This window comes from Platichthys flesus, chromosome 20 (genome assembly GCF_949316205.1).
Source record: "Platichthys flesus chromosome 20, fPlaFle2.1, whole genome shotgun sequence".
Taxonomy (NCBI): domain Eukaryota; kingdom Metazoa; phylum Chordata; class Actinopteri; order Pleuronectiformes; family Pleuronectidae; genus Platichthys; species Platichthys flesus.
Window position 1 is genome coordinate 14277233 of NC_084964.1, and position 284074 is coordinate 14561306.

At 44.2% G+C, this 284074-nt stretch overlaps 19 protein-coding genes across 27 annotated transcripts in view; 10 read left to right on the forward strand and 9 right to left on the reverse strand.

Moving 5' to 3' along the window:
• The first annotated feature begins 15629 nt into the window (after positions 1-15629).
• On the forward strand, positions 15630-18158 carry LOC133975725 (zinc finger protein 503-like). Its single transcript, XM_062413691.1, has 2 exons — positions 15630-16082; positions 16605-18158. Exons 1-2 carry the CDS (start codon positions 15828-15830, stop codon positions 18024-18026), a joined length of 1677 nt encoding a protein of 558 aa, XP_062269675.1. The 5' UTR covers positions 15630-15827; the 3' UTR covers positions 18027-18158.
• Positions 18159-42620: 24462 nt separating this feature from the next.
• LOC133931822 (catechol O-methyltransferase domain-containing protein 1-like) lies at positions 42621-44494 on the forward strand. The gene is made up of 6 exons (XM_062378770.1): positions 42621-42725; positions 42853-42958; positions 43079-43197; positions 43952-44006; positions 44122-44255; positions 44342-44494. The coding sequence occupies exons 1-6, from the start codon at positions 42621-42623 to the stop codon at positions 44492-44494; spliced, it is 672 nt and encodes a 223-aa protein (XP_062234754.1).
• Positions 44495-45925: 1431 nt separating this feature from the next.
• LOC133975921 (catechol O-methyltransferase domain-containing protein 1-like) lies at positions 45926-49623 on the forward strand. The gene is made up of 7 exons (XM_062413947.1): positions 45926-46142; positions 47287-47411; positions 47533-47638; positions 47769-47887; positions 48073-48127; positions 49040-49173; positions 49252-49623. Exons 1-7 carry the CDS (start codon positions 46061-46063, stop codon positions 49402-49404), a joined length of 774 nt encoding a protein of 257 aa, XP_062269931.1. The 5' UTR covers positions 45926-46060; the 3' UTR covers positions 49405-49623.
• A 54-nt stretch (positions 49624-49677) lies between these two features.
• Positions 49678-53269, reverse strand: LOC133975920 (voltage-dependent anion-selective channel protein 2-like). Its single transcript, XM_062413946.1, has 9 exons — positions 53111-53269; positions 52222-52293; positions 52030-52079; positions 51708-51860; positions 51562-51614; positions 51247-51474; positions 50936-51086; positions 50609-50666; positions 49678-50520 (listed from the first exon to the last, which is right to left on the reverse strand). The coding sequence occupies exons 2-9, from the start codon at positions 52286-52288 to the stop codon at positions 50429-50431; spliced, it is 852 nt and encodes a 283-aa protein (XP_062269930.1). The 5' UTR covers positions 52289-52293; positions 53111-53269; the 3' UTR covers positions 49678-50428.
• Positions 53270-54294: 1025 nt separating this feature from the next.
• LOC133931655 (sphingomyelin synthase-related protein 1-like) lies at positions 54295-59943 on the reverse strand. The gene is made up of 6 exons (XM_062378585.1): positions 59716-59943; positions 58361-58936; positions 57572-57667; positions 57323-57440; positions 57073-57223; positions 54295-56392 (listed from the first exon to the last, which is right to left on the reverse strand). The coding sequence occupies exons 1-6, from the start codon at positions 59838-59840 to the stop codon at positions 56088-56090; spliced, it is 1371 nt and encodes a 456-aa protein (XP_062234569.1). The 5' UTR covers positions 59841-59943; the 3' UTR covers positions 54295-56087.
• Positions 59944-60388: 445 nt separating this feature from the next.
• Positions 60389-66218, forward strand: LOC133931824 (uncharacterized). Its single transcript, XM_062378771.1, has 6 exons — positions 60389-60597; positions 60682-60899; positions 61013-61201; positions 63272-63482; positions 63684-63901; positions 64421-66218. The coding sequence occupies exons 1-6, from the start codon at positions 60470-60472 to the stop codon at positions 64630-64632; spliced, it is 1176 nt and encodes a 391-aa protein (XP_062234755.1). The 5' UTR covers positions 60389-60469; the 3' UTR covers positions 64633-66218.
• Positions 66219-68033: 1815 nt separating this feature from the next.
• LOC133931903 (dual specificity phosphatase 29-like) lies at positions 68034-70915 on the forward strand. The gene is made up of 3 exons (XM_062378867.1): positions 68034-68222; positions 68807-69027; positions 69825-70915. Exons 1-3 carry the CDS (start codon positions 68068-68070, stop codon positions 70043-70045), a joined length of 597 nt encoding a protein of 198 aa, XP_062234851.1. The 5' UTR covers positions 68034-68067; the 3' UTR covers positions 70046-70915.
• A 490-nt stretch (positions 70916-71405) lies between these two features.
• dusp13a (dual specificity phosphatase 13a) lies at positions 71406-73252 on the forward strand. The gene is made up of 3 exons (XM_062378869.1): positions 71406-71782; positions 72003-72220; positions 72881-73252. The coding sequence occupies exons 1-3, from the start codon at positions 71655-71657 to the stop codon at positions 73081-73083; spliced, it is 549 nt and encodes a 182-aa protein (XP_062234853.1). The 5' UTR covers positions 71406-71654; the 3' UTR covers positions 73084-73252.
• Positions 73253-75146: 1894 nt separating this feature from the next.
• Positions 75147-76951, forward strand: LOC133975840 (dual specificity phosphatase 29-like). Its single transcript, XM_062413854.1, has 4 exons — positions 75147-75288; positions 75454-75642; positions 75735-75958; positions 76101-76951. The coding sequence occupies exons 2-4, from the start codon at positions 75467-75469 to the stop codon at positions 76310-76312; spliced, it is 612 nt and encodes a 203-aa protein (XP_062269838.1). The 5' UTR covers positions 75147-75288; positions 75454-75466; the 3' UTR covers positions 76313-76951.
• kat6b (K(lysine) acetyltransferase 6B) lies at positions 76945-100136 on the reverse strand. 3 transcript variants are annotated; one of them, XM_062413852.1, is made up of 17 exons: positions 99972-100136; positions 97195-98059; positions 93033-93141; positions 91520-91635; positions 91213-91294; positions 90581-90710; positions 88453-89417; positions 87231-87352; positions 86599-86711; positions 86337-86478; positions 86014-86175; positions 85389-85482; positions 83545-83776; positions 83098-83257; positions 82383-82667; positions 81232-81523; positions 76945-81064 (listed from the first exon to the last, which is right to left on the reverse strand). In XM_062413852.1, the coding sequence occupies exons 2-17, from the start codon at positions 97810-97812 to the stop codon at positions 78246-78248; spliced, it is 6441 nt and encodes a 2146-aa protein (XP_062269836.1). In that variant the 5' UTR covers positions 97813-98059; positions 99972-100136; the 3' UTR covers positions 76945-78245. The 3 variants fall into 3 exon arrangements, with proteins under 3 accessions (XP_062269836.1, XP_062269835.1, XP_062269837.1); XM_062413851.1 differs by lacking the exon at positions 99972-100136 and adding an exon at positions 98516-98977; XM_062413853.1 differs by lacking the exon at positions 99972-100136 and adding an exon at positions 98516-98976 and having other exon boundaries at positions 89362-89417.
• A 3583-nt stretch (positions 100137-103719) lies between these two features.
• Positions 103720-203534, reverse strand: LOC133975785 (adenosine kinase-like). 2 transcript variants are annotated; one of them, XM_062413765.1, is made up of 11 exons: positions 203348-203534; positions 200948-201022; positions 200791-200844; positions 188456-188534; positions 161488-161660; positions 159079-159187; positions 132338-132508; positions 116096-116131; positions 112328-112442; positions 104935-105021; positions 103720-104611 (listed from the first exon to the last, which is right to left on the reverse strand). In XM_062413765.1, the coding sequence occupies exons 1-11, from the start codon at positions 203395-203397 to the stop codon at positions 104487-104489; spliced, it is 1074 nt and encodes a 357-aa protein (XP_062269749.1). In that variant the 5' UTR covers positions 203398-203534; the 3' UTR covers positions 103720-104486. The 2 variants fall into 2 exon arrangements, with proteins under 2 accessions (XP_062269749.1, XP_062269750.1); XM_062413766.1 differs by lacking the exon at positions 203348-203534 and adding an exon at positions 201786-201913.
• A 2230-nt stretch (positions 203535-205764) lies between these two features.
• LOC133975784 (vinculin) lies at positions 205765-231716 on the reverse strand. The gene is made up of 21 exons (XM_062413764.1): positions 231348-231716; positions 220894-220964; positions 218739-218889; positions 217311-217419; positions 216815-216937; positions 216543-216703; positions 213579-213669; positions 213323-213470; positions 212657-212810; positions 212375-212550; positions 211648-211838; positions 210970-211169; positions 210478-210606; positions 210188-210337; positions 209384-209492; positions 208996-209298; positions 208783-208907; positions 208479-208664; positions 208195-208398; positions 207972-208076; positions 205765-207874 (listed from the first exon to the last, which is right to left on the reverse strand). The coding sequence occupies exons 1-21, from the start codon at positions 231513-231515 to the stop codon at positions 207728-207730; spliced, it is 3201 nt and encodes a 1066-aa protein (XP_062269748.1). The 5' UTR covers positions 231516-231716; the 3' UTR covers positions 205765-207727.
• Positions 231717-236410: 4694 nt separating this feature from the next.
• Positions 236411-241518, forward strand: LOC133976232 (C1q-related factor-like). The gene is made up of 2 exons (XM_062414380.1): positions 236411-237288; positions 240370-241518. The coding sequence occupies exons 1-2, from the start codon at positions 236644-236646 to the stop codon at positions 240547-240549; spliced, it is 825 nt and encodes a 274-aa protein (XP_062270364.1). The 5' UTR covers positions 236411-236643; the 3' UTR covers positions 240550-241518.
• Positions 241519-248613: 7095 nt separating this feature from the next.
• On the reverse strand, positions 248614-253020 carry dcakd (dephospho-CoA kinase domain containing). Its single transcript, XM_062414238.1, has 5 exons — positions 252718-253020; positions 251805-251916; positions 251038-251241; positions 250560-250647; positions 248614-250301 (listed from the first exon to the last, which is right to left on the reverse strand). Exons 2-5 carry the CDS (start codon positions 251914-251916, stop codon positions 250016-250018), a joined length of 690 nt encoding a protein of 229 aa, XP_062270222.1. The 5' UTR covers positions 252718-253020; the 3' UTR covers positions 248614-250015.
• Positions 253021-253102: 82 nt separating this feature from the next.
• Positions 253103-256715, reverse strand: pus3 (pseudouridylate synthase 3). Of its 2 annotated transcripts, none has more exons than XM_062414233.1 (7): positions 256557-256715; positions 255700-256108; positions 255343-255620; positions 255075-255258; positions 254878-254987; positions 254359-254531; positions 253103-254186 (listed from the first exon to the last, which is right to left on the reverse strand). In XM_062414233.1, exons 2-7 carry the CDS (start codon positions 256102-256104, stop codon positions 253915-253917), a joined length of 1422 nt encoding a protein of 473 aa, XP_062270217.1. In that variant the 5' UTR covers positions 256105-256108; positions 256557-256715; the 3' UTR covers positions 253103-253914. The 2 variants fall into 2 exon arrangements, with proteins under 2 accessions (XP_062270217.1, XP_062270218.1); XM_062414234.1 differs by lacking the exon at positions 256557-256715 and adding an exon at positions 256237-256546.
• A 5519-nt stretch (positions 256716-262234) lies between these two features.
• On the forward strand, positions 262235-270720 carry LOC133976126 (myosin light chain kinase, smooth muscle-like). The gene is made up of 16 exons (XM_062414231.1): positions 262235-262508; positions 263640-263786; positions 263890-264042; positions 264146-264253; positions 265118-265248; positions 265336-265492; positions 265694-266005; positions 266105-266210; positions 266328-266531; positions 267028-267245; positions 267876-267999; positions 268846-268998; positions 269192-269321; positions 269485-269566; positions 269726-269866; positions 270121-270720. The coding sequence occupies exons 1-16, from the start codon at positions 262313-262315 to the stop codon at positions 270324-270326; spliced, it is 2568 nt and encodes an 855-aa protein (XP_062270215.1). The 5' UTR covers positions 262235-262312; the 3' UTR covers positions 270327-270720.
• Positions 270721-271100: 380 nt separating this feature from the next.
• On the reverse strand, positions 271101-277338 carry coasy (CoA synthase). The gene is made up of 10 exons (XM_062414232.1): positions 277131-277338; positions 274871-275584; positions 274527-274741; positions 274243-274374; positions 273472-273661; positions 273226-273290; positions 273032-273116; positions 272768-272865; positions 272381-272527; positions 271101-272259 (listed from the first exon to the last, which is right to left on the reverse strand). Exons 2-10 carry the CDS (start codon positions 275538-275540, stop codon positions 272209-272211), a joined length of 1653 nt encoding a protein of 550 aa, XP_062270216.1. The 5' UTR covers positions 275541-275584; positions 277131-277338; the 3' UTR covers positions 271101-272208.
• An 802-nt stretch (positions 277339-278140) lies between these two features.
• Positions 278141-283255, reverse strand: zdhhc6 (zinc finger DHHC-type palmitoyltransferase 6). Of its 2 annotated transcripts, none has more exons than XM_062414237.1 (11): positions 283026-283255; positions 281476-282024; positions 281259-281350; positions 280626-280785; positions 280319-280477; positions 280134-280187; positions 279725-279892; positions 279533-279574; positions 279127-279272; positions 278896-278942; positions 278141-278786 (listed from the first exon to the last, which is right to left on the reverse strand). In XM_062414237.1, exons 2-11 carry the CDS (start codon positions 281740-281742, stop codon positions 278686-278688), a joined length of 1236 nt encoding a protein of 411 aa, XP_062270221.1. In that variant the 5' UTR covers positions 281743-282024; positions 283026-283255; the 3' UTR covers positions 278141-278685. The 2 variants fall into 2 exon arrangements, with proteins under 2 accessions (XP_062270221.1, XP_062270219.1); XM_062414235.1 differs by having other exon boundaries at positions 279127-279275; positions 283026-283253.
• A 52-nt stretch (positions 283256-283307) lies between these two features.
• vti1a (vesicle transport through interaction with t-SNAREs 1A) overlaps positions 283308-284074 on the forward strand; it is a 98776-nt gene continuing 98009 nt past the window's right edge. For all 4 annotated transcript variants that reach the window (XM_062414241.1, XM_062414239.1, XM_062414242.1 and 1 more), the window contains exon 1: positions 283308-283490. In XM_062414241.1, the coding sequence (XP_062270225.1) occupies positions 283397-283490 (94 nt within the window). In that variant the 5' untranslated portion in view covers positions 283308-283396. The remainder of the gene's footprint in view (positions 283491-284074) is intronic.

The window sequence follows — 284074 nt, forward strand, 5'->3', positions numbered from 1 at the left end:
TAATTCATGAGGGTTCAGTGCGAGTTCAGGACAAACACTTCATACGCTTGTTACCTCCTAATAAGATGACACAGCACAGACAAAGCCCCTGTTTGGACATGTGGATCATGCATGCAGAGTGTGTATGAACAGTGGTGGGCTGATGGAAATACTGGATTCACTGTGACGCCCGGGACTCGCTCGAGGTTAGAAAACAGCGTCATGGTGTTTATCATAAAGCCAAAAGTGCCGAAACACAAGTTAGCGCAAAGGGCACGAACTGTGAGAAGCCTTGAAAATGTCCCTTTAACTATGACTTACACGCTGCAAGCCAGGGTCGGTTTACGTCTCTATCTTTGTTTGAAGCACAGCGTGATGGTGGCCCTTCAACCCCCATTTTCCAGAAGCTTAGACCTGGTTGTTTGATGAGGGCTTATCCCTCAGCTGACATATTATCGTTGGACAGGCCTCTGGCTGCGCCAAAAGAACAAGCTACGCAAAGGATTAGCCTGCACACTCGTGCTAATGCAGTCAAACTGTCAGAGAGATCAAAGCTGCTCACTCCAGATTAAGACCAATTAAAGTAGGTGGCCCAACACAAATTAATAGCCGGAGCGCTCACCTGTTAAAAGCAGGAACAACAGTGAGCGGCTTTGTTCTCGCCGCTGAAGTGAGAAAACGTCGAGCTGTCGGCAAACAACATCGTTTGTTTCGTTAGGTTGCGTAAGGCTGGATGTGTTAATTACGCCGCGGCTACACCCACATGAACTCCAACCGCCAGACGTGAGCTGTTGTGTCCAAATGCAAACATGACACTTGTGGTTGCTGCCTTTTTTTTTTTTTTTTAATGGAGCGATTTGAAATAATTGGCGCTTTGCTTTTAAAGGCCACCTTCCCATTATCAGGCGTTGATTTGGCTTTTATAGGGCCGCACATTCTGTTATGTACTAGCCTGTAGAGTTTAGAGTGGCTGCCAAGTCCATTTATAATCTAGGCAGCAAGGACATTTGTTTCTCCTCTTTTAAAGGGTTGGTTCATGAAAGTCACAGGATCATGGCGGATAGCTTTGTTTTATGTGTCAATGTTTTGAGATATCATCCTCTGAGACTCCTGCCACCACACTCACACAAGAGAAGTGAATGAACATTCTGAAGAAAAAATAAATACATGAAAACCTCGGCTTTGTGCAAAGAAAAATAGCTCAAGATATAACAAATGTCTAGAAATGACTAGATCTATATATTCTGTTGACTTCCATATAACGTTCTAACCTAGAGAGATCCTGAATCATATTCAAGGTGACAGGATGTTTCATTCTGATTGCATCATGTCCACTTTCCGTGTGGCGTTGCATGTCTCTGCTAAACCTTCAGGGGCAATACCCTGTTAGCCAGTTAGCTGTTTTTGCCTTCCACTATTTGTATTGCTCACTCATAATGGCTTAGTATCATTAATTACCGTAACATTTATACAACTGTAATACATTGACTCATCAGTCATGTCAGGTCAATTTTCATTCATAGTGAGGACTGCAACTCCCATGATCCAACGCTGTGTCACGACGTCTTCTAACTTGATTGAGAGACCTCTAGCGGTCGGAGGAACACGTTGTACAATTCTGTTAATGTTCACACAACATTAAAATGCTTAAAACAAAATTTTGGATGATCCTTCACTTTAGAGACACAATGTTCAAATACCCGACACGTGTATCCAATTGGGTTGATGAATGGCTAAAGAAGAAACTATACTTTGAGTGTGTGTGTGTGTGTGTGTGTGTGTGTGGGTGTGACTTGAGTAAACCGATCCCTCTAGGTTATATTTTTAAGACCCAAATAATCACCCATAACAGCTTTTCCTGCCGAAACAGGAGTAAAAACAGACATGATTTGGTGTCGTGGCCGCTGCGGTGCAGAAGGGGTTAACGGGCTCGGTTATTACTGTAATCCGAACATCTCAGACTGAGGCATCTGAACCACAGCTGGTCAGTTACCCAGCGGGGTCATCCGAGGGCCAACGGAGGCTCTGCTGATCAAGGCCTCTGCTCTCGACAGGGGGATGAATGATGACTGCAGTGTAAATGCCAAAACTATAAATTTCATCCCACGCTGACCCAAAGCTCCTCTAAAGTTTATTTACATTTTCACATAGCGTCTACCCTCGAACGTCAATGTCAAAGGATCACAAGGCAGGATGAATTAGGGATTGCCGTGCGTGCGCTCTAAAACACACATTGCCGGGAAAGTTCATTTCACCCCGACATGTCCGTCGTGAGCGGCGCTGAGAGGCAGACTGAAAGGATCTTTCATTAACTTGTCTTTTCTTGTTACTCGCCCTGAACCTTGGGTTTTTTAAGCTTGATCCAGAAGAGCTGACTGGAACCGGGTGCCGCGTCCAAACCGCTACTCAGAACCAGTATTGTCCCGTCAATTCTAAACACTAACGAGTAAAAGAAGAGAAGGAATTCGAAGCCAGACACATTTCTTTATACGGGGGAAAATAAATAAATAAATAAGCTCAGCCCCCCATGGTTAACTTTCCAATGGGCTTCGCAGAGAGCCCCTGTTTGATGTGGATGCCTGGAGTCAACTGTGTTTGGACAGTCATGGGGTGGAGCTGCCAGGCTTTTAGCTGCTCCAGAGAACACAACCCACCACAGAGCACCAAATAGGAGTCCCTCTGTCCCGGGGCCGGACAGAAACTATCAACTGAGAGAATGAGAGAGGGAGCCGCACAGTGAGATTTATTCCTGCACAGGCCCGGAGGCTAACCTAGCACAGAGGCTAAAATAGTAAAAGTGCCCCGAAGATGTTTGCGGCGTGACTCGCAAAAAAGCATTTCATTAGGGCGGCTCCGCGAGGCTGCGAGAGATGAATATTACATCTTTTATTCACAAAATTTAATCCCAACACTTGTCAATGGCTAATGAAGTAATGTGGCCAACAAAAGCAGGCTAGAAGGGGATTTTAACTCTGATCTGTCAAAGCAGGGAAATATATACTAAGATGTATATCCAGAGGAGGTGGAAAGAAGTCATTGCTCCTGTTTTGTGGCGTGGGAGGCACGCAATGCCTAATTTGAGAGAACGAACAGGCTTAAGTTATTACTGCAGGAAGGCAATCTGTCAAAGGGAGGCTGTTTTGGCATGTTGCATACTGCTGCTGAGATCATAGAGTCAGATTCTGCTTGCAATTACTGCTGAAGGACCTTGGATGCAGGCAGGCGGCCATTAATCCTGCTTCTGGCCCTGGACGCTTTGACATGTCAAAATTCCCACTGTCCTCTGTGCCGCAGCTCGGAAAAAAAATGCACCACAATGGCCAAACCACACCAGTGGAGTAATTGATGCCATCATTAATGTAATTAGGTTCACGCAAGTCAGCAGTATATTAGGACTTACTCTGTACTGTAGTGTATGGGAATTTACTGGAGAGAGCAGACCACTGAAATGCACTATTAACAGTAAGTAAGTTACCGGAGCTGAGGATGAAAAATGAGTCGTGACATTAAACAGCAGACCAGCGGTTTATTAGGTATTCAAAGCATTTCCTTAAGTAAAAGTAGCAGGACGACAATGAATAAATGCCCCATTACATGGAACCTACATGCTAAGTGTCCGGCATTCCGAATTTCCCTTGAAGCGAATCTATGGAACCTTTGAAAGACGAAATAACACGATCTTCCATTAGGCAGTGAAAGTCACTTTTCCTCCACTCATTACTCTGTGGTTTTTGCAGCTACAGCCTCACTTTGTCTAGCATGTAGCTATAGGGAGGAGTTTATATAATAACTGACATATGTAAAATAAGACTTAACTATGAATCTACCAAATAAGTGTTGTTAAATGCTGAGATTCACCCAGGTAATTTTTCTATCAGTGCCAATCGGAGCTGATACAAGACAGTGCAGAGGTATTTGAATGAATGAATGACTGCTGTTTGTATTCATTCCCAATGCAGACAAGAGCCAGATGTCAGTGGGTGTTATTCAAGTAAAAGCAGCAGAAGTTCTCCATAGGCAGAATAGCCCCTACAGGTCAGACTAATGTAATACAATTATTAATTCATTAATATCTTGATCCCTTAACCTTTGGAGGCCTATTTGATCTATTTTCACTTCTAGACAAGCAAATGCATTTATTTTCTTTTATTTCTACATAATAATAATCAGAAAAGTAACGAAAGCTTTCAAATAACTGCATAGGAGTCACACACAGAACTGTACCTAAGAACACCCTCTTCAGGAGACTACATAACCCAATATGTAAGTGAATAGGACTGCTCAGTGTCCCTCAGGTTGACATCCCTATGTAGTAACAATAGACTCCCTTAACTACATCTATTCATGCTTTGTCCGCATCACAAAGGCGCTTTGTTTACAATACAGAGAGTGTGGTTTCATCTGAGTGAAAGCAACACCGACACGATGAAAAGAAACGGGGGCTTCAAAGGAAGAGATTCATCATCGTGTGTCGCCCCTCCCACCACCCGTCACACTACAACTACACGCCGCTGTGATCAGGTCATTTAGCTGTTTAATGTGCTATGACAATTTATCCCCACCTTAAGCGTCCTACAGCAGTGTGTTAGACACAGAGTCATTTCACTGTCGGCAAACGGCTCCGAGTTTTTTTAACCCTCCGACAGGTTTAGTCCAGAAAGGAAAAAAAGGAAGTGAACGTCCAAAACACCAGTGAAATTGTTGATGTTGCCACAATCTACAGGTACAGACGGCTTAAGATTAGAGGCTCTAAAGACGATGAAGTTAATTTCGCAGGAACAGAAGAAGTGTGAGTTGACGTCGACAAATCAGAAGTTAATTTCATGAAAATACAAACAGTGGAAGTTCAGATTTAAAGAAGAAGGCAGCTTTTCCGTGATAAACACAAATCAACGCTGGAATGCCAGAGCCTAGATGACATTCCAAGAACTGTGGCACTAAACATTTTGTCACGCATCCAGATATCTGCATAGAGGCTCATGTTATACCAGAGCATCTGTGTCCGATGTGAATAACTAGCATGACTCCCCGTGCAGATGGTCACAGGATGTGACCACCGTGTATCGCCTGTTCCCATCCATCTACCAGTAAATAGCTCCTTTGACACCCTGTGCCCGCTGTTTTGTCCGAGGCGCCTCACATGATAGCCGCCATTTTGGAAACAAACACAAGTAAAAAGAGAGCGAACAGAAAAAACTTTTTCTTCCCCCAAAACTGCAAAAACATCACACCACATGCAGGCAGCATCTCACTGGAACTTTTGACCCGTCTGTGGCAGGCCGTGAGTCACGGGTTCGTCCTCTTGATATCACTCCTTTGAAATCTTAATGTCCGACTGCCCTTCTTCGTGGCCCCTGCTCAACAGCTAAATCAGATTTATAACTACTGTCAAAGGCAGGGATGACAGATGAATTAATCTTCTCTTCACAAGTTTACATCTTGGGCATCTGGACTGCTGATCTTGCCCTAACAAGCACAGAGGTCTCAGCGAGCTGTCTGTAAAAGTTGATGTGTTCATGGCCGGAGATGAATGGCTCTGTCGCAGGAATCTATTTATACGGCAGTTATATGGCAGTGCCACCAGATCCAGGACACTGCCCTTCCATGAGACGAGCACCAGCATCTGTTGGAGGGAGTCAGAAAATGACACATCTCTGGATTTGGTGCACTAGGATACGTAGCCACATTGAAGCCTTTTAAAAATTAAGATGTAGTATTTAGCTTTAAATATATGTGTTCACTATACACGGCAGGAACTTGTAACACTATGCTACATCTTATAAGATATTTCCAACCAATTAAGATGAATATAAATAAAGGATTTATATGTGGCCACTTAGTTTTTTGGGGCTTTTATTGCCAGATTGTGAAAATCCTAGAATCTTAGATGTCAAATATTCAAAGGGTGATAAATTTAGTTATAAAGTTCAGTTATAAATGTAAATATTAAAAATAACATTGTGTTTAAAATATTTAAGCTAACCACAATCTTTCCGGATTTGTAAATGTTACTAAGTCATTGATATGTAGAATACAGAATTGTTTAAATTTCTCAATACAAGTTGTTAAAATACATTTTAAAGCAGGTGCTCTGCAGCTCAAGAAGTTCAGATGAGATTAAAAATAAATTTAAGATCTAAAAAGACAAAGCGAATATCATGCTAAAGCTGGTTCGTGCTCAAAATGACTTATTTTTACTCAGATCTTAATCCATATTGTTTTGTGACATATCGTTGTAAACAAACAGATGAAAATGTTTCCTTCTTAACAAAGATCATTTTCTAAAACTACATCTAAGCGGTGGTGACTACTATCCAGACGTGTACCACTGAGATGTACATCAGAGAAATGAGCACAGTGTGAACATTTCATTAGGAAGCAGAGTAGAGTTATTAGGAAGTCAACTGAGAGACAGGACCACCAGGCCTGCAGAAGTCGAGCTTGTCATTGTCGGGCCCACCCTCCTCAGTACCTACCACACCTCCTCACCCCGTCACATGAATCACGGCCATCACCCTCCGCTGCCTCCGCAACAAAAGATGCTTTGAGGTCATGCTCCTCTTCTTTGTGCCTACCACAGAGCATGAACAGAGAAAGAACAGGAACCACTCGAGACAAGCACGACTTAAGAGGAGCAGATGATGAAAGCGCGTCCATCATAAAAAGAAACCACTTGGCAACATTGAAGACACATCCCGATTGATTTGTACCGGCGCTGTTCTTAAGTTATCTTCCCAGGTCCTTTAAAATGAAATGTGATAGTAAATAAAAATCTAATCATTTGACTTTCCTCACAGACTTCATTGATGATAATATGCCTTAGCTTTAAGCTGCGCCCCCCTTTTATATTCATCGCCCCGAGAATCCTCCGTGGGGGCTTAAAACTTCAAACAGCACCTCATGAAAAAGTCAGGAGGTGTCAGAAATGTGTTCCCCCTCCTTGCCCCCAACCCCGCTGGCTTGCCAACACCAAAGGCCAGAATTGATTTTGTGTGAAGAAAGACCGGCTCCATCCCCGTCAGGGATCACCTGCCTAACCCCCCGCCTGTGGCTCTAGTACCGTACCGACAATTAGCGAAGGGCGGCGAACTATTGACGAGGTATCTGCTGTCTTTCAGAGCGAGTTTCTCTAATTGTGTATCACATGCAATCGTGTACAACAACAGCACGCGGCGTTTTGTGCAATGTGATTTCCTGTCAGAACATCTGAGGGAAGTTAAATTGTCACGGTTACGTTTTTCTCCTCTCGCCCTAATTCCACATGGATGAGCCTTGTGTATGAGCTAATAAAATGAGGTTTATGGAAGATTCAGGACAGATTATCTGAGGTAAGAGCGCTGTCCTGCGAAGCAGCAGGCTTTAAAGTTAGGCCTGCTGTACATAAAAAAGAGGCAGTGCTGAAAGGTCATACAAGAGCCAACGGAGATAAAAGTCTGAGGTGGCTTTCTTGTATAGTGATCCGTTTACGATCCCCTTTAAATTAAACATTCCTTCCTGTTTGTCTGCATGTGGTCACTCTGGCAGACGACCTTAACAGCGTTAACAATTTTTATTTTAATGCTATTTTGTTTTAAAAACCCTGGGAACTGGAACGGAAAAGATTTTTTTTTAATTTACAATAATCCAAGTCCTGTCTGGTTTAAACATTGATCTGATTATGCCGAATCAATTCAAACATGAAATATCATAACGTTATGATAAGTTACAGCATTAAAGGCACAGGTGAAACTAATAACAGTGTGTAATTGATAATATTATTAATGGCTCCGTTCCTTTAAGAGTCCCGATACGCCATGACAGAGGGCCAGCTTGTGTAATAGGCTGGACCCTCGACCCTTCAGGACACCTGATTGGAGCAGAGCCATCATTAATGTAATGGCTTACAACTGTGCTTTTCCAGGCCAGCTATGACATGTCAAAATGTTGGCGGTGGAAAAGAACAAATCTCTACCCCCTTGCAAAATAATATTTTCTTAGAGATAGAACCTGCAAAAAGTCTGTTAAATGGAAAATTTGGTTTATTATGACAGTGGTCTCTTTAAACTGTCATTTTCATCAAGCTGTGAGAACTCATTTCAGTAATGGACAGGATTTGAGGTAAAACGGTCGAAGAGTAAATGAGCAAAACTACTCTATACAGAGGCACACACAAGAAACTGGTACTAATCCCTTATTTTGGAGGAGAACTGTGCACAAACAGCAACAGAACGAATCCTAGGTCACATTTAAACAACAAAGTTGGTCTGTGACTGTATGAAATGTTTACTACAGTCGCTTTAGGTCACAATTCACTGTTCACCTGCGTTTTCCCTTTTCAAATTAAGTTGGGCTAACCAGGGGGGGTTTGTTCTAAATCAGATCATGGGTCATCCCGGGGGATTTGGGGGTTTAAGACAATCACTGTTCAATCCTAGCGTATACCCAGTCCTTTGTCTAATAATTCCCACAAAATATACTTCTAAAATGAAATAGGATCTGTGAGATTGTCTGGCTACTCAGGTTTTGTCTTCGTGGTATCCGTGTCCCCATGTTTTCAGAATACACAACAGTTTTTGATAGAGACTACTAAAAAAGACAGTAGAATTAACCTTTATGGTAAAAGAAAACAATGGTGTTTGCCAGATAAACTGATGTCAGCACCAGTAAACCTCATCTACTGTATGTGTGAGTGACTCATGTTGCAAAAACACCTATTCCATTAACACCTTACCGAAAGAAATCAAGGCTTAAAATAAAACCTTAATGACAAACTAATATTTAATGATGTGTTTAAGTGCTGGGGCCACAGTTTATGCACCATAATAAAGCACCCATTAAAAAAAACACAGTTTCATGCAGCTGATTTCCAACATTAGTGTTAATGGCTTTGACAGACTTGTATTTTTTCCTCCTACTTTCTGCAGACGTGTCATTTGTGTGTCACTCAGCAGCAGTGTAGTGTTTGTCAAGAGTCTATCGCTTAATAACAATACTCGTGAAACAGAAGGGGAACATACGTAGGGACAGAAACAGGCTGGAAAACAAGCAGCCATCAATATGGTTTGGAACAGAGGTTTTAGGGGCCTGGCGTCTCTGTGTGAGACGGGACTTCCTCATTTTTAACAGTGGGCACTTCAGCCACTGGCGTGATGTCAACCTCCCCGTTCTAATGGACAGCCACAAAGCCGACAGGCCGTAAATCAGGGCAACTATAGAAAGCCATTAGTCCAGGGATACACAATAAAAAGCGGTAATGGTCTCATAAAGCCTGCAACACCGCAGCAGACATTCTGATTCTGCCTGTTAAGGGGCTGCACGGAGCCTTGGATGAGTGAGAGTCAGGAAGCCATTTTTCTTTTGTGCATTGTTGCCTGGGGTCTCGTGGTCGTGATCAATGTGGAGAAGGACGCACTACGCCGAGAGCTGTTTATTTACACTGTACTCCAGCTGAGTGAATATTAGAGGAGAACATTGTGATTATGAAGTGTTTCTATTGAGCTCCGTGTTACAGACGCCTCATTGATTTGCTTTGAGCTGGCTCTAAATGCCTGATGTGCTCAGAGTGTTCGTAATAGCATCAACATCACCAGCAACATCTCTTTCTAGAAACAATGTCATAGTTACTCAGGAAAATCCACAGGTCCGAAAGTGACTACAGTAGATTTCCACTTTCTACTGACACATCGTTAAAACTTGAGCATATAGGGTTCATATACAAACTATGCACATGGCTTTACATCTGGTAAAGGTAGATAGAAAATATGAAGTTTTTAACATGCCTTTAATTTAGTCTTCTTAACCAAATGCTGTGATAGAGAATAAGTCTTCATGTGTAAATTTGGGTTACAGACCTCAAATGTCTAGCATGTGAAGACTGGAGGCTCGTGATAGCTTTCCATGCTCCTGAAATTATCTCCTCAGAACCAGACCAACCTGTTTCATCTATCCAAAAACAAAATGGATACCAACCGTCTAAATAATTTCAGACACATTTCACCAAATCAACCCAAACGTCTCCTCTCAAAAGATAAGAAAGTCTTTTGAGTGACGTTTCAACAGGCTGTTCCGAACTTACAGTGAGATTGAACTCGCCTGAAGACAATGACAAGCTCCTCTCTGTCTGATGTCACTTCCCATTTCCAGGCCGACTGCTATCTGCTACTGGCTTCTGCCAATAATAGCTCATCAAAACAACACAGCCCTCCTTGGCACCAAAATAAAGGCAGCGGTCCACGTCCGTGCCACTCACATGTCAATTAAGACTCCTCTTCACACTGACACTTGTGACTTAAAAGAAACAGTCGAGAATGTGATGAATGCGAGCCGACAGATGAGAAGGCAGTATGCTGCGTTACAGTGCCATAATGCACTTGAGATATGGATAACAACTGACACCACTGGCAGGTCTTATGAAGTTTGATTTCATTTGTCAGGCCTCTTCTACTTTGTCTTTTAGCTCACTTGTTCCCTCACTCTTCAATCATCACGGTAATAGCTCGTTCTGATAGCCTGAAGACACCTGTCCATTTAAAATGCAAAGCCACAAATATAGCAGGTGCTGCTACGGGCTACACATCATGTGTCACGTGTTGTAGCTGATTGTACATTTAGCTGTATGAGGGCATGTAATATATGGGTAAAAACAGATGAACCTGGTTCTGGATGTCCACAGGGTGTTCTGATATCTGGAATACACACAATTTCACAACTTGGAGATGAATGCGTATCACGTAAACCACAAACGACAGCGAAATAACCGTCAGCCGCCGTATTTGATCACTAAGTAGACAAATGGAGCAGTAAGTGTCCAAGCCTGTCTCGCCGAATACCTTGCATGCTTGTCTCCAGCCGACCACATGACGCTAATTCCTGACTGAAGCGCTCCTCCTGCGTAGCCCTAATCCTGCCTGTGAAATGTGACAAGATCATTCTTTAGGCCTACTTTAGTCTGAATAATCTGCCCATCACAGACATTCATCCCGACCTGCACAGTGCCTCCAGTGTCATAACACGCTACCTGTACATTTTCCCCCCGGCTTAGGCTCCATAAATTAAATCTAGATGAGTAAATGTGAGGGCTCAGCATCCAGGGGCTGCATGTGTACGGATGAGGAGGATGTTGCATCTATAATGACTAACAAATGCAGAAATCAAGCAAGTGAGAGGGTTAAAATTAGTAGTTGATCAATCCATTAGTTGAAGTTTTTCAACAGCGACTTTGATAATGGAGAATTTATCAAGCACAAAAATGCTAAACTGTATCTGTCAGCTTCTCCAATACGAGCATTGGCTGTTTGCTGTTTCATATCATCGTAAAACTAAATATTGTTAAGTTTGAAACAAGAGCCTAAACAACTATTCAATTAATAAAACGTAATGATTTAACAATAATGTACATTTTCACGAAACGGGAAAGACTCAAGTCCCACATCATGATGATCGCTCTCCTCCTCTTTACAGCACCACGGGTCTTACAGGAGCTTCTTGAAGTTTCCACAAAGTTCTCACCCCTGTAATATGGCAGCTGTCAGGACGAATTGAGCCACCGGTTCCAACGAGATCCACGAGTGGAGGTGAGGCTAACTGCTCTCTACAGCATGACTACAGGCCCGCCAGGATCCTTACTTACCTGATGGCAAGTGGACGACAGCATATAATCTCCATAAGGCTTTGCTTCCTACTCCTGACCAGCTTTAAGTAATTGAGGAGACACGGTGAAAAAGACCCTTCACCGGCGTGATCTTGGCTGCACCTCAACTCTTCTAACTCCCTCTGTCATGCTGCGCTGCCGTCGTCTGACTTCCGGCGAGATAGTGTAAGTTCCCGGTGTCAGCTCCGAGTTGAGCTCTTGCAAATGAAGTCAACGCTACAGTATTTGACACAGATGGCGGCTGGGATGGGAGAGGGGGGTGGGGGGTAAAATATCATGGGTGTAGTCGAGAGGAAGGGGTATGCCTTCTAAGTATCTGAAATGTCCTGTCTTAAACACACAATATCCGTAATACTTCCTGACACGTTCTCCTATAACCTCTTCTTCTATGCCAGCTGCTGTGGGGCCTTTTTTTTCCCCTTCTCCGGGCGCCTGAAGAAAAGCAGTCTATTTTCTTGTCATATTTGCTTGAAAGGCGACTCTCAACCTCGCAGTCTAATTTCCTGCACTTTAAAGAGAGTCCTCATGCAAGGTGCATTACCATGCTATCAAGGTGATGGGAGCAATTTCAAACTGTCAGTCAGTCACGGAAATATCAGAGCGACTTAATGTCTATCGCGGCCTGTCAGAGAGGCTCCTGTGAAGTGGTGGAGAGCGTAATCTGAGTCTTATTCACTCAACGCCATTTTCTTGTCAGTGTAGCTCTGTTTTACTCTGGATGGTAGTTCATAATGAGAAGGAGACATACTTCAGCCATATAGAGCCATTTAAATGAAGGGCTGAATCTGTGGCAGGCTTTTAAAATACACAGCGTGGCCCGAAAGTCTGAGGCTGTGAAAGGAGAAGTGGTCTGATCCCTCCTATGTATATATATAGGGACAAAAGAAGAAAATGTACGGTTGGTGTACTCAACAGAGAGCAGTTATATGAATGAAACTGCTGCCCTGGCTTCACACACAGCAGTTAGTTAAGGCTGTTCATTTCCCGATAGACACACCACTCTGTGTGACACACTGGGACTGTACTTAACCATTATTAATGTGACAGGCCTCAGTGCAAAGCAAATCAATTAAACAGGAGCAATCACCATAGTCTGGGTAACGGCCTTTTAAGACTGTTTTCATGTGTCAAGGAGGTCCTTGATCCGGGCCTCGGTGCCCAGACCTGACAGGTCAAGAAAGAGGCATGAAACAATAGCACCTTCCAACCATCATCTCCCCTTTTTACCTGTCAGCTCCAGTCGGCCTGTCTGGCTGCTGACGTGGCACGCCCTCGCGCCGGCTGCCACCAGCTGAATTTTCATGTCATGTCGAGGGAATTTCTCATTCCATTTGCTCGACATTATAATGTCGCATTTATCGACCATATCCTTTCTGAAAGCTATATGTCAAGGGCTCCTGCACCTGAGTTTTTCTTTTAGGGTTGTTTTTCAAATGGGTTTCAGTTACAGGGTCTTTGTGGTGTTTGCAAATGTACACGTGTGAGTCTAAAGAGAGGAGAAGAATGAGAAGACCTACCCTCAAGCTGCTTGGATAAATCTTCCTGCAACGTGCCTGGTGAGGAAAAGTAGGCTTCACAATAATATCACTTTTACACTCTCTCATGAGGTCAGGTCAAAGTGTCAAAGAGTAAGGGACCATAAACTATACAACCATGCTACACTTATACATTATACAATACGCAACATACATGTATGCAGTACTTTTATAAAAGCAGCTGCTGTGACTTTGATTGCCATTGTTTTCCATTTTTAATCAACTCCAAGGATACATATTGAAGTTAGCTTAAGAGTTGTTTCTGGACAGTGGAGCAACACAGTACAAAAAAAACACAAGACTCAAAGTTAAACTAAAAACCTGCTGCAGGGCGATAGTCTCACTTGACTCATTTAGATTTTATATGACCCTGAAAATATTCAGAGAAAAAACTTTTAGAAACAAAAATAAGACTTTGTACTTTCTGAAAACAATTCATAGCTTCAGCTGACCCGTAGGTTTTGTTTATCATTCTGTATTTTCTTTGTCCAAGGACAAGAGGAGAGATAAGGACACTCACCAGCGAGCAGTAAAACTCTGTATAAATAAAATACAGTTTTTTAAAGGTCAGTAATAAAAGTATGTCTAATGAACACATATTTGACGTTTTTATGTATAGAAAATAAAATGTCTATAATTCGTATGGGATGAAAAGGTTACGAAAGATTTTTGCTTGATTAAAGACAGAACATATTGTGCTAGAATTATTCAGTGAACCTTAACTGTGATTAATCCTCGTCCACATTTCTTAGTTGCAAAAGTTTGAGTTATGTACCACCTGAGGCAATGAGCTCTAGGGGACTTTTAAAAGAAAAGAAAAGAAAAGAAAACATAATTCAAAGCTTTTATGGAAACCATCTTTCTCATCTCGAAATAAAATGCCCACACATGTGCGTCTTTTCTATATAATCACATATAAAGCCCTTGTGCTACTGCAGCCCCGCTTGTTAATGCTTGTATTCGCAGAAGAGTCCAGGCGATTCATATTACTTGCGGGAAATTTCCAGCTTTCTGTTTAAAAGTAATGAATTACGGCGACGAGAGGGGTTTGGAAAAAAAGAAAAGAAAAAAGAAATGTGCAGCCATTTAAGGATGAAGCCGAGAATTTGGTGTCTGCCGCGGCGAGCCATCCATCACGTCCACAATAAAGGAGTTTTTGCCTGACGGTCGAAATTTATGGTCGCCCTTCTCTGCCCTAATAACTCAGAGCGCTGTGTCAGAGCCTGACAGCCTTTGCCGAAAACAGCACCTCTGTTATCAATCAAAAAACACTTGCATATGTTTAACTTTCGCCTGATCAGCAAGACATTTATAGGCTATTGAGTAATAAGATAAGTGGGTCTATTTCGATGGGAAGAAACGTGGACGCTTTAATGATTAATGGCAGCCACAAGAGGGGTTTTAAGCGCACTTAGAATAAAAAAAATAAGTTTTTTCTTTTCTTTGCTTGGATGTGGAGGAAACTTGGAGGAATGTTTTTAATCTGCAAAACAAAACAAAAAAAAGACACTCGGAGATGACATTGAATAGCAGGGGAAAGCCTCTGCTAAACAACTCCTGCTTATTCCACAATTAAAAACAAGTTGCGTGTGTGTTGAGTTCCACCAGAGCAGGCAGACTATGAAATGGCCAAATGATGATGGAGTCAGAGGGAGAGACACGTCGCTTCTTCTCTCCACTTCTCGTTGGATTCACTTTGCAGTGCTTGACCTGAATCTGACTGAGAGAAGGGAGGGGGGGGGGGGTGGAGACAGCTGACAGATCAGGACAGGGAACTGACAGATGACAGGGCTGCGTGATCGAGAGTAGGGAGTTGCAGCAAATGGGAAACAAGGCGATGGGTATCGCTGGATGTGTGACCGGAGGATCCCTCAGATGGTTGTTTTTGAGTCGAAATGTATTCACTTGTGCGTCGCCAAGGCACATTCGTCCCAAGGCCACCGTGGTTTCCATGATTGCAGTCCATTTAACTAAATGAAAATTAGCTCAGAGTCACTTGCTCCAAGTTGGAGCGAGATGCGTAAAAAACGCTGCAGGGGTGTCAATTTGCAGAATATCTTAAATTAATTTTTGGAAAGAATTTGTCCTTAATTAAAAATATATCTGCTGCTCACTTGACATAAAGACGTTCTGGTCATCTTCATGCCGTTCCAACCTACCTACAAAACCACACAGGACGCACAGGGCGAGCGCATGCGTCACAGTGCCAATTGCGCAAGGACGCAGATAAATTAAAAAAAAACTCTAAATTAAAAGCGCTCGGAGCGGGTCAGATCTGAAATAGAAACCCGTGTGAGGAGGAAACGTCACATTCCTTCCAAGCACCACCTCGGGATCTGTGTTTTTGATTGGGAGGAGGCAAAAAGACTGTCATCCGCGGACTAACTCAGACGCTGCTGGCGAGGAGGCGGAGTGATCCCTCCCGTCCACGACCCACGTAAACCGAGCGCGCTCTCGGACCTGCAGCCACACACTGTCAGAGAGACGCCAGGGAAGAAGCACTGCGGCTGCGATACGCACGGATTCTGCTCTCACTCGCACCTCGTCTTCTTCTTCTGCTTCTTCTGCTTCTGGAGGATTTTAACGTTGGTTCTTTTATTCTCCGGGGAAGTCTTTTTTTTCACCGTGTTGGCTTGTTTTACCCTACCCATGCATCTCTCAGCCATTTTCACGAGAATTGGGTCATGATCACATCGCCCACGGTCTCTTTCCTGAGAAATAGCACCAATCCAGCCTGGCACAGCGGCTCCTCGGCGGAGAGGGGCGCATTGAATATCAGCCGGCCGTTCGTCCACAACTCCGTCTCTCCCGCACACCCTTCTCGCCAAGCCAGCCGTCTTCCCATCAAGGTTTTGAAAATGCTTACGGCGCGGTCAGGACACATTTTACACCCGGAATACCTCCAGCCTTTACCCTCCACCCCAGTCAGTCCCATCGAGGTAAGAACCGCGGTGAAAAGATTTTGCGCACACGGGCTTCTGTTCGCTGCGTTTCGCGGCTGGACACCGGAGCTGTCGCTGGATGAATTGTATGGATAAATTGTGCTCAGATTTTTATTCAGATCACGCGATGAATCACTCGATATGGAAAAGAATAACCTGAAATCTCTCTTAATGTAATTTCAGACCAGATTTCGAGTTAGTCTATAAATTTGGTCCTTAAAATAATGAGCAGAAATTGGACTCTCTTTAGATATCAATAACATCTTCGTGGCAAACGGATGTCCGTGTGTGTTATTTTGTACTTGTGGTCGTTATAATCGTATCTTGTGTGCTTGTAAATAAAAACGCTGTGTGTGCACGCGGTTTCCTGTCGTGCCTACTGGGCTGAGTTTTGAATTTCATCCCGTGATAAGTTCGTGCGTAAAAGCGGAACGGCCATGTGTGCGTTTGTGCCACAAAACATTATTTCACCGAGTGTTTTATGATTTTTATTAAGTGTATTTTTTTCTTATTTCACAGCTGGATGCCAAGAAAAGTCCACTGGCTCTGTTGGCGCAGACGTGCTCTCAGATCGGCAAACCGGACCCGCCATCCTCCTCCAAAAACTCCTCCTCGTCCTCCAATGGATCTAGTGACAAGGAGAGCAAATCCGGGCCGCTGAAAATGAGCGACATCGGAGCCGAGGACAAATCCAGCTTCAAACCTTACTCCAAATCCTCAGAGAAGAAGGACTCGAGCAGCAGCCTCATTGGAGATAAAAACGGTTTCCGGGTACCTAGCGCCACCTGCCAGCCGTTCACCCCCAGGACAGGCAGCCCCAGCTCGTGCACATCAATCTCTCCACGGCCGCTTGACGGCAAAGCGGGGGACAAGGAGGAGAAGAAGGAGTCTGATAGCAATAAAAGCAGCACGACTGAGAGTAATGGTAGCCATAGGATAAGTGGAATTACTTCTGATGGCAGCCCACACCGGGAGAGCACATCTGGATCCAAGACTGTTAGATCAGACTCACCATCTGTAACCTCATCGTCATCCTCCGTCCTCGGCTCCGGACTGGTGGCCCCTGTTTCCCCCTATAAGCCCGGCCATACAGTTTTCCCCATGCCACCTGCTGGTATTTCTTACCCTGGAAGTTTAGCGGGAGCGTATGCGGGTTACGGACAGCAGTTCCTCCCTCACGGAATGACCCTTGACCACACCAAATCCAGCAGCCAGCTGCTGAGCGCACAGTTCGCTGCAGCCTGCAGTAAAGCAGGTTCGAGTCCCTTATCTGGAGCCTCCCCGCCGTCCCTCATGTCTGCAAGTCTGTGCAGAGACCCCTACTGCCTGAGCTACCACTGCTCAAGCCATTTGTCCAATGCGGCCAGCGCAAACTGCGCACATGACTCTGCGGCCGCTGCTGCCGCTGCCAACGCGCTGAAGTCCGGATACCAGATCATGTACCCGACGCACCCGTTACACAGCGTGCACGCCTCGGCCCCATCCTTCAGCGGACACCCCTTGTATCCGTACGGGTTCATGCTGCCCAATGACCCCCTCCCGCACGTGTGTAACTGGGTGTCTGCTAACGGACCTTGCGACAAGCGCTTCTCCTCCTCCGAGGAGCTGCTCAGCCACTTGCGGACTCACACGGCCTTTGCCGGCACGGAGAAGTTGATATCCGGGTACCCGGGCTCCTCATCTCTCGCCAACGCCGCGGCAGCCGCTGCCATGGCCGGTCACATGCACATGCACGGTGGGCCGGGCGGCCCCGGCTCGCTGGCCCTCAGGGGCCCCCATCACCCCCTCGGACTGACCAGCCGCTATCACCCTTATTCAAAGAGCCCCCTGCCCGCTCCCGGTGCTCCGGTGCCGGTGCCTGCAGCCAACGGAGCGTACTACTCCCCCTACGCCTTGTATGGACAGAGACTGACAACAGCCGCGGCCTTAGGATACCAGTAGAACCACAGAGTTATAGCCTACATTTATAAAGGAGATTTAGGCCCAATGAGTTTTATATTGTACTTCATGCAGGGACTGGATCCATATGGGGATCACTGTATTTATTTGCGATAGCTTCAAGCGTGACTAAAATAAAAAAGTACTATAATTTAACTTTGAAAAGCCTCAATGTGCATTCTTTTACACAGGAGAGAATATTTTTGTTTCTGCTGTGCATCTAAAAGCTCTTTCTCTGCACGACTTTCTTCTTCAGAGCCATTAAGCAATAATGTGGATTTTTAATACTGGAGCGACTTTGTAAAAAGTTATTTTAATTCTGCCTGTGGAGGACATGCTGCTGCTGAGTGATCTGACAGAATGATGGATGTGGAAAATCAATCAGAGCAGCTTCTTCAGAGCTGCCATTGATTTATTTCGTGGGGGAGTCAGACGTTACACAAAGTTTCAGACAGTTCAGTGTTTATAATGTCTCACTTTGTATTTTAGAGAGGAGAGTGTTTAAAAAAAATCCACATTCGCTATTTACATCAGTCAAAAGGGATTCATAACTATTTTTTTAATTATTTTTTTTTTTTGTTTATTTTGAATAAGGATTTGGGAAAGAGTTTGAAAAGAGAATGAAGGCTTTAAAAGATTACTGTGTTTTTTTTTTTTAAATAGGCCAAATATATATTATTCATTTCTTTTTACTGATACACATTTTCTTTTGGAGGGGGTGGAAAATCAAAACACAAAAAGTATAAATATTCGGCTATATTTTGGACACACATGGCAAAATTTAACTAACTTCCCTTAGTTTTTAACCTTGACTGTGTCGTGTTCTATCTCGGTCATGTGTCTGACACTGAGTTTTCACAAAGGGCCTTTAAACTTTTCATGCTTTTAGATTTCTGTGAGCGTGTGTATGTGTCTGTTTTACTTTAACTTATGCTGACAAGACACTGACACCATTTACAAGAGTTGGTGCTGTAGCTACAGTAGGTTCAGTGTGTGTGTGGGTGTGTGTGTGTTTGTGTGTGTGTGTGTGTGTGTGTGTACTTGTAATTTCACATGTCCTCATCAAAACACGGTGTATCTTCTCAACCACGAGGTCATGGGTTATTGTTTCGTTAACGAAGACAAACGAGCCTCTGATATCAGAGTGTGTGTGTGTGGGGGGGGGGGAGAGTTCAGGCTAAACAAAGATTTACGATGACACCAGATGTGGGACGTTTCCCCTGCTTCTGTAATCGCTGTGATGAAGCCACGAGGCAGCAGGCAGCATGAAATAAAGCCAGGGCCTCTAACTGTTTAATCAGCACTTTAAAACAAATCAGCTAAATCAAGCCAACAGTGCCGTTACCCACTGTCTGTAAATCAGCCTGCTCTCCGGCAATAAAATCACCATCATTAACGGTCACATGTCATATTCTTCAAACCCAACCATCCGTCACGTGGATGAGTCCTAAGCAGAGCTCGGTGAGAGATGGTAATGAGGCCCCTAACCCACGACTCAGCAACACGAGCAGTCAGCCATGAAGCCGGCGCGGATCAGATGTGATGCATCTTTTTCTTCTATTTTCAAACAGCTTAACAACGTGATGTGAACAAACTGGATTAAGATCCGTGACCATTATTTCTGACATGAGATACCACCGAATAAAATTCACACGTCCTCTCGTGTACAAACAGATAAACCAGTCAATGAGTTATCACATTTAACTTAATGGTATCATCACATGATGAATGGATGGGAAATCTGTGCACTACAGCGTCTGGGCTTGAAAATTAATATTTAAATAGCAACTGTCATATTATTGTGTTAAATAGTTTCTTGTGTGGAATCTGAATAATCAGCTTTTATGAATCAGAACAAAGGAAGTGTCAATAAAATCATAGGGACACGTATAAAAAATATAAATTATTCCACAAATCAAGATCATAAATGACACTAATCAGCCATTAATAACACAAACAGCAATAAAATGTGCCATGATTTATTAGAAATGTCAGCAAGTGTCGCTTCAACACTTTAATTTAACCCTATCTATTATTTACAAGAAGTATAAAAATCATTTTTTCGTAGTAAGCAGAAATCTATTTTTTTATTTTATTTTGTATTCAAAGTCTGAGTATTATTAAGAACTATTTATGAATACTGTAAATACAAAAAAATGTATCCTTGAATCTGCATATTAGTTGTTTTTAAGAAAAGTTAACTGTGTTGCTATTATTCCCGAAGCAAAGTGAATATTAGTAGAAACCAGTTCAGTTTTATAAAAGCTTGTTTTCGTCATTAGCTTTAATTCAACTTATAAAAACAATTCGTACATATCCTGTAAATGTATACAAATAAAAAGTATGTGACTAAAGTATCCTGCTATGGTAAACGGTATGCTAATGCTAATCCACCAAACAGTAAATTATACTGTTCACTGCATAAAAACAGAATTTTTACCTTTTTCGGTTGTTGGAGGTGAGTTTTGTTGGGCGACCAGTATTTATAATCCTGTACTGGATCAATAACATTAACATTTGGCAGTGGCTAAGTGTGGGAGCATTAAAAGTTTCAAGTCTTTTCACCATATATATTTTATCTCTGGAGTTAGTCATCAGGGTCAGCCTCTGCATCATGTGGGTGATTGCTCTCTGTTTATTACATTATCTGGCCTGCTGGGCTTCACATGCATCAATCCCAGTGAGCTCAGGTCCATCAATCTCTCTTCCCCCGTGACAAGAGGATCTCTTCTCCACATGTCTGAATGAAGAGCGCTGTCAGGAGATGAGACGCGGGGCGGCTCTGTGACTCCACGTTGAATCACCAGGAACGGCCCCACCTGTTCTGCTTTGAACTGCTGCATGAGTAAGACCCCCGGCCTTTCACCTGAGGAGGAGGGGTGTGTGTGTGTGGGGGGGTGCTGTAGATCTGCACATTGATATTAAAAATGGCCGCTCTCGAGCAGCATGTGCTACTCGCCATGTGTATGTTATGGTTGAAGGCCGATGATCCGGAATTTTCACAAACAAGTTAATGCATCAAACGCACACATCAAGCGGCTTTCAAACACTTGTTACACATGCTGCAGTCGTCTAATGAATTTAACACCCTTTTGTCAGCCGTATGAATGACCCAATCACGGAATTTCCCTCCTTCTCACATAAACCTCTGCTGCTTTGAATAAACCCTCCTCAGTGCTTATGTTCTCTGGGAAAGCAGGCCGCTCGGTGTTTACAGACGCGGAGGGGGAAAACCGATGACCTTTTGCATGTTCAATCAGCTGAGAAGTGTGTCTTCCATCATGCCGAGAAACGCGGCGGTTTATTTTTGCAGGAGAAAGGCTTTTTGCCTCTCCAAACAAGCGGCGTATTTATCATCACTCCATCATTTCCTCCCTGTGACAAGCAAAGTAAACGGCAGGAATACAGAGTTAAAGCTGGGTCCTCCTGCAGCCGCTGACCTTTGGAGCTTGTCTTCTTCTATTAACTCCAGCGAGGCATCGTAAAATGAGGGAAAAGAACTTAGTACACGGAGATTATCTAAATATGAATAACGTGTGTGTGAGTGTGCGTGTGTGTGTGTGTGTGTGTGTGTGTGTGTGGATGCTGTATACTCACAATAAAAGTATTTTTGAGTCATAAGGCGGCCAATGGGAGGAAAGGGGAATTTTCCCTGGTGGAGAATCTGTCAACACACAAAGCAAAAGGAAAGAGCAACAGTGAGCTAAACAGTGGGCCCTTGTCTTTCAGCACTCAACATGCCCTATAATTTACACACCACTGACAAGGGCCACTCTGAGGTCTGTCATAGACGGCAAAACTTTTTAGTCTCCAAAACGTCTTGCTCACAGCGAGTCGACTCCGGCTGTGGTCCGGGTGATTAATGACTTGCGGCCCTATTGTGTGGAGGTGGCTAATTAACTACAGGCCCGACTGAAGAGACACGCTATGAAAACCCTCCTCTGATAACCCCAACGCGCCCCCCCCCCCCCCTCTCTCTCCTGGTCCTGGCATGTGGAAGCTCTTACTGACAAATTTGCAAGCAGCGGACGCGCGTTGAGTAAGATGAATGGCCTCTGCGAACAGTAAACAGCCTTTAATTTAACAGTGTTTAAATGTATGACACACTGCCATTGTGCTTCCCCGCCGTTCGTGCTTTCTGGTTAGGGAAACGCGGCCAAAGTTTTTCCCCCCCGCTGTTGGTTTAAAATTAGGCCTGGCATATTCATGGCCGGAGTTTTCTAGGGGCTCCGGCTGGCAAACATGTGTTCTTTGCCGCGTTAAGGTTTTTTGCCGTGACTCAACACTGACATTCTGAGACAAAGAAAATCAGGTTCTTTAGCAAACTGGTTTTAAACCACTCTTGGCCGAGGAGCCATGTGAGAGCTGATTACCAATCCTCTGTACGCCAGCATAGGACTCATTCTCACTGGTATACCATAGGTGAGGTCTTTTAAAAAATAAAAAACACAACCTAGTCCAATTAATAAAAACACAAAATTAAAGATAATATCATTCTTGTACAGCGTGTCATTTTCACAATAAAGGGATTCCATATTCATTTCAGTGGATCGTTGATTGCATTTTAGATTGTTTTTAAATCACAAACATCTTCACTATAACAGAGTGCATATTGTTCATAAAGTCGGAATCCTTCATCTTAAAAACAAACAAACACATCTTAAGATTCATTCTTCATCCTCATGTAAACAGCTCTGTACTCTTTTAACAAAGTTTCATTCTCCCAAGATGCATCACAAAGAGGAGAAGCTACATGACGGTGACCAGATAAGCTTTCTCTCTTCTGTTTTTCACACTGAAAAGAAATAGACAAAGAAAACATTAACACTGATTAACAATGGACCAAAGCCACCATGGTCTTTAAGGTCAGTGGCTCACGGCTCCTCATACTGGCCAGAGAACCGTGCAGCCTTCCCCTCCACTTTATCTCCCCTTTCCCATTATTAGGTTTGTTAACACACTGTATTGCCGTGTTTGCAGTCATGTCGACAGGCGAACTTAATCAAGTTACTATCGAACTTGTGCGCCTCGCCCGCCGCGACAGCTTTACTGCCAGAATTATTGCCTTGACCTATGAGAGGAAATTAGCTGAGGATACAAGCTTGGAGACTTCCTGGTGAAAAGAAAAATGTATATTTATATATTTACCAGAACAGTGACAATGACAGAGAATATTCCTTCAAGATCGTTGCAAATGAAAAATGCCACATAGACCCACAGTGGTGTGAAATGTATAATGCCAGCTGGCAGACCATTACAGGTGATGGACATTTCACTTACCTAAGTCAAATATAACAGACTGCTGTTCATTAATATACAGGAGGGCCCGCAGAATCGAGCCTGCCATCTGGTTAAATCGGCAGAGTAATCTACAGCTCGTGATTAGGGCTGAAGAGCAGAGTTTCTCTTTAATCTTTTTTCGGCTTTGAAAAAAAAAAAAATTCCATCTGCACCGTGTGGCACATCATTTTTCTTTGAGACAAATGGACTGTTTTCCTACGTTCCAAAATTAGATCAGCAGAAAACAATCAATCTTGTAAAGGGCCTGGGAAAAGGAATCGAGATTTGGACTCTGTTTTCTTCCCCATCTCTTGTCTTTACCATCTCACCTCTCACTTCGCTTTGCAGCCATCGGCATTCTTCCCATGATGCTCTCTGCTCAGTGCCACCGCACGCCATGCACCAAGCCCCCTGGACTAATGATGAATATGAAAATGTGTCTTAATATAGTGATCCCTTTTCAGCTTTGTTCCCGGTGGCACTTCAGAACAGATGGTGACCTGTGAGAGTCTGTGACACCAGAACCAAAATCCACATAGAGGCATAAAAAAAAAAAAAAGATAGAGAAGACAAAATACTTCGAGCCACCCTGTCTGCAAATTAATGAGATGACACCACTGTCAGGTGCCAGCCTGCTGTGACAGTTGTGCCCCCCCCCCCCTCCCCCCCAAACTGCCCCACCACATTACAGGAGCAGCGATGCTCTCACTGCACGACAAAAGGGAAATGGGTGCATGCTTTTTTATAAGAGACCTGTCTGTCAGCTGGCTCTCAAGTCATAACAAATCACCAGCACTCAGCTGAGGCTGAACATTCAGGGCGTCAGGGGGAAGACGGATGACCTGCAGGCCTTTGAAGTGCTCTGGCAGTTCAGATGGCTCAGCGGTGCTGACAGAGAAATATACACAACAGAGCAACCAATAATGAGAACATTAAACATTCCAGCCACCTGACAGGCTGACAAAAACAGCCCGGCCTCACATCAATCATCCGCCGAGACATAACCTTGACAATTAGTCCCCTCTCATACTCCCCGTAACCCCTGGGCCTGCACTGCGGCGTGAAGGAGGAGAAAACCAAAGGGCCTAATCCAATTCCTTAATTCTGATTGATAAAGACGTATTGGCGACAGAGACCGCAATATATCGGTTCAACAAATGATGGATTTGGGATCGGTCGGCAGACTCTTTGTACAGTAATGACTCTCCGAGGATGGATGGGGGAAAATAGAAAAATGCACATACTGTAGTTCAATTATTTTCCTGGCTGCATCTATGGATGTTTCAGCAAAGGCCGCAAAAAGGCACCCCGCATATGTTTACGACTCTGTCTGCTCAAATATGTGTTTAATGACGCCCCGCAGACATTTGGAAGCTATAGAAATACTTGTAGCCGAGCCAACACTTAGGTTTCAATATTACTCAACGTATAGATCGGCATAAAACGTGAATAGTTCTTTATCAAGGCTATATGTCTTAAAACTATGCATGTAAACAAACGTTAAAAGTCAAAGGTGCTATTAAAAAGCTCTACGAATTCAGTAAAATGCATAATATCAATAAAGTTCTAAGATGATAACTCCAGTCCTCTTACTCCTCATTAGCCATGCTCAGAACAGTCTTTAATCTTGTCCGCACTCTACATGTCAAATCCAAAGCAGTTGACCCTCCGAAAAAAAGCAAGGGGCCATGTTGTCATCACACTATTCACTCTTACTATGTAGTTACCATATGACAAATGAGCCGTGTGAAATGACATTTCCCTTTGCCTTCACACCTGTAGGGAAAAAAAGCAAAGCCTACGACAGATGGATGGATGGCAGAACCTCACAAACTACTGTATCTCCTTTTCCATGGGTGAAACGGAAAGAGCCAGGCCCATGACTGTTTACAGAAACTACCTGAGACGGAGCTGCGGCGCTCCAAGCCCTGAGGATGATAAATGACTTGGCTAACCCTGTGGGACTGCAGACCCAAATGAGGACGGAGCTAATTGCCGTGCGAAATACTTTGGCATGAATGGAAAGAAAATGCAGGCTAGCCGCGGCCAAAAAAAAAGGGCCCAGTTGCTGCTCTGAACTCCGAGCCGGCTTTTGCTTACAAGAGTTCACTCAGTGTCCATAAATCATGGGCTGCTTACAGCTGAAACTGCCCTTAGTCATCAACATGCAATAGGCTGAGTGACAGATTCCATCCTGACTACATTAGCCCCCGGTTCAAACGAGGCTCCTTTTTTAAAGACTCTCCTGCCATCTTGAACCTCACAGGAAATGAAAACCAGATGGCTGAAGATTGCTGTGTACGACATAAAGCTCAGCTTGTATGAGAGAAGAAGGATACAAGCGTCAAACGAAGAAAAAGAAAGCAGCACATGCATTATTGAAGGAAATGAATGACAGTGGTCAACTTGACGTATCCTGGGGTTCTTTAGATATCTCCTTCAGATATGGCTTTATCCCGGGGTTATGAACTGCAGAATTCATTTTCAAGAGAGACGGGAGAGCTGACATGTGGTTTCAGTCTGTGGGGCACCCACCCAGGTGAGCACAAGTGGAAAATACACTTCGTACATCATAAATAAACGTCATTCGTAGCCATAGATCTGCATAAACTAGAAGGGTTCTGGGAGAGTTAACCTCCACCAAGGCTGTTTGGCCACTTTTTTCATAATTTTCAATACCCTACATGACATATAATCCACATACAGAACCAAACTGTGTATATTTGTGCTATTATCTACAAATTGCATAAAGGGAGAGTCGGTTTCTCAGACTCAGATTTTAGCCCCAGGTCTCTTGGTGCCTAATGAAAACATAAACCTTTGAAAATTGGCCCAAAACATATACTTTCATTTTAAAAGGGCTCATTTATTTCCTAAAAGAGCAGACGTAGTGGTGTAGTTCTTACCAATGCTACTCAATGGAGAGTTGGGGACTGTCCTCAGCGGAGGATTTAGTGCACTAGTGAGTATTTAAAGCAGCAGGATCAGTAAAAGCCTATGAAACCTGTACTCTAAATAAAAGGACAATGCAATGTATGCAATGCATTATAATGAGGGGATAGATCATCACAACTTTGACACGCTCTAAATCACAAACACATTTTAGGGTCGGTTCATAAATATAAAGCCAATTAATCCTGATCCACTTAAACCCGGTTTCTGTGGGACAAACCAAACCAGTAACGCGGCTCTGCAACATCCCTTGAAAAAACAATGATGCAATTGGACCAGTGTTGCACAAACGTTTGACTGAGTAATAAAACTTTTATACTGACTCTATAAAGATCACAGACAAAGAAATCCTCAGGGGACAAAACTAAGCACCAGTTAAGTATAAGGTAATCAGCTTATCACACATAGCAGCACATGCTGTATTTATCACATGTTGTGTAATCGATGTGCTCAGCCTCTCCCATGGCCTCCTGGGGGATTCTCCCAGTGACCTAACTTCCCAAGTATATTTAATTCCTCTAACTCCTAATGGTTAAAGCTTGCAGCTGGTAAATGTTTTGCATGTGCGTTTAGTACGGTGACCTTTAAAGTGTTCCTGTTGCAATCTGCAAAGTAAAAGGACGTGAAGCACACTGCGCTCAGCTGTTAGCACAAAGTAAAAGTCTCACGTGCACACACAGAGCCGCACCGTGGCTGTTATATGTTGTAAAGCTATTTATGTTGCAGAGTAAGCCTTTGCTTTTAATACGGGTGATGTATATATATCCATATAAGTCTTTATCTCATTATAGATCCCCCATGCAAGCTGTGGCCATTTATATTTTTAGTTTTTAGACCGATAAACTATTCCCACCTGCCGTTCACGCCGAAACAATATTTGTGTTTTCGCTTGATGAGAAAAGCTGAGGGGAGCCGGGCTCATTTTGATTCAACTGCACGGACCAGAGGCGCAATCTGTTTTTCATGTTCTCTGGCTCCAGCTGAAAACACCTGCCCTGTTCTCACAGCTAATACATTAAGCAGTTAAGTGCCCGAGCAGATGTTGTGGGGGTCAGCAGGAAGTCCAGGGCCTACAGAGCGCTCAGTATTTATTTGACCGGATCAGGAGTTCAATGACACGAGCCGTCCACTCTCTTGATGGATCACGCTTTACATCAGGTAGAAGTCACAGCGTGCGTCGTCTTCCTGGGAGCACCCTCTTTTCCAATTTGTCAAACCCTCTGCAGACTCCAGATCAGCAGGTCCCAAAACAGTTCAACTTTCACCCTGGCAACTGGAACACACTGGAATCTTTTATTTGTGTTTGCTTCGGAGTAATTCCTGCAGATCAAAGCTCGTGCTGAGGGCCCTCGGTGTCAGCGCGAGACGTTCGATGACACGTCCCATTCACACGCCGCGTCTTCTCCTCCTCACATCTCACACGCGCTCAGTCGTCACAGCCCACAACAAAGAGAGACGCCCCGAGTTATCATCCATCAAACGGGGGCCTTTTATGGCCCATCAAAAGACAATGAGCTGCCAGGGAGAGAGAGGAGTGTTCGCAACATGAAGTGACAGCGAATACTCCAGACACAGATTGAACAGGGTTTGGAAATGAGAGAGAGCTACGTAATGTTTGGGTAATTTGTGAGAATTAGATGATCGTGATTCATCTTTACGGAGGGAAAGGACCTCTGAGCGTGATTCCCTGCTCTGATAGCTCCGACATCTCTATTTACTTCGGTCTTGAAGTGCAGGATTCATACGGTTACAGAGCGGAGCAGTTTGTTTTTCCAACATCTTCGAGGATCTTTAACGCCTCAGTTCTGGGGTATGAGCAACATGTTGGGATATAAAACAGAGCTCCCAGGCTTTTATTCCATCTGCTATTAAAGGGGGGGGGGGGGGGTGTTGAAGAGCACAGTACATCATTGTGTGCAGCAGACGCGCAACGTAAACCATCGGCAGTTTATCTCCCATGGATCATTCCTCTCAAGTCAACCATCAAGCACCGAGGGTAGGAATGCATGTGCAGTTGTGCCGGTGTGTGCCACAATGTGCAGCTCCGAGCTGGCTGAAGCATTTGACAGGGGCTGAGTGAAACGGGACACCGGCGTGATTACACTGTATCCTGTCGGCTACTGATTTATTGTGACAGCAGAAACTCCCTGCAGAACCGTGTCGTCAGGTGCTGGGACTTGTGCTGTGTGGGATACTTGATAGGCTTCAGGCTTCGAGTCAAGAGAGTCTCCAGAGACGCTGCTGAGAACGCTCACAATCCTCATTACGGTATACACTCTCACACACACAAGCAAATAGCTGCTAATGTCCAACGGAAGTGGACCACTCACGACTGGCTTGAAAAGTAGCAGCTGTGATTTTTCTTTTTTTCTTAAATCTAGAAATGCTTCAAGGGATAATCCTCGTGATTCTCTTCCTTGACCCCTGCTGCAGGAGTTTGATTTTACGGCCTTGTTTTTCTGTTTCTTTCACGGGACACCTCAAAAAGTAGGGAAGTGGAAGTTGTTGTCAGCGCTGACCCAGAATTTAATTTTGAGGATTCAAAACTGTGAGATTGTACAGGTCTTTTGCCATTTCCTCGTGAATCACCTCATTTTCAAGTTAGACTATCTGCTGTGTAGCTCATACTTCTGTATGTGTACTAATAAATAGATTACAAAACTTTACTTTGATTATTCCCAGCAAACATCTACCAACATAACCATCAAATTTAAAGAAATACAAATGAATCCAACTAAATGCTGATTTGCTGAGTGCACAAAGGACCCTACACAAATCAAACTAGGAAATACACAGCATGCAGACTAGATATGGTCGATTTTTGAGAGTGCTAAATATTGACTCTCCTCTCCTGCTATGCAATGTACAGAGGAAATTGAGGGAAGAATCAAAGCTAAAGCAAATTAGACAAATTGTGGGCGGTGGTGAAACAGCTCCATAAAAACTCACAAATAATAAATCTTAGCAAAGACATTTTGATGTCGGTTGGCAGAGTTATATGGACGCCACACATAATTTGTATAATTTCCTGTTACTATAAAAAAGTATGATGATGTTTTTTTATACAAACTGCATACTACTTCATCTGTCATTTTATGCATGAGGACATACTGTAGCTGGGTTTGGGGCACATCTACATAACTTTTAAATGTGCTGTCCATGTAGACAACTTTTTTGGGTGTAGTTTTTGCCTTTTTTTCAGTTTGAAAGAATACCAAACTGAAAACCAGTTAAAAGTTGGTCCGTAATGGTAACTCAAGGTAATTTGACAGTTTATCCTCGATGAGAAAATGTAAAGACAAGAAACACTGTGCGAGTATTGGCCGTCGCTCTTCAGTCAGGTGTGATGACGCCGGGGACAGAGGGGGCCTCTTAAATCCGTCTAAACTACTTCCCACACATCTGGACGACGAAGAGGAGCCACTGACTGCAGAGGATGACGGCGGTGAAAGGTCGGATGGGGTCACGGTGACTCTGGACTTCACGTCAGCTGCCGGTGGTGCACAGCTGTCCGAGCTGCTTAAAGTGTCTGGACCGAGGAATTACCCTCTCCAGCCGCTGTGTGTGTGTGTGTGTGTGTGTGTGTGTGTGTGTGATCATCCCTTATGTTATTCACAGGAACATCTTCATCATTGCTTATCGCTCCTCTGTCTCACATCCCATGATACTATGCACGGCCTTCTGTGCTACTTCAGGGACACGGGTCAACCTCATGTTGTTGCTCTTGTTTAGTAATTCTCTGCTGCAAAAGATGACAAAAAAATAGTTGTATTTAGATCCTCTGCAGTCAATTATTCATGATAATATCTCAGATTGCGATGCCCTTAAGGAACAACTGAAAATATACTTAATTAACACTTTCATTAAAAGCTTCCTTGAATAATGTGAATTTGTGGCCTTTTCTTCTGTCGGCCATTACACGCAATCGTTGTGATATACGTTTGTCAAGGGGGAAGGGACTTTAAAAAAATAGATTTTATAGTGGTATCACCTGAACACAGCACTTTGAGCATGAAGGGAGGCATTATTCAGAATAAATGGATTATCAGGGAAAGCAGCATAAATGAGTCAATAAAACTGTTAAGCAGCCAGCCAGCCAGCCAGCGGTGGCCAACATGATTAATCACAGGCATTCCAAGATTGGATTTATTTTGTCTTTTATTTCTCCTTTAATGACTAGCCGCGAACACCACTCTTAATATATCGCCCATGTTTCTAGATTACCGGTGACTAATGAGGATTCAAAATGGCCGTTATCTACATTAATGTCTTTTTATTTGAAAAGTCAATACCGCCTGCGAGTGTGTGTGTGTGTGTGTGTGTGTGTGTGTGTGTGTGTGTGTGTGTGTGTGTGTGAGGAATATTCTAGCGGGAGCGACGTGCAGTGATCCGTCAGAAGCCTCCCAATTAAAAAAGGTTTTGGAAAGCATTAAGGTAAGCTGACACGTATAGGAGCACACTGGCGCATCGTTATATTTATAATTTTCCTCCACTCGTCACATTATTCATTCAAATAACTACTGAGATTTTTCCTGCGTCTCTATTTATCAACCTGATCCATTTCGAAGTGTATTTACAATCCCTCCACATGAATCTGAATTATTAAAAGGCTCCAGTAGAGCATTGTTACCCACTGTCTCTTCAGAGGGTCAATGTTGGGCATCAGCCAATGGGTGTGCAGTGTGTTCCCGGTGCTGAGCTCTCTGAAGCCCCTGTGTGGAACCAGGAGATATAGCTCAATTTAATGAAAGAGTCTGGCTCGGTAATGACCCCGGTGATTCATATATTTGTAAAGGAAATCAATCCCACATCAGCTAAGTGCAGAAACAGGATCCTCCGCAGCCTTTAAATCTTGGCATTGGGTAATATACACTATAAAATGTAGTTTACATGAAGCCGTGCCGAGGAAGACATATGAAGTTCATTACGGGCGCTGAAAACAGGTATGAGGACGAAACATTGAATCCAATAATGGGCTTTGGAGAGGATGTAAACCACAGGCCCAGGGCAGTGCTTTGTCAGACTGGACTGTTGTCCCAGCAGACTGTTGTTCCTTCCATCTTTGATTTAACGCGGCCCGGCGCGGCTCGATCGCACCCGGGAGACGACTTTATTTTCATGTTTGCCAATCTTCCTTTACACCTGCCTGTGGCGGCCGTAAATATATTTTTATGCCTCCCGGAGAAATGCTTAAAGAAGCAGTTTGTCCGAGTCCTGCATGAACTCGCGTGGCAATATCCCTGATTGATGAGAGGCAGCAAAGTTTAGAAGACGCCCCCGAGAGTTTTCCAATTCCGTTTATTTGGAAGTTTTACATTGGAGCATAATTCCCACTCAGCTGTATTTATGTGGGTTTAGGACTCCTGTGCTCTGTGTCTTTTGTTCCCACAGCTTACTAATGAGGTAGAGCTCCATCATAGCTTAAACTTAAGATTGATTTATCCTTTTATGTATGTTGAAGTATTCTATTTTTTTTGTCTACCCTTTTTTGGTCTTGACATTGTCCACGCAGTGCAGCGATTTGCAGCATCGTGATAAGAATTGAAAATCCTCAGGAAATGCTTGGTTTGTTTACATGGAAATAACGTAAACTGTCAGTGACACTGTCAGGGCACCAGCTTCTACACAAAGGCTCATTTCAGCCCTGATGAAAACACGTGTTTATGTCTCCAGATCTGCTGATAGACTCCAGCTCCTGTACTCTGCACAACTCGGGCTCACAAAACTCTTTAGTCCATTTAACTATACAAAATTTGAAGAAAGTAAATGAGGCAGGATTCCATTTTCCCCAGTTGGTAAAATGTGAATGTATATTGGATGTACACATTTCAGTCATTGAGCCATAATTTTCCTACATGCCATTGTTCTGTTCTAACATGTTTACAGTCTTCTTGTTATTTGTTTCTTAAAGGATAATTAGCCACTTGTGTTTTCTGTATGTTCAAATATTTTTATATAAAGGAGTCTGTGGTGAAGTAAATGGGATTTATTGTTTTTCATGGCATCTGTATCGACTACTAAAATGGACAACTGACATCCCTACCTTCTTTTAGCCATGTTGAAAACGAAACAGGGACCTTGTCAGTTGCTTCAGGTGCTGTTACTGGTCAGAACTTCCACAGGGCACATTAAGGATTCGCACAATATGTTATTACATGAATCTAACTTACTATAGTTTGACTTTATTGTTGTCGCAGTTTAAAAGACGCATATTTCAGTGAGAGAGCACATGTTACTGTCAGTGTTGTTGCCTTCTACCACCTGCTAAACGCCTCTCCAGTGGATATTATACAAAGACTGACCAACTGGGAGGTCTGTGTGCAAAATGGAATGACCCCCTGCCAAAATAAAACCCAGCTGGGCTATACATAGAGGCGCAGCCCTCTGTGGGATTGATATATGGCAGCAGCATGACGGAGGGAAGCCGTCCCACCCGGCAGCTTCAAACCATCATAAATACCTCCCATCCTGGAGCAGGGTGGGTCAGTCCTGATCCCTGGTTTCACAGGAAGTACACCCCGCTCATTTATCAAGCTTTACACTGCGTTATTATTGACGACTTCACCAACAACTAAAGGCCTCGATGTCACCACTTTATTCTCGTGTGAAAAGTATGTTGATAACGCTCTGACACGCAATGGGGCTATTTTTAAAACGTCATTAATTGCTGTCATCACATCAATCCAAGGCCGGGCTAAAGGAGATGACACCGGGGCAAAATTAAAAGCCCTTCAACAAATATTGTATAACAATATCATTTCTAAAATAAGTTCACAGCTGTTGGAGGGTGAGATCTTAGGAGAAGAGTATATATTGTGGCTTAATGACAGATGGAACAAACAGAGACACACGTGGCAGCGCCTGAATGAAGATGCTGGTGTAACTCTGCTTCTTCCTGAATGCTGTTTCCATAATTAACATAATTAGCTGTCTGAACTGAGAACACATTGAGGTCATAATAAAGGAGGGGACAGCGGTGACACAAGTTCAGTCGCATGATTCATATTTCCAAAAAAAGCTGGTAATATAAATAAATTGAACAATAAATATATCTAACTTTAAACATGATAGAAATCTAAATGTGACTTTTCAACTTACTATAGCTTAATAATAAAAAATAGAATTATACCATGATGAGTGGTGTCAAAGGCGTAAGTATTTAAACTCATTCCAGTTAGTAGAAACCACTGAACCTCATTAGCTTCTATTCAGACATGAACTGATTATCCAGAGGGGCAGTAGTTGAGTATGCAAAAGTCCGAATCAGAGTTTTTCCTGACCGGCTCCCTTTCTAAAAAATCTGAAGGAAGTCTGAGTGAACCCACGAGAAAATACAGAAGGATCATGTCCACAGAATTCACCACATGCGAAGGTGCACATTGATGAAGTTTCTAACATGAGACAGAAGCAAAACCAAAATCGTCACAGGATGATACACAGGTGACATGCATTAAGAAGATGCAGCCGAAGGAGTCAACTCTGAAGAATAACGAGATTAGAGAGCTTTTGGCGATAAGGAGCGACGCCTGTGTCGATGTAATTAAAAAACAAACAATGTGATTTCCTCAACAGAATTTGTCGGTCACGTTCTGCCTCCTGCACCTCAGGCGCCACCACTCACCCTAAAGCTCCGGAGATTCTCCTATCGTTGAGAACACGTTTGACAGAAACAAACTCCTGATTTCAGTTTAGTGAAACACAAATGTAGCATATTTCCACAATGAATATGTGTTCTTATATTAAAACCCTGATATTTCCATCATTAATGAATCTGCTCCAACTGCCTGGTGTGGGATCCGGAGTGGAGGCTGACAGTCTGCAGACCCAGACTGAATCCGCGGCCCACACTGCTTTCACAGATCCTGGAACGCAGCATGTAGAGTCACATTACCGCGGCCGTATGCTTTCCCAGTCAATAGCGAGATGATTGGTTGGCGGTGAAGTGTCTCGTTAGCGGGATATAGTTGCGCTTGACATTTATCATAGCTCCGGGGTCGTGAACTTGGAGCTAAACAGCAACTGAATCATTAAATGTGAACGGCTGCAGCTTCAGCGACTCCGAGGCACTGACATAAGTGTTTTCATGCTGAAACAAGTGACTAACTTCCACTAAGCTTAACACGTCTTTGTTCAAACTGGGACAGTCTGCGCTAAGAGGGACATATTCTCCGGGGGCTGGTGAGACAATGGCCGCTTTAACAAGCAGAGCATTCGCTGCTTTTGATATTTAATATCAATTACCATTATGGTGGAATGTCTTTCTGAAAATCAAGTCATGTGTTTTGTCTAGAGAGGCCAAAAAGGAACAATCCTTCCTATTTAGAGTGGTTCATTTCAGCACTCAGTCCTTGTGCCGCAGGGGCATAATTGCGCCATTCCAAAAAACGATTGGTATAAAGACCGACTTGTCTTTAACTATAAACATATTAAATACAACTTAAATACAACTTAAATATACTGGTCTTCAAGGAGGCAGTTTATTTCAGTTCAGAGAAGAATTCCGACTCCAATACTGACGCTTTCTATTAGCAACGTTCTCTGCCATGTTTTCGGACACTACGTTCATTCCACTGTGAATGGAAATTAAACATAAAGAAGGTTCAGTATCACATACATTAATTCCCAGTGTAGATTCTGGAGTTCAATAAAAAACAATCCAAATGGCTCCATTTTCCCTGCTAAGCTTCAAGCAAATAGGATGCTCAATAAAAACATTGCACTGGCCCCTCGCCGTTAAAAAAAAATCAATAGCTAGAGGACAAAGAACCTATAGCCATCACTTAATTCTCTTATCAGTGTGATTTAAGGCACACGGATGATGTTAAATAACTGTAAATCCTTATCTTTGACTTTGTGGGTGGTTTATGGCGGTTTCAACAGCAGCTCAGAGACAGAACGGCCATGCCTTCTGCTGCATACACAATTTATAGCTTTATTACTCTTTGTCTAAACGAGCAGGGAAACATATAATTGAAAGGAAGAGATAGCAGCTTGCGGTTGGAAGCGGCGCCGGAGAGAGGGGGCATGCAGAAACCCAGAATCATCATCGGCGGAGACATATCATGGCGACAGTTTTATGGCTGCAGAGCCGGCCCTCTTGTTTTTTCCGGGGCTCGTTTTTATGAAACGAGCAAGATCCAATTTTCTGATTCATCTGCAAACGGTCCGGCCTGAGTTTTGTATTCCCGACGCCGGGCGTGAGGCAGGCCCACATGAGCGTGGAGGTCACAGAGAGGGCTGCAGGAGCTGAAGTCATGGGTTTGCGCTCACACTGTCACAGGTCCGCTCATATTTTTTGCCCTCAGTGACAACAAGCCTATTGTTCCCCCTGATAAGGCCTCAGTGTGCACAGTAATAGGAATTAAGCAGGGCATAAGTCACGGAGAAATTGGGTGACAGCAGATCGATAGATAGTGGTGAAGCCTCAGGGACCATTAGGGAAGAGGACCCCTTTGTTTGTCCACTGGTGTGTGTGTGGGGGGGGGGGGGGGGGGGTTTAGTGGATGTTCACTTCTGAATTAACTGTTGAAACTGGGACCACATTGAGCTCATAAGAGGGGGGGGGGGGGGTGCCCAGTGACACGAGGTTCATTAGCCAGACACGTGTGTTTTTGAAAGCAGTGTGATGTCGTTATGAGGTCATATTAACCTTTTAGTTTATTTCCACCGAACACAAGCCATCCATTGTTTTTTACAGGCTTCAATGCAGTTAACACGAGCTGCTTATTTCCTTTATCTATTAAGCTGTCGGCTCTATTTTCAAAACATGTAGCCGTGCAGATGGCTGTGGTTTTATTTGCCTCAAGTTTGGCGCTGTTTGTCTCTTAGATTTTTCCGCTGCCACTCGAAAACATTGAAAGTGTTCAGTTAAAAATAGTTTCTAGAAAATATCTCCTCCTCCTCACATGGTTCATATCAGGATCTGCATCATCCCAGATCTGCTCAATGTGCTAGAAAATGAGTTTCATGTTGTTTTCTACTGTTCCTTTTATTGTGTGCTGCATAATGTCAACAGTAATACAATAAAAGATATTGTTTTTGTAACAAGGATGATGTGCAAAGATTTAGTTGGCTGTTTTCGTATAAAATTATAAATTAGGGAAAAAAGAGGCTACATTCTAGATATGTAATAGCTCTGTAAGGGTAAGTTCATGTGAAGTGTCTTTGTGTGTGTTTGTGCTTTTCTTTTCTTTTTCGCCCACATATTATGTAAAAGTTACCTTTCAATGATCGGAGCCATAAACAAAATTCCATTCAAATGTCAAAACCTATTGACTCATATATAACCTTTTGATTTAACCTTATTTATTTTTGATAATCATTACTTATTATAATATTGTTACCTTCTGTCTCATTGTAAATTGTCTTTCCAGCTCCTCTTCTGAATTTATTCATGTCTATTTTGTGCATTCTAATTAGCTGTAGGCTGTGTTCACTGTTGTCCTGTCTGTCCTGCTCCGCTGTGAACACATCTGCACAAACAAGCGTGCGTGATATCATTTATGCTAATGACATGTTATTGTTATTGTGCTAATGACATGTCATGTTACCTCACGTCACCCTGGACAAATCAAATCTATCTGCAGGGCTACACACAATTAGAGGTGAGTGAGAAAAGCTCAATTTGAAATTGTGTGAACCAACTGTATAATGGATTTAAAAGTCTATGCAACATCTGATAATAACAAATGATAATAATTATAATATATACTATTTTCAATTCTTATTTTATTGAGTTACAAATTCTTACAAGGGACAAGCCAGACCCAACAAATGATTGGAAAAATACTACTCCAATTCGTGTTTGAGGGATTTGCAGCACAAAAACTAATAAAGTGATAAATGAAGAAAATGTATTTGTGATTCAGCAGCAATGTTGTTTACACTTGACTTTCCTTTGTCTGCAGATAAGTGGTGTCACAGGGAGCCTGTGTGGCATATGTATATTTATTGGTGGACTGTGAGAAAAGTGCCGGGCGCGATTAGAGTCCCCCCCGAGCCGTACGCCGGAGCTCGAGGAGGGAAATGCATCAGCCCTTATCTTTACAGTGTTCACAATGATTAGCCAGGATATGTGACATCTCTGATAAAACAGATTCCTCCATTAAGTTCTTACGGCAAAATGCATATTGTGGCCATCACTCCGAGACATTCCCACTCAAACGCACGGATAATTTGTTGTAGCATTGCATTATTCCTGCCCCATAACCAGACCCCAGCCCAGTGAGCAATTAGCCAATGATAACTAAAGATATTAATTAGTATATCGCGATGGCAGCACATACGTTTTCACTATTAATAAATTCCAAGCCACCGGGTTATGATTTAATTATGAATTATGTAAATGGTTGCCATGAATCATTTAGGTCCATGCATTTTATTAGCTAAATGGGGCTGCAGATTGTAGGCATTTCACAATGATGTGGATCTACGCACTCGAGTGAGGACGGCGCGAGTACAAGAATATTTAGTGACTTTTTTGACAACTCCATGTAGGTTCTCTGCTAATGGCAGAAAACATTTCACATTGGTGAATTATTGATGAAAGACGCGGTTTAATGGCAATTGAAGGGTCATGTTTACCCAAAGGCTTTAGGTTTTAAAAGTTCCTTTGTGTGTACGTTAAGTAGCACGCGTCACTACAATAAAATACTCCACATCATATATCCTAAACATTAGAGCTCCATTCAGTGCGATGCAGCACATGAGTAATGGCAGAGAGGAGTTTTTTTGAAACTCTATCTATTCTATCTATTACTGTTATTTATTGGATGTAATTTTGATGAGCAATAAACAATAAAGTCATTATTTATCAATGTCATCTATGGTTCTAGAAACTTTGGATTAGTATTTTTATAAGCCTGATTCCAAACCTAAAAACTAGAGGTGGAAAAATGATATCTTAAATTGTCAAGTAAACAAGCTCCTTCAGTCCATATGATGTTTAACAATGTCTTCTTTTGTCTGAGCAAAATTACGAAGCCCAAAACATTCCGTTTACATAAACGCCGCAAATGCATTAAGCTTTACACGTTGACCTAAAATAACAAATCTCAAATCTGCAAATGTATGATTTCACCTTGAAAGTGGAGAAGTTCACTGCTGCAAGAAAAGGCAAACACAACTTCAACGAGATTCACTGAGACACGGACATATGTGACACAAACAGGACAAAATGGCCTCCCCTCCCTGAAATCAACTAATGTAAACATATTGTCAGGCAAATATTTAGCAATTCTTTTTATTTACATTTGTACAGTAACTTATTTATTTTCCATAAAAGGATACAAAACTAATGAGGACATTTGTTTCTATTATTTTGTGCAAATATATACATCTCCTCCCTTTTATTTTTTACCCCCTTTTCTTCTTGTCAAGATGATGTAGTACCAGGAACAAGGAGTATATTCGCTTTGGAAAGGGTTGTCAAATCAAACTGTCAGGCCGCACTTTTTGATGGAGTCGTATCGCTCGCTCATCTGTCAGTCGGAGAGAAAGACTGATGCCAAAGTCAAATTCGAGAGTTGAGAGGAGCAGACTCACATGACAGGAGCGGTGACGTCTGACACGCGGCAGTTTAGAATTTGCAGGCCCCTGTTTGATAAGTAATAAAGTGACTGATACAGTGGGTCACTTGAATATTAACACGCTCATAAAGCTCCCTGTAATCTGCGATAAAACAGAATATTGCCTCATCGCACACACAAAGACGGGCCCACACATTTCAGAGGGCATTAATCATCTCAGCATGGGACGTCATAAACCACTCAGGGACAGTGGGCTCGAGTCAGGCCGCCCTATAAAACTCAGTCATCACAACAGAGTCAGACATTGTTCTGGCAAACCAGAAAATTCCCCGACCCAGGGAGCGTGTCTCTCTGCTGGATTGTTATAGTGTTTACTCACACAAGAGGCTTTACCCCCCCCCCCCCCCAGGCGAGGCCCCACACCTCAGCAGACCAGCTGGAAGTGCCCCGGCCCTCTGGAAGGAATACTCTACCCTCCCCTGCTGCCTGGACTCTGTCAGTAACCAGCAGCAGCACAGACGCAGACAGGGAACCTTGAGATCAGTGAGCAGAGAAAGACAGAGAGAGAGAGAGAGAGAGAGAGAGAGAGAGAGAGAGAGAGAGAGAGAGCAAGTTGTTCATCAGGTAGAACATGGTAAAGAGAGAGGAGGTGTGATTTAGAAATAATTTGTTCTGTGTGAGAATAAGCACCAATTTATCATCAAACAGGAACTGCTGACCTCTGCATGCACTGGAGTTTTCCCCATTGTGTATATTCAATACAGTTTGTTATTGTTCAGTAGTGCTTTTATGTAATCCTGTTATCTGGGAAGCAGCTTCAAAAAAGCATCAGGTAACGAACACTAAACTATGCAAGTGTGCGCCCTTTAGCCCCCTCTAGTGGAGACAGTTCTATCTATATGCCCTTATATATAATAATAAAGGGGAATACCAATAAAGAGAGTAAACTACATCAACCATCTGAGGTTTCTTTTTGAAAGCTGTATACATTTAAAGTGAAACATGCACTTTGTCTTGGTACTTTTAATCTACGAGAGAAGATACGGAGAAGGGATCGGTGCCTGATTCAAATTATTTTGCTGATAAATCACAGGAAGATTGGAAAAGTTGGACCCTGAAAGTTAAGAAAAGAAATTCACTGTATGGTAAAACGGACACGTCACCCAAGACTACAAGAAACTTATCATTTTAAACCTTCAACTGCGATAGTGTTTCGCTACTTACTTGTACAAGAAATAAATGGTGTGTGATAGCAACTAAGACTACCCCTGACTTTAAACCATAAAATACCCTATGGTTTACAATAATAAGTCCTAGTATGGCACAATAAGGAAAAAGGCAACATGAAGTTTAGGGGCACTCTGCCCTCCTATGTTGAGGGAATGATTATTTTAATGAGTCAATTACCCTGAGCACTTATCCCTGCACTGTAGTTAATAAGGTGATGTGTCTCTGCAGCCCTGCTCGTGTGTCACACACAGACGTCACCAGGCGACAGCGTCAGTCTCAGACACAGAGTGTGACAGAGGAGGTGGCACGATAGAGTTTCCACAAAGTGCACCTGTCTGGAGACCTGAGTCGCTCTGGGAAGCTCTGAACGCACCATGAATAAACACACGAACAGTCCAACAGCCTCGGGTGTGAAGGGGATGTGGTCATGTCAGAAACAGAAAAACAGTCTCAGAGTCACATGGTGTCAAATTCAAACAAAGCTTGGTCCCTTCCCTCAGTCTCTCCACACTGATACTGGGGCCAAACCAGTATATGTGCAGATTGCATCCAACCAAAGATAAAGGCCACACCTTTGATCAACAGTTTGTTTGTATTAAAAGTATGGCTTATTACTACAACTAACTATAGTATCAGTATTATTATTAATGTTGCCGTTATTACTCGATTCAAAACCAAACTATGGTATGTGTGAGTTTCATTGCTATGACAACACTGCCCCTCTCTGGATGAACACAGATATTACACGTCTTCATCTCCAAGTTTGTTAATAGCACGAGCACCGACAGTGCTAAGAAGGCCGTATGGCTTTTCGTTTGATTATTCAGGAAAATAAAGATTATTACTTAAAAGAATTGAATGATAAAATACATTAATTTCAAGCATATGGCAAAAACACACTCATGCATCAAATAACAGGAAATTAATATGGGTCGTTTTTGACCCATGTTGTGCATTCGAAGGGTAGTGATACAAAAAACCTTTTTATTCAATAAGTAACAAAGGAAAAAAATGATTTGTGATGATCAACACTACCTTAATTGGGGAATACCGGAAAAACAGAATGATGAAATTCATTCACTGCAAAGATATATAAAAGTTATAGTAGATGAAAACACTTTGGACCCATGTTGTGTATCAAAGGGTTAACTCCAGGCAGGCTGTAAATAAAAGGACACTTCAAGGATTCATTAAGGAAAGAATTCCTTGTTGTCAGTTTGCTTGAATGTCAGTGGTCATAGAATCCTCTGATGTCTGTTGCAAGGGTCCAAGGTATAAACTATCTGAAGAGAAACAAGAAACTGTGTTGACCTGAACAGATCTATTAGTCTGCATCTAGTGATAGTGATAGCGTCATATAATGCCAAAAGGAGGTAGGCATAATTTAAAACTTTAATTGATTTACATAGAGTTTTCACAGTGTGGTCTACACTTGATGGCGTGATTAGTGGGCCCTTCCAGTTAGTATTTTCTTAGCAGATTAACATTTACACGTTAATGCATTTATCCTTTGGTCTATAAAATATCAGAAAGACAATAAAAGGCCCATCATCTTAAAGCAGGAGAGGTCAGGCACTGTCTTGTGTTGTTCGGGCAATAACCCAGAAACCAAGAATTAAATCACTTTATACTCATATTTGAGAAACTGGATCAACAAAAATTTGCGGATATTTTGTAAATCGTTCATTTAACATGATGACTTTCCCGTCACCGGTGCAATATGCCATACTGGGAGTTGTTTTTGTCGCCGGTTATTTCCTGGATAAGATCAAGGGCGTTTAAGTTTGAATCTGAGGCAGCTCCAGCGAGGCAAATCTGACAGCTGTGGTGAAGTGTGTGTACAGGGCAGGTCATGGACTTGATAAGCACACTGCACTGTTTTTTGTGGATCTTACTGGTTTCCCACAGGCTGAATCAAAGAAACTGCATAATTATTTGTTGATTCTATATTGGCAGGTTTTAAAATGATTCTCCAAGCTTACATTTTATTGTTTTGACATCTCTTACTATCTTAAGTTCTGTGTTTAAGCTCCTGTGGGTCTGTGTTATGTAAAGCACTGTAAGCTGCATTTTATGCTACGACATGTGCTATATGCTTCAAAAGTTAATGCTTTCTCTTTTGGCACATACCAAGTTGTAAAAGTTGAATAGTTTTTTCTCAAATCCTCGTAACAGACAAACAATGCAAACATAAACTCTATGGCAAAGGTTAATCGTCCAGACAGTTCCTGAAGTGACACGTGTGCAAACACAAACGCAACTCTCTGGTGCACATGCAAAGCTCGTAACGTGTGTCAGTCAAGACGAAATCATTATATTACCCTAAAGAAGTCAGGCATTATTGACAAAACTTTCCAGGTTTCTTTTCTTTATCTGTATCCGGCTGATAGTGAAATAATTGCATTTTCTCATCGGGATCTTAAAGTTTGATCTAATGTAAATACAAATACAATATTCTCTCTCATTAAACATCTACGAAGAACAGACATGTCTGTTCTTCGTAGATGTTTAAATTGGAAGGTCTTGTGATATCAGTAAGCTCTTATGATCCTTATAATTGTTTCATTGCACAAAATTGTATATTGCAGTAAAAGGGAGATATTCCAGAATGAACTTCACCATAAAAGACCGTGGGGGAAAGGACAACCCACTGCTGCAGTATGTCTTCGATCACTCCATGAGGGAGCACCCAGCCCTAAGAGGCCTCAGGCTGGTAAGGATGTCACAGTATCTGGAGTAATGCTGTGGACTGGCACATTAAGCACTTGATGTTATAAGATGTTATGAAGTTACACCGTGTAACTGTAATTGTATAACTGGTTTCCACTCGTTGCTTTCAGAGGACAATGGAGGACCCCAGCAACGCCATGATGGTCGCCTGTGAGCAGTCACAGTTTATGGCCAATCTGGCAAAACTGATAAAAGCCAAGAAGGCATTAGAGATCGGTGAGTTGTGTAAAGATTTCCTGTCCCATCTCTGAAGTGTGTCTTTTTTGAGATCCCACAATCCTCCATGTTTCTCCTTTCATCCATCGTGTGGATTTGAATGCCTTGTTGTATTCACAGGAGTGTACACAGGTTACAACACACTCAGCATAGCACTGACTCTGCCTGACGATGGAGTTATAGTGGCGTGTGACATCAGTGCAGAGTGGGCCAACATTGGAAGAGCCTTCTGGAAAGAGGTACAATTCCCTTTCATAAAGTACATTGCTTAACTATGTGGGTCAATATAAGTGTCATACTGCTGAATTGTCCCATATTACAACATTCTGATTGGTGCAGAGGATTTTCCTGCAGTACAAGCAATAGATGCAGTGTCTCATAGACTTTCTGTGTGATAACAGACAATGTCTGTATCACTCTGCCAAAGGCTGTGACAAACCACCAAACAATTACAATCTCAAATTAATCAGCATCACCAATTTTATAAGTCATATAAGAGATATTTACTGGTTCCAACTTCTCAAAGGTGAAGATCTGCTTGTTTTCTCAGTTTTATATCATTGTTACTGGATTATATATTTATGCTCTAGAGTAGACTGGACATAGAAAAAGAAAAGGTATTTATTGTCCTGTCAGATTGGTTGGTATTTGTATGCTCTCCAATGAATTCTGAATCCAGAAATATAAATTATTTACTGGTTAATAATTAAGTTAACAATTTGTTGCGAAATACTTTTGATAAATAATCAAGCAACTCCAATATTTTTTGTTTCTGTAAAATATATACATCTTCAGTTGACAAATATCTTATTTAAATGCATCACTATACAGAAACAGTTATGTTTGGGCAACCAGTTTTTAAAAAAAGAAAAAAATACATTATCACACATTCAAATACACTCATGCAAGGAATCCTGATATGGATCATTTCCCATCTGTTATCAAACCAATGATCGCACTTCGAAAATCTTTATTTTTCTTTTGTGTGTATAGGCTGAAGTGGAGAAGAAGATTGATCTGCGTATACAGCCAGCAGTGGTAACTCTAGGTACAGAAACACATCGCTTTATGAATCTCAGGAATATGACATAAAGAAGTGAGAAGTTATTTCACATCCACGACTTCCATTTTATTGTCTATCTCTGCCCTCTTGTTTCTATCAGATCAACTCCTTGACGCTGGACAGGCCGAGACATTTGACTTTGTCTTCATCGATGCCGACAAAGTTAACTATGACACCTACTATGAGAAGTCCCTGCAGCTGTTGAGGAAGGGAGGCATCATCGCCATCGACAATGTAAACCAACAACAAATATCTCAATTTGAGCTGCAGCTGGAAGGAAAATTCAAACAGTAAATCCTAAACGTTTGTTTCCCATGCAGGTGCTTTGGGGCGGGAAGGTCCTGAGTCCGTCTCCTGGTGACGCAGACACTGTGGCCATCGACAAGCTGAACAAGAAGTTGACCAGAGATATTCGCATCAGCCTCAGTATGCTCACAGTGGGAGACGGCCTCACACTAGCCATCAAACTATAGGGCAGCTCTCTGATATGCTAATCATTTATAGGCTTTAGGAAGTAGGATACACAACGAGACTGTCAGGGTCAAGTTGTGATGGTTCCTGAATCATACTCACATAAGTCTCGGCTTGTTCTACTAGAAGATGATTTGGGGATTACTAAACACTGATATGAATACAATGTTCAGCGGACCTGGATGAATTTGATTAAAAAAAGAATAAACAATTACTTTTTGAGTGCGTCATTATTTAACCAAATGGATTTCATTCCATTCTCAACAACTCCAGGAGAGGTTGAAGTTGGATTTCAGTTCTTTATTGCAAAGGTAGATACACCAACACACAAACTGTGTCCTGATCAAGTGTGACAGTCCTCAAAGATGAGAAGAGAGACAGATGATACACTCGGATATTCTTTCACTCACATCACACAGGGAGAAAAATGATCTGCTGTACAGTAGAGTGCCTCTTAAAAGCAGCTTTTATCAAACAACATGATTAACTTGATAAGTAATCTCGAAATCATACTATCAGTATTATTATATTAATAATAATGCTCAAAACAAAACCAAAACATATTACATCAGTACATGTGAGCTTCATTGCTGGGACAATACTGCCCCTCTGTACAAATACACATATTACATCTTTTTTTTTATGTGAATATAATTTGTTTTTAATCACATGAGGAACAATCCTATATTACCTGCAAGTGTATTCATATTTATCACATTGAGTTCCACATGATGAAGACCAACCGATAAGTCAGTCGCAGTATTTCCAGTTAGTATTTTCTTAGCAGATTAAGAGTGATGTCACACAGTGTCTAGTTTTAATCAAGCTTGTCCACCCACACACTTTTAATTTACTTTTAAGAAAGTAAAATATGAATCATCAAAGGTATTTCTCATATTGATCAAAATTGGTGAAGGATTACAGGTACAATTTCTGCTCTTTGATCAAATACAGGCCTTTAAACTTGCAGCAGGATCAACTCACACCGTGTTTTGGGTATATTCACTCATACTCAGCACAAAGGATGATTCTCCTCCACCCAGTTTCACTGACACACATTTTGACATCACGAGACATGCTCCGCTGACGGAGGGGAGGGGGAGTGTGTTAATCCGACCCTATCATATGAGCTGCTGCGGGTCATATGACTGCATACATGACTGGCTTAAATTGAATAGTTCGTAAGAGCAGGGATCACGGAAAGCTTCCTTTCTGCAACTTCAGTGGTGAGTGGTTTCATGTCGTGGTGTGGGTCTCTCTTCAGCCGCAGCTGCACGATGCATTTGCAGGAATCTGCACATGTAGATGTCCAAAGTGTGCTCGGTCGCATCTTCCGATCAGAGCGCTCCTCGCCGGGGTGGAGCTGCGCTGCATGTTTCTGCATCTGTACTCGAACCTGCGCTGGCAGGAGTCTTATCGTGAACCTCCTATCGCCTTTAATCCAGCGGAGCTTCCCGTCTACTCGCCTTATTACGGTTAAGCCCTGAAGGGAGGACGCGGTCGGGTTCGCACCAGTAGTGCGTAAAGCGGCGTGTGGTGGAACCTTTTGTTGTATCTTATCCAACGTGATGTCTTTCCGCGCTGTTTCCAAAGAGGCACTGGTGGGATCCATCACACTGGGAGTTGTTTTTGCCGCCGGTTACTTCCTGGGTAAGATCGAGGAGCCGTCCGAGCCTTGAAACTGAAATTGAGGCAGCTCCACCGAGGCGATGTCAGCTGTGGGGAAGTGTATGTGTGTGTGTGTGTGTGTACAGGGCAGGCTGTGGACTCTATTAGACACATTGCACTGTGGTTTCCCTGTGTGGATCTTACTGGTTTCCTACTGGCTGAATCAAAGTTTCACAGTGGACATGCTGGGTTTAAAAATGGCCTTTAATCCAGGCCGTGTGCGTATAGAGCAGCTTGTAGAGGAGGTCAGCGCTCATGTGGTCTCAGCACGAGGAAACAAGTGCATTCCTCTCACAGCGTGGTTTGAGATCCCGCATGTGATAATCAAGCAATAATTACTCATCTGTTCACTATGTGATGTAGTAATACAGGAAACTACCCTTATTGGAGCTGTGATACTGTGATATCTGCAGTTTCATCTTAACAGAGGACAAAAACAAGTTGTGCATTAAAGATTTCAGAATGAATTTCAGAGGTTGGTGGAGACAAAGTAGCGCTGCTGAGCTGAAAGTAAATAAAGAACCGGTTATCTGCTCAGATTACGTAACACACCAGTGGTGTCAAAGTTAAATATTATAGATTATTAACAGAAAATCGTATTTTAATGCATTAACATGAGTTGAACTATAAAAAATTTGCACGATCACTTCAGTAGAATTCATTTTCCATGTACAGTCAATGAGTTGCGCAATTTGACAACATGTACAGAGGCACCCGGTGCAAAGTACTCGTCCACTTGTTCAACCATTTCCTTTACGGAATGTATTGATCTTCATAATGTTTATTCAAATAAACTAGGAGCCTGTCAAAGAAACCATTCTGCATTTCCATGTATTGAGATCAGACGCATTTGGATCTAAATTGCCCTGGTTCAACAATTAGCATTCTACACAGGCCATAAAGAACTTAGTACAAATTCAAGTTTCTTTATCTGTTTCTGGGCTGATAGTGAAATAATTGCATTTCCTCATCGGGAACACAAAGTTTGATTTAATCTGAATCAGAGAAACAGCATTCTCTTGACCAGATGTCTGTTTCTTGATCGATGATTAAGTTGGAAGGTCTCATGACATCATTGGGCTCTTAAGATCATTATAATTGTTTCCTTGCTCATATTTGTCCGCAGGGAAAAGGAAACCTTTCAGAATGAGCATCTCCAAAAGTCACAGCGGGGGACAGGACGACCCACTGCTGCAGTATGTCCTCAATCACTCCATGAGGGAGCATCCATCCCTGAAAAACCTCCGGCTGGTAAGGATGTCACAGTATCTGGAGTAATGCTGCGGACTGGAACAAAAAAGCATGTAATCAAGTTTCACCGTGTAATTTTACGACTGTAATTGTATAACTGGTTCCCCCTGGTTGCTTTCAGAGGACAATGGAGGACTCTTGGAACATCATGATGGTCGCCTGTGAGCAATCACAGTTTATGGCTAATATGGCAAAACTAATAAAGACCAAGAAGGCATTAGAGATTGGTAAGTTGTGTTAAGATTTCACGTCCCATCTCTGAAGTGTGTCTTCCCCGAGATTCCACCATCCTCTACAGGTTTCCATGTTCCTCCTTTCATCCATTGTGTAGATATTAATGCCTTGTTGTATTCACAGGAGTGTACACGGGTTACAACACACTCAGCATAGCACTGACTCTGCCTGACGATGGAGTTATAGTGGCGTGTGACATCAGTGAAGACTACACCAACATTGGGAAAAAATTCTGGAAAGAGGTACAATTCATAAAATACATTGCTTTTACTATGGTCAATATCTCATGTGTCATTCGGCTGTATTGTACCATATTACAACGTTCTGATTGGTGCAGAGGATTTTCACGCAGCACAAGCAATAGACACAGCGTTGTTGTGATTGAATGATCTCGCTTTCATGAATATTTGTTTCTTTTAATTTACAGGCTGGAGTGGAGAAGAAGATTGATCTGCGTATACAGCCGGCCGTGAAAACTCTAGGTACAGAAACACATCACTTCTCCTAACTCATTCTTTCTTAGTGTAAGATTGCAAAGGTGAAATCAGGAATATGACTTATTTTTCCTGAAATAATATAATAAGTCCATTAAAATTGTGAGATTCAAGTTATGTCACATCAACAACTGTCTTGTTCAAATACTTGAATGGTCCTGAACTTAAAGTAAGTCTACTTAAAGTATATTTTGATGCTAAAGTACAAACATTAGCATCAGAATAAAGTAAACTACCTAAATACAAATATACATACACACTGTGTATTGTTATAAATAATGAATCTGGTGGTTGGTGACATGTTTGGTTTGATGTTGAAGCGGAAATCAGTTTCAGTAATCCCCATTGGACACGTTAGCATTCAGCTGTGTATTAGCTTAACCATAGCATTCAGGGCAAGCTAGGCTAATTAACACAACAACAACATAACCTCTTTACGGGTTAAACCAACTTATGTGACGTTAGTTTGAATCAAGTTTGGTTCAAATACCTGAACTCCCAGTTCGACCCGTTCGTAGAGAGACGTTTACTTTCTCCGAAAACAACGTGACCCTGACGTCAGTTGCGTAAATAAGAAAAGAAGCGAAGAGGAGGTCAAGATATAATATAAAGTATAAACATGTTGAAATGTTGTGGAATGGCAGCAGTGGAAGAATGAGACCTGCTACATCTTTTATTTGATAATGAGTTAAATCTATGGATAATTTAAACTAAAATGTATTTTTATTGTATTAGCTGTTGAGAACCTGCAGGGATCCGTTCCACTGTGCATCCGTCATGTCGCCCTCCAGATGTGTATCTTCTCTTCCCAGTGGTTCTTCATTGGAGCAGCATGAGACAGATGGTTGGTAACAAGTCTGCTTTGTCTCCCTCTGTCCTCTGTCCTCTGGTTTCCATCAGACGAACTCCTTGATGCTGGACAGGCCGAGACATTCGACTTTGTCTTCATCGATGCCGACAAAACTAGCTATGACACCTACTATGAGAAGTCCCTGCAGCTCGTGAGGAAAGGAGGAGTCATCGCCATCGACAATGTAAACCAACAACAAATATCTCAATTTGAGCTGCAGCACGAAGGAAACTTGAATTAACGTTTTTTTTATTTCATACAGGTGCTTTGGGGCGGGAAGGTCCTGAGTCCGTCTCCGGATGACGCAGACACTGTGGCCATCGACAAGCTGAACAAGAAGTTGCACAGAGATACTCGCGTCAGCCTCAGTATGCTCACAGTGGGAGACGGCCTCACACTAGCCATCAAAATATAAGACAGCTCTCTGATATGCTCAGTGATTTATAAGCTTCAGGAAGTAGGAGACACAAGGAGACAGAATGAGACGTCTGCTGAATCACACAGATTTATTGTCTCGGCTCGTGCTACTCGAAATTGATCATTTAACCTTGTATTTTTTATTTCAATCAGTATTTTAAGAATACCATGTTCAGCGGATGTGGAGGAATTTGATTAAAAAAAAGAATAAACCCAATTTATTTTTGAGTGCATCATTATTTAACCAAACAACACCAGGAGAGGTTGAAGGTTGATTTCAGGACTTTATTGCAAAGGTAGATACACCAACACACAAACGGTTTCCTGATCAAGTGTCACAGTCCTCAAGGATGAGAAGAGAGATGGATAATACACTCGGATATTCTTTCACTCACATCACACAGGAAAATAAAAATCTGTTTTACAATTTGTGCAACTATAAAGCAGCTATTTAAGGTAGTGGAGGTTCTAAAACTCATCACACAGCACAATAAAGCTTCTCTGGGTAGATAAGTGAAGATGAACCAATCCTGATGGTTTGAGTTCTTCTTCCAACAGGCAGAACGTCGCTACCAAAAAATGAAAGAAATGTGCAAATAACACAAAAGGAGAAGGAGCTTAAATTAAGGTCAAGTGTTCTACTGTGCAAAATAAGAGCTCTGATTTACATTCTACGCTATCACACTTCAGCAAAATAACAAGGGAGTTGTTTTTTAACCGTTTCTGTATCGTCAAAGTCAAGAAACCACAATCCAACACCCAGAGGAGGCTTTTCTTCATTAGGTAAAATAAACTGGCAGAAGGAGTTACTGATTCACTCATCTGACTGGAACATGACTATATAGTGGAACCACAATGAAGGAGGCTACTGGAAGGCTTTCCATCTGAACAGTGCATGAGAGCTCGGCTTGTGATTTTGTTTTGGCTTCATTTCATTAGAATATCTGTTGCCGACCAGACATTAACACCCGGGGACTGAATCAGCTGATATTCTTCTCCTCACGAAACAGCAGAGCAGATCCTCATGCCTCCAGCTCCAGGCCCAGACCTAGTTTGTGACCACCAGCATTGATATTCTTCCCATCCACCTGTGCTGAGAGGATGAGTTTTATACCTGAAAAAAAGAAAATCATATAGATTCAAGTAAAATCAAGAACAGATTATGTTTAGCTGTGTTTTCAACTCTCAAAGAGTTTTCTTACCAGGCCGCAGAGTCTGGGTGTATCCAATTCCTACCAAGCTGGCATTATTCACCTTAGCCTGTAGAAAAAGTGTTTTATTATGTTAGAAGAAAGAACATCGGAATCCAGGCGTACATAAACACAAAATCCATGGAATCATGGAATAAATGCACCAGATTATTTTAAGTCACCTACAGCTGATGTGGTGTTTTTTAATTCATGGATCAGCTGCTAATAACAATAATTTTCCTCATCACAGGACCTGACGTTCAACCTAACGTGAGATATCTTAACGGCTATCTTAAATATAACCTCCTTTGCAGTTGTTAAAAAAAAGAGGGCACTCACTGATATGGCAGCACTGGAGTCTAACTGGTATTTGGCAGCAATTCCAAAGCGGGTGCCGTTGCTGCCCGCTGTCCAGGCGAGATTCACAGCGGTCTCCAGACTGTCGTTCACCTTCTGGTAAATGGATCCACCAAACTCTGAACCATCATTTCTGAAAACAAACAAACATGTGCACCATCACTTGCATGTGACTGTTCCAAAGTGGTTCCACCTGACACAAGATAAACAGATAAGTTAGTTATTTGTTTAAGTTAATTTGAAGTTCAGGTACACATCTTGCTTTGTGGTTGGTTCTTGATGTTAGAGCTTACATGTTGGTGTGGAGCTGGAAGTCTGCAGTCTTGTAGCCGACAGAGAAGTTGCTCTGGGTAATCTTGGATTTGGCTGAGTCAAAGGTCATCTGGTAGCCAGCCAGCCAGCCCTCATAGCCGGCTACTGCTGCTCCGTGAATGGTAGGACCAGCGAAATCCAGATCTGCATCAACACCGACATTAATGTATTCCCTTTTATAAGCTGTCTTGACCTTGCCGCTCTTCTTGCTGTGAAACAGAAAAAACAGAAACATGAAGAGGCAATAAGCTGGAAGTGTTTATACGTTTGTACAAAAACAATGAACTGTAGCTCACCCAGTATTCGGTGAAAACGTAGTGTCAAAAGTGAGCTTCAGGCCTTTAGTGATCTAAAGGAGAAGATGCTTCTGTCAGTCACGCTGGATTCACAGTAGTGCATCATTAGTGGGATGAATGACGACATCATATAGTTTCCACTTTACCTGATCCTCAACACAAATCTCTGTTCCAAGTGTGTTTTCCGTTGTCCACTTCTCTGTGAACATCAGCCCATACTCAGCCCACTTGTACTTGGTTTCCAGCGCTCCAGTAACTTTGCTGGTGTCTATGTTGGACAGCCCAGACGTTTTAAATTCCTAGGTTGTATAGGGGTTGAAAGAGTAAATCATTGATCACTTACAGCTTATATAGGTTTTCAAAGCACCAATAACTTATCGCTAATAACGTAACATCTATGATAACCCACAATCAGCAGAGACTGCCTACACTGCACTGCTGTATATGTGTAGTAACGGTTAAACTCACCACTCCACTTGGGGACTTTGTCTTCACATCAAGCTTCACCAGTCCAAAACCTACAAGGTCAAAGACAGAGGGGAACTATTGTTTGGGCGGTAATACGTTTCAAAACCGCCCCCCCAGTCCTTCGGCGGTCAATAAATATATACACCCATGTAAAATTATTAAAAATATGTATAATCTGTTGTTTCCATTTACCATATCCCTTGCTGAAGATGTCCTTCGCTGATTTGCCGAGGTCTGCGTACGTTGGAGGAACTGCCATTGTGCCTGTAACAAAATAACATTGAGAGTAAATGTGACCGAACTCCTATCAATCAAATCAACAGAACAATCAAACTTTATTCATACAGCACTTTGTGACAAAACCAAATGCAATTCAAAGTTCTTTACAGGTGATTGACAAAAATACGTTATACAATATCTTAAAAATGAATCAAATATTTGCTTAAACATTTTTATTAGGAGACGAATGCATACCAAGCCAATCAGTAATAGAAAATACAACGATAAAATAAAAAATGTAAGGTAATTAAAGACAAACAAAACAAGATAATAAAACATGAAACTACACAAAATGTTTTAGGCATGGCAAAAAAAGAAACAGTGAATATACTGTATTAGGAGAATACATAATAACAATAATCAATTGGGGGGATATTTACAGTATTGATTAACTGGTAGTTTACTGATACTCAGTCGTCTGTAAACTCAACCATCATTCTATTAAGTAGTTATAAAGTATTTAAACTTAAAATGTTACATTCATCATTAAATCAATATTTTGTGGAGTAAGTATATAACTATTAATATAAAAAAAATTCAGCAACATAGCTCAATTGTCATTTTCTGCGAATCAGACACATACTTCTTACTGTTTTAAATATTCAAATAAAAATGTACTTTTTCCAACAATTATAATAACACAAGTATTTTCACACACACTGTTGCAGGGGGCGTTTTCTAGCTAGCTAATGGGCGGCGTTAGCTTTACGTCTATGGTGTGTTAGCCATCTTTCCGACATTCACACGCAGAACGACACGAACAAACCTTCTCTGGGTAGGTTTGTTCGGGTTTATTACTTACTGGTGTTACTGGTGCTGCTGGTTGTGTTGCAGTGATCTTGTGAGGTGAGTAAAAGCGGCGGAATGGAGGCGGAGACACGTGTAGGACGAAGTGAAGGAGTCACCGCAACAAACACCTCTCTCCTGCTGACCTCGGAGCCGCAAGGACCAGGAATTATAGCTGCCCGCTGCGTGCCTGTGTGGAAAACCGGAGAGATGTTAATTTAGTGACTGTAGGACCAGTCCGGGTTATTCTTCTATGATTCTAAAGGAGTGAACATATCTCTTTTTATCTGTTAAATTTCTGAATGCCATGTTTGTGCTGCCAGTGAAGGCAGGCAAATGGAGGCCGCTGAATCACCATGGCAACCAGTAGGCTAATGTAACTAATTTGCCAATAATTAGTAGTTGAAAAATTCATCACTTATACATTATTCAATTATTTGTTACATTTCATTGTTACACACACACACACACACACACAGTCCCATTTTGTTGATTTACATTGATTTCCAGCAAACTTCTCCTAGCCTCCTCATCCTGACTCTTATTCTCACCCAGTATTAACCTGAACTTTAACCTTGACATTAATCGTGACATTAACTGTCTATTTATACGGGGCATTCATTTTCAAATTTAATAATTTATAAGGTCTGATTTTTTGTCCCCATAATGAAGACAAGTCCCTGTAATGTGACTTGTTTAGGAACTGTTGGGTTTCTCTATAAATTTCCAGACCATGGATTTTGTGAAACACTTTGCAAACTTGTTTGGATAAATGCTATACAAATAAAGTTATTATTATTTATTTAGGTCCCCACAGCATCAGTAAAACCTGGACCAAACAAATAAACACAAAGATACACAGGTTTGCACAACTATCTTTATCAGTACATTGAATTAAATATGCGCAAACCAAAACTTTATCACTAACCTCAACCATGACCAATTCATACCAAACTCTACTGACCTTAATCAGGAATAAAGTTTTGCCTTATAAGGACTGGGCTTTAGTCCCCATGAGGTGGACTGGTCCTGACAAGGACAAGGTTTATGATGGAAAAGGTCCCAAACATATTATGTTTATTTGTCTACTCACCTTTACAGGCTTGTAATTGGTTGATGTGCACAGCAAACAATAGTAACTCTCAGGCTTCACTGAAAATGCTTTGGCAATAAATGGGAATTAAAAATCAGAAACCAGTCTTTGATTTCAGCACTTTAATGATGGAAATGACCAAGCGAGACATCAAACAACTCAAGTGGCTTCGATTAAGAACCTAAGAGCATCATCATTCCTCACAGAAACGTCAGCTTTATTCACATTATTATGTACCTAACGTGCTGCAATGACCAAAGCAACAACACATTTTACTGCAGTGGCAAGTATCAATGGATGAAATGCAGCGGCTAATCTGACATCTACATCACACTTAAATAGCACATTGTGTTTCAAACAAAAGTTACGAGCAACTGTAAACATTTCTCTATGTGCATGTCGCTGCAACTGTACATGAAATATAAAAATACCTATCCACATTTACAAAAATGAAATAAATTAATAGAAACAAATACCTACAAATGAAAGGGTTCCTATTTAAAGAACCGTTACTACAGATCTAATATCAAGGGGGTCCTATCTGGGTGAGCTCAAATGGTATACAGGTCATCTACAATGTATGATGATTTAAAAAAGCACTATCCAACTACCCGACTGTAAACATAGTAAGATTTGGAATATGTCTACACAGCAGGTGAGCTATCGCATACTCAAGGTAATTGGCAAATGGAATAATACTTAAGACCGCTGGAAATACAATTAATTCCAAGCATTTGGCAGATAGAGACATCTTTAAATGTATCTCTTCTAGGTCTGTTAAGAGAAAATAGGCTACGTGAACAATAAAAACAAATAAGTCAATGTGTGTTAATCTAAGCCGTGGTTTTTCTCTTTTAGTACTGAGCAACACTGTCAAAACGCAAGCGTAGTATCGAGGAATGCAGGAGACATTCATAACATCTGCTTTTCACCGTGATGGAAAGAAAGCTATACAGGAAAAGAGCATTAACTTCAGATAGCTCTTTGTATATTGCTTCAACAGTGGTCCACAGAGTTATGTTCTGATTAATTACAAAGTGAGAAGACAAAACCTTCAGTCAGGAATCAAAATCCAAACCTTGAAATGATTTTTAATTGCACTAGGAATGGTTTACACCCAGGGCCACACTGGATGCAGGAGTGGCGCGGGTGCATTGTGGAAACGCCTTGTTATAAAGGTTAGAGCAGCCACACTGCTCTTCGGGGCCTCGCCTAGTTCCTAGACTTCCTGGACCTGTTTCAAAGTAGCATCACTCTCACATGAATCCATTAATTTATTTAAACATGGTTTGTATTGTTATTGCACGACCAGAAGATGCACAGCTTCATAAGATACAGTCCTGACATTTAGTTGAGTACCTAGGCTGGTTTTCCTTCCTGGACCTGAAACCTCACAAAGCGGTTTCACAACAGACTCACAAGAGACACAACTTATCAGCGACGCAGCTGTCACGGTGTGGCCCGGGTGCAACTGCTGGGAAGGATTAGCTACACTGCTGCCTGAGAATTTTTAGAAGTGTCTTCCTACTTTCACATACCATCTAAACACTAAGTCAGTAACCTGGGAGTAACCAGAATAAAAATGTTGTTCGCTCCTTCAGTTTTCAAGTCAGGCAGAAAGTGTTTTTGCTTTTAAGCTCGGCAGGGTTTTATAGATTTAGTTTTCTCCTCCTAAAAATGGTGGTAGGGGTAGCAGGTTAGTAGCGTAGTCCCAGAATATGACAGGGTATGGCTAAGTGTATCCCATCATGCCTCGGTTTTGATGGGGGTGACATCGGTTGTCTTTCCTGGTGAGGACATCACACACCGCCTCAGTTGGCAACTTCACAAAGCAGACAAAACAGCACAGGTTAAGAGTTTCTGACAGTACCGCTGTTGCTCTTGTTTTTTTTTTCTTCTTCTATCCGATCATGCTCCTTATCACAGCAGGTCTGGAGAAGGGCCAGCAGTACTCGTTAGGGACGGGTCCGTTGACATTGCACTCGAAGAAGGAGAACATGGGGAACCAGATGCGAGCTCGTCGGCTCTGCTGGTAGGCTCGGGTGTTGGCCAGAGTGTGGTAGTACAGGAAGAGTCTGGTAGTGATGTAGAAGGCGATGAACACGTCGATGGAGTAGTGTTCATGTGCGGCCAGGATGAAGAAGATGCCGAAGAGATTGAGGACCCAGGACAACGTGTGAATGAAGTTCCAGCTTCGTGGGGTGTCTGTATCAAAGAGACAGAAAGCAGTTGTATTTATGATTTAGATTTTTAATACAACAACCAGAAATGTAGTATATTCGTGTGTGCAGGGAACACGCAGAGATATTATAATCTGAACAAAACATAATTGAGACTCATTTATTAGTTTTTAAGGCCAAACTTCAGATTAGACTGGGGCCATCTACTTTTTTGAATTTCAGTTGTAGTACCAAAGAAAAACACCTAGTGGCAACAAAGGCACAATATTTATCAAATATGGGCGATTCCTCATTATTGAGAAATTCAACCCTCTGTTTTCACAGCTTTTAGTGACACATAATTTATTCTAATTAACATGAATGAATGTGGACAAATTCTGGAAACCACTGTGACATTTTAAATGTTATTGTGTTTGAAATCAACCAAATAAAAGCAGATTATTCTGTATTAAATATTTATTTTGTGTTCAAGGATTTAAATGAGACAGATCTGTTGGATGAATACCTCAAATGTTCATGCATGTGTAACATTGCTCTTTAGGGACTTAGAGACCATTAATGGAAAAATATAATTCTGTTCTCAATCATAGCCTTTATACAAATACAATTTTAACTGAATCTTAAAATTAAATATTCAAGGGACTCTTAAAGAATCAAATTCAGCGTAAAACCAAATGCAGGGATTCACAGCTAGAGGCTACTCACACTCTGTGACGAAGAAGTTGAGCATGGTGAGGACCACAGTGTGACCGCTGAACATGTAGTCACCACAAGTATGGACTCCGGTCAGGCTCATCCCAAAGCCGCTCCAGATGGCAACCGCTCGCTGCAGTTTGGCCCACATGTCACCGTATATCTGGAGGGAGAGAACAAGGGGGAACTGTGAATGCTGCGATCTTGAGGCAGGAACGTGGCGTTTGAGATATGACAAACACAATCTCGGTTAGTGCGTTACCTTTCCCGAGCACTGCAGGTGCTGTCCTGGCACTGACAGGGAAGTGACAAACATGGTGATGCAGCGCAGCATGAACACCGTCCCCATGAGGCTGCACAAACGCCGCAACAGGATGGATCTACAAGTAGCGAGATATAATTATCCTGAGTCTTCCATGTCATTGATTAATGGGAAACACTGTAGGTGACCCACAGAAGAATCCCCGCGGAGACAACATTGTGCTGATGGCAAGGACTGTTAGAAGTGTACCTGTGTTTGTGCAGCAGCAGAACGAGCAGCCAGATGTTGCAGAGGATCACGCCACACGCCTCTGCCATGGCAAAGGCCCACGGTATTCTAGGCACACTGTTTAGAAGGGTAAGAAGATGTCAGTGCCTAAAATAATAGATGATTGTTTGACAAGAAAGTTATTTATTAACCCAAAAATCCAAACATTCTGATTCTATGTGAGGATTTGCTGCTTTTCTCCCTTTTATATTTTTTGTTAATTATGTATTCTTGCAAGGGCAATTTCATTATGGCACCACATGCATACACACACAAAACGCCCCAGGGACTATCTTCAAAGTTTCCACTTCCATGACTGGTTTTAAAAGCAATTATATACTTAAGTTACTGTCAATATCACAAGATTGAGGCCAGATCTTAAAAGGTTTTTAAATACCCTGAGTAGATGAACTAAATAATGGGGTTTCCATGAAATCAGCTGTCCCAAACAGAAATTCAATGAAAATCCCAAAGCTGGTCATAAACAATGGTTCACACTACAAAGTAGGTCACTTTAAAATACTTTCTAAAAGATCTCTTTGAACCAAAGCAGGCCCACCAGGAATATGGAAGGATAATAATAGAACCAAGTGCAAGGAAGTAGGTCAGTTATAATGTCCACCATCTGGTGTGATATCTTGACAGGTCATAAAAATATAGATTTCGGTTTCATTCTGTCTTTGTCCTTTCATTGATGACTATGTTTTTTGTTAATGGCGTGGATAGTGACAAAAATGATGAAGGAAGAATAAAAAAAAATAAAGGACATACCTGTCTAGGAAGATATCCGGCAGTGGAGGGTATGTGCGCATGTCAGGGACCCTCTCATGCACTATGACCATGACAAAGGATGTGAACCCAAACACAAACACCACGTAGATGGAGCTGAGCCCTGTCTTCCAGTACTCAGGATCCAGACGCCTGGTCTGCTGCTTGTACTTTCCATTGGTGTACTGGTGATACTCCTCTCCCACCGGAGCTGTGTCGGTGCTGTCACAGTCTCTGATCGAGTCTCCGTTACACATCCAGTCTGAACTTCCACCAGAGGCTGTAGGAGAGTGGCCGTCGAAGGGAAGGCCGAGCTCCTCCAGCACGTCCATGTTCTGTTTCTGAAGTTTGCGGATCGCCACCATTAGCCGCTTGATGTCCCCCAGCACCTTGAGCTCCAGAGGCTGCGCGCGGAGGTCGTACTCGCTGAGGGCGAGCAGACTGGTGCCGTCCAGCCGGTGCTTGTTGCACAGCAGGTCCACATAGTCACAGAAGCCCTCTTCCTTCAGCCACTTGGCGACGTGTTTGGGCGTCCAGTGACGGACACTCAGTTGGGTCATTTCCTCCTCGCTCCGAGGGCTGGAGGGAAAGAACGTCAGAATGATGAGTGCACCAACAACAACTAAGCTCTCCTTTACTGTCAATATCAGCTCCGTGTGGACTTCCTCTCACACCAACAAAGGGATCTTAAGGAGAAGTATACACTGTAAGCATCACCTCATTTCCACTGAGTCAGCGACTTGAATTCAAAACAAACCCTGTGTGACTGCAACACAGATAGAAAATAACATTTAAGAGAGTCACTGAGCCTCACACCCTGAGCAAACACAAGAGGCAACCAGTGGCGAGAACTGTGAGATCACACACCCTAAAAATGTGGGTGAAAGGGCAGAAACACTCCCCAGGGGAAAAACAGTGACTTCTGTTACAGATCATGACTTTCCATGATTACCAAGTGTTTACCAAGACATTCCCACAGTGTCAGCAGGTCTGCGTGACGAGCAGCTACATGATGACATGACACCCTGGGTCTTTGTGGTTTGCACAAACAGCTGTCATCCTGCAGTCAACCTTATTTTTTTTACACACTAAATTGGGCCTTGGAGCTAATCTATTAGTAACGTGCTTCGGTATCTTGTAATTACAACACCCCCCCCCCCCCGACCTGTTAGCATTGCATGTGTAACCACGTTCGTTCCAGAGGTGAACAAACACACGAGAGCATCCCCCAGCCAATGGATCAGAACAACACAACCCCGCGGGGCTAATTCCGGCTAACCTTAGCTGGCTGGCTAACTAGCTAACTAGGATGCCCGCTTGTTAGCATGATGGCTGCGCCGCGCCTGACTCTCACTCACCCGGACAGGGACACGGACAGTGGAGGACACGGGGAGCGTCTCTTCTTCAGCCAGCTAGCTGAGCGGCATCTCATTGGAGCCCGGACACGCGTTGGCCTTTGCTGCGTCGGCTCGTTGGGGCTCATGACGCCCCGGCTCCGCGCCGGTTAGCATGTTGACAACAAGAACATGCGGTAATGTTTAGCATAGCTGCGCACGTAGAATTAGCCGCAATGGTGGGTTACCTCGACGGGGGCCACCTGACCGACACTGACCCCCGCTGGTGATCAGGCAGAACTGCACTGTCCTTAACTCACCTACATGTTTTTTTTTTAAAGAGATAGTTCACCCAAAAAATGAAAATGTACTCAATATCTACTCCCCATACGGCTCCTGTGGTGTCACCCAAGTGTCCATAGGCCCAGATGTTCAAATTCAACTCGAAACGAAGTCATTAACCCCAAGTTTGTAGCCGTTGTTTAAATTCCCTCGTCTCAAGTTGAATTTGAATTTGAATTTTTCAGTGCACTCTCCCTCTGAAGGCCACACAATGACAAATAGCAGTGACACACAAAATGTACTTAATAAAGACTGAAATGTGTGCGGTTGATTAACATTCAGAATATAGGTCACTGTTTTAATTTTAGACCAGCAGCACCTGTGCTTGTCAGTGCCAGCGTGGTCGTGGTAAAGCCTCAGCAGAGTTTGTAAATATATCTAGGGAGAAGCCATTTTTCTATGAAGCAGTTTATTAAAAAAAAAGATTGAGTGGATAATGAATAAGCCTCAGGATGACATCACAGTTTTCCCTTGTGTGAAAGATCTAGTGAAGGTTTTGTACGGAGGAAAAAGGTTTGGCAATCGTGTGGATGAAGTTTGGCCCAACTTGTTCATTGGAGACATGTGAGTCCAGCGAACCACTGTGCTCCTTCACAGCTCACAGAATAATGATTCTGTTCATATAAACCCTGTTTCCTCTTCGCGCAGGTCAGTGGCCAACGATCGCTACAGCCTGTGGAAGCTGGGAATCACTCACGTTGTGAACGCAGCTCACGGGAGGATGCACTGCCAGGGGAGCCATGACTTCTACGGATCCTCTGTGGATTATTATGGAGTGGCTGCGGATGACTCACCGTCCTTTGACCTCTCTCGCTATTTCTCTCCCTCTGCTGATTATATTCAGGATGCGCTCAACACGACCGGCGGTAATGACCCCATCATGTTTGTAATGTTCCTTTCTGAAAGTCCATCTCTCGCCGTGTGTATGACGCATCCTTCGTGTCTCACGGCTCGCTCTGATCTCATTCTCCTCATGCAGCTCGGGTTTTTGTCCACTGTGCGGTTGGAGTCAGCAGGTCTGCCTCCCTGGTCCTGGCCTACCTAATGATCTACCACCATTACACCCTGCTAGAGGCCATCCATAAGGTCAAAGAGCGCAGGTGGATCTTCCCCAACACAGGATTCCTCAAACAGCTCCGTGCTTTGGATGTTGAACTACGCAACACATGAGGGACTGAAATATCAAAAACCAGATGTCTGCCTCAGATGTCTGTTTTACCGCACGTGAAGGGTTCAGTCTCTGCCAGTGGAGGGAGATACTGTGCTTAAAATACTGAATGGTATGGAATCAGATGTATATATTATATTAATTGAGCAAGGCAATCAACCTTAGGCAGAATCAATTATAAGGCTGAATGTGAGTCATGTTGACCTTTGTATCATGTTGAGGAAAAATGACATGTGATACGTTGCGGGTCAATAACAACTCAGGAGTTGTATGAATTTAAAAACAGTGTGTCCCTGTGCGTGTGTGTATTCGTGCACATGAACGTAACCTTTCATTTAAAACGTCCCTGTACACTTAATATAAAGCACCTTGATTTCCCTCTAGCTCTATGTATTAAACATTATAATAAATATAACTTAATTTCTTCATTATATTTTCTAGGACATCTTAGGCTCAGAGAATAGTTCTTGTATTCAGCCTCTATCAACATCATAATCAGATGTGCCTATCGCACTTCAATTTAGATTCAATCAGTGTATGGTTTACTAAACTTTCTTTTTTAGGAAAAGTCAAGGAAATTTAAAAGTGAATTTTCAACAGCTATAACTCGTTCTCATTTAACCATGAACGACGTGACTGATTTGTACTGTGCTCGTGTGTTCATGACCTCGTTTTGAAGGATTCATGGGAGAAATTGGAACATCAGTAGGCAAGTTGTAGGTGGATGATGGACGACAAACGCACCCCCCCTTAATAATCTGTCATCATCTCTTCTTACCAGCGGGTCTCATGGTTCCAGCAGCAGATTCTGATTTGACTCATCTCTGGGCATATAGAAAGAAGAGCGGCTTCCACCCACACCGGTTGTGGGTTATGTTCAGTTTCATTTTCCAAGAGCTCAAATGTCAAATTGTTGTCACTTTGAACAACCTTGAAGGCCCTGGATCTTTTCTTAATACATTTATAAAAAACTCAGTCTGAATTGGCTTTGCTGCAGAAAATATGCGGTGACACACAACACAACTATCTCTAGATTTCCATGGTCTTTAAAAGCTTGTGGTTTAAATCATTGATTAATCACAGCTCAGAAACATCTCCCTCTTTTCAATAACGTGTTTCAGAAATAATATAATTCCTATTGCCTGATTCGTTTTGTCGAGCCCATTGTTATGTGTCACTTTTGGAGGAATGATGTGTTTAAAATGCTCTGAAAAGACATGTGATGTAACACAAAGACACAGAAAATGAATCCCCAGCATCAAGCCTCTTCACGATCACAGAACCCGACACTCAGCAGCAGGTTTCAATCATATTCATCCAGTTAATATGAACATACCCAAGTGAGTTTTGTTCTCCACGCACACTCGGCTGCAAATCAATAAGCAGAAGCAACACTTCAGATAATCAATCAATAGCTGTCTCCGGGTCAAAATGTCCCAGGGACCTTTATTGACTGATTTTGTACACAACAGTGCTGACATTTTACAATACATTATTACGCCCACACATTTTCTACATACACATGCGTGACCCTGAATGAAGAGAAGTCGTTACATTTCATGGCTTGACAGAGAGGTTAATTATGTTTTTCTTCCGTTTAAAAGCTGAAACGGGTGAAATTGACCTGCCACATAATGGGAGGGTTAAAAGAGGCATTTGCAGCAGTGGGAGTGCTGTTTCATGTCGTGTGCAGCCGACGGCAAAGCTTAATTCTTTCTCTCCCCCTTTTCATTCAATTTGCTTTCACAAGATATTAATGCGGTGAAGTAGTTGCACGAGGCTGTCGGAGTATTCCTCCTTCCGTAAATACTGCATGCGGTGCACTCGCAGTACAATCCAGTGCAAGCCATGCACTTGAACATTCTGTCCACAATTACATCCAATTATCACTGCTTTATGGAATGATTCATCTCTGTTTGAGGCTTATTGAATCATAGTCCCACAGCGGTGTGAAGAGCAGAGTCCGGGCTGCCCTCCGCACGTAACACACTACACGCTAGGTTAAGCACTAAAATTAGGGAACCGTCCAGTGACAGCAGATAAACACCTGCTCGTACACATCACCCTGAGCCGGAGTAGACGGGGGGGAACGGCTTCAATACAACAAACATTTGGACCAGGATTCTATCCAACGGGGGGGATTTGCACTCGAAATGTCAGCAGAGAAAGGCAAGAGAACGGAATATCTAACTGTGAAGGATTTGCAGAAGCTGCTGGACTCGTGCAAACTACGGCTCGGTCAAATCGACGAGGTCTGGCCCAACATTTACATCGGAAACGTGTAAGTACGCATTTTGTTATAAAATTTGAGTCAAACTTTATTAGCCTTACAAACATTAAATAGTTTCCCGAGGTCATTACCCTTGACGTGCAGTATAGCAAGCAGCCAGATATTCTCCGGCTGTGACATTGAAACGTTGTGCTGTGATGCCTGGCCTTCACACAAAGTCTTGAACCTCTCTCTGTCTCTTTGTCTTGCTAGGGCAGTAGCCCAAAACAAGACTGCCTTGCAGAAGTTAGGTATAACTCATGTGTTAAACGCTGCTCACTCCAAGCGAGGCAGCATAGGGACCCACAGCTTTTATGGCAACGACTTTGTGTATTGTGGCATTCCAGCAGATGACTCGACACACTTCGACCTGGATGTTTACTTCCAGCCCGCAGCCGATTTCATTCAAAAGGCTCTGAAGTCACCTGATGGTAAGACCCCCCCGATTTCTAAAAACATATTTCTCTACAGTAGGTTTTGATTGTTGAACTTAGTGTCTGTAAAGATTTGGTCATTCACTTCAAAAATGTTTTTTAATATTCCTGCACACCACCATCTTTTATTGCACCCCATAAAGCCACCCACTCAAATGTCAATGTCACCTGTCACCACCCTGTCGCAGCTTGTAATGGCGTGTAAGTGTATATTCAGCCCGGCAGTGATAATAAGGGTGTTACCTTGAAGAATTTGAGTTTATAATGCGACCCAGGCACCTTCCAGAGAAGCTATCAAGCAGAGGACGAGTTGGGATTAAAGAGACGGTCGGGCCGCTTCTGCGAAGGAACCTTAAATGAACAAAGGCGATGAATTGTTGGCACTATTTTTAGCTCGTGGTGGGAGCAAGAAAAGGCCTTGGTGGGAGATGGGCAGCCATGTATGATATTGGTAAGACTTCTCGCTAATCCTTCCGTTTACACACCCCTCACCCTTCATCTTGTCTCGTTACGCAGGGAAAGTTCTGGTGCACTGCATCATGGGAATGAGCCGCTCCTCCACGCTGGTGTTAGCGTACCTCATGATCCATCGCCAGCTCCCGCTCAAACGGGCTTTGCAGAAACTGATCCGGAAGAGAGCCATCTACCCCAACAGGAACTTCCTGGCTCTGCTGTTGGATCTGGATCTTCAGCTCACGAGAAAAGAGAAGTCGTGTCAGATCCTGTGATCGGGAGGAGACGTTTACACGAGTCGGCCACACGGCGGCGTGGTGTCTGTCTGTCAGTCAAGAATGAAATTATCTCAAAAGCCAATTGACTGATCAACAAATAAGTGAATTTCTCTCAGACTCATTCGTGCCTTGAGATTAATTCAACACGTCAAGATGTTATGATGCTATGACGTTAGCATGTTAGCCTGTTAAACATAATGGGGCCGAACGGGAATGCTGATTACATTAACTTCATAACATTTCATCCACTCGTCGCTCAGTTTTTTTTATTAGCATGTCAAATGTTCACATGTTAACATACTAAAGTGTTAAATGTTCAGGACACACATGTTTGCACGTGTTGCTGCTTCAACTTGCTAGTAGGCACATTAACACGCTAACATTCTGAGCAAGGCTTGCTAACATTCACAGATTAACCTGCCAATATTAGCATATTGACATGGCATTGCAAATGCTAGATGCTAGCAGTATTTAAAACAGTAGGCTGGTTGCTGGCATGTATGGAAGTGTGACACTAATACGTGCATTAAAGAAGTTGCACCAAATCTGACGTGCTGAGCCTCACGAGCAGTTTCTGAGATGATACTTAAAAACCCTAGATGGTTTATAAAGATGGACGACATGACAGCTCTCCAAAACTGACCCAAAAGTTCTTGATCGCCCCCAGGTGGCTGTCTGCAGTATAGGTTAGAAACCCCGCCTCCTCCGTGTAGGTGGACGAGACAGGGGCCAAACAAAAAAAATGCAAAGTACATGTCAAATTATATTTTCAAAAATGTTGACATCTGGCTCTAGATCATGTCAAAAGCACAAGATGCTGGAACCTGTATCCTGAATATTGAGGCTTCATTTTTCACCCTCAGGGTTGTCTCTCCATTAAATATCAATTCCCATGTCAAGTTTGTCATGACCTGCATTACCTCCTCGTGGACACGCTAACGTGCCTATAGACCTTTTCTTTCTTTCTTTTTTGTAGTGATTATTAGAGGCAGTAAAGTTGAAAACAACAACGTCTTAACTAAAGACAGTGAAAACAGAGAAAGGAGTTCTAGAGATATTGAGATTTTATGTCTTGAATTGTGTGTCATTCTTGTAAAAAATGCTTTTTCTCCTGCACCTCAGTTTGTATCACAACAGAATGGACCAAATGTCTCATGGAAAATGTTCTAGAAAGGATCACATTTTAGTAAACTCTGTTGATGACTCAGACAAGATTTGAAAGAAAGAGTTCAGGTTTTCAATAGTTTAGGAAATGATGTGTTGAAACATGAGGAATGTCCGACACAACAAACGTACATTCATTAATCTACTGTATATGATTTCCCTCAACCTCACAATATCCAACACAAGGTATTGCACACACACACGCACACACACGTTGGTATTTTTCATTGTTCAATAGCTTTTATATGACCAGCTCTATAAAAATAACTCTCTGAAAAAACTAAAAGACATGAATCATTTGTGTTGTCATGTGTTGTGGTTTTAATATGTGGGTTTATTCTGTGGATATTTCATTTGGGATAGAAGAAATAAATTCATGAAGTTTATGTGATAAAAAGAAATGTTCACGTTTCTAAACTTGTGTTACCCTTTTTGAGATACAACGTGTATGGTGTCGTTTTTTTTCCCACTCAATTCATGAAATGTTCCACAGATAAAGTGAAGGATCAGAAACAAAGCGTCCAGGTGTTGATTCGAACACGTCTCAATGTGGAGCAGAGCAGCACTCATGTTATATTCTCTCGCAGGTTAAAAAAAGCGCTGTCCTCTCCTCCCTCCTGCGCTGGCAGCTCGGGTAACCTTTAAGGAATGCAGAAGATGATGCCAGGATTATTTTGGGCCGAGATTCAGATGTTAAAATAGCAGAAAAGGTTGCAGGGTAGATTACCGAGTAGAGCGCAGACAGTTGTGTTCGACCTACATGTAGCGCCACAGAGAGAGAGAGCATGAAAAAGCAACGTTTCCAGCCAAGGCAAGTGTCTACTCACAATGTGATCTTATCCCAATTTGTTAAAGATAGAAGTCCATGTTGGAAAATATCTATTACAGTACATAAACTCTACATAGTATGGATTCCTTGTACCTGTGTTTGCAGGGTAAAGATGTTTCTTAAGCACTTTTACAAATGTTCTGTGATGACGCTCCATGGCCCGGTGGAATTACACTTACTTCTTTTATTAATTAGCTCACAAATCCAGACGAACCGCATCCAAAAGGCTAAACAGGGAAGTGTAATTCATAAAACAACCAAGAAGAGGCCTCGAGGAGGCAGAAAGCCATTTTCATTTGCCCTCCACGTTAACCGTGGGCACTTTCCCATACATAGCATCTTTAATAACACAGAAGTAGAGCAGGAGGCACAGGTTAGCCTGAGGGGGGGGAGGCTATGAAAGCAGCGCTGCACTTAAACATGTGCACCAGGGAAATCAGTTCTCTGCCCTGACTGTGGGAGGGAGGGAAGGGTTATACTTATAGATCAATGAGGAGGAAGAAGCGCCTCCAGGTTCTCCGGGCACATGTTGTACTTGTGCAAAGACACACTTTGCTCTGCCTCGGAGACTCACACACTGTGGTATGCGGTGAGCATACGCTGGATCAGACGCGGCTTTTCTTGCACATGCTCTGAGTGACACACGTGCACACGCAGAGATGGGTAAAGCTTACTCGATGTTTGAGTGCACCTCCATATGCCACCACAGCTCGACAAAAGGTCACTGAAACAGATTTGGTCTCAATGACTCGTCCCCGTGGACACAACAATAAGTTGCCAAACCCTGAGTGCCACGCCGCGTCTCCACACTCACCAGCAGAATGCAAATAAGAAGATGAACCGCCATCGGTGTCTTTGCTTTAAGAATGCGCGCACTACACTTGTACGTGCGCAGCCTGGAGCGGAATCACACAGCCGCCTAAATGGATGCTAATGTATACAGTATGCATAGAATAAATCTCTCCAAAGCCAAGTGTGTAAATTGTAAATGCACAGGTTAGACCTGCCTGCAGGAAATGAAAAATCTGATGTTTATAAGCCTCGAATGCCAATTTCATGAATCTGTGGAGATAAATAAATCTACCAAGTGCTACTTTAGAGGAGATAAAATAGTGAGAGGGTCATCCCACTATGATGTGTTCTTATGGCCCTTCACTGCTCAGAGCGCAGTTATTAGCTTGAATTCATATTCTATATTCAATGGTCGTTCACCTTTAGAATACTGTGCTCTATTTCTCAATCCTCACTCTCGTCCCACACTGTATTCATGAGGTGCTCACTTCAATAAGCCCCATTAGAAGTCAGCAGTTGGCTGTCTTTAACAATAAACCAGCAAAGTAGAGATAACCCACAACCGTTCTCACCCTGTCGATGACCTCTAGCACTCGGTGTGCGCTCTAAATTGAATAAGTCAAATTTAGTTGGTGGAGTATCCAGACATGCCCAGAGGCCTCGGCTGCCCGGTGAGCCCTGGGGGGGCGGGAGGCAGATACGAGACCCCCCCGGCTTCAGAGCTCCAGAGGCTGATGTGGACAAAGAAAGGGAGCTGCAACCATCTGGATGAGGTTCAGCCCAGGATCTATATCGGAGACATGTGAGTCAGAAGGGAAACAGGAACAGTGACATTTAGCGATAAGTCTAAAATACATGTTTTTACCTCATCAGACCCAGATTATTAATTATCGGTAAACTCATAGATCTCAACGAAATGAATATAGGTGTTCATATTTTGACATCAACTAACCAATTAACTAATTAACTAATTAACTAACTAACTAACTAACACAGGTAAAAAAACCTTGGCAGAAGACATTTAGAAAGCAACTTCTTCCGTTAGTGTGTCTATATCAACAGTTTTTAAAGAAATTTATTATTTTTGTGGGATGAATTGGCCCAATTAATGAATTCTTCCTTTTTAATTGTTGTTCTTAGCAAACTGAGCCTTTAAACTCTGCTTTAAAAGACAAAACATATGACGTTCTGCTGCACACACTAAAGGTTTTAAATGTGAATCCCAATTAAGTCCTGATGCTTGGACAACGATTATTAATTATTTATAAAACATCAGTAGCTGTAGAGTCAATCAGAATCACAATGGTCCCGTATGTGTTGTTTAACATGAACTGTGCTCGTACAGACAACTCTCTCACTGCACTGAGGGATAATGCTTCTGTGTAGGTACGCAGCCAAAGACAAGAGGACCCTCCAGGCTCACCACATCACCCACGTGCTCAACGCTGCCGACGGGAAGTTCAACGTGAACACGGGGCCGAGCTTCTACCGACACACCAGCATCACTTATCATGGAGTGGAAGCTTTTGACATGGCGTCCTTTAACTTGAGCCCCTTCTTTTACTCAGCCGCCAATTTCATCAAGAACGCTCTGAGCTCGCCCACAGGTGAGGAGCTCTCACCGCGCTCGAGGTGTTTCTCATCGTTTTCACACGTTAACTCGAGGGAGACGTTTTTTTTTTTTTTTGCGAGGCACAGAAACATTTGTCAGTCAATTCCCATTACAGCAGCCCCCAGTTGTATTAGTCATTAAAATGCAAATCAAACACTAAACATAATATCAAGCTAATATCTTCCCCCCACGGTAATCTCCTCATAAGCCCAGACCTTGGCCAGGAAAATTGGTTCTAAATGGATTGCCCCGGTAATTTGTAAGCAACACTTTTATTGGACATGGAAATTACACAATTATGTTTGTGGCCTGTGTCTGCCCGGCCTGTTATGCAAAGTGAAGTCGGTATCTGACATGACAGTAATAAGATGTGGCCTCCTCCTTCACATGCCGGCTGATCGAGGGCTCCAGTGTGCGGCGGGGCCTACAGTAATCCCCGGAAGAAATACACAGACGCCGAGACAGTTCAATTACGCGCTCCTCTGCGCCCTAATCCTCTGGCCCCCGATAAGGAACCGGGGATTACCGTGTGTAGAAACATTGGTTTGCAACATTGTCGAAAAACTTTTAGTCGGGAGTTAAGGAGTACCGCTCTCTGCGATGTGCACATTCTCATTAATCCACGGAGGGGTGACAAATTAGACTGTTAGCATAAAGTACGCCACAGTAATCCAGTCGTTGCGTGGTTATACACACAGGGTAGAGGGGAGGGGGGTAGGGGGTGGGGGGGGGGGGAGGCATCTGCAGGAAGTGACGTCAGTTTTTTTTTTTGTCGTTTCCTCTGATTTGTAGGTAAAGTGTTTGTCCACTGCGCGATGGGCCTCAGCCGCTCGTCCACCTTGGTCCTGGCGTATCTGGTGATCCACGGGAACATGACGCTGGTGGACGCCATCAAAGCCGTCAGCGTGAACAGGAACATCTCGCCCAACGCCGGCTTCCTGGAGCAGCTGAGAGAGCTGGACAAACAACTGCACTACCAGGGGTCCTCGAGGAGCGGCACCATGCGAACTTGAGATCCAATCAGACCTTGATAGTGGATCCCCATGTTGCCTCCTGTCAGTTTGAAGTTTTTAAATACCCTAGACTTCAAGGTAACCCTCTGACTTCATCTTTTTACTGTCACAAAGACATTTGGGTTGTCATTTGGAATGAGGTCTGCAACTGTGGAGTGAAGTCGCACCCGTCACACATGCTCAGCCAATTGCAAGTCAGACTCATGATGTTAAATAAATAAATAAAACAAACCAGAAGAATCCACACGTGAACATACATCAGTGTGATAAGAACGACCTGGAATGACAGAAAGCCTCTCCGAGAGAATATCTATTTAATGGGTACTTTTTAATTTGTCCCTTGTCCCATCCACTCACATGGAGGAGGTGGGGCTTAGCACCTATACTGCAGCCAGCCACCAGGTGGTTGGGGATCAAAATGTTTTGGCTTCACTTCTGGGAAGCTGTCATCCATCTTTATAACAGTCTTTGTGTTGAATCACATTGCATTAAATCGCACTGCATGGTGATAGCTGTGAATCCTAACGCATTAGCAGCTGCTGCGTACGCGTCTTCAATGCATTGGATCGCTGACAGTGACGGAGAGTCCCGCGTTGGCACCGAGCGAGTGCACGAGGACGCACAGGCTGGTGCGAGCACATGGGACCCACTGGTTTCACACCACTCCCCCGACACTGTTGGTGGCAGCGCGGAGCAAAGAGGTGTCGTAATACGCCAACAGAGGAAGGAAGCAGACTGCGGGCGTACATTAACACATTTGTGAATTATACACAGAAATACAGAATGTAAATGTTTATGGATTTATGAGAAAAAAACTCTACAGGGGACTGGTAAACTACACAGAAATACAAATAAATCATTTATAATTCCAAACAATGGACCTTGAGTTGAATTATTTTGATAATTGAAATAGATTAAATAACCTCCACCAGTTTAATCCAGTGTAAATTAACTCTCTCCTCAATGGTCCCACTAAACCGTGTGTGTTTGTGTTTTAACTGTAGATTCAGTTTCTTTAGATGTTTGAACTCAACAGATTAAATAACCTTTACACTCCCTGTGTTCAGTAGAAGTGGACGTGGTCTGAACTGACTCAGTGTGTGGAGGCCCGACACAAACTGCCCCCCCCCCCCCCCGTGTTTTTGAATCGCTCGCGCCGCTACAACTGTGCGCACGGCTGTGGTTCCACAGTTAAAGTTGCCACAACACAAGCTGCCCGGCTTCTGTCACAGTCATCTGAGGGAATAAATAGTCCACATTGCTCCGGCCCAGACTCTGGCATCGTCAGCTGGTTCATTCCAGCGGGGCTCAGCCACCAAGCAACACTGATATCCAGTTCACATGGAAAACAGGGGCGAGCTGCATCGGCGGGGGGGCGGGGAGGATTGGGGGGGCCTTGTGTTTACTCGTGGATTCCTTTCCAAATGCCAAACGGAGAAGGAACACCAGCAGGAGCAGGACGGCCGCGTCAACTTCTCCCCCCCCCCCCGAGGTTCCCGTCCAAGAACATTGAGTATTTGGGAAAGTTACAGAATGTGTCGAGATGAAAATGTGGAGCTGAGGCTAATTTGCGATGATTGTGTTGTGACGCACACCCAGAGTGAAGGCCATGAGCGCAGAGGAGGAGCCCGGGTACCAGACACCACCCACCTGTGAGCTGCTCGAGCTTCTGCTGACGAACAGACGTCCCACCGGAGCCGTCAACGAGGTTTGGCCCGACCTCTACATCGGAGACGCGTGAGTGACATTCTCACTTCAGGGGCCCCCGCTTGCAATATGGTGATCCGATTGTGAGAGTGTCGCTGCTAACAGGGCCTCTACTTGGCCAACTGCATGGGACCAATATAAAAATCTGTGCATTTGAGTCACGGGTGATGCGTTCGCAGGCATATGCTCTCAGAGCTGCTCTCAGGCAAGACGTCCCTGTTTCCTGGATCTGCTCTGTGTTGTTTCCCAGGGCCACGGCTCAGGATAAGAGCCTGTTGGTGGATGTGGGAATAACACACGTGGTGAACGCTGCACACGGCCCCCAGCACATTGACACAGGGCCGGGTTTCTACAAAGGCACCGGCATACTGTATCACGGAGTGGAAGCAGCAGACTGTAAAGATTTCGACTTGTACCCGTTCTTCACGGAGACGTCTGATTTCATTCACGGCGCTCTGAGTCGGGGAGGTAGGAGTCCATGCGAGCCGTGGAGAGCAGTGGAAACACTAGCACAAAGGAGAGAGCACCAAACAGTCCCTTAAGTTCAACCTGGCTGCACCAAATTGCACACACTCATACAGATCAGATTCCTAAATTGATGAAAACGCCCACAAATTAAACCGCCCCAGAAAAATCCTGGATTTGCCCTCTGATCCGGATCAGCTCCAAACTTTAACAGGTTTTTTCCCTGACCCACATCCTTCCACCAAGTTTAATTGGTAATCCGTTAATTTGTTTATTTTTGTAATCAAACTAATAATAACGGATTGTGGGGGCCGAAAAGCTCCTTGGCAGAGGTAACAACACGTAATGGATATCAGAGCACAACATGCTGTAACATGATATAACAACATCCATCATCAAGCCACAGAATCTGATTGTAATCTTAAATAAATCGGAGAAATGAGAACTCACAGGTCAAGTAGCAGCTCAGACCTTGTTAAAAACAAAAAAGGTTAAAGACAATAAAAAACATCTTTCAATAAGTTTGGTTCAAATCGATTTAGTCAGTACAGCTACATGAGCTACTGATACAGATACTATATTCTTAGATAATAAATTTGTGACAATCAAAATATTTGATATTGATATTTGATAAGATATTTGACATGCCTCTTGTCTGTGCAGGTAAGGTGCTCGTCCACTGTGCTCGAGGAATCAGCCGCTCGGCCACTCTGGTGTTGGCCTTCCTCCTGATCAGAGAGAGACTCACTCTGGTCGAGGCCGTTCAGGTTGTTCGCCGGCACAGGAACATTCTGCCCAACCTCGGGTTTCTGCAGCAGCTCCAGCGCCTGGACTCATCCTTGGCTCTGCAGAGGAGAACAACATGATGCTGAGGATGAGAGTCATGGAGAGGGACTGTTCTCATATGTGGATGTTGAGAATGTTAAAGGATCCGACCAGATGTGAATGTTTCCATTTAAAGTCAGTTGCAAACTTGCTCAAGTTGTGTAATTGATTATATCACAATTTACATAATGTGAGATAAACTTGAAGAGCAGATACTTGCCTCAAAATGTCAATTTGTGTGAATGTTTTTTCAGGCATTATGATCCGACTTAACTTTCACTCTCAGAAAAGGAAACTTTATATTAGCCATCCATGGATCACAAAACTCTCTTGACTCCCTCAGGCGTTTCCGCTAGTTTCCTTTTTTTTATTAATTCTGAAACAGTAAAAACTGAAACTTTCACACAGCTGCTGCATTACAATAATTATCTTCTTTGAAAGGAATTTATGTTAAATACGTTTCAACACACTTTAAAAAACCGCTGTGATGAGGAATATGTTCAACCACTGTTTAAAATGTCCGGATTCAGACACATCATGTTGACTTGGGGGCTGTGGCTCAATGCCCCGGACACTATTAGAGACACTCTCTGAATGCAACTTGTATTTAAACTGGAAAAGCTCTATATCAAAACAGACCATTCACCATTTGGAACTCGATTCTGACCCCAAATGTCTTGAGACCTGACATCAAACTTGAGACTTGATACGACAGATTTATCAAAGACTTCACTTTGACTTGAATTGAAGAACTTGCTGTGACAGACCTCCGATTTGACTCCATCTTGTCTGGAATGACTTTTATCTTGTTCTTAGATGAGTAGGAAATGAGTTGAGACTAAAAAGAGTCTTGAACTAGCGTTGCACTTGTTTTTAATGACTCACGTCTCGACTCGGATTCCTCTCCGATGACAGAAATAGCATAAAGAGAAATCTGCTTCAATTTCATTTTTCTATGGGACTCATTTAAAATCCTCAGTCTGTGTGTAGTTAAGGAGCTGAGAACATGTACCAACTGGTGAATGGTCCTTTAAGCTTCTGTCTAACAAGCAGCACAATCAATATTACAGAAACCATTAAAACAAATGTAGCACAACTGCCAACCCCCCCCCCCCCCCCCCCCGCTGCACTCCAACAACACATAGACAGTGTTTGCCTATAAATAAACAATGCTCCACTTATTTATTCACATTTCTCCAAAACACTGTGTCTTAACCCGCCGCCATCCAGCGTGGTACAGTTAAAACTGTGATGTCTAAAGAGGCTTGATACAAGACGACACAAATGTGCCAGCATGGTTCTGAGCGTGTGTACAGATTCAGGTCAGACTTTGAAACCAGATGAAACGCTGAAGCCATCTTAATAAGAGATGCTCTCCAGAGCACAGTGGGAGACAGAGAGTGAGAGAGATGCTGTCAAAATAAAAGGAATTGGATATCACAGGTTTAATGATTTCACTGTCAGACTGAATGATGGCGGAGCATGAAGATGTGAGGGAAAAATAAAGGAGGCTGATGGTGTGAAAACTCGCTCTGACATGTTAGCAGCTTCATCCAGCCCGTTCTGCAATACAGCCATCATCACACTCTCACTTTGGGAGCTTGCATTTAGATCACTGAATGGACCGTGCATATCAGATCACCGGGAATCAAAGACGTTTGCCATCCTGTGAAAAAGCTCATCTGTCTAACAATCTGACACGTTTCACTTCTGGTTCGGCCCCGAGAGGCTCCGGGAGATGCAGAACATCCTGAACGGGTGTTGCGAGGCAGCGCTTACACGCTTCTCTCCCTGTTGTCGGCAGATATGCAGAAAGGCTAAGAGAGGCTGACACAATTTCCGGGAGTTGCTCATACGGCTGAGCAAAAGCTCCCAGTGCCCTGTTCACTCCAGTGAATATGGGTATCCTTTGGCAAATGCAAAGTTTGGATAAGCGCAGCTCCCTGCCAGCAGCGGAGATTAAAGTTGTGTGTTTAGACGTGGATGGCAGGGACTGGCTGGGGTGGAAGTTTTCCCCACAGGCTGGGGAACGTGGCAGCTAAGGTCAGGGGCCTGCCACATCACAGCCCTAAAAATATCCTCCGCATTTGATGCCCGTCACAGAGCGGTTATACAATCGCTGCCCTGACTTGAGCCTGCCAGAATTAAACCGTAGCATGTTCTGCCTTTAAGGACTTTCTCCCCGACGAGCTGCCAGGATGATGAAAACAACATTCTCGAGAAGGAAAACAGACTTCAATCTCTCGGTGAGTGGTGCTGAATATGGATGTGGAAAAAAAAGCAATAACCCCAAAGTGTTTTTGTCTTTGGTCATGATTGCAGAGGTAGAGAAGTGGTGGGGAGGGGAAGAAAAAGAAAGTGTTGTGTTTCTTTTCCCCCCCTCAAGCTAATAAATCGTGTGTGAAAAGCAGCCGCGGTGAAGAAATGGCTTCTCACAAGTCAAAGACTGGCACCAAGATAAACGTAACAAAGGCGGAATCCGGTGCAGCGGATGTGTACGTCACACCTGGGGGCTACGAGCTGGAGAAGATCCTCAACCGCGGGAGTGTGGCGTACACCCATGTCAACGAGGTCTGGCCCAACGTGTACATCGGAGACGAGTGAGTAACAAGCTGTGAAACCCTAACCCTAACCCTAAGTGAATAAAACAATATGGAGGATTCAAATGAATGTTCACGCCGGCTTCTCGCAGGCAGACGGCAAAGGACAAGTCCAACCTGAGAGGGCTGGGGATCACGCACGTGTTGAACGCAGCGGAGGGGACGTGGAACAACGTGGACACCGGCGCTGGTTACTACACGGACATGGACGTCGTGTACTATGGCGTGGTGGCCGAGGACGTCCAGACCTTCGACCTCAGCCAGTACTTCTTCTCTGCGGCTCGGTTCATAGAGGAGACGTTGAAGAATCCTCAGAGTAAGACGACAGGGAGTTGCCCCGAGACAATCACACTTGAACTTCCTACGAGCAAGAATCAACTTTGTGATTTGACAGACATGACCTTTAAGTTGTGAAAGACCGCGCGTGGCAGCTCCCTCATCGTGTGACTTGTCCGCAGATAAGCTGCTGGTGCACTGCGTGATGGGAAGGAGTCGCTCCGCCACCCTCTTCCTGGCGTACCTCATGATCTGCGAGGGCATGACGGTGGTGGACGCCGTGGAGCACGTGAAGAGACGCAGGAGGATCATCCCCAACTGGGGCTTCCTGAAGCAGCTGAGGGAGCTGGACACGCACCTCCTGGAGCAGAGAGACGCCCTGGAGCAGAGATGATCTCAAAACTTGGGTCAAAAGCAAATGAAGAGAAGTTCAAGAGACATCTTCTATTATTCAGAACAAGTACAAGTTAGGTGATGGATTATTTGACACAAGTTTCAGTAAACTCAGTCTCCCAGTGAGGGATATATACTCAAGTCTCGGTCTCAAATAGTTAGACAAATGTAAATCACTTAACAAGTACTTAAAGACGAGCTCTAGTCCAGTCTTGAGTTTATAAACTAATAAAGAGTTAAGTCCTTCCCGAGATTAAGTTCAAGTCGTTTCAAGTAAATATCAGCAGACGTCAAATCAGACGATTCAGCAGCATATGAACATTCTCTCTTTAAGTGTTTTTTTTCAGATAAACTGTCAACTGTTGCCGTCAAATTTGTTTTCTTTTGTATTGTTTTTACTTCACTGGGACTTTAACAAAACTACATGAATGTTTTTGCTTTGACGTTTCAAGTCAAGTTTGCAAAGGGTGAAATTTGAAAAGTTAATCAGCTCTGAGAGCAGCTAAGTCCAGTTTCCCTGTTTGGCCTGTAATCTCAAATTACTTTTTGTAATTACGTTAATTACCCACAAATTCAACATTTAGCACTGCGTTCTCGTTGGCTGCTTCAAATTAAAAGGAGAGCAATCAGGTACATGGTCAATCATAATTTATTCTTATGCTAAAATGTACAGCATTTGAAGTGACTGACAAAAGGAGAAAAGTCATAAATACAAGAATGTCATTCTGTCCCATTTTTGTGCACATAGCCAGGTATTTCCCCCCCGTTTCTTTACCAGCAACTCTGTACAGGTACAAAGGCTACAAAAGAGCAATATAAACAAAAACACAAGTACAAGTTGCGTTTTACATGCAATCCATTAGCTTAGTTTGGTCTATTCACAGGCGCTATTCTTCTACACTTCGGTAAAATATAAATCCAACATTTTATAAAGATAGAAAACAAATCTACAGATGGAATGAAAACGTAGCTTTTTTTTAAAGGCATTATGTAAAATATCGACTTTGGACTAAATTTATATTTTCTTTCTCGTTATTTGTCGTTATAATCATTTAGTTCTTTTTACATTCTGCCACACTTCTGGACACTTTGAAATGTTTTAGAATCTCTCTGGGTACAAACACTGAGATATGCTTTGTTATTTTTGACAGAAATCAGTCTGCTTTATTAAACAGAAAGCTGCCTCAAGGAGATCTGTTACAAAAAGACTTCAGAAGTATACATACATAGCAATAAAACCTCTCAAACCAGAACAGAAAACAGGACTAAGTTTACATTTCTTTACATTATTAGAATTAACAAAATATAGTTTCATCTTTCTCCCCGCGGAGGGAAACCTAATAAAGGCCAGATATCTTTAAAATGGCTTGCTATTAAGCACAACACTTGTACAGTACTACTCAATGCACTGTCACTAACAGAGACTGAAGCATGCTAGTTGTCACTTTACAAAATAAGTACAATAATTTAAATATACAAAGGCATGAGTATAGTACAAACTAATCGCCAGCACTGTTAGACAGGTACACTGAACAGGTTCAAACAGCCACTAACTCCACTTGTAGCAGGCACATTAAATGGCTTCATTTGAGGCTGCTACACGACTGCAAGAGCACTGATGACATCTCTACGTCTGAGATCCGAACCCCGCCCAACTCTAAAAGACACATCCGAGACACTAACACTAATTAAATAGATTTTCATCGTAATGATGTAAGGCTTCCCATCTGGAGGAACAAAAATACTTTTTTTAAACATTAGCTTCAAAGTTGACTCATCGATGAAAAAATTTTGCATTCTTTCCAAGTGCTGCTGCTGGTTTTTAAGTAATAAAACAAAAAATTTAAAAAAAAATCAAAATAAAACAAGGCCAGATCAGTGCATCTTCAAACAGCAGAGTGCACGTGAGAGGAACCAGCTTGGTCCGGCCGGAGTCACCGCCTCATGAACTGTCCTTTCAGGGACTGCTTGGACATGCCCGTGTTCATGTAGCCATGGTGTCCAGCTGGAGTGTACACCATGTTGCCATGTGGTGGAGCCTGCATGGGCTGCTGGGGGTATGGCTGTGTTCCCATCATGCCCATCTGCATAGAGTACTGGGGTGACTGGTTCATATAGGCATGGTTGCCATGGTAGCCACTGTTCATCATGGGCTGGCTCATGCTGTAGCCGTTCATGGCGTTGAGGGAGGACATGTTCATGGAGTTGACGTTGTAGGCGGGCGCTGGCATGATGTTCATGCTCATGTTCATGCGCGGCATGGCGGCCAGCGTCCTCGATGGCGCCTGCATGGCCACGGTCTGTGGCGGCCGGGCGTACATCTGCTGCTGGTGGTGCGACAGTGGGGCCGACTTGGAGCGTGCGGAGATGTGACTCTTGGAGGCCATTTGGGGCTGGATCCGCTGCGAGGGCGAGATGCCCATGTTGCGCTGCAGCATCATGGGCGGCGGGGAGCTGAGGTTGGGGGGAGGGGTCATGGTGGCCTGCACCTGTGGGTTGGGGACTCGATGGGGGGTCTGGGACAAGGAGACCAGGCTGGAGTGCTGCGACGAGAGCGAGGACGTGTTTGCATAAGATGTTATGGGATGTGAGGCCGAGTGGTTGAAAGGCAGCGAGTGAGGGTGGTCGATGAACGTGTTGGTGAACTGCTGCAGCTTGGCCAGACTGAGGCCAGACGACTGGGAGTAGTGCCCGCTGCTGTACTCCCCCTGGTGGTTGATCCTCTCGTAGAGGGCGAAGTTGGGGTTGCCAGATTCGGGGATGTCGGCCAGCTGCATGGTGGTGGTGAAGTTGGTGGGGATGGCGCACTGGGCCATGGGCTGCTGCTGGCTGTGCTGACCGTGTTGATTGTGAAGACTATGCTGAGGGTGCTGATTGTGCTGGCTGAGCTGATTGTGCTGCAGGTGGTGATTGTGGTGGTGACTATGCTGGTTGTGGGGATTGTGTTGACTGTGCTGGCTGAGCTGATTGTGTGGAACATGCTGATTGTGTTGGCTGTGCTGATTGTGTGGGCCGTGCCTGCTGTGGGAGTTGTGTTGACTGTGCTGGCTGCGCTGGCTGTGTTGACTGTGCTGGCTGTTGCTGGGAGGCCGCTCCACCACCACGCAGCCCTGTGGCGACTTCACGTTGCAGTGGGGCGGCGAGCTCAGGCTGTTCTGCTGAATCATGCCGCAGCTGCCGGGGTTGACTGCAGCCATTTGCTGGCTCACGGCACAGCTGCTCTGGGCCAGGCCACTGGGGGGGATGCTGCCATAGGAGCAGCTGTTCTGGGAGGGGCCTGCCCCACAGATGCTGCCCCCCATGGTTGAGTCGTAGCTACTGGGGTTCTCGTAGTTCTCCGTGGTGCTCTCGATGCTGCCCAGATCGCTGAAGCCACTGTCCACCACCTGCTGCGAGTGATCCGAGACGGACGGCACGTCCATCATGGGACTCGTCTCCATGTTGTGGAGCGAGGGCACTGAGATGGCACTGTGGTCGGGGCTGATCTGGGTGTAGCCGCTCTCCAGGATGGAGACAGCCGGGCTGTTGACGGAGCGCACTGACTGACTCGGATGGGACTGCGCGGAGGAGAGGGGGCTGCTGTGGTCTGACTGAGGGCAGTCGTCCAGCGAGGTGAGCTGGGGGCTCTGGGCCACGTGGGTGTAGGTCTGCAGGCTCCTGCAGGGCTCCTGGCTCTCCACACACTCTTGGAAAACAGTCTCTCGTTCGGTCTCCTGCGTCAGGGACTGAACAGCTTGGGCCGTCTCTGAGTCAATCTCGGCGCAGATTGGGGGATCCTCCCTCAGCACGGGGCTGACTGTCTGCCTCTCGGCGCTCTGAGAAGGCGGTTGATCCGGACAAGGGCTCGGCGTGCTCTCTTCCTCTGACTCAGAGTCCACAGGGTTATCAGAGTCCACGGCTGCTACTGGAGCAACTGCTACAGCTTCAGATGGTGGTGATGCTACTGTTGTGTCAGTCGCTGCCTCCTGGATGCTTTCTGCAGCGGTAGCTTGTTCCTCATCACTACATTTTACTGTAGAAACCTGCTGACTCAGCTCAGAGTCATTGTCTTCTTTTGGATCTAAAAAAGGTGGGGGGCATTCCGGCATCTCTTTCCAACTCGGTTCCAACTCTGCTCTGCTGCTCTCAGGTGCTTCCGTCTTCGTGTGACTGTCCTCTTCGTCATCCGCATCCTGATCCTCCATTTGAGTTCTCTGCTCGTCGTCCTCCTCATCGTTCTCATTCTCCAGTGATACAGCTGCCTGTGTGCTGTGTTCCGCATCTTTGGCTGGGAACTCCTGCTCGTGTTCACTCTCCTGCTGGTCGTCCTCAGGTGGTTCGGGGGAATCCCCTCTGTCGTCAGGCCGGGGGGAGAAGGGGCCAGGCGAAGCGGCAGGTGAGCAGACCGGCGAAGCGATGGGCGATCCCTCAGGGGAGCTGGACTTCTGTGAGGCGTGGTCAGCGGGACTCGAGGGCTCAGAGGGGAGCCTCTCTGACATGATGTCCGGACTGGCCACGCCTCTGCCGGCTTTGCTGCCCTTGTCTGTGCCGGCAACATCCTGGTCTGGTTCCTCTTTTGCTTCTTCAGTCTGAATGTGGTGCTGCTCCGCTTCCATTGGGGTTTCCGGGGGCGTGTACAGGTTGAGCTTAAAGCCCATCTTTCGTTCATTCTTTAGTCTCCATTTGGGAGGGCCACGCTTCACTCCTTTGGGCCAGCCTTTCTTCCGTTTCACTAGACGGGGTCTGCCGGGTCTCTTAGAGAGGACGTCAGCTCCTATAGAACAAAAATAATAATAAAGAAAACCACATTGTTTTTGTTTTGTCAGAGAGAAAGAACAATCTGCTGTAAAATGATTCTACGAGAAATAACACACTTCAGTAATAATGGTTTCAATGTAGAATAATAATGGGTATTTTTTATGACACTCTAGATGCAAATACCTTCATTCCAGTGTTCAAGATTGTCTTTCCGTGCATTCTTCTCCAGCCTGGGGCGACCTCGCCGCCGTTTTATTGGCATTATCGGCAGCTTTTCTTTCCGCTCCTCCTCCTCCTCCTCTTCCTCCCTCTCGCCCACTCTGCAGGTCCGCTCCAGCAGGGGCATCGGGCGCTCGTCCTCGGAGTTGTCGAAGGGCTCGTTCAGCACCTCCGTCGTCTCGGAGATGGTTTCTGTTGTCACGCTGCTGTTTATTCTCTTTCTCTTACGCCCTCTCTTCTTGAGGACAATGGTTCGCTGAAACACAAACACAAGAACAGCCCATCAAAACACGGTAAAACCTCGCGAAATTCGTTTTGCACACTGAAAAACTAGGGCACTAGGTTGATGACCTCCATGAGGATAGAGCTGAAATCCATTCAGGCTTTTGTGCTGAATGTTAAACAGTTTAAACCGCACTGTTAGACTAAACGTTTGAGCGAAGCAGACTAGTGAGGAAAACCACAAATGAGACAGCAGAAACCACAGTCTGTATTTTACATTCTCCAGTCGTTTCCCACCGGCTCCCTATGACTCAACCGCTCTTCCTCCGAAATCCTCCACAAGAAGAATGCGAAATCAATACTGTAACTAATGCACTGAAAGAAACCCCAGCAGCCACTGTCATTCTCCTATGGTTTCCATACAGTTTCTGCTGATAAGGTCTCCCTGACACCACGCAGCTGGCTGTAATATTATCTCCAGCACAAGGGGGCAGTGCCATATAAACAGACCAGATGTGAAAAGCATGGAGGAGGGCAGTAAATTAACCATGACCACTGACAATAGTACAAGGTTTATCCTGCACAGTCTCGACACCAGCAGTGAAAACACAATCTATTATCTACAGCTGCAGGCACGCGGGGAGGCTGCAGATGACAAGAAGAAGCCACTGAACCCTCCAGTGAATTCATGAATATTTATCAAACCTTTCCATCTCACTAGAGTACACAACATGGTCCCTAATGAAGGGAAGAATCTTGTGATATACATTCAATTCCACTTTGTGATGGAATAAAATCCCAGATAACCACAGAGGAAATACCACAGAGGGGGAAAAAGGGCAGCTTGCCGTGGTGCTAAAGATGAATCACGTCCAACAAACAATAGAAGTCACCTTTCTCTTGGCTGCGAGCATCGCGTGGGCTTTCGTCAGGATGGGCGGTGAGCCATCAGAGCCGTCGGAGTCTTCCTCGTCTTCGTCATCATCCGCTTCATCATCGCTGACGTCCTGCAACTGCTGGATGCGCCTGGCCCAGGGAGGCGCGGGGCGGCGCTCATACGTCCTGTAGGGGACCTTGCAGTGGACCTTCGTGAGAGGTTGTCTGCTACCGTGAGTCATCATGTAGCCCTCTCTCTCCTCCTTCACCCAGCGATTGGCCTGCTCCTTCAGCCGCTCAGCCTGGTAATTAAACAGACAAGAAGCATTATCTCTGGGAAAGGCGCACACGCACGGCGCCAACATCTGAGCAACGAGGCTAATGGGAAAACAAGAGATTGGAATTAACATCATGACAAATGAATCACTGTAGGTTTCTCCTGGTAATAAAAGCAGCGTGCCGATTGGATGCCGGCCCGTCATGGAGGAAACATTTCCATTAAGCAACCATGGAAAGATTGAATTTCATGGAATATTCAGCACTATTAATTATGTAGGTAACTGATTTAGGGCAATTTTGCACAACATAAGATGCCTGCTGACAGTGAGAATGCTTTTCCCATTAATGCCCTATATTTGAACTCCTTAGCTCATCAAACAAACATTCAGTCAGGGCATTGCGGGCGTGTGTAACCAAATAACTAGCTCCTGATAATTGAACAAGGTAACATACATCCATTTCTGCCTCCCTCTCCTCCTCGGACAGGACAGCGTTGATACTCGTGGAGGGCGTCCAGCGTAGGGCATCGGGGTCCACGTCGTTCTGACGTGGGTTCGCCCTCTGCGTGTCCTTGTGCCTCTGAATCAGCCGCTCTCTTCTGATCAACACAATCCTGCGTCACAGTGAGAAAAGCCAGTGAGTTTGTGGTCCGCAGAAGAACGAGCCAGAGTAGAAATAACTCAGACAGGAGGTGACATGTGGTTAAATATGAGTACAAAGACGAGCTCCTCGGGACACCAGGTGCTCCGTGTCCTTGGGGGTGCTTAACCTGACTTACTTCTGTCAATATTCAGCGGCATTAATGGATACGCTGTTAAAAATACCCGATGGCCTGGATAAGTCAGAAAGCGTACAGAAGTGGCAGCGCCGGCTGAAGGAGACTGCGGATCGGAAACTGACCTGCCATCCTGTCTGTCAATCATGCCGAGCTGCTGGAGAGTAGCGGCGATGTCGTGCGGACACATCCCAGTGGCCCTGCTTATTCCTTTAACACTGATGTGTTTATCTGGGTGCTTATAAAGGTACTCCAGTATGACACTTTTCCAATATGCCAGGTAAGATAAGCGACCCAGATCTGACAGGGGCTTCTCCGGGGAGCCGGCTTGTCCTTCTTGCCTGGTGAGAAGGTAACCTAAAAAGACACAATTCAAACAAAAACAGAATGCTTTAGTCAAGCTAGCGGCCGGGGTTATTTCAAACTGCAATCCGATATACACCCCCCCAACCCCAACCCCTCCCACCATTATGGATTGCATATTCATGTGGGGATGTGACACTGAACCCTGCGTAGGATTTCACCTTCAAACAGTATAAAGGGAGATGAGGCAATCACTTTTTCTCCCCTTCAACCTCTGTCAGATGCTGTGATACACGCTGTCAAGGGCAACAGAGCGAGGCGAGTTCAGAGGAAGCAAAGCGACAGAGAAGCAGCTGGATATCATTGGTCACAAGAGACTGCACTTAGGAGAGATAACGTACAAGGGAGAAAAAAAAACACCTAATACTAATGTGTATCTGTGTTTAATTAGTTTTATAGCAGCCCTGTCAAGGGTCATCCATTATGAGCGGGCAATAAATTAATTAATGGCTTCTAATGTGCACCCACTGCCGAGAACCAAACAAGCAAATCTAATCACCAAACAGTGAACACATAATATTCCAGTAATCATCACAATATTCATTACTACAGCTAAGAAGAGGAGGCTGTGACAACAAACACTTAGGGATGAATATTCAAATCAATTAATTGAAAACAGTGATGTTTCATTCTGTGTGATTTCACAAGTATATTATCATTAATAACACTAAAGAGGTGCTTTAAGGGTGAGTTATTATTTGAAAGAAGCCATTTTTTTAATTTTTTTTTAACATAGGCACCCACTGAGTCTGTCCTCTCACGGCCACCTGAGACAAAGTGTTCCTCTAATACAGTCCAATATAACAGGAAAGCTTAATCTAAACAACTTCCAGCTCCAAAGCTACATTTTCCAATAAAGCCTTCAAAGAGCTCAGAACTCAGCTGTGCTCAGTCTCCCTTAATCCCCGTCTTTGTTATCAGCACACTCTCAATATCACAGATCCTCTCGCATCTCTGTGTCTCAATGGCTCCCAAAGTGAACAGGAAATCAAATGCTCCATTACCGCCCTGCCTCCCTCTCCACACCCGCTCCCTTTTCCACTTCTCTTCATCACACACAAACTCAGCAAAGAGACAACTCTTGGAAATAATAAAACGGCTATAATGACAAAAAAAAAAAAAAAAAAAGGAAGAACACTGAACACAGAAATCCACTCAAGGCAGCGACTGTTTTCATAAGTGGACCGCGAGGCTTTAAATATTGTATGTGATGCATTACTGGACTAAAAAAGAAGAGGAGCATCCACACCTCGTCACATCTGAGGCAGCGAGAGAGAGAGAATTAGGAGCTTTTTCTGTGAAAGTGTTCTTCAGGCGATGCTGAAATGCTATTGGCCGTCAAATAATGTATGCAGCCATAATGTAATGTTTATCAGGGCTAATCTGCTGTGATTGCCTGACCACTGAACTCAAATACTCTTGATTAGGTCACTTCAAAGCCTTAAACAAATAACAGCACCTTGCCACAAGCAACAAATTCAGCCCTTAATCTGGAATTGTTTTTCAAGACCAACGAGAGAGAGAGAGAGAGAGAGAGAGGGAGAGAGGGAGAGAGAGAGAGAGGAAAAGCCAGTCCAGCGGTCTAAGAAAGCATTAAGGAACTTACTGAAATCAATAAGGAACCTTCCAAATCCTTGCCTTTGGTACTGAGGCATGATCATTATGCAGGAGACATTGTACTTCTGCTGGCAAAGCTTTTCCTGAGGGAAGGAGAAACAGATCAAGTATGTCAGAGCTCTGCTGAAGCTGGCAATTTACTGCACCTGCCATTGTCCTTGTCTAAAGCGGTGCACATGCACACCACACACACACTGTGATGAGCTCACACTAAGAGGTTTACCCGGTTCTGAATTATTATGGCTACAATATGACTATCATTTTTTTTTTTAAGTTAATCTGGATGTTATTTCCTGATTATCTAACAGTGAAAATACACATCATAACACAAAAGCTTTTTTTAAAAATGGGTTTACTTTGTCTAAATAAAACAGTTTTTACATCTAATTTAAAGTTCTGTAATATATAGATTAAAGGAGCAAATCCACACAGTTGAGAGGCCGGAGGATGTGAATACTTGGTGTTTCTGTTATGACTCATTAACTGACTCAGCACTTAAGCACTACTGTGGGAATAAAGCTAAATACAACAATGCACAGGTCAGTCTGTGTCGCCGTTCAAAAATGGTGTGCGGTATTCCTTCATTTCCCATATAATCACTCTGTAACTCTTACCTTGGAGAAATAGCCCACAAGATGACAGCCTTTCTCATCATTCTTTGTCAGTATGTAGAAGAGGAACGGCTCCACATCATAATACAAGGTCTTGTGATCCAGGAAAAGCTTGGCTAACAGGCAGAGGTTTTGGCAGAATAGTTTGCTGACATTTCCATCAACCTAAGCACGGAATAAAAAAAAGAGCAAGAGGACACTGTTCAAACCGTTCCCATTTTTCCCTCCTCCTCCTCCTCCTCCACCTCCACCTCCACCCGGAGCCCATTCAGTGGAATCTCATGCAGCATACAGTTATTGCTTTATTGCTGTGAAGGGAAGCTGACCTCAAATACAGAGAGGTTGTCCTTTCTGTAGATTTCATTGGCTGGCGGGTGGAACCAGCCACACTTCTTTGTGTGCCTCTGGAGAATGTTTTTGCTTCTCATGTACTTCAGACAGAACTCGCACAGATAAAGCTTTTGTAATCTGGTGGAGACAAAAGGGAGAGCCGCAGTTTGTACTTCAGCATGAATAGATATTTTATTTTTAAAAAGGGATGTTGGAAAGAAACTGGCATTCAAATTGTGGTGAAAGAATCAACATTACCTTGAATATTCAGGCGGGTAAGGTGACGAATACCAGGTTTGAATCTCATACTTCCCAAATTCGATAACGGCAGGGCAACGCAAGGAGTCTGTGTTCATCAGAGATCCAGTTCTCTGCGAAAAGACGGAACAGACACATAAATATGGTGACCTACATAATTCAAAGATAGTGTCTCTATTCACCAGCTTCTGTTATTGTTATATAAACTGTCAAATCAACTATAGTTCATAGATCTCATGTGAAAATAACCTAAATGTAACTTGTATCTTATTTACTGTCCTTTAAATATCTTCTTACTTTTTTGTTTTTAAATCCCAAAGCTTTTAGCAGGTTTGGGACAAGTTGTGTTTTGTTTTTGTGTGTAACATACTTTTTTCTTAACTCCATAGTTAAAAGTGCTATATAAATAAAGTTAATTATCATACATAATATAATAATGTCACCCGTCTCACCCACCAGCATCCTTAACTTTTCAAACTGCTGAGTTACTCTAAAAACAATTCAGCTGTTAATCCTGACCAGACAGAATTAGACGTGTATATTACTGAGGATGAATGAGATTATTATTAAATATAAATATTGCAGCATTAAACGGGAGTAGATGTTGAGTAAGGTCGGCCTTGTTTGTTCACCTGTGCAGCGAGTTCCTGGACACACTTGAACGTCTCGAAGTCCTCCTCTCTGACGTGGTCTCTGGACATGGCCGCGAGGTCCGCATGGGCCTCCTGCTTCACGCGCAGGTCCCCGTCGTGGCCTGTTATCATCACAATAACACAACATCAACCCATCAGATAGCAGATCAGCAGCGGCCTGTATGAAGCAGCCGTGGCTGAATAATCTCATAAATGCATTTTATGCAAATGTGCTTATACTGTGAGTGCTGCTGCTGAGCCTGTTTGAGGCCATGTCTCTGAGGAATTTCATAATGTATCATCTTTGCATGTTTATATGGAAATCCCTAATGTAATGAAGTGAAACTAAATCACTCTAATTGCGTAACCGCTTTCATGTGCTTAGTCATCCACCAAGACAGTTTCCCATGAATTAAGAAGCAGATGCAGTGAAGAGAGCAAGTGTCGACATGAAAAGCAACTGATGTTGGAAAGCAGGCGGTAATTTTATGAAAGACAGCAACACCATGACTTAACCACCAAAACAAAAACCATTACGTGAGAAAGTGATCTGTCATTAACATATTTATGGAAATGTTGCTGCAATAACTATGTTTGTGCAGTTTATTGTTTAGAAGTGCTTGAAACATATAGCCGATTGTTTTTCCTACGTGTGATTTCTTAAACTGTGACTTCACTCCTGAAGACGATGAAATGTAAGGGTTGCTGCACCTCCGGCTATAATCATCATGTCAACTTGGGTGGGTGAATCACTGGGTTGTATGTGTGTAATGACCACTGGAAGTGCGGTTGAGTGGAGACAGTGATTTGGAGAGTGAGGGTGGGATGAGGAGGAGCACTGATGTGACTACAGCTTCTACTATGTAGTGATGACAATGTGGGCACTACAGCAGAGGGTCAAGAGCAGAGCAAGGAGCATGAGGGGGTTAGTGGGCCATGCACTATGACAAAAAGCCAACGGGCGAGAGGATGGAAGCCACGTAAACGCCGCAGCCAAGTCAAAAAACGCAACGAAACTGGGTTAAGAAACTTAAAGAATTCAAATTAAGCAGAAGATTAGTAGTCTGTTAGAGTGTTGATGGTGTCCTCTCAAAGAAAAGATTAGCTCTAGTCTGAAAAAAAACAAAAAAAACTGCGAGTGTTAAGCTTTAAAAACAAAACAAAGAAGAAACTTAAAGGTGAGGAGACGCAGGTCTTGGCTGGAGTTTCGAGCCTTGCTTACCATGATTATTCTCAGGCTTAATTCTTCCGTCTGTCAAGTCTCCCTTTCCTGGCGAGGGGGGTCCCTTCTGAGGGCTCACTTTATACCTCAGCCTGCCTAGTGTCCTGTGCTTTTTAAGGAAGGGGTTACGTTTGAAACGACTGACCATCTTAAATGGGTGTCCTCTGGGTCGGCCTGGCCCCGCAGATGTGGAGTGTAGCCTATTTTTAGTAAACTCGTTCTTTCCAAGAGGCTGGGGCCCCGTTTTGGATGCGTGAGGGGAATCCTGCTTATGATGCATGCGCTTAGGCGGCGCATAGCAAGGTAGTCTCTTTTTCCGCGACTGTCCCTGAGTAGTATAAATGTGAGAAAGTCCGTCAAATAGTCCCTTCAGTTGGCTGCTATTACAGAGACTACTCAGGGAAGGAACACTAGACTGGCTGGAAGAGCTCTGGGGCGAGTTAGCGGAGGTGGAGCTGCTGGACACCTGCGAGGGGGGGCTAAATCCCGGCAGCGTAGGTGCCGGAGGAAGTGCAGAGGACGAGAGGGTAATCATTTGCGTGGCGTCAGCAGCAAAGGTAAACAGCTCTGGGGGCATAGAGAGTTTGGGCGCACCCTTGTCTCGAGAGCTTAACTGATTGGCGGGGGACTCGACGGTTACAGGTCGCGAGCGACGGCCCACCGGAGAAGGGGTAAAGAATTTGGAAAGCCCATCGATAAGCCCTTTGGTTTTCTTGTTAACGGTGAGTGTAGCTGAGGTGGAGGTGGGCGTGAGGGGTAGAGTGGTGGTGGTGGGGGTGGAAGTGGTGAATTGGGTGGCGTTGACCGCACAACAGGGGTCTGCAACAGCCAATCTGTCTCTGGCGTCCTTCACAGATGCAGCATGACCAGATGAAGGTGTGGAACAGACGGTAATCTTTTGACCCCTACCAGGTGACCCCCTTCCTCCAAGTGCTACCATGCAGCCGTCACCACGGGTTATAGAGCTGCAAAGACAAGAACAACAACAGACAGTGTGTTTTAAAAGGTCACATCTCACTTGCATAAGCACATATGAGCCATTTTCAGACATGACCCGCGGGTTAAAGCCGAAGAATTGGCTACAGAAATTATCCACAGTTTGCCTTTCACACATGCATAACACAGCGTGAGGTTCTCCGCACAGAGACGTTTGAAACAGTATCAAATTCTCCACGTTATTCGGGGAAGAAATGGAGCAGCCGGGTGCAGAGGCAGGAAGTGACGCATTACCTCTTCTACAGAGATCACATGATGTTCTTGACAACACAGAGACACCGGCTCTTATCACCACAAACTCTCTAGAGACCTTCATTGGTGTCTTCTACGGGTACGACTACACTTTGTCACGCCGAGAATTATCCTGGATTTAACCGGCCATTATACTATCAGACCAGAAGGGGAGAAAGTTCCCAGAAGCTGTGGAGCGTCTCACTCGGATATTAGCTTTCACACATGCACCAGCTCAGGGTGAAATGTGGAGGAGCTTCGGAGTCCAGTGCATGTCTGAAAGCAGCTTTAGTCAACAGCCATTCTGGGGTTTGTGCGCTTTAATCAAGTATTTTTCATATCACGCTTCTTGATGAACTCTCCTGCATTCATCTGACATATACAGTTACTAGTTAGTTACTAGTTACTTTGCAGATCAAGCCTTTAAAAAATAAAACGGTTGATAAAAATCTGAAATATGGCTGTTGTGCTGAGTCAGTAACTAATTATGATTATAATTTCCTTGTTTCTTGTCTTGATTTCTTCACAGCTTGGTGAGTTCACTACAGTCAGGGTCTTATTTTTTGGAGTTTTGAAGATCATTTTCTATCAGCTACCTGTGACTGTGCTCACCAAAGTAACTGCTCAGATTAAGAACCCCACAACACAGCACACGACAGCAGCGGGTCAAAGCTGAACCCAGGAGTCGGCCTGTAAGCTGCACTGGATGTTTACAATGATACAATGAGGTAATCATTTTACTCTCAACCTGGGGGTTCTTTTGAAAACTATATTTGTAACCGCGCAGAACCTTTTTTTAGAATGCTGCTGTGTTCCCGGTTATTAGCAAAGAAGTCAGAGAGAGTGCCATCTCATTATTTTCAGCAGGAGCGTTTCTTCTTACAGATTTCTTCACACTTACATTCTTTGTTTGAGCTTATTTCTGGGCCTTCCGATTGGCTTTGCATATCGACGTTTGATCTGATCGGCTTTCTGGTGCAGCAGTTTTCTCCCGTTGTCCTTTGGCCTGCATACTTGGCAGATCCAGGTTCCTGGAGGGTGTCCAAACACAGAGAGCATCGTTTGGGTTGGGTTCATCAATTCAGAGGACATATACAGTATATTCATTTGAAACATCTCCTTTAATACCGCGAGCTGGCGAGAATCCCACCAGCTCACAATGACAATCAATTACTCAGCACAAAGCGAAAATCCATATGAAAAACATTGGGTCAATTCTCTGTCCAGAGGAATAGACTTCGTGTCAGACTGTTGAGCAAAGCTATGTGACTTGGTTGAATTGCCTGCCAAATGTCCTACTACAGTACGTGCACCATCATTACAAGCCTCGCCGTGGGGTCAGTCCTGTAATCCAGAGATAGCAAATCTCCCCGGGGATGCTGGAATAATTTGATATGCATGCAAAGCTCCTAATAAGCCACTGCAGCCTCACAGTGTGCTGAGTGACAGCCCCAAATGGCCGTCTGTGAAGAAAAGGCTTTGATTTGACAGCGGAGGAGGGAACAGAGAAGCCAGACAGTGTAAACACCTCACCTTTTGGCATTCTTGAAAGCGGTGGGTCGCAGCATTCCATGTGAAAGCCCCGATCACATGAATCGCAGAATAGCATCTCGTCCTGAAAGGGAACAGCAGGTATGTGTGAGGGATATCCCTGTTGCATACATGTAACACCTCTCACGTCATTTAAGTCTTTTGGAAAAATAAGCCCAATTGTGCAGAAGAGAGGCTTAAAAGTCTGAGGGAAAACCAGAAAATCCTCAGGGAGGCACAAAATGAGATCTACATCCGAGCCAACACAAGAACAGGGTGTGAGTTGAGATGTATGCAGCGTTATACTTACAGCATTTTTCCCCTGTATTCGACAGGAACTGCAGGTTTTGCATTCGATACACTGCCACCGTAATCTCTTCACATTCGAGGTTAATTCGGGGGAAAACTTCAGACATGATGGATGCCCTTCAGATGCAATAAGAAATGCATTTTTTTAGCTTAGCACACTTTCACCGACACTGAGTCACAGAGCCACAGACTAAGACTTTCCATTTATTCACACAGTCAGGTTAAATATTAACACATTACAACACCGAAAACAATGGTGGGCCTTCATGTCCGCAACACATTTTTTGCCCCCGCCACAAGTTCTGCCTAAAAACAGTGTGATCAAACATCTGAGCGGCTAATTACAGATAATTTGATCCTAACGAGGCAGAAACGGTAGCAGCACTCATTCTAATGGAAGCCGATCCATGAAAGTCATGTAAACGCCTGCCTTCTCCCTCACCCTGCTCCCTCTCATGGTTGTAAAACAGCTGTTTTACAGTCAGAGAACAATTTGTGTACACTAGGAGCGGTTAATGAAAACCACCACGACACTACTTAGTCAAATTTGAGCTATAAAAATGTCACCAGGAGAACAATTCCTTACGGCATTTAAAATAATTGTTCAAACATAAATGACGCCTTGGCAGAGGTAATTTTATGGGGGGTTAGCCGCTTTTTGTGTGGAGCTAAAGAACTGTAAAGGAAATGCCACCAATCTGCACAGGGGAAAGGGTTGATCTTTTGATCCAGTGCGCCGGGTGCACGCTATAAGAAGAACCTGAATGGAGCGAAAATGATTTCAGATTCCATAATGGCCACTTACGGAGCATCTGCCCTTCTTGAGCCCACTGAGGGTTGCAAGCAATTTACATCCCTTCAAACACTCAATCTGAACACTGTGCTCCCAATAAATCCCTTAAAGGGAAGTGAAAAATGTGGAGGAAGAATGTAACATCTGCTCGACTGATGCAGACGACTGATGCTGCCGGGGGTTCGGTTATATGACGATAATAACTCTATATCGTCACAAGACAGAAATGTGTCCATAATCACTGATTTGTCTCTACACTTAAAGCTAAGGATGCTTTAATATCACTTAAAATGAATGGTTATGTCACCATTAATATAATGAATTTGTAGGGCTTCGATAAGTTGAAGTGCTTTGATTTTTGAGAGGCTTCAGACGTTTTAAACAAATGAATTTCCTGAGAAGTCACCTTTTAAAATTACCACATAAAAGCAATAAAATGGTTGATATGTAACTGCTGCTATAGATATTTTGACATTAGATTTTCATCTACCCCTCTTTTTACCATTCTAAAATTAACATTTATCATTCGGCCTGGGTGATAATTCCATATTATTCTCTTCATTCATAGGATAACAACGACATCATATTTTAGAAAATATAAGAATCTGGTTGACAAAATAAAGGATCCCAAGCAAAAAGAAGCTAAAAAACTGGCAACGTTTTGGCTCCACGTTCGAATAATATGCTTTGATGGTGAGTGAGTGACTGCGGGGCGACTTACCACTGCTCCCACAGTCTGCACAGGACAGCAGCTCTTCTGGCCGCTTGTCCCGATTTGACTCTTTCGTTCCAAGACAGAAACTGCATATAGGGATGGGGTCGACCCGGAGCTGGGTGGGAACACAAACAGAGGCAAACTGTTTAAAAAACAGAAACGGGCACGGGCTCTGTTTGTTTTTCTGACATTTTATCTCGTCAGGATTTCTTGAGCTCACTGTAGACATACTGCCGGTTATGGAGAGGAGATAAAAAAAAACAGTGTGTGGATTTAATGAAACGGCTTCAAACATACGAACTAGAAGCAAAAGCTCAGAGAATGAAGAAGAAAGAAAGAGAAGAGAAGGAGTTGAGTTCTCACAGCCTGAAATTAATAATAAATGAATCTCATCCTCAGAGATCCGCTGCGTTTTAGATCCACGTCCTTTATCCATTACATCGGAATGGGTAAGTGATCTTAGTAATCATAGTTTAAGGGCTTAATCCAATTCTTAAAGCTTGCACTCCAGTCTGAAAGGATTAACCAGCATGTTATCAAATTACCTCAATAATAAAACGGGCCTCTCATTGTTGCTGCCGTGATCCACTGTAAATGTTGCAAGTCTCAGAACAAACACTCATTTAAGGGCTTATGCTTAAGTTCAGAAGTAAAATATGAGCTTGCCGCTTAAGAGGATTTTCTCATTGATTACTCCCAACGAAGAAAGGCTGACTTCGCAGAAAGACATATTTTTTTGTTTCATCTCTAATTCAGCTGCCAGTCAGAACCTGGGAGACACTTGTTCGACTGATGCATTATGGGATTCACAGGGTGTCCCTTTAAATATGAGATCATATACCCGAGCCTCTGGAGGAGCATCAAACGAGCGGCTGCCTCCTTCCCTGAATTTAACGGTAAACAACGCTCACGGGGTGTGACCGTAAATAACCAACCTCATCATCAGTTTACACACTAAGGCCTCGACAATTGAGTGCAGCTTTGAAGGGCACTCTGGGGATGCCCATAATTAGTTCCCCGGTTTCTATGACGCAGATCACCACCACAGTCCTCCACCGAATTTGTGACCTCTGAAATCCACATTGATTCCGACCTCTTCCAGACCAACAGTTTAATTAAGGGAGATCTTTGTTTTTGACAGGGCCGTCTTTTTACAACCTGTCACACCATCCAAATGAACCCCGGGGGAGAGACGCAGCAGGGACTCGCTGTGACTTTGGCCATTGTTCCTTGCTGTTGTATCAATTAGTTGTTGCAGTGAAGGGGAAGCAGTTCACCGCCACATCAATGATTACTCTATTTTCCAACCTGCCAGGTCAATATCTGAAAGCAGCACTAGCACTGGGAGTTGACCGCTGCTTGCAGGGATGTGATTACTGACACAAAAACACCAGAACCGCTGCTGTGATGAGGCATCACCTCTCGGTTAGAACACAGCCGAGTCACAGCTCAGACAATGAGTCATCAGTGATTGTCATTCTGTCTCAAATCACAGGAGAAATATTAAATACATAGCCCGCAACTGTAAACATGTGGAACAGTCGTGGTCCTGAGGTTCATTCATAACCCACAAGAGCTGAAAGAATTGGATGTTTGGCAAAAAGTAAACAACTGTGAGAATCAACAGTCATTTATCAAGTTGCACTCTCTGGTTTCAGCTCTTTGAATATGATCATTTCTCTCTCTCTTAGCTATTCAGTCACCATCTTTCGATTTTGGACTGTTTTACTCTCACAAAACAAGCCAAGATGACATCATTGGTTCGTTGAGGTCGTAAAATGTGCTTTCCATTACTTTAGGACATTTTATGGACTAATGAAAAACATTAATCAATAGTGAAAATAATTACTAGCTGCAGCCCAACTCATAACCCTGACGTTTTGTTAACTTGACTACACAAGGTCTGTCCATTAAAAGGCTTATGAAAGTTCAAACTACATTCACACGCGGCAGCCACAAAGAAATATTAGTATTTGTGCTTGATCACAAGTCATTCTACTTCATCACTGAAAAAAAGAACTGAAGCCAAAGGCATGTGAATACACAGCCTCAGGGTTGTGATTACTACTTGTTATGTACAAAAACTACATGTCATTTTTACTATGTAGCCTGGAGGCAAACGGAAATCTGCGAGTCTTAAAACTCAGACTTTGTGTTTAACGCACGTCATAAATATGATTTGTACAAGAGAATTATAGATACAAGTGAGACAAACTTGTGTAAAGAGCTCGGAATGAATAAGACATCAGTGCTAATGTGCAGCCTGTGCATTCTGCTGATGAAACGCTCAGGGGCTGATAGGCAAGTGAAAGCCTTCACTTCATAACACGGTCTCCAATGACTGCGCCATGACGTCTCATCCAGGAACCGGAGAATTAATTTCAATCAGGGAATATTCTTAGGCCTGGTGATTAGAACCAATGGCAATTTGCGATCTGCACGGCATGAAAATGTGCAAATAGAGAAATAAACACAGCTGAGGAGACGCTGAGGATTTACTTGGGGATTCTAAATTAAGTACATTACAGGAAATTACGCTGCTTCAAAAGAGCAGGCTGTCCTGAGTGAGGGGGTGGGGTCCTATTAGAACACTGCCGGTGGAGAGAGAGAGAGAGAGAGACACCGAGACAGAGAGAGAGAGAGAGAGAAAAAGAGAGCCAGAGAGAGAAACAGAGAGAGAGACAGAGAGAGAGCGACAGAGAGACACAGAGAGAAACAGAGAGAGCTCAAGTGGTTGCATAACACAGTAGAAAAAAAAAAAAAAAAAACTCTCATTCCTTCCCTTTGTTCCTGCCAGAGTCTCTTCAGAATCTAATAAACTCTAAACCAAGACTGCTCCTTTTACCTCAAACTATCTCTTATTCTCAACACACGTCGGGCTTCAGCAGCTGAGCAGCCAGCGACGTCTCATCCCTTTTGAAGTGAATGGTAAACCTGCGCCGGGCCAGGTGATGTCATCGGCCCCAGAGCAATAGATTGAAATGTTCCAAACGGAAAACAGCAGGCCCTTTCCTCTGCTATGAGAACCGGCGCAGGACACCGTGTCTCTAAACACATCTCGGTTTCACTTTTGGCCTGACCACAGACACTGTCACAGTTGTGGCTGCAGAATCAAGGTGTCGCTTCCTGATTATTCGCTGAGAAGCTGGTGGGAACCGGCCGACGACGGCGGCTTGCGAGCAACTTCTCGGCTGCATAACTTGTGCAGCAGCCACTAGACTGCACTTCAGCTTCATCAGTCTCAACACGCGAGCTGCCAAAAAAAAAGAGAAAGACTTCACAACAAACTACCGAGATGACTGTGTGCACCACACTTAAATAGGGCCGCACAAAACAAAACAAGTTTCCATGACACGCTCTCCTGCAAATCAAGTGCGAGCTATAACAGAAACACAATCCCTGTAAACTATAAACCAACCCTGAGGTGCCAAAGCAGCGGAAGCAATGCAACCTGGAAGTTTGTTTATATGGTTTTATTTCCTCTCTGGGGCATCTCAGTTAGCACAAAGGTCATAACAGCTGCATGAAGCCTGAGACGAGAAAAAAATCTGCCCTGCCACACATACTCCGGCTCCCATTCCTCGGCCCTGTTCGTCAGGACTAGTTTACGCTTGTTTGTGTCGGCGCAAACTACCAACAGAATATCCCAATTCTGCTCACTGACGCTTTGCAACTCACAAGACGGCCAGCCACATCCCTTAAGGTCATTAGGCTAGAGTTACATAACCTCTGGGAAGCCTACAGCACACTGCCTACCACACACTGTCAGCATGACTTTCTGATTATCCAAGCTCTCTTATTATAGAGGCCGAGAGAAACGCAGCCCCAGAGGGACACACACTCTAGATGGCGTTGCTTCTGATCCTCCGAGCTAGAGACCAGAAGATTAAGAGCGCAGTTGTCCTTTCAATAAAATTCCTCTCAGTGGTGGATTTAACTTCCGCCCTGCCTCCTCGGTGGTGCTACCATGAAGAGAACCACTGGTGAAAGTTCCAGAAAAGTTAGAGCTACACAAAAGTTTTAAGATGTGTTGGGTGAGAAGATTGAGATTAATAACACAGTAATAGGCGGTGTATTAACTGCTGTGGTCACTGGGGTGTCCCCCTGACAGCAACAGAGGACACTGGGGGACATGGGGAGGACCATGCAGAGGCCAAGGTGTGTGTACCTGGTCTCGTTCGTGGGGGAGGAGTGTCACTGACGTCAGGACCAAGGGGGTCGTGGTTAGACACCGGGAGCCCCTTGGATCGACACCGCCGTGGCTGAGCTTGTACCGGGGGCCATTTTTGGACAACCTGCCGTTGTTGACCGACCGCTTGGCCGCCAGCCGTAACCGCTGCCGGAAAGCGGGGTTATCCACAATGTTCGAGAGGTCGCCCTGGTTCCTCAGATACCTCTCGATGTTCTTCAGCGAGGAGCCGTGGTTATCATCCAGGCCCTCAATGGCCCTGTTAAGTATTTTATTCCAATCGATGTGGCGCAGATCGCTTGAACTCCATATAGATTCCTTCGATGGCACAGACACATTCGCGGGCGGGACTGAACCAACTCTTCCGTGATTTCCCGGGTCCTTGTAGGAGGTGCTCCCTTTATTTGTAACCTTGAGAATAGAGCCATCGTGAACACTTAATCCCAACTGCTCCACGACGGTCTTCTTGTCCAGTCCGTGGGACGTGGCCACCGCATGGCAGATCCTCTCCTCCGACGGCCGCTGCTTCTGCCGTTTGATTTTCTGTATCGCTTCCAGAATCCACTCCGTGTACAGAGGGTTCGCAAGTTTTACCATGGTTGAACAATTAGACGCACCAAAATGTGATCCATACAGGTTCCCCCTTTCTGCTGCTGAACACTGGGTACATCCACATCCTCGGCGAAAAGGTCAAAAGGTTAAGTTCCACGCCAGCATCCACGCCCGTCCTCTCAATCCTGGGTGTCTGGCGGTGATCTCGAGGAAAAGTTGGCACTGGGTTAATTCCCCCGAAAGGTGGTGAGCAGCTGAAGTGGAGCTGGATTAAATCAATCCAACATCAAACCTGGAAACAAGAGGGAGAACAAACAAGTCATGTGCATTTCTTTCAAAAACAGCGACCTCTCATGTAAATGATCTCATTATTCACATTCTCTAAAGTGGGTATAAAAGCTAAGCTGGAGGAATGCAGGACTTTTAAGATGTGCTAAAGCACGAGAAACAAATGGATAAGAAACAGATGCAGGAGCTGTCATGGCTGCTGAAGAAATTAGACTTAATCCATTGCCTGACAGTAATAATCCACACGGCAGAAGAAGAAAAAAGCAGATGTCGGTTCCTAAACAGATTCGGTTCGGTTTCACAAAGCAGCGAACAACAACACGGCGGCCGGAGAAACTTCAGGCAGAAGTTCAGGGTGGAAAAAAAGTAGAAACCGTCTCCTGAGCAGGTCAGATATTTTTTAACATGTCCCCCCCCACACACACACACAGACACACAAACACACAAAGTTAACACTTACACTCGCAGCACGTTATTTCCAACCGCGACGTTTCCCAATCTGCGACACGAGGGAGCGGACGCAAAAGAAATCCAAAAAAATAAAGGCGCAGAATCCACGTAAAGTTTAACCGTTACTCGTCCACACGCGACTTTTTTTTTTTTTTTTTTTTTTTTGACAGCTCGACGTCCGCTACGAAGGAACCGAGCCGCGAGCGCGAGGAGCCTCCCCGGTTGACAGCTGCCGTTACCGAGCGATCACAGCCCCGCGTAACGAGCCCACGATCCCCCCGGTGGCGACCGCTGCGACGAAGAGCCCGAGTCCGAGCTGCCTCGAGTCCGAGCCCACAGATGACAAGCGCCGCCGAGCGTTACCGATTGTCACCTAAACAGTCGCCATTTTGTTACAATGTTGTAGTTTACATGAATCCGACATGACGCTGATTACAATCCAATGGAGTCTCATTAAACCCGTACCTACCACTAATGGGCCCGCCCCCCTGCGACTTCAATATTGGCTGCGAGGGCAAGATCCGACTTCTGGTTTGATGGAGCACATGTCAATCTCCGTGTGTGAGCGCAGTGCACGCGGCGCGCCACTGGCTGCGCGATCTGTCACTTCGCCCCCTCGACCCGCCCCTTAAGGTGCCGCCGGTTGATCGAGCGAGATCACCCGCGCACGGTTACGCGAACTTCGCCGCCCCCCGCAAACCACAACTTGTTTTTATTTACTCATCAACGGTTAAACGGGACGTAACGAGCGTGGAAGCGCCGGCTCCCCCGGTGTGACACGGAGGAGTATTTAACCTCATGTGGAAGTGGCGTAACACCGGGTGCCACCTTTACTCGGATTCCTCCTCGAAACACTTGGTTACACTTGAAAGTGATTTAGATCGTTTTGGACTTTAATTGGCTGTTTGTTAAATCTATCATGTGTTTGCGTTAGCGGAATAAAACGCGGTTTAAAGTGAAAACATTCCGAAAAACGGGAATCACACGTTTCCCGGCAGCAGATTCAAGAGTGTATCACTATCGCCTTTTTTTTTCCTTCTTCGTCTTCTCCTCCTCGTCTTTATCTTCCTCCACCTTTCCCCCCTCCACAGTCAAGAAGAGATGTTAATTCTCTATAAACATTCAACCGGGATGAATAAATGGAATAAAAGTAGCGGGAGGGGAATTAACGCGCTGTGTTGGCATGACCTCTTTATCACGAACCACCTCCCGACGAGGGGGACCGCTGAGCCCCGGAGGAAGGTGTTCAGGGGGGAATACAAGTTAACACGACTGCCGGGGGAGAGAGTGTCTCCCTCCATCACCGATCCTCAATCATGTGTTTCTCTCGCTTCCCCCCACCGTGCACCCGGGAGGACATGACACACACACGATCCGCCGAGGAGACACACAACACATCACGGCTCAAGTTCCACGCGGGGGGATAGAACAAGTATGGAAGAAGAAGAAGAAACGAGGAAGCTTACCGTCGATTATTTCCCTCTCTTCAAGTTTCCCCCCCTGCTTCTTCCTCTCCCGGATACTCCTCTTCATTAATCGGGGAAATGTGCGGAGACGCATCCCGGCCACGTCCCGGGGAAAAAAAATCACAGAATAAAAACAACAACAGCGCCTCGGAGGAGGAAAGGCTCCGGCGACATGGAGCAGGGAGCTGATAAGAACTAATTGAAAGGTTAATCTACACAGCAGCCTGTGACAAAGTGGTACCCTCCCCCTTCTTCTTCTTCTTCTTCTTCTCCCACTGTAGACATCCCCACTTCACTGGAGTGGAGCGGACCGTCGCCCCTTTAGTCCGCATGCTACCATCATATTGTCAGTTTCACTCCTCCACCACCTCCACTCACTCTCCCTCCATCAAACATGTCCACCGATCAGGATCATTTTATCTTTGCACTCCATGTTTCTCCCCCCCCCCCTCTTTATTTTTTAATGTCATAACACATGAAGTCCCCACGGGGCGTTTTGTGGATTCCAGTGATCATGTGGGATTGGATCTGACATAAACACACAAATCCAGACTTTTATAGTTTTTTAACAGAATCAGATGGTTCTTGCTCCCACTGACCAATTTCACCCAGGGGGCATTGTGGGATATCATACCCACAATGCAAACATACTTATCTGTTAATTAACTTCACACCCAAGGAGGAGATTTGTAGATGTTAGAAATATAATTTTTGATTATTACATTTTTTCAGTTTTTCACATTGTAACTCAGATTATAACTGTACTATAAATAGAGCGTTCAGAAAGATCTAGCATCTCCTTAAAAATATGTTTCCCCCTGAGTAAAAAGAGACGTTAGCCAGTGTAATATAATTATACCGGTGTTTAAACTCCTGATCTGGACTTTTTTATATTTTGTAAGGAAATGAGCTGGTTCTTGCTCCCACTGACCAATTTCCCCCCGGGGCATTGTGGGATATCATCCACTAACACACTTATCTGTTAATGGACTTGTTCATACCCAAGGAACATACTAGCAACATAATGTATACTATTACATTTCTTCTCTTCTACATTTTAACTCAGATTATGAAATGTACTGTAAATGCAGTTTTAAGAGATTAGTAAAAAAAAAATTAGCTATTTATTTATTCATGATTAGGAACCTATTGAGTATGAGTGTAACAGAAGTTTCTATGGGTGTTTAAACTCCTATTCCAAATATTTTCTCAATATCAATAAGCTTCACTAGACCAGAGGACGTGGAGCTGTGGTTAACAATGTAATGTCGATCATTACATTTCCCAGTCTTTACATTTGCTCATTCACCAGCTCTTTAACATTGAGACCTCACACACTGTTCTGCACAGATCTCAAACACTTAGATCCTTTAAAATAATTTTTTTTAAGTATAAAGAATAATCAATAATGTATTGTTGAAGCTCTACTTAACAGGAACATATGGAGTTTAAGCATTTGAGAAGTTTCTAAGGTTCTTGAATGATTTAAACTCCTAATCCAGACTTTTATTTTAATTTGAAAAAAATGAGCTGGGCTCACGCCCGAGGACGTGGAGCTGTAGTTGTTAGCAATGTAATGTAGATCATTAAATTTCCCAGCCTTTAGATTTGGGCTCCCCCTCGCTCTTTAACAGCATTAGAAATGGCAGAAAGCTCATTTTTCATGCAGTAATACAGATGTAATTAGAGAGATAATTGTAACTTCCCACCAGATTATGAACACACACTGTACTGCACAGGCAGCTATAAGAAAGATGGCAGGGAAACATTCTGCTCCTTTAAAAACATATTTTTCCATGTGTAACTTGGTTACACATTGATTTAATTCTCGTTTAACAGTCTTTTTAGTTGTTTTATAATTATGTTACATATTCATCAGGCGCACTTTTTATTAACTTAATGACACTTTTAATGTTTTCAATTTACCAAATCCCCCACATTTCAGTATATTCAGAATCTTCTTGCCTGTCAATCCTTGAAATTGACTTCAATTCACAATTTGAGGTAAATACGCACAGATGAAACCTTATTTCATTGAGGTGGTGTCGTCACAGCAGGTGAAATGTGAATGAGAAGGCTTCACATTTCATACACGGGGATCTGGTGTCAGTGATGGGGGCTCGGACCAGACCTGCCTGTGTGTGTCTGGGTATAATGAACGCCACCCTGGGCCCCAGCAGGTCCTCCACTGCTGCATGGGTCCAGGGATAATTTGAATTGGGGCATGTGCCATTGCAATCTGCCCATCCCCCTTCTCAATCCCTGCCAACTGCCACACTGGTGTTCACAAACACTGCTGCCCATCTGCGGGGCAAAACACTGGCCAGGGCCCCACTTATTCTACTTCCCCTTGCATTCAGAAAAAAACAACAACATTGTGGGCATGCACTCACTTTTGTAGGTGAATATCACAAAGTCAGGTTGTTGCTCTCCCTCTACGCTAAAGTGTTTTCCAGTGTATTTAATGCGAAACGGTGAGTGGAAAGAGATTTTGTAGATCGCTGCTCCACAATAAAAGCGGCGTTAAACACTCTCAAAATGCCCACGGCTCATTAGCAAAAGAAACGGATAACATATTGTGAAATGTAAATTAAAAATGCTGCTTTTTTATGTCTGTTTTTTTTTTCCTCCGCACCTTGCACTCGTTGAACAAAGTAAAAGTTGAGCAGGAAAAAGTGTGGAAAAGTAGTTTCCTTATTGTGGCAGGCGTTCTCATTACTTAATCATGGCTCCCTCTTTTTGTGTTTGTGTTTTGCCATCTGTCATCTTGAGAAGCAAATGAACCAGCTGCCATGGAGTGTGATCTTGCCCAATCAGAAATGTGGTCCTTTTCAAAGCGCATCTGTGTGAAACCTTAAAAAATGCTGATGAAAAAAAAAGTGTCTCAAAGTTGTTAATAACATTTTAGCTCGAGAATGTTTTCACCTAGATGCCCCCAATTAGCATAAATGCATAAACTATGCCTCATTACAGACAAATGAGCTCTTGTGCAGGGAGAATGAAAAATGTTTATGTGCTATAAAAGATAATATGATGCAACAGGTTGTTTTAGTGGATCAAAAAAATACTGTTCTCCGTCTCACTTCTTTGTCGAGGAGGCGAGTATTGATTTGTTTCCCGCATAACACTTAGGACACTGCCCGACACTTCTGCTGGCCCACAGTCAGTTGGGAGGGGTGATGGTGGTGGTGGTGCATGGGAGGGTAAGGGGCCTCCCTCGGCTACATGTCTCCAACCCCCAGCGACAGCACAGCTGGGAATGAAGGATCAGCCTAATTTCCAGGTCCCTCTAATGATCGCCACCAAGAGCGACGGCTAATCCCTGAACTGAGAGAAATGATCTCCTGTAGCCCCGCCGTGCAGCCCCAGACCCTGAGAGTCCAGTTAGGACCCAACCAGTGAGAGTGTGTGTGTCTGTGTGTGTGTGTGTGTGTTTGTTAGGGGGGCGGGGGTGTGTGTGACTGAGCAGAGCCAACACACCAGGCTGGTCCTGCTCCCGATGCCCACTCCCCCAACCTCCACCCCTCCTCCCTCCCCCCCGTGATCTCCATAATGGGGGTGTGGAGCTGTCCAACAGTGATTAGCATGAGGGAGCCTCTGGCTGATTTAATAATGGGAGGGATATTCACCAACTTGTGTTTTCAATTCGGCCTTTTTGGGAGAATTAACAGAAATTTGAACTGCTGGTCAAACAAAGTATTAAACATGGAGCACAACTTTCTTTCCGAAAAGGAGTTTTTCGAGAGAATGAGTTTGATATTATTTTATTTATGTAATAACAAAGGAAATCCAATTTTGTCCAGTTTTGTCCTCTTACTGTCACTTATGGATATTGAAAAGTATCAGGTTCATGATTTCTGTAGCATCACCACTTAATATCAAAGGAAAATGTACCATTAAGTATCCCACAAGTATTCAGTACCACAACATGCGACCCCTGCAGGCTTGAAAATGGCTCCTAGCAGTTTGTGGCTTTCTGAAAAATGAAGAATTGCACTTATAGTTTCCAATACTTAATAACCTATTTCCACCTCATAGCACATAACCTTAAAAAAGAATTAGTAATGTATCGGTGGTGCTTTAATAATGGGGGAACATATTTAGTGTATTCGTTGAGAAGTTTCAATGGGTGTTTAATGATTGTAACTCCTACACGAAGGAGCGAGAAACCGACTTTTCAGAGCCCCACAAATCCTCGGAAACTTTTTGAACCTACGATGCTGAATAATGTACTTCTTGATTATGCTGCAGGAGTAAAGTTTCCACCTTTCAGGCCAACAGGCGTTGAGATTTTAATACTTTCAGTGGAATGCTCCTTTAAATATGACAATATTATCCCAACATTTGATATGAACACAGTGTCTGGCTTAGAACATGTGAGCTGCTTATTCGAGCTTGACAAAATAACCAACCTGCGGCACATAGTCCCATGCAGTCTGTAAATAGAAAACTCCACATGAGGCAAACATATCCTGATAGCTTATGGAAACGACAATTGAGCGGAGCACGGCTGCATCAGTGGAAGCCGGGCTTCTCTGGGAAGGTGCACCCGACGCGTCTGATGATGACGTTGGCGGCGTAGTGTCCGGCCCGGATGCACTCCTCCAACGGCTGCTCCTGGACCAGCGCCGAGAGGAATCCTGGGTAGACAGAAGAGCAGAGGCCAACATTTAAGCGTCCATCACTTCTGGAATAGTTTGGGAAGCAGCGAGCAGTAATAAGAGCCCGGGTGTAATGGATTCAGGAACAAGGGAACGACACCGTTTCCTCCTCAACAGGATGCGAATGATGACTGTTCTATGTGCTGCTGCGATCGGCTCGTTCAGAGTGAAAACAGCAGGCTGAATGTCACACTCATATAATCTGGACCCATTACTACATTACAGAGTCGGCCTGTATCAAAGGTTAATTGGGAATGTACATAGGATCCAAGCTGTGTGGAGAATCATTATCAAAGCCGTACCTCCCACGAAGGCGTCTCCTGCCCCGTTAGTGTCCACGATGTCGTTCTGGTCGATGTCCAAAACCGGGAACGTGGTCACCTTCTCACCTGTGGTCCGGACAGAGGGAGGCTGTTAGTTGGATTTCAACACTTCTTTCTAATTATTATTTCTTAATAATAATAATTAAGACTTATTACTTATTTGAGTTTGCCCTGATTTTATACATCAAGGCTTGGTAATAATCACAGACATTTGGTCACTTTATTCCAGCACTTCAGAAAATAATAGTTCCTTTGGCACATTAATGTGTTAAATAGAAGTTATGACTCACACAACAAGAGTAAAATATGGAAGTGGTGTTGAGTAAGAGGTTAAGGACCTCATCAAGATCGCAATACATTTTGGTACTAATTGGACCCTTCACGATAATAAATGTAATAACTGCGGTTGATCCCTTAAGTTAATCATCAGTTTAATTTACCCGATATGCTGTTCTACAACTTGTTGTTAATGCTATTTAGCAAATCATATCATGTAGCAACTCCTCCATGCACAAGATGCTAAGCTAAGATAACCAATAGCAAGCATGTTCCTTTATTAAGTGCGGTTAGCATGCTGGAGTTATCATTAAGCTAAATGCTGCGTGTTATATATCCACACAGACTAGCTAACGTAGCATCGGTGCAAAAGCTTGTAGTTTTATGGTTATTATTTAAAAAAGTGGGAATCAAGCAGATCAGAGGTAAACTAAGCTCAAAGTCTTTGAATTGTTTGATTAGTTGGACTTGTGGTATATTTCTGTTTTCAAACAGAAATACTGTTCTTGACTGGAAATTAAAATGATTTGTGATGATGGACAAATGAAGTGTTCGAGTGTTGTTTTGGCCCAAATGCCTGCATGTAAATCAGACTTAAAACACTTGCATAAATAAACCAATGCAACATGCTGTAGCTGCTTTGAACAAATGTGCCACAAGTAACAGACGATCAAACACAATAATCATCAACATCTCGAAAGCTTTAGGTGAGCGCTCTGAAAAAATTAAAAACAATGCGAGAGCAGTTACTGTGAATCATTCCAGTTCAAAAACGGAATCCATCAAATGAGGGTTTCTTATTATCTCCAGTGGATTATACTGTTTCAATTATCAGTAGCATATGCACTTCAAAGAGATTTCCAGTTGTAAGGAGGGGAGGGGGGGGGGAACAGAAAATCTACCAGATGACAAAGTCGAGAGGTGTAGAGTGACATTAAATCAGCAACTTATGTCAGAACAATCTAAACCACACACGCGAGCTTCAAACAGTCCCAGGCTCTGGTGCCGACGTGAACCTTCAAAAAGGTGCAGGAGACAAAAGACTGACATGTGGATAAAAGGAACACAGGGAGGCTGACAGAGCTCTTAATGGTGAGAAAGGTTGGGAGTTTAAGGGGAACATGAGGCGGGGGGGGACGGGGGGGCGGGGGGGACGGGGGGGCGGGAAGGGAACGCAAAAAAAAGTTGTCTAATGAGGCTCCCCGCTAATCTAACAATGGCTCACAGAATATCTGAGCTGCAGACACCTTATCAAATTTTTTGAATACATTTCAGTCCTTGGCTCGCAGGGCGAAAGATACACAACCCGGCCGCCGAGCATGTGGTCGACACCTGATGTCAAGGAAATTACCGCAACACACCGACTGCGAGACAAACCACATCCACTTGTGTTAAATGACATCACACAAGAGTCAATTGGGAATTTATTGCAGGTCAGGTACCGGAGATGCACCAGATAACGAGCTGGATTGTGGTTTCATAAAAAGACACAATGTCTTTATAAAGAAAAGCAGCTGACTGTCACTTTGATAATAAATTACAATAAGACAAGAATCCTTTTATGGATCAGCTAATTAGTAGCATAACGACTTTGCTTAATTAATGCCACAGATGAAGCCTGAGAATCCTCCTCCCTCTTGAAATGATTAACCGCACATGAGCAATGTGCTAATAATAAAATTCCGGTTTGTCAGTTGTTCCGTAGTTAAGGAATGTGAGTCGTTAGATGTGGTTGCGCTTATGCGACTCACTTTGCTGCCTTACAACTGGATGATTTAGATGACCGAAGCCGCTGCACTTGTTCAGCACAGATTCTTCTACATCGTTAGAGCAAATAAACCAAACAGAACCCATCAGTAAATGTGTAAACATGTTTAAAAGTAGTGAAAACAAATTCCAGCGGGGATCCGTCAGGTCTAAAATAGTTTGAAACCTCGTCAACTCACGTAGAGTAAAGTTTTATTTGAGTAAACACGAGCAATTCTGTAAATTGTATGTCCAACCACTTCTTTGTTTTTACAGATATGCAGGTTTTCCAGAGGATGTATCATCTAGCATCATCATGAGAAAAAAAAGTCTAATTAGCTAACTTGCTAATTTCCACTACTGTGCTAATATGCTTAACTTTGATGACGAATATACTTAATAATAAACCTAAACATCAACATGCTAGCATTGCCACGGTTAGCATGTTAGCGTGCTGACATTAGCATCTAGCTAAAAGAAATAGCTACCTACTAAACCTCAGAGGCTGTTTTTATTTTATGTAGCACAAAAAAATTCTGCAAAAACTGTTACACAGTTCTCACACCCCCAATCACGGTCACAGTTTTTAATTCATTTAAAGATGTTGTGTTCGTTTTGGCTCGAATGACAAAAAGCTCTTTTATCTGTGTCGGCTCGCAGCTTGATATGTTTGTGTTTCATGAATATGAGAGCAGAGATGTTTTTCAAAATCCTTTGCGTTGTTTGTAAAACATGTAGATGTGAACATATTGTTTGCATTTGAACTTTACATTCCTAACAGATCACTTCACCGTGGGCTGCGTGACGCTGGTTATGGCACACACAGTTTCTCTTGTTTCTAGAAAACATGGCACAATAGACAACCCACATCCCCCTTGCTTCCATTATCGCATTTAAAGTTTGTTCTCCTGCTGCCGGGGGAAAGTTCTCATAGCCTCGCTGATGCAAATTATTAAATTTGACTGACATGTTAACTCAAGTTACAGTCCAACTGTTCTCCAGCCATCTGTAACAAAGATCTCATTGGTGAAAATCCACCATGGAAAATGGCAAAAAGGGAAGAAAAGTCTAAAAAACCTTCTGCCAAAAACACTGTGTGTTGTTACTGGCTTGTGGAAAGTCTGAAAACATCACTTTGCTGAACTTGTCTCACATTTCATAGTAATGAGATTATTTTCAATCAATAAAACATGGGTTGCTTGAATTTGGTGAACTAAGCGATGCGGCGGTGAATATGTGGGACGTGTGTGTGGCTGAGCTTTGACAGGTAACCTGCAACAAAAAGAGAAACAACACAGACTGAAAATAGTTCGTTGAAGCTGTAATTGTGCGCTTTTGTTAATTCACTCCTCATAATTCCCTCATTAAAACTCTTGAACTGTGGTGATGAAACTTACAGAACGCTTTCAAAAGGCATCTCTTTGAAATGAGTATCAATTAAGTGCTTTATTTTTGTCTTAAGTGCTTCATTATTGACTTTTTATTGAGAAAAACGCTCTTTTTATACTCAAAGCAATGTACATACAGATAAGATGACCTCGGCTCCACTGGAGAACAAGCATGGGGAGACTGTTTTGACTTTTAAATTATTCGAAGCTTTGCTTGGAGGTTTTCCAGCGTGCGATATTGTTGCTCTGACAGAAACCAGGTGGATCAAATAGTTGGCAGGTCATAAAAATTCACTTTGATCTTGTCTCACTTTATCAGCTACACACACGTGAAACAATTAAATCCGTCATTTCAAATCCAGAGTTGCCAAGTGGCTCTAATACAAGCGACGTGTTTTCTGCTGAAAGGCACGAGTTGAAGAGCTCAACAGAGTTTTGAGTTGAAAGTCTTTTTGTGAGAAACTTGCCTGAGAATACTTCTTCTGCTGGAACTCTTCCTTTTTGCTCTTCAGCCAAACTCTGAGCCCCGGAGAGGAAAACCTTACCGCTGTCTTGGCATACGCAACAGGTTAGGAGCGAGTTGACATTCAATCTGTCTCCCTATCATAACCAGCAATCTTTGTTCACGATCGAGTTAGAGAAAAAAAATTACATATGCCTGTAATTACTGTAACCACAGGCAAAAGATCATCGCCAACCAACATCCTCGCAGAGACATGAAAGAAAACACTTCAACGCGAGTTGCCAAAAAAAAAAAAAAGAAAAGCCTTGCTCATAGCACGGGCTGTTAATTGACTTTGTCTATTACGAGGTGCAGAACATAAACATCCTGCTTTTTAAGGACACTGTTAAATATTCTTCAAGGAGAGTTTAAAATAATTCCGCAACGTGTAATCCTACTTTGGCGGGAGTGACAAATGACCCCCCTTATAGAAAGTAAAAGCCATTTTGTCTCGTAGGCAATATTCACTACTTCATTTTATTAACACATATAGATCAGGGCCCTTTTTTCCACAGTTGAAATCTGCCTGCCTCGTCCCTTTGAGAGCCCTAAAACTGGCCGAGCAGCCGAGTCAGGCTTTATCAAGTCCTTATCAGCGATTAGAGCGGTAACCCCCGCTGAATGATCGTTCATTAGATTCCCTCACCGTTAAGGTTCAGGGCACAATGATCTTAATTACTGCTTTAATGGGTGTATAAGCAAAAGCCCGGCGTAGTTCAGCAGTGTCAGTGGCAGCTAAATAAAGGGCCATTTCCCCCCCGCTCCCGGCTCTTTAAAAAACGCCCATTTGAAGCAGTGCTGGGATGAAAGCTTTCACACGAAGGGCAGCAGGATAAAAAAAGAAGAACAATAACAAATTGAAATCTCTTTTTGGAGAATTATACCACAGGGGGAGGCGTCCTCCCGTCCTTAATCACTATAAAATGGTTTAACATGACATGCAGAGGCTGGCAAATGATCAAATCCTGACAGGAGGACAAATTGCAAACAAAATGAGAGATCAAGTTTATTAGAGCGCCGCCTCTGGGAAATGAAAATCTTTAATTCTCTTTTTGCATTGACATTTATTTGGCTGGCATGAACACCGATGTTCACACACACACACACACACACACGCATTCCGCCGCACCTACTACTGTAACTGCTCCTCTGTAATGACAGCACAGTCAATGACATTTATCATGTTTGCCTTTGTAGATGACATCTGAAACACATTGTCTTTCATTCCGCCCGCATTCATCATGCATTTTATATAAAGTTCAGCGCGGCACGCGGCTCACTCTTCATGCAGGAGCAATGAGAGCAGCAGGCGAGAATTATCCATCACCTCCGGCACGATGGATGGATTCCTGTTCGGTTGTAGCTGTTGGGCGCCTGCTTAAAGATTTCTTTTCAAAGTCCCATGAAGGGAGATTTACTTCCAGGAAATCCACCTTCATAATGAAAATTCAATTAGCATGTCCGATTAAAACAAATGCTACATGATCATTAAACGCCTTTCACATGGATCTTGCGTGACGGTATTATCACATCAAACTGCAATTCCGCATAATTCTGCGGTTTGATCGAGTGGTTCTGAGAAAGTCAGACTTTATTTCTTTATTTGACAAGCTTGAAGAGTTTTTGTTTGATGTTGTGCATAAAGAGCTGCACACACACACACACACACACACACACACACACACACACACACACACACACACACACACACACACACACACACACACACACACACACACACACACACACACACACACACACACACACACACACACACACACACACACACACACACACACACACACACACACACACACACACACACACACACACACACACACACACACACACACACACACACACACACACACGATGTGCATTAGAACACCTAAACTTATTCTTGTCTATTGGAAGCCAACTCACAGACTTTCATGACGCTGGTTGATGAGTGTTGCTGCTTAAAGATACAAAATAAATATGTATTTTTTTTTAAGTCAAGAAATCCAGTATATGTTGACAACTTGTGTAAGAACAGTGTGTCCACTGAGGGCTGTGTGCTGCGGTGCAATGCTAAACATGCTGGCCGGTGCGTGTTGCTGTTGAAGTTGGTGATACTGGTAGTGATACCATAATGATATTACAGTGGTAATGAGATTAAGAACATTTAACCGGATCATTCATTTTCCCATTTAAACAGAAAGTCAAGTACAGGCAGATGCAGCCCACATAAGTGACGACGACAGGATGCAGGTAAGTCATACAGAAGTCTTAAGTGCACTCCCTGACTTGTAATGGGAAACCAAAACTAACTGGATCCAGTATAAAGAAAGACACAAAACTTGAAAGAGCTCTTTCTCAGCTGAATTCTGCAGAGTCGTGTAATACCTCAGGTCATCATTACAAGTATCCCCATCACACCATGCTAGTTTATCCACTGTTTATACTGAATACTCCCAAAAAGTGGGAGTATTCAGTAAAACATTACTTCACATTACTCCCACTTTATCCTTCATTACACCCAGATCTTCTCTTCAGAGTCGCGGCCAAAACGGCAGCACGGTTTACAGATGATCAAATAATCACAACAGAGAATGCAGAAATGACACAATTACTAATTGACTGTTGTACAGTGTCAATGACACACTGCACACAGCTTGAGCTCATAAACACAGCCGCCAGCAGGATGAGACCGAGGCCACTGGACACACGTGAGGACCCTGCGGTGCCGACCGTCCTGCAGTTCCCAGCGATGACTGATATGTTGGAGTCTTCACCTGAGGCCATCTCTCTCCCCGCGCACAACTAGTCTGAACTGCAAGGGCAACGAGGAGAGACGCCCCGTGGCTCCAAACAAAGGCTCCCATCACAAACCATCATCTCTCCCCACGAGGCTCAACACTGCAACCGCCGCTCGGTTTCGGTGACACTCGGCCTTTAATGTCCCACCAACAAATCTGCCTGGTATCAGAGGAAACTGGGCTGATTTGAAGAGGGATGTTGTCACCCCTCCCCAAGGTCACTGTGCCAGCATTTTGCAGTGGGGGGAAAAAAAGGGGCAGGATGGAAGAGCTGAAGCATTAAAAATTGCTGAGGACTGGCCTGGAGTCTGTCCAAGACAAAGTTAGAAGTACTTCACAAATCAATGCCTGCTCTCTGCATCCCCCACACTTCTTTTATGCTCTGAAATGACAGAATGTACTGCAAGCATTCTTTTTTTCTTTTTTTTTTACATCTGGTGTCAATATTGGAGGTTAACTTCAAAGAAATTACTGATAGCGCTCTGCTCTCTGCAGTCAGCGATCGGGCGTCTATTTAAAGCTGCGTTTCTGCAGCATTGAGATATAAGAGCTTTCACTGAAGGGCGTCCAGACGGGGACACATTTGGGATGGCTTCCAGTCGTACTTAAGTGAAAATATATTTAGATAAATCAACAAACGCAGGGAACGGAAATTGGCTTACCAACAGTGGCGACAGTGTCGTCCTTGCCCTGGGTGAAGACCACCACTCGCTGCCTCTTCCCGTTGGCCTTGGGGAGGTTCTGGGTCTTCTTGGCGATCTCTGCAATGTCATCCGTCTGCGAAAAAAACCCAACAGGGTGAGTGTGTGAAGTCGGGACGAATGCATCGTGTCTGAGGAGCTTAATGAAAGATCACAAGCGTGGCCGAGAGGGGTCAGATTTTTCCAATCCCGGCCGACGGATCAAGCGATAACGAAACCAGATGGGTTATGAGACCGCTTGTTGAGGATCAATATCAATAGCAGCGCTCGATGATGCTTCCACGCAGGAGAACAGGCGGACTGCGGGCAAAAAAATATTACAATGTCATATTGCCTAAGTGAGATGAAAACAAGCGTGCGGAGATAGGCTGTTGTCAGATAAACCTAGTTCGGCAAGCTGGGGGTGGGGGGTGGGGGGTACCGTATCCTTCTCCTCCTGAAACAGGCCATTTCTCCTCAGCATCTGCACAGAGCGGATATTCTCGCCTGGAGACGACAGAACTCTCCCGAGTGCTTCCCTTTGATCATGAGAGGGATAAAAAAAAAAGAAACCCACCTGTCAGGGCTACTTTATTATTAACTCATCATGATGTACTATGAGCAGGTGGAATGTCTTTATCGCCCTCGCGCAGTGGGTCGGACTCTGCCTCTCTCTGTAATACCGCAACGCTGAGGAGCTAGCATTAAGGGTCGAGCATCTGTATCACAGCTAACGCTCAAGCGCCTTCAGGGTGAGCAAATACCGGGGCTGTGGGAGAAATCAGGGAGATATGCACCGGGCCCCGCAACCGCCAGCCGCAACCGGCCCACTCAAACCAATGAGCTTTTACACCTCTAAACGCTTCCCGAACGTCCTTTAATCAGCCCTGAGAGGTCCGGGGAGACCCTGGGCCAAGGAAAAAATGGGTGTAACACTCTGAGTAAGTGCTAATGGTGAGGTTAATACAGAGGCTGTTAGCAAGCGACAGCGAAAGAAAAAAAAAAAAGAAGGCAATTTGTGTCGCTGTGACTGGACGTAACCACAAGCACTCCTCCAGACACTGAGCACAAAACCACACAAGGCTCCGGCACATTGTCACCCTTTGGTTTTATGTTCGCGGACATAAAAAAAGCCGCTCGGCGAGGGTTTAGGAGCTGAAAGGTTCTGAGGGGCCAGAGGTGGTGGTGGCTTTTGAGCAGCTACACACACAATCACACACACAGGCAAACACTTCCCTGCTTCTTTCCAGGTAGGAATAACTACCTGACGACCTCCTATTACACAAAACAAAGCCGAAAAAAAAAAAAATGACAGTGCGAGTGCAAAACAAATGAATTGACAAATGATATGGTCAATTTCGGTTTACCGCTGACAAACGGCAATATGTATGATTGCGAGGCGACTGATCAGACGTAAATCAACCAACCGTGAAATGTGAAAGCTTTTACAAGGGTGTTAAATTGTGTTTCTGTGTTGCAGCCGGTGAGAAACTGATTGTCTCCACTGCAGGCTGCTTGAGAAAACAGGGCCAGGGAGAGATTCAATTAGAGAGTTTTCTTTTGAGCATTTAAAGGAAACAGATCACAATCAGCCGAGTGGGTGCAGATCGGCTGATTGCTGCTTTCGGAGGGGACGAGCTCTTCATCTGGCGTTTGCACTGAAGTCGTGCGCCGCGGTCGTTTCTGTCGGTCATCCATAATGTGATGATAACAGTGTTTAGATTACATTCAAAGAGCATCATGCAGTGTTTTCCTGCGGTTGGATAACCGACAAGCTGCGAGCAACTGCATCAATATCCAATCATAATACCCCTCCGAGGGGCAACACTGACCAATTAGCAGGGCTGTTACTGGATTTAAATGATTCTCACTGGCCTTGAAAGAGTCAAACTGCACCAGGGCTACAGAGACACTTAGATTTCTGACTGTAAATGTAATAAAATCTAAATATATCTGTTCTGCACTAAAACTACATGCATTTCTGTTTATTGACTTGTAATAAAATCACATTATTGATGGTCAAATTAACCCGTGTCATCAAGTTACAAAATGATATGTCAAATGTGGACTTGTGCGTTTAATGTCAGGTTAAGAAAGAGGAATAGGATTTGGTGTAATATGCCTGTACTGTAAATTCCCAGGAGCCTTCAGCCATGTCTCGCATGCCATTTGCTCAGTTGTCATGGAGATGGACATAATTCCATTCACGTGACAGCAGGTTGTTGGATGTGTCGAATGTCACAAGATCATCCTCCAACACTCCCTGTGACAACGGAGCAAGTTTTCCTCTGCTGATGAAAGCCATGGGAAACACTGAGAGCTCGGGAAATCGAATGAAGCTGATGACGAGCTGATGATCTTTGATTCCTATGTAGAGAATATCAGGTTTGGGGAAATAATCCGAATTTGACTCACATCCTCCAGAACTATCCTATACGCATATTACAAATGTCCTCGCACAACGTTTCTGTCTCTTGCTGTTTCAGACTAGCGGGTCCTGCACGGTGCATACATGGTGATATTTTCCAATCCTTGTCGGCGTACAAGTGGAATATGTGGGTCAGCTCGTAGGATGCAAGCGAAATCGGAAAGTGAGAAGACGAAAAACAAAAAAAAACAAAAAAACACACCAGAGCCGACTGTGAAGAAAACCTCTTTGAACCGCAGCCGTCTAGAGAAGCAGCAAGTACAGTGCAGCCCACTGATGTTATCTGAGAAATCACATTCATCCCATGCAATTTGACAGAGTGTTCTGGCAAATCAGGTTGACATGGAAAATGTCAAAGAATCGTTAGTAGTAGGAGAGTGTCTACACTGGCCTTTGTGTATTTTTTTTTTTTGCGCTCCTCCATGTGAGCCCCCCCTTTTCACTTCCCCCCCCCCCCCCCCCCACCACACCTCATCCCTTCTCCGCTCTTAAACCTGTCACCGCCGTCGAGAGCGCATTTTCATTCCAGTCACGTTGATCACACCGTTAGTGATTCTGGATGACAATTATTCACACGGAGCAGAGCCACATTCAAGGCGAGCTCTACCTTTGAAAGAGAGGAGGCACTTCAAATACCTGAGCCCGGTTCGAAAAACCAACACACACACACACACACACACACACACAGGACGGCTATTTGTGTTTTTGATTTCACATTCAAATAGCGGTGAGAGGAATATGCAAAACACAGGCAAAAAATAGACTAAAGGGAACATTCATTTTACACTTAAGAGGCAGCGCCGCGTTCAGACACACAGTGTACATTCTGTGGGGTAACAAGCTCTGTAATTTTCATTTCCACAATTTTAAAACCACAGGTGGCTGTCGTCGGGGTTATTAAAAGACGACGGCGCGGCTCAGTGCGGTGTGACGCTCCGGCACTGAGGCAGGACACACGCGGTATCATCCCCGAGTGAAATGAAGATAATGAGGGAGGCTTTTTAACCAGGCAACCTGATGAGCCCCCGAGCCTGCGGGGAGAGAAAGGCTTGAAACCGTGCCCAACTTCTCAGCTTCCCAAGAGGCTTTTCAAAATTCAATAAATAACATCTGTAGGCGATGTTGGGTGCAGACCGAGCGGAGTGCGTCATAACAGAGAGCTGGCTGAACAAAGAAACCATGACGACTGCCAGGTTTCCATGGCAACTGCTGCAAGGCCTGGAGAGTATAATAGCACATCAATCACTGTCCAAAAAGAACTTCATTATCAGCAAAAATAAACCTTTAGGATCTGTTTAGTGTGCAATTGCTGGTCAACTCACCTCAAAGCCCAGCTCTTTGGCAAACGTGGCCGCCTCCTAGAAGAGATACAAAAAAACACACACACACACAAATGAGCAGTTAATTACAGAGTCACAAACGGAGCAGCATGTCACACTCCAGACGTGAAGGTATAGAGGCATCTCCTCCTCACATGTGTCACTTGACAATACAAAAACCCGAGTTACTGTTGCAACGCTACCAACTCTTGATTTAATAGGCAGGCAGCCCACCCGTTTAATCTACTGCCCCACTTCATCTCGTTTTACCACCGCAGCATTAGATCACACCGCCTCCGGCCACGAAACCTCCATTGAATCCGTGAACATGTGAAGGAATGTGGGAATCCCCAACGCTAACAGCATTCAGCACCTACTCTCTCTGACGCTTTAGTCTCCCAACAGGTGTAAAGTTTGTCTTCTGTCCTACAAATAATGGACCTTGACACTTTTTGCTCCAGAGGCTGTAGATTTCAGGCTGGCACTGGTTTACATGTCCAGCCTTATGGCAAACTACTGTACCTGAACTGGACCAATCAAAATGAATGTTGTATAGTTTGGGGAGTTTTGGCCATTGACTTTTTAAACTAGTGGCAAGGTGCTGCACAGGGTTATCAATCATCAGAGGGTCAGGACCACCGCCCCCCCCCCCCCCCCTTAGATAGATCTGTGATCTCTGGTTAGGTCACCACATAATCAACGGGACGAGATGAGAAACACTTTTCAAATCCATCTACATTTCCATGCAACAATAATTTAACACAACATCATGCAGAGTCAACTTTAATGACATAGAGAGCGCATTTGTAAATGACCAGCAAAAACATATATAGCCAGCTAAAATATTATTATAATACATCTATCAATCCATCCTTATCCCAGCAGACAATGGGCGAGAGCTGGGGTGCAACCTGGACAGGTGAGGCGCCAATAATAAAATCAATAAAACAACATTGATAGACTGGAAAAACATCAAAAAACTATATTGCATAGATTTAAATTTCATAAACTTATTTTGGCTCCTTTCAACTGATTTGTATCTCCTGCAGAAATGAATAAAAAATACTGACTAAAGAGTTAATTTGTGCAATGTTATGCAATGAAAAGGTATCAGAAACTCGCCATCACAGTTTGAAATGTGGTCAGCCGAGATGTCCAAGTATCTGATTTACTGTAAATAGTCCAAAAAACACACACACAGCCACCGGTGTGATCCTCCACCCAGTGACAGGAGCTGGTGCTTGTCAGCTCAGAACGACGCCACGCATCACAACAGACAACCTCCTGCACTAAATTCACTTCTGACCCCCGGACGGAGCATTGAGTTGATGCTATGATTCTAAATAATCCAATTATCTGCCGAGGGGGGCCCGGTGTTTGCGTGACCTTGGGGAGAGGTTGACAACCTGGTCCTCAAACAGAAGGGGAGGAGATGACATGGAACAATAAGGTTACTGGTCCCTGGAGGGAAGCCTCGCCGCTCTCTGGCTTGGATCAACATCACAGCGCCAGCAATATGTCAATTCATCACCCAGCCCCCCCCCCCGTATCTCTCTCCTTCAACACAGGCAGGGGCTGAGAGGCTACTCAATTAGCCTCTGTAGTCAAGAAGCAGTTTTTATAATGAGTAAAGGTGAGTCGCCTTTTCTTTTTCTCCTCCCTCCGCCTCTTCAATCCATCGAGGGCCGAGGTCTCCTGTTTGTTTTCATTTATTTACAACCACTTATTGACTTTTCTCCCCAGGAACGTTCCAACTCGCAGGGGGGGGACATGAGCAGCTCTGGAGAACGTCTTGTCAAAACAATGATATTTCATCTCAAAACATTTAAAGAGAGACACGCGAATGAAAGCTGGAATCGAGTGTCTCTCTTTCTCTCTCTCTCTAGTTAGCGGCTATAATATTTGTGAGAAAAGCTTTTTCAAGAGAGAGTGGGTGTTAGAAGAAAAGATAATTGAAGCGGAGTCTATGAGCCACATGTGTACAGTGTAATCCCTTTTGGGAAATTATTAATTTCTATGAGCTGTTAAGAATGCCAACATCAAAAATATTTGGTTGCATAAACTCATAAACTAATGTATTGTGTATTGGTGTGATAAATGCTGCATGGCTGTAAATACGCAATTACTGAGGCTGCACAAGCGGGCCAATAAAAGTGGAATGAACGGCAATAAAAGTCACTATTCCTTAAGGGGCTTACGGCATTAATATTCAAATATCTTATGTTTCCGGCTGTGTATGTTCCACATTTTGATGCGTGCCGCTTTGGTATGTTGTGGTGTGACGGTTTTCAAATGACGGCCCATGTGCTCCTACATCTGTCGCAACAATGACGAGTGCTTCGAGTGACATCTGGGGAGAAAATCCTCTCGGGCTTAAATAGAAACCCGCTTCTAGTTTGTTCCCGAGATCTCAGTGATTGCACGCTCGACTCTGATGAGCCACTCGGAGTGCGATTCTCAAAAAGGAGCGAGAGGACTGTTGCAGATTTCGGGGGGCCAGTAAGTTCTCCACCTCCTCCTCCTCCTCCTTTTCCTCCTCGGGCAAACAAGGTAAAAGATAACAAGGCGGGCTGAGTGCATGAGCCCTCTGCAGCCATAGTTAGTATAAAGCTATCAGAATGTGTGAGATGTTACTGCTGTCAGAGGCTTAAACAGTCAAAGGGATATTTTTAGAGAGCTTAAGCTAATAATCCAGAGCCCAGTTGGGAGGAGGAGGAGGAGGGGGGGTGATTTTTTTTTTGCCAAGCAAAACGAAAGTGGAAATACACACTTCATGCACAGGGCAGTTTGCAAAGCGTCACACTCTGTTTTTCCTCGACGCTGGAAGTGACAGGAGACGGGCAGGCCTGGTGTTACTCTGTGTGAACCTATTCATGCTGGATGGACTCTGATGGACCAACACCTCCTCATGAACAGAGGAGCAAAGTATTCAGGGCTGTGGAGGAAAAGGCCCCTACCCATATTTTGTCATGAATTATGCAGGCCGACTTGTGGCTGGGGCACTTCTGAGGCTCGGGTAGAAACAAAACGGATCTTCAGGACAGACTATTACCTCTTCTACACCAATATTCAGTTTTTCCGTTGCCGCGAGGAGGTTTCGCCTTTCTGTTATTCTTTCCCAGCTGAGTCATGTTTGACGTCACAGACATGCCGGAAACTGCGACGCTCTCTGACCTCAGTGTCATGTATTAAAGGTTTGCACAAAAAAATAAACTGCTCTTTCACGTTGTTCCTAAGATGATAAAAAACAATAATAAGTACCCAAACGCTCAACGTGTGTCATGACGCATCAGAAGATAAAGAAGCAAAAATAAAGAAGAAAGAAAGAATTCGCGTGGTGTCATCTTTCCATTACTGCCAATCACTCCCGAGTCAAGTTCCCTGATTGTACCCAGACAAAAGACAGATGTTGGTGGGTGTTAGTGGTTTATAACCAGTTAAAAAGAGGCTCAGGAGAAACTGTGTTGAAGTGATATGATAACGAGCCAAAGGCCACAAGTTCACCCGAAAAATGTAAGTTCTCTGCTCCTGTGGTCTCAGACAAGGGTCACCTGTTCTAGAAGGATTTAAATATCAGGGGTTATGGACACTTGGATGAACAGGAAAAGATTTTTTGTTGTTATTTGTTCATGTTTGAAGAAGTCTCCATCGGCACAGTGGTGAGTAGATAGAGTGAATTTGCATTTTTGGGTGAACTATCCCTTTAACTCTATTTTATATCGGTTTTTATCTCCTGAGAACAATCTGTACCACGCTTACAAGATGTTCAAATATGCAACTTCCAGACTCAATGGGTCCGTCCACTTTGCTACCACATCTCATAAGAGGCATTATTGAGAGAAGTTATCGGCTCTAAAAGATTTAATATTACCTCTAACCAAGCGAAGGAGAAGAAGAATTTACTCTTTTCTTCTTCTTCTCTGTGTAAAAAGTTGTTGAGCATATGTCAGGAGTGAGTTGAAGAAGAAGAAAAAAAAATCCAATTTCTGTGTTTCCCAAAGAATCTAAATCAAAGAGCAAACCTCAGTGCTAAGGTTAATAAAAGTTGATAAGCTGAAAAGCGTAACTCCCCGAGGCCATTCAGAAAATGGGCATTTGCTTGACCGTGTTAGCCGAGGTTGAAATTGAATTGTATTGTAAGGTACATTGTGTGCGTGTGTGTGTGTCTTGGGGAGGGGGTGGTAGGACAGCACATCCCTGATAAGTTATTTACAACACTCCCCCGGGTTTCTCTTCCTCCTTTCAGAGCATTTCAATAAGAGCTCATTTCAAAGACATCTGCGTTTTCAGCCTAGAATAGTTTAAGAGGGAGGGGCCGACTTCCGCCGTCGGACAAAATGTGTCTTCAGTCATCGAACTGTGCAAACCAGGGGAGAACAAATTATTAGATGTGGACGGATCAGTTGGAAATGACAAATCACTTACTGCAGGAACCTTTTAAGCTAAACGGAGCGGTGAACCGGCTCCTGACATCTCAGGCAATTCGGCCAATTATCACTACTTATGGACGTATAGAAAAAACGGCACATGACATCCTCGCCGCTCCCCCGCACGTGTGCGTATGACATCACTGAGGCGAGTCAGACAGCTTTTCATAAATGCCCAGTAAAAACAACATCTGGCATTCAACTCAAGCGTTTCCAGCCAGATTACAACGGCGCACATTACACAGAGGTGGGTGGGTGGGCGGGTGGGCTGGAGAATGAATAACTAATGGTGGCGATGGCGTCAGTGGGGATTTGTCAGTGTCCTTGACTTGGCCTCGGGGGTCACACACAGGCACGACTCGTCCTGGATGTCCCGACATCGGCCTCCAGCACGAGTCCAGGTTCCTGCAGACAGGAAGCTGCCACCGCGACGATGTGAGGGCCGATAGCGACCGCGGCTGATTATCAATACGATGGTGCCGGTGATAGCGCCGCGCTCATGCTGGGTGAAGGGAAGGCAGCAGCCTGCTACAGTGCAGGACAGATTAGGGGGGGAATAAATCACCTGTACCGAGCCCTCCTAAAGCTCCCGGGAGAGTGTAGCAGTCCTGCTCGAGCATGACATGCCACAAACATGAGGGTAAACACACACGCAGGAATAACACACTCCACAGAGGCAGCGGTCGCTTATATCGCCTCTGGGAATTTACTCAACAACAACTGATGGCATTTCACATTCGGTTTTAACCGAGCCATTAAGTGCCATGTTTCATGTCTACCTAGTTTTATTTTTCTTACATTAGGGTTTGATCGCAGAGTTTTAATGTGCACGTAGCTTTTTTTTATTTTGCACTTTTGTGTTCCTGACAGATTTACAATCGGCCACGCACAGACAGTGAGGCTGGATTCCTCACTAGTGCTTCCTCCAACTCCCAAATACATTCCCTCAAATGTGTTGTCCCATCAACGCTCCTCTAATGTCTTTAAAGCTGAGTTGTAAACAAAACACTTATAAAAAAACACCTGCTAGCAATTGTGTGTGTGTGTGTGTGTGAGTTTGTCTTAAATGACTCCATCGTTTCCACCTCTCCTCTACACAACTCTGTCCACTGTTCGCCAGATGGTGCATTGTTCCGAGACGGAGTTTCAGTATTAATTTTAAACTTCTGTCACATCTCTACTCGCCTCGGGCTTTGTTCATTATATAATGCATCGCTGCAAAACTGCACATCTGTCACATCTGCTTAGAGAGAGGGAAGTGACTGATGACTTTACTACAGTGAGTATCTGCCGACTGCTGTTTAATTAAATTACTTGTTGTCAATTGTTTTGTTTACACTACATTAAATGTATTAGCGGAATGGATCTGCATTAAGAAAACACAGTGTGAATGTGTTCTTATAATATTGAGTTTTGAGCATTATTGTGTTTTGTGTTGCAGTGGATTCTGCAGGGACTGGTTGTGCCACAGCCGCTCTTCATCTTCTGCATAAACAAAAAACTATTTCAGTTCATTTGTAGTTTGCTTCGAGTGACAGCGACACTTTGGAGATTTGGGCTCACCTGCAAAACGCCACCGAAGTAGATGGAAAATGATGCTGTCACTGCTTTAGTTAAAACTGCTGCCTGCTGTTCATTTGGTATTCTGCTGCTAAGTTGTTCTGAGCGCTGCAGCTGTTGTGCTTTAAGGGACACGGCCATGGAGCACATGAAAAGCTGGAGTTTGGAACAGATTGGAAAATCAGGCTCTGCGCAGTCTGATTCGTGCTTGATTTAGATTCTGTCAATCATTTCTGGATTAGTGGTATTAAGTTGAATAACTGCTTACTTTTTATGTCTTATAAAATTTCTATTATACCGCTGTAGATACCTGCAAAACAAAAAATGGCTTCTGAATAAGTGCAACAAAAAAGAAAACCGAAGGAAGGGAAAATAAATATGTTGGTTTGACGTTTCCCTGTGAATCCATTTTGATGAGATTCGTCCAAACTTGAAAGCAAGTGCAGGGTTGACCTGAGCTTTCATGTCACCAATTTCAGCAGTGCCCTTTCCTGCCAATCCATTACACACCTCCAGCAGCAGCCTCTGCTCTCATCTCACTCCGTCTGCCAACAAGGGCAGGAGAGAGGGCTCTGTGCGAGCCCACGGGGGACGGCAGCAGCACCTACAGCACGGGTCCAAAGGTTAAACAATCGGAAACATGTGCAGTACATAAATATCTGGGCTGATGGCAATCTCAGCGAGGCAACGCTGGGGTTTGCATAAAAGGGCTTAGAACACAGGATGTAACCTCAGATAGAGCAGGAGGCAGCAGGCAGCCGCTCAGCCGCTCTGGTGGGGCTAACAGGAGCCGGAGCAGTTGCAGTAGCAGCTTTGTACTGAGGAGGAGGGGGGGGGGGGGGGGGGGGTCGGTTATCAGACTGATGGCCTTATCAGCACTAAGAGCCTCTATCACACATCTCTCACCTCTGGGCTCTAACAAGGGGTCAGCGAGCAGCGTCAGACAACCAGAGGCTGGAAATCTCTCGAGGAAGCACACTGGATGAAAGAAGCTCGGGTGGATTAAGCAACTTTTCACTTGTAACTCAGAACTCTCATTCCACTGAGCCGAACGGATTTTAGAAACTCAAGATTGATTTGTGTCATAAAATGGTTTATGATCTGGACTAGACAGATTTAATGTACAATATGTTACTTTAGCCAAAAGGGGTCTGTTAATCACAACAATAACAAAAGACCTAGTTTGTTGACGTCGTGAAGCAGCGTGGCATCATGGGAGTTGACTTCATCACCTCCATTGCAGACGAAACGATTTACCCTAAGTGACTCAGGCGCATTCTAATGATGAATCCTTACAGATTATATCTTTAACCTCTCTAGCATAGTTTGCCCTATTTAGGATTGTGAAAACGTAACTGAATAATTGACTTGAGGAAATATGAACTGCGAACACAACTGAGTCATTTTGTTCTAAAATGAAATTAAAGTATTTTAAATTTGAAGTGACAATAGGGTCTGCTTCTGACGACCTTGAAAATATATTCTCTTTAACGCGTTATCTTCTGCTAAATTTACAACAATACCAATTCTTTCACACAAGAGTCTTCCAGTATGTTTTCACCGAGGATGTGTTTGTATTTTTGCTCTTCTCTCTGGTTTTAAGTGGGAAGAAAGAGGTGATGTCGGGTTATTTTACACACACGCTAGAAACGGAACAAAACAGAAAATCCAACAACAAACTGAGCTCTTTGATTGTTGCAAATGAATCGAATCGGATCAACACACGCCCACGCAGACTCGGGTATCTTTTGAGTTCTAACTGCTCATTTGTAGCAAACAGATTCTGTCCTAACTTTCATTTTGATTGTTAATTTATATAATATTAAAAGGAGACAAATGGTGCTTTTTCAGATTTTCTTTCCCCTAGTGTTGTGTATCGTTTTTTTTTTGGTGATTGTGAAACATCTGCAAGGTTAAAAAGCCCCAAGTCCAAAAACTATGAGCTTTGTCAGTGGTCAGCCGGCCAATCAGAGCAGACTGGACTTTGTTGGGAGGAGGTCCATAAAGTGACAGGAGCTAAAAATCAAATGTTGACTGAACAGAGGAGCTACAGCAATGAGGAAAGTCAAAATTGCATAACCCATATTAAGATTATTGAGATCAAAACATCTCCTTTATCATAATAGAGAAAACACAGTATGTGAAGCACAGACGTCTGTTGATGATAATGGCTCTTACTGTTCTGCAGAGTTACTGTAACGTTTGTTTAATCAAATATGGCTTTTTCCACTTTCTGCTTTGAATGAATACATGCATGCATAATTCAAAGTACGCAGCCGTTTCACTCCGTGTGCTTTGCTTCAAAACATGACCCCGTGACTAGTGATGATGATTGGGATTCTTCATTTACATCTCACTCGTCGAGGATTCGGGCTGTGGACACTTTTTGACGAGGGTTGAACCCACCGTCCTCGCAGCTCGTTGCAGCTTAATTTCCAGTAAATTCAACTGGCACTCGGTTGCAAACAAAGGTCAGGAACGCAAACCAGCTCCCCCCCCCCCTCCCTCCCTGCTCCGAGCTGCTGAGAACAGTGACCATGCCCTCCTGTGTATAATAACCATATGAGCATTTGGCCCGCTCTATTTACCTTCTAATGAGAAACAAAGATCTGCTCTGGAGGGACCCACATGCTTCAGACAATGAAAAAAAGGAAGGGAAGAGAGAGAGAGAGAGAAAAAGAAAAAGCTCTCTCGAAATAATTCAAACCATTTGTGTCCACAGGGGACACGAGAGCTTTGTCTGGATAAATTGTGCGTACAAAAATTGAGATGATGTCCAACGTGTTATCTGTTGATGTGGCATGAGATGGCCATTTAGCAGATGAAAAGCAGCGCGGGAGGCGGCAGGCCCTTCAACGAGGCGACCAAATGCAGACGGCTAATGTAATGGATGTCGCTGGGAGGGGGAAATAACCACATGGCACCTCTGGAAGGAAGCGCCCGGCGTGACGCGATTACAAAAGAGAAAAAACTTACAGTAAATTAGAAGAATAAATATTACACTCAGGTCAAGTGGGAGCAACAGGCAGATAACCAGCAATCTAGGATAAGAGCATACGTTCATCAATGGAATGAAAATGAATGAATTTGGTATTACATGAGGCTACATTAACTTTTTTAACCGTGAGGAGATAAGGGATCCTCCAACCGATACTGGAAAACATGACCGTATAGTCTGGATGGTGGGAATACAATCACAAGTAGACAAAGGCCAGTCCTCCCGCCAACTGTGTGTGGATAAGAGGATTGGAAATGTGTGTGTGTGTGTGTGTGTGTGTGTGTGTGTGTGTGTGTAGAGGGGGCAACCGGCCAAACTCCAGGCAGCAGTGATTTGTGGGGGGAAGACAGGCAGGAGGGTTGTAAGGGTATCTGTGAAGCCCGCTGGTTCAAACTTCTCAGAGTCCCTCCAGCAACTAGCTGATATCCAGCGCTCTCTCTCTCTCACTCTCTCTCTCCCCTGCCGTGACAGATCTACACTGGCCTCAGCGCCAGCGGAACGTGGGCACTATTGATCTACTCCAAGTGCAATATCTCCTCTTACATCCATAATTATTCTCCTTCAGGGGACTCCACCGTGTGCCCTCGCTGCCCGACTGGCTGGCTGGCTCTCTATCCGCCGCCTTGTTAAAGATGCTCTATGGTCTCGTGTTTCATGTTGCACTGCCAACGACCCCCCCCCCCTCTTAACCCCGGCATTTTCAAATATTTCATGGTTCAGTCCCAGGGTTGGGGAAGGCGGCTTGGGCACGGCACGATTACAGTGGTTAGTCGGACTCCTCTGGTGGAGCCATGCTGGCTCCCAAAGTACCATGACTCGCAAACAGACAGGCCAGGAAAAACAGAGGAATGTTGGAGAGATGGTTTCTCCTCTGGGCTCGAGCCGCACTCTGCCTGTACATCTTGCACGGACACTTTATGTGATGGAGGGCTGGTTGCCAGCCTTTTAGCTTGTCCTCCTTTGAATTGAGACTGTGTAAATAGATGAAATAACACAGTCGGCCTCTCACAAATGAGAAATTCAATTTAAGAGAAACAGAACACACCCTAATGCTGGCTAATGCCCTAGGAAACTTGAGGCGGACATTTATATTCGTGAGTCAGTTCACCGACTTTGACGTTTTACTACTTGTGTTCCTGCTCAGCTGCATTTGAACATGTCAAACATCTCAATTGTTTTATCACTGACATAAATCAGGGAGTAAACACCTCATCAGGAGGCTTGTTAGCAGTTTCCTGCTGGTGCCATGGATGACTGGATATTGTGTTCAAAGGTAGCGACCTGTTCACTCCAATGAAAGCAGCTCACTGGGCACATTAGTCAGATGCAGGCACATGAGGTCCAGGCTTCCTCCGATGCACGAGCACTAGACCTGTTCTCTGGCTCAACCACCAGACTTCCTGGTGTCTCCTGCACAAAAGTACATTTTTTTAGGTAAATGCTGAAGTTGCCGCTCAGCCATGTAATGTTTCCATCCCACGGCTTGATGATGATATCACTTAGTGGTTCCCAACAGGTGGGTTGTGGCGGGGCATGTGCTCTAAGTAGGTCACGATCATGTGGTTCAAAGCAGCTGCTGCATTTACCAGTTGTTTTCATCGGGGCCTGTTCACATGTGATGTGGTGAATAATTATTAAACTGATATTGCAGTATTTCTGATATATCTAAAAAGCAGATTTTCATCGAAACTGCCATTCCTGCTACCTTTGTTATTCAGAGTTCTAAGAGCTTTTTTTCACTTTTATTTTGTATTGTTGTTGCAGAAGCCTTGTTGTTTATAATTTTTTAATTCAAATTAAAGGGCAACAGAAGGACTTTTAAGGATATGATTAAAGTCCGCCAAAAATGTTGTGTTAGAAGTGCTATCCGCGAAAAATCCAAAGTTTGTGGACCTGCTCTGAATGGCTGCACTAACACCGAGTGAAGAGTCCCTCATTACGAGAGGGATGAATTGATCAAATTTGAATAAGGGGTTAAGAGTTCAGCAAATTGGGTCCAGACATCTGAAGAAAGCAGCAGGAGATTGTTGTGGATCTGAAGTGTTCAACACAACAGGAACATAAAAGGTAACTGGGCACTGGGCTGGTTTGGAAAGAGAGCTGGAAAAAAGGTCCCTGAATTTCATCCAGAGGTGTCGGCAGTCAACATCTGTTCCCTGAGGCAACACTAGCTTGGAACCACTGTTGTGGTTTAGGTGACACAACTCAATGTAAATAAAACACTGGAATTTACATTGCCTCACTCTAAAGCAAGGCAATGTTTACATACGACCCCTGGGTGCATATGTCCCACAACTCAAGAGCGATTAGAGATATTAAAGAAATGTACTTTTTTTTCCTCTGTAATATTCCGATATGTCAATCATGTTCCACCTGAGGGTCCTGATCTCAGGGTTGTGAACCACCGACCCAGTATCCACCCGGGAGTAGGAACAAATGGGAGATATAAGAATAAATCAAGGCAGTTTTTGCATTGGGCCAATGATCACAGCTCATGTGCACCGTGACTCATCCCACAACTCACTGACTGTACGTCACACCGAAGGTCGAAGGACTCCGGTGCCGAGCGGAAGGCATGTGACTCATCACAGGAATAGCACATTCAATTAAAATTCAGTTGTGAAAGACACAAAAGGAGAGCGGCAGCTAATACTTCATGTCTTTTCTCCCAATGACACATTGTGATTGTTCCGCTTCGCCGGCTTTAGAGATGGTTCTGTGTTCATCCTCCCAGTTGGCCTGTGGGGCCTTGTGAATAAACACATGGAGGTTAATGTCTCATGTTTTCTCTCTTCCCCCCCCCCCCCCACCGTCCTCTGCAGACAGCTCTGACAGGAGGAGAGACAGCGAGAGAGAGAGAGAGAGGAGCCTAAAAGGAAAGCTGTTTCAGTAATACGCTAATCTAACCCTCACATCTCTTTGTTTTAGGCAGTGAGACGGGATATTTTCCCCGAGCTACAGTTGAGAAGCACATCTCGAGTCCGCTGTGGGTGAGCTGTCAAGGGGAAATTCTTTCTCCTATCCCTTCTTCTTCTTCTTCTTCTGTTTTTTTTCTTGCAAGAACATCCCTCATGCCCTCAGGGGTCTTCAGTGAACTTGCTGTCACCCACACATACTGGCAGCAGAGAGCACGCACTTCCACGATCCCGCACACGTCACGGAGGCGATAAACAGCCAGGGGCCTCACCACAGAGATAAGGCGTCCAAGCAGTCTATCAAACAAACAAAGCCAAATGACGAATCTGGAGAGATGTTAAGAAATGACGCCATATTGCCCATGTATCTCCTCCGCCAGCCTGTTTTTCCATCCACATAAACACACACATATATATATATATATACACACACACTCTTGTACACCCACTTCACCCTGTCCTGGAAAAATCATTAGAGCCCCTGCCGCCCCACACACACGCACACACTCACACACAACATGCACACACACTGCATGCAGATGTAGAAAAACGGGGCTGAAAGCCAAAACGCCTGAGGGGCTTTTCATGACAATAACCTTCTGTAGAGCTGCTTGTATCCCTCCACCTAGATCACGGCGAGGTGCCGAGGGGAGGATGGGAAAATAGGTGCGATAACCACACAAAATATTAGGCAAGGAACATTGACACAAAGTACAGAGGAGGAAGAAGCCCGTGTCATTTTGCTCTCATGGCCCGGAGAGATGGCAGGCTAAACGCTCTTGTAAAACAGCTTGAGCATTGAAATGATGATGGCTCCTTTTACCCCGGCAAAGCACATTAACACATAGCCGAATGCTAGTTCCACTTCTGTTAAATGGCTCACCTATTGAGCATTCAATTACAATGGCTGTCTCTCATTCTGGGAGATGAGGCTGGGGCCCACATAAATAAGCTCCCTCTGAGTGTAGAGCTGCAGAACCCATTGGGCAGCGGTGGAAGGCATGTGGCGCTCCTGTATGGGGGTGGTATGTAATGTTAATGGCAGAGGAGCAATGAGGTTGCTGGGTATTGGCTGTGGGGCAAAATAAAAAAAATGTAAACTAAGCTCCTCATCTGCGGCACCGTTTTAGTAAGGAATCACATTTGTAACCCATTTTTAACAAGCGCATGAAATTATCTAAAATGAGACAGTCATGAATCCTGGCTTTAAAAAAAAAAAAGGAAACATCAGTCAGGGTGATTAATTCAGTCTTGATTAATGGTTCCGTTTGTCTATGATATGTCTAAATTTCCACAATACAAATCCTCCAGTAATGGGTCAATCCCCCCCCCATTGTGTGGTTTATCTCTTATGTTCAAATAGCAAAAGCAAATTGTGGCTAATTTTATCGGCGAAATCCACTGGCATGTGGTTTTTCCAGCGGTAATGATTCCCTCATTCAGGCCTAATTAACTGCAGCCATTAAACGGAGGGGAAATGTAATGCCCTGGGTTCCATGTCAGGTAGTCAAAGGAGGACAGCACAGGAGGACTCAATTAGGCCTGCGCTGTTCCCAGGTTATCACACGACATGTTTGCCAATTAAGTGGAGTAGCGTCTGATGTCAATGCGGCACCACCACCCCCGCCCCCCCAAGACAGACACTTCACAATTCCCCAAAAAGGCAGTAATTATAGGATGGATGGAAGACTGTTATATAAGTGCATAAGCTGCTGATAGGCCAGGCAGGGCTTTGCTGATGCCAGGTTTCAAACAAGTACCAGCAGGATCGAGTTGCAGCAGAATTACCCCGGGTAGACTCGGTCAGACACACAGACACATTTCAAAAAAGCAGGAGCGGGCCAAGACAAGAGGAGAAACAGAGGCTTCTGGCATCTTCGTGGAGTCTGTGGTGTTGCTGTTATGGAATTTCAAACAATCGAAAAAAGGGAAACTGTGATGCGACTGGGGCTAAGGTCCCAGTCCTGACAAATAGCGCATTGCTGGATTCTGACAAAAACGTCCATCTTGCCCCAAATTATTACAAGTCACTTTGAGGAGATGAGATCGTACAGCTGCTTTAAACATATTTTCCCCCCCGAGTGTGTGCAGCTCAGTATCGTGACTCAGTGAGTGTGGGAGAGGGAGGCAGAGACAGGCAGACACATTAGCCTTCCCTTATGGCACATTCTGCAGGGCTATAGGAGTCAGTCTGCATGATCCTGACTGTCACTGACTTGTTATGAAAGCATCATGGGCCGAGGCTGATCCATCACTTTGGGGGGGAGGTGGAAGTTGGGGCGAGAGGAGGGCCACGGTGGGGGGGGGGAACGTGGGCGAGGCAGCACTGTTGCCTGTCACTCACCATGCACCACTGCATGACCGCCAACCTTGTCTGGCTCGCGCACAGTGGGGGGTCTGGGGCTTGACTGTATGAGCAGTCACAGTCCAAAAGGATTCAAAACACTTCAGACAGACGTTAGACCTTTCCAGACCCCGGAAGACCTCGCTGCTTGAGGCGGCCGAGCGCTGAATATCTGCTCTGTTTCCCACTGAAACTCTTATTTTGGCCCCGACTTAGCCGGGTTCAATTGCAGAGAGCAAGCTCCGACAGAGCCTCCAGATAGATAATCTCCCTCGACAAACATACATTGCAATTATCCGGAGTCATTAAAGTGTAATGACGGGAGGTGTGAGCAAACAGTTACAGAACCACCCACTCGAAAATACATAACGCTTGCAAAATGTACGCCGCGGTTTAGGAGACAGAATCGTTCCTCACAGCAATTAGGGAGCGGGGAGAAGGAGAGAGAGGTGCATATGTAAAAGGGAGGTCTTATACTGGGAGAGGAAAGAAAAGGGAGAAAAAAGCTGAAGTCAGCAACAGCAATAAATCCTCGAATGCTGAGCAGTTTATTCCAGTTCTGTCCTGGTCTGCGGACCCCATCCCCACCCAAAGACAGGCCTCTGTTTAGTAGCTTTAGCAGCGGGGAGGCGAGTCCAGTCCAGCGATCCTACACTCCCCCCCCCCCCCCAAGGCGCAGTTTGTCCAGGCGCTGCCTCAGAGTCAAGCTCAGCTGGCCTGTTAGACGATACTTCCCAGCAGCTCTGTGGTCTGTGACCACAGCTTGACCTCCAACCAGCTACTCGCTTTCACAGAGCCGCGAGAGAAATCGATAGATTAACCGGCGTGAAATGGTGACACGATTGAGATGAATGATTATGGGGCTAATTCTTATTCATCTCTATATGTCGCTGTGATAAGTGAGGAGTTAAATTGATACCGAGGAGAAACAAGAGCAATGAGTGGAATGAGAGAGTGGACCTGGCATTTTAATTGAGCTTTTAACGAGGTTAAAGGATATATTGTTAAACTGCAAAATAGAGAACATTATTTTGCTAGGATCGCTAAATGCTTTTGAATTTAGTGTGTTAACAAAATGAATATATAGAAGTATTCAGTGCGGGGTTGTGATGGCAGACTTGATTTTTATCTTGTAAAAAATATCTTAGACAGAACATATTGACTTTTAAAAGGATAAATTGTTAGTAGCTTGTTATTAACACACATATCCACTGAGTCGAAGCCATTTGTTTCAGTGGTGTCACCTGTAGTTGTTCAATATTAGCACAGAGAACTAAAGGTTGCTGTTGACAAACAAAAGGTGAGGTAGCAGGTTGCTGAAATACTTCTATACTTCACTACACCTTCATCACAACAACACACACCAGTTCAGTTGACTGACTATGTGTCACCGTTCTCCAACGCTATTACTCAACACCAGCGTGACTAAAATCATCCCTGGGTTTAATTTGTAATGTTTGAATTCCTTGGACACGTCCTATTCGGACATATTTGAACTTTGGCTCTGACGGATCAGCTTCAGATTCCGAGTCAGAAAAGTGAAGCCAATGCAGAAGTGCTTGAGACCTCTGTTCTCTGACCTGCAGGGGGCGACTCCACTGGTTGCCAAAGAGATTTCTTTTCAGTTTCTATATAATTATATAATTAACCTCCCCCCACTTGATTTATAATATGAGTAACCATTTTCATTCACAGTTTATCATCTCGATCTCTGGTTTCAAGTCTTCTTCGCTACATCATGATGTTCATTTTGTAGATTATGGCCCCCTTTAAATTTTTATTTTTGAATTTTTTACCTGGATACCACATATATATGTGATTGACAGCTAGTATATTTCATTGGGTGTCAGTCACAGGAGTAGGTGTAGTCAGGCTCCACCCCCGCCCCTCAAAATATATGACAAATTGCTGTGATGTCATGGTGAGAAGCCACTTGATTCCTCCTCCCCCCCCAGCGAAAAAAACACTTCATCACGTCAGCAAATTACTTGAGTTGCTTACCGTCTCGTTGCCAAACAGGATGTCGACGTAAGGCATGATCATCATCAACGGCTCTTTAAAGAACTGGCTGATGAAAGGTGCAGAGAGATTCACGCTGAAGATTTTGTTGTTTTCTGAAGCGTGCTTCGCCACTTTGAGGATCGACTCCGGGGACACAGTCAGGAAAAATCCCTGAAAAAAAGAAGAAGAGAGAAGTGTTTTCTTACATCATGTTTTCAGAAGTTTTACTGACATCAACTGCGTCAGACAGATGGATCTGTACAGTACAACTGCACAGGCTGCATTATCTGCAGAGTGATGCCGGCCCCTATGGGCTGAAACACTTTAAACTGCTAATTTGTGGGCTCTGGGTTCTGACAGGGAAATTTGAGGATGACAAGACTTGGTATTACTGAAATAACACAGGAGTCAAAAGGAGGGAGGGAAAAAAACTGCGGCGGAGCGCAAACATTTATCTGAAATGTTTTCTCAGAACATACACAGAGCAACAAAGAAGAGGAAAGAGGGCAGGAAAAAAGTCATCCAGGACAAAGCCCGTGGCCGGGCTCCAAGGCTCGTACTGGAGGAAGCGGCGTGCACGTATCCGATGATAGGGCGAACAAAAGTCTCGTCTGGACTCTCCTTACTTGGAAACAAGAGAGGCAGGTTATGTGAATGAATACAAATCAGGTAAGAAAACACCTTTGTGTTTCAGGTGGAAACCTGACGCGAGACTCTCCTGCGAGCCGCACAAAAACACTCCTCCTTTGATACTGATCTCCTTAACCTTGTTTTTCAGCAACAAGCTGCTCTGTAAAACCACTGTGTCACAATAGGGGCAAAGTGGGTGTTGGGGGTGGCTTGGATGGGGGGGGGGGGGGGGTTCATGCACAGTGATACATTTAATCTGGCTGAAAAGCTTCCATTGTGGGCAGCGGCACAGTTCTCATTAAAGCGCTATGACATTTGCAGCGACGGAGGGCCGACCTCCACGAAGAAAGAAAAGGGTATAATACAGATGAAGGTGACTATGTCGTCAGTCAAATGTACGAGTCATTACAATAGAGCCATGCTAAGCAGCTAAATAGCTAATTATACTGTCAATGCTTGATGTTATTCACTCTCTGTTGCTCTTCTGCAGTGCTGTGTTACCTATGGGGTTTTTTTTTGCCAGGGGGAGGGGGAGGGGGGGTCTTTAAGTGGAGGCCCAGGTCAGCGCCTGTGGTCGCTGCACCATCTGTTGAAGACTAAAAAGGTGTTCCAGTGGGTCTGGGAGCACAGAAGGAACTCACTGTGGGCTAATGGCCCATCACTGACACTGACATTTTTCTTTTGCGGCGTGCCAACACGTCAGGGGGAAGGGGAGATTGTTCTCTGACACAAATGGTCTTTTTATTTCGTGTGTGTGGGGGGGTGGTTGAAAATAAACTGTCGTGGTTACCGTAATGTTAACGCTGATCAAAGGCCGGCGGCTCGATCAAATATCCTGAGGGGTTTTGAACTTTAAAAGCTGAGCCACAGCTTCCCTAATCACACACTGGCTCTGTGTAATTTAATTCTAACCTCAGTACCACTGCCAGTGCTATCGCAAATTGCCCAGAAATCAGTACTGAAAGACATTAACAAATTTCTGAATGAATTATGTCCATGTCGTGATGAAATACGCTCATCCTGTCGTAGTTTACTGATATTTGATTACTCAGGCCCCTTTGATTCGATTTTTACGGATGTCACAACCGGCCACAACAAGGCAAGGACTCAAAACACAAAACAGAACAGTTCCTGAAAAAACGGTCAAGGTCTTTACTGAGCAAAGGTAAACAAATCCAGAGGGTGAGGCAAACTTGAGGTCAAGGAACTAGCGAGGCAAAGACACCTGATGACTCATAGGAAGATATGATGCCAGGCTTTCCACCAGGATGAAATGCCAAAATAAAACAGGAAATGAAACTTAAAACTTAAAGTCATCTTCTACCTGGGCAAATGAAAATTTGGCGATTGCATTTGCTTAAAGTAAGCGTATAGCAAATGTTGTCTGGCACAGGAATGTGTTTGTATATATATATATATTTTGGAAAATTTTGCATTTCAAATTAAAACCTTTGATGAGTCTCTCACAAAAGTCCTACAGGCCATTTTTCCCACCAGGCTCAAAGCGTTGTTGTGCCTCCATTGTGACTCGAGGGGAGAAGAAAGGCTCAGTTTGAGCTTTGTGAAATTCCACTTCCCATCGGTAGTCTCTGTCACTACGCAACAGGAGAATTTAAGTCTTTAGTGCTTCGGTGCAGATCATGTATCAAGAATACCAGATCCAGTTTCCCAGGTGTCAGGGAGCCTTGTGAAGTGGGGTGACTATCACATTTCCAGGTCAGGATTATCAAAGCCACGGGTACACTTCGCACAGCTTCCACCCAGCCAAACCATTCAATGAAAGAATTCAGAAAAGCATTTTCCTGGCAGAACAAAGATGCGGAGCGATGTTTGGCCATGTCGAGTGGTAATTTGAGGGAAGAGTTGGAAAGGCAGGGCATCCATTTTCAATGTTTACCCTAAAGAGAGGAATGACTTCCACTTTACTCACACAAAGAAAACGTCTAAATGCTACTCTGAGGTGAAATTAGTGGTAATCTAACCATAAAGATCCTAACTACCCAGCAGCAGCAGCAGCAGGCCATCACACTTTCCCTGCATTGTAGCTGTGTTTCTCCCGGGGCTGCTCACATCTGAAGCGCTGGGTGTGATGGATGGCGAGGTGTCACTGGGCTTAAAATAAAAGTGGACATCTGAAGGGTAAAAATGATCTATTTTGGGAAGGGCATTTTCATTTGCACCAGAAGCGGCAGAGGTGGTCATGGAAAACGACTTTTTTCTTTCTTTCAGGTCTATTTTAATTCTGCAGGGAGAAGGGGGAGTGTTCAAAGTACTGTGTCATGAAGATTTTGTTTGACACTTCCTACTACCAGGGAATGATGGAGGGGATTTAAACCGTCACCTGCTCAGTGAAAAGACTAATAATGGACACTGCAATCACACTTAACTCCATCAAGTTTCCAGATCTGAGTCAGGTTTATTAGGAAAGCCACAATCTACCTACCCAGCACCAAATGGCCGAGAAACAATGGGGACTACCTGGTAAATATTGTGGTGGAGACCAAAAACAGAGCTTAAAGAATGTGAATACTGGGCCTAGGTTCATTATAAGGTAGGAATATGTCTTCACAATATTTTACTTTATGATTGTTGAGACTATAGACTATAAATAAAGATCAACAACACTTCTCCACTTCCTGCCACTATCCAGAAATGAAGCCAAAATATCCCAGACACAAACGCTGCCTTCCTGCCTTTGGAGTCTACGCTGTAGCAATCAATGCTTTGGCTTCACTTTAGAGTCGTCCATCTTTACAGTATAAACGGTCTATGGACAAAACAGAGGACATAGTAATTGCCATGTGTTATGTTTTGTCTTCAGTGGAAGGAATGTTTCTGGTTTGTTTCTCATCCTCTCACCAACACTAGTAGCAGCACCAAAGTCTCTGTGATTAAGTGCTATCATCAGTCTGTAAACTGCCAAAACCAAGTGTGACTGACAAATTCAAGAAACCACGAGTTCGGTGCAATGTCACACGACCTGACACGAAACCACATAATCGCTCTGATGCGTGAAAGGGACATTGCATCTTTTTCTAGGCTATGAATTACTTTGCTATTTGGTGCTATTTATTCGTGTCACTTCTGATGTGCAAAGACTTTGTGTGTGGGGGTGAAATTTGATTGGGTGAAGGAATAATGTGACTTAGATCTTAAGGGACCCTTTTTAGGAATTAATGGAGAAACCCAGTAGAGACAATCAGGCAAAAGGTACCTGTAGAGAGAAGAAACCGAAATAAAGAAGCCGTAACAGTCAGAAATGACAACTTCTACAAAGTAATACAAAGACTTCACGTATTCACCAAACAGGAGCTTTTATACAATTTTCAAAGCGACTTTCATTTCAAGTATACGAGGCGTTTGTTCCAGTTATAAATTCCTCGCTGTCAGGAGAGCCCTGAGAGCTAACCGGCAGTGTTTCAAAGCTCTACAGACGCCGCCCAGGCCATGCTATCCCTGTCATTACCATAGACAGCCCCCCATCATGCTCTCTGGTGCACAGGGTTCATTACACAGAATTAGATGTCACACAGATCAGAGCGCGTGTGATGCCGCACACCGCTCTCCTCGTCAGTTATCTCTGCGAAGGCACCGTTGCGAGGTGGATCGATAGCCGAGGTTTGGAGCTTCATTAGCTCAGTATGACTCCATCTCCATCAAGACACCTCTGGTACGCCACGCTCGAGCCGCCAGATATACTTTACTCTGCGACTCCTGAAGGTCCCGCTGTTTTACACACAAGCACGCGGGGACAAACAAGAGCTTTGCACATGATGGCAGGGGTTGGGGGGGGGGGGAGAGAGAATCTGTGTCAGTCTCCGGCTCGATAAACCAGCGGAGAGAAGGAGGACAAACAAACAGAGGTAAGTGATTAATGGTGTCACCAAAAAGCATTGAGAGGAGGAAAAAGAAGAATCGCAAGGATGAAAGGACTCCTTTTAAGGTTGTTCGCTTCAAATGAAAACGAGTAGGGGGTGGGGGGGGGGAGCTACAAAGCTAACTGGGATTTTCTCGATGCTAATGATGTTTTGTGTGCATCAAAAAACGTCCAGTTGGTTTCATTTAGAATTAAAACCTACAGAGGAGATAAATGTGCAACAACCTCCCGACATGATTCAGCATTCCCCCGCACTTTTAGGATGTTTGATCTGACTTGGGAGGCGGTTCGGTGGCGCCGATAGCATCTTCCATTAAGAATGATGTTCTGGTGGGGGCTTATCAGATATCTAGGAATTCATCCACTTCTTCTGAGGCAGCTGGAGGGAAGCCAACTCTACTGGAAACAGAAGGGGCTTTTAAAAGGCCACTCGGAGACCGGGAGAAAGGGGGCTATCGTGTCAGCCGGGATCTCCAGGGCGACATAAATGTGCCACGAACGCTGGATTTAACAAGTGGGCAGAGACATCACTCACCGACTGCTGCGGTATTTATTTATATATCATTTTCTCTGGTTTAAATATTACCCGATTCTCAAGTTAGCAGATATTTCCTCTCCCACCCCCACAAGAGTCAGGAAGGTCTCTCGTGCTGGATTTGAAATATAGTGGAGCATGCCCGAAGGTCGTGGCTATAACCAAACATACCTGGCCAAGGTCGCTTTAATGAGCGCGGACAAAACAAGACATTAGAGCCAACCACAGAACACTTAAGGGGAGTGTGTGTCACAGTACCTGCCTGCAATTTGTACAACCATCAGAGACCGTAATTACATTAACCTCAGACGCCTCCACTCCATTGAAGTAACGGATGAAACTACTCTTATTGAAACATTTAAAAAAAGGTGACGCTAACTCCAGCTTTGCAGTTGAGGTCTTTTCGCTGGCATCACAACATTGGGAGAATTAGTTGGATTCGAGTGCTATCTCACTAAAACTAATTTGAGATCAGCTCCGGGGTCTTTTCAGATGGCTGCCGTGTTGCTCTCCTGTTAAGCCTCCACAGTTTCCCCCCCAAAAAATGTGTTGGCCAGGGGAAGAGGCCAGCCCGAGCGCGGAGAGAGAGCGATGCCAAGGAATGTACTTAAGATCTAAAACAGACAAGATTTAAAGCCAAAAGCATTTAAATGCCAATACTAATCCACAAAATAATTCACCGCAGAGTACAAACCGACTCTCCCTTACAGATACCATATGTTACCTCTGTGAAGAGATGAAACGTGAAAAGCGATGCCAGAAGAGGTGCTTTCTTCTCCTAAAACTGTGTTATGTCGGTAATGAAAAAGAAAACCATGCTTCTCTCTCTTTCTCTCTTCATGCTCTGAAGCCCGGTCTGTATTTTGTTCGACTCTCTCTGGTTTCTACGGCAGTGCTTGCCTCCATCTTTGGGAGATTAGTCCAGAACAAACTATTTGGTTTGCAGGGAGTTAAAATTTGCTAATGCACACACTCTCAAGTGTCCTCGTCTGCCACGCTGCACTTAATTAGCATTTTAGTGCGAGCAGTTCTCTCTCCTTCAGTACCTCTGAAGGGGAAACATCACTCCGACTCTCACACACACACACACACACACACACACACACACACACACACACACACACACACACACACACACACACACACACACACACACACACACACACACACACACACACACACACACACACACACACACACACACACACACACACACACACACACACACACACACACACACACACACACACACACACACACACACACACACACACACACACACACACACACACACTATTGGAGTCAAGTTGGGCTCCTGTAGTTTCTTACACGGTTTGAGAACAGGATGGGGAATGGAAAGGGGCGTTTGTGGGGGTCGATGGAAAAACGGGATAAAAGCTTGGATGTGAAAACAGATGTCGGGGCCTCCGAGTTGTCTCTTCTCAACCGCCTTGAAAGAACATATTAATATATGGGTCAGATGTATAAAGCAGAGGTTCATTGTCGGAGTGTCGACAGTGCAGGAGGGGTTTCCAGTTTCAGCGACTCGAAGGTGGCTCACAGACAGAAAGCAAACCTCCGCAGACATTCCTGCTGCTGGGAAGTGAATATTTCCAAATGTGCCACTCCATAGATGTAAATGAATTAGTGCGCTTAAACTCCAACGCTACAACGAGGAGCCAAGGAGACAATCTCTCACTGTTTGCAAGTCGCTCCGGTGAAAGCCAGCGCACTAGGTTGGAAAATTACAGGTAATTGCCGAAGCCATTGAATCCAGTTTGGTTTTGGTTGAAAGACTGAAATAACAAAGCTCTGATTGCTGCAAAGACAAGGGCAGGGAGCTGGGAGGCCCTGTTGCTAAGAGTTAATTTGAGACATATTTCTCCCCCTTGAAAATGTCTGAGGTACTGGCAAGAGACGGTGAAAGAAAAAAAAAAAAGAGAGTGCGAGGGGAGGGTGAGACCCCCGCTCTGTCTGCAAATACTATCCATCTGCCATATTACATTTAACCAGCATGAGAAGCTAAGGGAGCGCCCTTGCACAATATTGTGTGAAGGCTGTCAAACTCAATGCAGGAGCCCGGTGCCCACTGCTCGGAGCGGAGGACATGGGGCCGCTTAGATTTAGACTAATAATAACCTCAGACTGTGTGTGTGTGTGTGTGCTCGGCAGCGGTTAAAGAAGGGCAACATGTGGCACAAAAAATAACTTTGGAATCATTTGCGCCAGTTGAAATGATAGTCATTTAATTCAAACTGTAATGTGGTGGGTGAGCCCCCCCCACCCCACCCGCCTGCAAGAAGAAAACACCAACAGCGACCAACAGCTTCTTGCTCATCACCAAATTACAAATGGAAATAGAGAATAAAAGTTGCGGGAGATTGAAAATATGAGTTTCAAAGTGTTGTTTATCTTGTGCCATCTTTCTGTATAATTATCATTGGCAAATATACTGTACAGTTGATCGTGTTTACAAATATTAACAAATTTGTAAGTCTACAGTTATGCATACAAAAATACATTTAAGACGTTTACACCCTCTAATCCACTTGTGAGTTGCTCATTTTCAAATCTTCTGAAACTAAACCCCTAAACCACCTCATGGTGATACCATTCAGAGACATCCCCGATCCTCTCCTGCCGTCTCCTTGTCCACAGACATGGCTGCTTCAGTCCCGATTCTCTCACACACACACTTTTGCAACAGAAATATGGCTTCTTGCTTCCCAGAGCTTCATGGCAGCCAAGACCACGGCCACCTATAAACCAGCAGTTCAAACGGCTTGGGACAACTGAGGTCTCGGGCCTTCAGGAAACTCTGGAGGCGAGAAGCTGTCTACTTCCTGGGACAGTCTGTGTGTGCTGCCACTGGAGTCACGGCCAAAACATAGGGGTGAAGTTACCCCGTAAAAGAGGTTCTCCAGCACTTCCATAAACCTGGCAGGAGTTTAAAAAGAACAGAGAGAGGTGGAGCGGGAAAGGCTGACAATATCCTGGATGCTGCAGTTTCCATAATCCAACATGACAATGTCTTTTCATCAAACCCTGGCAGCCTGGTTAATGCCAATGACTTTGAACCTCCCAAGCCCCCAGTCTGTAACACATGCAGACTCCAAGTTCATTTGTAGTCATAGACAAAAGCCAAGGCTCTTTGAAAAGCTGCTCCAGAGCGTCAGTAGATGTTTTCATCCTGCTCCTCACCTCTCATTGCCTCTCACAGTCAATCTTATCTTGTTGAATATTCGGCATTAAATAATTCACTTTATTGAGAAGATCACTGAAAAAGATGTTTTAATCTATAGGCTCCATTTTCTCAATATATAATAAATGAGGGAACTTTCTAATCATGTCTGTTACACACTTTAAATCTGAATATTCAGTAAAGTTACACTAAACAACTAAAAGCATAAAAACCAATATATTCAAACACCAATTCAAAAAGAAAGTTTTTAAAGCACAGTTTTTATTCAAATGGTCAATAGACACATATTTTCCACCAAAATCATAAATAACTTGAAAGTTCCGGATGACAAATTTTCTAATAAACCTCTGTGCCTGCTGACTTTAAAAAGATAAAATCTCAGACAGCTGACCCTGAGGTTTGTGTGTCTTGGAACCTCAGTGACACAACACGGCGCTAACACTGACTACTCAGAGAAAAAAAAAATCAATTGCCAGGAGTCAAGAAGTGTGAACTTTCATACCCTAAGCCCAATTTCCTTGAAAGTGGAGGTCCTAAATCAAATCAAGCCGAGCCAATGCACCGTGGAATTATGCAAAAAAAAAAAAAAATAGAAAAAACGACACCGCCATATAAAATGACAACTGGTAAGAAATACTGTCAAGGCTAGGAAACTTCAGAGCCTGTTTATCCACTCCGTGTTTTTATCTTCCTGGCGCGGTGACGATGCTTCAAGTCGACTCTCGCTTGTCTTTGTTTATAGTCGAGGGGAGAGGGTGAAATATGGAGTGCGCTCAGGTGACGTAAACACACAAAGAGGAAGAGCAGAAACTGTCCACGTTAAGGAAAGCTCTTACTAGCCTTATCAGTGCCAGATTAAATAAAGCGGCTTTTGTTCCTGTAGTGTTTTGATTGTTTATAGAAAAAAAGGGTCAGTTTCTGCTTAAACGTGAAGATTGCCTTTACGCTTCACTGCTGGGTTGAGAAGTACACGTCCCTTCCTGATGGCGGCTAATCACTGATGGCGAAACCTCAGCAGGACTTCAAAATCTTAGTGATCAAAAGAAAAACAGGAAATAAAAACACACACACGCACACAAGACTGAAAGACACTGAGGGAGCATTCAAGTTTCAGAAATGAATGCATGATAATACCATTAAAAGTTGGCCACCGCTCCTGCGCTTAAATTTCTGTCCGTGAGTTATTGTGAAAGTTATCGCTCTCCGCCGGGCTAAACAGATATTTTCCTCCCTCGAAGCACTCAAATATTATTAGTGTAGTGTGCTAAGAGCCTCTCTCGCATGGGAACAGTATCTCAGGGCTGAGATGGATATAATCACAGCCGGAACAAAAAAACAAGTCTTTCTTGAGCATCAAACAAACTCCCCCCCACCCCCCCTAAAAAAACCCACAGAAAAATCATAAAATTCAGATGCTGCTGGTGGTGGTGGTGGAGGAGGTGGGCGTCAGGGTTTTCTGCCAAAGACACAAGTAACAGGGCGAAGGGAAGTGTTAGATGTTAAATTAAAATCGTTCCGAGGCATTAGCATTCTTAATTCGGACTTATTAGAGTTCTATACGGTTGCTCTCAGAGGGACACATGACTGACAACCACCAGGGACCGGCCTCATTCAGGGTTAGGAGACTGCTCTGACGCGGAAGAGGCCGCCCTTCCCCCAGTCTGACTCGGAGGAAAGAGGAATGTTTCCATGGTAATACCCAGTAACACTTGTTGACCAGTGACACTGGCAGACACAGGAAAAGGAGGATAACACGGCTCATAATGTGTTTGACAACCAGTAAGGCTGTTCTCTTCCATCTTTGTCGCTCCTCTTTCCTGGATATTTTTTCCCACTTACATTTGTTTTTGTATCATATTTTTTGGGGCAATGTTTCCTCGTAGGTGTCGACTATTATATTTTTTTTTCTCCAGAATATCCAGAGTCAAATTTAGCAAAAAGAAAATCTGACATTATGTGTGTTTATCTGTGTGTTTACATGTCTGCATTAGAAGTTTGGTGCATTGAGATACAGGGTTGGTGTCAGGAATGTTTTTCAGCTGCCACGGCACAATGAGATGATGTAATTATAGAACGTAACAAACCTCCAGCGAATGACAACATGGTGGAAAGCGTGATGGAGGAATGAGGCTGCTGTGTTTTGTATCATGTCTTACTAATGAGCTGCAGGCTCACTAACCAGTAATGTATGGGAACATGCATGAATTCAAATTTCCCCTTTGATTTTCTGTGAAATCTTGTGCGACACTTCTCAGGGAAACCTCCCTACAGACGTGATGTGCAGCTGTGTTTTTGAAATTCAGTTGAAGTTTAACTCAAAATTAAAAAGGGTAACATCACTAAAAACAAACCCTGTGCATCCCCAAGACGATTTATAAACCTCCGGCAGGAGTGAAAGCAAATGAAACCTTTAAAGTTCAGGGAAACAACTCATACAGGTGCGACAACCTGTTGGTGACTTACAAGCTGTCTGTCTGTACAAAGGCAGCGTCGGAACAAACTGTTCCTTCTGCTCCGCCCTCTGGTGCATCACCAGGACAATGCCGAGCCGCAGGGAGTCATTCAGTGCGTTGTTTTAAGAAGGGTGAGAGAAATACCATTAGAAAAGAACGAAAGGTCAAATGAGTTGGTCTGACATAACGAACCAAACCACACCTACACAGCCGAGAACAAGACGATCAGCTTCTGCAACAGTGTTTGTTTATCTCGGAATGGGATAAAAAAACAGTAGTCTCAATTCACCCAGAGGTGCTCTACCTACAATAGAGAGCGACTTAAGGCTATGAGCAACTGTTTAATCTAGAGATTGATCTCATTATCTCTCCACGTCAACATTTACCTCTGACGAGAGCCTCTCAGACGGACGGGAGAGTAATCCTCAGCTTCAACACCCACATTCATTTCCCTAAAAATTTCAAAGTGCTTGAAATTTCAAAGTGCAGCGGCCCTAAATGAAACACACAGGGTGTGGAGTGCTACATAGCACATGTGTGAATCATCTTTCCATAATTTAGCTGATAGTGCAGCACAACGTGTGCCGGTGTTTGATGACCTGAGGATTGGCCTCTTCAAAGACAAAGAAACATTAAGAAGAATTTTGGTAATCCAACATGTCAGCCTGGTTACTTAACATACACCCGCATTTCCTCCAGCTCAGCCGCAACATGAAAAATTACCACTTAAGGGAAAAATAAACGTATAAAGCCGGTCTAAGGAGCAGGAGGTGGAAGGTTGGCTTCTAATTGCTGGAGGGGAAAGAAACCATGTTAGAGTAAACAAAGTCTGATCGATGGTGGGGATTATATCAGAAAGAGCCGTTGGCCTTTGGCCAAGATGAGCAAACACGCCGGTCTCTGTCTCTGCTGCAGATGGGAAAGAAATTGTCAAAGCAAAGAGCTGTTGAGTTAAAAGCATTATATTTCACAGAGGGGGGAGATAGAGCGTAGTACAATGCCAAATATGACATGTAGCCAACTATATCACGGCTTGGCTATTTGTATCGGACAGAAACGCCAGTGGATAAGAGAGCAGCGTTGGGAGTTTGATGGAAGGCTGTTCCGGCTGGGGGCTTAGCTTTAGGTCAGGCTATACTCCCATGGCGCAGCAGTGCTGTGAGTGAAACCTCTCCATCACCACACGCACCAGTTCAATGCGCTGTTAGCTGGTCACAGCCGGGAAGAAATGTATTCTGTGTACTGCCGGCTTCAATGTGTGCGATTGCAATTCACATAAGCCACTTAAGGAAATCTGCAGCGGGAGAGAAAAAGGTATAAAAACTGACAGGGGCTTACGAGTTATTGGAGCCTTTTAAACACGGAGGCTCCTCATCAGACAGGGTCTTGGCTTCTTTTTTTTTTTTTTTCTCCACCAAGTCTTATTAATGAGTTCACTCCGTTGCCTTTAAAACCTCGGTAAAAGGTATTAAATCTGAAAATAACATAATTCATTACCTCTGTCTGGAGCATGTTTAACTTGAAGATGTAATACGAGCAGAAAGTGCTTTGGTCCTGGTGGCGAGGATTTAAAAGTGCAAAATGTAAGCTATTCTGTCTGGGATGTCATTCAGCACAAAAGGAATACTAATGACTTCTGAATCCATTTAGTGACTCACTTCAATTTGTGATTTATATTAATGGGCCATGTATTGCTCTCCGCACATCCAACGGGGGCTGTGTTCTGCTAAATTTCACCATAATATTCGTGTCGATAAGCAGGTGACGACTTGGAGAAAGGGGCTGATTATATTTGCTAATCCCCAAAGAAATTAGGCGAGATTGATGAAAGCGCGCATATACTCCACACAAAGCCTTGGGAGTCTCTGGAAGCTGTTACCATGGTGGTATCCCATTAGAATAACAAACATTTCCCCTGGATGTTTAACATCGCTTCCCAGTGAGCACAGCCCTCCCTAAACCCCCCCCCTCCCCCTCCCTCAAACACCTGCCTTCACATTTTCCACTTCTGAAATTCCACCAGCCACTTTAAAAAAAAGAAGAGAAAAAAAAAGAAGGGTGAAATATGAAATGCAGTTAGGAGAAAACTTGAGTGCCAAAAAAATGAATTTTCTTCAAAAAACCCGTAATAACTTTCCATGGGAATAGAAACTTAAAAAGAATAACACTTCCCCTTGATTTTCTACTCCTACCACTTTTTTAAGCAGGCAGTGAATTTCCTGGAGTGATAAGGGCTTAGCCAATGTAATCCTCAGAGGACCCTTCTCTGGCATGCCAGGAAAAAAGAAACCGTTCCCTCTCGGAAAATAATAAAAAAAAAAAGAAGTAGAAGAAGACCGAGAGAGGGAGGCAACAGTAGGTTTAGGAAGGAGGAGGAGGAGAGGAGGAGGCAGCCAGCATGCCATCTCCCACACATGCTGTTGAATGCAAACTAGCAAATGTGTGGAAAGAGCAGCCGGACTCGCCTCAGCTGGAGATCAACAGAGGAATATTGATATGACAATGCAAGGGGCTTCCCTGACTCACACAGCAGGGGCCACCAAGGACGCTCCTAATTGGCCTCACGGAAGGAAGGCGGCCGGGGCAAAGGGTGGGCTGGGGGGGGGGGGGGGCACCCCATAAATGTTTCACGCAGATTGATTCATTATCAGTTTGCTCGACAGGCTGGGTGGGCCTCGTAAAAGTCTACCATCTTGAACCGGTAGCATGTAAGTCACTGTCACCGCGGCAGGACAGAATATATCATCCTGACCTTTCACTTCAGATATTGAAATGAGAGGCAGAAACATGACTTGCCACGCTGCAGGGCCACTACTCTTGCATTTCAGAACGCGCGGAGTGAGAGGGATAGCGCGATGATAGGCGACAGTGCAAGGGGAAAACATTAATAATTTACGAATGTCTCCTCTGTCAGGATATGCCAAGCTATGATGTGCTGTCTTTTTTTTTTCTCCTTTTTTCCTACACCAGATGTCAAAGCTGGCTGGCAAGCTCAAGGTATAAATATTCTCCCGAGCAAGTGTACAACATGAAAAGGTGTTTTATCTGTAGCGTCACGCAAAAAAAGATCTGAAAAGTTAAACTGATAAATCCATTTACTGACTCCCGTAACTCCTGGTTTACATTACCGGCCAATTAATGTCTCCTGGATCGTTATGAAAGCCCCCACATGCTGTCCACTGTAACCGTTTGCTACACGAGAGATCATAAAGTTTTACAGCCAAACTCTCCTCCGTCTCCTAATGTGGTTGAACTGACATGTTTTCAAAGTGATAAATGTGCACAAATTATTCAATATCCCACAAAAACTAATCCGTCCGCTGAAAAAAAAAAAAGAAAAAGAAGGAAAGAACTGCAGGCTTCACAGACACGCAGCGCCGCTGAAGATCACTGGCAGCCATTTGAGAGCCGTGAGAAAGGCAGTTGAGCATCTCGGCTTCTCGCTGGGTGGTTGGATACATGTGGTTGACACATTTGCATCTTCAAAGATGCACACAGACAAACTCAATATGTGTGAGACTGTCTGGGCCGCATGTGGAAAAACCCCAGTCCCTCCTCAGAAGAGGTTTCCTCCCCCCCCCCCCCCGGCTCAAAGACTACGCGACGCTCTCAGTCCTTCAACTGTCGAGCCGTCGCCTCAACGGCGAGTTGTAAACAAGTTGCTCGGAATGGAGGCCCGGAAAACAGTCGGCGTGCACCGTGCAGCACCGTCTGCTCTGCACCAAACCGGAGAGGCACTGCAGGAAACTACAAATCAGGAGCCATTACACAGCAACAGATATGACAGGAACCTTGCTGCACATTATTTGAGCTCCAAGCCTCATTCACTCACTGTCTCTTCCAATGAGCGTGAACAATGCACGCAGAGTGTGCATTGTGCTGCAGAGCAGGAGGCAGTTCCCCCTGAATCGGGGGGGAAATTACAAAAGAGGCCTGTGCAAATTAGACGTGATGGCTTCATAATGCATCTGAAGTGTCAGCTTCTCCAGAAATCTATCCCCAGGCTACACTCGGCGGATTGCTGCTTTGAACTTACAATTATTCCTGCCAAAACGCTGCAATCACCACGCTGTAAAACAATCATTCAAGAGTTACAAAACACACCAGATCAATGGTGACTCAGTTGTTGGCAGCGACGGAGTTACCAACATGAAGTACCAAGTTAATCTACATCTGCAAAAGAACAAGTGTGTGTCGTTTATTTTTTCATTCCTCCCTTTTAAAATGCAACTTTTGAATGAGGTCCTGGAAAGAGGATTAATATCTGTGAAGTGTTTGTAGTGGTTTTAATCCTCAGGGACCGTTTGTTACAGAAGGAGGAAGAGGACCGGAGGGAAACAGCTGTAATTCAAGAGGAACCATCCAGAGCTGTGTTGCCTCCTGATATTCATTTGCTGGGGGGGATGTGAGTGCACAGTTCCATACGAGCACAGCACCGAGAGGACTCGTAAACAGCAACACAAGTCCCGGGACAGGATCCGGCGACTGTGCAACTGCTGAGCAATTTCATATTACAATATGACCTCTTACTCATGCATTATTCTGCTTGCGGAGAAATAAATTACCTCTGTAATTTGGGACACCTCCAACGGCGCTACCGGGTGCCGCTTGTTGCCAATATGTCGAGCGATCCCGAAGCTCGGCAGACTAACAGAGAGGCTAAGCCCAGGAGGGATGACTGGGTCGAACACCTCAGTTGAACCGGAAAAAGTGACCACAATGGTTGAGTAGAGTGAGACTCTGAGTAAAATGGAGCCTGAGGGAGAAGCAGACATAGAAAGAGAAAGAGAGAAAAAAAAACTGCTTCCTGTATACACACACTCAGAATTATTTACTCACAAGGCTAAATATTAAAGTATCGTCTCGTCCTTAATTAAGTCGTGTTTATATTTCCCAGTGACGGGTCAGTGGTATACATGGGACGTCTGGTTGAGATGCATCAGTGCCGTCTCCTCAACAGCGCCTGCTACATAATTAATACGCACACTGACATGACATGGATATGATATGACAAGAGTATCAGAGGCGAAGAGTTAGAAGAAGAGCTGAGCGGATGCATTTTTCATGAACTGCAGAGCTCCCCAGCCAAAGTTCTAGACATGATGTTTCAGTTTCACAGACGGAGAAGGAGCACAGAGGGCAGGGGGCGGGGGGGTCAAATATGTGGCTGTATGAAGACAAACCTGGGAATTCACATGCAATCGCACCCACACTGATAATTCACATCTCAGATCACACAGCCAGTGATGCCGAGGACTTTGATCGCCCCTCGCGTCTCCCTCCCGGCTATCGGCTCGGGGTCATGTTCGAAAAAAACTGCAAATGCGAAACAACCTCCTCTTCATCTTTTTTTTTTTTTTGCCTTCTGCTGACGCCTCAACATCTGATGGGCTGTGGCGTTACTGCATCTGCTGATACTTAATAAAAGTGAAGGCTGGATTTCTTTAAGGGCCACATTTTCCATTTCTTTCACCATTTCTCCTCAGATTGGTGGAGATATAAATAGCCTCGATTTCTCATCCTGTGGAAGACACGCACAAAAAGAAAAAAATAGAAACGCTCCACACAGGTGTGGAGAAGAATTCATTTTGCTGTGTATCTGGACAGGGCTGCTCTGCCTTGCCGCCGGGATGGGGGCCTTACAGGGGCCATTCCTCCTTATTCGGTGCCATTACCACCCCACTGTCACTGTCAGTCTGTCCCCTCACCCATCACAGAGCGCAGAGCAGCCCCACAGCCCGTCTCAAACTCACAACTAAATCACATTCTACGCACAAACGGCCGGAGCCGTGCAGCATCTACTGTATAATCTAATCTGTCCATCTCCTGTGTCCCTGCACACACACACTCACACACACACACACTCAGCAGGGATGGCAGGCCTGCATCTCAGCACCTCAATCATGTACATTTCCGCTGTGTGTGGTGAAACAAGAGGCGGTAATGCAAATCAGAAATCAGGATTTGCCTCCGTAATTGGGGCTTTATCAGCTCATTAAGAAACAGGGAGGCATCGCTGAGATGAGCACACAATATTCCCATCAAAACCGCCAAAGGAGAGAGCACTTAGAACATATCAGCACAAGTCCTTGGGAGCGAGAGGGAAGCAGCTGTGATTGATAAGGTTACTATCTTGTCAGTTTAAAAAAAGAAAAAAGAAAACACCTTGGGGAAGCAGCAGTTTAGCAGAAAGAACGGAGCGAATGTTCTCAGGTGGCCCTGACGGCCACTTGTCTGCGCCTCACTGTTCTAATGCCCGATACAAAATGGCACATCTTATTAAAACTTTGACAGATTTATTATTACAGTTGTTTAACCTCCTCATAATCCAATCATGTTAGGGGTTCAAGGGTACAAGGAGACTCTCTCACACTGAATTACAATCACCTTGATTTAAATCTGGGTACCCCCTGCAGGCAGGCACTTGACAAGAGTCAAGTGCATGCATCTAAAAAAATATAATTGGAAATCAGTCCACTTGTTGCTCTTGTGAAGCGCTCTGTAAAGAAATAACAGTAGTCATTATGATGTGTGAAATAGCAGGGTGCTGCGGCCCTTTGTGGGACAAACTGTGCCGCTAACACTCAAAGATCTAACTGGCAGAATTCAGATTTATCACAATTACAGTGAGTGGCCACATTAATCCCACAGACTCCGAGTGACGGACAGCGTCGTGACGTGCAGCCATATTGAATTTCATGTACAGTAATTGCTGCGGCTCAAAGTGCTCGGAGGTGAACACGTTGCATACAGTACAATGAGGAACAGAGGGGGTGGGGGGGGTTCTGTCATTAGCTAGAGGACGGTGATGATTGAGTAACACTTTCTTACTGCTGCAGAGGAAAAACAACCGAACGCCTTCAGCAAAATCAATACGGTTTGAGCCGTCGGAATGCAAATAGCCACTACACTGGCGGCATGACACGAGATGATGCGCCATTACTTATTCTGGCTCCATTCAATGTCATCATTAGCCTTTAGAGTGTCAAATCCGCTCAATAAAGGACATTATTCCCAAAAGGATAAGCGCTGCATTAATCCTTTTATGCTGCTTTCAGCAGGATGGAGTCTCCAATAGCTAATATTAATGTGCAAGGTGTCAAGAGTGAGATGGCTAATCCCGATAACTCAGGATGTACAGTCATCTTTGCAGATGGCTATCTGCCCCGGACTCGCACTCATAATAGGCGCAGGAACAGGATGTGCTTTTGAAGCCGCACTTCCCGCACGTCGCCTTCAAAGGAAACGATAATTTTCAACGGGGCTTTCTGAAGTGGGGAGATAAGCTAGAGAACGGGGGAGGACAAAATAAAAATGATGCTCGCCTCAGAGAGGAAAAATAGCTTCCTGATATAGTCCTAGCTCCCTCTTTAAAGCTGACACCTAGAACATACAGTTTATCAATTATACATGAAGCCAGAATCCATCTTCTGTTGGCAGCTTGTTTGGATCGGGCCCTCTCAGTGGTGAAATGTGTCTGGGAGCCCCCATCCCTCCTGTCGCCTTTTTCCACTCACAGCCTGTCCTTAAATCAATCCCTTTTCAGGCCTGAATTTATTTTTCCTGTAACAAATCTGTCTTGGCAAATGATGTCACATAAGCGGAGAGAATGACAGCCTGATGTCTATGCAGGGAGCATCAACCTTGCTCCAGCAGCCTCCTCCCAAGGTGAGTAATCATGCTGAGGAGCGCTGCAGTGTGTGGATGCCAGCCAGAGTCCAAACACACCCGGAGTCTGTTGCTCAAGATAAACAAACCAATTAGGTGGAAGGCATGTTATTCCTCAGTTGGTGGGATATTTGCTAGATGGAAAATAATCAATGCATTCTTATTTCCACCGGGTGAAGCCTGAAAAGTCCTGAGCAGAATAAGATCTAGGCAGAGAGGGAGAGTGAAATTATTCATTAGGAAGAGAAAATAATAATGGGACTAAACTAGCTACTAGTCATGTAATTAATCCATGCAGGCTCAGTGGAGAGAGGCGAGCACAGAGGGGAAGATTCATCATAGCTTTTCGCCCCTCGCTCCCAGGGATACATGCCCTTCTTGTGTGGATGAGTCAGCTTACATCTTCTGACAATTGAGAGCCAAGGGCTTTGTCAAAAGGAACCGCAGTTATTGTTTTGATTGGTCCCCCCCCCCCCCCCCCCTCGTTATGTTGGGAGCGCAAAATGCTTTCAAATGTGATTGCGCCACAGCATGTGAAAATAAGGCACGCACATATAGAACATCAAGAAAGGCAAGACGTCTGCTTTTTATTTACCGAGGACAATCACTTGGCACTTTGGACGCTTTCTCCCTGGCCTCTCCTCCGCTCTGGAACAAGCAGCCATATCAGTAATTGCAGGGAGCAGTGCCGTTGGCCAGCCGGAGCATTAGACAACTGGACTCGCGGTGCATGACATTCAAGCTGGCCAATAACGACGGACATGCTAATCAAAGTGGCTCTGGCCTCGCCATCACAGTGTGACTGGAGGACTTTGCTCGGTCGGGGAGGATGTGCAGCTGCTCTGGCTGCGTTTCCACTGTGCCCCTCCAGGCCCTGGGCACCAGGCTCACCGCTGGCACAAGAGTTTGCATGCCGAGGAAAACCCAAAAAAAAAAGGGGGAAAAAAAGAAAATGGCGACGGCAAACAACACCAAACATGAAAAATAAATCACAGCCAGCTTGTTAGCATGTCTGGAAGGAGAGGGGAAGAGGAGGAGAGAGACAGAGAGAGGAAGAGGAGAAGTGGGTTAAGAGATTTAACTGAAAATCTAACACTTGCCACAGGTCCAAATGTTCCACCAGAGCAGCGGCAGCCCTGCTGGCTAAGTCTCCATAAAGCCTCTAAAGCTGCTTACAATATACACTTGAGGAACAATAGATAAGGTCAGAGTAGTAGCCTATGTCTGAGTGCACGGGGCCATGTGTGAAAAAGTGTTTTTCCACCGGACGGAGTAACTGAAACCTGGGCAAAGAATATCATGTTCACACAACTAGACAAAATGAAACCGAATAAAAACAACAAAATCAAATCTCACTAGACATTTATTGAGTGAAATGAGTTATTAAAGGATTTCTTTCTCTTCTTGTTGTTAACATGAATAGTTTGGAGGTTGGACTGGTCAGGTCAAAGTCATTTTATGTAGCTGTGGGCTCGGGGGAAATGAGTGATCGCCATTTTTTCCCTACAGAATAGAATTTGTGGTTCTGCCGTTCCTTGTCCTCAAACAGAGAAATTCAATTGAGATAATAACAATAATCACTTCCAGCAGTAGTTTGTTGAGATATTTTCAGGTAGAGAGTTTGTCATTTTTAGAGAAGCACATGTTCTTGAAGAGAAGATTGTTGACACTCATGTGAAGTCCTTCAAAAGGGCTATAAAGCAGCCGGCTAGACATGGTTAGCTTATCTTAGCATAAAGACTGGCTCTGTCTAAAGAAAGGAGCAAGAGATTAATATGATCTTGAAAAACCTTTTAAGTGCAGCTGGAGTTTCATTTTTTTTACTTAAATCTTGTCATATTTGCAGACACTAGTAAATAGAGCGGTAATTAAAGAAGACAAACAAACTGACACTGATAAATGCCGCCATAAATAGTATAAAAGTTGATTTACTACATAAAGAAAATCTTGATTTGAATTATCAAAGGGTTACAAAATAGTATTATTATATTCAGTTGTCATTAGTCTCCTCTGAACAGGGAATGTAAAATAAATTACTGGCAGTTTACAATGGATCTGGGCCAAACTGGCAGAAGGAAGATATGCACAAGGCTTATTACGAACCATAAACAAATTACAGCAACATAAAAGAGAAAAATGAAAACCACGCAGAAGGAAACAATTTCTCAAAAGAACAGTGTCCGGCATCTGCGGCACAGAGACGCACATCTGAGGCCATGTCTTTGAGGAAGCCGGTGGTGGCACAGACCCGGGTGGTTCCGCGGCAAGTGAGAATATCCCGGTGATATTTATTCAATCAAGGCTTCGGCATGACAATATAACAGCATCTGACACTTAACTCTACTTACTATCTTTGCCCAGGAGAGACACTATCCTAAAGCGTCTGCGGTTCCGTCATGTGAATCTTAATCAGATACTTAGCCAGTGGAGCAGGTTTTTCACTCTCCCTGGTGAGAGTATCAACACATGGCCATCAGGCACCATTCACGGCTGCAAAGTGGCTATTTATTTTCTGCTCAGCATTACTTGACAAATAATTACTCAGTATATTCAATTAAGCCGTGGAACTCAAACAAATGGCCGCCACATCCCAGTGTGGAGAGGAAAACGCTGTTCCACGTTTTTACAACTTGGTCTCATGAATAAAAAGGCACTACCACACACACTGGGTGTCTTGATGCAGAGGCAGCGAGGGGACAAGGTGAAGGAAAGTAGAAATATCTCTGAGTCTGAACTATTTCATCCCCTGTACAGAGAGGCGGAGGAGAAGCAGACTTGTTGCCGGCGGAGCAGATGCACACAGTAATCCGGGGTGAAAGGACACGGTGTGTTTCCCTGCTGAAGAAGAGAAACTGTTTTTTACAAGATAACGTGGGTGTACAAGGAGAGAGTCGCTGCGTGCTGCTGTTGGTGGAGCAATATGGACTCCAGCCTGGAAGCCTGCCAGAGTCCAAAAAAAAATGTGCCCCTCCTCCGCCAGCCCAGGAGGCAATTACTCAAGATACAGTGGATTAAAGCATTTTTTTCCCCCCCACCACCACCACCATGTTACTGTTCGAATTAGGTTGCTGGAAATAAAACATCCCGAAATAAAACCAGCGCAGCCCTGCCAACTTTTAAATATTTCCACACACACACACACACACACACAAACACACATGTCTGAAACCAACGACAGAAATTAAATAAAAGTTAATCGCACAAATCTAAACCCAAAAAGTTTGATGCATCTGAATGTGATGAGAACTTCTCGGTCAGGATAAGAAAACAAAGTGAACTCTGACATCCTGTGACTTTCTAGAGAACAATTTGTTTTTCTAAAGCTAATCAAACAAATAAAAGGAGGGGAAAGAACATTTGCCCAAATATTTTACCATACTTTTGTGAGGTCAGTGTGATTAGGTTTGTTTCAAAGGGAACTATTGTACTTTTTCACAGTGTATTTATATTTTTGATTAAAATAATATACTGACAGTTTATTGTAGTAGTTGAAGTTCATCTCCATTCTTAACCAGAGGAGCACAAACGTCAGCCAAGGCCCGACAGTCCTTAAATTCAATCAAGCTGCATCAAAGGTCACACCCTGGTAGATGTCCGTTCACTAAAGGTTAAAGAAAGTGAAGAGAAATCTGATCTTCAAAAACAACAAACAGACAGGAGTGAAAACATAACCACCTTGGCAGAGGTAGTAAAACGTTTATAAACACATAGCTCAGATTTTGCTTTATTCATAAACATTGTTAAACAAAACTTTTTTATTCAATACTCAAGATGAACACTTTAAGGAAAAGTTAATTACATTCCTTTTAGTTGACAGGGAGAAGTGAAACCAAATCAGCCGTAAATATAATCGTAAACAACCCAAATAAATCTCACAGCCAGCGTCGCTTGGCCTCTCCACCCCCGTTCGCCACGCTCCGCCCCCTCAGGCCTGCGGCGCTGGCGGATCCCCCAGAAGTGCCGGGCCAGCCCATACGTCCCACCGGCTCGGGACGCCCCGCGGAGAGCCAATCACCAAGCCCGCGCTCCTGACAGCTCATTACCACTCAATTAGGCAGGTGCACCTCCACGCACAGCTTTGTGACAAATGCAGCCCTCCCAGATGGATGTTTAACATTCGAGAGAATTATATAGTGACAGCAAACACTAAACGCCTCACCCTTATCACTTGATTGCCTCAAGATTGAAATCCTATAATTGGCCCAGGCCAGCGGGAGAAAGAAAAAAAAAAAAAAAAAAGCCAATAAATATGATGCAGTCAGCTTGTAATTGAACAATTATGAATTCATATTCATAAGACGCTCGCTGGCAATTACAAAATGCCATCTGATTAGGTGCAATTTGAAATGACATTGTTTTCGTGCTAAATGCACTGTGGTGTGGGACTAATAGAGAGAAGACACATCATAGCGGCGGTTCGCCCACATGACCTCCAGAGCCGGGAGACGTGCTGACACAGTGGCCGGGCCGGGGACACCAGCTTGGCACCAGACGCTCTTTGTCCCCTAAACCGATCCTGCTCACACTCGCTCAGACAGGAAAGAGCTTCACCGTCCACGCCCACGCCCCCCCCCCCCCCAAAGGTTGACTTTCAAATCCGAGCACCAGTGGGCACAGACTGTGCACATAACAAAACACAAGCATGGCAGAAAGAAAAAAAAAAAAATGTTGATCCCTAGAGAATAGATTCTAATCAAGATGAAATGATTTACAAATCTATTTAATAAGGCTTGCCAGAAGTCAAACTTGGCATGTAAATGCGGTGGGGATTAAATTTCATCGGCAACCAAGACTGTAACTGATCGCCTGCAGACAAAAGGGGGAGCCTGCCAGTTCCCCCCCTTCTCTTCCCTCCCTTTCTCTTACTCTCCACTGCCTGCATTTTGCCTCGTGATCCCTCCCTGGCTATGTGGAAGGACAGGGGCAGTGCAGAGTGGTGCAGTACAGAGTGGAGAGGAAAGAGAGAAAAAGACAGGGAAGGAGAGGGTGGGAGGGAGGGAGGGAGGTAGAGGGAGGGAGGGAGGGACGAGATGGAGACAGAGGAAGGGAGGAATATTGGATATGAAGAGCGTTGGTGAGAGGGAGAGTGGAGGATAGAGGGGAAGGATAGAGGAGGAGAGGAAGCTCAAGGTCAGTGTGAGGACAGCGTGGTCCTCGGAGTTGGACAGAGAGACAGCCGCAGTCACCTCTGTGCTAATCAGCCCTTCGGCGGAGGCTGATGAGGTGTCAGTTGTGTATGTGTGTGTGTGTGTGTGTGTGTGTGTGTGTTAAACCTCTCCCTTTGCCTTTTTGGCTGCAGTTTGCAGGAGCTGCTGGGGCGGAGGAACAATGTGTGTGTGTACACGTGTGTGTATTTGTGCCACTCTGGGGTGTAAGCAGGCTGACGTGCTGCTTGTGGTGCCAGTATTGCGCTTTTTTTCCCCTTCCTGCTTTTGCCCTCCCCTTCGCCTCCTTTTCTTTTTTCTTGCATATTATGCTACAGTGACTGAAGCTGAACTCAGCTTTCCCCTGCAGCGAGGGCAAGAACACAACTGCCAATTAATGCTATATGCAGTGTTCCAGTGTTAACAATGTGAGGCACTTCAACTCACTGTTTGACCAAAAAAAAAAAAGAAAAGCAAAGAGGCGGGCTAGCTGTTTTCCTCAGGCGGCTGACCTCTCGCTGGCTAACGGGGGATTGTGCCGTTAGCTCAGGGCATAAACCAACAGTGGCCACAGCTGTGATCAGGTTTGTGACCTAACAGCACTGCAGCTTGTGTCTCATTGGGTGAGTTTTTTCGTATCATGCCAGTTGGCATAGCCGAGCGTCTCCTCCGTCTATCCTTGGGTTGCTTCTGACCATCTGTGCCGAGTCATTAACGGGCCTTTTCACAGTCAATTGTCTTCCTCGTCTCCCTTCGTCTTTAATTCTGTTATTTGCTCCACGCACGATAAAGATATTGGACTGAGCGCTTCTGTTTTTTTCCCCTTCTGAATGCAAATGGCACAAGTTAGGATGGGCCATTTTATTAGCTGGGACTAAAGAGAGCTGCAGAGCCATAGGTTAATTCATAGTGGCATCATGGAGGATGCATCAAGCGGTGGAGATCAAATTACAGGGCAAAGCGCTCAGTGTTAAGAAAAACAAGCCAGTGGTATGCTGCAGAATGTGTGCGTGCACGCTGTGTGTGTTTAGCAGCAAGTGTACGTGTGTGTGTGTGCATCAGAGGCTGGAGGAAAAGAGAGGGGGAGGCAAGGGAGACAGAAAAAGAGGAGAGGAGAAAGAGGGAGGGAGGGAGGGTGGGAGGGTGTCCATAAAGGGCCAAGGGGGGGATGGGGATGGAAGGAAAGTGGGAGCGAGAGGTAGGAGGGAGAGGAAGGAGGGAGAAGGGGGCTAACTGGGCCAGCACGCACACATCACCCCCACCAATTAGAGTCACTCATCTTCCCTTCACACAATACATCACCCTCCATTTCTGATGTTTACAATCCTTGGGGAAAGAAGCAACTGTAAACATCACTGCAGCAGCGACAGCAGTCAACAGGAAGAAAAAGATATCGCCTGCCTGAAATGCGTTTAGCCATTCCTTCTTCCCCCTCACGCCTTTGTTATTGGTCTTTGTGCAATGATTTGCCTAAGGACCCAGATTTCCTAGCAACAGCCTGCCACCAAACATTTGGCAGGAGTTCAACATTCTCTCTCTCTCCCTCTCTCTCTCTCTCTCCCTCTCTCTCTTTGTGAGAAATGGCAGTGCTGCCTCCCTGCTCTGCGTCTGCCACCGGCCCTGCTGCTGCTGCTGGATGAGCCAGACAGGCTGAGAGAGCCCTCTAATAATTCTGTTTTCATCCAATCACACCACATAGTAGCAGGCACCTTGAGAGCCTCTGCCAGGAATCATCAATCACCTCTTTAACACACATGCTCTGACAAACACTGACGCACGTGTGAGCAAATAACATACTTACGTACACAAGTTTGGGCTTTTTTGTAATTAAATTTGCAGATTAGCGCGTTCGAGCCCACGCAGCAGTGATTTAATGAAAATCAACAAAGCACATTAATACACAGCAGTGGTTGGTACAGTGAGAGAGAGTGGGAGAGAGGGAGAGGGAGAAAATGTACAATTTGGTTGTAAATTGGGTAAATACATCTGAGTGCTCTCGACAAGGTTAATGGAGAGAGGAGGCCTTGGTGAACACTGGTCTAGACACGCCACACGGTATTAAGTGGGAATAGCTGTGGCAGTGTATCTGGCTAAGTACTTTAGAAGTGCGAATGGGACTCTAATAAAGCGAATGATCCCCCTGTTTTGACAAAGAGGCCCAGGAGGGACGCGGCACACCATGTTTGAGATTCCAAGCACTGACAAACACCCATTTGTGGCCCTTCTATCCCTCCTCAAATCCCACGGAAGCTTTTCCCTGTGCACAAGACTGTCGGATGTGGGCAAAGCCCAACTGCCAATTTGCAGAGGATGTGCAGTGTTTGTTAATGTGAAGCAGAGTCCAAAAATGAGACCACACAAACTGTGGAGGATGGACAGACTGATCTGCTTTCTAGCACAAATACCAACAGCTCTTTTTTTTCGGAGTGTGTGTGTGTGTGTTTGTTTCTGCGACTGGGCAGCTAATTACGAAGCCTCTATCATTATTGCACTACAGTACACTTTGGAGGGATCGTGGGCAACAGGGGGACCATTGTGAAATTCACTAGGGACAATATGTCGAGGAGTATGTTGACGGTTGGACCGCGAGGCTGATTTATGTCGATAATGACCTGCTTAAAGATGTGGAATGCGAGCGCAATTTCAGGGCTATCACTTTGACTCCAGATCAGAGAAAAACGTAGATCTGCCCGAATTAAACTTAATCCCAAACAGTGAAACATGAGCATGGCAGGCCATCCTACTCCTGAAGCTGTAAGTGAAGACATTACCTCAGTCATTGCAGCTTGAATGTATGTGTGTGCGTGTGTGTGTGTACGTCTAAGCGCACATCTGTCCTCCTCAATCTGTGTGTGTTTTGTCTGTGAGGGGGTACACTGTGTGGGAGGGGGGTAAATCCAAATGAACTTGCATAATCAATTTTTCACACTTTCTCAGCACCTGTTGGCTCGTCTCCACATTAAAAGGAACGAATGAATGCACTACATGTAGAACAATTTCACACTGTGTTGCTGTTTCGTGCACAAAGGCGAAAGGGGGACAAGGGGGAGAATGGAGCTGCATTGTCTCAATAGGTAACGTAGCTCATTTCACCCGACAAAGGATGAATGGATATATTGACAATGCAGAAGGCGCGCTGAGGCATTTCCTGAATAAAGCCTCTTAACATTTCATCCTCTTCTGGCAATGGAGTTGGGGAACAATCATTCCGAATGTAGAGGGTCTCACTTACCGCAATATAATAGACCTTGGCTTTCTTCACCAGCTCCCAGTTGCCGTCCAAGTCCAGGTGTTTTTCCTTTTTGTAGCAGTTTGCCGCTGCCAGGTTAGCAACGAGGGACCTGCCGAGACAGACCCCATAAATCTTCTGCCTCGCTTATCATCCATCTTAATTTTGTCTCAAACACACACACACACACAAAAAAAAAACACATCCCTAAAAAACACCGGGGCCCCAGACTTTCCTTTGTTCTTTCACGATGTAAGAGGATGATAATGGTTTCTCAGAACGTCTGAACCAAGGTGAACTAAAGTCATCTGGATGTCTTTATTATTCATTCCCTTTAACCACCGGTTATCTCAAACAAAGAAAGGGACAGATTAAAATAAAGAAAAAAGGATGTTCAAGGCCAACAAGGAACCAGTGCCATGTTATTTGTTATATTACATCACCTGGAAAAAAAAGGGTCCTCAGTCAACTCAAGTGGAAAAACAACAGAGAACCCGTCACTAAATGAACACTTGAGTCGAGCAGTGGATGGCAGGAGCTGGAACGTGAAGCAGGTGGCATTATCTGCACACAGCTCATTAGCCAGTCCTCGTGTGCTGCCTCTTTATGAACGGCCATCAAAATGAGTGCAGCCATCATCGCTGCTTAGGGGCGGCCATATGACGGGAGGCGGCAGGAAGAGATATCCGTTCTCACACGGTGGGACGGCTGCTCAGCATGGTTAGCATCACAGAGGAGTGTGCGCTAAGTTGATCATACTGCGAGGACAACAGCTAGGATATGACAGCACTGTTGAGACTCCCCTTGACGTGAGCTGCAGTAATGGACTCAAAAGGTTAGAGCGAGCATGGCAGACAAAGTGTGGATCATTATTGAGCAAGTCCAGGAGACACGAGAAAAGCGCGGCGCTCTCCGGTAACGTCTAAATCCAATGATATAACACATTTAAGATGTTTGCTCCACAGTTTTCTTCAAAGCAAAACATTGAGTAGTTCCTCCAGGAATTTTTGCGGTTTTGCTACGTCTGCAATAATTGCAAAATTTTGAATTTTTGTTCTCTGAAAAACAATCCCTGTAGTTGTCTACGAAATATAATGCGATCCAGAACCATCTTAAAAAGTTAAATCCAAAGAAAAACTAAACTTGCTGAAACTATTGTGAATGGGACTTTGTTTTCCTACATCTTGTCTTTGTTATGTTAACAGAACTGACTGTTTCTAACTAACTGTATAAAACTCGGTTGAAGCTTGTTGGCAGTGCTTAATACTACAGTAAGTGTGAGAATAAGGTTAATGTATAGTCTTAACAGAGGACAGAACTTCAACTAATTTACACATTGGGAACTGTGGCTGCTTGGGGTCCCTCATCAAAACAATAACAAAAGGTTTAGTTTGATGACCTTATGAAGCAGCGTTTATGATAGTTGACCAAAATGAATCATTGATTTACTTTGGATCAAATTGGGGATATTGTCCTTTGTTGGAAACATTTTGGATAATGTACGCAAACAAGTGGAAAAATATAACATAGTTCTAGTTGTTTTTAGACATTTTAATGAAGAATTGTAAATTATTGTGTCTTTAAGTAGAAGAGTTGTTTTTCTTCTTTAAAGACTTGCACTAATCAAAGCCCGGGGGCTGTGACATACTGTCTCCCCGTCCTTCAAAGCCATCTCCCTTCCAATCTGGCCCCGCCGACGACCTTTCCACCGGCCTCCTGAGCTGTCTGTTAAACACCTGTAAGAAATATTACAGAGCTCGTCTCCCAGAGCAGGGCGCCTGACCTTTTCAGGTGTCAGAGCCCATATCAAACAAGCCCACTAAGACCATTCAGCAGGGCCGGGCTCCCGGGGCGGTCAGGGTCCAGTCGTTGACTGACTGACAACTCGAGGAGCAGCGGATGAAGGGCTGCAGAGGAGGGGAGTGTTTAGAGAAGGAGGATATTGATCCACACCTGGTCTATCATGAACTGGAGCCCTTCCTGCTGGCGATATTTGTGTGTGTGTGTGTGTGTGTGTGTAGGCTCTGACCTCTGCTGTCTGTCGGCCGACGTACTGATGATGATTCTAGCGTGAGAGTCGTCAGAGACGCTAAAGCCCCTTTTACAGTCGGGCAGGCTGACAGGTGAGAGCTGGGATAGCCCAGCCATCTCTAACACATTGCTACTGTCAGCCTATAGATGGATGACAACCCACTGGGGCGGCAGAGACCGAGCGGGGGCCTGGAAAAAACACACTCAAGCTGTGCTTTTTCCTTTTGATGTGTGAGGGGAGCTATGATTCCCTGTTATGACTTCCAGCCCCAAGGAGTCAACTGCCTGCCGGCTGACGTACAAATGAACCAAAATGACTCCTTCAAAAATCCATGCTCGGGGGTCACATCTTGGTCAGCGGGTGACGGAAAGGTGGCTAACCTGTTGTCCCCTGTGATACAGGCTGCACAAGTACCGGTCGGCTCCTCGATCTGCTCGTAGTAGTGGGCGTCGACGTGAGCCTCCTCGGCCTTCTTCTTCAGGATCTCCCCGAAGCGGTCGGTGCCGATGCAGCCGAAGAAGGTGGCCACCTTGTGGGGCTTCTGGATCATCCACTGAGAAAGAGGAGAGGACAAAAAAAAAACACACACACAAAAACAGCAGTTACATTGAGCTCAGTTTACACATTATAAGTCTGTTTGTGGGGTCGAGTTCAGCCGAGGCAGATGGCACACAAACTGTAGCTTCACAGCAAACATTCTGCTTGTGATATATACACGAGGGCTGCGAGCTGTCGTAAACAACCCGAGACCAATTCCGCTCCACACAGAGCGCACTATTTTCATCCACGCACTCCTTCCTCCCTGTGTGCTAAAAACAGGCCCATCGCCTTATTTACACAAACCCAATAATTCAAGGCTCCATCCTACTTATGCAAACACAGACTCTCTCTCTGTGTGAGTGTGTGTGTTTGAGAGAGAGAGAGAGAGCGAGAGAGAGAGAGAGAGCGTGTACCTGCTACCACAGGACTGAACTGCTCGACGGCCATTTTTTCGGATCTCTGCAGTCCTGATGTACTCAGTGACTTTTACCTGATGAGAGAGGCGAGGGGGGTGGGGGGGGGGGGCTGTGGGCTGCTCAAATTCTACAGTGCTCATGTTTAACCTCCAAAGATTTATTGACGCTCAGTACGTGCTGCTGTTTGCTCATTTTATTGCAGCCTCCTGTTTTGTTGCTGACGGGGGCCTCTTGTGAACGAGATGTTGCTGCTTTCGGGGATGACCTGTATATGTGTGAAATTAATCATTTCACACGACCAAGTAGCATCTCAGTAGGGGAAGAAAAATGCATTTTCATCACCCCCGTCCTGAGATGGCTCTGCCGTTATGTTCTGCACTCGCCAGCCCCCCCCTCCCCTCTGGTCTCCAGGTAACTAGTTTCGACAGAGAACGAGAAATAAATAATCAAACGGAAAAAATAAAATTACCCGGGCACAGATTCATTACTTCACACGAGGCTCTGGTGAGTTTTCGGTCCAAGGCTGCCAATTTACAAACACTGTGGATCTGGAAGGGGTTTTATGGGTTTTACCTGGTTTGGAAAAAAATTAAATTAAATCAGGCTTCTATTTTCAAAATCGGTGTTTTCTATGATTTTTAATTAAAACGTCGCATCAAATTTTCCACAGCCCAAGGTGATATTTTCAAATTTCAGTTTTGTATGACCAATAGACCAAAATATTGGGAGGGAAGACATAAAAAAAGACCTCATGTTTCCAAATGTTTGTCAAGTGTTTTGATAAGTAAGTAAGCAGAGGATTTTTTTGTCGATATAATCAATTTATCGACAAATCTTTTGCACTAGTGACCGCAAAGTAAACAGTAATAATGCCACACATGCCCGTGGTGTTTAGGTCCATGAGCAGGCCGACCACGTGCCATCTTGAGTCACGGCTCAGTCATCCAGCAGTGCTTCCCCCCCCCCCCCCCCCCCCTCACTCCCCACCTGGCTGAAACACACAAACAAGTACACACACAACGCGTGCAAATCCACAGCGAGAGCTGACAGAAGCGAGCTCTTCTTCCCTAACCTCTTGCTGCAGGCACCTCACACTTATCAAGGTCACTGGCTCGGGTACACGTCAAGTCCAATCTGATTTTCCCTTCGCAGTGATGAGCTCCGAATCCAAGGTTAGGTGCTGCGGGCTGTAAATAATGACAGCACGGCCCCTCCATTTGCAGGCCTCTCAGGTGGGAATAGAGAGGGCCACTCAGGGGCCCCTGTCCCCATGATGACAGCGTGGTGAATCACAGTGCAACAACTGACCGTCGCCGCCCCAAAGACACACACAGACACACACCATCACCATGATCTGAATTGTCCTGCTTCCTCCCCCTCTCTATCTCTCTCTCTCTGACCGTCGGCTGTACTCTCACTGCCAGCTCAGCTTGTCATTTTACAGGGTCATTAACAGACACATACACACCAACATGAGTACACAGTGCACCCACACAAGGCTGACAAACACACACACTCACATAAAGAAAAATATACTCTAGTGCCACAGCAAACTCCCTCCCTTTCTGAAAAAAAACATCCCCCTGCTTTTGCCAGAAGCTGCTCTCCTCCTCCAATAAACACAAAGCGGCAATAGATAAGAAGAAAATGTCTTCATTATGAGCATGTAAAAAACGTGTCTCCTCCTCTGTGGCGCACAGGAGAGAGGAGTTTTATCAATTCATTTCCATCCCTGGCACCCTGCAGACAATCCCTCTTCATTCCCAGATTATGTGAGATAATACCTCCATTATGACAAAAGCGCCATTCGTGGGGTCGCCGAGAGGTCAACCAACCCTGCGCCGGGTATTCATGCTTAGTCACATCCCAATTATACCGCAGTGGCAGAGGCAGAAATTGGCAAATGTACATCAAGGCGCTTCATTACTGAGGGCCGCTCCAGTGAAATTAAGCAGCAGATGAGACGGAGTGAGATTTGCCCCCAGGTGGCATGTTAGAGAGAGAAGAGAGAGAGAGAGAGAGAGAAGAGAGAGAGAGGAGGCTGGGAAGAAAGAGGGAAGCTGAAGAAACATTTTTCGGAAGGTGCTGGGAGCTTGTATCTCGCACGGCAGCTCATGTATATTGACTTAACTAGGGAGAACGCCGGTCCCCATAGATTAACACATTCCCATGATACACAACAGCTACATATCTCTAGGTGCATTGGATAACGGAGGGAAAACCAAATACAAACAAGAGAGAAGAACACGTCCCTGGTAAGCAGCGGGTGAGAAGCTGAAGGCAAAGCGATGGTAAAGTATACGTTATGTTAAGTGCACTATACGTCTGGCGTCTCCTTCTGTTTGGCTTCCATTAACCAACCCCCCCCCCCCCACCACCCCCAGCCCCAGCACGCTGGCCCCTAGATAGCTAATAATTATGACATCTCATGGTTGCAAGGGAGCCCGCTTGGAGAGCTGACCCAGGCCTGGTCCTCCACATCCAGCAGCTGCCACTCTTCACTACGGAGGCAGCCGCTTCGCGTGGCAGCTTCCGGGGGGGGGCAATTACACAGCCCCGATGAGATGAGGCGGCTGAATGTTTGGGACTACAGCGCTCACACTGCCATTAGCACTATAAGCTAATACGTTCCCCCTGTTACTTTCTGTCTCCTGACTCACTCGCTGCTGTATATTGATGAAGTGGTAATGGGAGCTCTGGCTAAATATTCCCCACTGCAAAAACATTGTCTTGTTTCCAGTCTCCCTCAGGGGTCAATGTATTCTCCTGGAGTTGCTGGGAATCATTTCTGCTCTATTAATGATGCAATTCCAATGCAACTCAGATCTACTGAAGACGCTGCACAGTGGGCTTTGGCGGGGAGTTGACAGATGACGCCAGTCGACAACAACGCGGCGTCTTCGGCACATCACTGGGACGCCGGCTGGTCGTTACCCGCCTCTCACGCTGCTCGGTTCATCTTTAGAAACAAGGACACAGGAGAAGTCTCCACTCTCCTCTCCCTGCTTCACCTCACCAGCACGGCCCTCTTGAGAAGAACATGTCCGTGCCTAATGATGGTCACATTAATTACAGGCTTATCAACCCCGGCAAAAATTCAATAAGGCTATTTATAGAGTCCTAAAATAGCAGAGGGCGAGGGCGCTGCACGCCGGGGTGGCCTGCCTCTCGCTCTGCAGCCGTTCAGAGCCAGAGGTGAGGGCTGATACCCGTGTTTCTTTTTACTGTGCAGTTAAAACAACTAGCAAACATCTGTCCATCAGGACCTGTCATGGCGAGTACTTGTATATAAAGCCCGGCAGAGCGGAGGGCCCTCACCACAAGCACCGACATTGATGAGGTCTGGCAGCTTCCATTAAATCACTCTTTCCTGTAAAGTGCCCGGCATCAAAGCAACCGGCCGCGGATTTCTCACTCAATCAGGTACCACACAGCCCCCGCCCCCCGGACCCGACCCACCCTCCTCCTCCATGTCCTCTCAGGGGCCGGAGCCTTCTGGTCAATAACTCCAATCAGCTCAATTTCATGCACAGTTAGCCATGTTGGGGTGCGAGGGCACTGCCCCACGTCAGGGTTGCATATGCTGTTGTCGCTGTTGTTGTTGTTTTTCTTTAATTTTTTTCTCTCTTCCCTGGGAAGGTTGATAAGTGGGGTGGGGACCTGCACTGTGTAAAATGGAGACTAGCCAGGGCTAGCATGGCTGTTTTAACTCTGCCTCACCACTGTGGGCTCCCTGCCAAGCCATTAAAAGTCTCTGTGCTCTGCTTCAGTGACACAGCTGAAAGAATAGAGAGGAGGCGAGAGGGAGAGCTGTAAATGATCAACACGATAATGAGCTGATTATCAGTCAAAGGCATGGATAAGCTCTCTCTCCAGTAATTTCCTTTCAGATCAGTCAACCACATTCTCCTCTCTGCAATCAACACTCAAAGGGGAGGCGTGCATGTAGCCCGATGGGAATCTGGCCCAATATCAGCTTCAGATATCCACATCCTCGTTGTCTTCTGATCAGGGCCTGGCGCGTCCCTCGCTGACACACCAGCGTGTTGGGGAGACATGTGTTTTACTACTTTGGTAATGGTTGTTTCACAGTTGTCATGTAGTTTAGGGTTCTGGCTGTAGGGCAGTACCGTGCAGTACTTTGCAGTCTGTAAGTATTTAGTCAGTGTCTCATTTCCTTTCGCCTCGGCACCATTACGACATTAGATTTGGAGTTAGACAACGATTGAGGTCAGCGCGCTCTGGCTCAGGTTTTAAAGATCTCAATCGAATTGTTTCCCTCCAGAAATCAGTGTGGATCTTCACTGGAGGCCATGTTGTGCATTATTACAGTGGATTAAGCCATCACACATTTTTTGAATAATGTCACCTTTCTGCTGATCCTATTAATCAACCTGATTGTTATATCTCATCAGTCTCCACTTTGATCATTGAAGTAAAGTTCACACGCAGGCACAATTTACTTTGAATCAAATGAAAAAACAATTAAAAGCATCAGAGGGGCGATGCAGTCGCTGCACAGTATATACCCCAATCAGGCTATGCTAATTTCTTTAGAATGTAATTGCCTGTGGCAGCCTGCCATCGTCTAATCTATCCTGCCACAGCTTCACACTGATACAGGCTTTTTCTGCACAAAATAACAGGTCTAACTTAATGTTGTTGCTTCACTAGAAGGCTGAGGGCAGAGCTATTTGCTCCAGAGCCGCGCTCTGTCTCTCTCACACACATACACACAGAAACATATTGACCGTCTGTTGCACGCAGACTGGCCATTGGCAGCAACGGGAGATAACCCACCCATGTCCATGGCACGTTAAAATATGCATACCCATTTTTTTTTTTTTTACCATCCTGTGCAGGCAGGCAGGATTCACCACAAACTCGTGGTTCTCCGCTCTGCACCTCCGAGATCGATCAGCTCCAAAAGTTCATCATCTGGAGATACTCTGCCAAACAATTATCCAACCAACTTTGGTGAAAAGTCATTGATGCACTGTGGAGTTATTTTGTACGCGCACACACGAACACAAAGAGAGGTTAAGACAACACCCTGCTCCTCTCTATGCCGGCACACAGGCTACAGATCACGTTTACCTTTCTTTTACTTCAGGCAAGTGTAAAAACCTTTTTGATATTTCAGCCCTTGCTGGAGATATAAACTAATATACACAGGATATGTGTCATTGTCCAAATACTTATGGACTGTACCTGGTACCAACCGCATGAAATCTGATGAACAAACAATACAAAACAACTGAACAGAGTGGATGCTTCAAGTGAAGGGGAAATAAACAGTCTGTCTACACTAGAACACTAGCACACCCCCCCAGGGGAGTGATGTTAGGCAACACAAACAAAAACAAAGGCTGCCCGCGTGTCCACGTATACATATGTGTGTCACAGACAGGGCGGGGGGTGGAAGGCGGGGAGGTGACAGCTCCCCGGGACAGCCCCCCCGATGATAAGCATCAAACCTGATGAAGCGCTGACACACTCCATAGGTTCTGATGTTAAACACGACAAGAGTGTCCCCGACAGTATCTCTGCACCCTCTTCAGAGAGCTATCGAAGGGCAAGTTCAGTGAGCACACAAAATAAACAGATCTCCACATTCCCCCCCCCCCCCCCCAGCAAACACAACTCCTAACACATCTCACTGCAGCATCTTCACGCTGCATAGGAATCGGGGATGTGTCGCCGTCTCCGGGCGCCACGTTAATCTAAAGAGGAAACACCTGATTTTATATGTTTTTTTTTTGTGGTAGTGGGAGGGGGGGGATCTTCTTCATACCTCACATCCCTTGTTAAACACACAACCTTGATTCTGATTCTGTTGCCTAGGAGGGGTGAATTATTTACAGGATAAACAAGGTGATGTTGTTTCAGTCAGTCGGGAGCCAAACTCCCCCGTCGCGGCGGCAAAGAGGGCCGACGGGTTTACCGGGCAGGCGTGAGAGGCTGAACTCGGATATAGAAGCCGTGGGGCGGCTTCACAATGGCGAGCTGTGCAGTGATACCTATCTGTGGGGGGTGGGGGGGGGAGGGGGCTGAGGAGAGAGAAAATGCCTCCACACCAGATTCATGGGTTGGGAGTCCCAGACTGCTGAGCTGTCCTATTTATCCGCAGAGACAATGGTTGGCTATAAAAGCACACGAGCTGATGTACTGAGTGAGCGTGTGCTACGAACTGGGGGCGGGTGTGTTATTAAGTGATCATAAAGTGGCATTTGTGTTTGCGGGGGTTGTTGCCATACGAGGTTCAGGCGGAGAGATGATGAGGGACCTTTGCAGCTAAAGCCTCTAATCCTATCTGTGGTCTGTGGGCTCCAGCTGGTGGGAGTGCAGCTGTGCGAGGCCCCTGCACAGGTGAACCAGTACTGACCCCAGCGCCGCCCTCCTCTCCCAACAACTCCCCTGTACACAGTATGCTGGATTTCCACGGTGCTTTGATCTCCCTCCTCCTCCCAGATGCGGTGACAACACGGGTGATCCGTGTTACCGAAGGGAATTTACTTTCTTTTTTTATACATATGCCAAAATGACAGCTTCCCAGTCGCGGGCTTAGCACAGGTCAGGCCCGAGTGGATTCAATGTGGCAGGGCGGAAAATTCATTTCAAAACATTAACTGCTGGGAGGAAGTGGGTTGTGATGAGTTTCTTGACTGTGTTTAGTGACAGAATTGACCAACCATGACATGACGATCAGGATCACTCAACAAAAACAAACCATCCATCCCAGACATTATTAATCCTAATCTCCCGTATCCATCGTCGGATCACTGACACATTTCTTTATTGTCCAACATTAATTTGGACATGTACAAAGTAGGTCCCTGAACATAAGCAGCTTAAAAACACGACTGCCACAAATTCAGTCATGCTGAATTATCGCAGCCAAATGTTTATGTTTTTCGTGAAAACTGGGCTAGCAACAGCAGGAGCCTCATGTTCATCAGAAACCAGCAGACGAAACAGCTGTGCTCCCAGCTTGACCCTTGACCCCAGTCTGCACGTTGGCTGCAAACTGGTCCACATGTTACACACTGGTTTCACTTTGACAGGGACACAATGGGAGGATATGATTCGACCCCTGGGCGCAGATCTAAAAAAACAACATTCCTAATGTCTGTACACACGGTGGCGAGTTCCTGCTTATCATATTACTCATGCCTTTGTGTCCTTTTCTGCAGGCAAAGAGGTTCCTCTTAATGTTACCAGCTGGATATATCGGTGATGAGCGTCCCCGCTTACCGAGCTCGCTGTTGTAAAGGCAGTTTGTGGCTGATTCTGTGACCGGCCGGCTGCACAGGTAAGCAGAAAATAGCTCTTAGCTCCGGCCTGACCTTGAGCAGGATGCCATTCAATCAGCGAGCTTGCCGCAGTAAAGGCCCTATCATTGCACTAATAGACTGAATCTTCCTCTCCTGCCCGGATCATGGACAATGCATGGATGGCTTCCTCTCCTGCTCGGCGAGTTAAAAGGGGCCAATTTATTCAATAAATTAAACAGAGAAAATAAGCCATGATGAAAGAAAACACTGCTGCTGCTGCTCTTGGGCGGATATAGATTCAACCTGTGTAACCGTCTGCACACCTAATTTAATTTCCAGTTTATAGACATAACAGAATCGGATGACGGCAATTGACAAAACAGTTAAAATGCAAGAGTGAACACACTGTGCTCGTGTTCTCGCTGCCAGGAACGAGCCTCGGAGGGGGAGGTCCTTATCCGCGCCCCATCATCCGGCTGGAAGCAGACAGTGTCCACGTAATAAGGAGGGGATTTAAGAACAGTTGCCCGCTTTGAACTTCGGAGGTTGTGCGATCAAATTCCACCTTATCAACCGGCAGCTTAAACAAGTGGTGATATTTTTTCAGGCGGCTTACGGAGCGAGGGAGAGGAGGAGAACAAGCTGGAGCCGTCATCACGGCTGGCTGCTGCAGTGCATCGTGACAAACAACGGGGAGAGACAAAAAAAAAAAAAAACTTGGGATTTATTGCTCTGATAACCTTCCAGATTTCTTGGGCTGGCTGCTGTATGCCAGGCAACTCTGACAGAGTTATGCATCATTAATCCCCATGAACACTGCCAGTGATAAATAATGCTCTACATCCCTATGAAAAATAAGGCGGTTATTACCAAACCATAAAGAATGGTATTCGTATCATCACTCGGAGCAGATAAAAACGTGCCGATACGATGTCTCAAGGTTTCGGCAGCACACTCACGGTGACAGCGAGCCGTATATTTCTGCTCTCCTCAATGTGCTGTTGGAGAAAGAACTCCCGATAAATAACAGCACTTGAGCCGAGCAAATCAAAGCTCTTTATATCGGCGCCATACCGCTGCAATACCGAGCGAACACTTAAGTTATCAAATACCATTAAGCGCACAATAAACCAGGCTAAATAATAACTTAGCTTCCTAATTGCGATCATGTGCAGCTATAAGGTGAAGCACAACAAAAATAAAGTGCGTCTCGTAACCTGTTGCTCTGCGCGCTCACACAAAGAGCAGCTTATTTGGCTCATCCGATCATTTCTCAAGGCTCAGACTTGAACGCGGTCCAATAAACAGAGTAACACTATATCCCCTACAGGTGTAAATTCTTGGTGGTTAAGCGGCGCAGAGAGAAAAACGCGAAGGAACTCCTTCTGATGCGGAGATGTTTCCAGCGCCAGATGCTGTGGGGCCCTCTCCTGTGAGAAACTGGGCGTAGATCACTTACTTTCCTATTGAGGGTTGGAACATAAATCCAAACCCGGCAATAAATCAAATATAAATTTTCAGCTCCCCTCACTTTCCCGGGGAACGGCTGCAATAACAATGTCATTCGACTCTGCCTGGTTACCATTAATGCTCTGGATTTCATCCATGTTAACGATTCGGTCCTGTATCCTGTGCGTTTTAACAAACCCGTGCAGAGAAGAGATGGGAAATATTACCGACCTATTTAACGCTTTGCCGATTAAGAGAAGAAACTGAGGTCTGTGTCAGATGCTCTCTACATACACGGTATTTCCAAATTCTTTTCAAATGGATTCTCCTTGCCAGATATAACACCCCGCGCGCCAATAATGTTAATATAGTGAAACACTGTGGCTGCGACTTTCACATTTCTAGACAGTAAAGTTTCTGAGCCAGAGAGGAGGACAATGCACTCCAGTTAAATCTAACTCGAGTGAAAAATGTGATTTCTATTTAGATATAGTTGTGTGTGCCAACAGGCTTTTCCTTCTGCCAAAAAACTGAATTCGATCTCTTTCGTCTATTTTCTCCTTGAAATCACGGTCTCATAATAATCTTTAAAAACTGGGCGTGTGCCAAAAAAACTGATTCACCTAACTCCCAACCCACACTGCATTTTTACTGGAACGGCCACATATCACCGTCTGAGCAGTTTTCGTAACCCAAATAGCATGAGAATCAAATTCATATATTTATTTCACACAGTGTAAACACGCTTTGATTCCAGTGAAACCATAAACCCAAAGCAGGCTACAGGGAGCTGAGGCTGGTTACAGAGGCTGTTTGGAGAGAGCCGCTCTGTGTGAAGCACACTTTACCTTTTAAGCAAAGAGGCAAACCAATTCCAGTGCAGCACCTGCACCTCGTGCCCTGTTGGCTTTGGCAGAGCGGCTTCAATGAGTTCTCAACACTACAGGCCAGTGTGCCTGTAAGAATTTGCCCTGACAGACGGCTTTTAGAGAAGAACCAAGGTCACCACGGCAGAAACCCAGCGCAGAGGATCTGCTCTGAGCCAGGGGGATGTGTGTGTGTTTTTGTGTGTGTGTGTGTGTGTGTGTGTCTCACGCACACCCTTGAAATGAAAACAATGAGTGCAGACTGATACCAAGTTCAATAAACGTATCTTCACTTTGTAGCCTCTGCAGAAACACGATATACGCAGGAGGCTAACAAGCCGCTAACAGGCTGGGCTGTTCTTATGGCACTTCAGCATAAACCGACTGTTTATATAAACTTCCACCGAAGCTAAACAATCCTCCACACGTCTGTCAAGTTCTCAGAATAGAAAAATACAAGGAAACAGCCTGATAATCTGCACCAAATTACACAAACTCATTAATGTCAACACCATGAATATGTCTTGACTGACATTTCAGTGATGCAAAATAAATTCCTGGAACCGTCTATGGATTCATCCTCGACCAAGTTTCTTGCAAACTAGTTTCAGGCGTTCTGCATCATCGTACTGACAAAGAAACAAACAGTCACAGGTGAAAAAACAATCACACTCAGCAGAGCGTTTACTTCCAAGGCCCTGGAGTCCCATTAAATTCAATCAAGCCAAGTTGCACACTTAGATTATTTTTCATCAAGATCCAGGCCTTATTCACTGGAAATTCGGGAAAATCTCGCCCCATCTCACAATGTTGAGGAATCTGTGCTTTCTTGGGCCATACTCCCGAAAAGTTTCGTGGAAATCCATTGTGTAGTTTTTGCTGAAAATCAAACAAACCAACTAACAATCAAACACCTTGATGGTGGGGGGTAGTTAGTGTAATGGCCTACAATCTAAGTAACACTAATATTGTATTAGGCCAAATTCACACAGGCATTATCACTGCATGAAAAAAAAATCTAGCCATTCTCATTCCTTTGGAGATGGGAAGAGAGCTGATGAAAAAGTTGAATCAGGGTCTGTATCATCTGGCAAAGGCGCTGACCAATCACGTGCATGATTTTGTAACATGAATGTTGTTCTGCTGTTTACCGTGCGATTGTCCAGATGAAATATAAAACTGCTGCTGCCAACGATGACCTCCCGGTCTTTTAAAACCACTCTGCTGCGTCCTGGCCTTGGAACACATAACTGCGTTCCTCCAACTGGACTTCCCGGATCCGATTTTTATTGCCTCACTGGTATATGAAACAACACACCGCCCCTGTGCTGTTTAAAAACCAGGGTGTTTCTCCCCCCGGTATGAGCACCGCCTCAGTGCTATAATGTCACAGGGTGATGCCAGACGTGCTAGCCTGTATCAAGGGGAAATGCAACACAGCTGCCTTCAGAGAGACAGAAAAACACATTGACAAAAAACTTGATAACCAGAAAACCTGAAACCGATGAATCCAATAGAAATGAAAAATAAAACACAACAAGTCAAATATTGGATAAATACACATGCAAACCTTTCGTTAAACTTCTCGGATGGGGGGAGGCTCCGCTCTTTGTGCAGCTTGTTGTTCTATCTCTGTGCAAGTTAGCAGGATATCAGAAAAGTCTTGTTAGTGATTACAAAGACATTTGGTGAGAAGTTGGGCGACGAGCCAGGGAACAAGTAATCAGTGCCTGGTGAACATCCAGCGACGTATTAATGGACTTCTTAAAGGATGAGTCTATGTTTTTCATACTGTCATCGCAGCCCAGTCCCATTGGTCCCTAATGGAGATATACAGTCTTTTAAACGAGGAGATAGTTTTAGACCATATTACTTTAAGCAGCAAATCAATGCACGCTCAGTGTTTTTACAGTGACTATTTACTGCAGCAAGTCAATGTGAAAATTAACCACAGCGCCCGTGTTCATGGTAAATCTATTTTTTAAGGGCTTTTCTAGTCCATCGACCTCTCAGAGCTCTTTACAATGTGTGTGTCATCCAGCCATTCACACAAACACTCATTCATGCAGTGATTACGTAGCGTCAGAAGCAGGCAGGGGTTCAGTGCCTTGCATAAGGACACTTTGGCAGGGAGGAATAAGTCAGGTCAGTCATATTTGTATAGTTTTCATCTTTTCACTGAACATATCTTTTATAAGAGACATTATTGCTATTTTCTCAAGATCTATACACAGACAAAAATGTGTAAAAGAAACAACTATTATAAATATTGTTTTCAATAATTGTAAGCCTTCCAGAAATAGACGACTATGCAGCCATGGCAAAGACAGAGTTCTCGTTGTTGATTATTTTATTAACACCATTTCAGAAAGGTGTTAGTTCAAGTAAATGATGTGTTTTTATAGGCAGTGTTATCTTCTTTTTATATACTCTGAGTATTTCTCACATTCTGTCAGCCTCATTTTAAAAATACACAGTGTTGGACATTATAAATAAATCCACAAAGCACCCTTTTGTTATCACTATGCACTTGGGTTTCTCGACGTGTGCACGCAAGGAGAATATTTTTCCTAATTGTTAATGATGGGAAAGCCCCAGCAGGCTACTTTAAGAAAAAGGTTGTCGGAGAAATCGCTAACAGCTGCCAGCCACAGGAATTCAGAAATGCCAAACCAGCACTTTGTGATTGGCATAAGGAAGTTACACCCACTTTGTAATAATACGTTTGGCTTCTGGTGAGGTGCCAAATGGGTCGCCGCCAGAGCAGACATGACAGCCTGATCAGATGATTCTGTACAAAAACACCAGGGCAGGGAAAACCGTTATTATTTGTCTGAGGTCGGGTTCAGGTTGCTGTACGGCTCATAAATACAAATGAGACGTAACTTATAGAACAAATCTAATAATAGTGGCTCCACTCAGAAAGTCGTTTTTGAGGAACGAGCCTTAATTATAGCTTCACTTATTTCCTCACACTTCTCTCTACCCATGTGGCCCTTCTGACAAGGTAATAATGGCACACACACACACACTCACTAATGGAACAAATATTTAATGTTAATTCTTAATAGGAGTAATTTCACGTCATTGTAAACGTCTAATAACTGATTTCAGTAGAGTGAAGCAGCGTGATACTGTTGTAGCTCCAGCGATCGCAGTGTTTTAAAGTCAAGCTAAGGAAAGGAGCTAGAACCTTTCAGAGTAGCTTGGCTCAATCGTACATCTTCCCTGACGCCACCACACCTGCTCAGGTCTGCCTACTCTGCAGGTGCACCCTGGGTAATACTCCAGACCCATTTACCACAAATACATGCTACCGTCTGTTACGTTCCTAAAACCCTCTTGATTTCCTGTTCTTCTTCCTCCTCTATCTCTGTGGAACCGCTCCCTCTTCCCGCCCAGGCCCTTTGGCCCTGATGATACATTTACTTTCCATGAATCAATTTCTGAAACTCTGCAATAGCCCCGCGCCACAGGGAGTCAAGAGGAAATCTATGAGTCAGAGGTGCCGAAGATGCTCAATAGGCCGGCCTGTCACTTCCCGTCTGCCTGCGTCCAACCCAGTGATTGGTTGGTAAAGATAACAGGGGTCAATAACAAGCAGCTGACACAGGAGACAAGTGCAAAAGAGGAGCTACAGTGGGTGGGGACAATAAGATGAAGGAAAGGGAGAATCCAAGATATTATACATGTTGTTTTTGATGCCCTTTTTGAAAATTTTAAACTATATTCGATTCCAAGACTTTCAAAACCCACTTTTCCCCTTAAATCCTGCTGCCATCTGCACCACATGTTCTGTCCCACTTTCAAAGTACATTTGGCACAGTACTATAGAATTCCATTGTTCCTGCTGTGGCAGTGTGTAGATAATAAATCAATATACTCTTCTGCTTTGTTCCAATAGGATACAAAACAACAAACTGCTAATCTATAACACCACAGCTGATTAAACTTTAGAAATCAACAGCTCTTCACAAAACTATTTTAATTACTAAATACTTTATTCTTATATATATATATATATATTTCATACTCTAACATTCCACCACCAATGCCCTATTGCACAAATGTTAAAAGATATATCAGCTCCAAAAATGAATGGGTTCTTCCCAGGATCAGAACACACAAGTCCACCAGGTTTCAAGAAAATCAGTTTGTGGTTCTTGCGTAATCCTGGTAACATACAAATGAACAGTGAAAACATAACCGCCTTTATGGAGGTAACAACCAAAATAAAACTAAGTACAATACTGTATATTTAAAAACCTGCTCAGATTGAGTATGTGCAATTGGAGCCCAGAGATTCATCAGTGTTGTTGTAATCCTAGTTGTGTCCAGATAGAGGATTGCTTAATGGCCCTTTAACAACTTTTTGATGGAGAAAGTAATGCTTCCTAAAGGCCAGGAACATTTTTATTGTGACAAGTGCAGCTGAAGTACCCGAAAGACCCTCGAGACAAAAACTGTGAAATTGCGATATTCTCCCGTTTGTCCCACCGCTACTTTAACAGCGGCTTTCAAGTGGGGAGATTTAATTTCCCTACATGTTTACCTTTGCATCATCCCTTCCGCCTCCTCCTCCTCCTCCTCCTCTCCTCTAACATTTCTCTCCTCTCCTCCTTCCCAGGAGACAAAGCAGGCAGACGGCTCTAATAAACAGTGGCGTGATGCCTCACAGTGACGGCGTATGCCGAGGCAACCGATGTGATCAATTATCGAGTGGCCGATTCTCTTTAATTAGAGGGTTTAAGTATTGAGTTTGCCGGTGGTGGGAAGCTGAGAAGCAGCATGTAAACCAACCTCATTACACTGCAGTGATTCACCTCCAAGGAGCCGTGATCCACGCAGTGTTTACACCATACATTTGTTTCTGTGGTAACATATCGAGTGGAGGAATGGCTCAGTGACAGACCCAGTTCCCCCCCCCCTCCTCTCCTCTCTCTCCATTTTTCTTTTTTCCTTTCACTCTCCCTCCCACTCACTGCTGAAGAGGCTGTCACACTGGTTTGCCTTTTGTTGTGGAGAGTCTAGAGAGGTAGCACAATGTGTCCTAGTTAAAGCAGTGCCCCATCTGCCCGGCATAATTAGACAATTATGCTGGAAGGATCCGTCATTAATTCCTTTGTGGTGGCCAATTTCACACCACAAAGAGGTCTCAGGTTTGGTTTTACTTTGCACATCTCTGCTCATTTACCACGGCCCCTGTTATCGTCCTCAAGTATTGATACTATGGCAACTTGGGGTGGGAAAATACACTCCTGCCAATATTGACTGGTTTGTATTACTGTAGTGAAAAGGCCAAGGGGAATATTGGCTGCTGTCTTCTGCTGAATAAAAACCAGCAGCTAGAAAACAGCGCTGTGAAAACAGAGGGAGATGCAACACAACAAACAGCCGCGGTTAATGCATCGAGTTTTTGAAGTAGGTGCACTGATGAAATATGCATTATGTGGATTGATCGTTGTGTTGCATTGTGGGGCGCATAGATTCATCTGAGCAGGAAAAATCTTTAGCATTTTCTCAAAAGACACTGACCAACTAATACACAACTAGTTAAATGTGAAATCTAACCCTTTTAAATGAATACACCTTCATTACGTCCATGTGGGATTTGTGGAATGCAAGTTTGTCAGAAATGTAGATCTGTTTTTGGGATCAGATCAGTTACCGTCTAACTTTGGGGGCTTCATCACCTCGCTTGGTCTTGATCTTTGAACTTTTCAGTATAGTCCAAAATAACTGGTGTGAAAAGGTGTATCGGATCACAATTCAGGCAAATGGGCAAACATTTTGTCTGACCAAAAGAGGTGTCCTTGGTCTGGATCAAACTGGACCATGGTTCTATTTATTTGCAATGTGAAAAAAAGGTTGAGATAGTTCTGACTTTTGGTACAATTGCAGGAAGTCGGTACAATAGAAGAAACAAAGTCTGAAGTGTCTCGCAGGAGTATTTTGCCTCCAATAGTTTCACCTCCTACGATACTACAACAAGGATGAACTTGTACTTGACAAACACAAATACAATATCTGTATTTTCACGAGCATATTCAGTATAAGATGATAGCACATTACAATGCTAATTTTAGCACTTCAGCATGTTACGTCATATTATAAATTCAATACTAGCTTAATATTTTAACAGTAGCATTTAATTACATATAAATGGGATCTACTGTGATGCTAGCTGAGAACGAGATGTGTACACTTCACAATCCTTTACCTTCAATCCTTTATAAAAGGTAAATTTATCACCTTTTAGCAGCTTTGTCCACAACTACTTTGAAAGTTTGACTGTGATACTTGTGCAAGATAAAGGCTGGTGCACTAAAATGGAATAAAAATGTTCAGTATTTACTACTTCTGGCCATAACTAGATGTGTTGTGACACAACATCTGGCAATAAAGTTCAGCATTTCCTGTTTTTACTACAAAATAGTAAATGAGTAAAAGGAGGAACAGCACCAGACACACATTCAGCAAACCAGCCACGACCTTGAAGATTTGCACTGAAATAACTGTCTGATAAATGACTGTCACCAAATGAGGTAATTAAGTATTAATGACTGAACCACAGGAACACTGATGAAAGTTTTGTAATATTTACATATTTGCAGTTTTATAATGAAGTCACAGGAAGTGCAGGATATGTCAGCGAGCTTAGCAGTTAACGCCACTTTTAATCAAAAGTGTTTATAAAACAAGGCAACAGTGATTCTCTGCATTCTCTAACCGTGGATCAGTGTGAGATATTGCAGGGAGTAATGAAAGAAGACGGAGCAGCCACAGAGAGCTGTCAGGTGCCACCAGTAGCTACAGGTGTCGCCAAATCAACCAGGACGGGGATCTTGCAGATTGTAATTTTAATTACAAGGTCCACCTTGGTTTCTCATCTGCTGCGATGGAGGAACCTGCTGCTTGCCTGAGTACAATTTATAAACTCCTTATCAAACATTGGCGTCTCCACATTAACTGTTTCACAGTAGCACTGAGTAACTCAGCTTGAGCGAGACATGTGGGAAGATGTCTTACAATGTAGCTCAGATCTGATTAGAGCAGTGATCTAATCAGCCATGAATTCATCTGTGAAGACAAGCAGGCAAAGAGAAAATCACCGCAGAGAATTCTGTGTAATTATCAAAAATCTCACAGCGGTACATTAAAAATTCTAATTACGACATATTATCTTAATTGCTAAGGAGATGCAAATCAAAACAAGGTTAACGCCGCTCCCTTAACATGCAGGAGAACGTTTGGTGGGAACCTCGTCTATATTCACTGAATCAGCTTGACTTGTTCGACACGAGAGGCTGTCATTTGGTAATGCCCCCCCCCCCCCTCTCTTAAGGGCGATAATCCTCGCTGAGAGCACAAGCAGCAGCTCAATCGTGCAACAATAACACGAACAAACATCTAATTGCGTGCGCATTCATTTCCTCATCTTATCAAGCAGAGATGGCGACGGCTTATCGCCGACTTGCCTGAGAAGAACTAACTTCCTCTAAAGCCATGCACCTCCAAAACAGCCTTGTCCTCAGCTCAGAGACAATGCACTTCTCAGACAATCTAAAACCCCAGAAGGGGGCTTGTAATCCTTCAACTCATCTGGGCACAAAACAAATCACAGGAGCAGGAGATAGTCGATTCGCACACTCGGAAAAGAAATGGTCCAAGAGACACACGGCCGAGTGCAGCAAATACAGAAAAAACAGAGAAAAAAGAAAAAAGCTTCTCAAGAAACTGAAAGTCCCATGGTACACAACAAATTGCTCTCCATAAATTGTACCTGACAGGTGCACACTGTAACTCTGCAGACATAAGACAGCTGCATGACAGCCGGCACAAGGGGTAATGGTGACAGGAGAAGAACATGCCATTGAACATGGATTTATGAGCGGGTCCAGGCTGTGGCGATCCATCAGTGAAGTCACGTAGCGTCAAATCCGGTCATGTTTAGGACACGTTTAGAAAAAAAACATGTTGGACATGTGTGGAAATGAGCAATTTGCTGCTTCTTTAGCCGAGGGGGAATCTGTTGCCACCCACAAAGTCGATTTTCAGTCTCTTAATTGGAGTAGTTATGCTTTGATAGAGAGCTCCCTTTTCTCCGGAGGTTCTCGCAGTGGGCTAATTACAGTGTGTGGCAGCGTTAAACTAACTGCAGCCATTTCTGAAACATCAGATTCCTGACAGAAAATAATAAAGTGGAGGGGCCGACGTTTTCACTTAGAGATTATTGGAGTTTCTGTACCGTTTGGCTTTGGGGACGTGGTTACCCACACATACTGTAAATTGAGTTTCTCCTTTTTTCACTTTCACACACAAACATACAGTGCAAACACTTTTCTCGCAGAGTCCTTTCCCCTGCTGGACAGAAATAAATGGAGACCCCAGGAGTTCCCTTTGGCCCCGGCCCTCGCAGTCTATAACAGAGCCGACAGCTCCGATAGCTCCTGAGAAAGCAAAAGCTGCTCGGGGATCGCTTTACAATTCTCAGGGGCTCGAATAACCTGATCTTGAACTGATCCCGTGCACTGATCCTTTGGTATTGGGTTAGGAACGTGTGAAGGGGCCTGTTGAATGAGCTCGCTGGATATCAACATCCTCGCTCCGTGTTGCTCCAGCCCCGGCAGATTGTTTGACTTGATTAGTCTCTGCCCGAGTGTTAGACTACCCAACGCCGAGCCCTCCAGACACCGGTATCAATGTGTCAGAGGGAAAAGTGCTCTCCCAAGGCTCAAGGTGGAGCCCATTACCCTGAGTGAGAGCACTGTAAGTTAATAGGATTTGCTCCCGATCAAGAGACTGAACTATTTCCTGAGGCTGTTACAGGCCGGAGCACAAAAATAAATGTTCTTTTATTCAAGTCTATTAAAGCATCCCCTCCCTCCAAAAAAGTACTACCACCACCACCACCACCCAAACCAGTCTGACCCCAACCCTCCTTTCTCTCCTTGTTGGGATATCTGTTATTACTGCAGGAGGTGGTGCTCTCCGTCTCTCGCCCACCTGTGTGTGTTTTTTCTCTCTCCCAAGCAGCCAGTAAAAGTAAAAGGTTGGCACTTTTTGTCTAAAGGAGTCATTTGTTCAGGTGAAATTAAACTTGCATGGTAAGCAGAGCCAGGCCTGCGGTTGGACGGGGGGCAGAGGGGATTCCAGATTAATCATATGGACTATGCACCGTGAGGATATCCATTGAGGAGTAATTGCCAGGGGGGCTTTGTGTAATGCATTCTCCCCATGAGGTAAAACCTTGTAGTAGTGAGAAAGGATAATAGAGTAAGAGGATCATATCAAATGTTTGCTGCTCCGACCTTTAACTCAGAGCTTAACCCTGAACTCCAGCAGTAATTACAGCGTTAATTGCCAACTGATCTGAGGAGGAGGCTCCATCCAGCTCTGCTGCAGATGTCAACAGGGCTTAGGAACTGATCTGAGGTGCAGCGCATCAGGCGTCAAGGTGCACCTCTGGACGATAAGCAACACAGAGAGAGGAAGTGTTTGGTGATTACGTTTACAGTAAAGACCTTGATATGAATTAATAACATCTTCCTGGAATTTTAATTGGGACTGAAAGACTGTTTACTATCAATCAATTTGTCGGCTTTTAAGGTGTTATAATATATTAGGTAATGCTGTTGATTTAGCCTATTACACATCTTATCAGATATTCATTTTACAATCAATATATCCAATAATTCATGGGAGCTGTCTGTATGTGGCTCACATATTTTGAGAATCGTTCATCTAATCAGCTTCACACTTGGCACGTGTGTTGTTTATGTCCCATGTTAGTACCATGTCGAATTTGGTGCGATTTGGAACCGTGATCTGTTCAATATTAATACATTTAGAATAAACAGATGACCAGTGCTCTGCAGCAGCTGCCAATGGGACTCATCAACGTATAAAGCATAAACAATATCACTCAATAATACCTTGATATTGTTTAGCATAATACTTTTACCAGGTCAATTCACAAAAAATTCAAAAATATATGAAACAGAATTAGTTTCTAACAAAACAGTTTGTTTGTTAAAATTGATTATTTTATATAATTGTTTCTTTGAATCACTAATGATGATTATGATATTGCGATTAAATATTAAAAAATTGATATCAGCCAGGTTCTACAGCACTTATTTCTTGCCATACATTTGACTTTAGCATTCATGACAACACACAGCTTCAGTTTTGACAACTCACGACAGGCGATAAAGAGCATTCGACTAAATAATAAGCCTGTCAGTGAGGAGAAAAAACAGACATATCTCTTCTGGATTTGTTTAAAACGTTGACAGAGAATAGAGTCAATGCATTTCACCACAGATCTGAGCATCATGCAGGAAGCCTGAACGTCTTCAGCGAGTCAAATAGTTAAGTTGAGCCAGTGCTGCCATAAACCCTGTGGGAGAGCTTGGAATAATCTAGGCGATGTTAATGATGCAATTTATATGTGAGGGGACCGGTGTTTGGCAGGCTCTTTCCGTCTGAGCGGGCTGCACATCCCAGCGAGCTCCCAGCACCCCCTGCTAGATGGAGGGGGTGGAGTAGGAGGAGGATGTCAGAGCCCATGTGAAAAGAGGGAGCGAGCGAAGCACTGATAAGAGCCATTACTATTAGTGTCTGTCTGTCACCTGCTGTGCGTCATCCAGCCTTCTCCCTCTCCACATGCGCCCCCATCCATGTCGCTCCATCCCTCTTCCTGAGGCACATCACTTCAAATTTGCACTCACCTACACATTTTCCAGCCCGTCACAGGTACACTCAGTCGACTTTAAAACCGAGCCAAGCTGCACTCTGAAAAAACTACTGTGAGCCTTGTTTCAAAACCAGTTGTGAATTAGTGGAGGTGCAGACAGCTGCCAGCATTTATTCAGTAAACAAAATAGCTATAGATGAATAACTGAATTGGCAGAAATGGGGACGCAATATTCTACACACACCGTTTCCAAGCAAACACAAAGCCTAATTTGGTATTTCATTTATTACTTGGCACAAATTCTGCAGCTCCTTAAACTTATGAACTCTGGAGAAATGAACAGTAATTGCAGTCTGTTCTTTATTTTCTTAAAACCTTTTTAACCAAATATTTAAAGCTGTTTTTCTCAGTTGCTATGCAACACTTCAACCACAAGAGTGGGAGCATGCTGAGAATGTGCCAGATAAATACGACTGCCACCGACATTCTGCGGGGAAATATGAGAGAAGGGCATCGTTCAATAATCCTATGAACATGTAGAACAGTTGTGTAAAATGCACAATCATCCTTTCATTCATCACTTACTTGACCTGTGTCAGAGCATGATTCCTAACAAAAGTTTATTTAATGAACCATTGTTTACAGTCTGAAAGGCATCACTGAGCCATGTGAGCACTTTCTTGTTCATTGCATGCGAATACAAGTGCAAGGATTTAACTGCAGAATCCAGCAACGTGTCAGGCGTACAAAGTGTCCTGTGCAGAATACCACTCTGTAATTTGATGTGCGAAAGCTGCCAGGTATATAGACAACTGCCTGTTTCACAGGTCCTTTCAGATTTCACTCAGAGCTCGCCTGGAGCTCGGGCAACTGTACAACAGCCAAACAAAGAGCAAGCAAGCCAACGGTGCAGCCTTTCTTCCTGAGCCGGGAATCAAGGACTTAAAGCAAGGACACGTTATGCAAGATATCACGTTCAATTCCAGCACCAGATGATACACATTGAGTGAGTCTGTCTCTCGAGCCCTCAATGTTAATCAACACTCCTTCCAATGCATACTTATGAGTTACAATCCACTCCCCATGTCTTCCCTTTGGCAGTTTAAATTAAGTCGCAAATTTGATGGCAAATTAACTTCAAGAGGGACGGTAATATGTCACCTATACAGAAATCTGGGCCATTTCTCACCAGGGTAACTCAAATCGTGCCCATCAGAGAGGAAAATTAAATCAAACAAATTATTTTCCTATGAAAATCTAATTCGAGGAAACAGAGGGAAAGACGGCGTTCTGCGGCGGGGGCCATCAGCTGTTAGCAAGTCCCGATGTTGACAAAGCCACGAATAATTGCCCAGTCAACCTTTATCATTGTGATCACAGAGCTGGAGGTTTAATGCACACTAGTATTAGCTGCGACACACAGTCACAATAGAGTTGAGGTGGGAGGAACACGTGTCCCGGAGACAGTGTGCGCTCGCACACGTGTGTGTAAACGGGAGGTGGATTGTGGAGCCGACGGAGATCTCCCCACTTCATCATTGAGTAAATGGCACCGCAAACGTGAGCCGCGACTTCACAGCTGCCTCATGGCGGGTGACATTGAAGCCCACGCTTGAACACATCACTCATCAAAGCGAATGAGCCGTTCTTCGCTTCCGCTGCTTGTGGCGGGTAAAAAACAATGGCAGCCCCCCCCCCCCCCCACACACCCCAAAGAGCACACTTGCACACCTGGAAGGACGAGAATGAGTGGAGATGGGAAGGAGGAAGGAGAGAGAGAGAGGGGGAAGAAAAAAATCCATTTGGTTCCATGCATCTCTCACAAGAGGCTTAACAGACTGTGACCTTCCGCTGCTTCGTAATGGGGGAAAGGAAACGCCGAGACCCTGGTGCCATAAAACGGCTCCGAGCGGGTGCTAACAGTGGTACCGCAATTAACCTGTCTTAAAACAAACAAGGGGCTTTTGCTTTAACAACAGGCGCATACTTGAGAGGCTTGATTTCTGCGGCGAGGAACTCAAAGGCCCACCAGGGTTCAGGTTTTAATCGGTCATTAGCATGCTCATTCCAGCACAGCTGCGGGCGAGATCTGTGCGGCTACAAGCTCGCTCAGTGTGATCGAAAAACCAAAACAAAAAGGTCTCACGCAGATCCCCGACAAGCCAGAGAAAGGTCGGCCATCAAGCGTGTCAACAGCCCTTCAAGTCTCTCTACAGACAAAGGATATTTGCCTTGACACTATATCATGAAGGGTGAGAAGAATGCACGAGAGAGAAAAACAGAACGCGAGAGGGAAAGAGTGAATGCCCTCTTTTAGCGAATAAGCACATCCTCCAGAAAGTTCAGGCACATAGTTTGAACACAAAGAGCTCCACTCTTTCTCCTTAACTGTCCTCTTTTCTCTAAGTGGTACCAGACGTAGGTATTTCTTCATTTAGCTCATTCGAATGGAGGCGAGCTGCTGTTCTCTATTTATTTAACAAAACGAGCAGCAAAAGCCAAACATTAGGTCATGGAATATTTTCACCCGGAGAAATAAGTCAATGCCTTCAATGAGACATCAAACCCAGTTTAAGTATTCCCCTACAAAATATGAGCTGGTGAGGACCTCTCTCTAAGTCAAGTAGTGCGGAGGGGAATTTTTTTTTTTCCTGCTTCTCTAAATACAACTTTTGAACAGCGCGGAGCACATGCGTTTCCAATTAAGAGCTCAGAGCCAACATCCAAGCCTGGGCCCCATTCACCCCTTTTCCACGATTGACCAAGTCTGAGGAAATGTTGAACAGGCATCATAACCATAACAGAGACGGCCGATTTCTCAAAAGCTCTAAACAATAATTAAGACATCACAGTGAATTGATGAGGCAGCGTTCAAGTGCCACGCAAAAATCTAAATAAAGAGGAGGGAACATACTTAATCATAACTTTTTGTGACACGTTCACGACCGGAGCACTTACACAAGGCAATTTGTCCCTTTGGTGAACGGCTACAAAGACTGCTTACAGTGCAAAGAAGTAGAATACGTCAGTGGCGTTGATTTGTGGGGATCATAATGAGAATGCACGGTTTACACGAGGCACTCGGAGTAGGATCTACTTCCCTGGCAGAGGCAATAACTCCCTATGAGCCTGTCTCTGCTCAGACTTCAATCTCTGGGCCCCAAGGAGCTGTTGGAGGACTTTGATGTTCTGTCTAAATGAATTGACTGTGCTTCTTGATACAGCCCTCCAGTCAACCGAGTGTCCCCCCCCCCCCCCCCCCCACGGATTCTGTCACCTGTGATAAACACCGTACCAAATTCTGGATCACATGCCCACAAAGCCCATAGTTGTTTCCCTCTTCCCCTTTAACTTTGTAAATGCCTGAAATAAATATGTTTCCCGCCGAACTCAATCTGAGGAGAGAGCCCTTTGAAGTGCCGGGCTGAATGTGAGCAAACAACGCTGGGCTGGTTTCTGTTACCTTACAGCGCCACAACATCCACGGGGTGAGCCTTTATGTCGGATGCCCCTTCAGGGCATGGTGTTTGGTTGAGCCTGGGCAAAGACAACAACCTCCAGCACACTTCTATCATTGCTTTCCCTCCTCCCCCGACCCCCCCCCCCCCCCCCCCCCCCCCCCGCCCCTTTAGAATCAGAGCCAGGAAGCTCTGAATACAAGCCCCGCTACTTCACTGACGAGATCTAAACAAGATCTAAAGCTTATCGAGGAGTGCAAAGCTAAAGGAGACGTACAAGTGTGTTGATGCATCTACCTTGGATCTTTCTAGTTTGTCTGCTTTGAATATGGATAAGTTGTGACAGGAGCCGTAACCCATGAAAGATGAAAACAACAAAAAAAAAGCAATGTCCCAGCACTAAAGATAACGCCGAGCGCAACCAATCGACGACTAGCTCACATCGCTATGGATGACTCGAATCAAAGAGCAGGGCAGAGACAGCGGTTAGAGGAAAACAATACTTATCCATCTAAGCTCCAGCTTGGTCAATTCTCATTTGACTAAATCCAATTACCATTGATTCTGTATCTTCCTAAAGCCGAGGTTTAGGGTTTTCCTTGATAGTGCAGAAATCTTAACCGGGACGAAGCGGTAGTATTTAACCTATTACAGCCTCCGATGAAGCGGCCGGATTGTGGAGGAGAGTACGAGTTCTACTGACGGAGGCATTGATCTTCCCACACCCTGGGTTTTCCCAGCGTGTGCAGCGATTCCAGTGGAAATCCTCTGAACACCTCTCCCTCTCCTCCAGCGGCGATGGCGCTCCCGAGCAAACCTGCCCTGGATCGAGCATCTCATTTAGTCACCGGGCCCTTTGATGTGGATTCAGTGCTGCAGTGCATATCATTCGTGTTTGAAGGTTCAGCTTCCACAATACAGCACGGTTTGAAGTTTCACATACTGCAGGTGCTACAATGTGATAATCTGGGAGCCGGTTATGCATTATACATTTTTTATAAAAGAACACCATCAAGTGAAAGTGAAATGTGGAAAAGTCATCGCTTCAAGGTATATATTGACAGAAACTGTTTGTGAGACTTCTGGGTGTGGGACGAAAACACTATTATCTTGAGCATTTCGGCATCAGATCTACATCTCCCCTCTGAAGGGGTAAATATCCAAATAAACAGAGTAGAATAACATTTGACTGGAGTCTACCGCACCATTATAAGAGCAATTCAGTTGACTGAATGCTTCTCTCATGGCGCAGAGGCCATGACGGCTCTTTTTCCAGAAAACGCCCGGACTAAGAATCTCCTTCTGCATCTGATTTCCCCGAGGAGTGGCCACGCACCTTGCGGCAGTTTCTTCAATGTCCTGCTAAATAAAACATGACAAATCCTTGTCAAGGTCTTTGTCTTAACTGAGGCAGACCCACTAAACCCATGGCTTTAGCTGGTGTAATGACAAGACACAGAAATAATCCATTTTAAAAATCTGAGATTACAGTTTTCAAGGTTGGTGTAATTGACTCAATTGGGAAAGTCGTTTTATTTTTTTTTAATTCAACTGCAACAAGTACAAAAGATAAAAATAAATAAATAAGGAGGAAGTTGTTGCTGAAAAGAATAACATTAAATTGGCAGTTACTGTCTGTGAGTGAGTGAAGTCTATGCAAACGCTCTGATCTTGATAATTAAAGAGTGTTTGTGTGGAGGTGCAGAGCGGCTCCTTTTAAAGGATGTTTACTGTCTCCAAAGCATGGAGATGGTGGCAGCCTGAGGGGGCCTGCCTGCTTTCTCTCTCCCTCCCTCTGTATCCATCTTGTGCTAAATACACACAGAGACACACGCACACACACATATATATATATATATATATATATACGCGTGCATACACAAGCGCATGTGTACAAATCCGAACTCTACACACTGTACTGGCATGTACAAACAAAAAAACCCACACGGATGAGCGAGAGAGAGAGAGAGAGAGAGAGAGAGAGAGAGAGAGAGAGAGAGAGCGAGAGAGTGAGCGAGAGATTTCACAAACATCAGCCTCTCAATTAGCTTCTGCTCTCATTTCTTCCTCGGTAGAGTTCTTTTTCAGCTGGATGCTTTTCCTTTGTTTATCGTGAGCAGACCAAAGCCTTATCAGCAGCTAATCACTGCATGTCAAATTCACAGACTTGCTGCAGTCCCTTAAAAAACACACACACACACAACACAAAATAAAAACAAAAGCGGATTCGGAGTGAATAATCGTCTCAAGTTCAGATTGCCATTTTAGATTTGGACAATCACCAATTCCTTTTAGATGCTGGAATCTGTCTCTGAGCCAGGGAGTCGATCAGCGTTTGTTAGATGTAATTTGTTGTGACATTTTAATTGCATCTACTTGTAATTCTCTCTAATTGATGTTTGATATGTCTCAGGAAATTAGGCCAACTAGATAACACTGCAAATATTATGAATCCCTTCCTGCCTTTCTCTTTCCACGGCAGGTCTGATGAATTCACAACACCTAGAACTGTAATGTGTCAACTTGCTGTGCAGCTATGCTCTGTATTCCCAGGGCTGCCAGGCTGACAAATCTAAGGTTACAAGCACACCACTGTGTATTCAAAACACATTCAGGCGCACTGCAGAGGGGCCAGAGGAGACTAACCTGAGCAATTTTCACTGAGTTCTGGGTTGAGCCACCAGCGTGATATTCAACTTTGTTCCTCTTGACGATTTCCTCAAACCTGGAATAAAGACAAGGACAGGTGTTGTTAGAGGAGACATTCATGATGGAGACAGGACAGTGGATTTCAGGTGGAGGGAGCACAGATATCGAGGAGGAGCAGCTGTGACCGAGAGGGTGAAAAGAGTGAAATATCAATTTAGACAGTAGATCCTAATGACCTTTGAATCCTTAACCAGTTGTAATCCTAATATGAATCTGATTGACATGTACTACTACTAATATTAATGCTTATGCTAATAATACTACAAATAATACCTAAAATGATGCCAATAAGAATAGGAATGTTATATGAGCCAGACTAACATATAGTAATAATTACAATAATTATGCTAATACAAATGTGACACTAATAATAATGCTAATAAGAATACACATGATTATTAGTGTAGCACCAGTTTAACATAAAAACATGGATCACAACCTGCTAACATGCAAAACACATCTGTAATTTCATATGACATTATATCTTGTGTATTAAGCATGCTAAAATAAGCATACATGACCTAGCTTGCTAACATAATGGTAACATAATGAATTTAACATGCAAACAGAGTATTTTCATCTTAATACATTTTCGGTGGCTTAAAGCTGCAAACTGTCACCAGACACGTCTCTTAAAGCTCATTGTTTGAAGGTCAGGATCATTAATCTACGGTTTTGAGTTTAGTCTCATCAACCTTGTTTCCAGCTGCTGGGGCTGAACACGTGTTTCGGGGGGAGGGGGGGGGGGAGAACTGGGAACAACTGTTTTCAAAGAACAGAAAAGTTAGCAACCTGTTTCCTTGTGAGCACAGAGCAGCTGCAGAAGCTTATTGACAATAATTAAAAGGAGAGACTAAGAATGGCTGATAGCACGGGACAGAAATATCAAGAGTACTTTCTCTTTTCTTCAAGAAAATGTTGCTCTAAATATATGAATTCCTGAGTTCATTTCTGGGCAACCGGAAGACAGCAATCTAAATAACTAATAATAGAATACATATTCATTCATTTTGTTCATCATCATTTTTGTTTTTCAGGGAATTAGAAGTGTGTGAAAAAAACGAATCTCATAGTTAAATAACTGTGTTTAGGGAGCGAGCACATCTGATTAATTGTTTGATGTCGGAACCATGCAGCGAAGTTTAGAAACGACTGTACCAGACTAAACACGATGAGTCAAGACAACAGAGATGACATTGGGGAATGGGAAGTAAACAATTGCAAAAGACTTTTTCCCAAACACAAACCAAAGGAGCAGTCTCGACTCTGATTCCATCACTTTTTGTGTATTTTCCCCATCATACTGCCATTTCAAGCATCAATAGCTCCCATGCTTGTGCGTAACGCGATGCAAAGCCGGGCTATGCAGCGAGATAGAGTCTTTATCTGGGGAGCCGCGGACATGAATAATGTGCATTCTCCACGTCGCTCACACAAACAGCCTCCCAGGGGGCAGGCTATATAAACACGTCCACTTTGCTCAGGAAATTGACCCAACTGCAGTCGAGACGAGCCGACACATTAGGAGGTCCTCGACTCCCTTTTTCACCTCAACTGTAAATTGAAGACTGTCCATTTGAGGAGTGTATTTACATCAGTGGGGGGGGGGGGGGGGGGGAATCCAATGAGATGGTAAATAGTTCAAGGTGCACCGTAGCATTCCCACTGGCGCTGCGCTGCAATTCCACCCTTAAATTAACCGAGTGAGAGGGGTTGTTGAGAAAATGCTTGAGTTATCCCAGGGGAGGGTGGTGGTTATGTACAGGCTCTGCAGCACAGTGCCAATGCTTTTTCCCTTTTTAGGATTAAAAAAACATTTTCAAGGGAGGTCAAAGGTGCAATTTTTTTTTTTTTTTTTAAGAGGGAGGGGGCTCGCTTAAAACTTGTAATACGTTGTGCCTGTTGCATATACTCGCCCCGCAGGAGTATAGCAATCTGTATGCAAAGTGCACCGTGGCTTACCAACACATGTCAGCCAGGGGTGTACAACCTGGTTTAACTAGGCATGGCCGAATTTTGAGCAAGTGTGAAAGTAACGTTTACTGCTTCAAAGAAAGTCTGCATATCAGGTCTCAAGGCGCGGGGTCCACCCAGGGCAGAATGTTTCCAATAAAGAAAAAAAAAAAAACTTTCCATGCAAGTGGAAAATATGCTAACCGGGAAAAGCAAAGAAAAAAAAAAATCCTTCCTGAGACACCTGTTATGACTTCTTGACAAAGGAAGAATTTGAGCACTGTGGGTGTTTATAACATGAAGGCAGCCGAGGGACTCCAGAACCCATTTCAAATAGACACACGGCTACTGAGGTTATATATATTTTTTTCTTCCTCCCTAGAAGTATTTGCTCCACCTTTCAGCGCAGACAGCATGGGGCCCTGCTCCTGGACGCCTCGAAAATCCCATCCGAAAGGGAGCAGCTGCCTCGAGACCTTTACACCCTCAAACATCATGTGATCCCACAGCAGTGACACCGTAAAAGGCCCCCGTGGCCATTTAGGGAGAGAAAATCCCTTTTCCATCTACTGCAGCCTGAGCTCACTCGCTGACGGGAGGGAGCGGAGAAAAAGAAAATTGTTTTGAACAAAATGTCCTCAGCCGGTAACCTCCGCTTTTCAAAACGCGGCGGTGACGTTCAGAGCAATTCCAACTATGCCATGCATACCGCTAATGCATGGACGGCCCCCGTTATGCAACATGTCCCCCCTGACACACTGGTTAAATACCACTCTGTGCTATTTTTCAATTTCATACCTTCCAATTTGAGACTAATAGAGGCACTTATTTATTCAGCCTAAATCAAATCATATTGAAATCAGGCGAGTTAACCTCCTGAATGCAACATTTGTATTCAGAGGATATGAGCGTTCTCCTCAAAAACTAATAATACCGTTACATCTCTCCCCCCCCCCCCCAGCTTAGCACATCCAAACTGTTCGGGGCCGATCTCTCAAGTCAGGAACATTGTGTTGTTTACATTCCTGGAGCTGGAGCCCCCACCGCTGATTCCCATCAAGGGAAATATGAGAGCTTTGAAAGTACGATGAGTGTTCTCTGCCCCGAGTGACTCATGAGTTCCTCTCTCACCTCCCCCCCCCACCCAAAAAAAAGCAGAGGCAAGTAGATTATTTACATGAGGCAATAATTCAAGATTTGCTCGTCTAAGTCTCTCACATGGAGGGCAAGGCGAGCCCCATTTACCCAATCCCTCCTCATTCCCCTTTGATGTTAGCCTATCTCGATAAGACCGGATGAGTGCCCTAAAATCCCCGTCGAGTGATTTCACAGGAAGAACAAGTCTCTGTTAATCAATGGCTAGATTGGATCTGGATCCTCGGGAGTGGTCGGCCTGAAAGTCCTCCCAAGTGTTTGAGTGCACACCGGGGTAATTCATCGCTAATGATCACCGCGGCACCCACTCTCCTACGCGCCGCTCGTCCGGATTTAATTGCCTCATTCACGTTTAAACAGCTTACAAATCACAAGGACGGGCAGGGAAACATGATCAAACGGCCCCTATCGCTAATCAGGGGAGGGCAAGGGAAGAAGTGAGAGGACTTTGCGGCTCTCCTTGGGGATTAGGCAGGAGGAGGGCTGCACAGGAACAGTAAATTGTCTCTGCTTCAGCTCCAGCAGGCAGGTACATTTAAACAGGGCAGATCCATCTTTCTCCCTCCCTCTCTCCCTCTCTGACAGAAGCAGAGCGAGGGGGCAACGCAGCTAAAAGGCTCCAGTAATCCCAGTTTCAACACAAGCATCTGGTGTGGGGGGGAACAGGTTCCGCCATTGATTAGATCCCCCGCCCCCTCCCCAATCAGCGTGTGCATCCTACACCCCAAAAACCTTCCTTGGTAGTCTGGAGGCAGTACAAGGCCTGATGCACAGTAATTGTTTCAATAGGTCAGGCGCAGGAAAAACAGCTCGGGGAGGTGATGAAAGGGAGATGGAGAGGGTGAGGAATATTGTTGTTTTCCCCCCCAATTAAATTGTTTGTCAAACCCCTTCACAAAAGGGTTACGCAGTTTATCTGTTTAAAATCAATACGCTCGTCTCACTGTGAAAGCTTGTCCCGACACAAGACAGGCCCATTAATTATTCTGTTCTGCGCGCTATCGCTGTGCTGCTCAAGGTTGAGCCTTATCTTTTCTTATTTCAAATCAATAATTATCTTCCACCGCTTCGCTCGCCCTCCTCAGAAAAAGATGTGCTTTTCATTCAATGCCTGTAGAGTCTCTCTCTCTCTCTCTCTCTCTCTCTCTCTCTCTCTCTCGCACTCTGTCTCTCTTTATAGCAGCCGGTGAGGAACGCAGAATGAATAGGACGTTCTTATCAGTGGCACATTAGAGCAGGATGGGAATAGATGGCGAAGAATGAGGCGCATAAAAGTGCCGAACACAAATGAGTCATGATTCCAACAGCGAGCGGGGGCCTTGTTCCCATCCTCTGACATCTTCTAATAGACTGCAGTAACGGATGAATGTTGATTCTCACAAAAGGGCATTACGATATCGCCGTCGCTCAGGTGTCTCCATCCATTTGGGTAAATCCCCGTTCAGCTGAGGAAACCCGCCTCGAGTCCCTGGGTGCGCTGAAAACCCCACTGCGAGTCTTTACATGAGCCTTTATGCATCATAGACTGGATGCACAATTAATGACGGCACAATTACATGGTCGTGATGGGTGAGTAATTGCATTAGGATGCAGAAACAACAAATGTGCATCCCTTTAATAATCGGCCGATCCAGCAGCAGCAGCAGCTCATTTGTTGGCATTAACCGAGGACCGCTGTTTGTACTTAATTAGGCTGCACTCAAGGATTAGGCGAGGTGGGAGGGGGGGGGGGGACAAAATCTGGTCATGGCGGATGATCTCACATTATTTCGTCTGAAATGTCACAGGTTTCTGGCTTGGCGCTGCAGAGGGTGGCGTTGTTTGTCACACCGCGCTGTGTGGATGTGGGAGAGGGAGTGTGAGAGTGAGTGTGTGTTTGCGCGAGGACATGAAAGAGCGACAGAGGGAAAGAGGGACACGTCGAGGGAGAGAGTGGGAAGAGAGCGAGTGTGTACGCAAGGACGAGGCTTCTGGTGTTCTCCTGGGGACTGGGATCCGGAGCCCGAGCACAAAGCCTTTGAGACGTTCCCCTTATCGCGGAGGTTGATACCGGGATCTTGGTGATTCAGAGCCTCTCCGTGTGAATAATGCCACCAACACCCCCTGCTGCGGGGACCATATGGCCCAGTGTGAACTTTAAATACACGGGGAGTGTCGCCGCTCACCAGCGAGGCCTCCCATCTCTGCCCCCGCACAGGCTTGCTGTAGAGAAATCATCAGAACAGACAGCACACTAACTAGCCCACATGTCCAAGGTGCTGATACCATCACTGGCTTTTCCTGTGCGGCTGCCGGGGAACAAGGACGACTAAAAATAGCCCTGAGGATGCTTTTCGGAACTGAACATGCTGTATGTACTGGCTGAGACACCCACATTTTAATTATAAAAGGCTCTTTAAAAGGGGGGAGTTGTAGGGAGAGGAGGGGAGGGGAGGAAGAGAGGGGACGCCCACATGCACAGAGATGTGGATTATGTTTTTCTCCAGCCCCCTTTGACTTGTGAGGTTTCCTTCTGGCACCACCTGCTGGCTGCCGCCTTCAACCAGAGGGAGACGTCTGTAGCGCCAGCAAGGACGAGCCTTAATTATGATTGCATCAGCCGTCTCTCATAATGCAGCATGCGAGGCTCCAACTGCGGCGCGATGCACCCTTCATCCACAGGAACACAGCACAGCAAGACGGGGGGGGGGCTTTCTTTTCACCGCCTCTCTTTCAATTATTTGAAAGGTTTTTCTCGTTTCATAATTCAAAAGGTCTAGATCCACATTCCTCACAGTCGAGTACAGCTCTGGTGAGCATGTCATATTTATGCAAGCGCCCCAAATGGTGGAATTCATGCGTATCAATAAAACATAAACAGCAGCGCGGTTGGCAGCCGAACATGTTTCTGATGTCTCAATTACCAGTTGAGTGCCATTAATCTCTGCGCTCCCTCTTTGGCTCGGCGGTCGGCTGATGGTTGCAGGCCCGTGACCTTTGCCCTCTGTTCCCTCCCAGTGGGCCGGCGGAGGTGAGTTTAAGTACTGTGGTACACCTCTCAGCCTCAGCAACAGAGGAGGCCAATGGGAAGTTTAAAAAAAAAAAGGGGGAGGGGGGGGGGGGTGTAGTAATGTGTCTACACACTCAGTCAAGCATGAGTGCATCCAGTGAAGTGGCACCATGGCAAGCACATGCAGCTTCTGCACGCATGCTTGCATGTGAGCACACACAAACACACACACACAGAGAGTGTTTCTCCCCCTCACACACCAGGGTAGCTCAGCCGGGGGTTTCTAGCACTCGCGGTTCGCTTCGTTATATATTAAAAACATAAAACTATGAAAAAAAAAAAGGAGGGGTAGAGTCAAGTGTGTTTACAGAGCAGAATCTATCACACGCACACCCAGGAGCCAGAGTGTTTAGCATGTACTCAGTGAGAGGGGCCTTTGTTGTTTTCCTCCCAGTAAGCAGATTGAGCTTCACGGCAGCAGCAGCAGCAGCAGCAGGGGTGTGCGAGATGTACACAGACAGCGGGGTGTGCGAGTGGAGAGGCACCTCCACTGATCTCCTGTGTCGTGTGATGATGTGTGTGTGATGTGTGTCTCAATCCAGCGCTGATCCCCCTGAGTCAGCCCTGTCAGTGATATGAGCCTCCCGCCCTCTCTCTCTCGCTCGTTCCCTCTCCCCGTCGCCATCGGGAATGCTAATAACAAGCCACTAACACTGCAGCCCTGAATTATTCATGCAGCAGAGGGTCACACGGCATAATGAGGAGTTTACTCTCATTCTGGATGCGATTGTGACGCTGCTAATCTGCATTTAGCACACAGAAAGAGAGAGAAGAGGGGAGGGAGCGAGGGGTAGAGAGAGCGGGAGAGGGAGAGGGAGGAGGAGGAGGATGAGTGCTGATGAACTTAATTGCTGTGAGCAAACAACCTCTGAAAAGAGTCACGCCATCATCTAGAGATGAGAAAGTAAACAATTAATTATCATCGGACAGAGGGAGCCATAAAACAAATGTTTGAACGAGAGTAATCTTCACGAGCCAGCTGATCTTTACCCCCCCCCCCCCCTCAGAGGTGACGATACACTTTCAATAACGACGACTCACTCATTTGACACTGATAATCATTAGCTCTAATATGATGTGGTTAGCGAGCCCAGGAGGGATTGGGTGGCTGGTGTGTTATGAAACGCTGCGTGCACTAAAAACACCCATAATGCCTTGTTATCCTGAAACAAAACGTCTATTTGCCCACATTATAATCTCCTGCAGAAAGAGGCGTGTTTTCATTAGGTTGACATGTTGTTTCCTTTGGAGGCTCCTCGAGGTAGAAAACAGCAGGCGACTGTTGCCTCCTGCTGGCCACCAGAGGTACATACCCGATTTACTGCAATTCAGAAAAGTGAGAAGCAGAGACATTCGACACTGTTGTGGCGTCTATCCATAGCGCTTATGGTTTAAGGGTTACAGGGGGGCTGGAACCAATCCTGACATAGGGCGAGAGGTGGAGTCACACCCTGGACAGGCCACCAGTGTATCACAGGGCCGACATACTGAGACAAACCATTGACAGGGTGGTTTCTAATCAACCTAACCCCCACCTGCATGTCTCTGGACTGTGGGATAGGAAAAGACAACACAAACATGGGGAGAACATACAAACACCACACAGGAAGACCCCGCCAAAAACTAGGATTCAAACCAAGACCCTTCTTTACTAAAATACAACCTTGATGAATAATTCAACATAATATATGTAGTATGTCATGATCATATTTGTGGGATCACGTGTAGAGCCCGACTGACATGAGCCTTTCACTAACATCACTACCGGTTTATGAAAAACTTGATTGCATTTCACATACAAACGTTTATTTTCTTAATTCAAGTTCGATATATTTGGTTTTATTTGTGTTTTCTTTTAACTGATCGTTTTTAAATGGCCTAAAGTTGAGTTAAAACATAACTTAGCATTTGGTTACTCTATAACATCCCTAACTTGCCTCGATATATCATATCTGTCTCCACGAATCCTTACTGGTCGGGCTCTAATCATGTGAGATAAATACAATCTGCACTCCCTGGATCCTTGCAAGTTATAAAACACCAGTACAAACCCACTAACCCAGCACTAGTCAAGCCACATGATGGCAGCAGTGACTGTAAAGAGTGAGAAACATGCTCCAGCGTTACATGACAACATTACATGTGTACGCGGTGCAGAGAGGAAGTCAGGGACAGTGCGTCGGTTAGTCGGTTTCCTCTCGTACCCTCATTTCCAAAACACTGGAGGCCTCAACTCAAAAACCAACAACTTCTCAAATCGACCTTTTCAACTGCCGCTCACTAACCACCGGGGAAATATCATCTGAATAAGATACGCACCTGCATGTTCAATGCAACATGACTCACCAACCACTAACCACTGACACACAGAGCACTGACAAGCAGCAGCTGCCTCACACGGATGATTCTCTCAGAGATTACACTGTGATTTATGAACTGAGTTAGGTTTGTTTCAAAGATCTATTTATTAGATACTAGAAACACACATGGGGTGTGAGTGCAGTACATGGTATGACATGTAATAACAGTCTGGGGCCGGAAGCCAAGCGGGGACATTGCGGCTACATGGTATGTGTTTTAACCACAAAGCAACAAGGACACTCAGGAAGTCAGTGTTTTTGCAGCAGAGCGGAACATGAAAGGAAATAGTTCAGTACAGTGTAGTTCCACTTTTTAAAAGGTTCAGGAGTGTCCCTGAGCAGCTGGGCACTGTAGTTTCCAGCTGATTTATTTTAAACACGTTTTCTAAAGGGATTAGCTGTGGATCAATACACTACTGGGGAACCTATGTGGATTTACAGCAGCAGGATGTGTACGTGGGATTGATTCAAAATAAAACTATACAGTGCCCATTGTTATTGTCACACAGTGTAAACAAGCGGTTCAGTCTTGTGTTTTTAATACTTATATCTAGTGTTTATATTTAAGCTGCAACTTATTACTATTCAAAAATGTGGGTTGTCTTGATTATTTAGTCAGTTCTCTAATTAATAATGTTTACATGTGTGGATGCATTCATCTAATGTTTAGTAAATGAATAAAAAATAAAAGAAAAAAACAGAAAGGCAACCATGTCAATTGTTTTTGAATTTAATTTCTGTGTAAACTCAAAGATTGTCAATCTACTGTCATCATTTATTAAGAAAACTAGTAAATCTTTATATTTAAGTCATAAACTGTGACTTTTGGCCTTTGAAAATCAACCGATTATCAACAATTTTGCGATGATCTACTTACGGCATTATATTTTAATTCATAATGATGAGAGTCAGAGAGGCGGTGGAAATCTTCAGATTTGAGAAGCTGTAACCACTGAACGTTTGGAATATTCAAATGATTTATCGATCATTTAAAGAACTTTCCTTTGTTTGTGTATTCAGCCGAGAAAAAACACAAATATATCGAGTCCCCAGCCGGTACTAACAGGAACTCTGATGGTTTCTACTGTATAGCCGGCAATTTCTCAGCCACAACAGGATTAGATGGGCTCTGCTGTGACTAGATAATTGAATTAAGGCATGGCCACAGCGCACTGCATCCAATGATCTCTCCCCCACCAGGGTGATAGGGGAAAGAAATGAATCATGTTACACTGTGTAGATTCATAAGCACAACAATAGTGTTAGCCGCCTCGGCTTGTAAGTCTATTGTGGCCTTTTCCAGTAACGATGTTATTCGTCACAACTCTTCGGCCCAGGTCTTCCTCAGCCGCAGATCAATGACCTTGTGTTTGACCTCTTTGCACTCTGAAGCGTTTTCCACCGACCACACAGAGGCACCAGGAAGGCTCCTATCTCAGCATCTACAGCCGCAGCTCTTCATAATCCATACTGTATTAAGTTTAAAAAAAAATCCCACGTGTACATTCAGACACAAGCTGACAGGCGTGATGGCGATGAGTGCTGCTCTGTGTGTGTGTGCGGTATTGTATGCATTGAAACGCATTGTGCGGGGGAATTAAGCACCATGTTAATCCTGGCCTGACCTTGTGCAGAATGTGGAGGGAACGGTGTCTGTTGGGCTAAAGATAACACCGCTGCCTTTGTGCTGGAGGAGAACAACACTGCTGATGATGCTGCTGCTTTGTGCCGCCGCTGCCGCCGCCGCCGCCCCAGGTCACATGTGTCCCTTTGTCAAGTAACAAGACCTGACAAGGTGGCCGGTTGTAAGGTGCAGACAGTCTGACGGGCTGATTTGTCTTTAGAGAGTTTATACGCTGCAGCTGCTGTTTTAATTTCACAGTTATTTCCCCTGAACTTATGCATTTATATTTTACTAATGTAGAATTTATTAAATAATTAAACCACAAACCGTCTCTGTCTGTGTTCAATAACAGAAAATGATTTATGTGCATCTGGATCCAAATCAAACTACAGACAGATAGCAAATAACTGACGAGCTCAACTTTAATTCAATGTATTTTAAAATACTCTGACATGTTCTGCTAATAAGCATAAGAACGAATGTAATTTTAATTAATGCAACAGCTATAATACATTTTAATTCACAGTCGAATCAATAATTTTTCAATGTACAAATTAATAATATTGTTGTTTGACTGTTGTTGAAGACTTGTTTTCATATCATAAACAAAATGCTGGTGTTATATCACAGTAAATGTCAGCTAATGCAATTACCGGGGACGCACAACGTGACCAGAAGGTCATTGTCTCTATCTGCAACCTGATAAATGTGCGTTCAGGGAAATGTAACAGCAGCAGTTGCTCCTCCCTTAACACCAGTGCAGAGGTGCCCCCAGTGGATAGCAATGTGGTTATCTTACATTCACCAGATAAGACGTGTTGTGCTGGGCAGTGGATGTGTGAGTGTGGAGCAGGAGAGTTGTTTGTCCTCGAGCATTTTGGCAACAGAAATAAAAACTTCTGGGGGGGAAAAAGGCTCTTAACTGCCTGATTGATCCACCGAGGCTTTGTTTTCTATCCTGTTACTCAGCAGGATCCTGTCAGATGTTATTGATACCTGATGTAAAGTTAAGGCCTCGGACCAATAAACAATGGGTTTCTGGTGCAAAGCTGAATCCTGGATTTTCACCTCCACCAAAGGAGTGAGCGTTTTCAAACCGTTTGTTTGTCAGCAGAATTACGCAAAAGCTACACAACCGATTTTACTGAAACTTGGAAGTAAGATACATGGGCCAAGAAAGAACCCAGGAACTGTTTGCTAATCTAGATGAGGGGGCGGATCTAGGATTCTTTTTTCAGGCATATTGAGGGAACTGATATCTTTGAGTGTGTTGCTGTGTAAGTGTGCAACTAAAAACATTGACAGTTTTAAGACTCAGAAAGTTGTGCGTTTTACCACTCAAGTAACTATTAAAGTTAATTCAAGCATAATTTTCAAACAATTCCAAAATGTTCAATTTCAAAACTTGTTCAGTACATATGGAAAATGCATTTACTTATGAATGTGTCATTTTTGACCCCAGTCCCACTCTCATCATCCTTTCAGATGGTTCACTTTTTTATGTGTGTACTAAAACAGACAAATTCCCAGAGGAGACTCCATGTGGACTCAATCACAGAAAAAGAAACAGGATGTCATCCGGCTGCTGAGCTCCATCCTGTGTTAATGCGAGTTGGTCTTCTTGCCGTTTACAAGCCGAGCTGACATCCCGCTGCGTTTCAAAAGAGCAACGAGCCAAACGCACTAGCGTGTTTTCGAGGAAGGTTATCGTGTTACCGTTTGGCATGTGCTTGCAGTGTGAATGAGGGAGGGTCTGCAAAGGGAATGTGCAGGCTAAGCAAAGACTCAGAATAAATCCCCTGGTGTCTGTGTCATAGCATGTAGAGGAAACATATCTATTTACTATTTAGCTTAAAGCAGGAGTAAATCCAGAGGCATCTCGGTGTAGCGTAGTTTGAAGTTAATTCAGAAAGGGACACATGTTGGAGTGTCGAGTTCCGAGGCTCCTGGTTACAGAGGTCTAATTTATGACTTGGCTATTATAAGCACAGCACACGGGTTTAAAATGGAAGTAATGGGTATAAGTGACCGGTGTAGCCCTTATTTGGGGCCACATCACATTACACTAGTGAAGCATGTGGTGGAGTCCCAGTGAACCATGTGGTGGTGTCCCAGTGAAGCTCTGACTCACAAGGCCTTGTGCCGGTCTTCAGCGAGGATCTGGTCGTTGGGCTTCAGTCCAAACCTTGTAGGAAAACATAAAAATAAAATTTGAAGTGAGAGTGGTTCGGTTACATTAGAGAGAAATGTGAAGATGCAGTGGAAACAATCAGCCGTCCCCCGCTTACTTGTCGAGGAAATCTTTGTCCACCACAGCTGAGATGTCCAGCAAGGGGTTTCCCATCCCAAAAAGCGTGTTTTCACTGCGAGGAGACAGAAACACATTGTGTTAGGGGAACTACCCACACATCAGTCGGAACAAACGTCCTGCTGTGACACGGACGATCATCTGCTCCCGATTTGCTGAATTTAAACCAACTTCAAACTCTGATGAGGGACGACCCCTCCATGTTTCAAAAATTGACTGAACTCCTTGCTATGACCAATACGTGCAAAAAACACACAAGACAGTAAAGTGAAACAAACATTTGAGAACGCACACAAGCCTGATTCAGACTCATGAATGGATTTTTTATAACTTTGGCAGAGATGGCTCCTCGGCACGCGCTGAGAAATGTACAACTGTGAAGGATTGAGTTACTTCCTGCCCCTTATAGATGGAGATCCACAGCACAGCAGGCACTTCTCGGATTATTCAAACTCTTGTTGATGTGTCAAAGACGGAACCAGTATGAATTAACAGTTCCCCTAATTGACCACATCATGTAGAAGTTTTCAGCAGCAAGATATCCCAGTAATCAAAGTCCACTTCCAGACAACAGTCATTACAAACCATGTTACCCAACTTTCATAAAACAATCAGAGACACATGTGACACCTAAGAAACAACCATAAAAGATGGAGTTTTACATCATCTGCAATAGGAGGAGAAGTCAAAGAGTCACTGAGGCTATCACACTCAAACTCAAAGTGTGCTTCCACCAGTCATTTCAATGGACCCATTCAAAAACACATCATGATAAAACATGGGGATTTCCCCTCAGGTGGCTTTTCTCTCATTCTTACCCTGCAGTTGGCATGACGTCAGATAACTCAGCAGCTCGACCTGATGATGAAATGAACAGAACTCTTCTTCCACTTCTCTGTCAGAGCAACGTGCTTTTTTCACTACAGGAACTCAAGCTGCACTTAAGGACAACGCTGATTGGTTGGCTGAGCGACCAGGCGGGCCTAAGTAGCTCCCAGGCACGTGATTGGCTACACATGTCAAAATATTGTAAAGCTTTCAATGCCGCGTTTGAGGCCAATGGGAGAGAAGGCGAACACCAATACAAATCTAAATGTAAAAGCACGGATCTGTATTGTTTTAACCCTATATATGTTTATTTGCATGTAATTCAAACACTTGAGTTATATATGCAGAATTCTTCATTTCAAAACTGATCATAATAGAAAACATTGCAGTTATACATACATGCAATATACAAACTAAACAAAAAGCATCAGATCGTGTGTTTAACTTGGTTTTGGAGCCGTCATATATGTAAAATGTGTGATAAGTACACACTTATATATAATATATAACATTCGAGTAGTTCCAATACATGTTTCTGTTGTAGTTTGAGGGGAGAATAAGAGAGAATAACAGAAAAATAATTAAACATAAATAGCACTTGTTTTGTGTTTATTTCTGTATTTAAAAGATTTTAATTTCTGTTTTCTTTAGATTTTTGCTCACCTTTGGTTCAGATGTGCTGAGCAGGGTGTTAAAATACAGGTTCAAGAATGTTGGTACACAATTTATTTGCATATGTTTTGCACTAAGAAGACAAAAGGAAACAGGTTATGGTATGCAGTGCACTATGGGATGGCTTTAATGTAAAGAAAATTTTAATTGGTTGCATAGTAAAAGGCAGGTGAAGTCAAGTGAGCTCCATGTGCTCATGTTTGTTGAAACTCTACAATAACCTGTGGTTTCAAAATAAAAATTGACTTTTCCTGAAGTCAGTGAACGCCGCAGTGTTCACTTGACACCATGCCTAAAGAAACAGCTGTTTCCAGCTTTGCAGTGAAAGTGACACTGATTATACTAATAAAATTTATATTATTAACACCGTTATTTCTTTAGCAGAGAACATGTCTGCATGTTCACATTTTAAACCATTTTGATGAAATGCCATTCACGCGTCATTGAACTCGTATGTCTCTTTTCTTCCTGTCTCACTGTAACCCTGATAATTTAACTTCCTGTTTCTGTCACATCTTCTCATTTTCACCTTTAAAAACAAAATCCTCCATTTTGACTCAAACACACACGCGCTGTCATTCGTCTCATTTAAAGAAGATCTGCTGTCTCGTGTCAGGTGATAAACACACCCTCTCCTCTCCGCGGCTAACTGTTGTTAGCATCGTTAGCACCACACTTAGCGCTCTGCAGCCTTCGTGCTAACGTTAGCTTCACTTCGTGTCACGTTCAAATGTTCCGGTGGCTATGCGCCTCGTCGCGCTGCGCCTCCTCCCGCAGACACCTCACCTCAGCCCCGCGGACCTTCACGGGAATCACCGGGTTAGCCACATTAGCTAACAGCCGCTCCAGCACACGGCGCTAACAGCGGAGGCTGAATTACCTTAACAACGATTTCCTCCCTGTCGACATGTTTGGTTCTTCCTCCGACATTTTTTAAAAACACCAGTAGCGAGTGTGGGGAGGAAGAGGAGGCTGAAGAGGAGGCTGCTGCTGCTTCTCTCCACACACAGAGGAGGAGGAAGAGGAGAAGGATGGTGGTGGTGCTGATGGAGAAACTGGTCCAGAGAGAACATGAATGATTGATTCCAGGGAGGCAGCAGAGTTAACTGGTTGAACTCCTCCAGGCTCAGGCCATGTGCTTTTAACACAGAGGACCTGCAGAGCTCATTCATATGCAACCAGTGTTCATAGAACTATGTCTAATGTTTTGTATGCAAGTTTATTTAATTCATCGACCAAACAAAACAATTTAAATGCAAACACAAAATCTCAAATGTGAAATGAAAAGGAGCAGAAAGAAGAAGAATTGTATCTAATCGGCCCTGCGAGTCAGAATAACAAAAACAACAATATTTACGATGATAATAAAAAAAACAGACAAACAGGGAGAGTAAAGCACAGTTTACGATACAATACAACTTTATTGTAATTAGGGCCCGAGCACTGACAGGCACTGACACACAGTGAGGCAGGGCCGGCCCTGGCAATGCTGGCGCCCTAGGCGAGATTTCAAATTGGCGACCCCCCCAACATACACACGCAAACTATCATGCATCCGCAAGAACGTTTGGACTGTATACAGATGCACACACAGGCAGACAAAATTGTAAGCTATAAAAAACAATACAAAATATAAAAAGAGTCTGAAATCAGCTGTACTGATAGCATATCATGTCATTTCTTCTCCTCCTCTACTTTGCGGTGCTTTCTGAATTGTGCACCTGATAATTTAATCTTTTTTGATTCATCTTTGACTCTAACCGCAGTCTATCACCGCAGCGTGTACGTCAGGGACACACCTGACGTGGAAGCGCAAATTCTGGGCGAGCCGCCGCCTGACTGTTCACACAGGGAGCCATCCAGGAGGATGTTTTAGATGCTGGCTTGCCTGTCCACGGAGCCACGGGTGTGACATCAGCAAATGTCCCTACTATGCTTCCAAATGAGTAGGTTTTTATACTTCTCTTTGTATGCATCATGCTGCTATGAGGAACTGTTGTCAGGTTGTTGTTGATTAGGTTTGTTTTTATCTTTATGCCCGTCAACTTGCCATGGCCGTACTCCGAAACCCAAAGGGACAGGTTCTGTTTGGGACTTGGATTGCTGCATGGTATCTGATGTGATCCCACCTCCAGCCTGTCATTTTGCTGCTGAGAGAGGGAAAGGGGGAGAGGGAGAGGGAGAGGGAGGAGAAACATTGAGAGAAGGCGAATAAGGAGATTGAGACCATTTCATAGTTTAATACAAACATTCTTTAGGGGTCCAAGCTAATTCAATATTGCACATTGCTAAAGAGGGAAGCTGACAGGAAATATACTTGGTCTTATTGGACTGTTAGCACATCAACTTCATCCATCTCTCATGCTAAGCCGTGAGGTGTTGTATCTCCGCTTCCTTTGGCCTATCCCTCCATTTGATGTCCCTTCAGAGTGTCTGGCCGTACCTCAAAACCTTCTGGAGCTGTTTGCTGATATTGGCTCAGAAGCACATTGTGTGAATACTTTGATTTTTTTTTTTTCCAACTTTACTTGAAATGTCTTTATGATGCGAACCTACTTATAAACTGCAACTGGCTACACTGCTGACAATGATGCACCTATTAATGCTTAGACATACTATGCAGAGGCTGTGCATAGAAAAGCACAAATTTGTTGAGAAATGTAAATTTGAAACGAAGTTTGATTAAATGCAACAGTGCTTTTTTCAAATGGATTATGTAAACGTCCCTGTACACATTGATGACGGTTCCAAACATAATATGAAAATACAATACACTGTTACACAAGTACAGTTTTTTTTTTTTAAACCCATTTTCACATTTCGTAATTCACGATTTTCTTTTATGGACAACTTTAGTTAATCACAAGCTGCACAAACCAAACAAGAGCAGCAGAGGAACCCGGCAACCAGCAGGGGGCAGCCTCAGGACATCACATGGAAACAAGCACCAAGCAGACTGGGATTCTTGTAAGGCGTCAGAAGAGAAGGTTGGAAACTACTGGCGGTGCGAACAGCCAAGAGTATTTAACATGGGCGAGGAAGTTAGAGGTTAGAGGATGATGGTGTGACGTTAATGTATTGTTTTACATCGCATGTGCCGCGCTATCGGCATTTTGCACCCGAGGCAACCGCCTATGTCGCCTGTACCAGGAGCCGCCCCTGACATCGAGTACATCCCTCATCTTCCTCAGCAGTTGTTGGACACCACTCCTCCTGGCCGTGGTTCAGGTGAGTGCGACACATTCACTGTCACAAACAGTGGGAGCCGGTCGCAGGAGAAAGATCAGCTCACTGAAATTCGTTTTACGTCCTTTATTGAATCCATTTGTCTCAAAAGTTAAAAATAAGATTTCTTTGTTGATGGAGCGGGCAGAAACATATACGGCAGTGGATTCCTCAACCATGAGCAAAATAGATGTAGCAAAAAAATACAAAATATTGTTGTTAGAACAAGAAGCTTTACTCAATTGATAAGCTTTTCAGGTTAAAATGACAGATTTTTGCTAAATATCAATTTTATAAGAAGCTTTTTCTTGATATAACAACATATCGCAAAACCGTATTTCCCCAAAACAAGGCATCTCAATTAACACCAACTCTTCTAATGAAACCAAGATGAGCTTTAACGATGTGACATTTCCATATGGTGTTCAAATTAAAGAATAGAAAGTCCATGTCGACATGCAGCATGTCTTTACGTATCTTGACAACATAATTCACCTCACACTGTGAATAAAGATGGACGACATGACCCAAAGAGAAGCCAGTATACGTTGATGGCCCCTTAAGAGGCTGCCTGCAGAATAGATCATAAACACCAACTCCTGCGTGTTGCTGGATGGAATATTAATAAAACGATATCTTCAATGTGGCGTCTGTCATTTTAGAAAGCTCTTAATCATACCAATGTTTGTCCAAGTGTTCATATATCTGGTTTGGTTTAAATAAGTAAAACCAGTAGAGACGCCATGATTGACGGCAAAGACCTTGAAACTGCTGCTCCATAGATAGTGTGAGATGCGTCGTCCATCTTTATGTACAGAGTATGCTCCACCCCATGAGGTTACATGTGTTTAATGTATATCATGGTATTTCTAATGTAATGTATCCACTCGGGGCAGAGACTGAACAGGGCTCGAGATGTTCCACAGGTGTTTATAATCTGGTCATAAACATATGTAACTGGTAACCCCTCTAGATGTTGTCTGTGGAAGTGAGGTTACCTGTCCAGGTGTACCCTCCCTGTTGGCCTGGGACACCCTGTGCTTTAATTGTCTCCTCAGCATCCAATTAAACCAGACGTAAACCAGTATTTGCAGCCAATGTAAGCTACAATCTGATATTTGCATGTTGTAACAAGAACAGTTTTGTGCTTCGTGAAATAACATCCACTTCTTCGTGTTGGCGGGCCCGACCTGATGCAAGCGTGAACTAAGCCGGTTCATTTATTACATGTAATCTCAAAAGCAACATGTGAAACAACACATACCTAGAGCGACTCGAATGCGACCGTAAAAAACTGTTTTCTTCTTTAACTGTCGTAGAAGTTACAGTTAATGTAAGAAACCAGCCCTTGTTCTCAGTCGCTGACCTAGGAACGAAAGCTTCAAAGATCGTGGCAGACTGTCTTTGGCAGAACTTTGATGAAAATGATTGCATTACAAAATGTGAAAAAAAGGAACAGTGTTTGTCTTTTCATGTGGTGATAATAAAGAATAGTGTAAACAGACATAATACCGCTGGCTATATTTAGTGTGTGCTGAGCGAAAGGCCGATACTGTACTTGTAACATCTCCTAAAGATAATGTGCTTTTCCCCTATTAAAGGCAAGTGAGTGATAATAACACCATTATCAGTACAAAGATATAAAAATGACTCTTGAGGAACTCTTTAAATTTAACTTAACTGTGGCTTGTGTCTCGGAGACTCACGTTATATGAAATCCAGCCTCTAATCAAAATATATATATTCCTGGGATTTGTCAAAATAAGCTTTTTGTACACGATTTAGAAAGAAAAAAAAATTCCCAGTGAGAATCCAACCCATAATTCCTACTGATAGTCCCATTGTTTACATTCTACTAGAACAGCAACTGTTACAGACAGGACTCGGGACAAATAGAGAAACCCACATTAGAGTGAAGGGCACTGATATCATCGCTCTGATAAAGTATGTATCTGTCCATTCAGGCTCCTCTTGAGTCAGCTGGACCGATCCAGCGTGAGGCAGAGGAACAGGGGGCGGGGGGGGGTCCCTCTCCTTACTGGTACCAGGGGGTCTTCCTGATCCAGTGAAGGGTGAAACCTGCATCTGTCCGGATCTTAATGGAAGCTGCCTCGGCCTCCCTGACAGTCTCCTTCACGGACTGCATCAGGTTCTGAGCGTTGTGGACCAACATCTCAGTGGCCTGGTGGAAAAGGAAACGAGAGATTTAGTGATCAGAATCTCAGAAAGTAACAGGGACCTGCTATATTCTTTACAAAATATTAATAAACACTGTTTACCTGCTCTGACTCCTCTTCGCTGATGTTGGTACGACCCAACATGGTGGCCTTGACTGTGGACAGGATCTTGAGCTGAGTGCTGATGGTGGGGATGCGTTCACACACCTGGAGGCAGGTCAGAAAGTCAGCAGAGGGAAAGGAAATGTGATTCCAAAACAAATAAAGTGTCGAAAAGACACTAACGCCATTGTTTCCACTCTCTGACAGAGTCACGTGAACTGACCTGGAGCAGGTTGGTCCGGATGCGCTTGTCAGTGCACTGCTTGGCCACCTCCTTCGCCATGCGCGTGACCTCATCAGAAGCCTTGGCGATGTCCTTGGCGCACTGGATGAGGGCGCGCTTGTTGCCGCTGCCTCCGCGCACCAGACGTGACATCTCCGCCATGAGCAGGGCCATTCGTTTGGCAGCGCCGATGATGTCATTTCCCTATGAGGTACAACAGCCACTCGGTTAATACGGCGGGCACGAGGGCTTCAAAGTAAAAGAGCATCACTGTGTTGACTCACTTTGCTGGACCATTTGCGGGCTTCGTCGTGGAGCTGCCTGGCAGCCACCATCATGGGCTCGTTAACCATCACGCCAGCCGGCTGCTCGGGGAACTCCTCGTCTTTCTCCTCAGGAGGAGGAGGCCTGGGGGGGGGCACCTCACCCTCTGGAAGGGGAGGCTTGGGGGGTGCTGCTTCGTCATTGAGCTGCGAGGACAGATCAAAGGGATTCTGGTGACTCATTTGGACACTGGCATCAAACACCTCATCTCCTGCCTCTGCCCTGGTTTGATTCTAGCGGTTTCTTCCTCGCCTCCTAACTTACACTAAGTTGATCCAGTTCCGGAGGAGGAGGTGGGAAGTCCGGCTCTTGCGGCTGGAAGGCCTCCCTGACCTTCGCTACAGCACTGAGAATCTTATACCCCGAGTCCATGAAGCCCTTCTGAAGATCTGGGGATCCAAAAGAAACAGGTCACCACTGGTCAGAATGTTCCAAATACAGACAGAATCTAAAAATCTGTGACTAGCATCTGTTTACTTGGATCGTGGATGTTCCCGGCCACCGCCTTCGCGTCCATCACCATCGGAGAAATGGTCTGGCTCAGTTCGTCGGACGCAGCCTTCACCATCTCCCTGAATTTAGGATCTTCAGAGTTCTCCACCTCTCGCTTCGCCACCAGGAGGATGCGGTTGGCTCTGCGGGCGATGCTGGTGGCGCCGGCGACCAGCATCTGAGGTTGGTGGTTGGCCATGGCCGCGCGGCACTTGTCCAGGTCCTTCTTGATGGCGTCCTCTGAGGCGTCCAGGAGAGATTTGGTGTCGATGGCCTCGTCCACCAAACCTGAACAATCCACAACGTGTCAATATCTTGGGACATAGAGATCATCTGGGATCAGGGGATTTAAAAGCGTCCTTTAATGCCTCACCTGTCATCTTTTCCACATTGTCGATCCACTGGTTCTTCATGGTTTCAAAATGTTCATACGCGGCTTGGTTGCCAGGGTTTCTCAGCAGGATGCGAGCGGCTGACACCACCTAGAAAACAATCCCCCCCCCACCCCCTGTTAATCGTTGGTGCAAAGACAAGTGTTCAAGACTCAAGAAGATAAAGATAAAGTAGCTTTATTGTAAATTTCTTCACATGTTCGATAGGACGTTTCCCACTCTCCCACGGTGAAACATATAAAGTGCACAGGCACAACAGATAAGACAAGACATTTCCTCATACTAAGTAAACATAGAGATTTTTCGTACAGCAGCATAAGTTTGTCTTAAGTGTAAACGTAGTGATAATAGTGCAAAAAGTACAAGAGACAGTTTGTTGCAGAGTCCTGAGTGATTTTTGGGGGGGGGGGGGACTGTCAGACTGTAGGATATGTCTGGGGGGAGTGAGGGGAAAATGTAGCTTCCTGACAGCTTGGTTTATGAAGCTATTTCTGAGTCTGGTGGTGCGGCAACAGAGGCTCCTACACCTTCTGCCAGAGGGCAGGAGGCTGAACAGACTGTGTGTGTGGGGGGGGGGTGGTGGCTGGTGTCGCTCGCAATCCAGGTAGCCGGGTGGTGTAAGTGTCTTGCAAGGAAGGGAGTGGGGCACCAATGATCTTACCAGCTGTGTTGACTATGCGTTGCAGTTTTTTCCAGAAGCAGGAAACACTTACATCTCTGTGAGGGGGGGAGGGGGGGCAGACAAATGGAAACAGATACGGCCTAAACACTAAACTGTGACATACTTGTGGTGTTAAGTCTCTCGTTGATTTGACAGCGGCCTGGATTCCCTCCACCGTGCTCTTGTTGGCCGTGCCGACCGCGGCCGCCTTCTCTGCGGTGGTGCCGAGCTTATTGGCGTGGTTCTCAAAGTTGGCGGCGCGCTCGTCAAAGACCTACACATGATCGAATTGAACAATTATCCAACAGGGCAGTTAGAAATAACACAACACCCTGCCAATAAATATAACCACCGCTGACGGAGGCTGAGTGCGGGGAAGTGACAGCGAGGAGCGGGAGGGACGGTGCCACTGACCTCATCTCGGTTGGGGGACTCCAGCGGAGCCGTAGCCGCCACCGCCAGTAGCTTGATGGGGGTGGTGGTGTCACTGAAGATGTCCGACACCTCCTGAGTCATCGTCTCCTGCATCTGTCCTTTCAGGTCCTATCGGATGTTACAAGTAATCAGAACACGCTACCAGAACATTTTTTATTTGGGGTTGAATACTTTAAGGTTATGTTTCAGTGTGAATATAACACCTTGTACTCCATTACATTTACATCTGTTGGTGCATCACTTGCAGATGTTGAGTTTTTATTCAGCTTGGACGATAGAAACTCTCATTTTATCACTAATCTGAGAATTTTGCCAAATTTACTACTACTTATATTTTTGGGTGCTGTATGTCTTCCACCACTGGTAACCAGCAGAGGGGGCTGTTTGTCTGTTTCATGCATGAATCCTGACTTAGCGTGTCCCAGTGAAGCTACAGGTCTGAAAGGGAAGGAAACTGGTTCTGTGTCTTACTTTCAAAGCCTCCTGGAGCTGCTGAGCCACAGCTCTGGCCTGTGGTGATTCCCCTTCACCGCGGGCGGCCAGGTCGGCGAGCTGCGCCATGAGCTGCTCCACCTGCTCACATTTACCCAGCAGCTCCTGCCTGTACGGCCCCGGCAGAGCGTTGGCCAGCCTGCGGCCCTCTGCCACCAGGCCCCGGATCGCTGCCTGGCCTGGAGACACAAGCAAACAAATACATGAAAAAACCTGTGGGACTACAGTGTCAGGTCATCTGCTGCTTATGGAACAAAAACCTAAATATATCTCTTTGCTTTAATTTCAAGGCAGTTTTGCTAAATGCATAGTTGCAACGAATAACCAGCAATTATAATAATGATGGTTTGTGTTTGTGTTCTGTATTATTTCATGTTGTAGACTCTGTTATATTGTGGGAACCAGTTCCTCTGAGAACAGCCTCTAACCCTAACCCTATTAAAGATGATGTCCAGGTTCTCAGCAGACAAACCAAAACCAAAGAATAAAACATCACCTTTGGGACGAGTGTTGTGGAACGATGGGCACAGTAGAAAGCGTCATGTATAAGTGTCTGGACTGCAATGTGGCCACCGGAGCAGTGGAAAGAATATTAAGGAGTGCAGGACAACGCTAGTGAGAGGTGAGGAGGTTGGTGACGCTGGGAGCCGGACTCACCCACGCCGCTATCATCCACGTTGGGATTGTCAATCCAGCGCTGGGCCTGCTCGATCTTCCCCTCCAAATGAACAGCTGCCTTCGCCGGCCTGCTGTTGGCCACGGCTTTGTTGGTCTTGGATTGCAGGTTCTGCAGAGCCGTTGCAATCTGTTTAGCCAAAGTTCTGGCTTCAATAGTGTCACCTCTGCCCCTATAAGGAAATGAAAAAGAGGCAAAAACGTCTGAGGTGCTGTTTAATCAGAAAGATATCACTGACATGAGGTCTGTGAACAAGCAGCATATTAGTTGACTGAGTGCCTGTTTAGTCCAAATTCAGAGAAGTTTGTCTAATGTTGGGAAACAGAGGTGAACACCAACAACATGAATCAATTGTAGAATTAAATCTGTATTCGCACTGGAAGAAAACTTATGTGAGCATGTTGTGACAGGATCTTTCAATTTCAGTGATAATTAGAAGAGAAGAGTCGTGGAAACCTGGAAACTAAATACATCATACATGAAAACTAACACCACCACTGCTTCCTGGCAGCAGTGGGATTGAGCTGCACTTAGATGATGGAAGTGAACTGAAGTGATCCAAGTATTGAATTCAAACATTTGAATCAGTGGAATAATGTGTGAAAGTTCAAGTTTTAGCGAAAGCGGCGATGATGAAACTCGGGCCTGAACTCGGACAAACAAACTCAGCATGAATCAGTTTCATATTTCCGAGAGCCAGCAACTCACTGTCTTCTGAGCTCCGACAGCTTGGCCGTCATGGCAGCGATCTCTCCAATAGAGCGCAGAATGTCCTCTCTTTCTTTAGGATCCTCGCACATGTCTGCAATCCGTTTGGCCTCCATGAGCAGAGCCTTGATGTTCTCCTCTCCCTCTGGAGCACCGTTAGGGTCCGCGAGCCAATTCTGAGCAGGAAATAAAAACACTCAAAACTCCCAACCCGAAAAACGTTTGGTGTGAATCCATGTTTTTGTAAGACGGACTCTTTTCACACGAGGGTTAATGACTCACTTGTGCAGCGTCGATCCTCTTGGCGATCGCCTGCTTGGAGTTAGTCATGGCTTCCAGTTTGCGAGCGGCGTTCTCCACCTTGCCAGTTAGCACGTCGAGCCCTTGGGAAACCTGCTGGGCCTTCTGCATGGCGGCTGGGGTTGCCCCCTGACCTCTGGGGTGGAAAAAGAACACATGGATACCACAGAAGCCCACACGTGCACACGTCATGTTCCCTGATCTACACACTCGATTGCTCCAAATCTCAAGCCTTACGCTCCCCTTGTTTAAAAACAGTGTTTCCTATCTTAAAGCCTCTAATTCTAGGCAAGGCTCATATGCAGCGCTCAATTTTCAGAGGAGTAACACAACCAGGGGTTAAAACAGATTATAGATTAATACCAGACAGCTGCTTTTAATCTAATTAACTCAGGGTCCCTGGTGACAATCAAATTTCACAGCAGAGGGATATCACTTCCACTCTTACACACTTAAATCCCAGATAATACACTCACATGGATATAAAACATAAGCTAGCAAAGAGAAGGAGCATTTATCAAAACAAATATGATAATTTAATTACACTGGAAACAAAGATCGGGAGGCTGTGCGATGAAAACGACATGAGATATGAAGAATTGTGACACAGACACACAAAGCGAAGATTTGTTTGAATGTTTTTATTACCTGGCTCTCATCTCAGACACCTGGTCGGTCATCTGGCCCAGGGTCTTGGCCGTGCCCAGGATATCTCGCCGCTCCTTCCCAGCACACAGTTCGCCGACCTTCCCGGCCTCGTCGAGGATCTGTCGAATGGCGTGCTCGCCTTGGTCCCCTAGACGCACAACGGGCAAGGTCAGACACGCCCATAACGTCACTAAATACAATTAGGACATGATCCGCAACAGAGGGCACAGTTCAGGGAAGAGGACGTGTTTATTACCAGGTTGAGCGTTTGGATCCCTCAGCCAATTCTTAGCCTGAGACATCTTTGAGTCGATGAGCCCCAGAGCCCTCCTTATGGCCTCAGTGTCCTTTAGGGGGAAAAGACAGAATAAATTAATATCTTAAAGGGAATCGATGAAACCTTGGGTCGTTATAAATCATGGCTGTATTATTCCACAGGCATTTTTGTTTTAAGGGTTCATTTTAGGCTAATATTCCTGCTTAGATGTATTATACTCTTATTTATAAACCAAGTCATGACTCCGAGGAACTGAGATATATTTGCTCACTCACTGCGAGTGAGTTACATTCAGGAAGAGCCTCAGGTTCTCCCCATTGCCATAATCAAACCCAGTGCACAGCTAAGTCCACGTGCAGGATCACTAACATCTGTAAAGCACATACGAGTAGTGCACGCTGTTCCCATCATCAGTGCTGAGCATGTCACGCTATGAAAGCCAAGCGAGTCTCCATTGTATCTCGATCACAGCGGATGGAAATACAACAATCTGTCCAACAGCGTCTGACTTTGCCAAACAAAGCGGAGCCCTGTCGGACACGGAGCAAAGCAGGAGCGGATGAATGAGTGGGTAAAGTGAGTGTTTCATGATGCAGCTTGAATCTTCATCACAGAGTTCAGCCGGAGTTTCATAGGAAATCAAGAACACACTGCCTGTTTAAAAGGATTCACCACCAAACATGTCAGCACCCCCGCAGTGTTCGCCTCGTCAAAGTAAAGGAGAACAACAAAGCGCATTTGTTTGCCCAACTGGGAGTGTGCCGAGCAGAACAAGGGAGTGAGGCAAACAGGAAGTCGAAAGGTGTGAGGTTTCGCCACCGGAGCTGCGTGGGTGCGTTAGTTTACTGTTCAGACTTGTGCTGCTGCTGGTGGGTCACTAACCAAAGTGAAAGAGGCAGTGATAGGACATGAAAGACGCATATATTAAGGATCTTTGCATTCATGTTAAACTCAAACACACATCAAATACAGCTTATCAACAACACACACACATTTGCACTGTTAAATAAATCAGAATTGGTGTGTTTCGTGTGATTAGTTCGAGTGCATATTTTATGTTTTTAAGGAAGCAAGATTTTTGAACAAACTCCGTCGGATTAAAACAAAAATTAGCCATTCGTACAACAAACTCCATATCAGATATTCTGTGTGTGCTCCTCCTATGGCTGTTAGATACAAGAAGTGATGAGAAGAAACCTGATTATCCCGGTGGAAAGACGAGAACAATCAATACTACATGAGTCAGCTCGATCAATAACCAGAGATGCTGAGGACATGCATATACTGTCATAGGAGGAGGACACACAGATGTTGATACTACGTCATATTATGAAGCAAAACAAATCCAAAAACTGAAAAACCAACTATATAGATCAAAATTCAGGCAATTCAACAACACTTTCAATATACACCATTCCAAGACCTGTATAACAATATTCACATTGTTTTATTTACCCTATCCATACACAGTTTAAACTCACTACAGTTCTGCGGCTAAAAAAAAAGAATCACACAATGGCACCACAAAGCACAAGACAGCACACACTGTCAGACATGCTGCTGCACAAACAGGGCGCGAGAGAAGTAAGGCTTACCTTCTACAGGGAGTGAAGGGAGAAATAAACGGTAAACAGAAAAGGAAGAACGACATAAATACAAATGTTTAACTGGACATACCAACTGGGACCCACAAAGAAAAGTGTAGACAAAGAAAAAGGAGGCACAAGATAGAGCCATTTAGACGACAAGCAGGAATGTGTCTCCCTGTTCTTTCATTTATCTGAGGCTTTTGGCACTGTTGATAATTCTTCTGGAATCTATTGGATTTTATTAAAAATTGTGGACATTCTCTCGGTGGTAGAACACAAGCTGGTGTTGCCGAAGGCTGCTTTATGGGTACTAACAAAGGTGTGCAGCAGGGTTCTATTCTAGGACCACTTGTATTCAAATTTTAAACGAGTGAATTTGGTCAAATAATAAGTTTAAAACTAAATACACCACACATAGTACAACCACTCCACTGAGGTGAATATTACTACAAATTGAAAATGTATCTTCTTATAAATACTTTGGTTTGTGGCTCAATGATGAGCAGTGCTTCAAAAACATTTATAAACAGAACTTTATTTTATTGAAATAAGGCAGAAGCTAGTACATCATGTTTATTTACCAAGTATTTCTTAGTTAACTCCCTAGGGATACCTAGCATTAAGTACCCAAAACTATTTGATCTTCAAAAATCATCACGTTAATACTGACATTTGGTTATCGGCTCTTGAAAACTATACTCCACTCCATAGGAAAAATCTTCGGAAGCTTGTAATATCCCTTTTGATTGACATAAGTGTGAATTCATCTGTTTTCTTTGCATTGCTGTTGAAATATACAGTAACTTCAATGTGCTTTTAATGTTTTAAATGCACTGTGACCAGCACGTCCTTGTAAAAGACAACTTGCCCTTAATGGCCATCTCCGTTTAAATAAAGGTTTTAAGAATTTCAAGAGTGTTGGAACAGGAAAGAAGCAGAACGTGCAGAGCAGAAAAACAGAAGCCAAAAGATTAAACAGCTACATAGACACAGACAAATCTAATAAAATATATAATAAAGCATTTTTTTTAATAACACCTGTCACCCTTGAAATTAAGTCCCCTGATGAAACAGGAAGTAAAAATTAAAGATTAAAGATCTCTCCGGTCTGCAGCCTCTAACCACAGGCATTCTGGGAGTGTGGGAGGGCACAGTAGGTATAAAAAAAAAATTGATATTGTGATCCACAAAGAATGCAATAATCTGTTTAAACACTCTCAGCAGCTTAAAGGGTAAAACAGTAAAGGAAAACATTTATGTGTTAACGTGTGCGAACGTAACTTTAATGGCAAAAGACAAGCTAAAGTTTTAAAGCACTTAACAATTGAAAACGTATTAACCCTTGTGTGTGTACCTTGTTGGCCCAGGCGTCCTCGTCCCAGGATGTGAGCTGCAGAACTCTGATGATCTCGTTTATCTCGCCACTCATCTTCTCAAAGGTGAAGTTACGGTTCTTCAGGGCCTCCTCCACACCCTGGCTGCCGGACGTCTTGGTTGTCACAAATATTTTGATTCCTGAAATGTAAAACAGAACACACAATTCACAATCCGACCTAATGATTCTATCCGAATAATACAAATATGTAGGTTGGTGTCTGTGCTTTACGTGAGGTCCTGTGTGTTTACCTGAGATGAGGATCGGCAGCAGCTCTTTGACTGTGTTCATGGAGTTGACCAGCATCACACGGTGCTCCTGGTGGGTCAGCTCCTGCTGGCGTTCATCTATCATCTTTGCCATCTTCGTCATTCCTGGACACAGGCGACAAAACAAGAGGTGGAAATGAAAGAAAATTAGCTAATTTAAACAAATTATTCACCCGTAGTGTCATTTTGTAGTCCGAACAGTACTTGTATATTGTTTTAAAGGTAGGGACAATACTTCAAACGGATCTATTATATTACTTTGAATTTCATTAATGTATCAATGGTTTTTTTACTTGTTAACATGAGAGGACTTTTACTTATTGTATTTTCTGTACTGTATTGTGTATGAGTACTTCTGCATTGTATTACTCAATGCTCAATCAAAATACTGTTAACGTGAAATAAACATCATTCTTTGTGATAATGTCAAGTGAAGACTTAATTGAGTTAAACCTGCCCTTGTGTCATGATAACTCACCTGGTCCGAGGTTCTTTGTGTATGTGACCAGGTCGCCCATTGACTCCACCACCTCTGCCACTGTCAGGTACTCAAGGATGCCTTTGCACACACGGATTATTTTGCGGACCTGTCAAAATGGTTGGATAAACATTCAAAACAATGATGTCTTTGCAAAGAAAAATGATTATGCAAACACCCGTCCCCAACACGCACCCAGATTCCCTCCAATTAACCTCTGACAATGCGGCCGGCTGACATTCCGGCCCCTTTTTTGTCCTGCGTCACACCAGATTAATGTGGACTGCTGGAGTCACCGCTCCACAATTCAGAGCGATCCCAGAGCAGCATTTGAAAACCCGATGGCACCGCTGACGGATGACTCCTGCTGAGTCCTGCTGACTGCTGCACGGAGAACAGAGACACCCGCCTGATGGCTGCCCCCCAGAGAGCTGATCTGCAACTCTCCTTTATTCCTCTCCATCCCTAAGAGGACAAGAACGTGTGGGTCTGACAGATGATACCACTGCCTGGTGTAAGATATAGTGATTGTGGAAGAAATATGTATAATTCCACAGGCACGTCTGTTATATGTATCTACAGCTCTGACGTCTTTATAAGCATTACAGTGCCCAAGAGGAAAGCAGGAACAGATTCTGTCCTTATACCAGTAGAGCCTGTGGCGGCAGCAGACCTCTGCCATGCTCAAATGTCCATTAAAAAGATATTAAAGCCCTTTCAGCTCAGCTACTACTCAGTGACAATCAATGCAACAACCCTGAAAACAGTTACAAGCTTCTGTGTATGCTCTTCTCATTTCTCAGCTTCTGTTGCCAACTGGCTTTAAGTCGGTCTGGCCTATCCCCATTACCTTCTATCGTAAAAACAGATATACATAATCTTTTACAGCCGATCAATACTTAAACATTGATCTGATGGGAAAATATAAACTGGCATTACTTTTTGACAAAGTAGTAAGCACATAACTATTCCAATTTGTTAAATACAGAGATATGATGACGCTACGTCTGGGGCAGGAAATGTGACAGTTGTCAAAAATACACTGTGTTCATTTATAACTATAACCGGTAAAGAACATACATCGTTTAAGTGATCTGAAACATCACCTTTGAATATCTGACCGGTCCAAGTGAAAGTGGATACCACCACCCTTCACCATTTTGCTCTAATGCTTTATTAATGCACTGGGAGGACTCCCGAGCACAAGAGGAAGAGAAATTAAATTCTTCCACCATCATGTATCTCAATGAACCAGCACTGAATTCACACACGTTTCTGAAGTTAGAGGCAGGACCACATCCTGCAAAATGTGTAAAACCTCAGAATGGAAGAGGTGCGAGTCCTCAACTCCTCGATCAGAAATCTGTCGGTTAACGATTGTCCAAATAAAGAAGGAATTAATGACTGTGTGAGTGAATGACTGAATACCTCAGCTTCATCAAAAGTCAGGAGCAGGTCAGAGGTCCCGGAGAGGATGCCCCGGGAGCCATCGATGAGGTAATCACGAGCAGGAACGGAGTAGGGGTCCGCTTTCAGCATGGAGGCAGCCTGCACCAGTTTAGTGCACGCATTCTCAACTCTGTGGAGAGCAGAAGATTTATTTAAGGAACAGTAAAAGAAAAAAAATCCTCAAAACAAGTCATGCTGTTGATATGAAGCCTCTGAGAAGCCAGATGGACACTACACATGGAAACAGCTGATTGAGTGAAGCAATAACAGAAGCTTGAGGATACAGATATAGTAACTAGTGTTTAAAAATGACTTTGTTTCATTTCCTCTTCATTAATGCTTTTTGAGTCAGATTGAGTCATAATCCCAGATGAGAATACAATCATACTTCCTCTTAGATTTGGAAACAACAAGGGGGGGGGTTTTCCTCTCCACACGTGTCAAAGCCTAAAACAACTTTATCCATTTGTTTATATAGATAATTAAGGATCCAAATAAATTCACCTGAAATAACACAATTCAAGACATGCCAGCGTAAAAGAATAACTCTTTTAACAACTCTTTTAATAACTAAATATTATATATATATATATATATATATATATATATATATAAAATTGTGCTTTTAGTCCAATTTGCTTTTAGTCCAATTTGGAGGATTTTTAAACAGGATTTATTTTATAACAAATGTATGTTTTGCCTTATCCCTTTTGTCCTGAAAAGAAACTCAAAGGAACAGTTCAATTATTTGAGCATTGAAGGTTCATTCTTAATCTTAGAAATAGTCACTTAAGGTCAACAACGAATATTTTTCCCTGAAACGTTGTCCCATAAAATGCAACTGAAAGAAATCTTCCCAGTAGGACTCTAACTCGAGGATTGAACATCTCATTTGAAGTGAATGATTTGGTCCGCCTGGGTAAAAATAAAAATAACCCATACTAAGAATGGTCATGTGTTGTATAAGCACGAGCATGTCCATCTCATGACTCTAACTGGCACCGGCCCAGTTCAACTCCTGCTCCCACAGAAATGTAAATGATTGACTCCTAGGCGCGAACACCAGAGCAACAGCCACTGCAGGTTCAGGCCTTCGATCCAGCCTCACACATGCCACCTGCATAGCATCATAGCAGACATATTGCACAAAGGAAATGGCAACAAGCCAAGGACAAACACATGTTCTGATTCCCACAGTGAGCTAACTTCTTACTTTTGTCTTTAGGCCAAATGTTGCCACAGGAACAAGGGGGATGTTTATCACTGTTTCCACATTTTAGGTGTTGGCCTTGGTTTCTGTTCTTCAGGAGGAGCAAGTCTCCTGAAGATCGAAGCTGACTTGAGTGTGTGTGTGTGTGTGTGTGTGTGTTTGTGTTTTTGCAGAGCCAGCCAGTGTCCTTCAGCGTGCACAAGTGAGAAACTGCCATGCATTAACCGGACCCCGACAGACACTATATTTAGTGGAGGAGACGCATTCCAGCACTTGTGCTGATGGATGACGACAGGGTGACGATGTGACTTTGAGGCGCCAAATGTGTTGAGCCTGATGACCTGCGCCTGCCAATGCATTTTATCCCTGACCTTGGGGGGGGGGGGGGGCTCCCGGGACCCGCCCTGCCCTCCCTCCACCGTATTATCTCATGCAGTTATGATCGGTGAAGGACTGAAACGGACAGACGGCAGCTGGGCACAAGCTAATGATTTATGATGATGCAGATTCAGCAAGGGAGACAAAAACATTGATTAAATGGGTGCACGTCTCCTTTTCTACATTAATATATAGACTTTAATATTACAACGGGAACGAAAAGCAGCAGCAGCCAGAGGCTCTTATCTATGGGGACATGTACAGTATGGGTCTGTGGCCCTTCTCCTTCAAGAGTAAGCAGCTCCTCCCTGGGCAAAAATGTATCTGTGCTACACCAGGGCGAGACTCTGTGGCACTTAACATGCCATGTCTGACCTTTGCTTGGTCACAACCGGCCATTACTGCAACAGATAAAGAGAGAAAGAGAGCCAAAGGGAGGCTAGAGTGGGTTCCCCAGTCGAGAGAGAATCACTTCATCCAAACACATTCACAGATCTTTGTCATTAAATGAATTAGAGGTGTGCAAAGCGATCCGTGTGTGCTTACTTGATAAAAGCTGGTGGCATGTCCCGTTTCATGACCTGGTCCTCTGTGGTTTGTACAGTGTCCCTCCCCACCTGGAAAAAACAGAAACTTCCATCAGTGAACTTGATTTCATGAAACAAGACAATAGAGCCCGACCGATTTATTGGCTGGACGATAAAAACCTTAAAAAAAATGAGCGGTATACAGATAATGGATGGATGGAAGTGGTATATATTTATCCTAATCTAATTTATTTGTCATAAGGGTTTGGTAACATTTTATTGCCAATCTTATATATGTAAAAGCCAACTTCAACATTTTGGGCACAAGTGAACTATTATGATCTGTTTTCTCAGGCAGGAGCTCACTCTGACTCGTCCAGTAACTTTCACACTGACTTAGCCCCCTTGTGTCAGTCTTTCCCTTTGTCTCATCTAATTCAGTGTCACATGAGGCCGGGGACGAGAGGTCTGTGAGGACAGCCTGCACAGGTCACTAGTCCTTTACAGTTCCAACACAGAGGCAGTGCAATCACATTCCCTTTCATTCAACAGTTCAGCCTGACTGCATGTGTGAGGAATGCAGGAGGAAAGTAGATCAGGTAAAACCAGGTGACCATAGACGACAAATCTTAAAACAACCATCATACAGCACCTGCAAGTGTTACTGGGAAGTGTTAACGGATATGAATCAATGGTTGTTTTTGGCTCTTTTGTTTGGACAGTGAGATCATGTGCCACAAACAAAGGTTAAACCTGCAACAGACACTTGTTGTGTGCTATTTTCAGTCAGCAGGATTTTGGTTATTTTTATATCGTTAATTGTATTGTTGACCGAATAACTGGAAGAAGAAAAACTTTTAAGAAAGTCTATTAAACACAGATTAGAGCATTGTCGGGAGAACAGAAGAAAGATGCTGAGATAAATAAATAACACAGGAAATACAAATGTATGGTTGTTTACAACTCAGCAGCTAGTGCTCTGTAATGCTGTCAGTTCATATGCAGCACCTACAGAAAACAGCACTCATGTTTCACACTCAATCTTGTGATTCTAATTCAACCACAGGATCGTTTTGACAACACACCATCTTCTGAAGCTCAACTTCTTCTTTCTTTTGGTAACAGTATAAGCGTGGGAATGGAGTATTACAGAAACAGATGGTTTGGGTGGAGGTATTTTACCATTACCAAACATGGTAATTAGACAGCGTTAAATTAAATTAAAAGGAGGAAGTGCTTGTTTTAGTTTGAAGATCCTTCCTTCCAAACCAGTTAGCTACTGTATCATATTTATGACACAGATAAATATGCACAGATGCACGTCCTCAGAAGTGTTTAAAGTTTAGATCCAGTGCAACTTGAGCACATATTTTAATACAGCAACAGATTTTGGATTGTTGTCCCAGTTTACCAAGGTGACAGTTTTAATCGTGCAGTGTTCCAGGAGGATGTCCCGTTACTCATCCAGGGAACCGATATTTCAACGAGACAGCTGATGGTGGTGGTGTGTAGGGGGGGGTGCTCGGGCCTTAGCAGAGTTATATTGTGTAAAGCAGCTGAACGCCTCCACTCCTTCGTGTTCCAAAATGACTCACCTCCCCCACCATGACCTCAGCTCTGGAGGGAGACACAACTCACCCACCACCAGCTTGTCTCGGGTGAGGGATCGCACACGTTCATACTGGGACACGTTGACTGGGTTAAACGAGCTGCATCAGTGGCCAACGGAGAGAAGTTCAAACTTTTACATGAATTGTTTTTATAACAAATATAAACTACAGGAGCAATTACCTCACTCACTGTAACATGGTGTGCATTATTCTCCTCATATTCAAATCTGCTGAATTGCACAATCTTGTACATGCTAAGTGCTATAAGATAAACAAGATGGTTACGACTGCTGAAGCAATTAATTGATCAATCAATCACTAGAAGTCAGTTGTATCATTTGAAATTCCTAAATCTACGGAAATATAATAAACAGACAAGTTTTGGACTGCGGGTCGGACAAAACCAGTAAGTTAGAGACGATTAGAGACATCCTGAGAAACTGGTTCGATCTGAAACTCCTAAAAAAAATGATTTAGCTTATTAAGGATGTGGTCTTGATGCTGTGGCTCGGACAGCTTGTCAACATGTCAGACTACAGACAGTGAGCAGAGCCATTCCAGATGGCGGACGTGGAGGTTGAAAGGGAGCAGCGAAGACGTGCATCTCTTCACTCTCTTTTCACTGGACCAGAAGGACACTGACTCACTGGGGGGGTGGGGGGTTATAAATTAGGGCCAAAGGTTGTTCCAAACTAAAACTGACCCGTAATGGCAGCGTGCATATGCCACCCTGACATTCCAACAGTAAGTGGCTCTGAACAAAAGCCAACAACAACCAAAGCCGTTTGGTCCCGTTCAACTATAGAGAGGAGCCAGGCTGCAGAGCATGATATAAAGAGCAGTAAAGTGAGGAGGGAGGATGTGATAAAAACTATGTTATAGGCTAACTTAGCAATAAATAACCTCCTCAAACAGAGCAATACCCCTTTCTGATCTAAGGCAAGCCGTCCTTTGCAAAGGGAAAGATTTTGTTATGATGTGAACTTGGCAGTTAAAAAATCAACTCTGCCAAATAACACACCCCGCTTGTAATTCACTAGACATTTTGAGGATCAAATGATGTGACCCACATTATATTTTGTTAGCTTGCAATTTAATAAATTGGCTAAAAACAACAGGAAATGCAAATCATGCCAGAAAAAATAACAATACATCCCCACAGGAGTCAACTACAGTCAGACAGCAGTGTATAGCAGGTAGTTTAATCAAAACGACCATGGGACACAAGTTAAAACAAGTCCACAAGTGCCTTTGCTAGTTTCAGAACAGCTCAGTTGTCACTTTCCTGACAGCAAGTTGTTTGAATAGAATATGAACTTGCTCCCATCGGAGCTCTCAAAGAGAAAAAAGAAGATAGCACAACACCAATAATTAATTAAGGGACAATACGTCTGGTGCAGTGACCTCTTTTTGCCCTTTCTTATATAAGCAAAGGTGGATCTGGACACTTGCATTCTGGCTTTGGAGAACATCTTCTCCAAGGTGCTGAGCTGCAGTTTGACTGGAAGAACTCGCTACACCTGCTTGTGTATTCTCAACAAATTATAACAACACAACACAAAGATTTATATGAGATCGAGTCAAGTCCAGACATGACCTTAGCTCATGAAAAGACAGACCAGATGACAGATTGACAATGAAGAGGCCGAAAGCCGCGCCTGAGCTGCATTTAACAAGCGCTGAGTCAAATTCTACCCAAAGCATCACACAGGAGTTTCTAACACCAAGCAGACTTCAGTTTCATGGTGCTGTCTGTATTCAACAGGTCATCGCCTTCTTCCCTTTCCTGCTCCCCGTGGAGCCTCATCCTGCTGTCTGTGAAGCTCAAAATCAGTCAGCAGCCAAGAAGCGATCCAAACAATTCACTGCAAAAATAGATCAGTGACCCGAGTTTATCAGAGTTGTTGTCAAGCAGTTTGTGGTGCTTGGCTGTCTTCCCCATTTTTTAGGCTCTGTCGGGATTATTTTAACTACAGCCTTATCTGAGTAGTTCAAATGTCAATATTTTCTTCCCAGAGACCTGGATTACATCTTCAAATTCAACCAACTATTCAAACTTTAAAGATATTCAATGTACAAGAGCATGAAACTGAAAGCTCAGGATTGGATAACCTGGAACCAGCTAAAGCATTTGCTTGATGAATGACTAAGTAGGTCGATACATTATTTAAAACTACATTATTGTCAAAGAAATTATTTAAAATATATATGTTTACAAAGACAGAAAACAGCTGTGCAGGAGGAAGTAATGAAATGACGCCATTCAGTTTCAGCCTATTTCTAACCAGAGCAGAGACCCATACAAACCACAACACAAATATCTCTTTCCCTGAATAGACTCTGACAAACCACTCCTAGGGAATATATTTGCTCACTTCCACCTTTTTTATTAGATCATTGATTCAGTGTCATTTTCTTCCAAGCTGTCACATACCACGCTACAGACCGACAGACTCAAGTCATTTACCATTTTGATCGGGGGGAGGGGGGGGAAGAGACTGACGATCCTTTTCACCTTCCAAGAGAGCTGTGCGGAAACCATGTGCTGTGAAGTAGCTTGATAAAGTGGCTGCTCCTTTGGAACAGACTCGGCTTTGTTGACAACGGCCCATCGCTCTGCCCAGAGAAGAAAGGCCGCTCTGAAAGCCTCAAGGCTGCCAAGACACAGTCTGCCTTTCACATGTTGGGCAGTTTCACACAATGCAGTGTTAATTGTAGTGACCACAAAGATTTACGACGGCAAAATTCTGGCAAGCGCCTTTGCCGCTTCCCTTAGCAATGTTTTACAGATAAACTGTACTATTCCGGACACGGGTGGACTTCCTGTGCAACTCGGATACCGATTCGTACTCAAGGTGACTTTGAAATGCAATCAGATGAGACATGGTCACAAACTGATGGTGCAGCACTCCATTAACCACACATGATCAATAATCTTGGATCCTGCATTCTGAGATACCGAATGGCTTTTGACAAATAATGACTCGGAGGGGCGACAAATAAGTTGCTCTATAGGTCAAAACCTTTATGGTGCATCTGTCAAGTGTTGTCAAGTATAGGTCATTAGCTTGGTTCAGGAAGTAGCTACACATGGGGGTGTCCAAGGCGATGAAAGTCACAAATCAAATGGCTTGCTTTGCCACGGCCAAGTAGGCCCCTGCAGCCAGAGAGAATACATCACCGCCATCCATCTCATGTTACCGGAGCTTAGCAGCTCATACAGTGTTACTAGGGAGCAGCACCCATCGGTGTGAATCCTCCTCTTAAAAAGTAGAGTGAGTCAATAAGACTTGTCAAAGATGAGCTGTCATTTTCCGCCAGAGCAAGGATCGCTAAAAGAACAGAGATAGCAGGAGATTACTTTTACTGCATCTACAGAGGGTTGGCGGGAACATACTCAGTGTTCCAAAGCAGGGATTCAATGGACCATAAAACTACTGTGAGTTAGAAATGTCTGAGACCACGTTCCAATAAAAATCTCAGCAGTGAGTATTATGAGGTGTTATTTTGGGTGGTAATGAATACTGGTGAATACTTATTACCCCGTACTCCCACTTTCCAGGGAGTGGAACACATCGTGGTTATTTCTATATAACTGTTTGCCAAATTTTGGGATAACTCATGCACATGAATAGCCATTAGTCTTTCGTATCATAAAATTAGTCATTCATACGCTCAAATTACCAATTCTTGCTCAGGACATAAGTTGTGCATCCAAATTAACTAACCTTTATTCATACTCAAAGAAGCACTGGGGGATGCCCTCATTTACAATGATGCCGTGTGACATAATGCATAAATGCTGCAGCTGCATGCTATTGAGTCTATTGAGAGCATGTTCCTTTTCATTCAAGCCCTCGATAAAGGGTAAGACTTTTTGCCAGCTTCATGAAATGTAACTGCTTGACAACAAATCACAGGAATCGCCTGTAAACTTGTCGCCCATGTGAGGCAGCACGGGGCGCCATAGGGCTTAATGGGAGGCATTCATTTTAACTATACAGATTTTTCCTTCTCATTGATTTGAACTTGACTTTTTATTCTCAGGCAAAAGGTGACAGCCCTGGTGTGTTGACTTCTTTGTCATGGTCTGCAGCCATTAACTCTCAGTACCTCACTGCAGAGGGAGAAGGGGTTTCCCTTCGCTGAATCCCACACTCCTGTTCCTGAGAGAAGCCGACAGCTGCCGGATCTTCCTGACTTGGCTTCCTGCATTTCCTAATAATATCTAAATTCCTCCGCAACCTCCTGGTCAGATAAAGTCTTCAGATGCAGTATGAATCCTAACCACAAGAACAATTGGAAACACTGCACATGCACCCATTGTTCTTTTGTCTGTTACCAAGATGCCAGAATAAATTGTGGGCAGTTTTAAAAGATTTCCTTTGACAAATCGCAGGAAGTTGGGGTTCCAGGGAAGAGGAAGTGTGTCCTTTTGTACACTTTGGTTAATGAATATTTGTTTCCCATCTGTAAAGGATTAGTTTGAGGGTTGACCCAGCCCCTATAACCACAGTCTATCATATAACAACTTCTTCATGTTGTTGGATGTTCAGCATCTACCGTTGAGCCCAACTTTTAGTCACTGCATATTTTGCATAATGTCTTATTTAGCTATTTCAGCTTTGCAGAAGTTAACTTTTTTTAACCAAACAGTCAATGTACATCCATTTAAAGACCTGCATACAGAAGCCTCTCTTAAAGTCTGATCTGTGCAAACAGCAGGACTAAATCGTACAGCTTTATCTGTTCCAGGACTCTAAATCACCAGCATTCTTTTCTTTATCCAACCTCTATAAAAAATAAGCTATAAAAAAAGTACTCCAACATGCCTGGCATTAAAAGGAGCCGTTTAGTCAGCTCAAAAGAATGACTGCAGAGTCTGACACAAAGCATGTTGTTCTTCCATTTACGGCAGCAGGGAAAAATTTGAGCTATGAATCACTTAACAAGCAACATCAACATTTGCATATTTGATAAGCTGTGATATGAACAGCAAACATAATGTAATTCCAAATGTAATGGAAAGACTTAATAAATGATTTTGCTCAACATTCTCACTTGAAAGTTAAACCTGAGACTAATGAGACAAAACTAGAATGATTCCTCAGACGCCAGTTGGTTGACGCTACAGAGAGAACAGTAGTTCTTCACTTACAGCAGTTTTTGAGTTAATGTCATTGTTGCATGAGTTTCGCTTATTAAACAAGAAGTGAAGACACAGTTTCTCAAACTATTAAAAAAAAACTGTTTAGCCATAAAAGCCACATCCTGCGGGTGTAAAAGCAACTTAAAGCTGCATGATGTGTGAAGACATGCTTTTCTCTGGGAAGGCTTGTTGACGCATAATAATAAAACTCCATATTTCAGTAAAGTTGCTAATTCAAAAGGATCAGCTCAACACCTCCCCCAAACCCCCTCACGACAGATGCATTCCGGCACGCTGGGAACTCTGCACATTCCTCACATTCATCTTTAATTGAGGCCTTAAAACACAAAGTCAAAGATGCTGAGCACATGTGAAGGGTCTCGGTTGCACTATGAACATTGACTTGCTGTTTTGTGGTGATACTTCTCTTATGGGTTACAGGTTAACCCTAACCCCACTGGGTCAGCATGGCAAGAGCCACACTTTCATATTCATGCATGTGGAATAATAGATTAGGCCTTTTCACCTTAATAGTTTAAAAGTTTTCACATGTATCACTGTGCAGCAGATCTCTTCAGAGATTGCACAACCAAGAACATCCAACAAGCTCATCGTCCTTTCTTCTCCGCCTGGCATCAGGAAGCAGACTGACACAAACCATCTGACCGGAAAGGTAAACTAATTTGTAACCCACTTTCAGATTTCACATGCAGATTTTCAGGTCATCCTATATGAACCGTGATTAACTATGTTTAGACCTCAGGCTCAAGAGATTTTGAAATTGAATCATGAAGGAGGAAGTTTGTGCAACATGTGGTTTTGGACTATGAGGGAGATAGCTTTTTTTATGAGAGGACCACGCCCTGAGAACGTCTGGGGAAATGCAATTATAGAGCCTCATCCCTTTCCCTCACAAGGATGATCCTTTCCTCGACAGTAATTTACTCTCCGGTTAGAGGTTGACTTGCAAACGACTTACACTTCAGACGGCTACAAATCCAACTAATGCAAACATGCATGTGCAGCAATAGCAGTAGCAAAAAAAAAACTGCTTCCTCACAATATTCACTTGTCTTCAGGAACAAAGAAGTGAAAGATATGAGTCATGCAGCAAATTGTCTCATTTAAGCTCTGCAAAGTATGACTCATGGAATCGCTGGAACCAGAAGAAATTATACGCGATCCTCAACTTCAATGAACTCACAACACTGTCCATGTTGTAACGTTGCTACAGTAACTGGAAATAATCACAGGCCTATATCCATTCATCCAGGCCACTGTTGGAAACATCTGATCACAATTCAGACTGTCCAGGGATCCTGGATCAGTTCACCAATCCAAGCTAGCTGGGGTTACGTAGGACGTTTTCATGTGCCAGGACATGTCGACAAGCACTGTGATTTTCTACAATGTAATGTTTCTACATCTCTAAAGCATTACATCAACTAATTGCAACTTGGGGGGGGGGGGGGGGGGGGGGCACAGAATCTTAACACATGCTGACAGACACACTGTTTTCTATTGTTGTATCTAATGTGTTTACACATCTGGCAAACATTAGCATTCTTTCTGCGTGATGATTGCACTTGGTTAATAGACAAATAGTCGCTCTACTTTTAGCTCATGTTTGATCTGGGCTCTCTGATTAGCTGTTATATATTCTACTCTCAGGTTGCACACAGTTGGTTTATTTTTTGGAGTGTGCCCATTGGACATGTGCAATGCAAAAATATAAGCTAAAATTGGCCAAAATTATCCGAGTGGGCATTGAGGAATAACAAAAGAAAAGAATGAAGTAACCTGGAATGAGATGGTGGTTCTGTACCAATCCTACTACATAAATTGTGGGCCCAGGGCGAGCGATCACTCTAAAGGAAGGATCCCTTTGTTGACAGGAGAAGCCAGAGCAATTTCCCAAATTTATCACCCAACAACTGCGATAGGCTGTGAGCACGAGCAGGCTGACCGAGACAACACCACCCAGGAACCAACAAGTGGCTTAAAATAGCTTCTATCGCTGCCTTTCCTGAAGTCTCAATATCTGACAGGCCCCTCATGTCTGCTTGTTTCCTCGGTAGGAAACTGGCCACGTATTGGTTTATCTTTAGAGCAAACATGTTAGGGAAATGGCATTAGCATCTCCTTCGCTGGTGCAATGATGGTTACAAAGTGGCTCTGAGGAGCACCATGGTGGTTAGGTAATTTTCATGCTATAAATACCTGAAAGTGCAGCTGCATTTGGTCAAGGGGAGCGTGTGAGTTAATGACTTACAATGAGAGTTGGCAAATGCATGATTGATATTCCCAAAGACATTTGAATTGCTCTGTGTGGTTATAAAAACATCATATTCACCAAGTAGATGTGATGATGTTGGAGCACTTGTCATTTAGTGCATCAAGAGTAAAGAGTTGAGTGGCTTATACTTTGGATTCAGTTAACTTGTAAAAAGTTCTGCTCCTGGTTCCAGTATCTGGGCTAAAGGTTGAAAAAAACTGATTGGTAATTGGTTTATGTTCATTTTAACCCATTTCCTGTGTTTCTCCGACACGTGTAGCCAATCAGATTCCTTTATTTGACCATTTTGATGAGTTAGTTATAAAATATAGCATGTAATGTAATTAAGAGAGACATAATTTGTGGTCAGGACATTAGGCCTGGGCAATAAAACAACATCAATAATCATCGCAATATAATTTTTATCAGTTGAAATGTAAGAAAAGGCCCAATATATATCGATGTAATGCTGATGCATCGTGAGAGCATGGTGGGGAGGTTCATCGCATCATTGATCCGTCTCAGTTTTATCACGTTTTGCTGTTTAAGTGTTTCTCTTTCTCTGCACACAAAGAAGTTTTTGTTTTTATATTGTTGTTTGTAAAGTGCACCAACCACACCAAGGCAATTTCCTGTATGTGAAAATATACAAGGCAATAAAAAGAATTCTGATTCTGATTCTGATTCTGAAGAGCATCTTCAATAAGAAGAGGATCACAGAGGACATTAAGTCTAAACACATGGAGTAAAAGACAGTTTCGAGTAAATTTTTAACTAGTCACCATTTACTTACTTTAACTGTATTGAATTTGGATTTAACACTGTTCACCCCTGAGTGGATAATTCAGGTCCCACTCACATCAGCACAGCACTGACAGATGGTTAATAATACAAATGGCTTCACTTTGTTTAACTAGTCCCATGTCAAAGTGTGAGTTTCCCAATCATCTCCAGGTCCTGCCCCACCTTCCCAGTGGTTTAGAGAACTGAGGTAGACATTAAAGTTCATCCACAGACGTGTTCAAAGACGATGTAGTGTGGGAGTGGACAGGATTATAACGAGAGGAGCACTGATCCTGGACCTGGCTCCCAGACACACACACACACACACACACACACACACACACACACACACACACACACACACACACACACACACACACACACAGGCAGCGGTGCCTACGTCGAGACATGGCAGCCGGGCTTCGGGGAGGAGGAGGCAGGGCATAGTTTCAAGGGGAAAAGGGCGTAGCTGCCCTTTTGCCCCGAGTGTAACTACTTCAGGAAACTTTGCTAGCACGCCTCCACCTCCCCTGATATTAAATACACACAGCTAGCTGGAGTTGTGTAGTTTATTTGTTATGTTTGAGAGCGACAGGTAGCCCCGGAACTAACGCCGAGTTCAGGCACTCCTCGCCCGGTTGGCAAAGTTTACTCACCCGGACCAGGTTGCTCACAGCCGCCTGCACGGCCGCCACCGGCGCCGTCAGGTCCGGGATAGCTTTCCCGTCCACTTCCCCTTCTTCGTGCATGATCACCAGGTGGGAGATCTGCTGGGCCACCGGCTCCAGGATACTTTCTATCGTCTTCGTGTGGAACACCGGCATGTTGGCAACTTTCAGGGGCGCGATCCGACAGAGAAAAGGATTAAATGTCCCGACACTTCAGGCGGTTCTCTCCCAAAACTCCCGCTAGAGACGCTTTAAAAAAGCAAACACAATATCCCGGTGGCTTCTTCTTTCCCTCCAGGACAGTTGGACCATCCGGTGCGAGGACTACAACTACTCCCGTCAAACCATCCGCGTGAAAGGACTCCCAGGCCGGGCAGGGCGGGCGAGGAGCGTCGGTGTCCCCCGTGGCCAATCAGCGAGCAGGGGGCGGGCTCCCCTTGCAAGCGATTGGTCCGTGGGGCTGTAGCTCCGCCGGCCCTGCCTCCCGCTCCCATACAGTTTGCTGGAAATCCGAGTTGCTCCCGAAATTACGTAAGAGACTCTCATGCCCTAAAAAGGGAAATATGTGTGTGCACATTGTGAGTGGGAGATTCCTGCAGCTGTAGAGTTCACACTGACACACAGATCAGGTTTCACATCTGTCTGGAAACAGATCACACAGCATCATGTCTTTATTTGTTCTTCCAATGAATGATGCACATTCATCAGAAATGAACTCATGAATGCAACCTCTGGTAGAGTGATCTTTTTCCAGATGTTGATAGGGCAATAGTTAAAGGTACAGCGTGTTGAATTTAGTGACATCTAGCGGTGAAGTTGCACGTTGCAGCTGAATACCCCTCACCTCACCCTCCCCAGTGGTAGCTTAAAGTTGTTATAAAAAATGAAAAGATGTTTAGTTTTGCAGTTTGTGCTAGTGTAAAAAAAAACATGAAGGCCTTCCGAAAAGAGGACCCACTCTCGATGTAGATATAAAGTATGTAAATGTAAAGATTTACGACCTTTAGAAGCACACTGCAATACTGTAAAAATAAAAATGGTACGAGTACAGTCCTGGTAAAAATAATATCAGTATGGACATTGTTGGTTCTCAGCAATCATTTTGTAACACTAAAATACAATAATAACCCTTATAAACCTTAATCTGCTCACTCTGTATACGTAAGTTGGTAAGTGAATGTATTGGTTGTGTACTGCTTGTATGGTGTCTGAGGCTATTTTCGTTCCTTTTATTCTGGTCCCTATGTTGTAAATGCTGATTAATGTTTCCTGCTCCAGTCCAATTATTTGTCTGCTTGTTCTTTGAGTGGGTTGCGAGGAAAATAATAGAAACTAATATCAAATTACAGCAGTAAACAGCACCACAGACTGTATCCTTTGAAATGATCACAAAGTCAAGCTTTTAAACAGTGTTCTTGTAAAACTGATCAATATTTAACTGTTTAAGTCTCAGCTGAGTGTGTATCAATGAAAATGTGTCTGCAATAAGAAAAAAGAAAAGGATATGCTAGCGTCAGTGACACACCACAGCAGTCTGGTGTTCTTCAACTGGTGTTATTTTGCCAAATCATGATGATCGATTATTACTTTGCCACTAATTATAAATAACACCAGACCACACACAGTTGTTTACAACCCCTGGACAAAGCTTGGTCAAAAGTTGTCCAGACCAACACGGCACAACCATTTTTCAATTCCTCCTCCATCCCATCCTCGCATCCTGAAAAAAACAATATTTGAGGATTGAAAACCAACTGCTGAGCAAAGCAGCTAAGGAATTCCCACAGAATCCCAAGAGGGGCTGAACAGCAGCGACCCATTGCCTAAAAAGGAAGATTCCAAAATGAAAGAATCGAGGAAGTTACTCTGTCTGAACCCTTTTGTAAACATACAAGGGGCTGATATGCTTTCCCTTTACATAAGGGGTTATTACACCAAATGTCTGTGTGACTTTGACATATTTCCACTACAGGAACTTCAGTTAGTTAACTACTCTCCTAAATAAATAAGTATATAGGTTATGTCATTTCATGTAAAAAATATCTAGATTTTGTATAATTGTGATGTTGTACCTTGATGGAAATCGATGGACACTTGCACCTAAAGCCACCTAAACAACCTGTGAAGTCGAGTCCATCCTGAATATAGACATAGAAGCTGCTCTGTAACTTCCTCAGCTCTCGTGTTACTGACAAGGCCGTCCCGTGTGTCCATGCTGGAATGTGTGCAGCTCTACTCAAGATGGGTGGTCTACACCTTCCCCTGCTGTCCAACACTCCCCCACTGATCTGCCGCTGCATGAAGGTGAGATAATGTCCTAACAAGGCAGTGCAAACCCTGTGTATAAAATAAAGCTTGCATTTGTTGCAAAAAAAACAAAACAGAAAAAGAACAAATGTGCTTCTCAGATGTTTTATTAAAACATTTCCCGACCAAAATAGTTTTAATTGTTATTCAATAGGAATCTGTTGACACATTTCACCAGGTTCTCAGAGTGAGGTTCCACATCCCTGCTTTTAGAGGATGACTGCTCTGACTTTCTTGAGTTTCCGTTATTTTTATCTCCACAACAGTGAGCTGTGGGCGCCATCTTCTGTTTGAAATAAGTAAATGCAGTCGGTAGGACAGTAACATGGAAAGACGAAAAGCAACACAGTCCATTCAATTATGCCATTTCCTTGCTGCACTTATTTTTGGGTAAGAGACGTGTTTCAGATCTGCAAGATGTTAAAAGAAAATGGCATCTCACAGTGCAAATCCCGAGGAAACTGCACCCTGATTTCTGTCATTTGAAAAAATCAAGAAATCAATGAAAACCTCAAACCCTTCACCTTATCACATTCACTGTGCGTAGCTTTGCTCTGAACTCGGAGTGAAGGAAGAAGAATAGGCGCAAGAGAGCGAATCTGTGGAGTGTGAAGAGGTGATGTGATTTGTAATGTGTTAAAAGACCACACGAGGGCACAACAGTTTGCAAATAGAGTTTGTGAAGATTGAAGACATAAGATGTCAGTTAAAATTCCTTTTAAAAATGTGAAAGGTTTCTAAAGGATTAAAGATTCATTCACTCTGAGAAGTCAATGAAAATGTTGAAATGTGCCCTGGATCTGCACCAAACTTTAAAAGGTTTCTTTGCGGACCCTTACCACATCCTCCAACGACGTCTCCTGGTTGGTTTTGCATCATCCTGCTAATTAACAGACAAGCCAGCGCAGACGAAACACAACCTCTAAAAAGGACACAAGATTAAAGAAGATGAAAGTCCTTCTCCGTCGTGTCTCTGATTCAACATGTCATCATCTGGGGAGAGTCAGCAGGAAAGCACTGCTCGAGGTGTCTGACTCGGTGCCATTGTCCTGTGACAGCTGCAGCATAAACAATGTGGAGGGTACAAACAAAATACTCCCTGCATATAATACTCTCATGAAAACCTGATATCGCCGGATGAGTAACTTTTCCATTCAGACTGTGGTCAAGTGGGTGAAGCCGACTTCAGTGGGACTTGGGTGTTTTGTTAGATGACTTGTAGGGAGGTGGTCTTCCCTCAGAGGGAAAATATTAAGAGCTACGTGCAGAGCTGACACATGAACATATATTGTATTAATAAAGTTCAATACAATACAATAAAGCAATGTAAAATGACCTACTGCCACTGTGTTTAGATGAGGCTTCTCTCCCTTGAATATTTATAGGGGGCTTGAGGCCATTGCAGGAGATGAACAGCTCATATATCAGAATTTTGTATTTTATATTTGCATCATTATGACAGTGTACCTTATTTTTAAATTGTAAAAAAATAGACATCCTGGTTGTTGTTTTTTTTTCGCAGTTTCACAACAGCTTTTCCCAGAAACAATATGCAAACATAAAATGACATGCACCATAATCTATCCTGACCACTGTCATTACGTTTAAGTTGTAAATTTAAAGTGTGTGCAGGAAATGCACAGGCCAAAGAATGACCATTCAATATAATCTCACTTCAAGAACTGGAATCAACAGTTAACACCAATGAAAATATAGTTGCATGGCAGCAGCAGTTAAGCTGAAATGATCGGCCGGAAGAAATCAGTGTTGTGAGAAGATCAGCAGCACCACTCTGAGAGCTCAGTGTTCGGGCTCCAGTTTTCCACCTCCACTATTTCAGCTTATATATGGAGAAAAAAATATTTGAATCACAGCTTTTTCAAAGTCGACAGTTTGACGTGTCATGTCAGGCAAAGCACAGATTTAATTAATGGTGATTACAGCAGCGGCTCCAGGGCCCTCCATTCACACTCACTGTCAGTTCTTATGGTCACACTGAAAGCTGCAATAATAATATTTCATAGCAACTATCGGGAAAATTAGCGTGTTAATCATTGTGACTAATTAATATGAAATAACAACACTTGCCGCCCAGCACTCTTCATAGGGTTGCTGGAGAAAGAACCTGAGCTAAAACCTAGAGTCAGCATCGGAATTACATTTGACAATGTTTATATGTGTATATGTATGCAGCTCTCAACCATGACCTTTGACCTTTATCAACTTCAGTTAGTTGAAGTGTGGAGTATAGGTGAAAATCTGCCGAATGCATTGCTGAGTTATTTTGTTCTCACTCAAATAACAGGAACAATAATCTCCTGGCTAGGAAGGCATGCTGGGTAATTAAAGACCAATGCTCCAGAGAAAAATAATTCTACTTTTGAATTGCCCCTGTACAAGTTTGCTTTATTTTGAAAAGGTAACAGTTTGATGGACCAGAGATCACCGTCTATATCTTCATAATCTAATTATCACAAAATGAAGATTTGTTCTCCCTCCATGCTCTTTACCTCACACTGCCTTGTCTCCCCTGGCTCCTCACATCTGTGAGTAAAGTAAAGTGCCCTCCTCAGCCCTGACTCAGATGGCTACTGAGTGCATGTTGCTCACTCTCCTCCCCTCGCTTCTTTTCTTTTTTTCCCCCCTCTCTCTCAAGCTGTCTTACTCTCTCTCTCCCTGCTGCTCTCCACTTACTCTCTCTCCTCACCCTCTCAATCTCTCTCTCCTTTTCCACCACGTTGGTCCCTTGCTCTCCGCTCCGTCTCTCTTACTCCTACACGGCTCTGTCACTCACTCACACACTCATTCCGCCTTTTCCCTGGGCACCATCTCCACCTCCGGAGACTCTGCGTTTTGCCAGGTGGACGCACTTACCACAGTCACCATTTCTGCCCCAGAGAGTTCCACGCTGGCAGCGCAGCCCCTTCCCCGGCTGAGCATCGGGCGGAAGACCCTGGTGGCAGCTGCTGTGGGGGTCATGCTGGTCCTGGTTCTGGTGGTCCTCATCCCTGTGCTGGTCAGCTCAGCTGGCGCAGGGGGTGCAGATGACAGCGCGAGCCACTACGAGATGCTGGGCTCCTGCCGCATGGTGTGTGACCCCTTCCCCACGGGCACGACTGGCACCGGGGTGCACGTGGGAACAGACACAGCAACCGCAGGCCTACAGGTGGGAGACGAGGCAGACCTGAGGGATCACAGCATCGGCCCGCCACTGCCTACATACAGCGGCAATGGCCCACACGGCAGACCAGGACGTCCTGGTAAGACTGGACCCCCAGGACCACCTGGAGAGCCAGGTCCACCAGGACCTAAGGGACCACCGGGAGATGGTGTGGACATAGTACGTACGGGGATTTTAGGCTTAGGGGGCAAAGGGGCAGTCAGCACAACCACGTACAACACCTCACCTCGAGTGGCGTTCTACGCAGGACTACGAAACCCTCAAGAAGGCTACGATATCCTGCGATTCGATGACGTGGTGACTAATATCGGAGGTAACTTTGAGGGCGCGACGGGGAAGTTCACCTGTAAGATCCCGGGCACCTACTTCTTCATCTACAACGTGCTGATGAGGGGAGGAGACGGCACCAGCATGTGGGCTGACCTGATCAGGAACGGTCTGGTGGGTAACACCTTTAACTTTCTTACACTTTTCTCACACTTCTTAATGCTCAACCCTTATTGTTGAGTTTAACAAATAGGAAAAAAAGAATTCTCTCAAAATACAAATGGTACAAAATGATCTTGTCACTGACATAATGTGCTTTGAACCCTGAATCACACACTGGGATGGGCCCACATCCAATTGCTCAGGGAACAGTGCAACCCGTGTGCTGGCAGTGTAAATTGAGTAGTCATGCATTCATGTGTGCAGCGATTTTCGGTCTGACTTGGTCTGGTGTCATAGTCATGTATAATAACAATGCAAAGTGGCACGCTGCCAGATTGTGTATCTGTGCACATTACACATCCAGTGAAGTACACGTTGAGGAGAGTGGAAGGAGCCGCGGTGCTATCTCAACTCTGCACACATCAAAACACAGCCCGAGGTAGTGGCTAGTTCAAAGCTGGTGCCCTTTGAAATACCACAAACTTCACGGAGCCATGGTGTGCGAGTGAGTATTATCAGACAGCCTGTCGGGCCCCGGCGCTCCAGTAACAAATCATGATATTTGCCATATTTCGTGGATAATTTGGCAATGTCTTAAAAGCCCCAGGTGATGACACTGATCAAACACCGTGGTAATCTTGACATTTTCCTGCAAACATCTCAAGAGGACGGCGAGAGGAGGTGCAGGGGATGGACACGATAACTCAAACACTTGGATGTTATCGTGCAAAACAGCCACAAACACACAAATCACCATATGAACAGACCCTTACATTGTTAAGATTCCACTAACAAATTTAAGACATGGGGGTAGAGGTAGATTTTGTGTATAACAAACATGGCATTGCATTAAACCTGCCAAGTTTTATCCTAAATCAAAGAAAATGGGAAACACCGTGTTTAACAGCGTGTGAAACAACTGCAGTTGGTTATTTTAATCCCAATGACTCACCTGTTGGGGGACGACATTGTTCTTCTGTAAAATGCCCCCCCCCCCACACCCAGCCCTTAATCTCTGCCTCTGTCTGCTCCCTTCAGCACCAACAGATCAATTTTGGTTTTGAAAGCAACAAAGATCCTATTGTCACGAGCAGCATTGAGCAGTTCAACGAATGGAAATACACACATTGCTTGCAGTTGCAACACATTTACCACATAACCCAGCACAAATACAATCTCTCTGTGGTGCAATGTTTTTAATAAGGAACCTTTTCAAAAGCAAATGCAAACTGACTCAATAAAAGCAGATTGAATTACCTGCACTGTCACAAACAAGTTAAATACCCCAAAGTACTTGAGTGCATACAAGGTCCAACAGTACCCTTGATTTCAATTAAAGTACTGATGCACACATCACAACTTCTAGATATCAGACTCCACGAAAGACAAAACGCAGAAGGTTCTTTTATGTCCCACGGATGTTTTGTGGAAATCTATTTGGTAGATTTTGCGTAATCCTGCTGACAAACCAATAAACTAGAATGTCTCTGATTCCCCTTATGAAACCACGTTTAAATTCACTAGATCCTGGTTTACATTCTCATAAATATCAGTCACCTTACAATGTCTGATTTTGTGAGCTGGATCTGCACCAACATTGAATAGGTTCCCCTCTGACTCATAACACATCCTTCCAACAAGTTTTGTGAAAATCCGTAGAGTCATTTTTACGTAATCTTGCTTAAAAGCAAACCAACCAACAAACAAATGAACAGGGGCGACAACCTGACACCCAACGCTGCACATACCTGGTTAAAAATCACAATATGTCACATTTAAAACATATCTACATATTACTGCCATTTAATTTGTAGTGACATGCTGTTGCTGTGGTGGAGCTGTGAGTGGATGGAAGGAGGGCAGAGACTAAAGGCTGCATTGTCCTCATGTCTCAGAAATCCATCATCATGCTGTCAGCTGTGGCTCAGCCGCTGCCCTCAGACCCGACGGCCTCCTCACAGCCACTCTTAATCTCCAGCGGCGCTAATTAGAACTCTAAGTTGCCATTCTGGATTGAATCGGGAAGCTCTACTTGTACGGTCGGTCTGGTGAAGCTGCAGCGGAACACCCAACCTGGCAACCCTTCTCATTGCACATTAGCCGAGGCTTAAAGGGGGATATGTGGTGAACTGTACATGCACTGCAAACTTCCCACGGTTTGGCTTTTTATACAGACATGCAAAAAGAGATTTGGGTGTTATGCTCCACATCTAACACCCTCAGTAATTATCCAGTGTTGACACGATGACACCCGTGTGCGGGTAAAACGTGGCATTTCCCTCCGCGCTGCCCCGGGGACATGTGGAAGTGAGGGGTCGGACATGAGGCGAAGAGATGGGATGCACTGCCCTCCTTCCTCAGAGGCAGACTGACTCAAGCCTGACCCTTTCAGTTGAGTCATGAGAGGCAAAAACAAGATCTTCACCACTGGGGCGACACACTTAGACAAAGTCAAAGCCTCCAACTCTGGACTAACTTTGTGGATATCGTCTTTTCTCGAAAGAAGAGTTTATTGTCCACTCATGGGGGGATATGTCTTGTGTATTTTGGGCCTTGTTGTCTCTACGAAGGAGCTTCTGCTTTCACCTCGGTCCATTCGTTTGTTTTTAAGCACGATTACGCAAAAAGCTACTGGACATATTTCTTGGAGCCTGGGGGAGGGATGTGATATGGGTGAGAAAGGAACCCATTACATTTCTGGGGTCGAATACAAGAATTACTTTCATCACATCAACATTGCAAAATCAGCGACTGATATTTACGGGTGTGTGCAATTTGGTGCAGATCTGTATAAAAAACAATCCTCTGGAGACTGTGCTTGAGGTATGCGTTATACTGAGTGATATTCTAATTGTTAGCAATTCATAAATAATTCAAAACAAAGGTTATTTGCATTTTATGATGATGAGTTGATGTGTTTTCAGTTGGTACAGGAATGAATTCTAAACAACTCTTCATTGTAAATCTGTGACTTCAGAATCTCATCATTTAAATGTCTTCCCTTCCTCTCTCGTTGCGTGTGTGTGTGTGTGTGTGTGTGTGTGTGTGTGTGTGTGTGTGTGTGTGTGATTGTCTGTGTGTTTCATATTCCAGGTCAGGGCCAGCGCCATCGCCCAGGACCAGGACCAGAGTTATGACTATGCCAGCAACAGTGTCATCCTTCATTTGGATGCGGGCGATGAGGTTTTCATCAAACTGGACGGTGGCAAAGCTCACGGGGGCAACAGCAACAAATACAGCACCTTCTCCGGCTTCATCCTCTACGCCGACTGAGGGCCGGGCAGGACGTGGGCTCCGGAGGTGAACGGTCACAGCCAGAAGACACTCAGTCCCCCGACTTCCACTCGGCTCCCACAGAGAGGTCCACGTTGCCCATAGCCACTGATTCACAATCAGATTCTTTCTTTTCTTGTTTTTGAGCTCAGGACTGACACTGGGGGTTGTGTGTCTGTGGCTATCGGTAACCGTCCACCTCCTCATCCATACGTTCCGTTGTACGCAGCGGTGCCTACATGCTGCTGCTCAGAGCGGACGCCAGCCCCGTCACGGTGCCAGTCACTGCCATGAGTCACTCTGAGGGGCCGGAAAACAGCTCCGACAGCGCCGGTGCCTCACCTCATTTTTGAGCTGTCATTTCACATCCCAGTCTGGAGATCCAACAGTCACGGGAGGCGTTTGTAAATGTGCTTGTTCAGATTTATGTTGCGATTGTGTTGTGTGTGTGTGTGTGTGTGTGTGTGTGTGTGTGATAAGATGTCGTGCTTCAAAGACTGAGGTGGGGGTTATTTTTGTTTGTTGATTATGGGAAAACGCCAAAATGAGATTACGATTGTGTTGAATGGCAGTGACAGTGTCACCGGGATGTGTTGTGTGTCTCAGTGTGATTGTGATGATCTGAAAAATAACATTGTACAAATCGTGTTAAATCTGATATGATATCTTGTTGTTTGAACAAAGTCAAAGTGGTGTCAGTGCACATGGATTCTATTGTGTCTATTTAAATGATGTAGTTGTTGATAGATAGTCGTGCTGTTGTATCGTGTTGTGTTGTCTCTGTGCTGATTTGAGAATTAGATCATTTGTTTGATTCACGCATGCAACATGTGTTCAAATGTTCTGTATGTTTCAACAAATGACGAAGAGATTTAAAACACTTAAATATCTAACGTGGGTTTAGAAGAGCGTCTGTTGCTGTTGCTTTTTAAATGGCCATGACTTTTCATTAAAAATGGGCTTTTTTGCATTTCCTCACACATCAACTGGTTAATGTCGCCTCATTTCCCAGATGAACCAGTTGTGCGAATGTTACACACGAGAGCGGCAATCAACACTGCGCTGATCACTGGGAGGGGGGGGGGGGGGGTGAAAATACAGCTGGAGTAAATGCCAAATGAAGCGGGAGATCATTTTGTTTCAAAATCAAAAGCAGAGAAGTGTGTGTTTTCTTATCCCTGTGATGTGTGTGAAGATGCTGAGATACGGAGGCAGGGAGTCGGGGGGAGGGGGGGGGGGGGGGGACGGGTGTTAGAACATATCATGACAGAGCTCAGATCAGCAGCGAGAAGTCGTCCAGGGCGAATTAGGCTCCGCAGTGACTGTGACAGACGAGAACACGGCCTCTGGGCCTAAACTGTGAAACCGAATGTGTGTACTGTGTTTTCTTAAGAGCTCACTTTGATTTCATGACATTCTCTCGGACGTAATTTGCCCTGGTCGCGGGTCGCGGAGGGTCCGTCTCTTTCATCGTTTGAAACGCAGAGTTCACAGCTCGAGAAGAAGAGTGGTTCGAGGGTGTGAGGAGATGTAAACATGGGACCATGTCGAAATGAACAACTCCCCAGTCGCTGATGCTTCTGAAGCTGAATGTCAGCCCACTGTTTCCTGTCGTAACGATTGAAACCTACTTGATTCATTTGGTGTAAGCTGTAAATCAGTGTGACACTTGACTGAAGAGACCAGAGACTCGATCGCCCTGCTGTGCTGCGTCGGAGAATCCTGTTTGCTCAGCTCCTCTTTGTGGTTTCGCCCTCTGGTCTAAACTCAGAGCCTGTCTTAAGACAAGGAACTTCCTCCGGACACAATTAAGAGTGAGGGTCCGTGCCCAAGCAGAGGTCAGCCGAGCCAGAGGGCAGCTGAACACTAGCACAGACTGTTTTTCCGCTCGCAGGACGTATGAGCACATCGTCAAATTAGAGACTTCATGTCACGACGTCAAAGACAAACGCCTCCGGACGGAGAGAAACAGCTTTCACTGCTGAAACCAACTGAGAGTGAACGCTGCCCGGGCGTCCGCGACATCGGTAGCCTAGTTTCACGGAAGTCCTCAAGGAGAAACGTAAACTCGTCTTTTAGATGCAACCTATTCACTTTATTTGTAATACTTAGAGACCATAAAGATAAAAGGATGAACAGCCCTCGCTGTTTCAAAATGAATAAATGAGAGTGAAATAAAAATCCACCTGAATTCATAGGTAGGCAGGTTGTTTGGTCCCCTTGTAAAACCACATGTTACTTCTCTAGATTTTCATTTGGATCTGCACCAAATTCGACACACGCCTGATTTTTTTCAAGAGCTATGAATTATTTTCAGCAAAATCGATGAAGATGTTTACGAAAACCAAAATAAATCCTAGAAAAAACCCTGGTAGGGATCCACACCAGCATTATCTGGGTTCCTCTTTGAGTCATGACCCACCCCTTTCAACAATTTCCAGGATATTGGTTTAGTGGTTTTTGCAGAATCCTGTCAAAAATACAAAAAACAAAACACTTTATCTCACAATATTAAAGGGAAAAATACAAAAAATATTCCTGGATCCGCCCCCTTTTCAGGATCCACAACCAAATTTAAGGGGTTCCTTCCTGAACACATCATTCCACCAAGTTTTATGGAAATCAGTTCAGTGTTTTTTGTGTAATCTCGCTCACAAACAAGCAAACATACAAAACAACCAACAACCCAACAAACTAAAACATAAACTTGGCTGAGATAAATCACTTCTGTCAAACTATCCTGTGAGCAAATTACGTTTTGCTGCTCAGATAAAATGAGTCTTCATTTTTGGAGTCGTTTATCAAGGTCAGAGTCTCGCTGGCGTCAGAGGTGTAAGCCCCCTGAAGAAACACAAGCCTGTAAGAACTCTCTTGGCAGACACCTCCTCTGCCTCATCCTGTAAAACTGGGTGATCCTCGCTCAGACCATTGTGCTCGGGTAAGCAACACAGCCTCCCCCCCTCCTCCTCCTCCACTGGTTTTTAAAAATGTTATGTTGGTGACTTTAGTGGAACAACCCACCCAACAGGACACTCACTCTAGGGGCCGGTGCTAATTCCTGATGAAACAGCATCTGGGTCTGAACGTTTGACTCTCGCTTCCTCTCACGTCCTCCTCGAACTTTAAGCAGATCCAGGGTCTGGAGATAAGTATTCCCCTGAGACGTGCTATAAGCCGCTTTTTGTCGACGTAAGCTTCGTCTCTTGGACGCGGCGGAGGAGCTGATTTGAAATGTTCTGCTTCTAAGTAGAGGGATTTGCAAGATTATGTCTCTGTTGCAGACTTGTTTTAATTTAAGGTGTCTCCGGCACGTGCAAACGTAACTGAGGGGAAATGTTTTTTGATTCATTCACTCCCACCCACTCCCTATCAGCGCACCGAGATGGCTTCAGCTTGACATTTGCTGGGGCCAACTGGTGAGGCGTTGGGCTTATCAGGCTGCTGCAGAGCGCTCCAAGTGTGTGTGAGCGCTCGGGTCAGCGTGCACGTGTGTCCGTGCATCCGTCTGCAAGTCTCCATTAGACAGGAGAATTCCAGGGCTTGGAAAGAGAACCTCCTCTGAGATGCCTGAAAGTGACACTAAGGAGCCCTCGGTGTTGTTATCGTGAGCATCTTCACTCACCGGGGGGGGGGATCCAAATTAGAGATAGATGCTTTAACCGTCGAGTTAAATTGCCGGTCACGCTCATGCACGCTTCCTCCCACTAAATACACAGCCACCTGCTCACATGCACATAGTGTTTTACTGTGAGTGCAGCTGAGAAGACAAAGACGACAAAAACTGCACGACAACACAGATCCTATTCTGGTATTGTTATATTTCAACATGGTAAAAACACACAATAAAAAGAAAATGAAAGAAAACATGACTTTGAGTCCATAAAAATTACTAACACTTCATCAGAACTGATTTCAAGATACTTTAAATAAGATGTATGGCCCAAGTGCATCACCACAAAGTTCAGGCGCAACTTGACGTCCTTCTCCAGGAATTCCCTCGCCGCTCCAAGAGCTACAGTCTGAGGACCAAGGGAGGAACAAACCCCCCCCCAGGAGATCAGACCATCTGACTCCTTATCCTCTTGGAAACACATTCTTATAAATGTGCTTTAGATGGGCTTGTCTGAACTTTCAATCTTTCGAAATAGTATTTTGAAATCCCCTTTTTTAAATGATTATTTTATTTACTTTATATTGGTGTATTCTATTTTAGATCTTTTTGATTAATGGTCCCCGGACATTCAAACTGCTTTCTGTCTTAGAATCATTTTTTATATTGTCATTACTATGAGAACTATGACTAGAGCTATAGTAGAGTAATGCTAGAAATCCTGCTTTGAAAAATCTGCACTGAACACAAAGTATAGCCGGAGCTACAGTGGTCGTGAAGAAGAAGAAACACAACAGCAAATCACTGTTGAACAAATGGACAAGTTTGTCCATCCTATCATCAGTGACTGTTGTCGATAGTGAGTAATGCCACTGTGTGTTTTCCTATTTGAGTTGTTCACTATGGAGCTGATGTAAGTGTCTTTAGTATGTATCTGGTATCTGGTCATAAACCAAAGCTTTGGGCAAATCAACCAAATATCTGTCCAAACGTTTGCACCGATGCTTCCGGTTAGTGTGAAGCTGAGCGTGGCTGAACATCGGTGTCTCCTCGCTGTCTGTCAATAACAGCTGACAGTGAACAGAATCCTGCCAGCTGCTCTGCCGCCCTCCTCCGACCTGTTATCTAAAGGGGTCGGCACAAAGCCTGTGTATCACCTTGGATATGTTAAAAATAAACAAGTGTTATGTGTCCACTCGAGCTGCAGCCTTCTGGCTACAATCTGAATCACAGCATATACATATAAACTCTTTTCACCCTGTATTTCATATCAAGTTTGCTAAGTTGTCAGAATCGTTGTTTTGGTGTGAGAAAATCTCTAAAAGGTCGTTAATCTGTGGTCCATACTTTGAACTGATAAAACATCACAATAAGTGGATTAAACACTGAATAAAATACAAGAACACAACGTGCAGTGATTCCCCCACTCCCTTCCCCATCATAGAGCTTCTGCTGGGAACTGTCCAGTGTGTCAGTGACTCAATACCAGCGGCCTTGTTCCCTCACGGTCCTGACTGAGCCGGGGCTAACGCGCAGGGACAGGTTGAGTCATGTGGCTGGGGATGCTTCGCTGGCGTGGTGCCTGTCTCATCACCTCACCGCGGTCTGGCGGATGCAGCCTGTCAACGGGGCTGCGGAGGCGCCCCTTCCCTCAGCGTGACACCAGATGCCAGAGTTCAAGAGGACTGGCCAGTCGACCCACGCCAGTCTGTTCGACCCACTGGTGTGGAGCTGCATGTGCGACGTCACCGTGAGTTTCTCGTCGCTGCTCCAGTAGAGCTCAACAGCCTGGTTCCACACGTAAGCATCCCATTCACTTTCTGAATAGAGATTTTGATTATCAGCTATAATAAAACCAAGGTAAACTAAGTTACGATAATGTTAAGACAGTGTTATAAGCTCCTGTAGAGGCCACAAGACTGAATGTATCAATTGTGTTTTAAGAAAAATCTGGTTTATCGGGGAAGTCAAGGGGAAACGTGACACTACCCACAATCCTCAGGTGCAATAGCAACGACTCATCCGTTTACCACAACCGTGAATTTCATGTCGGTTGGGATCAGGTAATTCATTGTTACGTAATGTTTACCACAGAACAACCAGAATATACAATATCTCAAGAGTTATTTTGATTTGACTTTGACAGGAAAAATCGCAGGCTTTTGTCAAACAGAAAAAACCCTAACCTTTACAGAGAGACAGGGTACTTCTATCTCACATGGAAGAAAAATGTGATGTGACTTAAAGACTTGTATGTCGCAGAGCTATATAGTTCTTGAGCGAAAACCAGAAGTTAAATCTTGACTCTCCTTTCCAAGGGAGTCGCAGCAACTGAGTTCAGGTGATGAAAAAAAACGTGAAAGGCCTAATTGGTTTATTTGGCCTTTCTGGGCTACTGTAGAAACATGTTGGTGCAACATGGCTGAAGCTATGGAAGTGGACTCGCTCCCCAAATTGATATGAATTCATTTTAGCTATACTAATATTCAGCAGATTATACACCAATTAAAATATAATTACGGAATTCTGCCAATAGTTACCCCTTGAATTCTACACACTGGTCCTTTAAGTGTGTATAATCTTTGAGGTTTAGAATCAAAAAATATGATTAGGACCTCTCTGCCGCATTTACGTAAACACTTGTTTTACACTCATAAACACAATAGCTAGAATGTGTCTATAAAGAAAACACTGTATTGAATGATAAGCCTCTGAAACCTGTAATCCTCACACTGCGTGGCTTCTTCCCAGAGGAGCAAACACTTCACACACAAAACGACATCATTGAGAATGTGTGTTTGGACCGTCAGTTGTCTGGAGCTGCCGTTGTGTTTGGTGCAAAGGTGCTTGCTTCTGCCCAAACTGTTTTACCTCTGCTCCGGGCGGTGGGCAAAGGGGAATGATGAAAAACCACTCAGACAGGAGATTCCGAAATGTTGACACACTGCGGCACCTCGGGGCCCGACTCTCTGAACATGATGGTGGAATTATATAAGTCTTTACCCCCTGCCATCAGAAAATTACTCGCTCTTTTCCCGGAGCGGACCCCACAACACGCAATAAAGCAGTGGGGGGGCCGTGCCTGATTCCAGGGACTTTTTACCAAAGTGTAACGAGGCAACTTAGGACTTTCACCTTTCAGCTCATCGCAGTCAGAATTAAAGCCACTTTATATTCAGACTGAGACTTTGCCACCCACTCGTGCCCTGGAGCGTTCACACTCACTGGTACAGACATAGTCTCCTCTCCACGCTCTGCATCTGGCCTCTGTCTGTGCCTGAGACAGAGGCTGAGAGGCGGCCCTCTTAGAAATCTCACATGAACAGCTGGATGGCCAGGGAAGCATGCCCCCCACCCCCCCCCGCAACAAAAAAAAAGCAGCCTAAGAATAGCATATTCATCATGGTGTGTTCCGTGGGTGGTTGTGCTGCGTGCGGGCTGTTTGCATGTGTTCAAGAGACCCCCATTGTGTTCGGGGCAGCGGATTTGTGTAATGCATATGTATCCAAATGTGTGGCCATGCAGGCTTTGGTTCTCTAACCCCCCCCCCCCCCCCCCCCCCCCCCCCCACCCATCCACCCACTCACCCACCGCAGCAGCAGGAGTCCCTTTGCATTAATTCCACGGTGGCTTGATAAAAAAACAAAGAGCAGACCAGTAGGGGCCAAGTGAGCCACGCAGGCTTAGTGGGCCCTCGGTGCCAGGGTGATGTCACCATGCGCGAGCCCCCCCGGGCCTGGATTCTCATGCCTAAGCGCTTATGTGCACATGAGCAAGGACATCACCACGGACCATTACTACGAATTCATCATCATCTTCTCCTCAAGTCTTGTCACTCACACAATTTCCTGTAGGAGCTCATGAAGAAATCGTACATGCTGCATTTCACTGTGGCCGATACAATTCATTATTAGAGGGAATAACTGGAATAATTAGCCAATTAGTACTATAGTCTATTAACTGAAGGTAAATTCAATATTTATATTATTTGTGACATTCACTGGCTCCGTCTACTCAGATGTGAGAATTTGATTATTTTCTGAATAAATAGTAATAAATGATTTTAAATAGAGAATCATTGTGTCTAAAGTAATGACATTATTTTAAAATATTTCTGTATCACGAGTCACTGGAAAATGTCTAATGTATTTATTGATTGAGTTTTCAGGCCATATTATTCATACAAGACACAAATTCTGAGATGTCAGAAATAATGTCATTATATTATGAGAATGAGGTCATAGAAATATGAGATTAAAGTCGTAATTGGGAGTAAAGTCGTAATATTATAACAAAGTTGTAATTAATGAGAAGAACTCAAATTACGAGATGAAAGTCACAATATATGGTATTTAAACCACTTCTATAGACCTTATCTCGGGGGCCAGATGTTGTTCAGAGGATTCAGAACATCTGCTTACAGGCAACAGGCAGAAAAACACACGGACACTATCTGATAATTGTTCCTTTAAATCAGTGGTGTTGGATCATTTATGTTAAAATTAAGCAGCTCACATTACAAATGTTACAGGCGAGTGTGCACTGAGGGAAACACATCACAGGTTGAGGTATTTAAAGAGGACAGCTTCAAGTGTAAGAAAATACTATGATAAATATAGTCTGCTATCTTGTGTAAAGTCGCTCGGCTCCCATTCAAAATGGATTGTCAAATATCTTCTGTCATTCTTCATTATACAGTCATTAACATACAATCATTACATATTCTTTATCGTCACAATCTTCATATTCAGTATTTTACTTATTTTCCGAGACAGAATCCCATCCAGTTGAAATCATATGATCCTGCAAGAAAAAAACTAAATGAGTCGGTGCAGAATGAATAAAAACTACAGACACGTCAGTGACTACAATCTTTAACTTCTTCCATCTTCTCTCAATCAGTTTTTATTTAATCGATGAAATCACACAGAATGTCTAATTTGAGCAGCTTCAAAAGGCGTGAGCACAGGGAACGGTGTATAACGATGGACTTCACCTCCTCCTCCCACAACCATTAAGCTAAATTAACCCGGAGACAGGTGGCGTCCTCTTTTTTCTTGGTGTGTAGCCACAGTATCGAGGTCTTGCTGATACATGCTCTCGACCAACAGGGAGTCAGTCTCAGCTGGCGATCATCAGGTTTCACACTGTATCAAATCAAATAACTAAATGAAACCAAATTAACTAAATCAACACTTGAATGAACATAAGTTTGTTAAGACCTACCTAAAATGACAGAAAAAAAAGTATTTGAGGTGAACTTTGACTATTTATTTGGACCTATGTTCCATCTGCTAGCATGGAGGAGGCCGGGCTTATGTCCTATACCGCAGCCAACCACCAGAGGGCGATCCGGATGATTTGGCTTCACTTTTGGGGAGCTGTCATGACGTGGACCTGTATGTAAAGTCTATAGGTTTAACCAAATAGGATCTCATCCGTTCTATAATCATACCTCACGGTTTTACAAATATAAGCTACTTGTGGAACCCTGCATTATGATTAAGTTCCAATCTGACATCACTATTTAGAGCATCACTGATATTAGTAAGCACAGGTTGTAAATTTGAGCGTGTACATCATCACCCTCATGTTTTAGTGTCTCACAGTAAAACCCCACAGAAATTGCACATAGAAACCCTTCACACAAAACAACAATTTGTCATCACATGTTATGTCAACAGTGTGAGTCCGTGTTAATCAGTGCACGTCGCACCCCCGAGCTGCAGTGATGGGTGGTGTGAAACTAATCTCACAGTAATTTGCATCATTACCTCCGACCTGCCTGCTCCCGTTCACATCCCCGTCTTTGACCAGATCTGGGAGCGAACACTTTCACAGCTCCAATTTCCTCTGTTAGGATAAAAGGATCTTAGCAGCATAGAGCAGAATCCCACTCAGACCCGTGGTGGCAGCGATTGCAATGACCCTCACTAAAAGGAAGTCCATGGAGTCCTCCAGCTTTGTGTGCAGCCGCAGGACCTGCCGGTGGGCGTCCTCCCGGCTGCCCGAGTTCTCGATAACGTGATTGGCCAGGCCGCGCTTTTCATTTAGCGGCATCTGGGCGGCCACACGCTGCTCGGCCTGCTCCTGGGTCAGGCCGTCCCTCTGCATCAGGCGGGACAGCTGAGTGGCAGGGTCACTGACAAGGAACAGACAAAGGAGGTTATTTATGGTGCAGCCAGGGCGCCTTGTTAAAAAAAACAGAGGCAGTGAGTCATGCTAATACGGTGGCGAGAGAAGAAGACAGGTAACCGATGACTGCCCCTAATGGCCGGAGCCTTTCAGAAACAAACCGTCAAAGAGATTAAAGATTCTAAATATAAATCCTAAAGGTAAAGATCTAAAGGGATGAGGGGGGAGAGAGAGAGAGAGAGAGAGAGATGAGTGGTGGTCTTACCAGTAAACCACCACAGTGTGGTTCAAAAACTTAGTGAGACGTCTGGTTTCAAAGAGAAGAGGCACGTCCAGCACCACATAGCGATAACCTGAGTAGACGGAAGAAGAGGCGGAGCATTGTAAAACTGGATTAATTAACACGTAAGTTCTGACACCATTTCCCCTTTTCTGCAACAGTAGTGGAACATCTAAACTTTTAAGGAAACTTCTTTCTCTTGTTGAGTCTATGTAGCAGCAGAAAGATGTTTGTTTTTTTAAGTTGTGGTTTGGGTTATTTTTTATCTCTGACTCTCAACTTGTACCTGATGAAATGCTGGCAGTATTTTTTGAAATCCTGTCTCTCACTTTGTGGCTGACAGCCTCTAACCTAACGCCCATCCCTCTGCTGCCAAACCGACTCGGCTCACTCCCACTAACTAGTCCTCCTTTCCCTTCCCGGCGTCAACCTATAATTGAGCCGAACCCAAGTCCTCGCTCACCTCTGAGAAAGTAGAAGAGGATCTCTTTGAGCATCGCTTTGTGGATCTCCGGGTGGGTGATGGAGTTCAGCAGCTTCCTTTTCTCCTCGTCGGCGAAGATGAGCTCACCCAGCTTCTGCCTGTCGATCTCCCCGTTCTCAAGCAGGATCTCTCGCCCGAAGTGGCGGACGATGCGAGAGTAGGCAGGAGTGTTGGGCTCCACGACTGTTCGGTACAATTATATCATCGTTTTGATTAACCAGTGTAACATGACTAGTGATAAGTGACAAAACCAGTTTTAAAAGATGTTAAAAAATGCTGAGGAAATATAGAAGGTAGGAAGAAGGATAGAGAAATACCTGAAACTATTTTAAACAGACTCATCAGCCACCTGATTGTAATTAAATTTTTATCCTAATTCCTCAGATTCTCTCCGACGTGCAGCTGTGCACTCTCTACCCAGTTCTGTGACCTTTTTAATCTTCATCACGTAATTGAAACATCATCCCTGCAGTCAGCGGAGACAGACTTCATGATTCATGCAAACTCTCCGAGCATTCGACTTAATCAACCTCCTGCAGGCCTTAACTCCTTACGTCTATTAAAGCATTTAACCAGAACTATAACAATGATAGGAACAGTGAATGTTATCATTACATAAATCAGGGGACATTTAGGTCAATTTCATATCTTATCTACGAGGTGGACAGATTTCTTTTAGTATTCACCCTGAGTGTGTGTTCACTGTGTGCAGCAGAAAGGTTTGCGGTAGAAGAATATTCACGTACCTTTCCTGGCCACAACGTCGGCATCGATAATGGGACACCCGAGCTCCCGCAGCATGGAAGACACGGTGCTCTTCCCCGAGGAGATTCCTCCCGTCAGCCCAACCAGGAACATCTGAAAGCAACGGCAGAGAGAACTGCATCAAAGTCCTGCCAGTACAGGGGAGAGCAAAACAGCCAAATAAGGAGAAAGGAAACGTAGAACCTGTGTAAAGGCATGTCTCCATACAAATTTTTAAATACAAAAGTTTACAATCAGACTCACATTAACAATGTGTATGGATTACATTAAAAAAGATATTTCCAGTGTAAGAACCTTTACTGGAATAAAGGAATATAAGAGGTAATTATGTAACAGTACAAATGTATTATCAGCATGATAAAATAAATATAAGTACTTCTCAAATGGTCCAATTCAGAATAAATGTATGTTTATTTTGATGTGTAATCATCATTATTTAGGTTTAAGCACATTGGGCTAAGTTTAACAACTTTCTCCAGTAATACTGTATAATTTGTATTTATTGATTAAAGTATTCATTGACTGAGTACAATGGAAATGATAAAGTACAAGTACATAAAAGTTACTTTCCACAGGTGGATATTTTCACAATAAAAGTCTTGAGTTACGTGTTTACAGTCACACCTCTCCAATGATTAAAAGCACGCCCCCTGCTGTGGAAGCAATGAACTGCACTGATGTAGAAATACATGAGTCAAGAGACAAACTGGTTTGATCAGTGAACTGTGAAGTTAATCCTCACTGACTTCATAACTAAATAACTATGTTATATCTAAGGAGTTCGAGGGAAGTGAAATCAATCAACCTGGACATAAACAATATGATTTACAGATGTACTTATTCGGTCCCTATTGTTTTTGTATCTAGTGTTTGTTGTTGTTTTCGTTTCTTTACCTTTGTAAACACACGACAGCCTCCTGAAATCAGCTGGAGCTACAGTCTAGATCCGTGCAGAGCCACAGCTGCAGAAAAGACAACCAGAGCTGCTAACAGGCTAACGTTAGCATGAGTGTTTTATCACGTGAGCGCGATGAAAACGACAGGAGCACGCGAAGCAGCGGACATGTTTGTCTCTGTGCGTCACTTGGAGAACGGTCAGGTGGTAAAGCAGCTCAGGTCCGAGTCACTGGGATCTGTCTCTAACTCCGAGCTGTCCTCCACTGGATGCTAACCAGCTAGCCTCCTAGCTCGACCTGCGCCACATCAAAAGTCATCCCACGTCCCTTCCTACTTTCACTTTGGTTCCGCCCCGCTCATAGAACCAGGCAGACAGACACTCTCTCCAAAACGGGTTTATTACAGTGCAAAACAAATACGTTGAATGGAATCAAATGAGATTGTTATGTCTTGAAACGATGGCGCCCCTGAAGTCCCAAAAGAGTTCTTGTTGATTTGTCTTATCAAGATAATAACATGTGCGCCCAAGATCTTTATTTTAAGATGTTTGTGCTGAATCACTCAAGATGCACAATATGCCAATGTTTTGTTTTCACCCGGGAATGTCACACAATGAAGTTCTTGTTGCTCTTAATAATAAATGCAAGAAATCAAACGTGGTGATGTCTTCACAGCATTGGTCATGTCATGTCTTTACTGCGCAGATTGTGCGACCAACTCATCTTGTGCGTGCAACATAAACAAATACCATCTTTTTGGAATTCAGGAGAGATTATGTAATAAATCTTGAGATCCGTGAGAAAAATAAATCTTGCTGCTTGTTCTGAATTAACGACGCAGCTCAAAATATTTGAACTTTCTGTCTACACAACTGCAAAAGGGGGCCTGTGTTAAATCAAATACACTGATAACAAAGCCATCTGTAATACTTAAAAACACAAAATAGTTTCTTCCAATGACTCAAACCAAGAACCTCACTTAGGATTTTGAGTTAAGCTATATTGTTAATTCGGAAACAATGCATTTTAAAAAAGTGAACGCAATAAGCTTCTGTAGAAAATAGGTTTTATGAAATAAAAATGTATTTCCCCTGTTTTATGTCCTGAATTCAAATGGATAGAAACTATGCTTTTTCTTGAAAGAAAAAAACAAACAAAAAAAACTTTGTCAAGTCCTTCGTCAAACAGACAAATATCAGTCTTCTGCTTTCTGATCGGCACTTTGCTTCGCCGGTGGCAGCTCTGAAGAAATAGGCCCGGTGGTGGAATTGTGGGAATGTTTGGACCTTTTCCCTCTGTGGACAGCGTCCCCCCCGTTCTCCCCCTCCTCCCGCTCCAGTCGGCCTCTTTTGACAAAGTGGTCGATCCTGGACTCCAGGCTCTCGCAGCACGGACGCTCCAGCAACGGACGATAGTTCCTCTGCCTGCTGCCTTCCACTAACCAGCAGTGGTTGGAGGAAACTCCGCCTGTGGACAGAGACCAGTGGGGGAAAAAAGTTATTAAGGAAATGTAAAAATACCTATGGGATGAATGACATTACACAGAAAAGTTTTTAAAAACACTATATTTGAAATTGATCATAAATTTCAAAGATGAAGTTCACAGAGTCCAGGCTGTTGCATCTTAGTGAACTCTCACCTGAGGCTTCCAACCCCTTGATCATCCCGTGGAGGACGTGGCTCTTCACCGCGCTCTGGGTCCAGTGCTGCTGCAGCGCTGACAGGACGTAGTTCACCTCCTCGGCCTCCTGCTTCCAGCTCAGCCCCTCGAAGTGGCAGTCGTACAGCACCAGAGGGAAGTCGACCGCCATGCTGCCGACAAGAAGGAGAAGGTTCAAGACTCAGGCGGCTGTGGTTCGACCTTAGATTATAAACATGGACGACATTACTGCTCCCCAGAAGTGAGGCCAAAACATCTTTAACAACCCCTAGTGGCTGTCTGCAGTATCGTTTCTGTAATTTTGAGTTCTTATCAGACTGATAAAGTAAGTACATTTGGTTTTAATGGGTTATTTGATGCTATAAAAAGAGTCAGACGGGTGTATCAGCATGACCTTTATACCCTGCCTATACAACAGATTTGTTATGTGTGTGAGTGAGACTCCTAGTGGTGGGAGGCCATCGACAGGCACAACCTCTTCATTAGTCATCAATTCACCTGTACTGGGGCTTTCTGGGATTACTCTGAACATCCAGGAGCTGATGAATCAACTCCGGGGCTTCCAGTTTCTGTCCAATCAGGAGAAGCAACGCCATCATGCATCGTACCTGTGGTGTCACACAGCAAAGGTTATCTAATATTCAAATTTGAAAAAGAAAACTTCTAACAACTGTTCAGTTATTGTCTTTTGTCACCTGGTGGTAAAGAAAAGCTAATCCTTTAATCTCAAAGATGAAGATGTCATATTGATCTGTGCCGGACGTCTGTTCAGGCAACGCTGGTTTGATCGACGCCGACACGATGGTCCTCTCGAACTGCAGGACGCCGTTGCCCACGTCCATTTTGCACAGGTTGCGAAAGTCGTGAGTCCCCTCGTACCTGTCGGGTGGCAAGAGAGCGCCCAATCAGAGCTGCGTCCTCAACGGGGGACGTCAGTGTTTAGGATTCAGTGTCTTCACCCACCTCTTTGCAGCATCTGCCATTAACGCCACATCCAGAGACCCTCGGGGGAAGTAGTAGCGGTACGTGCGGGACTTGCAGTCGAAGCGAGCACTGAACCCCTCTGCGGCGGGGGCCCAGTCCAAGATCCTGATGTCCTGGGGCAGGACTCTGTTCAGCATCTTCACATAGGGAACCTCAGAGGCGGCAGCTTTGCTCTTGATGTTTTCGTCAATGTTCTCCGGGAGCGTGACCCCCAGTCCTCCAGAAAACTGTGTGGACCTCAAATCTATTGTAATGACCTGTGGGAAAGTGATACGTTTATTTACTGCAGGAGAAATACAAACAAACCGCGCTGGATCTCTGTCTCTGTGAACTCACTTGGGAGAAAGCGCTGACCCCTTTATCGGTGCGACCACACCGGTGGTAGTTGGAGCTCTGTCGGTCCTGGATCAGCCGCGTCTTCAGCAACGCCTCGAAGAGTCGGGCCTCCACCGTGTTGTCCGTGTTCTCCTGCACCGCAAAGCCCTGGTAGGCCCAGCCCATGTACGCCAGCCGCAGGGCCGCGTGGCGCCGAGGGTGGGCGGAGAAGTCAAAGGGTCGCACCTTGTTGGCTCTCTTCTCCTTCTTACTGCCGCCGGACTTCCCATGAGGCTTGTGGTCGGCGTTTTCACAGGACGTCACCTCCAAGTCCTCAGTGGATCCAGTCCTCTCCCTCAGCTGGGACCTGAGCTCCTCCAGCTCTGCCTCCAGAGCCTTTATCTGCCGGGTCAGGGCCTCCGACATGTTGCTGGATGAGATATACAGAGGATCACTTGAATAATCAGATTCTGGTTAAATTGCCAAGCACGTTTACACATATAAGGAATTAACCGTGGTGTATTTGTGCACGTATAAATACAGAAATACTATAAGCACCAGAGGGAGGGATTGTGGGAACTTCAAGTGTCAAAGTGTCTCCTACACACAATTAGCACCTGTTAGCGAACACAATAAAACATCCACTTATTCAGCTGCATACTTTGTTTTTCAACTTGATTTTCTTCTGTGTTAATTAAGTAAAATAACATTTACTTCTTTATGCCCTTTAATTCACTCTTATCCTTACAGGAAGCTAGTGGGAGTTCATCCCTGATACTCTTCCTGGCTACATGCTAACACCACATACAGCCTGTTAGCTCGCGTGCTAAGCTACACATCAGCTGTTGGTGCTAAACTCTGACGCAATGACTCTTCACCTGTAACTTCAGTGTTGATCAGTGATGATGAACTTCTGCTCCTCACGCGCTTCTTGCTTCACGTGAGCTCACACATGCTGCTTCGTGCTGTCGCCCGGTTTGCTGCGGTCGGACCAGTGTTGGGAGCGGACACACTTCCGGTGAAGGAATGCTGGGAGATGTAGTTTGGTACTTAAATTGCCGTGGACAGCGTGATTAGGTCAGAGTTTGGGAGCCATTCTTCAAAGGACGTGTTTAGAACTTTATCCAGTGTGAGTATAACTCATTTTAATACAAAATCTCTACAGTTGCTCTCTAGTATCTGTATTTAGATTTTCTAAAATCTATAATAGATGATAAATTTCCATTTTCAGGCCGAGAGAGAACAGAAATGTTTCCTGGGGACCCAAAAAAGTGATACACCTGGCTGTAGTTCAATGCTTTATGACGTTCCATCACCACTGACGAGTAACAGACGAATTAACAAAGCATTAAACTACAGCCAGGTTCATAACATTTTTTTGGTCCCATTTCCAGTGTTGTTTTCGCAAAACGTAGCGTGTTTCTGTATTGGCACGTGTTGTGAGTTGTTTTCTTCATTTGCAGTGTGTTGATCTCTCTGTGCAACTTACAAATGGCTCAGGGGGAAGAAACACAGTCCAGTAGCTGCAGGAAGAGCAGCATCCAATGTTCAATGTGCAATGAATCAGATTCAAAGTGTAAGAGCTAAGATGTCAGTGATCTTAACAAGTCTGTAAGAATATGTCAGGGGCCATTGTTGATTTGGGAGTTGGGGGGGGATGAGGTTCCCTCCGAACTTCCAAATAAATTTTCCGACGTCAGGGGGCGTTCCAGTTCCAGCATTTGGAAACTCAAGAGGCGTAATGGAATGTGGCATAAAGACGGACGACATGACAGCTCCCCAAAAGTGAAGCCAAAGCCTCTTGATCAACCCCTGGTGGCTGGTTGCAGTATACGTCATAAATTCTGCCTCGTCCCTTTAGTGGATGGGACAGTATGTGGTTTCGTTATTTCAGGTTCTTCTGATGTTTGTTCAAGTTTTAGTTTCGTCCAGACGCGAGCAAACCTCGTTAGAAACCTGTGACAGGAAGGAAAGGTTGTAAGTTACTGGCAGCAAACGAACAGGGCGTCTGGTCAAAAGGTTCTTTGGTTGTTTCCCTCTGAGTAAATTCTAATTAATTCTGGATTGAACAACCTGGGGCAGAGAGGACGAGATAGACCTCATTGTCATTCATGTCATCCTCTTCTCACTCTCTTTTTAAATGTCTGCATTACCATTGATTATACGAACATCTATTAAAAAAAGTTTAATTGGAATTACAAAATATTAACCTTACAGATATCTAGGACGCAATCTCCACAATCCAAATACTGACATCCTGAGGATCCTCTCGAGGATGGACTTTAGCAAAACAAATATCGCTCAATACCAGTCGCAGCTTTCTAAAAAGTTTTCTCCAAACTAAAAAGAAGTCTGGGTTATTCATTCATTCATTCTGTACACGTGGGTAACCCTTTTTTATAAATCCTCACTAGTTAGTAATTGGGACTTTTCCAATTATTCATTCTCACCACCCGGGACCCCTTGCTGTTTCCTTTGGCCGAGAGTCAGACTTGATCCTCTTCCATATTCGATACTGCTCCCATTACTCGGCCCAACCACCGAGACCCCGGAGACCGTCTCGTATGAATATGTTTGATACCGTTTGAAAGAAGAAAAAAAACGATTCTCTTTCAATTTAGTCTATGAATTCCTTTCACTGCCTCCATCTCTGCTTTTATTTCTTCACTCGCAGTCGCGGTGTCAGACAAATGAAGGATTACAGTTACAGCAGACTTCCTGTGCTTCCTCAGAGAAGTTGTTTGACAAACTGTGCCGTGGGAGTGTTATGGACTTAGGGTTAGGTTTGACATTTGTTGGGGCTTAAGTTTGATTTCAATCAAAAACCATTAATAATGATTAACCTTTTGCAAAATGTCTCATTGTTTAGCCTCATCACAATTGTAATAGTATTACCATGTTATTACACATTAATCTCCGAATAGAGAGACTTCTGTTTATTCTCCTGCACTTCTCCTCTTCTGTAAGCATTCGATAAAAAGGGTGGTAGCAAAAATAAGTTACTGACACTTTATCAAAAATAATTCTGAGTAACTTTATTCAAGTCACCATTACTGTATCCTTACAGGTGCTGAACTGCTATTCAAACAGAAAAAGTACCATTAAATCACACATTAGCCTGTCCCTCTGAAATATCCCAGAAACAAACAGAAAGATAATGAGAGAATTTTCATAAAAGAAAATAATGCAGTTGCTTCTCTGCCTCGTCTCACAATGTGTGGTAGCTGTGTCACCACCGGAGCTTCCTTGGGGGGCTTCTTCTTTCCTCCTTTTGAAGACCCAACTCATCCCCAAAGAGCTTCTCCACCAACATATGGATCAGAATCAGCTGCAGGGAAACTGATGCCACTTCCAGGGGCTGGAAAAGGGCCGAGGCCTCCAGCTGCACCACAGCTTCTGCTTCCATCTCCTCAGAGTTTTTGTTCTTCCGGTTTTCTGTTGGAGCCGAAGCCAGAATCCAGACTGAGAAGAAACCGCCGTTCTTTTTTAATTCAGACAGGCTCTTTGGACATTTATAAGGGAAAGATAAAGAAACTTAAAGGGGAGATAAGGGAAAACAGAAGACATATTTTAATTCCCCCCCAAGAGGGGTCAATGACCAGAGAAGACTTTTAAATGACAGGTGTAAGGGGTTGTCATTTCTCTGCTCATTCTAATTCGTTTGTTCTTATTTGCCTGAAACGAAATTCAGAGGAATTTGGGTGACTCCACTAGTCTGGATCGTACCATCTCCTGGACGCCCGTCAATTCTGGACGGATCATTTCTGCAGGTGCTCAACAGCAGGTTGGTCCAGTTTGACATATCTTTTCTCAAAACTGCACAATCACTTTAAAGCTAAAAACATGCTTTTTTAAATATTTGACCTGTGTCCATGTCGTTTTCATGAAGTGATGGCGTCTGGATTTGTTTGAAAGGGCTTGTGGGAACAGGCAGGAAACAGACTTCACACACAGCTTTGCTTTGAAAGACTTAATGTGAACAAGAAGTAAAACGATTACCATAGTTGGCGTGTTATGTCACAGACGGAGAGCATTGTCCTTCCCACTCTTTGCCTTTCCTGTTTTGAATTCCTTGAGGCCTGTACAGTTGCTTTCCGTTTGATAAGGATCCTTTCTGAGGAACCATTAGGGGCGAAAAGACCATTAAAATCCAACCTAGTTGTATAACATGCATGATCCATATTGGAAGCTCCATATAGGGCGAACTAATTCACTAAAGCATTTTCAGTGATATTATTTTTCCTTATATGACTCTGTCAGGAGGATGTGCCAAAGCTGGATCTCGGTTATCAGTCAACGTCTCCCATGGGGAATGTCTCATGGGGGCTTTTATGTACTCTGATTTATCTTTTCACATTTCAGAGCTACAAATATCAGCTAAAGAAAAGAAACAGGCAAATCCTGTTCTCACAAACCACATATTTGGAAAAACAATTAATTAAGACCAATATTTTATGAAAAACAAACATCTGCTCTCATTGCTAGAAAAGGTAATATGGGGAGGTTCCTGTAATTGATAAATCCCTTTTGACATTAACACGATGCGGTTAGGGGCAAAAATATATTTGATCATTATGGAGAAAAAGCGACGACACTCAGCTGGTCATAATCACAATCTAAGATTTGCTTTGTTTTTGGGAAAAACAGTGTGTCAGGCTGATTCAGAGTTGAAACCAGATGCAGCCACGAGAATGTGCAACAACATTTTCCAGGAAAATAAATAAAACAAACTGCAGTGTCAGCAATCCAGTTAGGCTAGCTGACGAGACGGTCGAGACAAAGCTAAAGCTGCTAGCTTCCCACTTTTTCAAGTTTCCTGTGATGTTTTGAAGCCTAACTAAGGGAATTGAATTTGTTGTATCACAAAAATATAGAAGTGGAAATATCATTCTGAAGAAAACCTACAAGATTTTGTGTTTGGTAAGCTTAGAAATGATATAATCAAGTGTTAAACTAATTTAAAAGACAAGAAAGATGAATAAACAGGAACAGATGTTGTAGATAGGCTCTATATAGATCTAGAGAGCTGCACACAGACTTAAACTGTCTGTAGTTACTGTCGATCATCTGTGATTTATTAATTTAATAAATCACATCTATGTAAACATTGACTACATGGACACCAATAGTTGACTTTAATCTGAATAGGATGATGAAAAATGACAAACTCTGTTCACATGGCAGTTTCTTATTCAGCCTTAATCTGGGTTAATTTTGGAATATTTGTGACATTGCATAACGTAACATCAGATGTGGGACAGCGTGAGTCCGTCCGTCAGTAAAGAGTTAACCTCTCGTCCATGTCTGCTCCATCAATCAACGGGCTGCTTGTACCAGGGGACATGTTCTCAGTCTAGAGTAAATGAAGTGCCTCCCACACATGGTCCTACTTATTGATACCAGCCCCTGTAGCCTAATAGTTTCCTCACATTCTTGCACTGACACGTGTCCATTTGAAACCACAGCGAAAGCACTCGTTTTCTTTGAGGGGAACCATTTAGAAAAAATAAATATTATCAAATCATTGTTGGTGTTGTTGAGGCGTTGTGGTATTTGGTGTTTTTGTAGGGGGGTTAGGGTCGAGTAATGGCTAATGAGAAAAAAAAAATTTACAGTTTGAAAAAAAATGCTCGTAGAGACTAAGTCTTTTCTTCCAGGCGCTCCAAGCGAAATGAGACAATCTATGAGATTGTTACAGGTCGTCAGTAAAAACCTAAAGGTCAATTAATGAACTGTCTTCATCGGCTTTGAATATGTATACAATAAGAAACCACTCTGTCTGCAGCATCGATCCAACAAAGGCCAAATGAAAGCACGGCTTGGAGACACACCCAACCAGTACCTGTATCTATTTCCATATCAACAGAATAAAAAGGTGTATTGTTTACAGGTGGAGCTTCACTGTTTGTGGTCACAGGGTCCCACCTCTCCACTTGCATTCAAAGGAAACACCACCCCCCGGATATCCACGGTTCAAATCAGTAGCTTCTATTATCTGAGTGTTGCACAGCAGAGTAAACGCTCACAGGGAAAAAGCTGCCCTACTGGCTCGTCTTGATTCCTGAGGTGACTGCAGCACTGACTCTGGACCTGCAGTATGCCAAGTGTTTACAGGGAAGAGCTGTTTACGCGGAATAACATGCTGAGAAGAAGTTGACAGAGGGAAACTGTGATTGCATTCTTAGAGCGGGGGGGGGGGAACAATCTCTACGAGGAGGGGCTTCAGGTAAAACATGCTTTTTGGATTCTTCTGTGGTGTTTGTTTCTTTTGTCTTCAGCTTGAATGTTTTGTCTTCCCACACATTTCCTTCTCCTGCTTTATATCTCTCTTGTTTTCACATGTGGTGTGTCTGTCCCTCTGTTCTCAGTCCAGAGGAACAGTGGGGGCTGAACATGTGTGTTCTTAGTTCGCCTTTCTGATAAAACTGTCTTTTTCCCCAGTAAACCATGGGGCTAGTAGTGGGTAGGGATTCCAGGGGCCGTCTGAAAGCAGAGGCTCCTCCTGTTCACGTCTGAGAGGATGTGTGAACAGAGACGGGGCGAGCGATGCAACATGTTTGCTTCACCCCACGCTTACGTGCAGTGTGAAAGGAAACCACAGCCGACAGAGAGACAGGGGGTCTGAGTGAAACACATGTCTTCTCATCACTTCTTCTCCAGGATGGACAAGGACGGACAGAAGCCCAAGACCTATGTGTCCACTTTCCGACTGGCCCTCAAGCCCAAAGCCAGACCCGTGTGCGTGGAGAAGAAAGGGGAAGAGAACGGACTGGACACCACACACAAGAGGCCGCTGGGAAACAACAAACTGGGAGTCTCGTCTGCAACAGGTAAACACTTGAAAAGTATTTTAAACACTTGTCCCAATGCAACCCACTGTGGGTGTGTCAGGCTTTTACTTCTCGTTCAACTTGAACCTGTTAAGGACAGTGCAAAGTCCTTTGGGTAAAACCAAGAATACTGGAATCTGTTTGATTACATATGTGAAACCAGGTTTTCTGACCTGAGGCCAGTTCAAGACCTATTAAAGTAAAAGCCAAGGGTGCAGCATTTGTAAATAACCATGCTATTGCGAAATGGGCTGTTGTTGTAGTGATGTAATTGTAGTAGGGGTGACATGCAACTTGCTACACACACACACACACACACACAGACACACAAGACTTCAATTAAAATTCCTATATTTACCTCATAGGGACTTGTCTTTTTTGTCCTTATAAGTAAGACAAGTCCTCATAATGTGACTATGTAGATAGATTTAAGTCCCCACAACATTAGTTACAACTGGGCCACATACACACACACACACGACATTCCACCACACACTGGGGGGACCACCCATTGCTTATCCTGCTGTGCAAACACACATGTGGTGGGAAAACATGGCACATTGCCCCTAACTGTACAACCACAGGGGACAAATGAAGCGAGAGAACCTGAAGGTAAAACAGACAAATATCAATCATCCACATCAGTCGAGAGTTTTCTATTTGTACTGGCCAGCAGAGTGCACCCCCCCCCCCCCCCACCCCCCCACCCCCACAGAGGCCCAACACTTCCCTTAAATTCAAACGCCCCAATTTCCCAATGTGAAAGAATCCTGGATCTGCCCCCGGATCCGGATCTGCATAGAAATGTAATGGGCTCTTTTCTGGCCCGGGCTGCATCCTTCTGCCAAGTTTCATCTTTGTGTAATCTTGTTCACAAACAAACCAACCCCCAGACAAAGGGACGGGTCCTCGGCATTGCTGAAATCAAACTAAATTTACATTTGCAACAAGCGCACATCAGTGAAAACCTCCTAGTGTCCCTCCATCGAAACATCAGCTCAAGATGTTCATCCGTGGCCCGTCCTGATGGGTCACCGGTCGAGAGGAAACACCGGCGGACACAGTTTGCAATCAAGTGAAGCGTGTCTGAAAACCTGATCCACTGTCCCTGACTCCTAATCTCTTGTTCAGATGCGAGACAGACCCGAGTGCAGACCCCGTCATCACCTCACTTCACAGAGCCCCTCCAGGACCGTACAGTCTGTGAAGGAAGTGATGCTACATTTCAAAGTGTTATCACAGGAAGTCAGCCCCTGAGCATTTCCTGGCTACACAATGGTAAGTGGCCGATGATCCTACCCCAGAAAAAGGCCATTAAAGGCATATGCATGATTGTAATCAGCCCCTGTTACATTATGTGTGGGTCCATACTGTCATGCAGGTGAGAAGATGCATTCAAGTGGCACTTCCTTCAAGAACGGTGTCGCGGCTCTGGTTCTGAATCGGTGTTCACGTGGAAATGCTGGGAGGTATACATGCACGGCGGAGAATGCTGCTGGGAAACGGTCAAGCAGCGCAGTGTTACACGTCACAGGTAAAGCATGGAGTCAACATCAAGAGCAGTCGTACGTGCATGTGAATGTAACACCTTGAATTGATCTGCGTGCAGTTAAACACGTTCACTCTGTTTGATGCAGGACCAACGACAAAGGAAATCCCCAGAAGCAGCAACCACGAGCTGCACAGTGAGGTCAAGGTCAAGGTCGCGTCACGTGAAGACACCAAGTCGGTCCCAGCTTCAAGAGGTAAAACACAGAGATTAGAAATAAGCAAGAGTTAGATGAACCCGTTAAAAAAGAATCTTTGTATTGTTACACACCCACAAATTCTCTCTCTCTTTTTTCCCTCTTACTATTTAGCAAACTTTTGTTTATTTATATATCATGTTTATATCAACCACTGCTGAGCAATGTGGGGAAAGGCTTAAAATGTAAATTAAATAATATAACATTTATTTTTATTTAAAAACTGATAATAAATGAAAAGAGAAATGAAACGTTAAACATCAAGTGAGATGAAACTATTGCAATATAGAAGATGAAATCAAGTTTCTCAAACTTTAAAATAAGTGAGAAGAAGTCTGTCTGGTGTGATGATTAAAATGTTTCGTGGGTCTGATATGATTTGGTAAGATGCTCTAGAGAGTAGATGCAGCCACTGCTCGTGTTGAGTCTAAGGGCAGAGGATGTCACACCTTGTTAAGCTGTGAAAAATATTTAATTAACAGGAAATAATGTTGTTAAAAAGAGAAGGGAAGTAGCAACTAAAGAGCACTTGTTGTGTTTTATTAATATCATTTTTAATTCAACTCATTTCTGCCTGGGTCTACACACAAAAGTTTCTGATTGCAGCAACAAATTGGCTCTTTAGCTTTTTTTGCATATTTGCCGCTGCAACCAAACCTGATTGCTCACATGTGATTGGTTGGATCCTTCTTAATCCCCGCCTCCTACCCCAGCACACACCTGTAAGTCCACCTCCTCCTCCAGTCTCCTGGTTGATTTCAACCCTTCAAACAAAAGTCTCCACTGAGACAGGGGAGCAGAGGACAACACGTCCAGTTGGAGACAAAATCCAGTAACAGGTCACTGCCTTTTGATTCCCCTCAGGACCTCCTGTGGAGTTCCTTGCCCCACCAGAGCAGGTGGAGGCTCGGATAGGAGAGCAGGCCCGGCTGCACTGCGAGTTCAGGAGCTGCTCGGTCCCTGTGGCCTGCTGCTGGATTTACAACAGAGACAAAGTAAGAGTGATACGAGTCCCAGGGGCTGCACCTTCACATCAGTTTTTTTGATTTCTGGCTTTGAAAACATCTCGTCTTGTTCTTCAGGTGCTAGTCGGGGGACCGAGGGTATCCGTCAGGAGCAGTAAGACCCAGAGCAGTATGGAGATCTCTCAGGCCTGTGCAAGCGACTCAGGCTCGTACACCTTGGTCGTACGAAACCGAAAAGGCTCGGCACAGCACACGGTCTCCCTCAGTGTCGTCGGTGAGTTGTCTTTCACGTCCACCTCTGGGATTTCAAATGTATACTGGACCCAAAGGAAAGATGCTCCTTGATTTTTACTGTTGCCCTTATGTAAAAGGATCTGACCAGGAATCACTGCAATAAGAGAGGAGAACCATGCATTGGGAATTAGCCACTTAAAAATCGAATATCTCGTGTCCATGTTCTTTAATTTCCCCTCAGACCGACCCGACCCCCCGGCGTCCCACCCTGTCTTCTCCAAGCTGTCCACTCAGTCCCTGGTCCTGTCCTGGTCTGGTCCCAGCTACGACGGGGGCACGGCGGTGCTGGGTTACATCGTGGAGGTCCTGGACGAGGGCTCGGCCAAACCCGCCAGCTGGACCGAAGCATGGAGCCGCTGCAAGAACACGTCCTACCACATCCGCTCGGGCCTGGAGCCTCTGGGGCAGTACCGCTTCCGCGTCCGGGCCTACAACTCGGCGGGAGTGAGTGAACCGAGCCAGGAGTCCGACTGTATCAAGATGGCGACGGCGGGTGAGTGGTGACCTTTCGGAGGCAGACATTTTGTGATCTGCTTCATGAGCAATGTGCTGACTTTCTTGTCTCCCTTTTTTTTCTATTTTGTGTCTCAAGAGGAAAAGAAGAAGAAGAAGGAGGAGCCGAAGTCGTACGTCACAGTGACCATAGACACAAAACACAAGGTCAAGGACCACTACAACGTGCATGAAATCCTGGGATAGTAAGCACCGATCCATGGCTTTCATAGATGGACTAAATCATTCAAGTTGTCCGATTGAAAATCACTGAACTTACTGTTCCTCTTATTTGCTTTGGATGTAAAAACCAAAAACTCCAGTGGGAAGTATGGCCAGGTGTTCAGGTTGTCCCATAAAGAGACGGGCGATGTGTTCGCGGGGAAGTTCTATCGAGCGCGGACCTCCAAGGAGAAGACGGCGGCCCGCAAGGAGATTGAGCTGATGAACTGTCTCCACCACCCGAAGCTGGTCCAGTGTCTGGCTGCGTACGACACGCGCTCCGAGCTGGTCATGGTCCTGGAGTAGTAAGTAACACTGAAGGTTGTGACACAGAAATATGCAACTATCTTCTACTGATACCGCTTTTAGATTCACATTTGGATTAAGGATTATTTTTACATTTCAGAATGATTTAATGGAAATACAATTTTGGGTGGATAAAACTTGATAGGGAATTATTTTTAGCTCAGGAATGTCTCGTGGGAATTTCTTTAAATCTGTTTCAACTCGAGGGAGAACTGACTGACACTTTGGCAGTCGAAGGTCAAAGTCACTGTGACTCCACAAAAGACGCTATTGATCTTGTGAAGGCAACAGTTCTGAAAAAAGTGAACTGATTTTGGTTTTCAAAGGTCAAAGGTCACATCGGCCTCATAAGAGTATATAGACCCGAAACCTTACTGGCTGGCAGGCATCCAACTGCCGGGTGGCTATCCTGGTTTGATAAAAGATTGAAGCTGTTTTTACTGGGACAAAAATAAGATAACACATCTTAACAGAGACACTCTGCCCTCTGCCCAGCATTGCAGGCGGCGAGCTCTTCGAACGCATCGTGGACGACAACTTCGAGCACACGGAGCCGGCCAGCGTCAGCTACATGCAGCAGATCCTGGAGGGCATGCAGTACGTCCACAAGCAGAACATCGTGCACCTGGACCTCAAGCCGGAGAACATCGTGTGCGTGGACACCGGCGGCACGCGGATCAAGATCATCGACTTCGGCCTAGCAAGTCAACTGGGTGAGTTTGACGGGACCTTTTTTTTCTTTTCTTTTTGGGGGGGGGGGGGGTAGTTCTTTCGAAAACAGGATTTGCAGTTGCTCGCTGGGGATGTGTTTGTCATCTGATTGCTGTGTGATTACGAAAAAGAACACAACGGATCAGGAAATGGCAAAGATCCGGATAAGGCCTGTTTGTGCGTCGGGAACAGTTGGTGCTATTGCAGCCAAACCTGCAGCCATCAGCTTTGTGCAGAATGAACAACAACATACCCGAGGATATTATAATTTTTTTAATTGTTACAATAATATTTTTTTGTCCAAACTGCTGAGTTGAGTGTATTTAAACTATGCAAACATTACATCGAGGGGTGTTATTCTGAATTCCAACTTGTCTTACAACATCCATTAGATCATAACAACTCCTTAAACAGGCAACTTCATCTCTATTAGCTCAGCTCAAAGCGTGTGCTGCCGATTCTGGCAGAAATAATGTGACAGTCCAGATGCAACAGCTCCCCACTGGGTGGTCTATTTAGAGAAGGCCAGGGCCAACTGTAAATAGGCTAATGCAAACAAGCCAATGCTAAAACATCGAGGGCAACAGTCTGTATACGTGAGCATGTTTGTTCCCTCTCCTCCCGCTCTTTAGAGGAGGGTAAACCTCTGATGGTGATGCACGGCACGCCCGAGTTCGCCGCCCCCGAGGTGATCAACTACGAGCCGGTGGGCGTGGAGACGGACATGTGGAGCATCGGAGTCATCTGCTACATCTTGTAAGCTGAACGGCAGAGGACATTTCTTTTACCATCTCTTATTTTGACATAACTCGGCATAAAGCCACAGAAACCAGCTCAGAAGGAAAGAATAGAAGAACCATAAATCTTAATACTTTGATCTTTATTCAACATTCTGAACCCTTCATATGTCCCAATGAAGAAGTAGTTAAAAGTAACAGAAATATATTGAGTTGAATTCGTACATTTTTAATCTGGTAAATATTAAAAATCTTTTCACCCCATCTCAAATACTCTCTCTACAAATGCAGATTTGGTGCCATCTCCTGGTGACTTTTTGGCAGTTCCACAGTCGCCCATAACCATCACCTTAGCATAATGGTTAGAGTCCAATAGAATTAAAAACAATGTATTAAAAAGTAAAGTGTTTAAGTGAAAAAATAAACCAGAAACAGCGCCTATTTAAATAAAAGACATAACTCATACAAAATGTATTTGCAGAGGAAAAAATCAAGTATAATGGGAGATGGTAATATGTAAGAAATATTGCACTTGGTATTGAAATGTGAAACATAATAATATTGTACATAGTCTCAAACAAATTCGGCAGTAACATGACAACAAATATTTGTATTTCATTGCAACAATGCATTAATCACCAGAGAACATTTCCACTATCGCTGTGTAACAGAAATAAAGACCAGGCACTTCCCAGGAAGATTGTTTTTCACCATATATATGATGCATGTGCTTGCCTAACCAGAATGTCGGCAGTTCGATGCCAGTCTCCCCCCATGTCATGTGCTGAGGTGTCCTTGGTTTGTGTTTTTTTTCATTAAGCCTAGAAACATCCTATTTACAGAGCATTACTGTTTTGTGTGGCAGGCTCAGTGGAGAATCTCCCTTCCAGGGGAACAGCGATGCCGAGACCTTTTGCCTCGTGGCCGCCGCCAGCTACGAGTATGACGAGGAAAGTTTTGAGGACATCTCCGACGACGCCAAAGACTTCATCAGCTCCCTGCTGAAGAAAGACCGGAGGTTGGTCTTGTTCCTATTTGATCTTGGCAGTGTTTTAATGTCCCGCAAATAGTTTGAAACTTTCTACTTCTTTCAGACGTTCAGCATTTTTTGCTCCTCGTGACATTTCCTAGCAGAACATTTACAAACCAAGCTCTGGAGAGTCAGGAAGCTGCTGGCAGCAATCTGACAGCCTCTGCTTCTCCCCCTGCAGATGTAGGCTGTCCTGTACCGAGGCCCTGGTCCACCCCTGGATGGTCGCGTTCACCCCAATGAGCCGCAGACCCACCAAATCCCTCAGGAAGGAGAAGATGAAACGTTTCCTGGCCAAGCGCAAGTGGAAGGTAACAGAGAAAGTGGTTTTAGTCCAGCCTCGGTCAGATGTCTAATTTTCTTATCAGAGCTTCCCCGATGACGACCTTTTAAAGCCATTGTGCTGCACAGGCCTGGAGCTGGGATGTGAATGTAGTTTGTCATCGAGTACAATTTGTCCTTTAAAACTTCTAGAAAACTGGCAAGGCTGTTTTGGCCCTGCAGCGGATGGCTAACCTCTCCAGCAGGCCAGACTCTCCTGGCAGCGCCTCTGAGGGTGAGACAGATAAATAGATTCTCACACACACACACACTGCCCGCTCCAATTTCCTAGAGCTACATACATATGGCAGATGACTCAGTCTCAGATTGTCACTTCAAGTTTACCCTTTTGTGATCAGTTTCTGTTTTATTCATCCTCCTCCGTCTCATCCAGAGCCAGTGTGGAGCCAGGAGGCTGAGGAGGCCATCCAGTCGCTGGAGAAGCAGCTTCAGAGTGAACCTTGCTTCCAGCAGGCCCTGAGGGACGCCACACTTGCTAAAGGAGCAACTGCTCAGCTGAGATGCCTCGTCAACGGTAGAGTGACCGAGCCGGGATGCACTCCATAAAATCATGTGCTGCCACTTTATAGAAGGGCCAACGGCAAACAGAACAATGCCTCTGAAAAGCTTTGACCGTAATGGACTGAGACCTAAACAGCTTGTTTGTTGTTTTAATACCGGATGCCTTTTATACAACCACTTCAGGAATTTGGTATATTTTTATTAGATTCACTGTCCTGTGGTCTGTTTCTATGTCTGTGATTCTACAGCTCATCGTGTCGTTTTTAGGTTACCCACAGCCGGAGGTGAAGTGGCTCCAGAATGAGAAGCCGCTGTCCGAGTCCACCAGAGTGACCGTGGAGCAGAACGAAGACGGGCTCTGTTCTCTGGTTCTGGCCGATCTGGAGCCGTCCGACTCCGGGGTTTACGTGTGCAGAGCCAGCAACAAGCTGGGGGAGGCCATGTGCTCCGCCAAACTCCAAGTGGAGATGTGACTGAGAAGCAAACCACAGGATCCACATCAGTGACTGAAGAGATTCGAAATGTTTGGCTGCATTTGCAATCTCAGGACTTATTCGCGGTTGCTCCCCAATAGGGATTAATGAGATTTGGACACGCATAACCCAGAGTCCTTTTTTGTTTCACACGCCACCAGTTACTCGTGCACTTTGTGAGTCTGCTTCCTTCCATGTGTATTTTACATGTTCAGTCACCGATGCATGGTGTTCTGAGTTATTGAGGTAACATCACACTGAGCTTCACTCTGTTCACACAGCGAGTCACAAGAAAATTGTACATTTTGCACATTTAAATGTTGTTCAGATGGGAATGATTTATACAAAATTAAAAACGGCTTTTAATAAAATATACCAGTGATGGGCATACTTATTCTTTTTAAATCCTCCTCTACCTTTTATGACACCTAATAGAAATTCTGGATTTGGTTTTCTATATGGATTGGCAACATTTTTATTTCTTGAATGAGATCAATTAGTTATACTTTGAGAATTCAATGAAAAAAAGGTCGAGACCGGGGGAAAGAAATAACTGGATAAATGTAATGTTTTTTTCTGGACATAAACCACATCCTTCCAAGTTCGGTTGAAATCTGTTGAAGCTTTGGCAAAATCCTTCTAAATAACAGACGGATGAACGACTGTCATGAGACTGTCCATGTTATTTGACAATAGAACACAGGGGTTTGAATAAACTTCAACATCACATTTAAAAAAAGATCAAATTGATTAGAAAACTCAAGGATTCACTCGTGCTCTTAAGTGTATTTTATTATTCTGCTTGTTCCATTTTTATACAGCAATCCTCTGAGTTTGCAGGTTACAAGCAAGACAATGAAATAAAGAAAACAATACATCTCGCACTATTTAGACCAACTTGCCACATCACTTTGAAGAAGCCTGTAATATTGAAAAAAAGCTGTATTTTACTGTTATGTTTTGCAACAGTAGTAAGCCAAACGCATAGCGACTTTGTGGCCGCTGCGAAGACACTAATACTCAGACGATCTAGAAGCAGAAGGTTGGTCATGTGACTACTGGCTCTTAGACAACACAAAATGGTACCAGGTTCATTCTCTTGTATTGCAATTAACCAATTTTCTGCAGATTTGATTGAGACACAGCTGTTTCGTCTACAGCTGTGTCTACTGGCCATGTTCACTGACTCACTGCAGCGTGGGGATTTCCATATTCAATCCATGTGACTGAGCTTGATTTACCTAAATTTGGATCTTCTCCCGTGCCCAGTTCATTTACCTGCATTCAGCGTGAAAAGTAAGAGTATATAATATTATAAATCTATCGCACATGTTATTCATTCATTTAATACTTAAAATGAAATTAACCTTCATTTCTCAAACCCCTGAAACCACAAAGATGCATCATTTAATTCCCTCTTTCCCTTTTAATATTAGATTATTTTCTAAGCTACATTCATATTAGTTATAGACGCCATGAAAAGAGGACAGAGCATGTAACGTGTCGTCAGCTGACTAAAATACTGGCTCTGCAGAAAAGTTTGGTCACCAAATCTCGAATGACTTAGGACTGAATGTTGGGACTGACGCTTAGAAACAACGGTATCCGTTTAAAGGCAGCAACGAGGTCAGTTCTTCCCCCTCATCCACACGTCATTCAGCAAAACCTCTTTAAAAACCGGTGGGAAGTGGACGAGTCTTGGTCAGAGATGAGAGGAAGCACGCTGGGATCGCTGCAAAGGCACCGTGGGCCGCTCGCGCTTCTTTCTAAGGCAAAGTTTCCTCGTGTGGATCAGTTGATTCTGTGCAAGCGTCACCGGACCTGAAGTCTGCTCTAACAGCACGGGTCTGGATTGGGACGACGGAGGGACCCACACATGCTCCTACTGTCTCGGTTGGATCCTCTTCTGAAGAAGTTTCCAAGCTTTCAACACCTTTAAAAAAAAAAAAAAAAAAAGCCAGTGAAAGAAAATCACAAACAAATACTCAAAATTAAAATCATTCAATGTCATGCAAAGATAGGAGCACGAAACTGAAGAGTGATGTGCGTCTGACCTGTTTCTGCGTGACCTCTGGTTCCCACAGCGTGCTGAGCACCACGTTGGCGTGTTCCACTTGTTTGGCGTTAGACCACTGGCTGCTCAGCCGGCGCAGGGCATCTTCTGCGGTCACACCGTCTCGCTCCGTTATCCTCAACACGGCCTGAGGGAGGAGGGGAATCGAAGAGGGAGGCAGGTCCAAGTCTGTAAGTCTTTTCCCCCCTTATTGAAAAACTGTTATTTTTCTACATCCTGCGTTCAGTGAGGAATCCTGATTTCACAGGTATCCATCTACAGTACATGTGCACACGTGAAGCAGTCATCACCTTTACACCAACACATTTTCATCACAGTCACTCAGGCTGATGGGACTCCATCTCTGTCCCACCACATTACGAGTTACCTCGTCCTCTGGGATGACGGTGACCCAGACCTCGTGGACCATGTCCGTCCAGCCGGCCTCCAGGAGAACTGCTGCGTCCACCACACACACCTGTTTACCTGCAGAGAGCAAAGGTTTACATGAGCAATGGGGTGAATCGCTACGAATACAAAGTGAAAGCACTGTTTATTTGTATCTGTGTATATATGTCATAATTGAAAGGGATTGTGAAAAGAAAGGGGACAGTCCTTTAATACTAAGATGAATAAATATAAGATGGATTACCTTCCTCTCTGGCTTGGCTGATTGCCTTCTTCACCAGTTGTGCTATCTCCGGCCACACAATATTTGTCAGGGCTTTTAATCGCTCCTGCATGAAAAACATAATCTTTGGTAAATTGTCGATGCACGGTGATGAAGTGTAACATGTCTTTTTTCTTTTTTTTTAAACATACCGACTAATTATTCTTACTGATTACCTGATTTCCAAAAACCTTCTTTCCTAATGCCCGTCTGTTTATGGTTTTGTCTTCATTCAGAATATCTACAAAATGAAAAAAACGAATTGTCATTGTATGGAGATGCATTCGATTTCACACAGCAACATTTACCAGAACGGTGCAATTTAATTATTATGATCTATATTTCATCAAAGTAAACTGTGTGTGTGGGGGGGTAGGGGGGGTATCACAAAATAACCTCCGTCCCACCACCTGTTTTCTCACCTGAGCCAAATTCTTCCAGCACCATGTGATGAGCTGCTGCGCCCGGCTGATACACCTCGTGGCCCATTTTGTCACAGTCAATGCGGACGGCACCCAGAGCCTCCATCCTCCTGGCGATGGAGCTCTTCCCGCTGCCGCTGCCTCCCGTCAGGCCGATCACGTACGGGAGGGGAGGGAGATGGGATGTGTCCTGGAACGCAGCAAGAAGGGGACACACGAGAGGGCAAGCCACAGAACACAAACGCTAAGAATTAGGATGTTTATATCGAAGAACGACAAATACCACAGCTCTAAACACAACGCCATAGTCCCTTTTCTTTAACATATTTGTTAAACACACCATCCTTTTCCAATAACACTTTAAAATAATGGACAGAAATTTGACAAATCTCCTGCCATGACAAAATTATATAAACGATATTTCAGTTTCCACTTGTTTCACAGTCAAAAGCAAGGAGACTGTACTTTGTCATGTGCTGAAAAGAAAAGCTAGTACTTTTTCACCTGGATGAGACAGCTCCTTTCAGAACTGTTAAACATTAAAGTTCTTTTGACCCTTGTATGAAAAACGTTTTTACTCAGTGAGTTATTGAAAATCAAACAGTGCCATGTACTTGATCTCCAGATAGGGTACGGAAAAGTTGTGATAAAAAAAGAAGACTGGTACTGTCCTTTTCTTGTGAGTCCCTCAATGAGTTACACTGAACATATAATACTGGTATCCATTAACCTGCACTGTCAAAATGTTAACAGTTTTTCCACAGGACCTACTTTAAGCGGAGTAAGGAGGGTGCCCAGGAGTCGAGAGCGGAGACTGGAGGAGCTGATCTTCTCCTCCTCCGTCTCGGTGTGGTGGGCGTCTTTCAGCAGCTGGATCTCGTGAAGAACGAGAGCTGGAAGACCCTGGTTTAGAAGACATAAGACATCAAACATGTGCCCTGAAGTTGCCTTGGTCACCTTAATGCTCCGCCAGTGATTTGAACCAAAATGTTGCATGTACACTGAATAAACATTGAAGTTTAAATCTCCTTTTTCCATGCATGCTGTTAACTTACATTCTCAATGCGTTTCTTGTTCACAGCCTCGCCTCCCTTTTTCGTCTCCTCGCTAACCACAATGCACTGCAGCAGGGGGTCGACCACAGACACTCCAAAGGGGTCGTCGAGGGGCACGACCTCCACCTCCAGTGATGGTTTGATGTCTTGCAGGAACTCCTCTAGTATCTGAACCCGTAGAGAGTAGGGCTCAATCAGCTCCTTCAGCACTTTCTCTGAGAACAGGAGGAAAAGGAAAACAAGGGGGGGGGGGCTGCCTTGTGATTTTTGTTTTCACAGATCATCCAAAATATAAGATCCCTGCAAGTTTACCTAAATGGGAATACCGACATTGAACCACTCACTTTTCAGCATTGCTTGGTCACACACCCCGATGAGGAACCTTCTGTTGGCGAGCAGGCATGAGATGTTGAGCAGCGTCTTGTGGGCCCCGTGGAGCCGGTCAAAGGTCCCCCCGACCACCACATCAGTATACGTTTCCAAAGGTTCTCCTTTCCCCTCGGGCTCTGTCACACATTCCACGTTCTCCTGCAGCTTCATCAGCTGTGGATGAAGCAGCACCGAGGTCAGACTGGGGCTGCAGACGTAGCAGCGGCCAGTGTACTTCTGCAGACACTGGGTCACCTGGTGCGACTGACCTGGGTCCTGCAGGGGAAAGTCTGTGAGCACCACGTCGGGGGAGTGAGACAGAGGCTGTGGGCTGGGGAAGGGGCCATTTGTAACACTGCCCGACTGAGCGCGGACGTTGGTCAGCAACACCCGGATATCCAGGTGGCCGCATATATCTGCCGCATTGCTGTAAAGGCGGGTGATGACCGCGGACAGGTCCACAAATGGCGGGATGAAAGCCGGTCGCTGCTGACTCCCACTCCCCAAGTTGAGCCCCGGGTGGAGGTGGACGTACAGCGTGCGCTCCACGAGCTGAGCGGCTGAGCTGAGCACTGGAGCGATGCGCAGCGGGAGAGTGTGGATAGGAGATGTCAGCACGAGGATGCCCGTAGTGAACATGGACATGTTACTGGCCAATAACACAGGGAACTCACGGCCTTCACTGTTTTCTGTCAGAGGAAGAAAGGGAAAGAAAATATAAAACAATATGTACATTGCGTTATATTAAGCTTATGCTGTAGGTTTTGGCAAGTGTTCATGGACTGTATAAAGAGGGATGACATGACAGCTCTACAAAAGTGAGGCCAAAGTATCTAGCTACAGAATATGTTACTAACTCTGTCACCTCCATGTTAGTGGATGGGACACAGACCAAACTAAGTAGTTCTCATCACACTGATGTATGTTCAAGTGATAGATCGGACGTGTGTATTGACGGGACCATGATACAGCGGCTGCATCCTCTGATCACGACTGTGCAGACTCAGTCTCCAAAAGCACAAGATGGCAGCGACGTGTCAGGGATATTTTGGCTTCATTTCTTCTTCTTTGTCTACACTCTATGGCTTACCTTTATATTAAATGTGACATATGTTTGTTGCAAGATCATAAGGAGGGAGTAAATTTTGCATAAAAAAACTGTAGCTGAAGATGTGGTATTACAATATGATATTTTTTCAAGAACAATGATTAAAGCTTTAAATCAGGTTGATCTTTCTACACAGGAGGTCGGAGGTCAGTGGGGGTTGTTTATTGGTTGATAACACTGATGCAATCAACTTTTGCATTATTTCATTATATATTTCACCAGTATACTGTATTTTAGACTTCCTTTATATAGCCTTATAGGGTTTATATTGTATACACTTGTTTATATACTTTATAAGAATCTAGGTTGTGACTCTTGCATCACTCAGGGCTGTTCACGCGCTATTACCAAACATAGTGTAGTTACTGATAAGCTGAGGGGCTTTAGGAATTAGAGATAATATGGTGAACAGACCAGCAGTGTCTCTCTGGGCTGCAACAAGGGAATGATTCAATACCTCTGACATCAGCACTGCCATTTCAAAATGTCTGCTCCTATTTTACATTGTCACAATAATATGTTAACAATAAGTGACAGTTCAGTTAATTGTGTCAGTGTTTTGGAGTTGTGTATTTTATATTCTCTGCATCTTCTTATTGTTCAACGTGGCTAAGTCTTGTTGACATTATTTCAATGACTGATGATTTTAAGTATGACATGTCTTGTTTGTATCATTTAATATTAAACTATGTTGAAAAACATGGAACTTCCTCTTTCCTGGTCCCGCCCACAAGCATCCTGACTGGACAACCCGAATGTCATTCGCAGGAAGTACTTTAGCATGGAAGCTAACATGTCCTCTTACAGTCTACACAGCTGTCCACGCGATGTCCCAACGAGTAATGTCTTCACAATAGCAGCTGGCAAGTTGACCCGAGGTGACGGGTTAGGGTTAGGTTACAAGAGTGTCAGCAAAGTCGTGGCTAGCTAGCTAGCTATGTAGCACCCCTGCCTGTAAAGAAACCTAGCATCACAAACATCCATTCTAACATGGACCGGCCCGATGGAAAGGAGCTAAGTTCGATGGTGTTATTCTGGGTCCTGCTAACTCCCAGTTCGCTTGTTGTCTCGCTCTGGAAGTGACAGTCTGGACGGGGAGCGCTCTCTGCACGTTAGCACGAGCTCACCTGAGTCGAGCGGAGCGACAGCGTCGGGACTCGCGGGTTAATCGAGTCGCGCTCAAGCCGCTGATCGATCCCGACGGACGACTGGTTCTCCTGCTGGTCCTCAACGAGCGGCCCGGGTTACTCCAGTCCACCACAGTCAGAGTAACCAGACTGACACTGGGTGGAAGTCGCCCACACATCAACTACACTGGGTGGTCAGTGGTCGCTGTCTCCCCTGCCCCCCGATTGGGTGAAGGCTGTGTGACGTGTGGCCGTGTCACACAATTCGGGGGGGCCGTTTTCACAGCCCGTACACACACACACACACACACACAATGTTAACGGTAAATAAAATAATACATATGTCAAATATATCACAATAAAAATCTATCTATGTATAAAAGATAAGATTATCCTGTTTAAGTCCCACAATGGGGAAACTTGCAATATTACGGCAGCAAGAGTCAAAATAAGCATCAGTAAGTTGTACTTAAGTGTTAGGATAATAATACTTATGAATAGACTAAAGACTAATATATACAGTGTAAAAATAAGTATTGCAGTGTGATAATATTGCAGTTAAGGGTTAAAGTGCGGTTCATAATGGGTGCGTGGAGTTTTACTGTGAGAAGAACTGGTTGTATATCCAATATATAAATATATTAGATATAAATAAATATGCAGATAATCATAGTAACAGACAGAAAATCATGAATGAAAGTTAATGCAATACAGATATATATATAGGGAAGAAACATGACTTTAAGGCCTGATTATATAAGATAACATTTTAGTTCAAACCTAAAAGCGAAATTGAAACAAGTGTATACAAACCAAACAAACAACCACACCTTCTGAACTCTTGTAACTTCCAGTTCGGTATCCTCAGGGTGTGTGCATTACTAAGTTCTACGGATGGAGACTAATTTAAAATAAATATGGCTCATGTTGTGCAAGTATTTGGTTACAAGCCCCATCGTACAGATACTTACCTATTATTAAAGGAGACATAAACCAAAACAACTCTTGAACAAGGTTTATATGTTTAATTTATACTTTGAGGCCAACATTTCGTTTTTACAAAAATAATAAAAAGAAATTCCGTGTTATCTCCATACTGTAGAAAGAGTTGCATGACGGAGCCCTGGGGTTAGCTGGGCCGAGGCATTTGCATATATAGCAAAAAAAGACATCAACCAGTAAACACAACATATTCAAGTAAAAAGTCATCACAATGGAGTCACATTAAAGCCCGGTGGCAATTATTGGAAAATTAAGACTCTTGCTGGGTTTCACTTTTTGGTCAGAGGAGTCAAACTGAACCCGGGGGGACGAGTCCTTCTCGTTAAGACGTGAATTGACAGCAAAGTGCTCGGTAAGATTTAGGGAACTATGGACCTTTAAAACAAATTAAAGTTGGGCTTGAAATGTCTGGAGAAACTTTAAATCAGAGTATGCAATTGATGGTGAGCCTGCAGCATGAGGCATGACATCTTCAGTGGATGCATGTTAATGAACATTGAAGCCTTCCGTTCAGTTGAACTCCCCTTCTCTACACAAAGCCAGTTGAAATACATTAATTTTGTTTCTTTTTGCTGGTGCTATCGCTGGCCGCTGTGTCATAATGGCACTTCTCCACGCATCGCCTTGGGAACCATCCCCTTACACGCTCCCCCACTGGAACGACAAAACAGAAAGAGATGGACATTTTTAGAGTCAATTTAAAAACATAAATAAAATATAAATCAAACAACAGCAAAAGCAGCTGTAATGCCGTCATTTTTACCTCTCATTTGATCCTCATTCAGAACTTTGTCTCCATACATCCACCACCTAAAGAGAATCAAACACAATTGAAGTGAAGAATTCCAAGATTGACCAAAAATAATAGTTTAAGATAGATAGATAGATAGATTACTTTATTCAAACCGAAGGGAATTTAAGTTGTCATAGCAGCCGGTACATTTGAATACAATAAAATACAATACAATAGAATAAAATAAATGAATGAACTCACTTGGTTCCACGGGTGGCGAGGATGGTGTCCCCCTTGTTGAGCGGGATCCTGGGCTCCTCGGTGCAGGGGGTTCTGAAAAATGTTTGGATACCCTTGCTGAGAGGGCAGCAAGCTCCGTTGTAGTGTTCCACTGCCTGGTACTGGACCTGCTGGCCGAGTCGAACACGATATGTGGTTATTCTAATGCTCGAACAACAACTAAACTCACACAAGATAGACACAGGATGTGTGTTTATGAGCCAGAAACCGGTCATACTTACATGAAATGGCATAGGTTCTTATAAAACAACACAAATGGGGTCATGCAGAGCCTTGCCATTCCAGCCTAAATCCTACTCCTGTGTGTCTGTGCTTTGTGTAAACAACCCCACATCGGTGTCACAATACAGATCTGGCAGATACTTACACTTCTTACTCGTTTATCAGCTTTCTGCTTCAGTTGCTCAATCTATTCAGAAAGGAAGAACACTATTAATCTCACTGCTTCACATAAAATGTATAAAGGGTCTGACCGATTTATGATAACTTCTCATTTACACAAAATATTTTCAACTATCAGATAAGGGGAGTAGCAGACCAAACATAAACCCCAACCTACAGTTAAGGTGTACTGGTGACACTTGGGATGGACCGGCCATTCAATACCATCACCCTTGGGCATCCCTGTCCATGTGATCACTTGCTTGAAGTTCAGCCAGCGGCTGCCGAGGTCGTATGGGAAGATGAACTCCTCCCCTGTTTGGTAGTGCTGTATTCTGTCTTTGGCCTAGTGGAAAAAAATCAGGTGGGTGTGGTGGTGTCATGTTTCTGTAATCAGTGAACTACATTGTACTGAAGGCTGATTCCGAGAAAAGAACTTAAACAAAAGATTAAACTATGTTGATTATAATCCTGGAATACTGTGAGGTTTAAAAAGCACTAGAATATTTTTTCTAGATCAAACACCAAAAATGAGTTTTAAACTATACAAATATCAACATAAAGCAAAGTCACTGAGAGATTCTGACCTTTTCCTCGATCCACGACTCGATCGAGGTCTTATTTCGAATGATGACTTTTATCTGAAAAGGAAAGACTGTTTTGATTATCAGAGAAAACTAATATTTTCTTTTAAAATTAACTCTGGTATTTAGAATAGGTCAAAAATAGCCAACAGCGTGGGTAAATTAAAAAACACAGATGCAAACTTTACCTGTATGAAGAAAAGCATGCCGACCGCAATAGTGGTACCCAGGGCCAAGCCTAAGGCAAAGAGTGTGGCAGCAAAGGCAGGAACGCTGAAGGGCATGAGGGGCTGAAACTGCCGCACGGCACTCATGTCAATCTTCACAGTGCTCCAGCCAAATGAAATCTGCAGTGAGGACAAAGAACGGATCTTGATGTTACTGGCAATTTTTTTACAAATTGGGAAAATAAACTGCTTAACTTTAGCTTGAGATAAGCTCTGATGATGGTAAGCCATCAATAGCACGGTGTAGTGGGTTAAGGAGACCACCCACCCTCTCATAAAGCTGCGTGTACATGGTCATAATGAAGATGAAGGCAGCGTGCGCGCAGCCCAGAGGTGCCAGCAGCAGGAAGCTGGTGAAGTAGCCGTGGTTAAGGTGGCCGCAGCAGTTATTGATCCAAGGGCAGTGGTGGTCCATCTTCATCACACACCTGTGGGAGGGGAAGCAGAGGAGAAGAGGAATGCTTGGGGCAATCCACTGGTTGTTTGGGAGAACATAAAGCGAAAAGTTCATCTTTCTTTTCCAGAATAAGACTGCAAATGTGTAACGGCTCAGTGTCGATGTGAATAATCATTGAATAAATTTAATTAAAAGACAAAAACTGATTGAAATCAGATGCTTGTTTGACCTTGACAGGCCTTTGAGGGTTGTGTACGTTTATCAGCTCTTGTCTTTTGCAATGTGCAGTGATTAGTAGAATTCAAGTTTTCAGTTAAAAGTCAAACAGACACGTTACAGCACTGCACGAACAAAAAATGCACTACCATGACTCAGCTGTAGTGTCTTGCTCTAGAAAATTCATCTATTTGCATTCATGGCTGCATCTATGTGATCTTATTTTTCTCAAGTATATCTCATATATGAGATACGACCCTCTGTTACTTTGGCAATAAATTAAAATACCTGTTACACTTGCGACAGTGGTGGGATCTGGGGGCCTTGTACCCATGGCACACTCTGCAGTATTGTAGGTACTGGCTTTCCAGTTGATTCTCCTGTTTTGGGATAAACAAATTACAAAAATATCATTGCAACATTCCAAATATATAATAGTTTCACTCTGCAGTACATGGTACCGAACTGTTCTTTGAGTAAAAATGGTAAAGCGCATTGTCCTTACTGGTATCCACCCAAGAGGGATGTTTCCAGGTCCAACAAACATAGCATTGAAGTAGTTGTAGAGGATGAGGACCGACCAGTTGAGGAGCATGATGAAGTTAATGCTTCCTCCTGTAGTGTCTAGGGGCCAGTACCAGATAATGGAGTCTACAATTGCCATGGTGGAGCATATAGCAATGACAGACAGGGCTATGACTGGTCCCCAGTGGCACAGTCTCCGGACCTCATGGAGGTTCTCAAATGTCACCAAAGTTGACAGGAAGTTCATTTTGTTGCCGCACGTTTAGAACCAATATGTTGGTCAGTTGAGTCCTGAACTGTATCGACCAAGTTTCCACAATGTGTTAATTTGTTCCTCTGCTATCTTGCAATGACAGCGGTGGGGACGATGCACATATTTTTTCTCGTCCTCTGAGTAGCCGGCAACTGTCCTGGTCTTGTATCACTGGGGCTCTCCGTGTCCCATTGTTCTTTGCCGTGGCAAAGAGCAGCATCCTCTCCAGTCAACTGTCGGAGCACACTATCCTTGTGACAAACTCAGATTCCCCATCTAGAGAGAAATAAAAAACAAACTAAGGTCAGAATCATAAAGCTTTGATAAAAATGTTTTGCCTTGTATCTGGTTTCAGTTTTTGTATTGCTTTCAGTGCCAAAAGCTAGCCCCTAACTCTAACCCTATGCTGAAACTATTTACGATGAAAGTTCATATTAAATTCTTGTTTCTTTTTATGACTGATTTTGGCTCCTGTTTAAGGGCTGTGGTTTAAACCCTTCATTATGGACAGAGAATGACAACACTCACAACTCTGAGCTTGAACATTTTGTTCTACTTCCTCCTTGTGCTTTCACAATGCATAAGCATCATATATATATATATATATATTGATGTTTTTCTATATTGCTATCGATTGAAAATTATTGTTTCAATCCCCATCCCTTAATAATGAGGTTAACGTAGCATCAGCATGTTTACAGTATTTCACCATCTCTTGTTTCTAATGTAATTTCAGTTTTTTTGCATTTCACATGATCTTATTGATCAAAACTGTATTTTACCATCAGGACTTTATAGATGGAGACACAACAACACACTGATAAACACACTACACACCAGTGTTGCACTTTAAATACACAGCTTTTAACGCTCACCGGCTTCTCAGGGTATAATTAGCTCATGACACCAAGCTAGCTAATTCAACATCCGGAAGAAAACAAAGCAACACGGTGGTACCCTCGCACGCAACACGTTATATCCCGAGCACAGTTTGTGTCCATCACACGCCGGACAAGTGGGGCTTACGAATAATAAGTGACGACACATTTGGCTAAAGGTGTTTTATTGATTTTTAGCAAAAGGGCTAGCAGCTAGCTACTTCGCTAGCCTGTTCACCAGCTAGTCAAGACTATCGCATCAGGCTGGGGCTGTGGCCACAAGATGGAGAAAATACACAAACACGGTTACTTCAGAATATTGACAGTAAAACAAATGTGTACTGATGAATTCGCGAAAGGTTTAAATGGAGGAAGACAAAGGGAAATTAAAAGACTAACCTGCTCACTTCCTTGTTGTTCTTCTCCAATTTCTTCTGAGTTCGAGGAGGAACGATGGTCATGGTGCTTCAGAAACTTCCTCCCCGAAGCGGACACATTGTTTTCCTTTTAACTATTTAATTATTAACAGAATTGTGAATGTATTTAATTTAAAAAAACAAAACAGAAAGAGACAAAATCCATTAGCGCAGAGCGGTGTTTTTCCATCCGCTTGCTTGGGACCGTTTGCAGCGTGGGAATAAAAATAAAAACAAAGTTCAGGTCCTATCCGGGCACATTTCACTGCGACTCAAGGAAGGGGACTCCATTCGAGCCGTGTTGTTATTATCATCCTGAGCTAGCTGTCAACCTCAACCTGTTAGCACGCCGACATGTCTTCAGACTTCGAAGCCTACGAGCAGGACTTTGGGACCGCCACGGCCGAGATAACCAACAAAATCGGCAGAGTTCCCAAACTGAGCGGGGGTAAGACGGGTTGAGCTTATTAGCTGGAAGCGCTTGGCTGCGGCTGGCTAGCTGTTTAGCTAGGAAGCTAACGGTAGCAGGAGTAGCTTACCTGTGGCATTTCAGCAATTTAGCATTTTATCATATAGTTTAAAACGCTTTACTTGATCAACAGTGCTCTTTTAGTTGTGTGTGGAACAACCTCATCATCTGTTGCTGTATGGGATTGTCTGGAATTGATGTTATTCAGTGTGACAATGGCAAACACTGATTTTAATGATGCATGACATAATGTGTTTCCCTTTAGCTAAGGTGCACCTGCTTTGTTAAGCTACTACCTTTAATAATGGAAGTGTTAAGAAGAGAAATTAAGCACATCTAGCATAGAGTTGAAGGTACTGTCACGTCATAACAAGAGGTCAGACCTGTATGGGAAAAAAACACACACTGACTCTATATAATAACAGGAAAAACTGTAAATTATATCATTAATTGTGCCTGTGTTTTAGTTCTATGCGAGTATCAGGGCTATTATATTGTACATGCTGTCTCAAAGGGACACATACACAGAGGAGAGCCATTGTTTATGTTATTCTATAGACACA

What these genes read in the sequence shown, in the direction of transcription:
- LOC133975725 (XM_062413691.1), top strand. Translation starts at nt 15,828, where the DNA reads ATGATCACATCGCCCACGGTCTCTTTCCTGAGAAATAGCACCAATCCA. An exon ending in CCCCAGTCAGTCCCATCGAG is followed by an intron (nt 16,083 to 16,604) that starts GTAAGAACCGCG and finishes CTTATTTCACAG; the next exon opens with CTGGATGCCAAGAAAAGTCC.
- LOC133931822 (XM_062378770.1), top strand. Translation starts at nt 42,621, where the DNA reads ATGAACTTCACCATAAAAGACCGTGGGGGAAAGGACAACCCACTGCTG. An exon ending in CAAGAAGGCATTAGAGATCG is followed by an intron (nt 42,959 to 43,078) that starts GTGAGTTGTGTA and finishes TTGTATTCACAG; the next exon opens with GAGTGTACACAGGTTACAAC. An exon ending in GCATCATCGCCATCGACAAT is followed by an intron (nt 44,256 to 44,341) that starts GTAAACCAACAA and finishes TTTCCCATGCAG; the next exon opens with GTGCTTTGGGGCGGGAAGGT.
- LOC133975921 (XM_062413947.1), top strand. Translation starts at nt 46,061, where the DNA reads ATGTCTTTCCGCGCTGTTTCCAAAGAGGCACTGGTGGGATCCATCACA. An exon ending in TGCCGCCGGTTACTTCCTGG is followed by an intron (nt 46,143 to 47,286) that starts GTAAGATCGAGG and finishes ATTTGTCCGCAG; the next exon opens with GGAAAAGGAAACCTTTCAGA. An exon ending in GGAAAAAATTCTGGAAAGAG is followed by an intron (nt 47,888 to 48,072) that starts GTACAATTCATA and finishes TTTAATTTACAG; the next exon opens with GCTGGAGTGGAGAAGAAGAT.
- LOC133975920 (XM_062413946.1), bottom strand. Translation starts at nt 52,288, where the DNA reads ATGGCAGTTCCTCCAACGTACGCAGACCTCGGCAAATCAGCGAAGGAC. An exon ending in TTCCAGCTCCACACCAACAT is followed by an intron (nt 51,087 to 51,246) that starts GTAAGCTCTAAC and finishes GTTTGTTTTCAG; the next exon opens with AAATGATGGTTCAGAGTTTG. An exon ending in CACCCAGACTCTGCGGCCTG is followed by an intron (nt 50,521 to 50,608) that starts GTAAGAAAACTC and finishes TCTTTTTTTCAG; the next exon opens with GTATAAAACTCATCCTCTCA.
- LOC133931655 (XM_062378585.1), bottom strand. Translation starts at nt 59,840, where the DNA reads ATGAGCCCCAACGAGCCGACGCAGCAAAGGCCAACGCGTGTCCGGGCT. An exon ending in CCGGATATCTTCCTAGACAG is followed by an intron (nt 57,668 to 58,360) that starts GTATGTCCTTTA and finishes CCTTCTAAACAG; the next exon opens with TGTGCCTAGAATACCGTGGG. An exon ending in ACCTGCAGTGCTCGGGAAAG is followed by an intron (nt 57,224 to 57,322) that starts GTAACGCACTAA and finishes CTCTCCCTCCAG; the next exon opens with ATATACGGTGACATGTGGGC.
- LOC133931824 (XM_062378771.1), top strand. Translation starts at nt 60,470, where the DNA reads ATGAATAAGCCTCAGGATGACATCACAGTTTTCCCTTGTGTGAAAGAT. An exon ending in TGCGCTCAACACGACCGGCG is followed by an intron (nt 60,900 to 61,012) that starts GTAATGACCCCA and finishes CTCCTCATGCAG; the next exon opens with CTCGGGTTTTTGTCCACTGT. An exon ending in TGTTGAACTACGCAACACAT is followed by an intron (nt 61,202 to 63,271) that starts GAGGGACTGAAA and finishes CATCACCCTGAG; the next exon opens with CCGGAGTAGACGGGGGGGAA.
- LOC133931903 (XM_062378867.1), top strand. Translation starts at nt 68,068, where the DNA reads ATGCCCAGAGGCCTCGGCTGCCCGGTGAGCCCTGGGGGGGCGGGAGGC. An exon ending in AGGATCTATATCGGAGACAT is followed by an intron (nt 68,223 to 68,806) that starts GTGAGTCAGAAG and finishes GCTTCTGTGTAG; the next exon opens with GTACGCAGCCAAAGACAAGA. An exon ending in CGCTCTGAGCTCGCCCACAG is followed by an intron (nt 69,028 to 69,824) that starts GTGAGGAGCTCT and finishes TCTGATTTGTAG; the next exon opens with GTAAAGTGTTTGTCCACTGC.
- dusp13a (XM_062378869.1), top strand. Translation starts at nt 71,655, where the DNA reads ATGAGCGCAGAGGAGGAGCCCGGGTACCAGACACCACCCACCTGTGAG. An exon ending in GACCTCTACATCGGAGACGC is followed by an intron (nt 71,783 to 72,002) that starts GTGAGTGACATT and finishes GTTGTTTCCCAG; the next exon opens with GGCCACGGCTCAGGATAAGA. An exon ending in CGGCGCTCTGAGTCGGGGAG is followed by an intron (nt 72,221 to 72,880) that starts GTAGGAGTCCAT and finishes TTGTCTGTGCAG; the next exon opens with GTAAGGTGCTCGTCCACTGT.
- LOC133975840 (XM_062413854.1), top strand. Translation starts at nt 75,467, where the DNA reads ATGGCTTCTCACAAGTCAAAGACTGGCACCAAGATAAACGTAACAAAG. An exon ending in AACGTGTACATCGGAGACGA is followed by an intron (nt 75,643 to 75,734) that starts GTGAGTAACAAG and finishes GGCTTCTCGCAG; the next exon opens with GCAGACGGCAAAGGACAAGT. An exon ending in GACGTTGAAGAATCCTCAGA is followed by an intron (nt 75,959 to 76,100) that starts GTAAGACGACAG and finishes ACTTGTCCGCAG; the next exon opens with ATAAGCTGCTGGTGCACTGC.
- kat6b (XM_062413852.1), bottom strand. Translation starts at nt 97,812, where the DNA reads ATGGTAAAACTTGCGAACCCTCTGTACACGGAGTGGATTCTGGAAGCG. An exon ending in TCCAGGAACTCGCTGCACAG is followed by an intron (nt 86,712 to 87,230) that starts GTGAACAAACAA and finishes GTCTTTTCGCAG; the next exon opens with AGAACTGGATCTCTGATGAA. An exon ending in ATTGACAGACAGGATGGCAG is followed by an intron (nt 83,258 to 83,544) that starts GTCAGTTTCCGA and finishes ACTGTGACGCAG; the next exon opens with GATTGTGTTGATCAGAAGAG.
- LOC133975785 (XM_062413765.1), bottom strand. Translation starts at nt 203,397, where the DNA reads ATGTCGGAGGAAGAACCAAACATGTCGACAGGGAGGAAATCGTTGTTA. An exon ending in GAAGACCGGCACAAGGCCTT is followed by an intron (nt 188,535 to 200,790) that starts GTGAGTCAGAGC and finishes TCTTTATTCCAG; the next exon opens with GTTTGAGGAAATCGTCAAGA. An exon ending in CCAAGGTCTATTATATTGCG is followed by an intron (nt 132,509 to 159,078) that starts GTAAGTGAGACC and finishes TCTTTTTTTCAG; the next exon opens with GGATTTTTCCTGACTGTGTC.
- LOC133975784 (XM_062413764.1), bottom strand. Translation starts at nt 231,515, where the DNA reads ATGCCGGTGTTCCACACGAAGACGATAGAAAGTATCCTGGAGCCGGTG. An exon ending in CACAAAGAACCTCGGACCAG is followed by an intron (nt 216,938 to 217,310) that starts GTGAGTTATCAT and finishes GCCTGTGTCCAG; the next exon opens with GAATGACGAAGATGGCAAAG. An exon ending in GTGTCTGAGATGAGAGCCAG is followed by an intron (nt 212,811 to 213,322) that starts GTAATAAAAACA and finishes TTTCCACCCCAG; the next exon opens with AGGTCAGGGGGCAACCCCAG.
- LOC133976232 (XM_062414380.1), top strand. Translation starts at nt 236,644, where the DNA reads ATGCTGGTCCTGGTTCTGGTGGTCCTCATCCCTGTGCTGGTCAGCTCA. An exon ending in ACCTGATCAGGAACGGTCTG is followed by an intron (nt 237,289 to 240,369) that starts GTGGGTAACACC and finishes TTCATATTCCAG; the next exon opens with GTCAGGGCCAGCGCCATCGC.
- dcakd (XM_062414238.1), bottom strand. Translation starts at nt 251,916, where the DNA reads ATGTTCCTGGTTGGGCTGACGGGAGGAATCTCCTCGGGGAAGAGCACC. An exon ending in CGACGTTGTGGCCAGGAAAG is followed by an intron (nt 251,242 to 251,804) that starts GTACGTGAATAT and finishes TGTACCGAACAG; the next exon opens with TCGTGGAGCCCAACACTCCT. An exon ending in CCTCTTCTACTTTCTCAGAG is followed by an intron (nt 250,648 to 251,037) that starts GTGAGCGAGGAC and finishes CCGTCTACTCAG; the next exon opens with GTTATCGCTATGTGGTGCTG.
- pus3 (XM_062414233.1), bottom strand. Translation starts at nt 256,104, where the DNA reads ATGTCGGAGGCCCTGACCCGGCAGATAAAGGCTCTGGAGGCAGAGCTG. An exon ending in ATGGCAGATGCTGCAAAGAG is followed by an intron (nt 255,259 to 255,342) that starts GTGGGTGAAGAC and finishes GCCACCCGACAG; the next exon opens with GTACGAGGGGACTCACGACT. An exon ending in CCCAGAAAGCCCCAGTACAG is followed by an intron (nt 254,532 to 254,877) that starts GTGAATTGATGA and finishes TCTTGTCGGCAG; the next exon opens with CATGGCGGTCGACTTCCCTC.
- LOC133976126 (XM_062414231.1), top strand. Translation starts at nt 262,313, where the DNA reads ATGTCTTCTCATCACTTCTTCTCCAGGATGGACAAGGACGGACAGAAG. An exon ending in CGCAGTGTTACACGTCACAG is followed by an intron (nt 264,043 to 264,145) that starts GTAAAGCATGGA and finishes TGTTTGATGCAG; the next exon opens with GACCAACGACAAAGGAAATC. An exon ending in TCCTGGCAGCGCCTCTGAGG is followed by an intron (nt 269,567 to 269,725) that starts GTGAGACAGATA and finishes CGTCTCATCCAG; the next exon opens with AGCCAGTGTGGAGCCAGGAG.
- coasy (XM_062414232.1), bottom strand. Translation starts at nt 275,540, where the DNA reads ATGTCCATGTTCACTACGGGCATCCTCGTGCTGACATCTCCTATCCAC. An exon ending in GCTGGAAGAATTTGGCTCAG is followed by an intron (nt 273,291 to 273,471) that starts GTGAGAAAACAG and finishes TTCATTTTGTAG; the next exon opens with ATATTCTGAATGAAGACAAA. An exon ending in CCGTCATCCCAGAGGACGAG is followed by an intron (nt 272,528 to 272,767) that starts GTAACTCGTAAT and finishes CTCCTCCCTCAG; the next exon opens with GCCGTGTTGAGGATAACGGA.
- zdhhc6 (XM_062414235.1), bottom strand. Translation starts at nt 281,742, where the DNA reads ATGAACTTCCTGTCAACTTTGGTGACATTTGAGAACCTCCATGAGGTC. An exon ending in TCCCTCTTGGGTGGATACCA is followed by an intron (nt 281,351 to 281,475) that starts GTAAGGACAATG and finishes ATCCCAAAACAG; the next exon opens with GAGAATCAACTGGAAAGCCA. An exon ending in CTCGCCACCCGTGGAACCAA is followed by an intron (nt 278,943 to 279,126) that starts GTGAGTTCATTC and finishes GATTCTCTTTAG; the next exon opens with GTGGTGGATGTATGGAGACA.